This window comes from Anabrus simplex, chromosome X (assembly GCF_040414725.1).
Source record: "Anabrus simplex isolate iqAnaSimp1 chromosome X, ASM4041472v1, whole genome shotgun sequence".
Classification (NCBI taxonomy): domain Eukaryota; kingdom Metazoa; phylum Arthropoda; class Insecta; order Orthoptera; family Tettigoniidae; genus Anabrus; species Anabrus simplex.
In genome coordinates, this window is record NC_090279.1 from 174,721,378 (window position 1) to 175,009,735 (window position 288,358).

Below are 288,358 nucleotides of genomic sequence, written 5' to 3' on the forward strand. Positions count from 1 at the left end.
TTAGGTGTTGTGCTTTACATAAACAGTCGACTTTCAGGGCACATCCGAATGGATTAAAATTGAAATAATCCAAACATTTACAAGGACTTGCGATTGCTTGTAGACATTCTTGGGGACGTAACTATGAGGTTCTACAAGTAATATATCAAATGGTGATTGCTCTAAGAATTTTCCGTGTATATCGCACTACATCTACGGATACAGCTCTTATAATTTTGTTATATTAGAACCACTGTTTTAAAAAGAATTGGCAAAGTCGAGCTGTCGTTACTGGAGAAGAAGAGAGTATCACCTTTGCCAGTTTTCAATATTATTTTAGAGCAAAAGTGTCACTTTTTGGAATCCACTTCTCCTAGCCAATTCAAGAAACTTATGCGTAAAAATTGCTTAAACACCGAAGACTGTATCATATTAACTGATGGCTCCCACATACCAAGATCTGATGGAACAGACGGTGTTGGCTGTGCATTTGTAGTCTTTGATAATGATGCTGAAATATTTGCAGCTCAGTATAAACTTTCTCCCAACTGTTCAATTTTTCAGACAGAACTCTAGGCCTCAAAGTGTGCGTTATAATGGCGCAAAACTAACAACAGAAGAGTGCGAATCTTCAGCAATTCACAAGGTGTATTGAACTCATATGACGTACATCAAAATGAGGTCAATAACAGAGCAATAGCTCAGGAGTGTTCTCACATCTGTACAATGCCACCTTAATGGTTGTAAACCTGGAAATTTCTAAACCACGGTATCGTGCACTCAAGAGACAAAGTGGTTATGTGCTGTTCCTCACATTCATTAACAAATGTTGTAAACTAAATTTATAAGAACTACTTTTGTTATTATTTTCAACTATAATCCTAACATAACTTTGATAAAATGGGTTTCCTATGTTGTTCCGGATATTAAATAAATTTTAAAAAATCTGTCTATAGAGCTTTCCCTCCTCGGTGGATTCGTTAATAAAATAATTGTTAAATTGTTTATAAATATTTAAGTCTTCGTTAAAAGCTTCATTTACATATCTGATTCCCTTGATCTCTTCTTTTCTAACCGAACTTTGTGTTAGTTCGTTGATTATGTCCCACATATTACCCGTTTGTTGGTATTGCGATTGATCATATACCCACTGCATAGCACTCCACTTTCACAATTAGTTCATATAGTTTGGTCCTATATTCCCTGCACTGTTCTTTAATTTCCAAGTTACAATTAATTTTTAAATATTGTTGATCACGTCGGGCTCTTGTGTGAATAGATTTCACCAAACTGTAAGAAATCTATTCTGTGCTTTCTACTTGCTTTGATTTCAATTGTAGAGTGCACAGGCTCATGAAACTTTTAATCGTGTTCAAAAATTTATCAATTTCAATATTTAAATCACTGCTATGAAACATATCTCCCCATTTTGTTATACTCAAAATTATTTTTAGCACAATATGATCTCTTTTGAAACAGTTACGTAGAGAATTTGGTATAATAGGAGAGACAAAGTCATTTTGAATGTTGAGGCTTACTATTGTAGGATGATAAAAAATTTTACTTAGAGAGATGATAGAGAGAATGTTGTCATTTCTCAATCTACATTTAATCAAAGCATGATCAGGACAGGATTAAAATGACCAGATTATTCTACTTGTACCCGTTACTGTGCTGGTATGGTATATTTAGGGCGGAATATTGTTTGCCTGCAAAATTAAGAGATTTTCTTCACAGTCGTATGAATTTTAGAGGTCTATATTTGTGCTCCCTTCTATCAGTTCAGTTTCAACATGGCATCTCGAAAGACTATAATAATAAAACTCACTGAGAAACCGCTGTTTGTTATTTAACTGCACCCACGTGCTCCTGTAATAGGTACTTTCTTGCTATCATGGTTAATTTTTCTTCCGTGATAAATTTAAAGTCATCATAGTCCATAATTACCGCTTCATGGTCCAAAACATTTCAAACCATTTTGAACTAACAATACAACACGATCACATTTTTATCTAACCCCCCACTGTATTAAATTTGTACATGGCATGGTTACTTATATTTACATTACTCATTATCGAAACTTTCTGTTAAAATTATTACATCGAACGTATGATTGTATGTTTAGAAAACAAGTGAATACGAGGCTTTTTATACAGTTTATTTTTGAACGAAATACTCATGAAGTTGTGTCACTATCGAAGGCTCTTTGCTGCTGACATAGTATGTATGCGCAGCTAATTCAAGAGTATGTTCTAAATGGATTCGAGCACATATGAATCCTAAAACTCCAGACAAACAAAGCTGTGTAACATATAATCTCAATCATTCAGTAACTCATCTGACATTTGGTTATATTTTATTCAAGACTAGCTGTCACCCGCAGCTTCACTCGCGTGGATTTGGAAAGTTGATAAAAAATAATTGTTCCTCTTACTGCACTAAGACATTATCTGGAAATCCCTAAAGTATAAAAACTCACCGAAAAGTAGCATTTCATTTACCCCAGAACGTCTTTGTAAACCACGATTGTGGCATTGCCTTTTGGGGCTAAGATGACCAGACTACTGGCAGAGCTAAATCTGGAACATGCGACAGAGAAACAGTCCTCTTTTAAGTAAAAAAAAAAAAATTAGTTTCTTTTTTTCTAAAGGAGATTCCAAATACCGATTTTCACGTCTGTAGCATCTTACTCTTTGAGGCATAAGTATCCTCACAAAGATAATTCAACTCCTTCTTAACTTAAATTCGATCTCCAGCTTAAGTTGATTTTCCACAAACAAAGGGTACGTGTTTCTTTATTTTTAAAGGTGATTACAGGTACCAATTATCACGTCTGTAACATGTTAAATTTATGAGATATGCTGTAGATATACTCATTTTAAAAACTGCCTCACTCCTTGGCTGAGTGGTCAGCCTTCAGGCCTTCGGTTCTCAGGGTTCCGGGTACAATTTCGGGCTGGGTCGGGTAGTTTAATCGCGTGTGATCAATTCATCTGGCTCGTTGACAGGTTGTTTGTGTTTGTCCCAACACTCTCCTCTTCATATTCGATCAAAACACACCACATTAACAACCATAACAGATACATGGAATAGTAATTACCTCCCTACACACGCGGTTGGCGTCAGGAAGATTATCCAGCCGTAAAACAGGGTCAAATCAACGTGTGCGACACAGTTCACACCCGCGACCCCTCAGGTGTGGGAAAAGCGGTAGAAGAAGAAGATATTCATTTTAAAAATTCACGGTTTTTATTATTTCATCCCCTTACGCGGATTTTCCAAAAAAAAAGTGTTTTCATTTATTTTTGAAAGAGATTTCAAATACCAGTTTGAACGTTTGTAATATCTTCAGTTACTGAGATACATGTAGCCTCATATAAAGAATTCAAATCCTTCCTCACTTCTTTTCACTCTCCTCACCCCCCTCCACACCTTAAGTGGATTTTCTGAAAACAACAAGTTATGTTCTTTTATTTTTAAAGGAGATTACATATACCAGTTTTCATGTCTGTAACATGTTACGTTTTTGTGATACATTGTAGAAAATCTCGCTGCTGTAAGAATAGTGGCGCTGACGCTACCATGATTACGGCAGTTCATTTCTTTATCCGATTCCTAGAGCAGGGGTAGTTTGATGTTAATATCTCAACAACGGTTGGCTTTAGGGCCTTAAAAGATGGGTTTCGGGCCCCTAGGGCTTACGAAGTTTTGTTCTTTGCGTCAAGAGGCTAAAAATGAGCTTTGTCTCGTCCATGTTTGACAAATTCGATATTCCACGTATAATTGCCTAGTATTTTATATCTCCCAACGTCGCCCAACCCCTATCGAATTGTTTTGAAAATAAAATATAGCGTATACCACTCAGGAATAAGTTATATTTATATTAGTGAAAGAATTTTTAGAATCGGTCCAGTAGTTCCTGAAATTAGCCATTAGATACAAGCAAACTTTACCTCTTTATTGCTAACGGGGCAAGATTTTCGAGAAATCCGAGACCATCCTAATAATTGTTTGGAAATTATTAATTTATCCCCCTAATTAAACAAGAATTTAAGTGAAAAAGTAATAAGAAAAGTTAGCACACATTTTTGAATGAAATGAGGTGAAATTATAATGACGGAATTAGTTTCGAATAAGTTCACAAAGGTAGTTCCTATGGTAACCTCAATGTCAACGGTAGAAATTTCACAACTTTTGCAAAGATGACGTGGTATTGATGTATTGTGTGCGAAATTTAACTAAGAATATTTAGAAAGGATTCTTTAGAAATATCGGTTCACTGGCTACCAAAATTGCGGTAGTCTGATACTGAAACACAGAAGAATGAGGATAAACGTCACATTACCGAGCGTGTTGAAACTGTTAGCTTGTATTCGGCAGATGCTCCAGAATAGGCAGGCCTTTAGGTGATTCTCTCTGTTTTCCCATTTTCATAGTTATCATTTCCAATAAGTCTACGTCGCAATATGAACTGTCTGAATAAGTGTCACATAAACCAGATATAAGAGAGAAACAGACTTTACTTTTCGCAGCTACAAAAATGGTTCTCGAGTTCATCAATTCTGGTCACCAACAGATAATTTAAAGAGTAAAGTGGACAGTCAGTTTTCATGGGAACTGTGATAAAGCACTTAAGAAATCTATATGGTGGAAGTAGATGTAGCCAATACCGACTAATTATCCTCGTGAGTGAAGTTCTTAAATTCTTTCTAAATATGATACATTTCACAATTCATAAAAGATGCGAATTGGACCACAGTTTGTTTTCGTAAGAGCTTTTGAACATTTGAGCCCTTGTTCTGCCTGACTGACACTTTTACATAGTTGTAGAGCCCAGTCTGAAGGTGCATATATCTGCTTCATTGATTATGTCCGAGCATTCGATTGTGTCAAACATACCGAAAACTTGCCAAGTCTGCGAAGTTGCATGAACCTCAAGCAGCCTCCGTAAGAATCGGAATCTGCGAGCCAGGCGCTATTAGTATCAAACAGGGAGTACGGTAAGGATGTGTATTATTTCTCCTGCTGTTTAATATGTACTCTGAGCAGAACTTCCGAGCAGCTCTTCAAGTGGCGTAAGATGGAAAAGAGTTAACTGTGGGCTGATCAACAATCTGAGGTATGTAGATGACACTTTTATCGAATGTCGTCAACGTCTGGCAGACAGAATCCTAGGAGAAGTGGGTAAACTTGGACTCAGAATTAACAGCTCTCAAACTTTAAGCCTATCAAAGGCCACACCAAATTCCACTTTCAAGTTGTCCTCCACGGACACGAAAACAGGGGTAAAATACCCAACCTACTGAGGCCTATTAAGTAAGGAAAGGTTAACTACGTGGCCTCTAAAATACCAACTTAAGAGGAGGCGTTCTTGCACTCCTAACACATTTGTTTAAAACCTAATCTGGCTCTAGGCCGCTAATGCAAGGGCTAATCCCATACTAAAGAGGTGACTTATAGAAGGAAACAATTTACATTACGTTAAGGAAGAAACGGTTGTGAAAAATAAGTTCACCACAATGCAATACGAGTGGGAGCTCGAGAGGGTTAAGCACTCTCTATCCCATTATGTAGTTTAAAAGATAGAATAGATGCTAAGTGTCTTTACATTTAGGGAAAAGTTACATGGTGGAAAAGCTTCGGACCTGCCCCGAGAGTTAAACTGCTGAGCTAGCAAGAAAAGAAGTTATTAAACGGCCATTACCTTGTTGTTGAACTGCTGCCCGGAGAAAGAGGCGCTTCCCGCCCCCTGCTATGTACTTTACACACCAAAAGATGTTACTGAAGTGGCCCGGAGACCCGAAAATCGGCAGTTTATATACTCTCGCGGAAAGTTCGAGGCGTTTCAGGAATGAAAACACCCTCCCACAAGAATTTTCTTGGCTAGGGTTAAGCAACATATCCCCTTTGGGGAAGATACACCTGATTGGTCATAAATTAACTAAAGAAATTCGGGATTGGGAAATTCAAAACAAGGGGAAAGAAAGGGTTATACAGCCAACTCAAACAATAACAGAAAGAAATTTAACAAGGAACAAACTTTTGAAATAAAAATTTCTCCAAAAAACAGTTCTTTCACTTCGCACTAGGGAGCACCATTGTAGTTCTTCAGTAGTGTCCTCTAGAAGAGAATGTTCACACTTCTTACTACAGGCAAAACAAAAATACATCGAAAACGACCCAGTTCAGAAACTTCAAAATTTCCAAGTAGTGACATCTTCTGACAAACTTGAAAATTAACACATAAGATAAAGTTCATACTTCCTCCAGTAGGGGAGTTTCCACTGGCGCAAAGTTTGAATTAGTGACGTGGAGGTACAATTATTATTATTATTATTATTATTATTATTATTATTATTATTATTATTATTATTATTATTATTTCATGAATTCAGTTATTACAATTTTAAGGATTTATCTGGCAATATATTAGGAATTTCTCATTTTAGGTGATCACTGACACATTCTCTCATTTAATGAGTGCTACACATTCACACTCTCAACTACCATTCTCCAAGTAACGAGTAAGAGAAAAAGCATACAATCGTACTGTAATTTAACAGAAAATATTATGTCTACAGCAGCCCATTGAAACTGAAGAAGTGTGATGCAATGTATTACTTATTCATAGCAGAGTTGAGTCGATTCTCTGTCGGTCCTTCCTGGTGTTGAGTTGAACACATCACGGCAGCAGGTTCATGACTGGGTCTCGTTTATCGCTGAATTTGGTCGATCCGCTTCATATTCTTGGCTGGGTGTCCATTTACTAGGTCATCATTGAAGCAATGTCCCTCGTGGAAGGTCGAGTTGTCAAATAAATGCTCCTTGGGATCGGAACATGGAATTCTCTCGATGACGTTGGTTATGTCGAACAGCATTTACAAGTTTTATTACGTTCATTGCTGAAATCCAAAATTACTTTTAAAATTTGCTCATAACCAGAATAAATTACTCAACATATAACTGCTGAATCAGGTGTAAAATCGTTGTATAAATATTCACTGCAAATCCTATAGCACAGTACCATATCAGCTTCATCTAACACACGTTTATTGTAGCACGACGCATTGATGAACTGAAGTTCCTCGTATAAATATCACGAATAACTTGGCGACGTGGCTGCAGAATGTTCTCCAAAAGTGTATTTCCGACGTGGTAAATATTCACGTCGTAATTCACGTAGAGTATCAGAATAGAGTCAGAAATTATGTATTCAAAAGATTCAGAGAGCGATTCTCGTCCGCTCACGTCTGTTATTACCTATAGTACAGGAAGCTGTGTATGCTAATTTGCATTATTATTGGTTGGTAAATCACTTCCGTATTAACATTGGTTGTTGCTGTCCTATTTAGGTGTTTCTAGAATATATATATAAAATAAGTGTTTTGTCTGTATATTGGTCATAATTTGAAAAGAATGGTATTTCTATATCGGTCATATTCACAGTAACAAGGAGATGTACCTTTCTTTCACTTTTCAGTAATTTCTGTCTGTCTGTATGTATGTACAGTATGTATGTACACGCATCATGAGAAAACGGCTGAAGAGAATTTTAGGAAAATCGGTATGTAAAGTCGGGGGATGAGCCACTACAATTCACGCTATAAATCATTTTATTCACGCTGAGTGAAATGGTAGTTTAGGGTAAGGCCTAAAATTTAATTCTCAAATTTTTATATTATTATTGGTCCTATCGGTAAATACTACATAACTAAAGTTATATAGAATTGAATTTCCGATAATTTATGTCTTATACATTTTTATAGTACTGACAATGATAACACAGTTATTCATGAATATGTATTTTTATTGTTATGTGCATATGAAAGCCAAGCCACTGGAAAATGGGTTAACAGACTTTAAAGAAAATCGGTATATAGAGTCACGGAATAAGAAACTACGGTCTAAGCTATAAATAATACTCACCCTGGATGGAATTGTAGTTTAGGGAAGGCGCGTAAAATTTCATTTTTAAATACCTATGTTATTGGTCCTAACGGTAAGTACTACATAACAAAAGTTATAGAGAACACAATTTCCGATCATTTATGTTTTGTTCAGTTTTACCGTACCGAAGAGTGGTATTTCAGAGTCGGAAGGAAACCAAATGTGAAGGCCTACAATATCGGAAGCTCATAACATTGATCAAAAATAGCATTACACTGACCATTGTTTATTGTGCTTGTTCTTCATTTCTGCACTGCTCTTTATTCTTCTGTGTATAGACGCTCAAAGTAGAATGAGCGTTTTTGGTTATATGTTAACATGCCTGTGAAGACCACATGGAGTAGTATATAATCACTATTTCTGCCATCTCAGTTTGGACAGAAACACTTATTCTAGGTGGACAAATATTATTATTTGCAATGAATGAGCATTGTAGAGTGTTATTAGTTCATTAATATTTTATAACAGTTTACTCCTTGCGATGTTTCTTTAAGATTAAAGGTTTACTGCAATCTGTCTGAGGGGTAATTCTCATGTGAAACATGAATATTTTGACAGCTACAACATGTAGGTCCAAAGTAGACTACAATCATGATATTTTTTAAAAGAGCTTTTTGTAGGAAAGTTTCAAATATGGCTATTCATATATTCTGAAATTATGTTGAATATATTTCATGGCCTATTTTTCGTAAATAAAGAACTGCATTCATGATTGAAGTTCACGATTAAGACAATTCCACATTAAAACAGTGCGCCAAATTACATTAGTCTCTCATTAGTAGCTGGTGAGATACTGGACTTATGTTATTTGCTTTATATTGCTCTCCTGTAAATGTACGTTTTTTAAGAATATAAATTGTTCTGTCCCTGTAGCCATTAATCACAGACAAATGAAATTCGGAGCACTGCTTTAGAGTGCTATTATCTTAAAAGTGGGCTATAATATTGAATACAGCTATTTATTTAGGAAAATAAGGGTAATAAAATTTTCGACAAAATTTATGAACAATGCTTTAGCTTTTAACTTTTCTTGACAAAAAAATAAAAAAACATACACACTGACTGTCGACTGCTTTGAACTTACATGATGTGAGTAGTATCTGTAAAAACTGTTCATGTCACTGGAGTAGTTGGAGTGAATTTTCAGTCGCAAAGAACAATGCAAGGAATAAACTGTCATGAAGTATAACCAGTAACTAATGTAAGCTAAAACAATCTACAACGTTAATTATTTACATATGATAAATTTTGTTGGCCCGACATAATATTTCTGTTTCAATTATGATGTCAAAAATTGTGATTTTCTGCTAATTTACTGTGGTCTTGAAATACATGTGCGTTTTATATTTATTCATAATTAAATGTAATTATCATCAAAATCTAATTCACCTCCCATGTGGATATTCACAAAAAACATTATATTTAGAGGTTCACCCGATCCTGATACAACGCATGAAACAACCTGCCTTCATTAACGTATTGTACGATTATATACATTGAAAATGTAAGGTGACAGGTTTCTAGTCTGTCCTTATTTTGGTACTTTAGGTACTACTTATCCGCACTTCCAATCAAGTGCTACATTTTTGTGGATTGAAAGAGTTTTTTCAGCACACTGTCAGATGAAAGAGTTATAAATATCATATTCCTTTATTGTTTCAGGACCTGTGGCTTGATCGCATCGTAAGTACACTGCACTTATTACAGTAAAAATCATAGACATCACAGTGTGCTATTCATAGAATTTAAGACATGACACACAAGAAACCAAATTCAGAATGGAATCACATTGTTAGCAATAGTCTGTTCCTAATAAAAATAACCGACAGGTGGTTAAATTCTGTTTAGTGCTTAGAGAGAACACCTTCAGAACTTAAGGATTGATGGGAATGCTGGGGAAATGAATACTAACCAACAAGGTAAATTCCGTAAGTGCCCGAATGACAGTGCTACAAGACGAAATAGTATGGAACGTTCAGGTGTACTCATTGCTTATTGCACACAATTTAACTGATCTTAGCAGTAATTATACAAATTTACGGGCCTAGAGACATATGAGTACGACAGGATACTCAGTTATGAATAATTATTATTCCCCTGTGCTGCCTTTACGTATGTATAGTCTTTTTTTTTACATAAAATCAAAGTGGTTAGAAATGTATTTAGTACGTCACCGTGTAAATTTTTCCAATCCATAATTTCCTTTCCTGCAACTGATTACTTGTCCCCATTAGTCCACTTGAATTCCTACTTTATCCTCATTTTATGACGTTTCTTTCTTCTGAAACCTCCACTCAAACTTATTCATGTACTAATATCATTGCACGCATATACCCACTTCTTTACTCATATAATATATATACTTAATAAAAGATAAAGGTCCAGTAACATTGTCCTCGGGATATCCTCCCCTCACCCCGTTTGCCTTTAATGGATCAAATAAAGCTTCATCTATTACAATACTCTGTGTTCTATTCTTAAGGAATTCAGCTACCCATTCGAACATTGTTTCTATCCCTTTTGTTACCATATACTGTATGTGGTCAGCTTCACCCATTTTCCTGGGGAGTGAAAACATTTCACATAGAAAAAAAACATCATCCACTTGAAAGGGAATCGTCACACGGCCAATGAAATAAAAAGTACACCAGCTTTTTGTATGCCATACCAACTCGTAGTTTATGTCGCTTTATGCAATTCACGATATAATATGCATAAAATCATTTCAACAAATGAAAATATTCATCTCATGAGCTCAATGAAGATGGAGACTCTAATCAAATCTTTTCTCTTTAGCCTTGTTTCACGCAATATTTTAACATAAATTTAAGACGCACAGTGACCTACTTCAATGATCCAGCAAGAAGAGAATTTTGTGTGAAGCTCAAACCTGAAAGAAGAACGATGGAAATCTGAAGCACATTAAAATGTAAGCATCTGACACATTGTTCCATTTACAAAACTTGAAAGCAATGAGAAAAACGTAGCACGTATTTCTGACAGCAAGGCATCGGAGACTGACCTTGCAGCACAGGCTCTGCGTTTCTTTCTCCTCGACGCACCTCATGCGGTTTGCTGCTTTATGTCCGCTAGGTGTGCTACGCTTCGGTCCGTCACGTCGCCACTACTAACTAACAGCCACGCGTTACTCATCGTATATACTTCCTCACCTCGTGCTTCTGAGTTAATTACATACACTGGTGGAAAAAGTATCCAAACACCAAGAAGGGATTGTGCTAGATTAACGAACGTTGGTAGGTGTGTTTATAAATCTGAAAGATGTCGTTGATTCAGATTTTCCGCAAATGGTTTATCGTGGCGATAGTAAAGGCCCCATGACGTTACACATCATATTTGCTTTAAATAGAGGCTGTAGAGTACCGGTTAAATGTTTAGGACCACGTGAAAAATTTCGAAATGTCTCTAGAACCTAACATTGTGCCACTAGACCTCAGTAATTTTCTTTCTGAGCTCACACGTCTAATAGAATAAACGACGCCTGATTCCATTGAGTTAATCTAAATACTGTAAAAGTTATGAATGGAAATCTTGGAAAGTCACACCAAAAAAAATTTGCTAATATAATGTGCTGTTTCCTCAACTTGGTTACAAGTATCAACACCAAGAATTTTTGTAGACTTATCAATTGGTGTGGGAAATTTTAGTATAAATAAAGAAATTCCTAAAATTTGCGGGACCGTTTTCTGACTGTTTTATTTTATTTCGGACCAGCGTTAAAATGGTTAGTTTTTCTTTGCCTTTGTCATGTATTGTACCCTGATGAGATAGGCCCTAGTTTCATGATTTGGTTTTTTTGAAGATGAATACAGATATATAGGAATATTAAATGGAATACAGTGTCCGTTTTGTGTGGACGAGAGAATTTCAACATAGCCAGCAGTGCTCGCGACAAGCCGTCGCCACAGTTAAGCTTGTCATTATGGGGAGAATGTTTCTTGGCCAGAAGCTAAGAGGATTAAATCTAGAGCTCACAACAACAGAATAATGACTACGAGGAAGTGAAAGAGTATATATTTCGGACCAAGGGCGAGCAGATGTATCACCAATACCGAGAATATGACGTACCAGTTTTCCACGCCCGAGGCATTTGGTGTTGTCACGTTACAAGGAAGAGATTTCAAACTAACCGAAGCGGTGTTGACCAATGGGAAAATTTATCATAGGCCCGCAGATAAACCAACATAAGAAAAACTCAGAGTGAACTCCAGTTAGCTTCTCCGATAACAATAATTAAATTATTCCAACCACATAATTGAATAGAGGGGATTTTTGTGATATCATTCCCATGTTGATTAATTGTAATCGTAATAAATTAAAGTAATGAATTCGTGGAAATGACCCACGCTATCTCGCCATTGGTCGAGATGAGCACGCCATCAGGGACGCCGAGTTAGCGCGCGAAAGGTGGAGGACAGGAATTAAGTGATATTTCCATGATCACCGAACGATATGAGTTCAGAATACGACACATGAATGTGTATCGCCAGTGTATTAAGTAGGATAAAGCAAGAGATCCAAATCCACCTGCATATGCCGATTTAGGATAACCAACCCCCCACCCCAGGAGATGACCGCGGATGACCCCGGCGGGAAACCATATCGTCCATAAAAGTCCAGTAGTGGAACCTCACATCACCCAGTCGTTTGAAGTCACCAGTTGTGACCGGTCGGACCTCACTCACTCAGTTCTTACCAGTCACCAGTCGTTATCGGTCACCAGTCGTGTCAGTCATATGAAGTAGTTGAGACTCTGACACGTTGACTCTGTAAGTCAGTACCTCGGGACTCGTTCGAAGTCAGTTAAAGCTGAAAGTGCGTGAATTATTAGGAGAATGAATACGAACAGTGAAATTATCCATAGTACCGAGTGTAAATAATCAGTACAACTGTATGTTGAATTTAATAAATGTCATGTGATTGAATAATAAATAATTAACGGAACGCCGATAGTACCTTTGGAAGGCAGTGTGCGGAGCCTGAAATAAACACCTCAAGATAGACGGTGAATAACTATCCGAGCAGGGAATTATAGGAGCTAGGCGATTATCAAGACGGCTTAGAAATAAACCAGGAAGTGCCGGTTGAAGACGCGATAAGCGCCGGTTCAAATGAACGGCATTTCGTCGTAATGTGTCACGACGTGTGTTTCGGGCGTATATGAAGAGTATATTGTGCGAGTGTCAGGGGTCTAGGAGCACCTATATGTGTTTTTTTTTTGTTATTATTATTCTTGTGTAAAATAGTGTAATAAGGTATTAATCATGGGTAGTCACCCAGAAGTGTTTTATTGTCTTAAATTTGTATTGTGCGACATGATGGACGAGTAGATCACCATGGGGCCGTAAGGCCTATCTCATCCGCTACGAGACAATGGAATTCTACATAGGAATGAGTACACAATTTTGATATTTGGGGGATGTTATCGCGACTAAACGGGGTTCAGTGTAAATTAATTATGGTTACTTAACATTTTTTTGTTAGACGGACGAACTAATTTATATTAACGTAATAATGGGTTAGATTAATTAATGTGAGTATTTGTTTGTTGTATATAATGTAAATATGGGATATATTTCTTTCAATTAATGCATGCTGTTTGTAATACTTTGACTTAAGTTCATTTCAAGTGTTAAATTCCTTTTTTGTGCTAACCCATTTATTTGATTTTCAATCACTGCGGTGATCATTTGTATTTTAATTAGGAATATTTTCTATCAGACAGCCAGATTATGAAAGTGCCAGAGGATGTAAAATTTGTGTTGCGTACGGAAGGTCATTAAAATAATAATAATAATAATAATGCTCGGTGTGTTTGCGAGAAAGAAATAATGATAATGTTTGTGAGTTGGCAAAGGAAAGTAATATTAATAATAATAATAATAATAATAATAATAATAATAATAATAATAATAATAATAATAATATTTGTGCGTTTGCAAGTTAAAGTATAATAATAATAATGACAGTGCTTCGTGAGTTAGCTAGTGCAAATAATAATCAATGTGGAGATGACATGTAGCGTTAAAGACTTTCATTCGCGTAATCAGTTTGATTTTACGTAAAATTTTTGATTTCACGTTTTTGGACTTTATTTTAACCATTCAAATTTGTTTAAAAGCGATAGAGGCACGTGAATTAGAATGGTCACGATATGTTAAGAGCCCAGAGTGGTTTGAGCTCATATTTAGAGTTGGAAGTCATGAGGGACGAATATCCGGCGTGAAATAAATTGAGCCGTATTGTTTGTAATGATGAAATAGATGAATCTCAAGGCCTAAGATGATATAAAATGCATATGCCGGTGTTATTAGTGGTAGAATCCACGCACCGATGATTAATTTATGAATTAAATGTTTGAAGAGTTCCGATAAAAGGAAATGGACTTCAAATTGGAAGGAATAGTTCAGCAATCGCCGGCATTGGAGGTATTTGCCCAGCCGCGATGTGTCATAGGTTGTGAGATGTGTCTTGGGAGGACATGTGTCCCCATATAAAATTAACGGCAGTACGAAATTGAAGGTACGGTCCCGAATACCGTGTTGTCCCGACCGATATAAAGCAGATATTAGTGGTTCATAACGGGATTTAACATATGTGACTAAATTCTAAAGAGTGGAAATTAAAATATCATCTTTCCATTTTTAATAATAATAATAATAATAATAATAATAATAATAATAATAATAATAATAATAATAATAATAATAATCATACTCCAAGTGAATCTTGTCGTAAATCAATTGCTTAGTGCCAAAGTAGACTGAAATTGTGAAGGTTTATGCATTTAACCATAAATATCGCTAACGGTAGTGTAAACGTGAAATAATAATAATAAATAAAATGTTTGAAGGAGAAGAAGAAGAATTTACTTTTTATATTTTGGACATAATAATGATGTTGGGAGTAGAAATGAAAAATTTGAGATTTTTAACTAATAGTAATAATAAATAAAATATTTGAAGGAGAAGAAGAATAACCAATGAAGCTACTTTTTTTATTTTTTTATTTAGATGAGAATAATAAGAGCGAGAAGTTGAAGTATTATAGCGAGGATGATTACGGGTTACGAAAATCACGATTTCCACTATTAATAATAATGTTAATAATAATAATAATAATAATAATAAAAATAATAATAATAATAAGTTGAAGAAGCAGAAGATGAAGAATTTGCAATAGTATTTTGATAATAATAATTATGATGAAAGTAAATTAAGGTATTTAATGGGCGATGATTCATTGTTACGAATATAATAATAATAATAATAATAATAATAATAATAATAATAATAATAATAATAATAATAATAATAATAATAATAATAATAATAATAATAATAATAATATTTTATTAGGAAGCTGATCATTATATTGTGCGGATAAATTACGAGGAAGAACGAACCTTCGTTTGAAACGTCGGCAAGGGTTGGCATATAATCATCCCGGATGGCAAATGATAATAATCAAATATAGGATTATAATTGAAATTAATGATAATAATAAAATTAATTGATGGTAGTCAAAGAATATGATAATGATCAGATAAAGAATGGTGATGATATTATTTAATAATCATAGGAGGATATGATAGGGACAGTCGTCCTGTGTCGAACTGCTCCGAACCAGATGTTGGGTTTTCACGGGGAGATTGTTAGCGGTAGATACGTAAATAACCCACGGACGGCACATGTCTTCAGGGTCAGAGCATAGTAATGAACCTTTCCGTACGTCTTGTCGTATTGACAAGTGTAAATATTGAAATAGGCTTTGAGTTAATGAGCTCTACCTGGCGTGTTTGTGAATCTGGAAATAATAGGCTAGAGTTTGTCCGTACTATAAATTCCCGTTTTTTCGAGACGATAACATTTCCACGGTGGGTGTCCGGCTCACCAGAATGTACATACCGGAAGTGTCTCATGTCCAAACGGAACGAGGAGACGACAGTAAAAGGTTACTGTCGTGCCTTCGTCTCCGAAAGAAGATCTCCAGCGGTGAAACGTCCAATCATACGGATGTGAATTCGATCCCCAGTAACCAATTGGGGCGAATTCACCAGATGTTTACACTACCAGAGTAGTGAGGTAAATCCAAGTAGTACGTCATTTATTTTTCAGGATGGAAGTGTCCCAATGTAATAATTGTCATCATGTGTAGTATGAAAAATAAGTGAATAAATTGCTCCTCATTGCAATTTCAATAGGAAACAGTTTCCATGTCTTTTTATTGTAGTTAGTCCAGTATGCCCATGGAATTTAAGTTGTCACTTCCCAGTCCTATTGTGGGGTCAAAAATTTGTATCCATGAATGAGTCGTCCCCCGTAAACTTAATTTGCAAGCCCCGTTCATCCCTGTGTTCATTTGATGCGCCGATATATAATTTGATTTTCTTTATATAAATTTTTTTTAACTTTCGAACTGATCACCCCTGAGATAAATGCTAGTCTGGGACTCAGGAAGTGAGCGGGTGCAGTATGTCTCAATTTCTCACAGCGAGCTGCCGGCCTCAGACTTATTTGCCCTGATAGTTTCATCTGCACTTTGCGGTTGGCAACAAAGAACACATTTCTGATGCCTATAGCTCATACTGTGATCTATGACAAGGACAAGGAAAATTTGACCATATTGGTGCTGGTTTGAAAAAAAGAATAAACGCACAAATATAGGTGCCGCAATTTTTCGGAATTTTTATATTTATACTGTGACCGTTCATGACCTCGTCATACGTATATGGAGACATCCTGTAGAAAGAATATGCCGTTTTCCGCGCGGTTCTACGTCAAATAGCCGCCGAACGGGGATAATCTTGTCGGTTCCGGGATGCGAGCCGCCCCCCGTAGAGTCACGCGCCTCTCCTCTCGTTGCGCGTAATTGAGAAAACAGGGAGTACAGGCGCCCGTAAGTGGAATTCTTTCTCTCTCTGAGCGAGGGAGCTGGAGCAAGCGGGATGTCACATGACTGAGAGGTGAGGTCACGAAGCAGCCTCCAGGAAGTCGTCCCAACTTTCTAGACGATATCACCCCACGTATTCCCCTAAATTTCTGGTGGTACCAATGTATCGCTTTCAACTGTTACGAGGCTATCAATATTGATAACTCGGAAATGCTTGATAGATAATTTCGAGTCACAGCTTCAATAAATGAGGGGATTTTATGAGGATTTATCATGTAGAGAACCATTCTACATGATAAGATTAACGAGAACTGCGCAGGTAGCGAATATCTTGAAGTGAGAAAGACCAGATGCCCGGCTCTGACAGGACCAGGAAAACTAAAAAATCCCCGGAGTCAAGCTCCACCTACTTTAAATTGGCACTGACGCTTTCAAAATTACAGGCGAGCCCGTGAAAAATTCGCAATGAAAAATGATCAACGAAAAGCGGGATGTACATGCTTTAATTTGATACTAAATTCAAAGTGTAAATACACCTGCCACCGGAGTGAGGTGTGACAAGGGGGCGTGGACTGATTCCCCCTCCAGAAATAATTCGTTCCACCATATAGGCGAGAGGCAAGAGACCAGGGTACCCCAGTATATTCTGTGCCGTCGGTGTAATCGACAGGTCTTTTCGTGAGTGAGCAGTTAGTGTTTTACATTGTGGAAATTCCTCATCGAACAGTGATATGTAATAGTTAATGATAACATCTAGTGAGTGACAGTGCGGTGCAAGCCAGGTATTGATCATGCTTCTAATGCAGCCTGTAATGAGCTGGATGTGAAATTTTTTTTTTATTCGGAGTATGTGTCAGAGAAGCGCGCGGTGTTCAAGATATAGTTCGATCACAGTGTTGCGGTGAGATTCGAACCGACGACATCAGTGATTGGCATTCAGCCATTGGTTTATAGACCGGGCAGTGTCCGCCGTATTCGCTCTAACGCAGTGAGTTGCACATTGGATTAAATATTATTGAAGTGGAGTGGGTCGATTGATGACCGATATAAAAAGATATAGTAACACGTATGTTCAAACCCTGTGAGTGCGTCCGTCTAGCGCGTGGTGCTCCTAGAGTCAACTAAAATATTTATGGAGAACTAGTGTGTGCAAGGGAAAGAAATGGTGTCGAGCTGCAGGACAGACTAATAATCTAGGCCTAGGATACTTAAATATACATATGAGTACCTTTAGCCGAGAAGGGTTTCAAATGCACGACACACTTAGTGCATTTATAACGCAATAATCCTTCCTCATTGCATGTGTGACCTACGAGAACTTCAGGGCTGGTGAGAGGTCGGCTGTATAGTCACTTCAAAACGTCAGGTATACTCTGGACCTTCCAACGACATCTGAGGATCCAGTCGGCATGCGGACGAACCAGCAGATGAAGACCATGGACAACCCTGCAGATATCAACGCCCCGATGACCGTCTAAGCTAATGGATGTACTCCCTGAGGGCAGCGAGCCGCAGAAGTGATAAGTACTCTTTCATTTATCTTGATGGCTAGTCACTTGTAGGGAAATAAAGATCATTTGCATGTAAATACCTTGAGTATCATTTGAGTATAACGCAGGTTTCAGGGATTATAGTTGATAAGATTTTCCTGTTAGATTTTCTTCGTGGCCGGAGCCACTCATTTTATTAATTAGGGGATATAATGCATGATAATTAATAAGGCCCTAGTATAATTTACAGGTGACGTGATGTAAATAACGGGAATAAAGTTTCAGTAGGTGATCCGATCGTCCAAGGCTGAGTTTAACTGTTACGAATCCTCACAAATTTCCTGATTAGTTATTTAGGATGATACGTCACCTGATGATAGAAGTTCCTCCTGTATATATATTAAGGCGGCATACTACAAGACGGCAGTAAACAAAGTGTGGTTTGTACTTGAATTTATAGACGCGATTAACCATGAATCATTTTTATTGTATTTTATTTTTATTCTGAAGGCTAGAGTCCTCTGGTTAAATGTGCACTGTTTTCGGGATATGAAGGGAGAAGGGACGGTATGTGATTTGTGAGTTCGTAAGTTTGAAAGTACAGTGGTGCGTACATATATGTGTTCTCCGGTAGAAGAGACATTTGGACAGTGAAAAAAAAATGCCGGCACAGAGATAAGATGGCTGAGGGCATATGTAGGGTGATGCGCTGAGAGTGCCAATGAATCGCAGCAAGAAGGTTTTTTTTTGCGATAATACGAGAATTAGAATATTGCAAGTAAGTGGATAGCCTTGCTCTGTGGGTGAAGAAAAAGAAAATAAAAGACAAGCGAGCCAAACCGCTTGACAGGTTTATGGCCTGGGGGAATGAAAGGAACTCGCTGGCCACTGTATGAAAGGGATGTTTCAGCCCTCTCTTCTTTCCATGGTAGAACGAAAACAGTGCACGATTCAAGATAAAGACACCGTCGCGCATATCTTAGGTATGACAGATGAATGAACTCCTTCCACCTTTGTTATTATTATTAAAATAAAAACCAGGATAGGGTTTCAGGTTCTTTTTCTGTTCACCCCACATATGGAAGTCCTGGGCTCGAGGCTCCAGGGTTCGAAGAAGACTGGTGCCCACATGTGGTAACAAATCATGGAAGTCCTGGGCTCGAGGCTCCAGGGTTCAAAGGGGACTGTTACCCATATGTGGTAACAAATCGGAGCTGTATCAAGATCCTGTGTTGTTGTTGTTTTTTTTCTCTTCTCTGGCATGGAGAAGCAAATGCAAGGTGTTATGTTATTTCTTCCAGTGTGTATATTATATGTTAGTTATTGGTTGATATGCCTGTTGTTTTTAGGAACGCCGTTGAAATGAAATGTCACTTGTTGTATTAACGCCTAGGTAAATCCCTATGAAACAGGCGTTATAAGGGGTAAATACTCCGTGTGATAAATCAGACGAGGTCATTAGCATAGAGACTGTGACATAGCTATCATGTATTTCGAAGGGTACTCGAACATTTAAACAAACTCAATTAACATGATTCGAATGAATTGGGCGATACAACTCGCGCCGTAAGAAGATATGCCCTTGTAAATAACATATGTGTAAAATTGCTTAATATAATAAGGTTTTCGTGTGTTAGATAATTCAAAGGGGACGCCCTTTTCAGTGTGTTTAATGATTTAAAGGTTATGAAATGATGAATGCCGGTCTGAGAAAAAGACAGAAAGGGACATTCAAGCTCAGGCCTGATTAATAATTAGTGTAGTGTGTTAATAAATATTTCGGCATATCTGTATGTAATGAAATTTCAAGTGTTTTCCTTAGTTAATTAAAAGTGTTTTTGCAAAATAGACGGTATTCCTTCTCATTAGTAATGTGTTCGTATTCCTCTGATAATCCGAGACTCTTTCCCCTTACTTAGAATTAAATATTTTAAGCCCCCTTCCGGACATACCACGAACCCAAGCTCTCGAGCAAGCCGAAGGAAACTCAAGTAGGGGTGATGGCTTTCGATTCCAGGGAATGTCCAAGGGTCTCGTCGAATAAATCCTTACAGCCACTGTATAAGCCAATTAATATAAATTGTTATGCACTAGAGCCCTGGACAGGTGCATACAAATGGCGAACCAACGTGCGGGCCATACAAATGGCGCACAACGTAAGGGCGTACAAATAGTGGCCGACGTTAGGGGCGTACAAAATATCGGCCAACGTTCAGGCATTAATATGGTAGTTTAGTGGCAAAAATATATAACCGTATTCCAGAGCGCAAGTTCATCTCCGAACATGTGGCTTAGTTCGAACACCACTACTATAAAAAGGAGTACCTGGTAAACTTAGTAGTACCAAAGGTGTATGGTGAGAACTAAAGTATTAGAAATACCGAATGTATCCGAATGTTGAATTTAGTAGGAAGGAGGAATACGAGATGAAGTCAGAACGTGTGAATACAGTAACTAGTATGAATGATGTGTCGGGCGGAGTGCTTAGGTCATTTCCGTAGACAGTTTTATCACACGTGATGATATGTAAATGAGTGATTGGAATAGATTATATTTAATAAAGATACGGAGAAAAATTGGGAAAATCGTGTAACCAGATTAAGTGGTAACGTGCACGATGGTCACTCATGATCATGGCAGACCCGATGAAGTTACAAGATGGTGAAACTTCAGAGAGACAATACAATGTCTTTCCCGTTAGTGAGGACAAAGTGATCGGGCAGAATTCTTCAAATCCTGCTTGTTACGGGTTTATGCCAGAAGCGATGCATTAGTAGCAGGCCTTGGTAACTTAGGGAATACGTCCTATTTTAAATATTAGATACCGTGAGTAAGAGAGGGAGCCTCACCCCATGACTCTTATATTTCCTAAAATGAACAGTGAAATGTTGTCAGCTCATAGACGGACAACTGACTGCTAGTGCAACTTGTACATCTTGAAGCTGACGGCATCCAATGTTCATCGAATATACCAGGTGTCTGGTATAGGTAAATTGCCGAGCCCATTTAGGTCATGAATTCGGGTGACGTAATTTGATAAAGGGCTACAGAAAGTTATTTGTAGTGAGTTCCGGGAAAATATTTACGAATGATGTATGGGCATACTAAGGAAACACTTGCAGTTATTAGGAGGTGTGACGTAGCTGTTGTGAAGCTAAATTTGGTATAAGGCAAATTACGTGTTTCAAAAATGAACACACCTGCCTAACTTTAGGAAAATAAATCATGTTAATTGAGTATACTGCGGTCAGCTCGATTCAGGGGGTACACGTTCTCCACAAATAAGTGTCAGTATGAATGTAGAGGACATTAAGGCGATGATGGCCAGTCTATTGGCCGAACAGAAGGAGCAGATCAGGATCGATAATGAGAGGCAAGCGGAAATCTTGAAGGAGCAGATCAGGATCGATAGTGAGAGGCAAGCGGGACTCTTGAAGAAGCAGATTAGGGCCGATAGTGACAGGCTCGAGGAACGTTTTGCTAGACAGGAGCAAGCGGACGCTGAGACTAAAGAACAGCTTAGTAAGTTAGACCAATGTTTGAACCAACAGACCAGTCAGGTTGGGCAACTCACTGAACGCTTAGAGAGATACGAGGCATCATGTAAGGCCCAGGCCACAGAACTTAAAAACCATTTCACTTCCCGTGTTAATGACTTAACTGCTCATATAGATTCTTTGACACAAAAATTAGATCAAACAAGTATCCGTCTGGAGGGACGAATAAAAGAAGTTGATGAAAAATTTACCGCTCAGGAAAGTAAAATTGATAGGTTGGAAGCAAAGATTAATACCGGAACGGAAGAGGTCGTAAATTTACGAACTCAAGTTGAAGAATTGTCCGTGAAATCCCAAGATATTGAGGCACAACTGATAGTGGTCACCGACAGTACAGAGGCGAAGTGTAGGGAGTACCTCGACCAACAGGTGGACCTAATGAAAGTCGAATTGAAAACCGACGTCGAGGGAAAACAACGGGAAATTCAAAGCAAGTTGAAGGAGACGAAGGACAAGGTTGATAGATTCGAACTGAAGGTTCATAAAGCTAGTATTAAGGCTGATGTTCACGACAAATTAATACTGGAGTTACAAGAGGAAGTCGAGAACCTTAAATCTCAAGAGTCTCGAGGAGATGGACAGTTAAAATCCGCCTTAAAGAAGCCAGAGAAAGGTGAACACGATGTTATCGGAAATCGCACCGAACCAGATAAAATGGAGGACTCTTCACAGATAAATGAAACGAATCGCATGCGTATTCCACCCGGGCGTAATTCGGCACCACAGGATTGTAGCTCAATGCCAATTTATAACTTTCTTCGCATGAGTTATGATGAACCAAAGAAGTTCGGCTCGAACGTTCACATGACACCAAGAGGGTTCCTTTCTGAAATGGTTCAATACTTTCTTGATCACAATATTCCAGCAGATAAGCGCCTAAGAATGGTGGAGAAGTATCTAGTAGAACAGCCTCTCATTTGGTTCAAGGCGTTCAAATATTGCTTCGGGAGTTACGAGGAATTTAGGTGTCGATTCCTTGAGAAATATTGGTCGATTGAGACTCAACAAAATCTACGCCTGGAATTGTATTCTCGGCGGTATTCGGCCACGGGGCAGACACGATTTTGTGAATACTTTGTGCACGGGATCTGCTAATGTTAGGACCGCGGTCGAGGCTGAACATGTTTTGCGGCAGCTCGACCAAACAACTAACGGGGGATACGTTCGACAGAGGCACCATGAGGCTATCCACACAGTCAATACAAATCCAGAAGGAGGAACGCCTCAGCTCCGAAGTCAGGGGACTAGTACAGAAGAAAGGAGAGAAATGTACTCGGCACCGAGGACCGAAGGTAGGGATACTTCAAAGTGGAATAGTCCAAGAGAACGGTATCGTGACAGATGGGGTTCTCGAAATTACGAACACAGAAGACCTTACGAAAGAAGAAATGGATTCGGACACAATCAAGTCGATCGTTATCGAAGACCGTACACGAAATGGAGAAGTGATGGAGGACGGCCATGGGATAGATCTAGAGGTTCGGACAGCCACATACGGGATCGTCAGGCCGAGTCTCGGAGATACGTTGAACACCTCAGAAATCAACCTGTTATGAATGACAAATGGCAAGGACCAATTCAAGAGATGGCCGCGATGGAAGAAAGTAGAGGGGCGGAAAGTCTTCAGCTTCAGGCCCAACGTAGACAAGATTCCGAAAATCGACTCAACCCTCACGCGAACGAATATCATGCTGGGGGTGGAGCCGTAAAAAAAAAGATGAACTAGGTATCGAGGAGATAGTTTTTCCCCATACCAACAACCACCAAAACGAATTAGAATGGACCATCGTTACCGTTGATACCTGGGTGATGCAACCAGAGGACCTGATAGAAGACCCAAACCCATGCAGTAAAAAGATAGTTAGAGAATTACCGGTGATTTACATACGTGCCCAAGGACTCCGCGTACGTTGTTTAGTGGATACCGGAGCCAGCGTGAGCGTGGTGTCGAGAAATTTTGTCAGAGAGATCCAATCAAAATTTAAAATTCCTACTTTACCAGTAGCTAAGGTAAAGGTGCGGGGCATCATTCCGGATCGCACGACGGTATGCGATACGCAAGTATATCTAGACCTACAGATAGGTAACGCGACGCTCGCACATCCATTCTTGGTTCTAGACAAGATGGAATACAACGTGATTGTGGGTGCAGATCTTCTGCGTGAGTATAGAGCGGTTATCGACATGGATCAAAATCATGTCAAATTTTGCATCAATATGAGCCGCGAGGATGTCCGGTTAAATGATAGGCCAGAAACAGAAGACGGAGAAAGGATCTGGACAACGCGGGTACTCCATAGCGAAGAAGATAGGCCTAGAGAATTTCCGAAGTGGAACGCTCAAATGATGGAAGAAATCAGGGAGAAATTCGAGATGATGGTTGTTGATTTGGAGAAAGAAGACGAAGGAGAAGAACCTAGGTTTGAAGACGTATTGCAGATTAAATTGGATGAGGCTAAAATCAATGAAAATGACAAACATAAATTGAAGGGAATCCTAAAAACGCATAGAAATGTTTTCGGCTCACAACCTGGGAAAATTTTGAATTACAAATATAATCTGGTGGTGACTAGTTGGGAACCATTCAAGAAAAACCCTTATCCTATCCCAGAGAAACATCACGCGAAGGTGCGCGCGCTCATTAAAGAAATGGAAGATCATGATATCATATCAAAGGCTCCAACGCCATTTTTAAACCCGTTACTCGTTGTAGCTAAACCTAATGGATCTCTGAGGGTGTGTCTGGACGCTAGGGCCATTAACGAACGACTCGTGCCGGAGTATGATAGGGCACCGAATATCAAAGACATTTTAAAGAAATTCCAGAATATGAAATTGTTCTCAAATATCGATTTACGATCTTCTTATCACCACGTGGAACTAACCAGTGAGTCTAAGGTCTTGACGGGGTTCCTGTTTGATCAGCAGACCTATGTATATAACCGTTTACCATTTGGAATTAAGAATGCTGGGTCAGCCTTAATCAGAGCACTCGATAGAAACTTGAGTGATAAAGTCAAACAAATAACGGTCCGTTATGTGGATGATATTTTGATCGCTACGCAAACGTTAGAAGAACATTTGGAACACTTGCGTCTTGTTCTCGAAGATCTGAGTCGGAACAACTTCAAAATTAACTTTGAGAAATCACACTTCTGCCAGCGCAGCATCCTTTTCCTGGGACATGTAATCGATGCAGGGGGTGTTTCTCCAAATCCGACGAAAATAAAGGCGATTCAGGATTTTCCGAAACCCACGAGGGTCAAGCACGTCCGACAATTTTTAGGTCTATGTGGGTTTTTTGCAGACCATTGTCCTGCATATACCAACACCGTGGCGCCATTACAAGACTTGCTAAAGAAAAATAACAGATGGAAGTGGGATGCCACGTGTGAAGAAGCTTTCAGTAAGACAAAGGAACTAATGAGCCGGAGCGTGAAATTGGGATATCCTGACTTCAGTCAGAAATTTGTCATCCAAACGGACGCGTCTATGATTGGGGTAGGCGCCGTGCTCTATCAAGAGAGGAAGGGTGCTGTGCCACCGATAAATTACTTGGCTTTCATGAGTCGCAAGCTGCGTGAACATGAACGTCATTACACCGTAACTGAGCTTGAGATGCTTGCTATTGTCACAGCTCTTAGCCATTGGCGAAAGTATATCTATGGGTTCCCCATACTTCTGCGTACAGACCATCGAGCTCTAACAGTCATGCTTAAATCCATTATGTCGTCCGAAAGAGTAAACCGTTGGACCTTATTTGTACAACAATTTGATTTGGAGGTAGAACATTGCGCGGGTAAGGAGAATGTAGTCGCCGACGCGCTTAGCAGAAACCCGGATTCTGAAATGGAGGCCGTGCATCAATTACAGCTTGTAGAAGGTGATCAAGAGATTCTTGACAGATTGAGGCAAATTTCGGAAGAACAGGAAAGCTGGCCTGAAACCCGTCGTATGATCCGCTTCTTTCGCAAAGAATTACAGCCAGGAACGCCTGAATATCAAGATGCTGAGAAACGCGCTCCAAATTACAATTTCTTAAACGGAGTCTTGTACAAATATGTGGACGAAGCTCACACGCGTCTTAGAGTGGTCGTTCCACCTGCTCTCCAAGTGGATTTAATATGGCTTGCGCATCATTCCGTAGGACATGGAGGAGTTGATAAGGTCATGGCCACACTTAGGGAGACCTTCACATGGCCGCGGATGAGGAGAATAATGCGCACAGTTCTGATGACTTGCGATACCTGTCAGCGGATAAAACCAAACGCATACTTGCTCAAACAACCACCGAAGCCAATAATACCTGAGAAGCCCCGTGAGTTGTTTTCGATGGATTTTTACGGTCCCCTTCCCAAGGCGACCAGAGGACTCCAATACATCTTGGTCTGTATGGATGTATTTACTAAATTTGTGGTTCTATGCCCGGTGCAAAAAGCGAATACCCGTGCAGTTATTACTCAGATCAGGAATAAGATCATTCCGAAAATGGGCCAACCAGAACGATTGCTAACCGACCATGGACCCCAATTCACGTCTATTGCATTTCGCCGTGCTATGGAGCAAATGGGAATCCGTCACGTCATGAGTTCAATCAGACACCCAGAATCCAACCCAGCAGAAAGGATTATGCGGGAAATCAGTAAATTCTGTAGGATATATTGCCCAAGGCAACACTGGCGGTGGGTAGATGTTGTTCCGATTATCATGGAATGCATCAACTCCACAGTCCACGAATCAACGGGGCAGATTCCTAGTGTTGTACATTTTAATGAGCATCCTGAAAGGCCCTGGAAGAACATTGTACCATGTCCAGAGGATCCGAGGCTTTCAGCAGAATTAAGAGTACGAGATACCTTGGAGTCTCTCAGAAAACAGGCAGACAAACGAATGCGAAGACACCGGAATAGGAGGTTTCACCGAGCATTACGTGTGGGAGAGCTCGTGTTGGTAAAGCGTCCCATTAGTTCAGACCCACCACGTAAATTTTACCATAAGTTCGCAGAATTATACATTGGACCTTATAGAGTAATTCAGAGTTTAGAGAACAATTCATATAAGGTTCAGTCAATGGATGGCACCAGTGAATCCATATACAATGCGGGAAATCTGAAGTTATATCACGCGCCTGGACAGCTACCAGCAGGAAACCCGGATGATCATGGTGATGGAGAACCATCGGGAGAAGAAGATGAGGAAGAAGATGAAGCCGACGTTGAAGATGACCATGAACAGGAAGAAGAGGGTGATGATGTCAACTGTGTGCTGATGGAAGAAGATGATCGAGATGCAGAGGGTGACGGGGGTTATTCAGATGAGGATGATTGTATAGATTGCGCGGAAAGACGGAATATGATGACTCAAGATTGCTTGCGCATCCTTATGATCGGATATGAATTGAGGTTGGAGAATGTTATCCTCCGACATAGTCAAGTGAAAGGGTCGTGATGATGCATTTGATTTATAAGAAAAATCCCTCCTCATTGTCGTGATTTTTCTTAACCCAAGTGGGGGAGGGATGTGACCGTTCATGACCTCGTCATACGTATATGGAGACATCCTGTAGAAAGAATATGCCGTTTTCCGCGCGGTTCTACGTCAAATAGCCGCCGAACGGGGATAATCTTGTCGGTTCCGGGATGCGAGCCGCCCGCCGTAGAGTCACGCGCCTCTCCTCTCGTTGCGCGTAATTGAGAAAACAGGGAGTACAGGCGCCCGTAAGTGGAATTCTTTCTCTCTCTGAGCGAGGGAGCTGGAGCAAGCGGGATGTCACATGACTGAGAGGTGAGGTCACGAAGCAGCCTCCAGGAAGTCGTCCCAACTTTCTAGACGATATCACCCCACGTATTCCCCTAAATTTCTGGTGGTACCAATGTATCGCTTTCAACTGTTACGAGGCTATCAATATTGATAACTCGGAAATGCTTGATAGATAATTTCGAGTCACAGCTTCAATAAATGAGGGGATTTTATGAGGATTTATCATGTAGAGAACCATTCTACATGATAAGATTAACGAGAACTGCGCAGGTAGCGAATATCTTGAAGTGAGAAAGACCAGATGCCCGGCTCTGACAGGACCAGGAAAACTAAAAAATCCCCGGAGTCAAGCTCCACCTACTTTAAATTGGCACTGACGCTTTCAAAATTACAGGCGAGCCCGTGAAAAATTCGCAATGAAAAATGATCAACGAAAAGCGGGATGTACATGCTTTAATTTGATACTAAATTCAAAGTGTAAATACACCTGCCACCGGAGTGAGGTGTGACAAGGGGGCGTGGACTGATTCCCCCTCCAGAAATAATTCGTTCCACCATATAGGCGAGAGGCAAGAGACCAGGGTACCCCAGTATATTCTGTGCCGTCGGTGTAATCGACAGGTCTTTTCGTGAGTGAGCAGTTAGTGTTTTACATTGTGGAAATTCCTCATCGAACAGTGATATGTAATAGTTAATGATAACATCTAGTGAGTGACAGTGCGGTGCAAGCCAGGTATTGATCATGCTTCTAATGCAGCCTGTAATGAGCTGGATGTGAATTTTTTTTTTATTCGGAGTATGTGTCAGAGAAGCGCGCGGTGTTCAAGATATAGTTCGATCACAGTGTTGCGGTGAGATTCGAACCGACGACATCAGTGATTGGCATTCAGCCATTGGTTTATAGACCGGGCAGTGTCCGCCGTATTCGCTCTAACGCAGTGAGTTGCACATTGGATTAAATATTATTGAAGTGGAGTGGGTCGATTGATGACCGATATAAAAAGATATAGTAACACGTATGTTCAAACCCTGTGAGTGCGTCCGTCTAGCGCGTGGTGCTCCTAGAGTCAACTAAAATATTTATGGAGAACTAGTGTGTGCAAGGGAAAGAAATGGTGTCGAGCTGCAGGACAGACTAATAATCTAGGCCTAGGATACTTAAATATACATATGAGTACCTTTAGCCGAGAAGGGTTTCAAATGCACGACACACTTAGTACATTTATAACGCAATAATCCTTCCTCATTGCATGTGTGACCTACGAGAACTTCAGGGCTGGTGAGAGGTCGGCTGTATAGTCACTTCAAAACGTCAGGTATACTCTGGACCTTCCAACGACATCTGAGGATCCAGTCGGCATGCGGACGAACCAGCAGATGAAGACCATGGACAACCCTGCAGATATCAACGCCCCGATGACCGTCTAAGCTAATGGATGTACTCCCTGAGGGCAGCGAGCCGCAGAAGTGATAAGTACTCTTTCATTTATCTTGATGGCTAGTCACTTGTAGGGAAATAAAGATCATTTGCATGTAAATACCTTGAGTATCATTTGAGTATAACGCAGGTTTCAGGGATTATAGTTGATAAGATTTTCCTGTTAGATTTTCTTCGTGGCCGGAGCCACTCATTTTATTAATTAGGGGATATAATGCATGATAATTAATAAGGCCCTAGTATAATTTACAGGTGACGTGATGTAAATAACGGGAATAAAGTTTCAGTAGGTGATCCGATCGTCCAAGGCTGAGTTTAACTGTTACGAATCCTCACAAATTTCCTGATTAGTTATTTAGGATGATACGTCACCTGATGATAGAAGTTCCTCCTGTATATATATTAAGGCGGCATACTACAAGACGGCAGTAAACAAAGTGTGGGTTGTACTTGAATTTATAGACGCGATTAACCATGAATCATTTTTATTGTATTTTATTTTTATTCTGAAGGCTAGAGTCCTCTGGTTAAATGTGCACTGTTTTCGGGATATGAAGGGAGAAGGGACGGTATGTGATTTGTGAGTTCGTAAGTTTGAAAGTACAGTGGTGCGTACATATATTGCAAGTAAGTGGATAGCCTTGCTCTGTGGGTGAAGAAAAAGAAAATAAAAGACAAGCGAGCCAAACCGCTTGACAGGTTTATGGCCTGGGGGAATGAAAGGAACTCGCTGGCCACTGTATGAAAGGGATGTTTCAGCCCTCTCTTCTTTCCATGGTAGAACGAAAACAGTGCACGATTCAAGATAAAGACACCGTCGCGCATATCTTAGGTATGACAGATGAATGAACTCCTTCCACCTTTGTTATTATTATTAAAATAAAAACCAGGATAGGGTTTCAGGTTCTTTTTCTGTTCACCCCACATATGGAAGTCCTGGGCTCGAGGCTCCAGGGTTCGAAGAAGACTGGTGCCCACATGTGGTAACAAATCATGGAAGTCCTGGGCTCGAGGCTCCAGGGTTCAAAGGGGACTGTTACCCATATGTGGTAACAAATCGGAGCTGTATCAAGATCCTGTGTTGTTGTTGTTTTTTTTCTCTTCTCTGGCATGGAGAAGCAAATGCAAGGTGTTATGTTATTTCTTCCAGTGTGTATATTATATGTTAGTTATTGGTTGATATGCCTGTTGTTTTTAGGAACGCCGTTGAAATGAAATGTCACTTGTTGTATTAACGCCTAGGTAAATCCCTATGAAACAGGCGTTATAAGGGGTAAATACTCCGTGTGATAAATCAGACGAGGTCATTAGCATAGAGACTGTGACATAGCTATCATGTATTTCGAAGGGTACTCGAACATTTAAACAAACTCAATTAACATGATTCGAATGAATTGGGCGATACAACTCGCGCCGTAAGAAGATATGCCCTTGTAAATAACATATGTGTAAAATTGCTTAATATAATAAGGTTTTCGTGTGTTAGATAATTCAAAGGGGACGCCCTTTTCAGTGTGTTTAATGATTTAAAGGTTATGAAATGATGAATGCCGGTCTGAGAAAAAGACAGAAAGGGACATTCAAGCTCAGGCCTGATTAATAATTAGTGTAGTGTGTTAATAAATATTTCGGCATATCTGTATGTAATGAAATTTCAAGTGTTTTCCTTAGTTAATTAAAAGTGTTTTTGCAAAATAGACGGTATTCCTTCTCATTAGTAATGTGTTCGTATTCCTCTGATAATCCGAGACTCTTTCCCCTTACTTAGAATTAAATATTTTAAGCCCCCTTCCGGACATACCACGAACCCAAGCTCTCGAGCAAGCCGAAGGAAACTCAAGTAGGGGTGATGGCTTTCGATTCCAGGGAATGTCCAAGGGTCTCGTCGAATAAATCCTTACAGCCACTGTATAAGCCAATTAATATAAATTGTTATGCACTAGAGCCCTGGACAGGTGCAATACTAAAATTATCCCCAACTATTGCTAAGTCTAGAAAGGAATCTTAGCTGCGATACTAGAAACCAATTAGAGTATATAGTACATAATATTTCCAAAAATGTTGACTTTCTAATGTGACCTTCCAACAGTTAAAAATGTAAAACCTATACAATACTTTGAGTAAATCATTGAAATCAGGCGACGTACAGTATATCATATAATAAGTGAGAGCTCAGGGATAAAAATACAGAGGTATAGTAGCACAATTTTAGATTCTAGATGACACTTCATGATTTTTTAATGTGGTCCTAAACTTTTGACCGGTTATGTACTGTGCGAGAGCGTTGGTTACTTATTATATCGGACGGTGTGACTGTGAGTTTGTCAAGAATGTCTTTGCGACGATGAAGAGGCCAGTATCAACAGCTCACTGCGGCTGATAGAGACCGTATAATTGGGCTACGTGATGGTGGATTTTCCTTCCGCGTTATTACAGAACGACTTGGCAAGAATGTTTCCACTGTGCATGCGTGCTGGCAGCCGTGGTCACGAGAAGGTACGCTCGCAAGAAGACTGGGTTCCGGACGTTCCCGTGGCACCACCGAGAGGTAGGATCGCCGTATTCGGAGTATGGCTATGGAGCAGCGGACTGCTCGTGCATCAGCAATTCGAGCGGCAGTTGGCACCACAGAGACACAACGAACTGTTCGAAATCGGTTACTTGAAGGGTAGCTCCCAGCCAGACGCCCTGTGGCGTGCACTCCACATGCCCCGAACCGGTCTGCAACTTCAGTGGTGTTAAGCGAGAGCTAATTGGAGGGTGAAGTTGAGGTCCGCTGTGTTTTCCGATGAAAGCCAGTTCTGCCTTGATGCCAGTGATGGCCGTGTGTTGGTTAGAAGGAGGCCAGGTGAGCGCCTGCATTCCACCTGTCTGCGGTGTCGACACACTGGAGCTACACCGGGAGTTCTGGTCTGGGGAGCAATTTCCTATGACAGCAGGAGCACTCTTACGGTTATCCCACGCACCCTCAATGCAGATATGTACGTCCATCTGGTGATTCGACCTATAATGCTGCCATTTATGAACAGCACTCCAGGTGGTGTTTTCCAACAGGATAATGCACGCCCCATGCCGCTTTTGTAACAAAACGTGCTCTACAGAGTGTCAATATGTTCCCTTGGCTGGCTCGATCCCCCAGTCTGCTCCCAATCGAGCACGTATCGGACATCATTGGACGACAAGTCCAGCGTCATCCACTACCGGCATTAACCGCCCCTGTATTGAACGACCAAGTGCAACAGGCATGGAACTCCATCCCACAATCTGATATCCGGCACCTGTACGACACAATCCATGCACATTTTCAAGCCTGCATTCAACATTCAGGTGATTACACCGGTTATTAATGAACCAGGGTGGCACATTTGCGAAGACTTTTCCCGCGTGGATATTAACCTGTAGTCTTATAACTTATACAATTAAATACCTTACACGGACAAATATATTGCCAAAATTTTCGTATTCTATATACCTTATTTCATGGGATTTGGACTTTTTTCCGCTATTGTACATAAGAGAGTGCTGGCATTTCACTCCCGTTTATACCAGGTGGCTCTCTAACGCCGTACTTTCTACTTATAAATGCCCCGCATGCACAAATGATGAATGGGATGTCTACCAATTGATTTTCACAGGGAACTACTGCCAGCGGGCAGGTTGCGTCAGAATATGAAGAGATAAGAAACGGAGTGTCACTCGCAGCATGTTACTCAGCTTTACCGGTCTAATGCACCCCTTGCATTACTAAACATCGTTTTCGACCGCATAGTTCTAGGCTGGTGTATGGTACAGCCGCACTATATTTGCTGTCTGCATATCAGCAATGGCTAGTGTGATCAGCAGCGACGAATACACAGACATTATTTTAATCTGGACAATCTGGTCGGAATGCAACGGAAGCTCCAAACAGACGTATGCCTTCTACACACGTACTTCACCGAACAGTATTCGTTTTTGTTTCATACAAGCAACTCTTCCGTCGAGTTTAATGTCTACACGTGTATAAATTAATAAGTTATTTGATTTACTTTTCTGCATCTTTGGCGTGTGTACAAACAGTAGCGGCGATTAGGGAGTGGGGCGAGGAGGGATAGTCGCCCCCACCCCTTATTCCAATTTAGCCAGCTGGAACTAGCAATTATTTTTTAAAAGCTGTTTGTACAAACCTTGTTATCTTATCTGCTAATTCCTTCGTTTATTTTCTTTAATTATTAACATAATTATTGACGGAAATACGCACCAAATGCTGTTCGTCGCAGTTAACCAATTTGTATAGCGCTATGGCAAGTAGTGGACTTTTCATGTGCTGTGAGGAAGGGTAGTAGGGGTACATATTTTTTTGCCGAGGTCGTGGCCACTATGTTATAATTCACTCACTTGCCGCGCGCATTCATCAGTATGGCAGTCTCTTTAGTGTCTGTTAGTTTCTTAGTGAGTATTCAAATACTAAATGATTTTTAACTGCATAATCATGCCGTACTTCTATTTAATTATACCGGGCGAGGTGGCCGTGGGGTTACGGGCGCGCAGCTGTGAGCTTACACTTGGGAGATAGTAGTTTCGAATCACACTGTCAGCAGCCCTGAAGATGATTTTCCGTGGTTTTCCATTTCCAACCAGGCAAGTGCTGGTGCAGTACCTAATTTAAAGCCACCGTCGCTTCCTTTCCACGCGTAGCCCTTTCCTGTCTCATCGTCGCCATAAATCCTATCTATGTCGGTGCGACGTAAAGCCAATTGTAAAAAAAAAAAAAAATATTCAGTTGTAATCGTATTTCAACGGGAGCTAATACCAACGTTCCTAAATTATTTCTTTGTGTTGTGTTATTTATTAAGTAAATGCCCCGTAGTATGTTTGTGAGACCTGGTGAAAATTTTATTATACAGCATTGAATAAAAATCTCAAAAAAAACTGTTATTACGAATAATACCCGGGGCAGATTAATTACAGTCACATATAAAATAACATAATACAAACGAAATAATTTATACCGGTGAAAGTAAAGTTGTCCGCCTCTGTGGTGTAGTGGTTAGTGTGATTAGCTGCCACCCCTGGAGGCCCGGATTCGATTGCCGGCTCTGCCACGAAATTTGAAAAGTGGTACGAGGGCTGGAACGGGGTCCACTCAGCTTCGGGAGATCAACTGAGGACAGGTGGGTTCGATTCCCACCTCAGAGATCCTGGAAGTGGTTTTCCGTGCTTTCCCACTTCTCCTCCAAGCAAATGCCGGGATGGTACGGCCACTTCCTTCCCTCTTCCTTGTCTGTTCCTTCCACACTTCCCATCCCCCACCAAGGCCTCTGTTCAGCACAGCAGGTGAGGCCGCCTGGGCGAGGTACTTGGCATCCTCCCCAGTTGTATCCCAAGACCCAATGTCTCACGCTACAGGACACTGCCCTTGACGCGGTAGAGGTGGGATCCCTCGCTGAGTCCGAGGGAAAAGCCAGCCCTGGAGGGTAAACAGATTAAGAAAGAAAAAAGAAAGAAAGTTGGTATTCTGTCTCAATTACAATTAAATATATCATTTCTTACAATTGACTTTACGTCGCACCGACACAGATAGAACTTATGGGAAGGAAGCGGCCGCTGCCTTAATTAAGGTATAGCCTCAGCATTTGCCTGGTATGAAAACGGGAAACCAGGGAAAACCATCTTCAGGGCTGTCGACAGTGGGATTCGAAACCACTGTCTCCCGAGTGCAAGCTCACAGCTGCGCGCCCGTAACCCCACGGCCAGCTCGCCCGGCACAATTACATAGATGTACGGCATGATTATGCGATTAAAAATAATTTAGTATTTGAATACACACTATGAAACTAACAGACAATAAAGAGACTGCCAGACTGACGAATGCGCGCGGCAAGCGGGTGAATTATAACTCAGTGGCCACGACCTCGGCAAAAAATATGTACCCTTCCTCACAGCAATGCAAAGTCCACTACTAGCCATAGCGCTATACAATAAAGGAAAGATTGAGCATATAAGACAACAAGGCTTGTACAAATAGCTTTTGTAAAAAGAATCCTACTTCCAGCTGGCTAAAGTGGAATAAAATGTAATATTTACTCTACAAAGTGGGAGTGGGATAGGCTGTCCCGCCTCACCCCACCCCCTAACCGCCGCTACTGTTTGTAGACACGCCAAAGATGCAGTAAATGAAATCTAATAACTTATTAATGTATACACGTGTAGACATTCAACTCGATAAAAGAGTTGATTGTATGGAACAAAAACTAATACTGTTCGGCGAAATATGGATGTAAAAAGCGTACGTCTGTTTGGAGCTTCTGTTGCACTCCGACCAGATTGTCCAGCTTAAAGTAATGTCTGTGTATTCACCGCTGCTGATCACACTAGCCATTGCCGATATGCAGACAGCAAATATAGTGCAGCTGTACCATACACCAGCCCAGAACTATGCGGTCGAAAGCGATGTTTACTAATGCAAGGGGTGCATTAGACCAGTAAAGCTGAGTAATACGCTGCGAGTGACAATCCGTTTCTTATCGCTTCATATTCTGACAACCTGCCCGCTGGCAGTAGTTCCCCTGTGAAAATTAGTTGGTAGACATCCCATTCATCATTTGTGCATGCGGGGCATTTATAAGTAGAAAGTACGGCGTTCGAGAGCCACCTGGTATCTACATCCTTGTAGGAAGACGCTGCAGGGCTGCTGTTTTTTGGAGTAATATAGCATTCTTTTATAGGTAGATCTGCTAACTGGAAATGTAGTCTTTAATGTTTAGTATTCTCCTGTGTTGGTTGGTTGCAATCGCACCCGTGATCATGGGTCAGACATTATCAATGATCTCCCGAGGAAGCTAATCAAGCAGTGAACGGTGAGTATGACCGCCGTGAAATTGAAATCTTTTATTTAATAATAATAATAATAATAATAATAATAATAATAATAATAATAATAATAATAATAATAATAATAATAATAATAATAATAATAATAGTGCATGACAGAGTGTTGTAGATTCTGAGAATTGAACCGGGGCCATCGGTACAAAGACAAGCATTCTGTCCATTTAACCACAAAGCTGGACTTTATTTTGCTAAAGACATTGATTTGCTAAACCTTAGGCTACCATCTCCAATGATCTGGTGTTGAGTATTGACAGTAGCAGAGGCCAGGATAGTAGCTTGTGGAAAAGCCATGACAACAAAGCAGACTTCGGCGTTGGCAATTGGTTGCAGCTCAAAACGCTTAAGGCGTAACGTCACTAAACCAACCATCGAAAATGTGTAGCCAGGGGCTAGTTGTAGCTCACGTTTTGATCCCAGCATACGCCACTGGACCTCGCATCTCAATAAACATTTATTATCGTTTGAAACTTGTGCACTGAAAAGAGATTTGAAATTACTACTATAAAAACCACAGTAAAATGTAAGTGAATATTGCCCAGTATAGTACTAATATACCTAGTATAGTACTCTACACTCATTGTTCAGTACAGGTGCACATCGGTGTATTACTGTAATTTACATCTATTAAACATAATGCTGGTTTTAATATACGTTAGGCCTACTATTAACTCATTTATGTAATTATATAATTAGTCATTAATTTATTAGTTTATTATTTATTTATTTATTTATTTATTTATTTATTTATTTATTTATTTATTTATTTATTTATTTATATTCTCACTGTTCTTTTCTCTTCTTTCTAGTTTGGGTAGCGAGGTTCTCTACAAAAATGAACGGATCCAGTACCCTTGCAAGAAACAGAATTGTCTAAAGAATCATCCAATAATTTCGTACAACTTTTCTATACCTACCAGCATCATGATTTACGATGCATATTTGCACTGGAGAGAAGCAATATTATAGAAAATTGTGCTTATATTCATAACGAAAAACAAGAATTAAAAAATATCTATGATCATATAATTTCCCTCTTCTCCTTGTTTACCTAATACCACGGTGTTAGCAGGATACGTGATAAAGCGAGCGCTCGGAACATGTACAGTACATTTAATGTCACCTAGTTCCCTTGTCTGCTATTGCGGCACTTAAATGGAACAGCACAATCCTTCAATGAGCTACTGCTACCACTCAACCTTGATTGTACTTTTCGCTGTCTCCTTGTTTCTCGTCCTTCTTGTCCATGACTAGATGATGAAACCAAGAGAATGATGGCCCATCGCGACCCGTTATTTCGACATTATGAACAAACCCTAGATGACACAGACTTCGAATCTTACCGCATCTAAAGAAATCGCACAAAGCAGTTCATCAGAAAAAAATAAAATATAGATATTTCCGAAATTTAGCTAACAACCTAAATTCTAATCGTGCATGGGACCAACTTAGATCTCTGTGGATAGGAAAACTTCAACTCAGACAGACAATCGTGACATTCCACTTGACGAACTGAACGATTACTTTAGTAGAATAAATATTCAACCAACCCAAATTAACTGTACAGACTCACCGCCCTCCCCTCCAGCCAATTCACCATTCACCTTTCACAGTGTCACAGAAAACCAGCTTAAAAACGCTTTGCACTCTATTAAATCAAAGGCTCTAGGTGTGGATGATATCCCTATTACTTTCATATATAAGGTTATGGGTGCTGCCCTGTCTATACTGATGCACATACTAAATTACTGTTTACTAAACGGAACTTTCTCTACTGTATGGAAAACAGCCAATATTATACCGGTACCTAAGAATTTAGACTCACAATCACCCACTGACTATCGTCCTGTGTCCATACTCCCTGCGCTTTCTAAAGCCTTTGAACGTTTAGTATATGAGCAAGTTCTGGAATATCTAAATAAAAATGCTCTTCTGGACCCTATGCAATCTGGATTTAAGAAGGGCCACAGTATTGCGACAGCAAGTTTGAAAGTTAGTGAAGACGTTAGAAACGCTATGGACAAACGACTGCTCACTATTTTATCCTTCTTGACTTCAGTAGCGCCTTTCACACTATAGAAATTCAGACTATGGTAAAGAAAATGAAACTGCTAAATTTCGACCTGGCTGCGCTTAAGTTTTTTAGTTCTTATTTGAGTAACCGTCAACAGCGTGTAACAGTAAACGACAAGGCCTCTAAATGGAAAATGAAACTTAGTGGTGTCCCAGAGCGCAGTATTCTAGGGCCCTTACTTCTCTGTATTTATATCAATGACATACCATCAGTGATAGGAAATAACACACACCACCTCTATGCTGACGATCTACAAATTTATCGACACTGCAAGACTTCAGACTTAGATGAAACAATACAAGATATAAACAATGACCCCCGACGACTCAGTATAAATGCACAACGAAATTCTCTTGTACTAAACTCCACAAAATCTCAGGCAATCATAATTGGATCACGAAAATTATTGAGCTGCTCAAACAATGTCGCAATCCCGCCTATCCTACTGAATGGTAACATTATTCCCTACAGTAAAACGGTTAAACATCTCGGAATAATTATGAATGAAACACTTGATTGGTCTGATCACAAGAAAGAAATACGTAAAAAGATTTTTGGGGTGCTTCACCCTCTTAAACGCCAGAGGGATGTATTTCCATTTGAACTAAATGCCAAAATAATACAGACACTGGTTCTCCCTATTCTTGATTATTGTGACGTTGTTTTAGCTGACATGACGAGAGAAGAAACACTCAAACTTCAACGAGCACTGAATTCCTGTCTGCGATTTATTTACAATATCGGGTACGATGTTCATATCACGCCATACTATAAGGCTCTCTCATGGCTGAAGCCTGATAAACGTCGGCAGCTACACATGTTAACGATGGTGTTTAGAGTGTTAGCTGAAAACCAGCCAATGTATATTTCTTCTAAATTCACCTTTCTATCATCATTTCACAACTTAAATACACGTTGGAGACCGTTTCTTTGTATTCCAGTGCACCGCACAAATAAAATTAATAGATCATTTGTGGTGACCGGTGCCGGACTATGGAATTCCCTGCCAGCTCAGGCCAGAGAAACTAGCGCTTTGTCAAGACTTAAGGTCGCCTGCCGAGACTACCTGTTGAGGACAGATGACTGAATGGTTGAAGTATGAATGTGTGCGTGCCTGAGGATTAGTTATTCTGAAGAGTTGTTAATATTAATTAGTTTTAATATTAATTTAGTTAGTATTTTATTTAATTCGTTTTCATTTCTATTAATGTTTGTAGTTTTAACTATATTAAGTATCTTAGTATTTTATTTAAGATTATGAGTAGAATATGGTTAAGTGTTAGAGAGGGCCTCGAGTCCTAACTTTGCCACTATAAAAAGACACTAATAAATAAATAAATAAATAAATAAATAAATAAATAAATAAATAAATAAATAAATAAATAAATAAATAAATAAATAAATAAATAAATAAATAAATAACCTAAAAATAAACTTTCCTTTAAGAATTAATTATCGTTGATCACGCAGGAGGGGCACTAAGACCGATGATAGAGACATCTAACAGTTGAAACCCAAAGTATCTAGTAACACATCAGGTCAAGTTAGATTACATAGATGGCCTTATAGTAAGCGCGGAGTTTAACTGGCCGGAGAATGTGTATGTATAATGTGTATTATTATTATTATTATTATTATTATTATTATTATTATTATTATTATTATTATTATTATTATTATTATTATTATTATTATTATTATTATTATTATTATTATTATTATTATTATTATTATTATTATTAGCTGCCGCCCTCGGGGGCCCGGGTTCGATTCCCGATACTGCCGGAAATTTAAGATGCCACGAGGGCCGGTATGTGGTTGAAATGGTACGTGCAGCTCACCTCCAATGGGAGTGTGCGTGAAAAGAGCTGCACCACCTCGGGATAGTGACACGAGTTATCCGGCTCCATGGCTAAGTGGTTAGTGTGCTGGCATTTGGCCATAGGGTCGCAAATTTTAACCAAAATTGGTTAATTGCCGTGGCACGGGGATTGGGTGTATGTGTCGTCTTCAACATCATTTCATCCTCATCACGACTCGCAAGTTGCCTACGAGTGTCAAATCAAAAGGCCTGCACCAGTTCTCTCCGAAGGCCACGCGGAATTTAATTTCATCATTATTATAACGGCAAACACTAAATTCAGAGAAGATAGGAATCCACATATTATGTATTGAGAGAAGGAATCACACGGTAGGCTCACACAACGCATTCCCGCCTCGCAAGTGAAATTACGGGAACAGGGCCAGTACGTCAAGTGTCTTTATCGCAACTTTTTGATTACGGGAAGAGGACATTTACGTCACAACATGAAATAAAATATTGAACGTCATGTTTATGTAATTTATGACTGTACTTTCCTGTGTCTCGTAAAACAGTAAAAATAAACACTAGGCAGTAAAAACCAGCACCTTATTACCATGTACACTCCTTTATCATTCAACCTCAGTGACACATTTGAAATATATGGTACTTCTTGTACACCCCACTATATACTTTTATGGTTTTCCGAGAGAACATTGACAGATAATATTGTAAGTACTCGATAACACATATCACGTTGCAATACACCTTCGGGTATATATTCATCAACGCAAGTACCGAACATTGTCAGAATACGCCCTTCTCCAATATGAAGAATATCATTGTCTTCTGCGTCTTACTACTCGTGATGGTAAGCTTTTTAACCTGATTCTTCGCTTTCAAATACTTGTGAGATTTTTCAATTTTCGGGCCAATTTTCATTATTTTCTTCTGTATTCATGGGAGGCTAGGAGTACCAGATCCATAATATACTATATCTTAACCGACTTCTAATTCAGGAAATCTGTTAGGAATGTACGAGTCTTCCGGGGATTTTTCGATGATAGAGACCACTATCTGATCTGTAGTGAACTAAGTATCTCTAGGCCGAGGGTAGAGGAAGTGAAATCTGTCTGCAAACGAATAAGGGTAGAAAATCTCCAGTACGAGGAAATTAGAAGTACATGGATATGATTAGTGAGAAGTTTCGAACAGTAGACAGCAAGCTGGTTCAGGATACAGAAAGAGAATGGGCAGCATATAGGGATGCTGTAATAAAAACAGCAATGGAATGCCTAGGAACAACTGCGTGTAAAGATGGGAAAAGGCGAATATTTTGGTGGAATAATGAAGTGAGAGAAGCTTGTAAACCTAAAAAGAAGGCTTATCAGAAATTACTCCAAACAAGGGCCTAGGCAGACAGGGATGTGTACGTAAATGAAAGAAACGGAACGAAACAAATAATTGTTGAATCCAAAAAGAAGTCGTGGGAAGATTTTTGTAATAACCTGGAAAGGCTAGGTCAAGCAGCAGGGAAGCCTTTCTGGACAGTAATAAAGAATCTTAGAAAGGGAGGGAAAAAGGAAATGAGCAGTGTTTTGAGTAATTCAGGTGAACTCATTATAGATCCCACGGAATCACTGGACAGGTGGAGGGAATATTTTGAACATCTTCTCAACGTAAAAGGAAATATTCCTGGTGGTGTTGCGAACAGCCGAGCTCATGGGGAGGAGGAAAATGATTTTGGTCAAATTACGCTTTAGGAAGTGGAAAGGGTGGTAAATAAACTCCATTGTCATAAAGCAGAAGGAATAGATGAAATTAGACCTGAAATGGTGAAGTATAGTTGGGAGGCAGGGATGAAATGGCTTCATAGAGTAGTAAGATTAGCATGGAGTGTTGGTAAGGTACCTTCAGATTGGACAAAAGCAGTAATTGCACCTATCTATAAACAAGGGAACAGGAAGGATTGCAACAACTATCGAGGTATCTCATTCATTTATATACCAGGCAAAGTATTCACTTGTATCCCGAAAGGGAGGGTGCGATCAGTAGTTGAGAGGAAGTTGGATGAAAACCAGTGTGGTTTAGACCACAGAGAGGCTGTCAGGATCAGATTTTCAGCACGCGCCAGCTTATTGAAAAATGCTATGTGAGGAATAGGCAGTTGTGTTTATGTTTCGTAGATCTAGAGAAAACAAATGACAGGGTACCGAGGGAAAAGATGTTCGGGATACGGGGGGGGGGGGCTATGGAATTAAAGGTAGATTATTAAAATCAATCAAAGGCATTTATGTTGTCAATTGGGCTTCAGTGAGAATTGATGGTAGAATGAGTTCCTGGTACAGGGGTATGACAAGGCTGTGTTCTTTCACCTTTGCTGTTCGTAGTTTACATGGATCATCTCCTGAAAGGTACAAAATGGCAGGGAGGTATTCAGTTAGGCAGAAATATAGTAAGCAGTCTGGCCTATGCTGACGACTTGGTCTTAATGGCAGATTGTGCCGAAAGCCTGCAGTCTAATATCTTGGAACTTGAAAATAGGTGCAGTGAGTATGGTATGAACATTACATTTCGAAGACTAAATTGATGTCAGTAGGTAAGAAATTCAATAGAATGTAACGTCATATTGGTGATATAAAGCTAGAACGGGCCGATAACTTCAAGTATTTAGGTTTCGTGTTCTCCCAGGATGGTAATATTGAACCCATAATTCTACGATGAAAAATAATTGCAGATATTTTTTTCAGCTACAAATAACTTTTTTGAGAGTAGCCATGTTTTATCTCAAGAGTCTCGCTTTGCATGGGAACAGCACTCACCGTGACGAGCGAGCCACCCTCTCATGAATTGCCGGGACACTTTCGTTTATATCGAGTACTGACTAATTTAGAAATTTTGGAAAATCCTTCATAACGAGAGATTTTGGCAACATGGTTAATCCAGGAATAAAGGATCGAAATCATTAATAAACATTACATAGAGGCAGAATCCACAGGGTGAATATAAATGCAATTAAGCCTGGAGGAAAGTTGGCGTCCCTACTCGCGGATTTGCGACACGTGCCGAGGTCATCTCTGAAGAAAGCCCGCAAAGTTACATGTTAGAAATAAATTTATTACGCCCGTCGCAAGCATGGGAAAAATATAAAATTAACACCATAGTGAATTATAATTCTGTCTGAATTTGTGTAATAAATTTCAAGAAAATTGGCCCAGCGGATGTGGTATAAGGAGATTGCAACACCAAGCTTCATGGTGAGGGTAGCGTCCTCTCAGAGGGTATAAAAGAAATCCCCTCCACCTACATTTACATACATTCTGTCTTAAGGTCTGGACGGAGGAACCTACGTCGCTCGTCTACAAGAAAGTGTCTTAAAATTAACTTATATTGTCTATTCATGGGAATGGTTTATGTAGAGTATTTAACTGAAGGTGATAGAAGTTTTTCTGAGCTTCCGCCGACGAAAACTATGAAGGCATAGATATCTGCTTAAAATACATATCTGATTTCATCTTATTACATTGTGTGTGTTTGATATTGTCAAAGGGGGGTTTGGAGGCTAGTCAGAGAATGTCTGATTTCGTTTTTTTGGAACACCTGTTATTATTAGGGTGAACGGGGACAGAGTCCTGGGAGACAGTCGTAGTCGACAGCAGAGAGGGAAGTTCGTTGTATGAGTAAAGCGAGGAAAGCGCGTCATTTTGTGTTGTTAATCAATAGCGAGTGTAAAATCTGTGTATTTTAAGTAATCTATAAGAAGATGATGTATTCTGCAGCCACGAGTGGCTAAATCCGAGGTCAGCTGGTTAAATGTAGCCGGAATCTCCAAGATGACTACTTACAGGTCTGTCTATATTTTGTATTAATGTTGTAGATAGAATTTGTTTGTCCCAAAAAAATTCCATTGCGTGTGTCGAATTAGTATTTAATAATGGTCGTCGTGTGGAACTCTTCAGGGCAGTAAAAATCACGTTGAGAAACTGTAAAATGCGAAATTTAAATAATGTGTTAAAATTATTTGAGATAGTGTTCAAACTGAGTAAAGTTAGGAAGGTGATAACGATAATATAGTCGCAGCGAACATGATAATTTCGAATATCCTATAAGTTCAGAAAATTTAGTCGAAATAATAATAATAATAATAATATTTACAGCAGGGCAAATTTTCTATGTTAAACATGTATTTAACAGTAATGTTGAGTAAGATTTGCGTTCGTGTCGAAATCCAGTGAAGTCTGAAAAAGTTATAATTATTCGTGGGAAGTTAATTTTTGTAGCACCGTGTATCTTGTGATATGGGAAATCACGGCATGTTATTTTGTCCTTGAGGTCCGAGAAAAGTTGTAATGAAATGAATGAAAAGATTCTTATAAAATTGTTCGTCATGGGAGTATCGAGGTTTGAAAGGTTTTGAAACTGAAAGAAATGGATTGTGTCGGAATAATATGTTGAGATAATAGTTGTGTAGATGTTGAAGCCATAGGAAGCCTGTATTCCATGAGTAATGCCGCCGTGATGATAGGCGATGAAGATGAATTTTTGAGACAGGCTATATTTGCCGATGGCGAAGAATTTTTGAGACAGGCTGTGTATTAAATGTGATATTTCTGTGGCAGGTTGTATTGAGATTCCGATATCAATCCGGAACAGTTGATCGGTTGAATGGTGGTCAAAGTTGAAGTGAGTGCTTTTTGACGCACATTATGATTTCAAGTCAAGAACTCCCCATGAAAAACAATTTCTGTAGAAGATTGTAGCTCTTGGCAGTTAAGTCCAATGACGATATATGTAACGTCAGCATAGTGAATGTTATAGTACGCGACCTCAAGAATAGAAGGGCATTCTGAAAATACGGTTGGTGTATTTTTTTATTATGAGACGAGATTATCATTAAATCGGAAACATTGTGGGATGAGATATTGGACGTTATCAAAGTGATAGTTTGGCTGTGTAGATTCATTGAATTTCGCTTCACTGGATATTTCGTGGATATGAATGTTTGGAACAGTGAGATGATAGGCGATTTTTGGTCCTCACCCTAGAATCACAGTGTGGATTTTGTGATGGTGATGATCACTGTTTTTGGTGATATTCACGTAATGTTAGACGTGTGCTGAAATTTATTATTATTCTTCCAAACTTCACTGCGTGCGGCGAGATCGTGTTTGAGTAGTGGATTGAGTAGCGACGTGTTATTAATTTTCATTTTACATTTTATTGACGAGATAGGGTCTTAGTTACATTTCCAGACTTGCGTTCATTCTGTTCGTTTCATTGTGTGCTATAGTTTCGTCAAGGTTTCAAGCTAAATAACAGTAATTATGTTTGAAGTTACGATTTCGCCTGACATTTTAGAGGATGAGTAGACATCCCAGTTTCCGCTCGACAATAGATTTAGGACGTTACGCGTATCATAGGAGTATACTGATGAGTAGACATCCCCATTTACGCTCAACGATAGGTTTAGGATGCTGTGTGTGTATATAGATGTTATTGTTAGGCTGTGTAGACACTGTAGGCTCGACGACAGGATTAATAATAATTAATGTCATTTGCTTTACGTCCCACTAACTACTTTTACGGTCTTCGGAGACGCCGAGGTGCCGGAATTTAGTCCCGCAGGAGTTCTTTTACGTGCCAGTAATTCTACCGACACGAGGCTGTCGTATTTGAGCACCTTCACATACCACCGGACTGAGCCAGGATCGAACCTGCCAAGTTGGGGTTAGAAGGCCAGCGCCTTAACCATCTGAGCCACTCAGCCCGGCGACGACAGGATTAGGGTGTCGTCTGTATATAGTCAAGTCTTAGGTTAGGTGTTTTTTGGAAGTGACTTGAACGATGGTAATGTCTGCAGTAGTGTATGTAGTGCGAAGAGTGTTAGCAAGGTAATATTGAGGCCATGTTTCGGCGCAATCCTTACCAGCTGGAAGGTGTTTACCTAAGATTATGGAACTACCAGAGGCATAACATGAGGGTTGTCCAGCATTGGATACTGAGCTAACGGTGATTGATTATTACTGATGTTTGCTACGCGCGTTTGAGTTCATTCAACTTTAGTATTTTTCATTTATTTCCGGACTTAATTATTTTGTCGTTCAGACGTCCGATTGCTTTGATAGTGTGCTTGTGGACACTTAGCTTATTTCTGTGCGACTTGAGTTAAGAATGCGGTTTCGATTCGCCACATATGAATATATTTTATTTTCAATTTTCGTTCTTTCATTTTATAATAGGTATGACTTTGATCTGTCAATATCTTGTAGTTAGTTTATTGGGACAAACATAAGCAGGCGGACTTGTAAGGGTAGTCATAATTTGTAAAATGGAGAGAATTCCATAGATTGTTTTGGTATTTTCGTCTTTTATTTTATCATGTGGACTTGTAAGTTTATTAAACTCAACATAACCGTTCATAACCTGAAAGCTGATTTTGTAAGAATATTTTTCAAGTGAGTTATCACTTGTTTCTTTAACTTCAGTGTTTAGCATTTTTTCTAAATGCATGATGAATAAGTGTTTCATGCATTTCGCAGTTTTGTTCCTTCAGAACGACGTAACGTAAGATCCTCTCGGATCGAGTTGTTCTTGGTTCCTTCTGAACAGCTGTTTGGGTGATGTATGTTTCAGCATCGGGATTATTCCGTAACTTAAGGGTGTCACGAGATCACAATATATGGTGGAATTTTATTTTTAATTATGACTACACTGCTGTTAACTGGTAGTGAACACCATGCTTTCCAGTAGTATTTCGCTACCTATCCAAAGCAACTGATAGTCAATTTGGTTCGATTAAGGGTCCATTCGGCCGGTGTTCCCATATCCGACAGGATATTTGACTGGTGGATAACCTTAATTAAATGTAAATCTGAAATTCTACTTGTTGAAGGTCAGATTTTCCACGGATCGTGTGGATTAATTCTCAGTTATCGCTTGGATCAAAAAGGTGCCCGATTTTCAGGTTTTATTTTCGTTTTTCTAGTTTTCGCTGTCCACTAATTTGTGATATTTTCTACTTTCCTCCGAAGAAAGTTCTTTCATAAATATAAAAGGGATCACACTCACGCAATGCAATGTGACTGCATTTAAATGTTAAATAATTAAAATTTTCTTTTCTGATGAATGATTTTATAACTTTTTTTTTTCATTTTTTTTTTTTTTCATTTTGACAATTCAATAGAAGTTAGTAAGCACATATTTGCTCCTCATTTCAAGTAGTTAGGCTTTCTTCTGAACCCCATCGTTTGGTCAAGATCGTGATCGAAATATACTCGCTACGATCCCAAGATATAAGAGTTCGATATTGCTCTATTGCAGCAGCTGTGGCCGACCAACGATGGAATGGTAAGTTCAAGGGTTCAATTTATTAAGTGATATTGAATCAAGGTGTAGTAAATCTAACGCAGTGAGCTCGCAGTTGCGATCAACAGTACCGGTATTCTATAAGAAGGAAGTCAGCTCTCAGACGAAACTATCTTTACAAAGCAGACGCTTTCAGACCAACTTTGCTTTACGGAAGCGAAAGCTGGGTGGACTCAGGATATCTTATTCATAAGTTAGAAGTAACAGTCATGAAAGTAGCAAGAATGATTGCTGGTACAAACAGGTGGGAACAATTGGCAGGAGGATACTAGGAATGAGGAGATAAAGGCTAATTTAGGAATGAATTCGATGGATGAAGCTGTACGCATAAATCGGCTTCGGTGGTGGGGTCATGTGAGGCGTATGGAGGAGGATAGGTTACGTAGGAGAATAATGGACTCTGTTATGGAGGGTATTAGAAGTAGAGGGAGACAAAGACGACGATGGTTAGACACAGTTTCTAACGATTTAAAGATAAGAGGTATAGAACTAAATGAGGCCACAACACTAGTTGCAAATCGAGGATTGTGGCGACGTTTAGTAAATTCACAGAGGCTTGCAGACTGGACGCTGAAAGACAGAACAGTCTTTAATGATAATGTATGTATGTACGTATGTATTCATATGCACTAATACAGGGGTAGACAATGTAAGCTATTCGACCAATTTGATAATCATATTACGGCTAGTTAACGAGTACAGTCTCATGCCGGAAGAATTTGAGTGTCCAGACACAAGTACCACTGAAGTGCCATCTGTCGATGCTTAGAAAATTATTTATCTCCCACAATCGTGAATTTTATTAACGTCATAATTATGACTCTGATAGTATGAACGTGTTTGAAGTAGGGGTTGTCTTGAGTTGGACTACACACTCGTGCTGTAGAACTTTCTGATTAAGTGAGGAAAGTAATGGCAAACTCTCATACTTCTCGTGGTGCCTAGTAATCCTAAATTTGGCAACTCCGCCGGTTTTGTGGATTCTCTGTACCGACATAGCGTTCGGTGGTGCTATTTGAGAATTCCAAGATGCAGGCTAATAACATCACAGAAACAAAACCACCAGCAGGAAGACTTTGAGTGAAGAGGAGAGGCCAGAAACATTCCCAAGAAATGAAAGTAGATATACCTTTTGAATGTAATATGCTACTTAAAAGGCAGAGAGCGTAGATAACGAAGCCGTATCCAGCAGCAAGTTGCGTTTAATTATCCCCAAGGAGCCGGGGAATATGGAGAGAAACCAGACTCTCCTTATAATCAACAACGATACAATAAGAAAAAATCGAATTTAAAAATTCCAATCATTATAGACACACAATAATAATGATAAGAAGAAGAAGAAGAATGGTGGTGGTGGTGGTGGTGGTGGTGGTGGTGGTGATGATGATGATGATTCTAACATTCTCTAATATCGAACGTTGCTCTTGGCTACGATTCGTGGAGAAGGCACCTGCTGTATCGAGAGAGCTTCGGTCACAAACAGTCTGTGACCGAGAAGGATAGCAGACAGTTCTCTGAAAAGAAAAAGAGAAGAAAACTACACACTTCACTGACTAGTATGCCCGAATTTGTTATTGCTAACATTTTCACTAAAACAAAACTAATGTCTACTGGGGAACGAGAAAATTATTTCACTTCATAAAATAGAACAAAGACATTGCTGAGATAAGCAATGACGACTGAGAGGTAAGAACGCACTGGCTATGATCAAGAGGCAAGTCCACTGAATGTTCACAACGGAAAACGAAAGAATCACAATTCCTCGGTGATCAAACGGCGCGGTACGTGAACAAATTGAGCTGGTTGGTAAATATTGCTGGTCTTACTTTAAATCTTTTCAGACTCTCACAACTGCAATTGCAGTCTGGACGCAGTTGCTGAAGGTGACGGTTGACATAAGTACAAACACATTTCTATAATTCAATAAGGTGACAGTTAAAGAGTACTGCAATTATTATTTGTTATTACTTATTAAAAATATCACCAACTCTCAATCATTAACAGGTTTACGCAACTTAAGCAATGTTGCACATAGCCTTCACTGGGTTTCACTAGGAGACCCAGGCATAATAATATGCCTGTGTAACCTGAGGAAAAACTACGGAAGAGACTGTATCGAAGAGCGGCCAGAACCGCCAACACGGGCTTTGGATCATCCTCCTCCTACTTTCTTGACGAGCCTCGGTATTGCTCGAGCACAATTGTGGGAGATGGCGGGAGTGTGAAACGATCGAAAAATAAATAAGTTAAATCTTTAAGATTGAGTTTTGTCTAATGTGAAAGTAGGAATTTTGGACTCACCTAGTTACTGGATACTGCTTAGCACGACTAGGAATGACAAGAATCGGGTAATGGGGTCAGGAATGTAAATTAATTTCTGAATTGCGACATAAAGATAAACATCGCTATCATTATGAAATCTCCACACCAGAAAAAAGGTATTACGCGAAATAAATTGACTCGCCTGAAGGGGGTTTAATGATCTCAGCTCATCGCAGACTACATTTGGCATGAAGTATCGGCTCCATCATATCATTTAGCAGATGTCCCCTACGTTATACATTCTATTCTTAGCATGTACAACCGGATCTTTACGTTACATGAGTACACACACAATATTTATATCAAATGCACAATGAGCAAAATTCTCCGGACTCATCGTATACCCTGATACCAGGAGTTCTGTTTGAACTCAAAGAAATAATGTACTGAACAAATCATTTGTACAAAAGGACACTGCTGGAAGAAAATCCTAGACACACGCTTCCTCTGGCCCGGTGGAGAGTTTAATCAAGCTTAACACAAGCTTGCGCAGGCCGGCTTCCCACGGTGTTCAAGCCGGTCTCCTTCTGACTGAGAGATACACACATGGAAATATCTTAATTATCATCTTTTTATGACTACCATATTTTGATTTTAAATCACATGCTCGTAGGCGAACTCTTAAAACAAACCCAGTGTGAAGTCTGTTTAGGCAAGGCTATGACTCACGTGTCTTGGGAGTCTCCTCCGTGCGAGGGAACGGAACAAGAAAAGGTTCTTATTCGTCTATCAATTAACAGCTCCTGTCTATTCCTCGACAGCCATAGGTTCAGCCCGTCGGAACTACGAATACCAATTGCCTCCCCAAGAGAAACTTCTTATCATACTATCAATTTGTTTCTCTCGTAGACGCCCCAAGGAATATCATTCACTGATCCATCATTTACTCATTCATTAAGTAAATTATCTTGGGCATTATCATATTCTAATTCACTTTTCCGTATCGCATAGCAGTAAAATTGTGTGCTCCACATTCTCGCCGTTTTTTTCACGTCACCTGTCGTAATTCCTTGGCTTATGGGCTAGCATAATTCCTTTCTCAACCCTTCATATTTCTCTTCGTTCACCCTAAACATTCTGATCACTCTCTCAAACTATCGGTACCACAACATTTCACACTGATTTCGCACAAAAAGAACCACTCCAGACACATTCTACTAAAACCAAAAATCAAGGGAAATTTGCATATTGTTTCTAACATTTTCCCTTAAATAATCGCAAGTTCTTATCACTTTATCTCAGGCAGACTCTTCTTTCTTGAATATATCATATCTTAATACTAATGTACGTGTCAGCTTGAGTATGCAAATCTGAAATGGAATGGAAAGATGCAGAAACTGCCAATGAGCTGTACAGGACACTCTTCTGTTTCAATATGTATACGCATGATTTAAACTGATTTGTAAGAATCTGATGATATTCTAGTAGTATGAAACTTGCCATTGTTTATTTAATAGTGTGTACGTTTACTGGTATGTTATATTGTTATATGTTACAATGCTTTATATTCAAAAACAGAGGTAAGGTTATCCACCTGTTCAATACTACTTACAACATTTTAATGATAACACATTGTAAGTAGTATTGAACAGGTGGATAACCTTTCCATGGAATAATAAAATGTGATATTTTATTGATAACACATTGTAAGTAGTATTGAACAGGTGGATAACCTTACCTCTGTTTTTGAATGTAAATCTTTTTTCAATACGGACCATTATGAAGTTTTTGACGTTAAACAATGCTTTATGTCGCAGATGGAAAACTAATGTTACGCTTACTAAGTCGGTCTGGAAAATATGCGAAGGCTGTTTTTAATTGAAGGCCACTTTTTAAAATGAAATAACCAACATTTTATTTTAAACTCACATTTATTTTAGGCTTTTACATACATTTTTCTATTTTTCTACGTAGTTGCCTTGTGTATATAGGCACTTGTCGTACAGTCAAGCTAAATTTGTAATCCCTCTTCAAAGAAGTCTGACGCCTGTTCTGACAGCCAAGAATTCACGGCCGTTTTCCCTTCTTCATCATCGCTGAAAGACTTGCCGCCAAGAAACCGTTTCAGCTGCCAAGAAAGTAAAAATTGCTCGGTGCAAGTTCAGGGCTATACGGTAGGTAAATCACAACTTACTTCCTGAAAGAGTCAACCATTTCCCGAGTCTGGACGACAGTGTGAGGCGTTGCATTATCGTGAAGGTGCAGAATTCCGTTTGTCAGCATGCCTCATCGTTTGTTCTGAATCGCACGGCGGAGACCAAGACACGTGAGGAAAATCCTATGAGAGAGTGGTTATCGAGAATCTTCTGTCTTCATGAATTTTCGTGCCTATTTCAGTCAGCAAATGTTCTGTCTTCTCAGATGATTAACCTTCGTCAAGAACACTGTAACGACCACTTTTGAACTCCCTTACCCATTTTCACACTGTAACTTCACTGACTGCGTTAACCCCTTTCACTGCACAAAGCCGACAGAGACGTCTGCAGTCGAAATGTTTCTTGCACTCCAAAACTTTTACAGACAGAATCTCACGCGTGGTGGGCTATTCAATAATCCTGAACAATTTATAGGTGCACAGTTCAGTGTACAGTTTAGCTACACAGCTGCAACTGACGTCAACTTGTAAAAGTAAAGAACATTCTTCGTAAATTCCTTCTTAACAAAATAATGCTAGGATAATTCAACTGTTCGTGAGGCATTGTTGTAACAAAATATTTTGAAATGCAAACTCATAATTGCTAGTGATTTCCCTGTCACAGCGGAGATCCTCAAAATAGTTTACAGCATGTATATACACAATGCCTGACAAAAAATTAAGCACGCAGAAGGAGTGGTTCGTTATTATACCATTTAGGTACACATACCATTGATGTGTGCGTAAATTACTAGATTTACATGGCAGAACGCCCACCAGGGTGCATTCGTAATGGCACCATCCTGTTGTTTATAAGTTGTTACCAGTCAACTGCTATGAGTCAGACAGTTAAGCAAGACGTCCAGAGAGGACTACGTACAGTACAAAGCACCCGCGATGCCTCGCAGACGCGTTAGACAGCTTATCCTCCAACTGACAGCATTTGATAGACGCCGCATTTTGGGACTGCAAGAGGCTGGTTGGTCGTATCTTACAATTGCCAGACATGTGAGGCATTCAGATGTCACAGTGGCTTAATGATGGACTCAGTGAGTACATGAGGGCATCCTATCACGTTGCGCAGGTTCTGGTCAACCAAGAACCATCACCTAGAGGTAGGACCGTCATATGGTGCGCCAAGCATTGCGGGATCCTCTAACTTCGGCACACGGAATCCGCGAACATGTACTGGAGACTCTAAATCATCCTATGATTTCCCGCACAGTGTCTCTACGACTCGCGTCCGCCGTCTTGGGATCCTAGAGCTTGAGGTGGTGGTTGCCATTGACACCGGAATACCAATGCCTGCCTTTGAAGAGGTGCCTTCAACGGGAGGCTTGGACAGAGGACGACTGGTGTTGCATCATGTTGAGTGATGAATCCCACGTCTGCATAATTTCCGATGACCGTTGTGTGCAGGTTTGGAGGCGTCGAGCTCTGAGGGCTTATCTTGCCATTATTGTTGAAAGATACACAAGCGTAATCTCTGGCATCATGGTGTGGGGAGCCATAGAAAATACGTTCAAGTCATCTTTAATAGTGCCTCGGCAGACTTTGACGGCACAGCGATACGTCACAGACTTTCTGCGTCCGCACGTGCTATCCGTTATGTCACAGCACCCTGGGACAGTGTTCCACAAAAGATAATACACGTGCACACACAGTACGTGTGTCTAGGGACTGCCAAGAGAATGTTGAGCTTAACCCATGACCAACAAGTTCCCCGGACCTATCCGTTATTGAACACGTGTGGGGTGACATTGGAAGGGGACTTTCTACTAGTAACAACCTGCAGGAGCTGGAGGGATGGCTGCATGAACTCTCGACATGCTGTTTGACATCATTCCGAACCGCACAAGGGCATGCATTGTAGCCAGGTGGGGTGCAACACCCTACTGACCTGGCGCCAACATTCCACCTGTAACTGTCAACGGCCTTGTCTCTTTCTTCCCATTTGTAATCAGTTCAATAAAGGCACATGGTCTTTCAGCATGTGTAGTTTCATTCACTTTCAACAACTCCTTCTGGGTGCTTCACTTTTTTGTCAGGCAGTGTACATACAGAGTAAGTTAAGTGAAGGAGAGTAGCACTGTCCAACACATTTCCGTTTTTCTCCACCTGCTTTGTTTCCGACCACATCAGTTCCAGTTGCTCTTTTGATCAGATTCTCTCTTAATCGTCTGTTCGTCCAGTCAAGTCCTCTCTTTATTTTTTGGTTTGAAAGAGAAGTTTGTAGTATCTTGTCAGTGCAAAAATATTATATGTATTTCTTTGTTTCATTATTCCAGGCAATCGCCACGCACCAGAGTTATGCAAAGCCAGTAAGTACAGTTCAACAATTACAACTGAAATAATTAATTATACATTGCAATTTTCAAAAGTTAGTATATAAAGCACAAGGAACGAAATTCATATACAGTGTATATACTTTATTAAATATGCACTATATCCAGAAACGTAATGTTCCCCTTTTCAAGAAAGAAGCCTCTACGTGTTTAAATACACTGACTGACAGTGACAATGCAACACCAAGGAGGAGTGGTTCGAAAGGGATGAAAGTTGGGGAAAAAACAGAGACGGCACGGACGAATAATTGATGTTTATTTCAAACCGATATGCAGGTTACACAATGCGCACGGCATCGACTCAGTAGGATGTAGGACCACCGCGAGCGGCGATGCACGCAGAAACACGTCGAGGTACAGAGTCAATAAGAGTGCGGATGGTGTCCTGAGGGATGGTTCTCCATTCTCTGTCAACCATTTGCCACAGTTGGTCGTCCGTACGAGGCTGGGGCAGAGTTTGCAAACGGCGTCCAATGAGATCCCACACGTGTTCGATTGGTGAGAGATCCGGAGAGTACGGTGGCCACGGAAGCATCTGTACACCTCGTAGAGCCTGTTGGGAGATGCGAGCAGTGTGTGGGCGGGCATTATCCTGCTGAAACAGAGCATTGGGCAGCCCCTGTAGGTACGGGAGTGCCACCGGCCGCAGCACATGCTGCACGTAGCGGTTGGCATTTAACGTGCCTTGAATACGCACTAGAGGTGACGTGGAATCATACGCAATAGCGCCCCAAACCATGATGCCGCGTTGTCTAGCGGTAGGGCGCTCCACAGTTACTGCCGGATTTGACCTTTCTCCACGCCGACGCCACACTCGTCTGCGGTGACTATCACTGACAGAACAGAAGCGTGACTCATCGGAGAACACGACGTTCCGCCATTCCCTCATCCAAGTCGCTCTAGCCCGGCACCATGCCAGGCGTGCACGTCTATGCTGTGGAGTCAATGGTAGTCTTCTGAGCGGACGCCGGGAGTGCAAGCCTCCTTCAACCAATCGACGGGAAATTGTTCTGGTCGATATTGGAACAGCCAGGGTGTCTTGCACATGCTGAAGAATGGCGGTTGACGTGGCGTGCGGGGCTGCCACCGCTTGGCGGCGGATGCGCCGATCCTCGCGTGCTGACGTCACTCGGGCTGCGCCTGGACCCCTCGCACGTGCCACATGTCCCTGCGCCAACCATCTTCGCCACAGGCGCTGCACCGTGGACACATCCCTATTGGTATCGGCTGCGATTTGACGAAGCGACCAACCTGCCCTTCTCAGCCCGATCACCATACCCCTCGTAAAGTCGTCTGTCTGCTGGAAATGCCTCCGTTGACGGCGGCCTGGCATTCTTAGCTATACACGTGTCCTGTGGCACACGACAACACGTTCTACAATGACTGTCGGCTGAGAAATCACGGTACGAAGTGGGCCATTCGCCAACGCCGTGTCCCATTTATCGTTCGCTACGTGCGCAGCACAGCGGCGCATTTCACATCATGAGCATACCTCAGTGACGTCAGTCTACCCTACAATTGGCATAAAGTTCTGACCACTCCTTCTTGGTGTTGCATTTGCTCTGTCAGTCAGTGTATATCGAATTTGCACCGTCCATGTGCAGTTATTCTGCGTCCAGTTACAATAACATGTCTGCATGGAGACTACGCAATGTACCTGCGTGTAACACCTCGCCACATTCACTGAGAAACACGGGTTAGTCCAACATCCACCGCTGCCACAACCCACAGAGGCGGATCTTCCTCTCCCTCCAGGACGGAAAGCAGACACGTGACGTCAGGAGTTGTTTGCTCTGCTCACTGAGGCAGAAGACGGAGGATATTTAGACGTGTGGTGGTGATTCTTTTGTAGCGGGAAATGGTACGTTTTCTAATAAGTGCTCCTGGTCAATGTAGTATCTACTCGGTCTTCCTATAAGACTTTAAGATGTGTAATTTAGACCCACAAAAGGGGTACCTGAAATAATTTTAACAAATTCCGCAGCACATTCCTTAAAGGCATAGTTACTGTTCGTTTTCTTGTACTTGCGATAAGATATGTCTCTTTTAGAGAAAATAAAGAAAATAAAGCCATTGTTCCTCAGAGCCATACTCTTAAAGCAGATTCACTTTTATTCATCTATTTCTTGGAGAAGCTTTTGATCTGTGTCCAAATTGCTCCGAACATTTTGCTCTACATCCGCATCTCTGTTGCTTCCAATCGCTGTCTTCCTTGTTTCCCAGATGTTCAGCTTTAACACCCACACGGAAGTACACTCCAAAAGTCTACTTGTTTCAATGTTTAGGTATTTGCCGCTTTGTACATGTTTCCTTGTTTCTGAAGGCTTTCTATCTCTCACACCACGGGTACTTCCATTGTCACTTGTTAAGGTGCCTCAGACGTATTAAATTTGGCTAAACTGTTTATTTTTCGCATTGCCGGTTTTTACTTGAGATACATATAACCATTCCTTTAGTGATTACTTTCAGGTTCCACTTAGATATGATTTCATCCAATACTCTATGCATTGCGTTTGCATTGTCAGCAACTATTACAGTTTCATTTGCTTATCTTAGGCAACTCACCCGTTTCCCATCCATTTTATTACTAATTGCTTTCTAATTTCAACGCTGCAGTTTCCTCTTCTAGTTATAGTCGCCTTGCATTTTAATTTTATCAGAAATTAATTTAATTATCAGCAAAATCTAATTCAGTCCCATGTGGATACCAGCCCTATGGATACACACAACAGACGTTATATTTACAGGTTCACTTGTTCCTGATACAGCTTATACTGCAGGGTGGGCCAGAAGTCACGATCGGATGTTTAATGTTAACCCCTAATTAATCGCTCACGGAGATTTCCTCCGGGCCGATTACATTTTATACGGTACTGAACCTCCAATTGAACTGTGGGTCTCCCCATCCCTACACCTTTCTCCTTGTTTATTTGGACTCGTCCTGTCAGCATTTCGGCGCAATCGTGCATCCTGTGTGCGAGTGTGGGATCATTGTTTTGACGAGTGACATCGCCTGGACGTTTCCTAGGTGAGCGATTAAGTAAATTACCTTCTATTTTTGTGCATATTTTTTATTTATTTTAGAGTTCGATGACCTTGTTGTTATGTTCTTCTAAACTTATTTTAGAAAAATATTATTTCATATTTCATATGAAGTGGTCGTCGTAGGTAATGGTGAGTTTCACGAATTTAATATCATATGGTCATTCGACATAGATAAGGTCTACAGTATTCTGCTTTTAGATCAAACAAACTGTGTAAAAAATAACCTACAAGTACTTAAAAGGGTTTCTTTTAATTACACCGAAGAATACTGCAAATGAACATGGCAAAACAACATCTCAAAGGAAAAAAATGACGCGCAATTTTCACCCCGGAGGTTACCTCCGTGCGCGACTAGTAACGTAATAATTTTCGCGCGACTAGACAAGGGTTAATGTATTGAAACAAGAAGCAACATGAAAGGCAAAAAAAAATCCAGAAAAATATACATGATAAAATGGAATAAGACAAAGGACCACAGCCAATTAATGCTCGTTTTAAAATGCGAGCTTCTGGGTGGCCATACATGAGGCCCCCCACGTCCAATCCATAACGGAAAATTGTTGTTCAACCAGTCAAGAACACGAAACCAGTAGTGTCCTGGCGCACCATCCTGTTGCATAACTACTTCCTTCAGCAGGCCAATTTTGTCGAGTTCATGGAACAGCCACTGAGATGTCATTTGGTGGTAGGATTCCCCTGTCACATGGAGTGACGCATAGCAATTATCACCAGTGTTGGTGCATTTTCAGTGACCACTACCAGAAGGAAGACGTACTTCAGGCAGGGATGAACATTATTCTAAAAGTAGAACACTTTTCCAGATCAATATAACCGTGAAACTATATGAAGAGCCCTGGAGAAATGGGGGCGATGTCCACTTTGGGTCTTTTCTCAGGAAATGGTTGTAAAAAAATTAAAAACTATATAATTAGGAAGCTAGTCAAGAACAGTACCTCATATTTGTTCTGTGTATGAACTGTAATATACTAAACTATGGTAGATAGTTGCAAGGACAATAATAGCTTATTAGAAGAGCATTTGTTGGAAAATTCACTTAACGTTTCACTCTACAGGGGAAAAACGGGTCTTTTATAACACCAACAATGAATAAACGGGGCTTACTGTACTAAAAAATATGAAACACTCAAAGAACCGCCTATAGAACACGACCTAGTCTATATATATATATATATATATATATAAAAGCAAGTCGGTCTGCAGCGATCTATATATATGTAAAGGTATAAAAATGAAAATAGACGTGAATTAATGAGGCACTTGCAGAAATCTCAGATATTTGAAACTTGGTACCGGAGAATCTGATGACCCCAGGATCCCTAGAAAAATCGAAAATTCGCAAAATTCCCTGAAGGGGAACGCCGGGGGCTTCGAATTTTTGGCTCAGCATAACAATTTATTAAAAGCAACAACCTATACGTTTCGTGGGCTTAAATAATTTTCAGGAATTTTCTAACTTTTATCACCCGTCCCCCCAAATCAAGATGGCGGCACAACCTGCCAGACGAGGTAGAAAATTGAAATTTGTGGAATTATAGCTTTTAGTCTAACCGACGGAGAAATTCCAAGATGTTCAAAAGTTTCACTTTTTACCCCCAAATATATCGAAATATGGAAGCATTTTTAATGACTGTGCAGACATTCCTTTTGAGGTATTTGTTGGCTAAACGATAAGTCGTATCATAAAACGGATGGCACAGTCTCGTTCAATTTAGAGTGATCTACAACTTTGGTCCTATGACTTATTGTCGTATCTCTCTCGCTTATACGTTAGATTTGGCTGTATTTCTGGATTGTTCGTAAATTTGGTAATTTTTACTCGTATATTTCATTGTTTGACACACTTATCGGAAAGACAGTATCATCAAGTTTTGTCCGTACCTTGGCACGATCAATGACCATATGTGGACTAAATTTCATGATTCTAACTTATACATAAGTATTCAAAAAATTATTAAAATATTAAAAATGTACTCAAATTTCACCCTATTCAAAGTTTCGAGCTCAATTCGACCCATAAATATGGGAGATACGAGTAAATACTTTAGAACAAAACATGTAGAAGGATAAAAAGGGCGTGTAATAGCGCAAACCATCTGTTAAGATAATGTACCGTGCCGGAGTAGTGAATCTAGAAGTGGAGGTCTGCACTTTAATCAATTTAATGAAATCTCAATTACGGCGTGTAAAGTAATTTATTTCGAAATCCGTATACGATCTAAAAAAAACCGTAGCGAAGCACGGGCACATTTGCTAGTATTACATAAATTATTACAAAACAAATCACATCTCAACATTACTCCTGAAATCACAAAATTATCTACTTTATACAACAGCTTTTCACAGAAATAAATAATGGTTGTCTTTTCGAATGCCTCATTTCATGAAGATTCACTTTCTTGTCAATTCTGCGTAGAACGTCTGGGGTTCAGCTCCACAAAACCATTAAAGCCCGCCAATCTCGTCACTTCTCTTGTGTAATTGGCAAATCACCTAAAATGTAACAAAAATGCAAAGTCGTGCCTGAAGGTCATATGAACTTACAACGTACAATAAAGTGACAGCCTTACCATTATATGCTCTGTCAGGGTACAGGAATTCTCCCCCTGATAGTTGTGCATTCATAGTGCGCTTCCTTCACAGGGAATGTATCACAGGAGAGTACCAGGGACCATTGTAAGTGTCCCTATGAAATATCATTCCTTGATGGTTCTTCTTTATTCGCAACTCCCTGATGGACCTTGATTGAATGGAGCACTTTTTCAGGTAGAATGATTCTAGGAATATGGTCCAGTCTCGTACCATCGAATAGTCAATTTCATTAACTCGAAATGGTGTTGGTTTTGATCGTGAACTCCTGATTACATGTTCCAGTCTTCAGGCATTTCGGTTTGTGTTTTTGTGTTTATTAGTCTCATATTTTTATCACATTACAGGTAGGAATGACTTCGAATCGGGAATGTGACGCGAACACGAACAGACTTTATCCTCTTCTTTTCATGCACCATGTGATGGAGAGATCTTATCAAGGTGTAATTCTTGTTTTGGCCACTGCACGAGTCACAAAACAGTTCAAGGTGTTTAACATAAGCAGATAATTCAACTTGAAGATAGTGGTCCAAAAATTATACTACTTCGTTAGCATCTTTTCTAGCTGTAACTTCTGTGTACGTGTAGAAAACTGATTTTGAATCCGAGAGCCGGTGAGTATTGAATCAGTAGAATGACAACTTGCGCTTTTAGTACACTATATAAGATGAAATGTTCAGCTAAGGAAGATTCTTCTGGTAGTCCATCACTAATCTCTCATCTCTTCCGACTTCCTGCCTCAGATTTTGGATTTGCATTTTCGCTGATAAGATATCTGTAGATACTTTTATAAGATGTACTTTTTGGTCGACTTCTAAACATTTAAATTTCCTTTCAATTTCAGTCTTCTTGTCCACCTGTTCCAATGAAAGGTTGTTTAATTAAGTGCTTAATGCTTTTAATTTTACTTCATACTCGTCGCAGGTACTGCATGTGTCCGATCTTGAGTAGCCAAATGATGTAATAAAGTCAGTATAAAATATAGTTCTGTAGGTTTCCTAACTCACTCGATTCTCATTGAACATCTCGCAATACATTTCATACATTTTATTTATATTAAGATAATGAAGAAAGTAAACTTTAGATGTTTCATCAGCTGAGTAGTGGCTTTTTAGGCCCTTGAAGGACTTGACATGCTCGCAAAGTATGTCATGAATGTCCGCTGAAATTTATGTGGTCGATTTCTCTACTTGCCTTTGCCATCCTTAGGTGTTAACCCATTAAATTTCAAAGAATGCTGAATAGTTTGCATCGTTTTTTCTTTATTCCGTGAAGGAATAATAAGGCTTTCTGACATACCTCTAAACATCAGCATCGTGGCATTCTGCTTCATCCTCGTTCTTCCTACTCCTTCGTCGTGTTATCCACTGAACTGCAATCAGGCACGTCTGTTTGTGTATTCCAGTCATCCAACTCATTTAAATCACGAATAGTTCTCTGTATGTCACAAGCTTGTAACTTACTTCGCAGCCTCATTCCTCACCAGTTTCATAACTCTGAGCTCTTAATTATTTTCAAGCAGCAAGAACACGTCCACACTTCTTTCTCTTCCTGTTATGTTATTATCGTTATTTTAAGTTATTTGAAATACTTTCGATCGTTACTTATGGCGCACCCTGTACAACGTGCGTTCATTAAATTATTGAACTCCTGTACGTATTGAATAAGTAAAGTGAAAGCTTACAGGACCTTACTTGTTTTAGTACTTTCTTAGCCTCTGATCCCTTCAATTTCAAAGAGAATCTTCTAATCCACAGTCAGTGCAAAAATGTATAAATAAAATGTTTCCTTCTTTTACTGTTTCAGGCAGATGATAGCCGTCCATATACAGTAAGTACAATTCACCAATTACAATAAAAGTCGTAGACTACACAATAAGTTAAGATATGCCACCAAAGAAACTGATTTCTGAGCTGAATCATAAGGTTACCAATACATCAGATCAACTTATACTTACTCTACAAATTAATATTTATATACAATATTCCCCCTTTTTAAAGGGGTCTCAGTCGGTACACATGAGGTATCCAGGCGTGGTACGTTCATGTGTACAGGCATGACATTATAGGACATTTATTAGAGTCTCACATTTTTGGCAGTATAAAGATAGGCACATGGCAAATGGCACATGAATCCACACAAAATTTACATTTATTATATCACAAAGAGTTACCATTGCTTAATTAAAATGTCATGGCTGTTAATTAATTTCTTGTCTTTGAAATCTCACTTGTACACATTTTTAATTTATGATGTGAAAAAGAACGACGATTGCTTCCCTCTGGAATTCCAGGCACATATTACGAACTGAAAATCAAATTAAAGTGCCATTAATTGGATAATTAATTAAATAAAATATTAAGTTCGCTGAAGCTTCAAAACATCGCAAAGAGTGAACTGTAATTCTCATGTGAAACATGAATGATATTTTGAAAGCTACTACGCACAGATTGTAGGTACAAAATAGACTACAATCATGATATTTTTAAAGTGCTTTTTGTAGGGAAATTTCAAATTCGGCTATTCAAATTTTCTGAAATTTGTTTGGATATTTCATGGCCTATTTTCATAAATAAAGAGCTGCATTCCTGATTTTAGTTCACGATTAAGACAATTACACATCAAAATAGTGTGCCAAAATACAAAGGTCTCTCATTAGTAGCTGGTGAGATACAGGACTTATATTATTTGCTTTATATTGCTCTTCTGTAAATGTGCATATTTTTTTAGAATATAAAGTTTGCTGTCACTGTAGCCATTAATCACAGGTAAACGAAATTCGGAGCACTGCTTTAGATTTCTATTTTCTATGTTTGAATATAGCTCTTTATTTAGGTAAGTAAGTGATACAAAACTTTCGACAAAAATTATGAATATTTCTCTAACAATATTTTAACTTTTCTTTAAAAAATATTTTAACATATGTAACGACTGTAGTCCACTTTGAACTTACATGATATGAATAGTATCTGTAAAAAATAGTCATGTCAGTGGAGTAGTTTCAGAATTTACCATTAGCTTGGAATGAATTTTCAGTCACAGTCAACATTGCAAAGAAGAATTTGTCATGAAGTATAACCAGTAACTAATAAGCTAAAACAGTATACAACGTTGATTATTTGCACATGATAATTTTTGTCGACCTGAAATAATTACTTCTGTCCGAAATATTATGTCAAATGTTGTGATTTTCTACTAATTTACTGTGAACAAAGCAGTCAGTCCCACTCTCGTGTATGCTTTTCAGACCGCTGAAATTAGAAAAGTACCGCTTAGCTTCCTGAAAACCGCCGACAAAATGGTAAAGAGCTCCCTAAAGGAAATTTTGCAATTACCCACGGATACACCCGATAGTTCTCTGTATTCTGATTTAAGATTCAAAGGCCTCGGACTTTTCAAAGCAACCTGGGAAGTACACCTGCAACAAATAAGCGCATGCAACGCTCTTCGCCGAGCCAGGAATAGCTACGTTTTGAAGATGCGTGATCTGACATCCGAAACGACGCATTGTCTACAGGCCCTCAACATCACAGATATTAACCGATTCTCCAATAAAGGCAGTGACCTTCCAAATCCAAGAAAAATCCGCCAAGAACTAAGAAGTCGTGAAATGGCAACTTGGTGCTCTTTGCCTCAGAAGGGGATCGGTGTAGAGTTGTATAAAGAGTACACACCGGCCAATAATTGGATTAGGCATCACCAGGGACTTTCTTGTAGCGAATGGCGAGAGGCAATCAAGATGACATCGAATGTTTCTGCAGTACGAACTATCCCGGGCAGAACTCAGGACGGAAACCTCTGTCGCAGATGCGTCAGAGAGAAAGAAACACTGGCTCACGTCCTGGGTTCTTGCCCCTACAGCGAAGTACTGAGAAACTCACGTCACCACAAGATAGGATCACTGATCGCAGAAGAACTCCGTAGCAAAAACTTCCGTGTATATGAAGAACTCCACGGTTTGTCTACGACAGGGAGCACAAGACGAACTGACATAATTGCCTTTAAAGATAACGACACGAAAGGCTTCATTATCGATCCGACTATCCGATTCGAGCACCATGTCGGCCAGTCTACTGAAGTTCATCTTGAAAAACAGAACATCTACGCGCCCACCATTCCGTTCTACAAAAATAAATACCAGCTGAATGAAGTAGAGATTATCGGCCTAATGATTGGTGCTCGTGGCACAATACCTGCCTTGTTCGTAGAATTCTGGAAAAAGTTCGACCTGCCCATCAACAGCATTGAAAGAATAGTTACCACCATACGTGGATCTGTACAAATCCTGAAATCTCACCTGTTCGGACCTCCATAATCTAAGAAATCCTTATTATCACTATATTTCTATGTGATAAAAACTTTCTCTATCCTGATATGCTTTACTTTGTCCATTGTGGCAACCCGTAATTGCGGGAAGTCGTTGATTCGTTCAATAAATATATATATATGCAATTATCATCAAAATCTAATTCACATCCCATGTGGATACGCACAACAAAAATAATATTTAGAGGTTCACTTGATCCTGATACAACGCGCTCATTAACGCATTGTGCGATTATATATATATAGAAAATGTACGGCGACATATTTCTAGCCTCTCCCTACTTTGGTACTTGGTCCTACCCATCTTGTGCTTCCATTCATGTGCTATATTTTTACGGTTTGAAAGAGTATTTTCCAGCACACCGTCACAAGAGTTATAAATATATTTCTTTATTGTTTCAGGGACCGTGGGAATTTGACTTCGTAAGTATACAACGCCAATTACAATAAAAACTATAGGCATCACATATTCATAGAATATATGGCAGGACACGCAAGAAACAATATTCAGAATGGATTCAGAATGTCAACAGTACTCTGTTCCTTATAAAAACAAACGACAGGCAGTTAAATTCTGCTTAGGGCTTAGACAGAGCAGCTTCAGATCTTAAGGATTGATAGGAATGCTGGGGAACCGAGGTCTAACCAACAAGGTACATTCAGTAAGTGCCCGATGACAGTGGTATAAGAACAAATACCATGGAACGTTCAGCTGTACACAATGCTTATTGCACACAATTTAACTGGCCTTAACAGTAATTATACAAGTTTATGGTCCTAGATACATTCGATTACGACAGGTTACTCGGCTATGAATAATTATTAATCACCTGTGCTTCCTACACGTATGCTTAAGCATGCTCGATCTTATGCATTTACGTAGTCTTTTCTTACATAATTTTAAAGTGGTTGGAAATGTATGGTTCGAGTACCCCACCGTGTAAATTATTCCAATCCATAATTTCCCTTTCTGAGACCGAATACGTGCCCCTATTATTCCTCTTCAATTTCAAATTTATCCTCATTTTATGACTTTCCCACTTTCGAAACCTCAACTCAAGCTTATTCGTTTACTAACATCACTAAACGCATATACCCACTGGCGGTCTGAAACATACCATTTGGTTGTCTAGACATTTATGTATTAGTAAAAAAAATAGATATCCACTTACCCAGACATCGCTATACCTCCCATCACCCCTTTTGCCTTTACAGGATCAAATCAAGCTTCACCTATTCTAATACCCTTAGTTTTATTCTCAAGGAATTCAGCTACCCATTAGAAAATTGTTTCTTTTTGTTCTGTTACCATATACTGTAGGTGGACAGTTTCACCCATTTTCCTGGGGAGCAAAACGTCTAGATTCATAAAACACTAATGTGTATGTTTCACAAAACCCCAGCCCTTAAACCAGACGGATTTAAATGTGAGGTTTGTACCAAAATCTTCCAATCGTCTCAATTGTACAGGAAAGATCTTGCATTTATTGATAAGCTAACGGAAATATATTTATTTTATATAATGCATCTATACTAATATAATAAAGAGAGAGTGCGAATTTTGTGAGTTTGTGTATATCTGGAGGGTAATCGCAGGAACTACTGCACTGATACTAAATAATTTTAAATGTAAATGCACATTATCCCTGAGGGATATGGGCTGTATTTAATTTTCACACCAATTAGAGGGAGGCTGTGGGGGATATATATAAAAATGCTAGGCTAATATTGGTGAAGTATCGATTTTGTCGTACAAGGACGAGACAAATCTCATTTTAAGCTCAATGACACAAAGAACAAAACTCGGTAAAACCTGCGGGCCCGACAACCATTTTTAAGGCCATAAAACCAACCGTTATGGAGGTAGTGGCTCCACACTACCCCTGCTCTAGGAATACGATAAAGAAATGAACTGCCGTAACCATGGCAACGTCAGCTCTAAGATTCAACAGTAGTGAAATTATGATGTACGTTTGGGCATAGCTGCCAACCAAAATTGGTACACATATGACATACAATCTGGGAAAAATAAACTGTTGTGTAAGACATTCATAGGACTCCTCTAGGCGGGGTTGGATAGGGGGTGAAGTATAAAAGTAATAGGAAACGACCTATATTAATACAGAATCCATAGATTTTGGGGTCGCTGAGGTGTGTACTCACACTCCAGATATAATTTAAGTCCAAGATCAGCGCCATTGGCACGGCGGTGAGAAGGGGAGTATAAGAATATATCCAAAATGATCGAGATTACTGTTGAAAGTACAGTATATATATGTACCAGCATAACTCTTAATCAAACTTGGTACACATATGAATAACTATCTGAAACAACAAGTGACTTTTGGGGGCAAGAAACTTCTAGCACCCAGATATTAGTGTCGAATCCATAGTTTCCAAGGTCCTCGAGAGGAAATGTGACAATCTGGATAACGTTTAATTTATAGATCAGCCCACTCGGAATGTCCAATATGACCAAGATTACGTGTGAATGCGTATATGCTCAAGCATACGTTTGCCATCAAGTCGTAACAGTTGTACGACCGAGCTTGGCCTGGTCTATCGTGTTGTGTTGAGTGTAATCAGCAGTAAGGTAACGTAGTGAACGCTTCAAATCTTAGCCAGATAGGTTAAGAGGGGCTGTCTTGGGGAGAGGGATATGAAAATCCGTGGTTCGTCTTATTTACTGACCTGTGATTGAGTGTCCGGGAATATTTGGCCGATGCTTCGTTTGGTGCGGTTTGACGTTCTTATGGAAATAAGAACTCATAATTTTTTAACGTATAAGGCATGCACAATACACCGGGATATTTACGATTAAATGGTACTTGATACCAATGATACTACATCAAATATCGTATGCAAAGGAGCTTAATAAATCAGAAATAAATTCACCCTTGATGTGGATGTGGGGAGAAATTGAAGGTGGGCGTGGGGAGGCGGATTTCCACATGCGAGATTTCTCGCCCGGGTAGGCTAGGTTCACATAGGAAACAGTATCCACTTGGAATGGAATCGTCACACCTGGAGCACGGCCAATGAACTAAAATGTACACAAGCCAATTTTTGTATGCCATACCACGTTACTATAGTCGCTTATGTCGCTTTATGCAATTGGCGATATACTGTGTATAAAATCCTTTTAACAAGATGTAGACATGAATCTCATAAGCTCATTGAAGATGGAGACTCTAGGAAAATCTTTTCCCTTAAGCCTTATATCATGCAATATTTTCATAGAAATTTAAGACACAATGAAACCTACATCAATGGTCCATCAAGACGATAATTTTTCTCTGGATTCAAATGATTTTCCCATAAAGTCTTATCCCCCCTTCAGCGGCCACCTCACACCGCGGTCAGTGACCAGACGCATTTCACAAATTGACCTGAATTATAACGCCCTTTTTTCAGTCCTGAGACAGACACAGTATTATATCGGACCGTTTTCTCATCTGCCCATCAAAGCTGTATGCTGTAATATAAATACTTTACTTCGGTCTTGTTCCACCTTCATTATAGCACAGCAATAAACAATGTTGTAACTTGAGTGGGACAATAAATTAGGTACTTTACTTGAAAAAGCCCGCAATAGCGAACACATATAAAGATACTTTTGGTTAGGATAATGTTTGGAAAACTGTAGTTCTCTTACAGTATCTCTTTTCTCCAGTATTGCGAGAATACGACCACGCCAATGGCGTATACTGAGGCTACTGCGGCTTTTGGTGAAGCTGAATTAAATATATTGCGTCGACAAATATATTGCCAAAATTTCCGTACTCTACATTCCTTACATCAACGTGTTCGGATATTTTTTCCGTCATTGTAGATAATAGAGTGCTAGTATTTCACTCCCGTTTACTTCTACATCCTTGTAGGTAGACACTGCAGGGCTGCTGTTATTGTAACTATATAGTATTCTTTCTGTAGATAGATCTGCTAAAATTAAATGCAATATATCATGTTTAGTGTCCTCATTTGTTGGTTGGTTAGAATCGAACCCATGATCATGGGTAGGACATCACCATTGATCTGCGCAGAGAGGATATGAACCAGTGAACAATGAGCATGACCGCTGTAAATTTGAAATTGTGTATTTATCATTAATAATAATAATAATAATAATAATAATAATAATAATAATAATAATAATAATAATAATAGTGTATGGCATCTGTATAGGCTTGGTGGTGACCTAATGAGGATTAAGTGAATGGCGAAGACATAAATACATTAGGCATCAAGAAGCAAAGCTCTGTGAGTGCACAGGAACAGTTTTTTTTTTTTTTCAGGAAACACGAAAAACGTTTTACTTCATTTGGCTGGCAGATTTTCAAAACTCCTTTTCATCATAGATTTACATTCACTTACGGGCTATTTTTCTGACAATCTTTAAAATTACTTTTTTTAGTTATTACCTAAAATGGTTTGGATTCACCGAGTTTTGCTCCTGTTTTCATGGATCTAGATAGGTTTGCTTCTGAAGAGATATTATCATAACATAACTGGAAAGAAGATGCCTTAATTCTGGTTCAAAGGAAGAAAGAAATTATTCAGTGACTACAAGTAAGTATGATTAAAAAGAATATGACATGAAATGAAAGTCTGCAAGAAGTAAATAGGCCGCAACCTTGCAAGACCTGTACTGTTCCATCGAAATTACACAGGCAACTCATTGTCTTCTGGATGAATTTCAAACTCTTGAATCCTCCCCTGCATTGTTCACAGCTGTTTGAGAATCTATCAGATTTTTAAAGACAGCAAGATCTTCGTTGTCTTCCCAAGTCTCCCATAAATGTTTTCTAAGCATAAAATCAATGTCTCTAACTTTCACTTCCTTTAAGGCTCTTCCAATTTGGATAACATTCAGCTTCATAGACGAGTAGGCTTTGTCTCGTCTCCATTCACCAACGTACATTCTGTAGGCCACTTCACCTCTTAATAGAGCGTTTCCGTGTTTATTCACGGTGATAAAAACATTTTTATAGGATCAAATTTGAAGTGCCACTGACCACAGTGCTCGATGATGTCAGCAACTGCGTATTCCAAACACAGGTTTTCGACATCTGTTCCCAGTTGGAAAACTATTCCGCGGTCCTTGAATACTTCATTGTACTCATTCGGTAATATAACCGTAAATTTCGACCTGAGAACTTTTTCTATTCGACCAAGAATGTCCAACCATTGGATAGAAGATTTCCGCTCGTTTCACACTGACAGGAGCTTCTTGTGCTAGCCAAAAGCACAGCATACCCAACATTGTCTGGTTCTTGATTTGCCCCCCACAGCTGTCCAACATTAGGCGGATGGTGAGGATGCCATTCAGATCTGTTGATGTTAACCTCTAATGCGCACAGGACACAATTTCATTAGATCCCTTTGTAAAATCGATTCCTTCCGACGTGTAAATATGCGTATTTCCCTGGTTTTGCCGCGCACCTGATGAGCCATGGCAGATCGTAAAATTGTACACACACATTTGACGTGTATAATGAGCACATTGATCTTAGGCAATCTGAAGTTTTTCTGGTAATCAAATGTAGAGGTTATTTCACCATTGACCTCAACTTTCAGTTCATCATAAACAGCTTTTGCCTTAGCTTTGTGTAAAGCAAGTTGTGTTGTCAGTTCCTGTTTCTTCACCTCATCTCCACCTGATCGTATTTGTTGTTACTCTAAACTGATGCACACTGAGCAGCAATGAGTTGCTGGGGAAGATAAACTAATACTATAATCAGATACAAAGATAGATCTAAAACCTCGTACGTAACGTTATCCACAGTTTTCTCTGGAACTTAATGAAATATTTTCCAGAGTTTTGAAATCGATCATTGACTGGACGTAAACAGTCCACGGCAATAGTGTGACTGAACTGGTTTCAGCCTCTCGATAAACTCCTCGACAGCTCCCCTCACTCTGTCTCCACCTCTTCTGTCAACTGGAACATCTCCTGTCTCTAAGTACTGCTTACAAACTCTCTGTAATCTTGCTGTTGATACACCGAGAACACTGATGAACATCTTCTGGCACATACGCAATTGCCCAGTTTAGTTAGCTACTTTCAGATGTGGTACCTAATGGAAGTACTTATGTTTTTTTCTGGAGTCCGCTGTTTCTACCCGACGCCGCGTCGGTGATTCAACTGCAACGTGTCCTGTTGAATTTTGTCCGGGACTTTATAAAAGGCTTGATGTGCTCTCCTTATATCATGCATTGATAATGTTCACACTGGTATGCTTATAAAGCCCCATGCTTGCAGTGAAATCAAACCGGAAACCCACTTGAAGAATGTCTAGAAAAGAGCAGTTCCAATAAGGAGAAAACCTAGATAGTTAATTCAGATATTCATGTACAACATTTTCCGAAACACATGATTACCAAATGCTTGATTTAATATGAAGTTAACAGATAACGCTGATAAATGGAGTTCTCAATATTTCGAAGCAGTGAAATAGCACCAAATACTGCAATTGATGATTTAACCTTACCTCATGCGTTTTTCTTTGTTCCTCTTTCAGTCAGTAGGATTTGCTTACAGTTTTCCCTCTTCGAATTGCTTGTACACGTGTTCCGTCAGTAACATCCAATATTATGGAGGAAATGATGACTCAAAAACACCGCAAACTTTCTTAATGCATTCACAAACAAGCCAAGAAAAAGTCGCGGCAAATTCACTAGTTAGCAACTGGACTGTGTCTTCTTGTTTCACGACTGTGTGCAGTAGGGCTAACTTGACACAAGCTCAGGACTACCGTCCATGGAGAAAAAAGCTTGGTAAATAGCATTATTCAAACGCAGGGCACAGTGTGTATTAAGTTAGTTTTGCACCTGAAAACCAACTCAAGTAATGGCTACACCAAGGATACACCAAGTTCTGCTTCTTTATAACGAAATGGAATAACTCAGTTTTGCTTTGCAAACGAAAGTGAATGCACACACTTTTGCACCTGTAGGCTGTTTTGAGGAGCGATTTAAAGCAGATTAAAGCAGTTTTACTTGAGTTATAAGGACCTAATCAACAGACGACAGCATAGAGAACAAACTGGTGGCAACAACTCATTTTTGGGAGAAAGTGAATTAACTGCATTTTGCATCTGGACGCCTCATATAGTCCCAATGTCAGGGGAATTAACAGTACAGAGGGTTGTAGATTCTGAGAATCGGACTAAAGACAAGCATTCTATCCATGGCAGTAGCTTGTGAAGCAACCTTGACAACACAGCAGTCTTCTGCGTTACTATTGGCTGCAGCTCAAAACGCTAAGGATTAACGCCACTAAACCAACCTTCGAAAACGGGTAGCATAAGCCTAGTGGTAGGTCACATTTTTATCCTAGCATACGCCACAGGACCTCGCATCTGAATAAAATGTTATTATCGTTTGAGACTTGTGGACTGAAAAGATATTTGATAATACTACAATACAAACCACACTAAAATGTAGGTGATATTGTCCAGTACAGTACTAATATACCCAGTAGAGTACTGTACCCTTATTGTTCAGTATATTCGCACACCGGGGTTTTATTGTAATTTACATCTATTAAACATAATGCTGATTTTAATATACGGTATGCTCTACTATTAATTAATTTATGTAATTGTATAATTAGTTATTAATTTATTAATTCATTTACTTAAGAGTTATTTAATGATTTACTTATTTACTCATTTATTTATTTATTTACAATTTATTAATATTATAATTGTTCTCCTTTCTAGGGTGCGTAGCGAGAATTGATCCAGTGCTCTTGCAAGAAACAGAATTATCTAAAGAATGATCTACTAATTTCGCACAACATTTCTATACCTATCAACATAATGATTTACATTTTATATTCGCACTGGATAGAAGCACTGCTTGTATAACTGTTCAATATTACAGAAAAGTTTGCTTACATTCACCAAGAATAAACAAGAATTTAAAAAATATCTATGATCATATTATTACCTTATTCTCCTTGTTTACCTAATACTACGGTGTTAGGGGATAGGTGATAAATCGAGCGCTTGGAGCATTTGCAGTAAATATAATGTCACCCAGTTCCCTTGTCTGACATGCGGCACTTAAACGCAATGGTACAGGCCTCAATGAGCTACTGCTACCACTCAAGTTTCGTTATAGTTTTCTCTGCCTGCTTGTTGCATAAAATAACAATGACCGCTTATATTATTTGTAACAATATAATGAAGTGCTTACCTTATATTAATCAGGATATAATCCCCAGTCTGAAAGACTTGGACTTTGCCGTGACCTTAATTCACATTTTGGAGTAGACTGTTAGCATAATTGTCCCACGCGCTATAATTACAGTAATGAGTTATTCTGGCGATTGCTTCGTCTTTGTGTTTAATGCATGGAGACGTAAGACTATAGTTTTATAGAAGTTGGGACACAGTTTCTTCGCACACACTTGCCAGCGTACCCTGTCTATGCTCCCCTTCAAGAAAGTTTCAGTTACCGATACCAATTTATAGAAGCATTCTTTGTGTAACAACTCAATAAAATCGTTTCTGGAATATGAGAAAATGCGTTGTGTCAGGGGGGTAGAGGACATCTGCATACCCATTTTCTAGAGCCTTTTGTCACAAATCCCATTCTTCTTCTTATTATTATTATCGTCCCTTCTCCATTACTGAAAGTTGGCCACAATCACAGCGAAGTCGGTACGATGTTCGGCTGTCCTCATCAGTCAATTCGAATCTAGTCCCGTCCAATCCCGTAAGTTCCTCTGCCAACAGTGTTTTCTTCGACTGCAATCCCTACATCCATCACTTTTACCCTTCATGGTGTTCATCGGACACCTAAACATTCGTTCCCTTCTCTTGCGTCGGAGTAAGATAGCACTGGATACGTGGTCAGTCCTCGAGATCCGTAACATCCCTCGGAACGCCAGCATCTCGAAAGCATGTATTCTTATAACGGTTTTACATTTCAGAGTCCATGTTTCAGCTCCGTACAAAAGCGCTGTATGTACATAGCATCAGACGAAGTTGTGACCTGCCTGCAAGCTGAGGCATCAGTCACACAGTAGATTCCTCATTTTCAGAACGCAAGTACGAGCCATTTCTATTTGTACACGGATCTCTAAATCCAGGCCTAAGTACTCAATAATGCAGCTGCCAAGGTGCTTAAACCTCCGCACTTGTTCTACTTGTTCCCTATAAATGTTCATAAGACTGTGCGTGTTACGAGTTCTGGAAATGACCATCAGTTTGGTCTTGCCGGTGTTAATTTTAGGTCCAAATTTATCCCCTTCTGCTACGATTCTGTCTACCAGACGCTGAAGACCTTTACTGTCATCTGCATACCTCAGATTGTTGATCAGCCTACCGTTAACTTTTACTCCACCTTCCGCTTCTTAAGGCGTAGCTCAGAAATTTTGCTCAGAGTACAGATTAAACAGCAGGTGAGATAATACACATACTTGCCGTATTCCATGTTTATATTAGTAGCGAGAGTTGTGGGGTTTCGGATTCTTACGGAAGCTTCTAGATGGCCATCCACTTTTGTTGACAAATGCAAGATCTTCGTTATCTATTACTCTTGTGTTCAGGATTCGCAGGAGTTGGGATTGTTTCACAAAATTGAATGCTTGGGCGTAATCAATGAAGCAGATATACATCCTTAGACTGCTCTCTATAATGCTGTCAATGTGTCGTAGGGGAGAACAAGGCCCCATGGGTCCAGAAACACTTATGGAAGCCAAATTGTGCGTCACATATGTCCAGTTTGCCTTTTTTTAATGGCTTCTGAAATCTATATTCTTCAGAATCAATTTAAGAACTTGACTCATGAGACTAATTAATAGGTACTGGCTACATCTACATCCGTCATGCAGTATGTTTAAGAGCTTAATCACACTTCCCATGAAAACTGACTGCCCACTTTACAATTTAAATTATCTGCTGTTGACAAGAATCTGTGAGCTCGAGAAGCATTGTTGAAGCTGTGGATAGTAATGTAAGTTTCTTTTTAGTATCTGGTTTATGTCACACCTATTCAGCCAGTTCTTACGGCGACGTAGACAAAGGACGGGGCTAGGACAATGTAGGAAACGATAGCTCTGAAAATGGGAAACAGAGGGGGAAACACTGGGGCTCGAATCTGCTATCGGCCGAATACAAGCTAACAGTTTCAAAGCTCGATCCACATAGCAAACACGCTGGGTAATGTGATGTATATCCTCATTCTTCCGTGTATCAATATCAGAATGCCAGATTTTCGGTAACCGATGAACGGATATTTCTATAGAATCCTCAGTTAAATTTCACAAATTGCACATCAATACCGCATCTTCCTGCCAAAAATTCTCAAACGTCCACCATTGATTTTCAGGTTACCATAGAAAGTATCCTTGTGAATTTTCCTTCCTCAATTGCTTGATAGTGTGTGATAAGTTCCTTATAGCTTTTTTTGTCAATTTTCTGTTTAATTAGTAGAACAATATATTCATTTTCAAAAAACGTGATTCCGGTGGTCTCGGAATGACCCAGTGTCAGTTGAATTAGTGACTGATTGTGATTAAATGTCACACAGCTTTGGAAGCTAAGAAAACAACAGATAGGGAATCTGCCACCTGGGCGACTGCCCTAAATGCAGATCAGGATTGATTGATTGATTGATTGATTGATTGATTGATTGATTGATTGATTGATTGATTGATTGATTGATTGATTGATTGATTGATTGATTGATTGATTGATTGATTGATTGATTGATTTCTGGAGTAGTAGGTTTCAAGTGTGCTTGCATCCATTTAGGACCTCTTGGATGACCTGCGTGTACTATGTCGGCAGCAAACAGCGCCTTTGATAGCGACACCACTTCATAAAAATTCGCTCAATAATTAACTGTGTGAATGGTTTCAGATACACTTGTTTATAAAGCATGTGATCAAATGTTCGACTTCGTAATTTACAACAGAATGTTGGTCACTGAGCAATATAAATATAAGTAACAGTAGTATAAGTGGCGGGTTCGGCGGCCTCCACTTCTACAGGCCCTCCGCAGAGGCCTCCTCCGCAGAGGCCTTCTCCGCCACCACCTCCTCACGTTTTCGGGAGAGCCCTCCTCCTCCACCACCACCACACGCTCGCGGGAGTGGCCTCCTCCTCACGCTGGCTAAGAGCGCGATCCTAACCTCACTTCCGCCATCTTGGAGGGGCTTAACCTAACTTTTTATGCGTAAGAGACCTAGCCTAATCTCACGGAGGGGCTTAACCTCAATTTTACGGCCGGCTGCCTTTCCTGACGCCTAAGAGAGTGAGCTTAACCTTACATCTGCTATCTTGGAGGGGCTTAACCTAACTTTCGACGCACAAGACAGCAAGCCTAACCTCATGGAAGGGCCTAACCTCAGTTTTACGATGGATGCCCTTCCCGACGCCAATTGCACAAGATGGCGGCTATACATGGCTCCTTATGGGACAGCGCCTAACCTCACATCCGCTATCTTAGAGGGGCTTAACCTAACACAAGACAGCAAGCCTAACCTCATGGAGGGGATTGACCTCAGTTTTACGGCTGGATGCCCTTCCCGACGTCAATTGCACAAGATGGCGGCTATACATGACTCCTTATGAGACGCCTTAAGGGTGCATGCGCAAGATGGTAGCTGCAGATGGCTGCTATACAAAGGCTCTTATGAGACTCCCTTGGGATGCTTGCGCAAGATGGCGCCTACAAGATGGCGGTTATGCATGGCTCCTTATGAGACGCCTTAAGGGCGCTTACGCAAGATGGCAGCTGCTCTTATGAGACGGCTTAAGGGTGCTTGCACAAGATGGCTTGAGACGCCCTAAGGATGCTTGCGCAAGATGGCGGACACAAGATGGCGGCTATACACGGCTCCTTACGAGACACCTAAACGGTGCTTGCGCAAGATGACTGCTGCTCTTATCAAGAAAGCTAGCTTAGAGGCTAACGTGCCGTGCTGGTTCGATTCATTAAATTTGGGGCTTAAATGCAAAATGTTAAATATCTCGAAAACGGTGCGTCGTAGAGCAAAACGAACAAACGTTTTCTGCCTAATACGCAGGTTCGCAGTATCAGGAACATGATAGCATAAGAAAAAAGTAGTCTAATGATGAGATCAACGGTTCGGTTCCTACTTAGGCCCTTGGGCATTGACAGCTATCTAATTCTTCAAGATGACTGCTATACATAGCTTCTTATGAGAATGCTTAAGGGTGCTTGCTCAAGATGGCTGCTGCTTTTATGAAACGCCCTAGGAATGCTTGCGCAAGATTGCGGACACAAAATGGCGGCTATACATAGCTTCTTATGAGACTGCTTAACGGTGCTTCCACAAGATGACTGCTGCTCTTATGAGACTCCCTAGGGATGCTTGCGCAAGATGGCTGCGACAAGATGGCGGCTATACACAGCTCCTTATGAGACGGCCTAGGGGTGCTCGCACAAAATGGTTGTTATACACAGGCTCTTATGAAGTAAGCTAGCTTAGAGGCTAATGCGCAAGATGGCGGCTGCTGTTATGTATGCGGTAGAGGGCAATTTGAAATTGCACGTGCTCTTTAAAGCTACGTTCTTTTTGACAAGCTGCCATCTTTAATCAACAGAGCACCGTGCTGCTATCTTTATCGTAGTACTGGGCAATTTATACGTGACAGCTGTCATCCGACATCTTGCATCGCTAACCTTAGTGCTGCACTCTTTAGCTACTTAGCTTTGAAATGTGGTGGCGGACAATTTGGAAAAATTCCACATCTTTTTTACAGCAATCATCTTTAATCAACAGAGCACCGTGCTGCTATCTTAAGCTACTACTTTCGAAATGTGGTGGCGGCAATTTCTACGTGCTCTTGTTTGGAAACTAACCTACGTGCTTTTTTGACAAGCTGACAGCAGCCATCTTTAATCGACAGAGCATCGTGCTGCCGTCTTTATCGTAGTAGTGGGAAATTTGAAAAATTCTAAACAGCTGTCATCCGCTATCTTTAATTAACAGAGCACCGTGCTGCCATCTTTTGCTACTACCTTTGAAATGTGGTGGCGGCAATTTAAAATTGTATCCAGCTGCCATCATTAACCAACAGGGTACCGTGCTGCTATCTTTAGCTACATACCTTTGAAATGTGGTGGCGGGTAATTTGAAAAAAATCCGTTCGCTCTCATTAACTTTAGTGCATACGTGAACCTAACCTCTCATCTACCATCTTGAAGGAGACTATCTTTAGTTTACGACAAGATACCGTTCCCGTCGCTAATTAGCACTTAGAGGTCACTACACAAAATTGTGGCTGCTATTATGACCTTCTCTTCTCTTAAAGTACAAGTTTAAACATGCATCCCGAAGGCTAGAGTGAGCACGTGCTGCAGTAATGACGTTATTGTACGTGTTTAGACTTGATCGTTTTCTCAAAAGTAAGGAGGCAAAGGAATGCAATAAGTATGCATCATTAAAGCAAGAGTGTGCATGTGCTGCAGCGATGACATCATCATAGTTGTGCACGTTTACATTTGCAGATTACAAAAGAAGTGAATGAAACATAACAAAACTAGAATCGAACACTGTACTCGATGTAGTTAACTTCAACATGCGATTAGAACATTGTTTGATGTGTTCAGATCACTAAATAAGTAATAACAAGATTAGAATCGAACACTGCACTCGACACAACACGTGTTTAGTACATGCCAGGGATACCTTTGTTCTAAGATCAGATTGCCGCACATTCCTTGTAAGGCTAAAGGGCTAATAGGCTACTAGGCTAAAGGGCTAATGGGCAAAAGAGCTAAAGGAGCTAAAGGGCTAAAGGGCTAATGGGCTAGGGTGCCCCTCCTCTCTCTATCCGGGCTTGAGACCGGCTCTACATCAAGAGGCGGAGTTAGCACCCTAAGGAAGGGAGAATTTTGGAAAATAATCTATACGAATATAGCTACTCGATCGACTATATACTACAGAAGGATGACTTAGGTGAGGGTAAGCGCTGGGATTGTAGGAAGGTGTTTAAGCTGTTGTACTGTCGAGAGAGAGCTATTGCTTAATAATACCTACACTACGTAATTCATGCTCTATTTCAAGAATATCTGCTTCGTACTCTGTGTAACCAGCATCATGATAGGCTCTTAGCAGTGGCAAACGTTTTACGAGTACGTTGGGGTCTTTACAATATCTTATGTGTACATAGGGTAACAGAGGCTTGTTATGAACTTTGAACCTAAATGCAGACAGTTGATGTGTGGGGACTTGTTTTGATGCAATACGTGCTTTAGCAGTAGCGTTTCTAGGTGCAAACTTAACTTGTTTCGATAGCAATGAAGCGTTGAAATTTTCTTCTTTATCTTGCATCTCTTCTTGAGATGTTTGCACTTAGAAAATGAAGTAAAATCATCAAGCTGCAATGGCAATGAAACAATGAGATCTTCGTTTTCTTCTTCTTCTTCTACTTTCCCTTTACTACTGTTTTGATCAACATCATTATCCTTATTATCATAATCATGATCCTGCCTCTCTTTATCTTGAAGTTTGTGCTTAGTAACAGAACTTGCAGCAGGCCTAGACAACAAGGGAGAATTAAAAATCTCTCGCAGAGGTATACTTTTTAAAAATAAATCAGTGTTCGCTTGAATACGGTCGAGCTCTTAGTATTTTGTTCTCGATGAAGCTACATTACACGCGGCTTCATGACGTTGAGCGTTGTATGCGTTCTTGAACTCTCTTCTACAATGTTTGCATTGAAAAATTGTCCTACATGATATCTCATGACGTCTCTTGTGATAGCTTCTGGAAAATGCTTTTCCACACTCTTTGCAAATATACCTAGAAATAGGGTTTTCCATGACAGACTTTTATCTTGTGCTAACAGATTCTTCTTTAAATCTGCTAGACACTTGTTACTTGCTACTTCGATGATGCGAACAGCTTAGCGATTAACAATAAACTAACACAAAAGCATATAACCAAGATAGCAACACTGAGGTTTAACCCCGTTAGGAAGGCAGCAGTGAGGTTAGCGATGTTCTGTTGTTGGATTTTAAATTCCGCACTACGACATGCATAATGTAGCAGCCTTGAGGTTTAGCGCCGTAAAGATGGCAGCAGTGAGGTTAGCGATGCTCTATTGTCCTTAAAAGTGAGGTTAGGGTCCTTCAAGATGACAGCTGTCAAAACCGCACGTGGCTTTGTTTACCAACAAGAGCACGTGGTCGTGACGTCACGATCACGTGGTATGCTATGTCACAATGCGAAGTTCAAAGTCCACACCTACGTAGTTAACACTCCGCTATGATCACAAAATTTTTACACATGGCTATTCTTTGCGCTTTAAGTTCACGCACATAGGTTATGCTAAGATAGCAGCACAATCTAGCGGAAGAAGTTTAGTACGATAGTTGATGCATGCAAACCAGATAGGTGACGTGTACAGGCTTTTAAACATAGCTATTATTTGTGCTTTAAGTTCGTGCACATAGGTTATGCTAAGATAGCAGTACACTCTAGCAGAATAAGTTTAGTATCATAGTCGATGCATGCATAATAGATAGGTGATGCGTACGCGCTTTTAAAAATCCCTATTTTTTATGCTTTAAGTTCGTGCACATAGGTTATGCTAAGATAGCAGCACAATCTAGCGGAAGATGTTTAGTACGATAGTCGATGCATGCAAAATCGATAGGTGATGTGTACACGCTTTAAAACATAGCTTTTCTTTGTGCTTTATGTTCACGCACATAGGTTATGCTAAGATAGCAGCACAATCTAGCGGAAGAAGTTTAGTACGAGAGTTGATGCATGCAAACCAGATAGGTGACGTGTACAGGCTTTTAAACATAGCTATTATTTGTGCTTTAAGTTCGTGCACATAGGTTATGCTAAGATAGCAGTACACTCTAGCAGAATAAGTTTAGTATCATAGTCGATGCATGCATAATAGATATGTGATGCGTACGCGCTTTTAAAAATCCCTATTTTTTATGCTTTAAGTTCGTGTACATAGGTTATGCTAAGATAGCAGCGCACTTATACGATTTCTGCACAATCTAGCGGAAGAAGTTTAGAACAACAGTCGATGCATGCAAAACCGATAGGTGATGAGTGCATTTAAGCTCGTGCACATAGGTCATGCTAAGATATTAATGCGATTGCTACATGCTCTAGAGGAAGAAGTTTAGAACAATAGTCGATGCATGCAAAATCAACAGGTGTTTTGTACGCGCTTTTAAACATGGCTATTCTTTATGCTTTAAGTTCGTGCACATAGGTTATGCTAAGGTACCAGCGATCGTTGTACACTCTAGCGGTAGAAGTTTAATATGATAGTCGATGCATGCAAAATCGGTAGGTGATGGATACAAGCTCTAGCAGTTGAAAATAAAAAACTACTACTCTGTTCACAAGATTTCCAAACATGGCTATTCTTAATACTGCTCTTAACGACGTAGAGCATGGAATTGATTATCTTTGTGCTTTTGACGAGTTCTAAATACGTAGGCGTGGATTTCTAACTTCGCATGCTGACGTAGCGTACCACGTGATCGTGACGTCACGACCACGTGCTCTTGTTGGTAAACAAAGCCACGTGCGGTTTTGACAGCTGTCATCTTCAAGGGCCCTAACCTCACTTTTAAGGACAACAGAGCATCGCTAACCTCACTGCTGTCATCTTTACGGCGCTAAACCTCAAGGCTGCTACATTATGCATGTCGTAGTGCGGAATTTAATATCCAACAACAGAACATCGCTAACCTCACTGCTGCCTTCCTAACGGAGTTAAACCTCACTGTTGCTATCTTGGTTATACGGTTTTGTGTTCGTCTACTGTTAATCGCTAAGCTGCTCGCATCATCGAAGTAGCGAGTAACAAGTGTCTAGCAGATTTAAAGAAGAATCTGTTAGCAGAAGATAAAAGTCCGTCATGGAAAACCCTATTTCTAGCTATATTTGCAAAGAGTGCGGAAAAGCATTTTCCAGAAGCTATCACAAGAGACGTCATGAGATATCATGTAGGACAATTTTTCAATGCAAACATTGTAGAAGAGAGTTCAAGAACGCATAAGACGCTCAACGTCATGAAGTCGCGTGTAATGTAGCTTCATCGAGAACAAAATACTAAGAGCTGGACCGTATTCAAGTGAACACTGATTTATTTTAAAAAAGTACACCTCTGCGAGAGATGTTTAATTCTCCCTTGTCGTCTAGGCCTGCTACAAGTTGTTACTAAGCACAAACTTCAAGATAAAGAGAGGCAAGATCATGATTATGATAATAAGGATAATGATGTTGATCAAAACAGTAGTAAATGGAAAGTAGAAGAGAAGAAGAAAACGAAGATCTCAATGTGTCATTGACATTACAGCTTGATGATTTTACTTCATTTTCTAAGCCTATTACACGTTCTGTCGCAGTGCAAACATCTCAAGAAGAGATACAAGATAAAGAAGAAAATTTCAACGCTTCATTGCTATCGAAACAAGTTAAGTTCAGTTTAAAGAAGAAACTAGTTGAAACCCTGTTCTTCCAATATTCGATTATTGTGACGTAGTTTACAAAGATGTGAAAACCGAGCTTCGAGATAAACTACAACGTGCACAGAATGCCTGTGTAAGATTTATATGTAATCTGAAATTTTCAGATCATATTACCCAGTCTTACGTCGACCTCGGATGGCTACGCCTTGAAGATAGACGCAAGCTGCATACCCTGACTTCATTGCACCGAATCCTTACCTTACAATCCCCATCTTACCTGTATGAACGATTTCATAGCCTTTGTGAACACCATGATAAAAACACCAGAGCGCTGAGCTCGACATTGCTCGCTATTCCTAAGCATAAATCGTCAACCTACAACAATTCCTTCACTGTTGTGGCCAGCCGTGAATGGAACTTCCTTCCGCAGGTCAGAGGTATATCAAACCACGTAAGATTTAAAAGTATGAGTTCAAAATATCTCTATGAAACGAGCTCGTAGTTCGACAGTCTTCTTCTTCTTCTTCTCCCCAGGGTCCTTCTTCTTCTTCCTCCTCTTCTTCTTCTTCTTCTTCTTCTTCTTATTATTATTATTATTATTTTTATTATTATTATTATTATTATTATTATTATTATTATTATTATTATTATTATTATTATTATTATTATTATTATTATTATTATGTCCGCCTCCGTAGCGTAACGGTTAGTGTTATTAGCTGCCGTCCTCGGGGACCCGGGTTCGATTCCCGGTACTGCCAGGAATTTAAGAATGGGAGGAGGGCTGGTATGTGGTTGAAATGGTACATGCAGCTCACCTCCAATGGGGGTGTGCCTAAAAAGAGCTGCACCACCTCGGGACGAGGACACGAGTTCCTTTTTTTTATTATTATTATTATTATTATTGAAATTGTAATTCGTTCTTTGTTGTATGTTAATTTCTTCACAGGAAGCGAAATGTTAATTTATATTTGTGTATTATAATAGCTATTTTTATGTACAGCAGGATAGCATAGTACCGTAGTAATTTGTTTCAGTCTCTTTTTTCATTTATTCAGTATGTTATATATTTTTATGTTAATTATGTATTTCACTGGTTAAGTGTAAGATAGGGACACGTGTCCCTAAGTTTGCCAGTTAAAATAAATCATGTCTATCTATCTATCCAAGTCATTTGCCTGGTGTGAAAATGTGAAGTACGGAAAACCATCTTCGGGGCTGCCGACAGTGGGGCTCGAACCCACCATCTTCCCATTACTGGATACTGGTCACACATAAGCGACTGAGCTATCGAATTCGCATTTTTTTATAACTACCATTCCAAACTCCTTCAGATTGTCATTCCAAATGTTTAGTCTCCTTTGTACTTCCTTTTCTCCCTTTCACCAAATCCCCACATCATCTGCAAACACCAAAGCATTCACTCCATCACTGCTGATACTCTGTTTAACGTTTTATGATTTCGTCCAACAATATCATAAACAATAATGGCGGCAGTGCACTTCCTTGCTTGAGAACTTTTATTGTATAAACTGTTTCAGAGTCATCACTCACCGCTTGTACACTGCTTTTACTCTCATGATACAACATTTTTATCTTGTTAATTAATGACTTTTGCACTCCTTTTCAGTAGGCATTCCCATACATGTTTTCTCTTAACTGTATCATAAGCTTTTTCTAAATCCAAAGATAAGAAGATGATTTCGTTGTTCCTCCCCAGATACTTTTCCATTATCGTTCGCACTGTAAATATCAAGTCTATTGTTGATCTATTCGGTCTAAAGCCATATTGTTCTTCCTCTAACTGTGTTTATATTGATTATGCAGGGTAAAACGGATGAACGTGGGGATCGCGATCGACGGAAACACACTTGTCTGAGGAACGTCCGAGATTGTCCTGGACTAGATCCGACTAGACTGATGAGGACAGCCGAACATCGTACAGACTTCACTGATTGCGGACAACCTTTAGTAATGGAGAAGGCACTACAAGAAGAAGAAGGAGAATGGCATTTCTCACAACAGGCTGTGAGAAATTTGTAGAGTCCTCTATGTGTGCAGAACAACAATGCTTTTTATAATGTTCCAGAAACGAATATTTTGAGTTGTTAAACAAGCGAATACTTACATAAATTGTTATCTGTAACTGAATATTTCTTGAAGGGGATCATAGACACTGTAAGCTGGCAAGAACTTGTGCGAATAATCTGTGTCCACACGTTTACATGTCTATAACATTTCGTCTCCATGCATTAAACACAAAAGCGAAATGATCGCCAGAATAATTCATGACTCTAATTAAGTGCAAGCCTTGCAGTATAGGGACCATATACTGATTAATTTAAGGTAATCAATTCATTATATTTTTACAAATATAAACATTAATTATATATATTATGTAATAAACAGACAACGAAGAGTTCAGTGGTAGCTGCAGCTCATTGTAGGTTTGTGGCGTTTAATTACATTTCTGAGCACCGCAATGGCAGACAGTGGATCTGGGTGACAATAAAGGCACAGTAATTTTTCCAAGCGCTTGCTTTATCACGTGGTGTTAGGTAAACAAGGTAAATAGAGGTATTATATGAACATAGATAATTTTTAAATTCTTGTTTATTTTTTGCTAAGATAAGCACAATTTTCTTTTATACTGAAGAGCTATACAAGCAAAGATCTTCTCCAGTGCGAACAATCAACGTAAATCATGATGTTGGTAGGTATAGGAAAGTTCTTCGAAAGTAGTGGATCATTCTTTAGACACTTGGATACTTGCAAGAGTACTGGATCATTTAGATTTAGTTGGGTAAATACCCACCCTAGAAAGAAGATCAGTGAGAATATTATTAAATAAGTGAATAAATAAATAAATCAGTAATCATTAAATAACTAATGAGTAGATAAATGAACTAATTAATAACTAATGAAATAATGAAATACATAAATAGTAGGGCCTACCGTACAATAAAACAAGCATAATGTTTAATAGATATAAATTACGGTAAAACCCCGGTGTGTGCCGATACTGTACTCTAGGTATATTCGAACTATACTGGACTATATTTAGTGTGGTTTCTATTGCAGTATTTTCTAGTTTCTTTTTAGTGGCACAAGTTTCAAACAATGACAAACGTTTATACAAATGAGAGGTTGTATTCTCTTCGTACTAGCGATAAAAGGTACAGGCCTTAATTTTTTCAAATATTATTCCAACCAAAATTATCTTTAAATTTGTTCGCTTTTGAGGACTTTTTTCAAGAACGGCACCTACTCGGTCCCGCTCAATTTACAGAATTGTTTATTGCTGAGCTATGGAGAACGTACGATAAATCCTAGAAAAGTATTTATGATGGACCAGAAAAGAGAACTACATACTGCTCTGATGGGTAGATGTGAAAACGGTTGACTGTTATAGTCTGTCTCAGGACTGAACAATGTGTTCGGGGCGGTCGTGAACGGCGGCTTAATTCAGCTCATTTTGTGAAATGTCTCTGACCGCTGACCGCGGTGTGAGGTGACCGCTGAAGGAGGAGACTTCATTGAAAAATATATTGATTCCAGTGAAAAAATATTTTCTTGCTGGACCACTGAAGTCTGTTTCAGTGTGTGTGTTAAATTCTATGAATATACATTCTGAAGTATTTATAAAGTGTAAAGATTTTCTTTGAGTCTCCAAATTCTCTGTGCTCACGAGATGCATATCTGTGTTTAAAGGTGTTTGTATACAGCATATGATTAATAACATAAAGCGACATGGACGAATATGATAACGTTGCTTAGCATGAAAAAAATTAGCTTTATTTTAAAAGGAACAGAGTACTGGTAATATTCTATTTAGATTCTGAGTCTTGTTTCTTGGGTGTGGTGTCATAACTTACAAGAAAGTCACTCTATGCATGTTATGATATGATATTGGCGTACTGTACTTACCGGTACATAGTAAAGACCCTCTGGTATCTGAAACAAGAAAGAGAGAAGTGTTTTATTTATACATTTTTGTTCTGACGGCGGGCATCAAAATACCCTTTTAAACCAAAACAATGTAGCACATGCATGGTATGCCAAATGACTAGTAGCTATAGAAACAAAATAAGGACAGGCCAGAAATCTCTCAGCTTATATTTTCAATATATACGTATATACAGTATATAATCGCACAATACGTTAATGAGGGCATTTTGTTGTATACGTTGTATAAGGAACAAGTGGACCTATAATATAATGTTTGTTGTTTGTATCTGAATGAGAGGTAAATTAGGTTTTGATGATACTTAAATATAATTCTAAATACATATTAAGGACACATGGCTGTGAAGACCGCAGTAAAGTAGAAGCAAATATTTTGGACATAACTTGGACAAGGAATTATTTTAGGCCGATACAAATTATCACATTAAAATTATGTCATTTACAGTAAGCTACAAAAGTTGAAAACTAGAAAAGCAGCTGGAATTGATATGTTTTCGGGAGATATACTGCAGACAATGGGTTGGGATATATACCATATATAAGTACTTAGTTGGTTATTGTTTGCATGAAGGAACTATACCAAATGAATGGAGAGTTGCCATGGTAGCCCCTGTGTATAAAGGAAAGGTTGAAAGACATAAAGCTGAAAATTACAGGCCAGTCAGTTTGACATGCATTGCACGTAGCTTTGGGAAAGCATTCTTTCTGATTATATTAGACATGTTTGCGAAATTAATAACTGGTTTGATAGAAGACAGTCTGGGTTTAGGAAAGGTTATTCCACTGAAGCTCAACTTGCAGGATTCCAGTAAGGTATAGCAGATATTCTGGATTCAGGAGGTCAAATGGACTGTATCGCGATTGACATATCTAAGGCATATGATAGGGTATATCATGGGAGACTACTGGCAAAAATGCGTGTAATTGGACTTGATAAAAAGTGACTTAATGGGTGGCTATTTCTAGTAAATAGATCTCAGAGATTTAGAGTAGGCGAAGCTTTATTTGAACCTGTAATAATTAAGATGGGAGTCCTTCTAGGCTATTTTTTGGGCCTTCATGTTTTCTTATACATATAAATCAATGGTATGTGTAAAGAAGTGGAATCAGAGATAAGGCTTTTTGCAGATTCATCTTATTCTGTAGAGATTAATAAATAACAAGATTGTGAGCAACTGCAAAATGACGTCGATTATGTTGTGGGAAGGACAGTGGGCAATGGTATGAAGATAAAGGGGATTCAAAGTCAATTTGTGAGTTTTTCAATTCTAATTACCACATTGATGGGGTGGAAGTTCCCTTTGGGAATCATTGTAAGTATCTAGGTTTTAGTATAAGGAAAGATCTCCGTTGGTGTGATCACATAAATATGATTGTTAATAAAGGTTACAGATCTCTGCACTGGGTTATGAGGGTATTTAGGAGTTGTTGTAAGGATGTAAAGGAGAGGGCATATAAGTCTCTGGTAAGACCCCATCTAGAGTACGGTTCCAGTGTATGGGATCCTCGCCGGGGTTACTTGATTCCAGAACTGGAAAAAATGCAAAGAAAAGCAGTTCGATGTGTTCTGGGTGATTTCCGACAAAAGAGTAGCGTTACAAAAATGTTGTAAACTTTGGCTATGTATGGTGTGAAAATGTTGCTCGTAAGGTCGGTTGGTGTATATATTTCAGTGGGCTCTGCAGACTGATATGTAATAGCAACTCTGGCTCGGTGAGGAAAGCAACGGGAAACTACCTCACTCCTCATTTCCCTATTATGCCTCTTAAGTGATGCCTAGGCCATCTATGACTGCTGTTGGCGTAGCTGTTGAGCATCCAACCAGCGTTAGCGCTGACGGACTGAACATGCATACATATTATTAATGATATAAGTTCACATATTTTCAAAATTGCTCATTTAATAAATCGTCCTTAACGATTAACATCATCGCTCATTTTTAGAACATTCATGGATATTTAATATAGTCTGTAAGTAGTATAATAAGCGGGTCCGGGCGCCACCTCCACCTCAGGCTCCCAGTGGCCACCTCCACCTCCACCTCAGCCAGAGGCCTCCCAGTGGCCACCTCCACCTCCACCTCAGCCAGAGGCCTCCCAGATGCCTCCTCCACCTCCCGCGGGAAATTTGAATTTGTAAACAAAGCCACGTGCTTTTTGACAGCTGTCATCGACAACAACGCATCGCTAACCTCAGTACTGCCATCTTGACGGGCCTAAACCTCAGTAGTGCCAACTTAACCTAACTAGCGCGAGGTAAACAAAGCCACGTGCTTTTTGACAGCCACGTGCTTTTTGACAGATTTGTAAACAAAGCCACGTGCTTTTTGACAGCCACGTGCTTTTTGACAGATTTGTAAACAAAGCCACGTGCTTTTTGACAGCTCTCATCAACAACAACGCATCGCAAACCTCTGTACTACCATCTTGACGGGCCTAAACCTTAGTGGTACCAACTTAACCTAACTAGCATGAGGTAAACAAAGCCACGTGTTTTTTTGACAGCCACGTGCTTTTTGACAGATTTCTAAACAAAGCCACGTGCTTTTTGACAGACAACAACGCATCGCTAACCCCAGTACTGCCATCTTGACGGGCCTAAACCTCAGTAGTACCAACTTAACCTAACTAGCGCGAGATAAACAAAGCCACGTGCTTTTTGACAGCCACGTGCTTTTTTGACAGCTGTCATCCGCCATCTTTAAACTACAGAGCACCGTGCTGCCCTCTTTCGTCACCTGTCATCGGCAGTGCTGCCATCTTGACGGGCCTAAACCTTAGTGCTACCAACTTAACCTCACTAGCTCGAGATAAACAAATCCACGTGCTTTTTGACAGCTACGTGCTTTTTTGATAGCTGTCATCCGCCATCTTTAATCTATAGAGCACAGTGCTGCCCTCTTTAGCTACTTACCTTTGAAATGTGGTGGCGGATAATTTGAAAAATGCTTTTCGACAAGCAGCCATCTTTAATCCAGAGAGAACAGTGCTGCCCTCTATGTGGTGGCGGCAAATTGAAAAATTCCACGTGCTCTTGTTTGAAAACAAACTCACGTGCTTTTTTTGACAGCTGTCATCTGCCATCTTTAATCTATAGAACACAGTGCTGCCCTCTTTAGTTTGAAATGTGGTGGTGGTAAATTCCACGTGCTCTTGTTTGGAAACAAAGCCACGTGCAGCTGTCATCCGCCATCTTTAATCAACAGAGCACTGTGCTACTATCTTGCGGGCAATTTCATCACCTGTCATCCGCCATCTTTAATCCACAGAACACCGTGCTGCCCTCTTTATGGCTACTACCTTAAGCACGTAGTAGCGGACAATTTGAAAAGTTCTGTTAGCTATCATCCGCCATCTTTAATCAAGAGAGCACCGTGTTGCCATCTTTAACTAGATACCTTTGAAATGTGGTGGCGGCAAATTGAAAAATTCCACGTGCTCTTGTTTGGAAACAAACTCACGTGCTTTTTCGACAGCTACCATCCGCCATCTTTAATCAACAGAGCATAGTGCTACCCTCTTTGTGATGGCGGCAAATTCCACGTGCTCTTGTTTGGTAAACATAGCCATGTGCAGCTGTCATCCGCCATCTTTAATACAGAGAGCACCGTGCTGCCCTCTTTATCGTAGTAGATGTAAATTCGTCACCTGTCATCCGCGGTGCTGCCATCTTTAGCTAGATACCTTTGAAAAGTGGTGGCGGATAATTTAAAAAGAAAAATTCTACATCAGCCCTCTCTCGACGCTAATTGCATAAGATGGTGGCTATACATGACTCCTTAAGGGTGCTTACGCAAGATGGCTGCTATACACAGGTTCTTATGAGACGCCCTTGGGATGCTTGCGCAAGATGGCAGTTATACATGGCTCCTTATGAGATACCCTAGGGATGCTTGCGCAAGATAGCGGCTGATCTTATGGGATGGCTTAATGGTCCTTGCACAAGATGGCTTGAGACGCCCTAAGGATGCTTGCGCAAGATGGCGGACACAAGATGGCAGCTATACATAACTCCTTATGAGACGCTTTAAGGGTGCTTGCGCAAGATAGTTGCTACTCTTAGCTTAGAGGCTAACGTGTCGTGATAGTTCGATTCATTAAATTTAGGGCTTAAATGCAAAATGTTAAATATATCGAAAACGGTGCACCGTAGAGCAAAACGGACAAAATTTTTCTGCCTAATACCTAGGTTCGCAGCATGAGGAACAAGAAAATCATAGTCTAATGATGAGATCAACGGTTCGGTTCCTACTTAGGCCCTTTGGCATTTGCTCTGTTTTAGCTTGTATTGAAGCGAGTCTTCGTAACATGATCAGGTCTAGCTATGGTAGAGAGTATAACGTACCGTGCAGGTTCGATTCATTAAATTTGGAGGCTTAAATGCAAAATGTTAAATATCTCGAAAACGATGCATCGTAGAGCAAAACGGACAAAATTTTTCCGCCTAATACGTAGGTTCGTAGTATCAGGAACAAGAAAAAACATAGTCTAATGATGAGATCAACGGTTCGATTCCTACTTAAGCCCTTTGGCATTCGCAGCTATCTATTTCTACAAGATGGTGGCTGCTCTTATGAGAAACAAGATGCCTTGAGACGTCCTAGGGATGCTTACGCAAGATGGCAGACACAAAATTGTGACTATACATAGCTCCTTATGAGACGGCCTAGGGGTGCTCGCACAAGATGGCGGCTACTCTTATGAAGAAAGCTAGCTTAGAGGCTACTGCGCAAGATAACAGCTGCTGTTATGCATGTGGTGGAGGGCAATTTGAAATTCTATGTGCTTAATCAACAGAGCACCCTGCTGCCCTCTTTAGCTGAAATGTGGTGGTGGATAATTTGAAAAATTCTTTTGACAGCTATCATCTTTAAAAACAATGGCGACTATACATAGGCTGTTAAGGTCTTATCATTCTCCTCCTCCTCCTCCTCCTCCTCCTCCTCCTCCTCCCCCTCCTCCTTCTCTACCTCCTCCTCCGCCTCTTATGTCAAGGCATAGCTTTATATCGAACAAGTTTAAACCTGCATCGCGAAGGCAAGCGTGTGCAGCGATAACATTATTGTGCATGTTTAGACTTTCGAAACATAAGAAGAGTAGAATCAAACGCTGTACTCGATACGACATGTGATCAGAACATTGATTGATGCGTTCAGAAAACAAAATAAGTGATCAAGACTAGAATCGAACAATGTACTCAATACATCATGTGTTTAGAATATGTCAGGGGATACGCTTGTTCTAAGAAGATCAGATTGAAACATAACAAGACTAGAATAGAACACTGTAATCGATGTTGTTAACTTCAACATGTGATCAGAACATTGATTGATGTGTTCAGAACACAAAATAAGTGATCATGACTAGAATCGAACACTGTACTCGATACAACATGTGATCAGAACATTGATCGATGTGTTCAGAACACGAAATAAGTGATCAAGACTAGAATCGAACACTGTACTCAATACAACATGTGTTTAGAACATGTTAGGGGGTACCCTTGTTCTAAGAAGATCAGAATGAAACATAACAAGACTAGAATCGAACACTGTAATCGATGTTGTTAACCTCAACATATGATCAGAACATTGTTTGATGTGTTCAGAGCAAAAGTACAATTTTGATGATTTGCTTAGTGTAAAATCAAAAACTATGGAAACACACTGTGCACATATCGCGTAGCTAACTCGCTCAGTAAGCAATATTGCAAAACTACAACTTCAATGATTTGCATAGTGTAAAAATCAAAAACACACTGTACCCATACTGCGCAGCTAACTCACTCGGTAAACGATATAGCCAAAGTATAACTTCAAATTATTTACCTTCCATCATTCGTCTTGTGTGTAAAAATCAGTCGAACAAGTTATCGCATAAACATGGCTGAAAAAAAATCGTGATAGGGTATGGAACCCAGGGGTTACATCTTATCAGAAGGGCAAAAAGGATGAAAGGACTCTTCCTCCTCCTTACCGCACATTCCTTGGCTAAAGGGCTAATGGGCTAAAGGGCTAATGGGCTAAAGGGCTAAAGGGCTAAATGGCTAAAGGGCTAAAGGGCTAAAGGTGCAACAACCTCATCGATCGCTATCAGCAAGAACGCTTGTACTTTGTTAAGTGTAGAAAATTAATCTTTATTTGTAAATGGTTTCATGTTCAGAACAAGGAATGGAAAATCCCCGAGGTGTGATGAGTTACGTTTTTCGAACTAGTGTTTGGAACACTGAACTTTTCAAGATGATAGCAGAGAGTTTAGCAATGTTCTGTTGTTGGATTTTAAATTCCGCCCTACAACATGCATAAGGTGGTAGCCTTGAGGTTTACCGCCGTAAAGATGGCAAGAGTGAGGTTAACAATGTTCTGTTGTTGGATTTTAAATTCCGCGCTACAACATGCATAAGGTGGCAGCCTTGAGGTTTACCGCCGTAAAGATGGCAAGAGTGAGGTTAACAATGTTCTGCTGTTGGATTTTAAATTCCGCGCTATAACATGCATAAGGTGGCAGCCTTGAGGTTTACCGCCGTAAAGATGGCAGCAGTGAGGTTAGCGACGCTCTATTGTCCTTCAAAGTGAGGTTAGGGTTCGTCAAGAAGACAGCTGTCAAAAAAGCACGTGGCTATGTTTACCAAACAAGAGCACGTGGTCGTGACGTCACGGTCACGTAATCAATCCTTAGCTCGACGTCGTTAAGAGCAGTATTAGGGTTAGCTATGCTTAAAAGTCTTGGGAACAGAGCAGCAGTATGAATTGCTATGTTTCAAAGCGTGTACACATGACCTATCGATTTTACATGCATCGACCATCGAACTAAACTTCATCCGCTAGATCGTGCTGCTATCTTAGCATAACCTATACCCATAAAATTAAAGTACAATGAATAGCCATGTTTCAAAGCGTGTACACATCACCTATCGATTTTGCACACATCGACTCTCGTACTAAACTTCTTCCGCTAGATTGTGCTGCTATCTTAGCATAACCTATACGCGTGACCTTAAGGTACAAAGAATAGCCATGTTTCAAAGCGTGTACACATTACCTATCGACTTTGCATGCAACAAATATCGTACTAAACTTCTTCCGCTAGGTTGTGCTATCTTAGCATAACTTATACACATGAACTTAAAGTACAAAGAATAGCCATGTTCCAAAGCGTGTACACATTACTTATTTATTTTGCATGCATCAAATATCGTACTAAATTTCCTCCGCTAGATTGTGCTGCTATCTTAGCATAACCTATACCCATGAACTTAAAGTATAATGAATAGTCATGTTTCAAAGCGTGTACACATCAACTATCGAATTTGCAAGTATCGACTCTCGTACTAAACTTCTGCAGGTAGATTGTGCTGCTATCTCAGCATAACTAAGACGCATGAACTTAAAGAACAAAGAAGAGCTATGTCTCAAAACGTGTACACATTACCTATCGATTTTGCAAGCATCGACTCTCGTACTAAACTTCTTCCGCTAGATTGTGCTGCTATCTTAGCGTAACCTATACGCATGACCTTAAGGTACAAAGAATAGCCATGTTTCAAAGCGTGTACACATTACCTATCGACTTTGCATGCAACAAATATCGTACTAAACTTCTTCCGCTAGGTTGTGCTGCTATCTTAGCATAACTTATACACATGAACTTAAAGTACGAAGAATAGCCATGTTTCAAAGCGTGTACACATTACTTATTGATTTTGCATTCATCGAATCTCGTACTAAATTTCTTCCGCTAGATTGTGCTGCTATCTTAGCATAACCTATACCCATGAACTTAAAGTACAATGAATAGTCATGTTTTACAGCGTGTACGCATCAACTATCGATTTTGCATGTATCGACTCTCGTGCAAAACTTCTTCAGGTAGATTGTGCTGCTATCTTAGCATAACTAAGACGCATGAACTTAAAGTACAAAGAATAGCCTTGTTTCAAAGCGTGTACACATTACCTAATGATTTTGCAAGCATCGACTCTCGTACTAAACTTCTTCCACTAGATTGTGCTAAAATCGTGTAAGTGTGCTGCTATCTTAGCATAACCTATCGATTTTACATGCATCGACTATCGCAAGCATAACTAAGACGCATGAACTTAAAGTACAAAGAATAGCCTTGTTTCAAAGCGTGTACAGATCACCCTGAACTCCTTCCGCCAGATTGTGCTGCTATCTTAGCATAACCTATACGCATGACTTTAAGGTACAAAGAATAGCCATGTTTCAAAGCGTGTACACATTACCTATCGACTTTGCATGTATCGACTCTCGTACAAAACTTCTTCCGCTAGGTTGTGCTGCTATCTTAGCATAACTCATACACATGAACTTAAAGTACAAAGAATAGCCTTGTTTCAAAGCGTTTACACATTACCTAATGATTTTGCACGAAACGACTATCATACTAAACTTTTTCAACTAGATTGTGCTAAAATCATGTAAGTGTGCTGCTACTCATACTAAACTTTTTCCACTAGATTGTGCTAAAATCATGTAAGTGTGCTGCTATCTTAGCATAACCTATCGATTTTACATGCATCGACTATCGTACTAGACTTCTTCCGCTAGAGCATGTAGCAATCGCTTTTGTGTATCCCAAACCCCTGTGCACGAACTTAAAGCATAAAGATGAGCTATGTTCTAAAGCGTGTACACATCACCTATCGATAATGTATGTATCGAATATCGTACTAAACTTCTCCTGCTAGAGCGTACGAGTATCGCTTGTGCGTGCACGAACTTAAAGCATAAAGAATAGCAATGTATAAAAATCTTGTAAACAAAGCAGCAGCATTACGTATAGTTAAGATTAAATGCGTGCACACATCATGTATCCATGACGCACACAGTACTAAACTTATTCCATTAGAATGTACAAAGTTCGCATGTGTTTGTGCTGCTATCTTAGCATAGCCTATGTGCATGAACTTAAAGCATAAAGAATAGTTATGTGTAAAAAATCTTGTGAACATAGCAGAGTGTTAACTACGTAGGTGTAGACATTGAACTTTACATGCTGAGGCAGCATACTACGTGACCGTGACGTCACGACCACGTGCTCTTGTTTGGTAAACATAGCCACGTGCTTTTTTGACAGCTGTCTTCTTGACGAACCCTAACCTCACTTTGAAGGACAATGGAGCGTCGCTAACCTCACTGCTGCCATCTTTACGGCGGTAAACCTCAAGGCTGCCACCTTTTGCATGTTATAGCGGGGAATTTTAAAAATCCAACAACGAAACATTGCTAACCTCACTCTTGCCATCTTTACGGGAGTAAACCTCAAGGGCTGCCACCTCATGCATGTTGTAGCGCGGAATTTAAAATCCAACAACAGAACATTGCTAACCTCACTCTTGCCATCTTGAAAAGTTCAGTGTTCCAAACACTAGTTCGAAAAACGTAACTCATCGCACCTCGGGGATTTTATTAGGTAAGACGTAACCCCTAGGTTCCATTCCTTGTTCTGAACATAAAACCATTTACCAATAAAGATTAATTTTCTACACTTAACAAAGTACAAGCGTTCTTGCTGATAGCGATCGATGAGGTTGTTGCACCTTTAGCCCTTTAGCCCTTTAGCCCATTAGCCCTTTAGCCCTTTAGCCCATTAGCCCTTTAGCCCATTAGCCCTTTAGCCAAGGAATGTGCGGTAAGGAGGAGGAAGAGTCCTTTCATCCTTTTTGCCCTTCTGATAAGATGTAACCCCTGGGTTCCATACCCTATCACGATTTTTTTTCAGCCATGTTTATGCGATAACTTGTTCGACTGATTTTTACACACAAGACGAATGATGGAAGGTAAATAATTTGAAGTTATACTTTGGCTATATCGTTTACCGAGCGAGTTAGCTGCGCAAATCATCAAAATTGTACTTTTGCTCTGAACACATCAAACAATGTTCTGATCATATGTTGAGGTTAACAACATCGATTACAGTGTTCGATTCTAGTCTTGTTATGTTTCATTCTGATCTTCTTAGAACGAGGGTACCCCCTAACATGTTCTAAACACATGTTGTATTGAGTACAGTGTTCGATTCTAGTCTTGATCACTTATTTCGTGTTCTGAACACATCGATCAATGTTCTGATCACATGTTGTATCGAGTACAGTGTTCGATTCTAGTCATGATCACTTATTTTGTGTTCTGAACACATCAATCAATGTTCTGATCACATGTTGAAGTTAACAACATCGATTACAGTGTTCTATTCTAGTCTTGTTATGTTTCAATCTGATCTTCTTAGAACAAGCGTATCCCCTGACATATTCTAAACACATGATGTATTGAGTACATTGTTCGATTCTAGTCTTGATCACTTATTTTGTTTTCTGAACGCATCAATCAATGTTCTGATCACATGTCGTATCGAGTACAGCGTTTGATTCTACTCTTCTTATGTTTCGAAAGTCTAAACATGCACAATAATGTTATCGCTGCACACGCTTGCCTTCGCGATGCAGGTTTAAACTTGTTCGATATAAAGCTATGCCTTGACATAAGAGGCGGAGGAGGAGGTAGAGAAGGAGGAGGGGGAGGAGGAGGAGGAGGAGGAGGAGGAGGAGGAGGAGAATGATAAGACCTTAACAGCCTATGTATAGTCGCCATTGTTTTTAAAGATGATAGCTGTCAAAAGAATTTTTCAAATTATCCACCACCACATTTCAGCTAAAGAGGGCAGCAGGGTGCTCTGTTGATTAAGCACATAGAATTTCAAATTGCCCTCCACCACATGCATAACAGCAGCTGTTATCTTGCGCAGTAGCCTCTAAGCTAGCTTTCTTCATAAGAGTAGCCGCCATCTTGTGCGAGCACCCCTAGGCCGTCTCATGAGGAGCTATGTATAGTCACAATTTTGTGTCTGCCATCTTGCGTAAGCATCCCTAGGACGTCTCAAGGCATCTTGTTTCTCATAAGAGCAGCCACCATCTTGTAGAAATAGATAGCTGCGAATGGCAAAGGGCTTAAGTAGGAATCGAACCGTTGATCTCATCATTAGACTATGTTTTTTCTTGTTCCTGATACTACGAACCTACGTATTAGGCGGAAAAATTTTGTCCGTTTTGCTCTACGATGCATCGTTTTCGAGATATTTAACATTTTGCATTTAAGCCTCCAAATTTAATGAATCGAACCTGCACGGTACGTTATACTCTCTACCATAGCTAGACCTGATCATGTTACGAAGACTCGCTTCAATACAAGCTAAAACAGAGCAAATGCCAAAGGGCCTAAGTAGGAACCGAACCGTTGATCCCATCATTAGACTATGATTTTCTTGTTCCTCATACTGCGAACCTAGGTATTAGGCAGAAAAATTTTGTCCGTTTTGCTCTACGGTGCACCGTTTTCGAAATATTTAACATTTTGCATTTAAGCCCTAAATTTAATGAATCGAACTATCACGACACGTTAGCCTCTAAGCTAAGAGTAGCAACCATCTTGCGCAAGCACCCTTAAAGCGTCTCATAAGGAGTTATGTATAGCCGCCATCTTGTGTCCGCCATCTTGCGCAAGCATCCTTAGGGCGTCTCAAGCCATCTTGTCCAAGGACCCTTAAGCCGTCCCATAAGATCAGCCGCTATCTTGCGCAAGCATCCCTAGGGTATATCATAAGGAGCCATGTATAAATGCCATCTTGTGCAAGCATCCCAAGGGCGTCTCATAAGAACCTGTGTATAGCAGCCATCTTGCGTAAGCACCCTTAAGGAGTCATGTATAGCTACCATCTTATGCAATTAGCGTCGAGAGAGGGCTGCTGTAGAATTTTTCTTTTTAAATTATCCGCCACCACTTTTCAAAGGTATCTAGCTAAAGATGGCAGCACTGCGGATGATAGGTGACGAATTTACATCTACTACGATAAAGAGGGCAGCACGGTGCTCTCTGTATTAAAGATGGCGGATGACAGCTGTCAAAAAAAGCACATGGCTATGTTTACCAAACAAGAGCACGTGGAATTTGCCGCCATCACATAGAGGGCAGCACTATGCTCTGTTGATTAAAGATGGCGGATGGTAGCTGTCGAAAAAGCACGTGAGTTTGTTTCCAAACAAGAGCACGTGGAATTTTTCAATTTGCCGCCACCACATTTCAAAGGTATCTAGCTAAAGATGGCAGCACGGTGCTCTCTTGATTAAAGATGGCGGATGATAGCTAACAGAACTTTTCAAATTGTCCGCTACTACGTGCTTAAGGTAGTAGCCATAAAGAGGGCAGCACGGTGTTCTGTGGATTAAAGATGGCGGATGACAGGTGATGAAATTGCCCGCATGATAGTAGCACAGTGCTCTGTTGATTAAAGATGGCGGATGACAGCTGCACGTGGCTTTGTTTCCAAACAAGAGCACGTGGAATTTACCACCACCACATTTCAAACTAAAGAGGGCAGCACTGTGTTCTATAGATTAAAGATGGCAGATGACAGCTGTCAAAAAAAGCACGTGAGTTTGTTTTCAAACAAGAGCACGTGGAATTTTTCAATTTGCCGCCACCACATAGAGGGCAGCACTGTTCTCTCTGGATTAAAGATGGCTGCTTGTCGAAAAGCATTTTTCAAATTATCCGCCACCACATTTCAAAGGTAAGTAGCTAAAGAGGGCAGCACTGTGCTCTATAGATTAAAGATGGCGGATGACAGCTATCAAAAAAGCACGCAGCTGTCAAAAAGCACGTGGATTTGTTTATCTCGAGCTAGTGAGGTTAAGTTGGTAGCACTAAGGTTTAGGCCCGTCAAGATGGCAGCACTGCCGATGACAGGTGACGAAAGAGGGCAGCACGGTGCTCTGTAGTTTAAAGATGGCGGATGACAGCTGTCAAAAAAGCACGTGGCTGTCAAAAAGCACGTGGCTTTGTTTATCTCGCGCTAGTTAGGTTAAGTTGGTACTACTGCGGTTTAGGCCCGTCAAGATGGCAGTACTGAGGTTAGCGATGCGTTGTTGTCTGTCAAAAAGCACGTGGCTTTGTTTACAAATCTGTCGAAAAGCACGTGGCTGTCAAAAAAACACGTGGCTTTGTTTACCTCATGCTAGTTAGGTTAAGTTGGTACCACTAAGGTTTAGGCCCGTCAAGATGGTAGTACTGAGGTTAGCGATGCGTTGTTGTCTGTCAAAAAGCACGTGGCTTTGTTTACAAATCTGTCAAAAAGCACGTGGCTGTCAAAAAGCACGTGGCTTTGTTTACCTCGCGCTAGTTAGGTTAAGTTGGCACTACTGAGGTTTAGGCCCGTCAAGATGGCAGTACTGGGGTTAGCGATGCGTTGTTGTCGATGACAGCTGTCAAAAAGCACGTGGCTTTGTTTACAAATTCAAATTTCCCGCGGGAGGTGGAGGAGGCATCTGGGAGGCCTCTGGCTGAGGTGGAGGTGGAGGTGGCCACTGGGAGGCCTCTGGCTGAGGTGGAGGTGGAGGTGGCCACTGGGAGCCTGAGGTGGAGGTGGCCACTGGGAGCCTGAGGTGGAGGTGGCGCCCGAACCCGCTTATTATACTACTTCTGTAAATTCATTTTTAATTAATTAATTACTAATGCCAATTTCTTATTAGTTTTATATTATATGATTATCAATTAAACAGTCTCATATTTATTATATTTTCGTCAATAGTTAATTATCGGTGTTTATTATCACAATAAACAGTTAAGAATTATTAGTTCAACAAATTGTATCAGCCGAATTTATCTTAATTGATTATTAACCTCTCTAATATTCTTGGCTTGATTATTAAACTTATTTCGATGAATAAAAATGTATGTTAAAAATCATCGCCACCAAAATTTAATACAGGCTTCTCATTACCTTCACTTCATTTTATTCTCATAGGAATATCGTCTCAAATTATCATTGCTTAATACCGATGCCCTGGTTTAAATAACACGTGGTTATTAATTTAAATTTTCCTTTGCGATCACAGAAGTTTGAATTTTTCTCATTTTTCATTGCCTTCACCTTTGTTTTCACTACAGTGTAACATGATATTCAAATGATTGATCTAAACCTTACATCTCTAAACTCTCCATCAGTGTAGCAATGCATTGTTCATCATTGGAATGCAATAAATTCTTTCCTCTGCCAAAAAATCCTATCTTCAACATGATCTGAAATCTTGCACATTGTCAGAACATGCGAAGTTGAGAAATTCCACATATTCCTACTTTTAAAGACACCACTCAAACGTATTCATCTAATTAGTTTATTAGTTCTGATACAGTCAGGCATTATGCTGTAAGGAATTGAAACATTATTTCTGAGAATGATAACGAATTTTGATAAAATCAGGAGCATTTAGAATCTTAAGAAAATTTAATCTGTTATTTGTGTTATTATCCAGCAAATGTCATTTTATTTTGAATTCCAGTTCGTAAATCTCTCGCATGGAACTTCAGGGGAAATAAATCGTCGACAACATAAATGAAAAATTTGTACACGTGTGATTTCAAAGACAAAACGTTAATTAACAGCCATTAATTTGTAATTAAGCAATGGTATTGCTTTGTTATTTAATAAATGTAAATTTTGTGTGGATTCATGTGAGGCATTTGCCACGTGCCTATCCTTATACACGTCTAGTGCCAAAAATTTATGACTCTAATAAATGCCCTATAATGTATTGGCAATATTGTGGTTCAGTTCTGAAGCTAGTTTTTTGGGTGTCAAACCTTAACTTATGGGAATAGCGCTCTGTTTACTATACAGTACGATTTTTATTGTAATTGTTGCACTGTACTTACGTTGCCATCAGAATTCGCAGACTTTTCCTGAAACATTAAAACAAACAAACATTTTATTTCTAAATTTCATACTGACGTTGGGTTGTACGACCTGTGACAATAAAGTTCGGTGAATAGTCCTGTACTATCAACATAGATGAACAATGCACGACAGTGACCTTACTGTCCTTCGAAATAGTCCCCTCCCATAAGTATGCACTGCTGAGATCGGCGATACATGTCCTGGAAACTTTGCAGGAAGGCTCCCTTCGGGATGGTGTTCAAAAGCCTCGTCACATTTTGTCGGATGTCAGGAATATCGTCAAATCTGTTCATTTTCAAAGCGAGTTTGAGTCGTGTGAATAGGAAGATATCCTGTGAAGCCTCTAGACGTACTTGCTTCTGATCCTCAGTCAGGTGATGTGGTACAAGACGACAGCACAGTTAATCGCCGATCTTCGTGATTAATATCCTCACCTTCTCAATGTTTTCATCACTGACGGCGGTCGCCGGTCTTCCACTACGGGGGTTGTCAGAAACACTTTCCCGGCCTCCTCAAAAACGGGCGAACTATTTGTACACACACTTCAAGTACAGTGTTTATCTTCATAAACAGGTACCAGCACCGCATGCGTTTCTTTCGGTGCCTTGCCAAACTTAAAACTATACTGTACATTGATCTTTTGGTCGTTCATGTTCCTGTTCGCAGTTCAGAACACACGCACTAAACACACACTGTGTCAAACAGGTCATACACGGCACACATGAGGCTCAAAGGAACAACGTTGTGAGCAGGTGATCAAAACTTGCTGCTACGCAGGTGCAGCGTTGTGTGTCTCCAGTGTTGCCGAATCGACCGTTCTGACTTCCCCTTCACCGAATTTTATTGTCACAGGTAGAAAGATTTTTTTCAAAACATCAAAATGATAGCTTCGGGCTTGAAGGACAGATGATTTGTACTGAATGCGTGCAAACAACAGAAAACTGAAACTAAAAATATCTGATGCAAAAAAACGTACCAAAACAAGGATACTCCGGAAGGCTGTCACCTTAATTCCTTATAAATATAAAATAAAAGCTGTTTCTGTACATTAATCAGAATTGCTGTGTCGACCGTGTACGCATTAACAAGGAAATGCACTTTTTAATTTTCCGTCATATGTCTGTCTGTACGTATGTATGTATGTATGTTCGGATATCATGCGAAAATGGGTGAAGAGAATTGTAATGAAAATCGGTATCTAAAGTCGGGAAATTATGCACTGCAATATACGATAAAAGTAATGTTATTCATGCTGAGTGAAATGGTAATTTAGGTAAATGCCTAAAATGTAATTCTCAAATATTTATGTTATTAGTGGGCCTATCAGTAAATATTAATTTACTACGGTTACCTATAATTACATTTCTGATCATTTATATCTTATACATACCGGCTATGATAACAGAGATATTAATGAATTTATTTATTTGTTTCTAAGTCCATATCAAGGACGAACCACGAGAAAAAAGGGAGAATAGAATTTAATGAAATTTGGGATGTAAAGCCTTGAAATAAGGTACTAGAGTTTAGGCTATAAATAATTTTATTTACGCCGGGTGAAAAAGTAATTTAGGGGAAGGTGCCTAAAATTTAATTTTTTAAAATGTATGCTATTGGTCCTATTGAAAGGTATTACTACCGTAACAAAAGTTCTAGAGAATATATTATGTTCCGATCATTTATAACTCGTACAGTTTTAACATACCAACTATGATAATACAATGAATTTAGACGTTTGTTGGTTAGTCCGTATCAGCTCCGAGCATTGCTAACATGGAAATATTGTTCAGTCATGTTAATTGGCGATGATCTTTGTCGTGATTATCTTAAGGCGTAAAACCGCATGGTCATCGGTCCGTATAGTGTAGACAAGGGAAAATGTGAAAATGATTATTAAAATGAGAAAAATAGAAACGGAACGATAGCTTGAAGAATAATACAAGAGAGAGTCGTCAAGGAAGGAAGGACAGCCTTTACATTAGATGCCCTAATACAATAGAGTCCAAAGAAAACGAAATGTTAAAGGGTACAATAACGAGAGCTCATAAAACAGATCGACAGTAATATTTCATTGACCATTGTGGTGATGCGATTTGTCTCTTCTGCTGCCACTCATCTCCGATAGATGGGATTGCTGCAGTGGGTCGAGTAAAATAACATGCCTGAATATTGGTGGAAAGTAGCTGGGGATTTAAATAACATTGCAAATTCTATATGATTGTTTTGCAGCTAGTAATTGTAGCGTACAGTTGCTCAGTAAGTTAATTAGCTCACGTTGTAGTATAAGTTGTATCAAGAACAAGTGAACCTGTAAATATAAAGTTTGTTGTGCGTATCCACTGGGCTTGTATCCACATGAGAGGTGACTTATATTTTGATGATAATTTAATAATAAAAATGCGAGGATCCTATAACATCAGGAGGGACTAACTCAAGAAGTGGAAAATACAATTTGTTACAAAATGAATGGGAAACGTGAGGATTGCCTACGATAAGCAAATTAAATTGTAACAGTTGCTGACAATGCAAAGGCAATGAAGAGAGTATTGGGTGAAATCCTCCCTAATTCTAACCTCAAAGTAAACACTAAAGCAATGTTATATGTAACTCAAGTAAATAACGGCAATGAGAGAAATGAACAGGATAGCGAACTTAATTATCTCGGAAGTGCCTTGACCATTGACAGCAGAAGTATCCATGATGTGAGAAAAAGAAAGCCTCCATAACCAAGGAAACATGTACAAGGCTGCAAATACCTAAAGATTAAAACAAGTACAGTAGATACAGTATTTGGGGCGTACTTCCACATGGATATTAAAGTTGCACGCCGGAGAAACATGGAAGACAGCAACTGGAAGCATTAGATATAATGATTTACAGAAGAATAACGAAGCAATTTGCACACAGATCAAAAGTAACACCCATCTCTCCCAGAAATAGGTGAATAAAGTTGATTATTACTTTAAGGGAACGACTCTGAGGACCAATGTTCTTATTTTCATTAAAAGAGACATATGTTATCGCTGCTACAAATAAATAATCTCTATGTCTTTCAGGAATACCCTTAGTGGCATTCCTTAAAATTATATGAGGTACGCCCTAAAATTCCTACTACACAATTTAAAGATTTATCGGAAGACAGAGTAGATACTTCATTGACCACGAGCACTTACCATGAAACGTACCACACCGCCGCTACCAAAGAATCAGCCCCACACGTCTAAAAATCCCCCGTCTTCTGCCTTAGTGAGTAGAGCAGACAACTTCTGACGTCGGCGTCTCCGAAAACCGTAAAAGAGTAGTTAGTGGGACGTAAAACAAATAACATTATTATTATACTTCTGACGTCATGTGTCTACTTTCCGTCCGGGAGGGAGAGGAAGTTCCCCCTGTGTGGGTTGTGACAGCGGCAAATGTTGGAGTAACAGGTGTTTCTCAGTGAGTGTGCCGGATTATTACACGGCCTGTGTGACTTATGGCAGTGGCGGATGTTGGAGTAATAGGTGTTTCTCAGTGAGTGTGCTGGGGTATTGCACACCCTGTGTGGGTTGTGACAGCGGCGGATGTTTGAGTAACAGGGGTTTCTCAGTGAGTATGCCGGAGTATTACACGCCCTGTGTGGGTTGTGGCACCGGTGGATATTGGACTAACAGGTGTTTCTCAGTGAGTGTGCCGGAGTATTACACGAACTGTGTGGGTTGTGGAAGCGGCGGATGTTGGACTAACAGGTGTTTCTCAGTGAGTGTGCCGGAGTATTACACGAACTGTGTGGGTTGTGGAAGCGGCGGATGTTGGACTAACAGGTGTTTCTCAGTGAGTGTGCCGTAGTATTACACGCCCTGTGTGGGTTGTGGCAGCGTCAGGTATTGGAGTAACAGGTGTTTCTCAATGTGTGTGCCGGAGTATTACACGCTCAGTGTGGGTTGTGGCAGTTGCGGATATTGGAGTTACAGGTGTTTCTCAGTGAGTGTGCCGAGGTACTACAAGCAGGTACAGTTCGTGGTCTCCATGCAGAAATGTTCTTGTAACTGGACGCAGAAGGACTGCTCATGGATGGTGCAGACGGGATATATTTAAACACATAGTGGTTTGTTCCTTGAAATGGGATCAGTTCGTTTCTGGACGTAGTTCATCATCATCATCATCATCATCATCTGTTTACCCTCCAGGTTCGGTTTTTCCCTCGGACTTAGCGAGGGATCCCACCTCTACCGCCTCAAGGGCAGTGTCCTGGAGCTTCAGACTCTTGGTCGGGGGATACAACTGGGGAGTATGACCAGTACCTCGCCCAGGCGGCCTCACCTGCTATGCTGAACAGGGGCCTTGTGGAGGGATGGGAAGATTGGAAGGAATAGGCAAGGAAGAGGGAAGGAAGTGGCCGTGGCCTTAAGTTAGGTACCATCCCGGCATTCGCCTGGAGGAGAAGTGGGAAACCACGGAAAACCACTTCCAGGATGGCTGAGGCGGGAATCGAACCCACCTCTACTCAGTTGACCTCCCGAGGCTGAGTGGACCCCGTTCCAGCCCTCATACCACTTTTCAAATTTCGTGGCAGAGCCGGGAATCGAACCCGGACCTCCGGGGGTGGCAGCTAATCACGCTAACCACTACACCACAGAGGCGGACGACGTAGTTCATATTTAATAAAATATCTACTGAACACCGCTATAAGTCCTGACAGAGGTAGATTCACATTGTATATGCATTTCAATTCGTATGTATAAGCTGACCTCATGCATTGGTAATATTCTGCTTCACATCTGATCTCCGTTCATTGTGTGTCTTAGACTAACGTTTGAGAACTGTGTCGATTTCCGTCATAATTGAGGAACTGTACTTACCGGCTTTGCATAACTCTGCTGCGTGGCAACTGCCTGAAACATCAAAACAAAGAAATATTTGTAATAATTTTGCAGTGACAAGATACTACAAATAATCTTTCAAACCAAGAAATAAAGAGTGGACTTGACTGGAAGAACAGACGATTAAGACAGAATCTGTTCAAACCAGCAAACTGTAACTGAAGTGACCGGCAGCAAAAGAAGATTTCGAAATATGAACGACAGTACCATTGCCGCTTTCCTTCTCCTAACTTACTCTGTATATATACATACGTGCTGTAAGTATTTTATTTGAAGAATGTCCGCTGTGACATGGGAATCACTAGCAATTTTGTGTTTGCAATTCGATACATTTTAATACGATAATTCCTTTCGAACATTTGAATTATTCTAGCATTATTTTGTTAAGAAGGAAGCTATATTTTCCAGTTCGACTTTGTAAGGGTTATTTTACATGTTTTCAGTCTGTGACAAAAAATAAATACATTGTAACACATACAACACTATAATAAACTTGTAAAAATACACACTAATAAACTAAGAATGGCATGTTGCATTGCAGCTTTCACGGCCCGTACTTATAGACATGATACTGTATAGGCGTTTGGGCTTATGGCTGTCAAGAAAATAAGGTGAATTTCTTTTCGTTTCGCAGAGAACTATGTTTATGACGCCTTTCTTGTGGACAATCGAGATTTTCTTCTGATGACGCAGAGCACAGTTCTCTGCGATACGCAAAGAATTTCACCTTATTTTTTGACACGGCATAAGCCCAAACGCCTATACAGTATCATGTCTAAAATAATGGCATGTCTCATCCACTAGAGCGTCGTCATATTCTTTCAAATCATTTTAAATCTAGCATGTATATATGTGTGTGTGTGTACGTTCCGTAAAATTGTTAATGATTGAGAGTTGAAGATATTATGAATAAATAATAAAAGAAGATTGTCACCTTATTATATACAGAAAAGCTTCTATTCTTGTCCAAGCTGCTGATCAATCGTCCGTAACCTTGAGCAACTGCGTCCGTTCTACAGTTGCAGTTACTTGCTCAAAATTTCACCAAATATACGCAACGTGCTACTGAGGAACGAGAAAGGTGTTTCTCATCACTAAATAGAATGAAGACATTTCTGAGAAATGCAATGACAACTTAATAATAATTGTATGGCCTCAGCTACCGTACGCAGACATTTCAATTTGACGCCATCTGGCTGTCTGCTCGTCAATTTGACGTTCCGTATTACTATAAGCCCACTAGATGGCAGACGGAGTAAACCGAAGCTCTCCTGGGCGTCTGTGGCTGAGATTTAATGAATTTTGTCGGGTAAACACCAAATGTGTCACCAGAGATCTTTTACATGCTGACATCGTACAACATGAAGTGTTGAATGGACTTTTTTTCCGCCCTTCAAAAATCCGACTATCTCTGCCGGGTTTGAACCCGCCATCTTGGGATGCGGAGGCCGACACTCTACCGCTGATCCACAGAGGAAGCTGTAATAACAACTGAGAGGTAGAGGCGCCCAACGTATACAATAGTGTATATACATACATATGATCTGATATATTTTGAGAATGCTGTTCTAGGACGAAACATGTCACTTTTGTTTTAATAGCGTGTATTAGTTACGGGTATGTTACATAATTATTTTCGATAGACTGAGATGCTTTAAAGTTACACCAGCATTATTTAGCAATTAGCTTGACTTGTTCGTGCAGCGCGACGTTTGATTAGCGCGAAACAGAGTTACTTTTGATTTCTGTTTTGATTTTTGAGTGGACTTGCCCCTCGGTCACAGACAGCGCGTTCTTACTTCTCAGTTGTCATTGCTTTTCTCAGCAAAGTCTTTCTTCTAATGAATGAAGTGAAACACCTTTCCGTTCCTCATCAGGCATCGGTATGTTAGCAATAGCACATTCAGACGTAGAAGTCAGTGGAGTGTGTGTCTTTTTTCTTTTCCAGAGAACTACCTGCGACCCTTCTCGGTCACATTTTGCTTGTGACCGAGACTGTGTCTACGCAATAGGATTCTGCTTCAAGAAACATAGCCAACAACATCGTTTGGAGTAACTGTAATATAATTATTATTATTATTATTATCATTAAAATTGTTATTATTATTATTGAAATTTATTTATGTCTCACGGACACAGATAAGTCTTATGGCGACGATGGGATAGGTAAAGCATCGGAACGGGAAGGAAGCGGCCTTGGCCTTAATTAATGTATAACGCCAGCATTTGCCTTGTGTGAAAATAGGAAAACACGGACAAACATCTTCAGGGTTGTCGACAGTGGGGTTCGAATCCACTACCTCCCGGATGCAAGCTCACAGCCGCGAAGCCCTAACCGCAAGGCCAACTCACCCGCTATCATTACTATTGGGAGTATTAGGCGGTATTTGGATTTTTCAATATGATCTATTTCTAACTGCATCGTTGTTGGTTATAAGGGGAGGATGCTCTCTCTCCATTTTCCCTGGCTCTTTGGGGATAACAAAACGCAATTTGCTTCAAGATTCGGCTGCGTTAGATTCGATGCCTTCCCTTTAAGTAATGTATTAAATTAAACTAGCTGCTGATAGCTTTGTGTCTGTCAGGTTATTAGCCTGGTAGCTGGGGGACCCTCAAGTAGCACCTCTTAAGGCTATGCTATGAGGTATTCTAGGCAAGATGAGGTATAGGAGAGTTTCCCTTTGCTTCCTCACTTGATCAGAAGTGCTATTGCAGCACTAATGCGTAGTTCTGCTCAAGACCACCCCTACCTGAAAACTTTCATACTGTCATAGCCATATTTAGAACATAACTAAAACACACGATTGTAGGAGTTAAATCGTTTTCTAAGTATCGACAGGCTCTTCAGTGCTTGAACACTCAAAATCGCATTGCAGTGAGACAGTACTCGTTAACTAGCCGCTAGAGGAATTCATATAACAAGGAAAATTATCGACTCGTCAGCATTTCTACTGGTAGAGCTCATGAATCTTTATAATTATGTATAATAACATTTAGTTTGTACGTTGCTCAGAATTTATAAAGAATGTTATTATTTCTGTATCGGTCGTGTCCACAGTAACAAGGAAATGCACTTCTTAATTTTCCTTCATGTCTGTCTGTCTGTCTGTGTGTACGGATATATGTACGCGCATCGTGAGAAAATGGCTCAAGAGAATTTGAAGAAGATCGTTATGTATAATCGGGAAATTAGGCTCTACAATCTAGTCCATAAATAATTTTATTCAGGCTGAGTGAAGTGATCGTTGAGAGAAAGGCCTAAAATGTAATTCCCAAATATCTATATTATTAATGATCCTATCGAAAAATACTACATTAATTATATAGAATTAAACTTTCGTCATTAATTCATGAAGCCATAAAATGGTAAGTTCTTGTAGTTATAGGTGTGACCCTTCCATGTGGAATGGTTTTCCGCCCGTATGAGGAGTCACATACTAAGGTAGATTTTAGAGTTATTCATGCATTTAGTCATAAATCCACCCATGCATTTACCCATCGATTCGAAAGCTCTCTCCTCAGTTGGTGGTTATCCGTGCCTGCGTGAAGTGTTCATTCATTCATTCATGCATGACAATTCAGTCATGGAATCATTCATTAATTAACTCATTCATGCATTCATGTAGCCATACGCATAGTGTCTGTTGAATATGGAGGAGAATCTCTGTACAGACTAATGAAAAATAAATAAATAAATAAATAAATAAATAAATAAATAAATAAATAAATAAATAAATAAATAAATAAATAAATAAATAAATATATATATATATAAATAAAACCTTCGACCACTTATGTCTTATACAGTTTTACGGTTTTGTCTATAATAACAGAGATGTTCATAAAATTCAATTTTCGTTGCTAAGTCCATGAAATGAAATGACGTATGGCTTTTAGTGCCGGGATATCCCAGGACGGGTTCGGCTCGCCAGGTGCAGATCTTTCTATTTGACTCCCGCAGGCGACCTGCGCGTCGTGATGAGGATGAAATTATGATGAAGACAACAGATACATCCAGCCCCCGTGCCATTGGAATTAACCAATTAAGGTTCAAGTTCAAATCCCCGACCCGGCCGCGAATCGAACCGGGGACCCTCTGAACCGAAGGCCAGCACGCTGACCGTTCAGCCAACGAGTCAGACACTAGGTCCATATCACCGCCGAACTATGAGAAAATGTGAGAACAGTATTTAATGAAAATGGGCATGTTAAGTCGGGGCATAAGGCAGTACAGTCTAGGCTATTAATAATTATATACTCGCTGGCTAAAATGGTAGTTTAGGGGAGGGTCCATAAAATTTATCTTTTGAATACATTTGTTATTGGTCGTATCGAACATCGTATCGAGAATAAAGTTTCTGATCATTTATGACTTATACAGTTTTTACCGTACGACAATCTATATCATCACCGAGCTTTCTTTTAATGCTAGAAACATCTTTTGCCCCTACCTGCAACATATGTGAGGAAACTGCGTGTATTTGGAAATAGCGGAAGTGTAAAGTGTTGAATGTGAGGAAAGGACCGTTTAGGACGACACAAACACCCAGTCCCCAGGCCATGGATATTATACAATTAAAAACTCCTGACCCGCCCGGGAGTCGAGCCCGGGGCCGCCGAGTGAGAGGAGGACACCACGGGGCCGGACAACAGCGAAATACTGTTCAATTGTGTGCAAAACTGTTTGGTCATCGGTCGGTATCGACAAGGAAAATTGTGAATATGATTATACAAAGTGAGAAAAAATCGAAAAAGGAACGATCGCTTGAGAAGGCAAGACAAGGACGGATTCGCTTTGTATTAGAAGCCCTTATGTCACGGAGTCGTAAGGAAACGAAATGTGAAGGCCTAAAATATCGAAAGCCGGCCCCATGGTGTAGTTGTAGTGTGCCTGCCTCTTAGCCGGTAGCCCTGGGGTTGATTCCCGCCCATTCCCGTGATTAGAATTGAGGAGCTACCTGAGGGTGAGATAGCGGCCCCGGTCTAGAAACACAGGAATAACGGCCAACATGATTCGTCGTGCTGACCACACAACACCTTGTAATCTGCAGGCTTTCGGGCTGAACAGCCGTCGCTTGATAGGCCAAGGCCCTTCTTAGCTCTAGTGAAATGGAATTAGGGTTAAAATATCGAAATATCATAAAACTGATCAACAGTAGTTTTATATTGACCATTGTTTGTTGAGTTGTGATTTGTCTCTTCTGCTGCCACTCATCTCCTATAGATGAGTAAAACAACCCGCCTGAATATTGGCCTAAATTAGCTTGGGAGTTAACTGGCTACTGGAGCTAGTACAGTGCAAAATTATGAAAAGTGGCCAGAAAATTGAAAAACAAGGAACTAAGTTAAAAATCTTACCAGCACGAGCAGTAGGACACAGAAGGCAACGATGATCCTCATACTGATACAAGGCGTATTCTGACAATGCTTGGTGCTCCCCTGATTAATATATACCTGAATGTGTATTGCAACATGAGACTTGTTATCGAGTCCGTGCAGTGTTAATAGAGGCGCACATGCAAATATATCGATAAGGCTGAAAGAAAAAGAAAAGATTAGGAAATTGCTTGAACATGTAGTTAATTATTTTTCCTCGGTTTAATTGGCACGTGGAGAGTTCTAACTTAGATATGCCCCTGGACTGGGGTTCTATCTGGAAGCAGTGGCGTCAGCTTTCCAAGGCCTTTGAAACCACGCCAACCGGTTGTCGTCGTCCAAGTACAACTTGTTAGGAGCGCCATATATACGCTTCTATAAGAAGGCAAAATTCTACGACAGCGAAATTCTACGCAAATTGTTTCTCGCAAAAAAACACTCCGTTGTGGATGGAAGAGAATTATTCAGAACTCGAACCCGGCATGGGAAAGCGATCCGTGTGTTGTACGACGAACGGTGCGGAATAGCATTCCTTCCCAAGTACCCACCTCGATGAACCGCGTACGTTCACGACCGAGCACGGCGCTCCGTTTATGATGGCTGCGATTGAAATTCGTTGACGACTCAGACGCGGAGTGAAGCCCGAGCATATCCATTACATGGCGATGCAGATTATGCGTGTCCTTTTGTTTGTTCGCTACGTTCAAATCCACCGGTGATACAACGAAACTCACTCGCGTCGACGTGAGATGTCCATCGTGCGGTATCCCTCATTCCTGTAATCGATTCCCGAGACGTTACAGAACTGGATGGAGCGGAAGAAGGGCGTGTTTCCGATGGTCATCAATTACGAGGGGTGGGATGGATTCAAATATAAACGGTATATTATTTTTATTTAAATTTATTTATTGGAAAACACATGTCAATTACAATTTATTTTTCTTCACATTTTCTTGTTTTGGATATGCATTTATCCCAGCGTATGAGCAGCTTTTTGATGCCTTGCCGTTAAAAAGAACAGGGTCGTGTCACCAGCCAGTTGGGCACGACGTCTTCCACATTCTCGTCATCTTCAAATCGTTGCCCTCCTAGAGCTTCTTTAAGCGGTCCGAACAAATGGGAATCACAGGGCGATAAGCCAGGGCTGTAAGGAGGATGATCAAGTGTATTCCAGTGCGTATCCTGTGGCTTGCAGACAGTTAGAGCTGCAGTATGGGGCCGAGGATTGTCGTGGACGATGTTGACCTTTCGAATCGGTTGGTTTCGCTTTTGCGGCAATATGCAACCCTCGCCTTGTTCAAGAGCTCGCAACAGTAAGCAGCATTGATTGCGCGTCAATAATGTCTCCAACTGCACGAATGTTTTCATCTGTAATGCTGGTCCAAGGACGGCGATCCTGTTGCTAATTTTCCACATGTTCTCGTCCTTCCTTAACACATGTGTCCTTGAAATGTTTGATCACCGAGCTGTGCAGTCAATCTCTGGCAAATTTCCGCCGCTGTAACTCCTTCATGAGCAAGAAATTTTATAATTATGCGTTGCGCAGTGGAGGGGTGTACTTGTTGCTCCAACATCGTGAATACCATCTAAAAGTTTATTTTCTTTCTCATCTTTGTAAAACTAGAGAATTTTTAAATCGTAGCTCTATTAGTTGTTGTAGATAGAAGCATTTCATTTTCATTTTCTTGAGGTGTCATGGTAGTCGAGTTACATGCGTGTGTGTGACAGAAATTTGGAACCTATTAGATTAGATGTGTAGTCTATCTTTGAGGGAGTTCCCATACATAGGAGTTTTATATCTAAAATCACTGACCACGCGATAAACTTTAGTTATTTACCTGTAATATTGGTATTAATCTGGATTGAAAGGACGTGTAAAATTTGTGAGATAGGATCGAACCTAGTGTCATTTTAAGATTCCTTGTATTCTTTAGGATCGAGTCATCTAATTTCACGATATTTCATGAGGATTGACAGATATAATAATCACTTGAATAATAAGAAAATCAAGTAAAGATCGGGTTAAAATGGAATTAAACGGTCGTGAGCTATACATTACCTTAGATTCCTCATGTGTGAGATTGAATGTGCTCAGTTCATGATGTGCCTGCAATACGGCTATCCTGCGGGATGATAATTAAGTAATTTATTAAGTGGAAAATTTATTATTAGTGAATAACTTGTTGTTGTGTTTTTGGGAGCACAATGAGATTTATTATTGGTGGAGCACACGTTGTGTATTTATATTTCACGAATAAGGAATAATAATAATAATGCGATTGAGGCTCACGAACGCGATAGTTGCGACTTGTAACCCATGTGATAGTGATGATTGTGGAATCTTCAAATAAATTTCAGACATGTAAATGAATCTCCATCGTTGTTTGAGCAATATTTCAACCTAAGTGATATCACGAATTTCGATCACTAGCCACTATTGAAGAAAGAGTATTTTTATACACGAATTCGTCTTCAGGAAACCATCGATGTGACCATGCTTAAAATAATGGGTAAAGTTAAAAGGGCGGGATTCGCTGTAAAATAACGTATATAAAAAAATACGCGTTACCTTGTATGAATGTCGTGTGTGTGTGTGTGTGTGTGTGTGTGTGTGTGTGTGTGTGTGTGTGTGTGTGTGTGTGTTTGTGTGTGTGTGTGTGTGTGTGTGTTGTAAATATGAATATTTTACGTGTCTTTTGATTATTCAATGTGATTTAATCTGGTCGTGCATTTATGGCAACGGCACAGATTTTGTTCAACGTTGTTTGCCCCCATAAAGATTTATTTTGCGCACCGTAAGGAAATGTTTAATAAGATTAGAGTCAAGTAAGACTAGAATAGAATTTAATTTTCTGTTTATTAAGATTTAAGGAAAAGATCGTCTCGTTATTTTTCCGCAAGGGCAAGCGATTTGTAAATTAATTTTCAATTAACTCACACGTGGATAAGAAAATTTTCAATACAATTATATTCAAATTCCGAAATATTTTCAAAATAATTTGAAGTTTTGAATGCTATGCAAGATAAAATTAAATGTTCACAAGTGACATAATAGACTTGAATTCTAGTGATAATGTGTAATAATAATTAATTGAAGAAAAATTATTTTTTTAAATGTGAATTATAATTGTCATAAGGATTACTTAGTTAAATACGCTAGTTGGAAAATGCGTTTGTGTGATGATAAAGCAAGATGTTACACAGACAAGGTTAGGGATTATTGTTAATAATAATAATAATAATAATAATAATAATAATAATAATAATAATAATAATAATAATAATAATAATAATAATACATTTTTGAAATCAATTTCGATTTTCACTAAAGCTTCTACTGGTGTTATTAATGAATGTTATACACTTTAAATACTGAGATTCATCAGAATTCAACTTTGACCACGTGTTGAGCTTATTATAAATTCATGAAGCCTTAAGCAAATTTTCTGTGAAATAATAAGCGAGACTGCTGTCTACTGATTTTGTACAAACCTTTATTGAAGTCTTTGGACTCTTTCAGTTAAATACTTTAATTTTTTTAAGGCAGTAAAGGCCTAATTTTGTTTGTTAATTTTCATTCTGCAGAATTATTCTGCTTAGTTCCACAGGATGATCACTTTTCCCACACTGTAGAATAGAATTTTAGCAACATGTGGCAACAGTATTTCGGTTAATATTTGCCCAGCGTTACCGATTTAATTTCGTCCGTTACTTGACCCACTTTTCATCAGCAGTGAAACAAAACTTGGCTTTGAATACCTGAGACCATCTCTGTCTTTGATTTTTATTAATGACGTTACTGGAGGTGGACTCTGGATACTTCTCATTTTATCAACACACTCTTGACATGGCATGTGGTCTTCGACAACTCTTACCAAATACCCTTCAATATATGCCATTGCAGCACACAATATACTGTAGAAACCCATGGTGCGTGCTCCTTCGGCTTCCTTTTCGATCCTTATCAGTTGTGTTTGAAAATTTCTTGCTAATCCAGGATTCGTTGCTGCCAGTCCATTCGCGTCTGCGATTTGTTCACTAACTAACGGTTACAAAAGTTGGGAAAGATACATTCTATTTAATTTGTTCCGAAAAATTGGAAGAAAACCATTTAGATGCTTATAGGAGACCATTTATGCCTTTCTGGTTATTTTTCAAAAAAACTGAAAGGTAAAATGGAACTGCTTACATATTATGTCACTTTACGTTCCACAACTATTCCTCTCTTCCTCTTGCATAGACGAGCACATTAAACATACGCTCCGTGATAAGAATGGGCAGCTGCACTCTTCGAATATTCCAAGGTTCAAATCACAGTTTCGACACTGGCAATTCTCAATGTGAGTTTCATGTAGAGTATACCACGGAAATAATGAAAGTATGAGAGAGCCTTCAAGTCCTGGGGTACCTACTCCAATTTTTGTGCCAAATACGATTGCCATTGCACTCAAGGAGTCTGGCATTGCTTATACCTTCCCAAATAATGTGCTAATGATGACGGATCATGTAACTAGTAAATGATTTCATTCCTCGCCTTGAAGAGGGAGGCGGGTTTCCTAGACGGTGGCACCGTCTCTCGGGCCAGGAGATTTATATCGAAGATAATATTATTATCATCAGAACAGGAGCAATAATTGTTAGTAATCTAATTTTTGCCGTCACATGGTCTGCGTATTTACTGTACCATACCTTGTCTGCCTATTGCTTTAATCCATAATTCCCTAGTTGGCTCTTAGCAAGGGAATTCACGGAAACTAGTTTCAGGAACTTTATTTCTGGAGCCTTGTTTACAGCACGGTACGAAACAGTACACCATTGTAATATGATTGACGTATTTTAACAATACCCTTTTCCCATTTGGTCAGTGTGTGAAATAAGCTGAAAGTGTCAGGTTCCAATTCATCCTCAATTTACAAGAATTTACCCGTTTCACATCGGGTGGTAAAATTATATTCTACAACGTTTGCAGCACAGAGGTGAGTGGAACATGTTTTATATATCCCCATAACGAATGATTATCAATTTAGCAAAATCAACACGGTGTTTAAAATAATAAACGGCAGCTGCCCAAAAATACAGTAGAGCCTTTTTGAGAGCCTGTTTTAGGCAGCTAAAATAACATTTTAGCACCTAAAAATGCGAGGTCTAGTAATCACTATATCAAGTTCCTGTGGTGGTTGGAAGTGTGGTGTGTTGTCTGAATATGAAAGGAAAAGTGTTGGAACAAACACAAACACAAGTCCCCGAGCCAGAAGAATTAATTAGACGTGATTATAATCACCCGTCCGGCCGGCAATCGAATCCGGGACCTTCTGAACCGAAGGCCTCAACGCTGACCATTCAGCCAAGGAGTGCACCCACTACTATTATAGGATGATGATAAACATTTTACTTAAAGAGATTATTGCGAGAATGTCATCATTTCTCAATCTACTTTTAATCAGAGCATGATCAAGACAGGATTAAAATGACCAGATTATTCTACTTGTACCCGTTGCTGTGCTGGTATGGTATATTTAGGACGGAATATTGTGTGCTTGCGAAATTAAGAGATTTTCTTCATAGTCGTATGGATTTTCGAGGTCTATATTTGTGTCCCCTTCTATCAGTTCAGTTTCAACATGGCATCTCGCAAGAATATAATAATAAAACTCACCGAGGAGCTGCTGTTTGTTATTTACATACTCCTGTAATAGCTACTTTCTTGCTATCATAGTTAATTTTACTTCTGTGATAAATTTGAATTCATCATAGTCAACAATTACCATTTCATGGTCCTAACCATTTTAAACTAATAATACAACACGATCATATCTTTTATCTACCCCCTCCCATTGTATTAAACTTGTACATGCCATGGTTACTTATATTCACTTTACTCATTGTCCAACTTTCTGTTAAAATAATTACATCGAACCTATGATTATATGCTTTGAAATCACGTGAATACGAGCCTTTTTATACAGTTTATTATTGAGCGAAATACTATGAAGTTGTGTCACTATCGGAGGCTGTTTGCTGCTGACATAGTACACGCAGCTAATTCAAGAGTATGTCGTAAATGGATTCGAGCACGAATGAATCCTAATACTCCAGACAAACAAACCTGTGTAACAAACAGTCTCAATCATTCAGTAATTCAACTGTCATTGGGTCATATTTTATTCAAGACTAGCTGTCACCCGCGACTTCACTCGCGAGGATTTGGAAAGTTGATAAAAATTAATAGTTCCTCTTACTGCACTAAGACATTATCTGGAAATCTCTAAAGATAAAACCTCACCGAAAAATTGCATTTCATTTACCCCAGAACCTCTTTGTAAACCACGATTGTGGCATTGCCTTTAGGGGCTAAGATGTCCAGGCTACTGGCAGAGCAGAGCTAAATCTGGAACATGCGACAACGAACTCTAATGTGAGAAACAGTCCTCTTTCAAGTCGAAAAAGGAGAAAAGGTTTCTTTATTTCTAAAGGAGATTAAAAATACCGATTTTCACGTCTGTAACATCTTGGTCTTTGAGATATAAGTAACCTCATACTGATTTTTTATATACTCTATTGGTGGAAAAATATCTATTTCCCTCCAAGGGAATCAAGAATTTCCATTCGGAATTGCTAGGCGGGCATTAATTCCATTGTGGAGTTTTATCTCCCGTATGCAGTTATCAGACTGTGCCTCTTATAATGGACATCTGATAAGTTCACCTTCGGAGGTCTTTCATCGACGTCTCTCATGTGCACACACAACTCGTCGCCGAAGACTCTCCTGCTATTTTTGATCGGCCAGGTGGCTACACATCTATACCATTAGCTCGCGCCGAGGCAACAAAGCATATAGGCCGACTCCTCGTTGGACGTTAGCTCCCTAATACTTTAACACCATGTCTACAACCACGATCACCACCACCATAGCCTTCTGTTATCACACCTACTCTTCCCATTCCCTCACCACTACTACATCTTCCCATCCAACGCTTGTTATGTCAACCTTCCTCCACGACCCTCAGCGCATCTACCGACTGTCTACGCCAACTCCATCTTCAGCCGCACCAGCAGCAGCCAGTCAACCTTCGTTACCGCCATCCACAGTGTCACCAGCAACAGCCCGTCAACCTCCGATACCGCCATCAACATTGTTACCACCATCTACAACCGCAATTGCAGCAGCCGCCAACCGCTGAACGCCATCGACATCAACTCCACCCGTACTGTTCAGTTGCGTCGTTCGCGGCGTCGATCCCCTCATCTCGCCAACGGAAGTTCACCATCATCTTCGTTGTCAAGGCATACCCATCTGGAGGGCGTTTCGCATCTTTAGCACCCAAGGCCCCACCTATCTAATCCGTCTGCAGCTCACCAGCGCAGCAGCAGTTGACCACCTCATCTCCCATGGTGTCAATGTTGAACCTTCTCGTTCTCTTACCCACGCTCGAAATCCTCAATCCACATCTCGTCGTCCCACCCGGCTCGATCATCCTCCTTTTCACCGTATACAACACGTCCGTCCACTTACCCCCCTTTGTTCATATCTCACTCCCCCCACTTATACTAGACCATCTAAGACAACTCACGACTGTCCTTTCCCACATAGCTTCAACACTACACCACCTCATTTCCTCTCGCAACTTCCATCTCGATACTCCTGTATAAATCCCCACTTCCTTTCATCTCCCCAGCCAAACTAACTCCTAACATCTCCTCAACAAAGAGACCCCCATCACTTCTCCACCTGATATCGATTCGCATTACCCACCTTCTTCATTTCTCACACCACTCAGATCTTCTCATTTCCCTCGCCCCGAGAGATCGCGTAACGATCTAGGGGGCCCGCTCCGCCCGACGGGCGGGGAATGAAAACTTCTTGACAGACAGACACAGTTCACCTTCATACACCCCAGCTTCAGTGGGATGTGTCAGACCTAAGGCGAAACGCTGGTTAATATAGTAAACGTCTGAAAAGCCATACATCAAATTTTTGATCTGATTTTTTATATGCTCTATTGGTGGAAAAATATCTAATTCCTTCCTAGGGAACCTAGAATTTCCATTCTAATTCAACTCCTTCTTAACTTATTTTCGATCTCCAGCTTAAGATGATCTTCCAAAAACAAAGAGTACGTGTTTCTTTATCTTTAAAGGTGATTACAGGTACCAGTTTTCACGTCTGCAAAATATTAAATTGATGAGATATACTGTAGATATACTCATTTTAAAAAATTACCCCACTCCTTGGCTGATTGGTCAGCGTTGAGGCCTTCGGATCACAGGGTACCGAGTTCGATTCCGGGCTGGGTCGGGTATTTTAATCGCGTGAGATCAATTCATCTGTCTCGGGGACAGGTTTTTTGTGTTTGTCCCAACACTCTCCTCTTCATATTCACTCAACACACCACATTACCAACCATAACAGAAACATGGAATATTAATTACCTCTCTACACACGCGCTTGGCGTCAGGAAGATTATCCAGCCGCAAAACAGGGTCAAATCCACATGTGCGTCATAGTTCACACCCGCGACCCCACAGGTGCGGGGAAAGCGGTAGACGAAGAGGGTACTCATTTTAAAAATTCACCTTCTTCTTTATTATTTCATCCCCTTAAGTGGATTATCCAAAAAAAACAGTGTGTTCATTTATTTTAAAAATAAATGTCAAGTACCAGTTTGAACGTCTGTAATATCTTCAGTTACTGAGATACATGTATCCTCATATAAAGAATTCAACTCCTTCCTCACTTCTTTTGACTCTCCTCCCCCGTTCACCCCTTAGGCGGATTTTCTGAAAAAAAAAATGTGTTCTTTTATTTTAAAAGGAGATTACAAATACCAGTTTTCATGTCTGTAACATGTTAGGCTTTTGTGATACATTGTAGAAAATCTCGCTGCTGTAAGAATAGTGGAGTTGACGCTGCTAGTTCATTTCTTTATCCGATTCCTAGAGCAGTGTAGTGTGATGCTAATATCTCAATAACGGTTGGTAGGGTCTTAAAATATGGCCTTCGGGCTCCTAGAGCTTACCGAGTTTTGTTCCTTGCATCAAAGGGCTTGAAATGAATATATTTTCTAGTCCTTGTACGACATATCCGATATTCCGCCTAGATTTGCGTAGTATTTTCATATCTCACCTCGTCGCCACCCCCCTCCTCCATCGAATTGTTTTGAAAATAAAATGCAGTCTGTAGCACTCAAGAAGGATAATGCATTTTTCTATTAGTGAAATAATTTTTTGAATCCATGCAGTAGTTCTGGTGATCAGCCATTATATACAAACGAAATTTACCTCTTTATGTATTAGTACAGATAGATGACGGGGTAAGATTTTCGAGACATCCGAGACCATCTTATTAATTTTTTGAAATGAATAAATTATTCCCCTAATTAAACAGGAAATTAAGTGAAAAAATAATAAGAAACATTAGCACACATTTTTGAATGAATTGAGGTGAAATTATAATGACGGAATTAGTTTCGAATAAATTCACAAAGACAGATTCTATGGTAACCTCAAAGTCAACGGTAGAAATTTCAGAACTTTTGGCAAGATGATGTATTGATGTATTGTGTGCGAAATTTAACTAAGAATATTTAGACAAGTTTCTTTAGAAATATCAGTTCACTGGCTACCCAAAGTGCGGTAGTCTGATACTGACACACAGAAGAATGAGGATAAACGTCACATTACCGAGCGTGTTGGCTACGTGGATCGAGCTTTGAAACAGTTAGCTTGTATTCGGCAGATGCTCCAGTATAGGCAGACCTTTAGGTGATTCTCCCTGTTTTCCCATTTTAATAGCTATCATTTCCTATCTAGTCCAATGTGTACGTCGCACTATGAATTGTCTGAATAGGCGTCACATAAACTAGATACTAAAAAGAAACATACATTAATGTTCACACCTACAAAAATGTTTTTCGAGTTCATCAATTCTGGTCACCAACAGATAATTTAAAAAGTGAAATGGACAGTCAGTTTTCCTGGGAACTTTGATAAAGCGCTTAAATGGTGGAAGTAGATGTAGCCAATACCGACTAATTTTCCTCGTGAGTCAAGTTCTAAAATTCTTTCTAAATATAACACATTTCACAATTCATAAAAGATGCGAATTGGACCACAATTTGGTTTTCGTAAGAGCTTTGGAACATATGAGGCCTTGTTCTGCTTGACTGACACTTTTACAAAGTTGTAGAGCCCAGTATATATCTGCTTCATGGACTATGTCCGAGCATTCGATTGTGTCAAACATGCCGAAATCCTACGAAGTCTGCTAAGCTGCATGAACATTAAGCCGCCTGCGAATGAATCGGAAACTGCGAGCCAGGCGCTGTCAGAATCAAACAGGGAGTACGGCAAGGATGTGTATTATTTCTCCTGCTGTTTAATCTGTACTCTGAGAAGAACTTCCGAGCTGCTCTTCAAGTGGCGTAAGATGGAAAACAGTTAACTGTGGGCTGACCAACAATCTGAGGTATGTAGATGACACTGTTATCGAAGGTCGTCAACGTCTGGTAGACGGTATCCTAGCAGAAGGGGGTAAACTTGGACTCAGAATTAACAGCGACAAGACCATGGTGATGGCAAATTCCAGAACTGGTATCATGCACAGTCTTATGAATATCTATGGGGTACAAGTTGAACTACTGCGGAAATTTATGCAGCTTGGCAGCTGGAATACTGAGGACATAGATGCGGTTTTAGAGACGCGTGCACGTACAGAATTGGCTCGTATTAGCTTCCTGTAAAGGAGGAATCTACTGTGTGGCAGATGCCTAAGGTTGGGGACACATCATAACTCGTCAGATGCTATGTATATACAGCGCTTCTGTATGGCGCTAAAACATGGTCTCTAAAATGTAACATCATTAAGAAAGTAAATACCTTCGAGATGTGGACATTCCGAAGGATGTTACGGATCTTGTGGACTGACCACGTCTCCAGTGCTGTCGTATTCAGATGCATGAGGAGGGAACCAGTGTTGATGTGTACAATCAATTAAAGGGAAACAGCCTACCTTGGGCTTAGTATCAGGAACGAAAACCACAACATGCTAAAAGTGATTATCATCATTATCATAATCAATGTCCCACTCCAGTAGCCCGCGTGTGGTTAACAAGCCTCCTCCACTCCTTTCTGTCCTTCCACTTTTCCTGCTCCATGATTTCCACCTACATCTTGGTCTTCCAATTGCTCTTTTTCCCTTAAGTTCCCTTTCCAATTCACTTGTTGTTACCCGTTCTTTTTACATGTCCGAACCATCTCAGTTTTGCTTTCTGTATGTTCTGTATTAACGGTTCTATAGTTAGCTATTCTCTGATTTTAATATTTTGAATTCTATTTTTTCGTGTCGTTTAACCGATGTTCTTAAAAAATTAATTTCTACTTCTTGGATCTTACTATCTTGTATCGTATTAGTTACCAGCGTTTCTAGTCCGTATGTTACAATTGGTACGAAATATTCATTATATAATGTTAATTTCGTTCTCATGGGTATTTTGTCATCACATAAAAGCTCTCTCACTTGATGATGAGATGTTGTACCGTTACTTAGTCTGATATTAGTTTCAGGATTTATTTCATTACTTCCATTAATAGTGCTACCCATGTATGTAAACTGTTCTACATTCTCTAACCGTTCTCCGTCCATGTTCACTTGGCTTATCTTTTTGCTCTTTTCCACAGTGCATGACTGGAGTTTTATTTTTATTTTTTCTGCTATTTGCTTTACGTCGCACCGACACAGACACGTCTTATGGCGACTATGTGATAGGAAGGGGCTAGGAATTGGAAGGAAGTGGCCGTGGCCTTAATGAAGGTACAACCTCATCATTTGCCTGGTGTGAAAATGGGAAGTACGGAAAACCATCTTCAGGGCTGCCGACAGTGGGGTTCGAACCCACCATCTTCCCATTACTGGATACTGGTCACACATAACGACTGAGCTATCGAGCTCGCATTTTGTAAATAATTACCATTCCAAACTCCTTCAGAATGTCATTCCAAATGTGCAGTCTCCTTTGTACTTCCTTTTCTCCCTTTCCCCAAATCACCACATCATCTGCAAATACCAAAGCATTCACTCCATCACTACTGATACTCTGTTTTACACGTTTTATGATTTCGTCCAACAATATAATAAATAATAATGGTGGCAGTGTACTTCCTTGCTTGAGAACTTTTTTGTATAAAATGTTTCAGTCATTAACTCGCCACTTGTACACTGCTTTTACTCTCATGATACAACATTTTTATCTTGTTAATTAATGATGTTGGTACATTCCTTTTCAGTAGTCATTCCCATACATACTTTTCCTAAGCTGTATCATAAGATTTTTCCAAATCTAAAATTACGGAGATTATTTCCTTGTTCCTTTCTAGATGTATTTCCATTATCGTTCGCACTGTAAATATCAAGTCTATTGTTGATCTAGTCAGTCTAAAGCCATATTGTTCTTCCTCTAACTGTGTTTCTATTGATTATGCAAGGTAAAATTTTCGGACGTAGGGATCGCGATCGAAGGACGCACACTTGGCTCATGGGATTGTACTGGACTAGATTCGACTAGACTGACGAGGACAGCCAAGCATCGTAAAGACTTCCCTGATTGTGACCAACCTTCAGTAATGGAAAAGGCACTACAACAAGAAGAAGGAGGAGAATAGGATTTTTCACAAAAGGCTATAAGAAATTTGTAGCGTGCTCTATGTGTGCAGATATCCCGTACCATCCTGAAAACAATGTTTTTTCTAATGTTCCACAAACGAATTTTTTGAGTTGTTAAACAAGCGAACTCTTCTATAAATTGTTATCTGTAACTGAATATTTCTTGAAGGGGAGCATTGTCAGTGCAAGCTGGCAAGAGTTTGCGTGAAGAACCTGTGTCCACACGTTTACATGTCTATAACATTTCGTCTCCGTGCATTAAGCACAAAAGGGAAATGATCGCCAGAATAATTCAATACTCTAATTGTATCGTGCGAAGTATACACTAAATTAGCAGTTAAGTGCAAGCCTTTCAGTATAGGGCCCATACACTGATTAATTTAAGGTAAGCTGTTCATTATACTTTCACAAATATAAATATTAATCATCATCATCATCATCATCATCCTTCCAAGTACTGGGCCATGTGGCCCGTTACGGTCTTGCATTTTCTTTCCATCGCTTCATTGGACGTCCTATAGATCTATGTCCTCTTGGTTGATAGCGTAGGATCTCCTTTGGTAGTCTTCCAAATTCCATCTTTTGAACATGACGTTTCCAGTTTTCTTGGTAATCATAGACCTAATTGATTACTGATTTCACATTCACTCCCTTAAGCACATCTTCATTTCTTATACGATCCCATTTCGTATAGCCTGCTGTTCTGCGCATGAACGTCATTTGACGTGCTGGAATTCTGGAAATGTCTTGAGTTCTTATTGTCCATGCCTCACTGCCGTAGCAAAGGGTTGGTCTGGCTAAAGTGTTATAAAGACGTAAGCGAGTGTGTTTTTGGACAAGAGATGGCTTCATAATATGATTTATGATTCCTGTTGTTCTGATAAATTTGGTTATTTTTGCAGAGATATCAATTCCCCTTGGTAAGATAAATTGTATCCCAGATAATTGAATTCGTTGACTCTTTCCAAATTTTATTATCTAAACAGATTTTACTCGGGATAGGGCCCTTCCCCTTAAAGGCCATTATTTTGCTCTTTTGTGGTGAAATGATCATGTCGAATTTTGAAGAGACTTTCTGGAGATTAATACTGACCACTGAAGATCATCTTCTGATGATGCTACCAATGCAACATCATCAACAAAGAGAATGGCATCTAGATGTGTGAGATATATGTTTACTGGGATTGATCCATGCCTTTCATGCCTCCATTCCTGTATTATGTTGTTCATATAGATTATGAACAACAATGGAGGAAGTCCACAACCTTGTCTCACACCTCTGCTGATCGGTTTCCATTCAGTCTGATGATTACCTAACTTTATTGCAATAAGTTTGCCACTGTACATGTTGTATATGTTTTCTATTAACTGTTGTAGGATATTATCTTCTGCTAAGCTATTATCTGTTCCTGTTAACTAGGTCAAAGACTTTCTTAAAATCAACAAATGCTATGTGAGTTTCCAACTTAAATTCCCTGCGTTTTTCGAATAAGATTTTCAAGGTAAAGTAAGCATTAGCACATGAGCGCCCCTTTCGAAATCCATGTTGTTAATTTCCAATCACATTTTCATAATACCTGAATAATTTTTCTCTGACAATATTAGAGTAAGTTTTGTAGCCTGAGTTGAGTGTACTTATCCCACTGTAATTTCCACAATCTTTCATACTGCCCTTGTTATGAAGAGAATAACTATAGCTTTTTGCCAATTCTCTGGTGGTCTGCTGCCATTCCAAATTAAATGGATGAATTTGAGAAATCTTTGCTTGAAGTCACTGGAGTACTTGAATAATTCTGCATTTATTGAATCTTCTCCAGATGCTTTTCTATTTCTAAGTTTTCTGAGTATTAGCTCTAGATCTTAGAGTGTAATGGTTTCCGAAGACTTGTTAAGAGATGTTGGCAGAAGAAATGGCTCAATATTTGAACCTCTCCAAAGGTTCCAAAAATAAATGAGCCACTCCGTTAGAGGTATTGGATTAATGCGTATGTCTTCTTTTACATCATTATTCAGTTTCATGAGTATTTTATAGGTCTGTGGTTGTGGTCTTGTTATATCAGTTTCCAGTTGTGAAACAAAGTTTTCCCAACTCTTTTTGTGCTTTTTCCGCACTTCCCTTTTTGCTATTGTTCTCTTGTGGTGATACTCTATTTTATCTTCTAATTTGCCAGTTGACAAAAAAAATTTGCAAGCATTTCTTTTGTCTGAAATAACTTTTCCATCTCTTCATCCCAGATTCTTAAACGCTTTTTCCTCTGCCATTTTTCATTAACTCCCAAACTCTCAAAAGCAGACTGCTTTAAAATTGAACACAAATTAGACCACTCCATTTGCACGTTGTCACTAACTGGTGTCATCTGTGTAAGATGATTAAGTCTGTTCTGGTACAGCCATTTTATACTGGGGTCTCTTAATAGGTTAACCTTGTAAGAAGTTTTAATTTCTTGTGTTGTTTGTTTGTTTGTTTGTTTGTTTGTTTGTTTGTTTGTTTGTTTGTTTGTTTGTTTGTTTGTTTGTTTGTTTGTTTGTTTGTTTGTTTGTTTGTTTTATACCATCTAGGCCTCAGACGAATAGGTGCTACTAATAGACAGTGATCAGTTTCCAGTTCAGGGCCTCGATAGACTCTTGTACCCAAGACTAAATCTGCCAATTTACCATTACAAATTATATAATCTATAATCGATTTCTGATTTCGTGCAGACCACGTATACTTGTGGGTGTCCGTGTGTGAGAACATTGTGTTCATAATCTTTAACTGATTGAAGACAGTGAAATCTATTAATTTCGTTCCATTGTTATTACGGGTTGTTTCTCCATGGATTCCGATGTGATTCTGAATTTTCTCATTACCAACTCTGGCATTGAAATCTCCCAGTATATCTTGCTAGTTAATTTTATTGACTATCTTTTGCAGATCATTATAGAACCCATCACTTTCGTTTGAATTGCCCTCCACTGGAGCGTATACCCCTATAACTGTAAGATAACCTCTGAATAGTTTTAGTCAATTGGATAATCCTTTCATTCCAAAACGTGTAGCTATCAATTGTTGATCTTAATCTTTTATGTATCATGAGCAGTACACCCGCCTGTGCTCTAGTATCTCTGTCAACCCCACTGAAAAATGTAAATAATTTACTGTCTCTTTTTATCCCTGAAGCTTTCTTTTGTTTCTGAAATTGCTGCAATTAAAATGTCCTCCAGCTGGTCATCTTTGTGTGAGAGACCTTGTACATTCGAGGTAGCACATCTAAAAGTATTTTTCTTTTTCCAATGTTTGTCCATTTCACTGTACTTTTCATTGCCAGGAGAGGTTATGTGTTCCACATAAAGTTAATTTTGGATAATATACAGAACAATAACAAATAGGTTAATATGCCAAGTTCTTCATGGTATAGATAAAATACATATAAAGTGTATAAAATTTTATAATTTTAAAATATTCACGTATAAGGAAACTTCAATCTTCAAAGAATATAAAGGACTTGTTTATAATAACCATAGCAACTGTCACTAATCCTTCACAGCACCATAATTTTCATATTTCCCAAAAAAACTACTATAAAATTCAGGACACCAGTAAGTGTATATTACAAAGATGACTTTTAAGTTTCATAACAACAGCATCAAATCTATATCAATTCAGAAAAAACAGAATTATAAGAGTACTTATACAGAGCTTCTCATATATGTAATGATATGGCCTCCTAATAGATATATTCTATAGAAATTAATTATATGTTATGTAATAAGCAGACAACGAAGAGTTCAGTAGTAGCTGCAGCTCATTGCAGGTTTGTGGCTTTTAATTACATTTTTGAGCACCACTATGGCTGACAGTGGATGTGGGTGACATTAAAGGCACAGTAATTTTTCCAAGCGCTTGTTTTATCACGTGGTGCTAGGTAAACAGGGTAAATAGAGGTATTATGTGAACATAGATATTTTTTAAATTCTTGTTTATTTTTTGTTAAGATAAGCACAATTTTCTTTTATACTAAAGAGCTATACAAGCAAGGCTCTTCTCCAGTGCGAACAATCAACATAAATCATGATGTTAGTAGGTATAGGAAAGTTCTTCGAAAGTAGCGGATTATTCTTTAGACACTTCAATAATTGCAAAAGTCCTGGGTCCATTTAGTTTTATGCGCATCCCCAATCACCCTAGAAAGAAGAACAGTGAGAATATTATTAAATAAGTAAATAAATAAATCAGTAATCTTTAAATAACTAATGAGTAAATAAGTGAACTAATTAATAACTAATGAAATAATGAAATACATAAATAGTAGGGCCTACCGTACAATAAAACGAGCATTATGTTTAATATATACAAAACCCCGGTGTGTGCCGATACTGTACTCTAGGTATAATAGAACTATACTGGACAATATTTAGTGTGGTTTCTGTTGCAGTATTTTCTGGTTTCTTTTTAGTGACACAAGTTTCAAACAATGACAAACGTTTATTCATATGCGAGGTTGTATTCTCTTCGTACTAGCGATAAAAGGTACGGCCCTTAATTTTTCAAACATTATTCCAAACAAATTATCTTTAAATTTGTTCGCTTTTGAGAACTTTTATCAAGAACGGTACCCATTCGTCACGCTCAATTTACAGCATTGTTTATTGCTGGGCTATGGAGAACGTAGGATAAAGCCGAGGAAAGTATTTATAATGGACCAGAAAAGAGAACTGCATACTGCTTTGATGGGTAGATGTGAAAACAGTTGACTGTAATAGTCTGTCTCAGGACTGAATAATGTGTTCGGGGCGGTCAAGACCGGCGGCTTAATTCAGCTCAATTTGTGAAATGTCTCTGACCGCTGACCGCGGTGTGAGGTGACCGCTGAAGGAGGAGACTTTATTGGAAAATCTATTGGTTCCAGACAAAAAATCTTTTCTTGCTGGACCACTGAAGTCTGTTTCAGTGTGTGTGTGTGTGTGTGTGTGTGTGTGTGTGTGTGTGTGTGTGTGTGTGTGTGTGTGTGTGTGTGTTAAATTCTATGAAGATACTTTCTGAAGTATTTATGTATAAAGATTTACTTTGAGTCTCCAAATTCACTGTGCTCACGAGATGCATATCTACATTGTGTTTAAAGGTGTTTGTATACAGCATATGATTCATAACATAATGCGACAGGAACGAATATGGTAACGTTGCTTAGCATGCAAAGATTAGCTTTATTTTATAAGGAACAGTGCATTGGTAACATTCTATTTCCATTCTGAGTTTTGTTTCTTGGGTGTGGTGTCATAACTTACAAGAAAGGCACCCTATGTATTTTATGGTAATGATTGTAATTGGCGTAGTGTACTTACAAAGGAACCACAATTTGGAATCTGAAACAAGAAAGAGACAAGTGTTTTAGTTATAAATATTCATCTGACGGCGGGCATGGAAATACTTTTTCAAACCATGAAAGTGTAGAACATAAATGGAATGGCAGATGAGTAGTAGTTGAAGTAACAAAATGAGGACAGGCCAGATATCTGTCAGCTTACATTTTCAATATATACAGTATATAATCGCACAATACGTTTATGAGCGCACAATGTTTTATTCGTTGTATAAGGAACAAGTGAACCTATAAATATAATGTTTCTTGTTTATATCCACATGAGAGGTGAATTCGATTTTCATGATACTTAAATATAATTCTGAATAAATATTAAGGGCACATGGTTGTGAAGATCACAGTAAAGTAGAAGAAAATATTTTGGACATAATTTGGACAAAATAATTATTTCAGGTTGATACAAATTATCACATTAAAATCAATTATGACGTTTACAGTAAGCTACAAATGTTGAAAACTAGAAAAGCAGCTGGAGTTGTTAAGGTTTCGGGGGATATACCAAAGACAATGGGTTGGGATATAGTACCATATCTAAAGTACTTATTTGATTATTGTTTGCAGGATAGAGCTATTCCAAATGAACGGAGAGTTGCTGTAGTACCCCTGTGTATAAAGGAAATGGTGATGGACGTAAAGCTGAAAATTACAGGCCAGTCTGTTTGACATGCAATGCATGCAAGCTTTGTGAAAACATTCCTTCTGATTATATTAGACATGTTTGCGAAATTAATAACTGGTTTGATGGAAGGCAGTTTGTGTTTATGAAGGGTTATTCCACTGAAGCTCAACTTGTAGGATTCCAGCAAGATATAGCAGATATCCTGGATTCAGGAGGTCAAATGGACTGTATCGCGATTGACCTATCTAAAGCATTTGATAGGGTAGATCAAGGAAGACTACTGGTTAAAATGAGTGCAATTGGACTTGAAGAAAAGAGTGTCTGAATGGGTGGCTAGGTTTCTAGAAATTAGAACTCAGAGAATTAGAGTAGGCGAAGCTTTGTCTCTCCCTGTAACGATTCAGAGAGGAATTGATAAGGTTTCGGGGGATATACTAAAGACAATGGGTTGGGATATAGTACCATATCTAAAGCACTTATTTGATTATCTGGGCGAAACTCTGCAAAATGCACACTGCCTAACCACCCAAAAGCTGGTTCTATTCATGTGATTGTAAGATATGCGGCCATGAAAGCCATTTTTGATGTTCTAACTCCATGGGGAGTAAATTTTTTTGGAAACGGAGAATTCACTTCTCGTTTAGCAGGTTAGCAATCCCTATTTGCTAACACGGCGAGACCATACGCTTGGTCTGCCACTGCTAATCAGAGTCCTGGAGGGGCGTCCCAATCCAGCTGATGAGCCCAAATGGCACGTCTGGTCGAAGCTCTGCAAAATGCACACGGCCTAACCATCCAAAAGCTGGTTCTATTGATGTGATTGTAAGATCTGCGGCCGTGAAAGCCATTTTTGTTATTCTAACTCCATGGGGAGTAAACATTTTTCGAAACGGAGAGTTCACTTCTCCTTTAGCAGGTTAGCAATCCCTATTTGCTAACACGAGGAGACCATACGTTTGGTCTTCCCGCTCCCCACCCCGGCCTGTAGGTTCTTCTTCTACCTCCCCTTCTTCTCGTCCCCCCTCGGTCCCGCCACCCACCCCACCGCCGCCACCCCTTAACGTCCCCGCTCCATAACCCGTTCTTTTTCTACCACCCCTCCCGATATTGGACCTTCTTCGTTTACTCGCTACTTCCGTCACCAACCTGACCACAACCCTGTACTAACTTCTATCACAACACTACCCTCCTCCCACGGGTGGCCCAGATTGGTTGCGCAGTAGATGTTAGTTTTCCCTCGTCCTGCTCGTGACGTCATCACAGGAGCACCGTGACGGTGTAGCATACAACCGAATGTGTATCTCATTTCGTTGTTTATATACGTCTCTCCTATAAAGAATGGATTTCCACGTAATAACTATACGTAATTTCTTTCCGTATATTGCTGTTGGTTTATATAGTGGCCTGCTGTATTTTGCGTAGTATGTGTGTCGTAGTTCGTTTCTGTGAGATCTCTGTTAAGTTGCTGTGTTTCGTGCAGTGAGGTGCACTTATTTTCTTTTCGTTAGTTGCGTGAACAGTGTAATAGTAGCTGGAGTGAAATTTATGTGTTCATAGTACAATATCGTTGCGATAGAAAACCGTGCCGTTAATGATTCACCGCAATCTAGAGCGACACCTTATTGTTCAGCAGAGGGATTTCTGTACCTCGCGGGCCTACATCGCCTACAGTGAAAGAAAATATGACAGGTTAATGGGAAGTCCCACCGGGGAAATGCTTTCCATTTCTTCTGGTACCGCCCCTGTGGGATGGATAGAAGTGTTATCTTGGGGAGGTCTACTCGTTCCATCGGAAGAATGGTAGACCAAATAAAGGAATATGAGTTAATTTTCACGGACACTCACGGAGGTGTTAAACTGTGACGCATAACTAATATTATACGCAAAGTGTGTCAAATAATTAGCAGTAAATTCCCCGCTGTACTACCAGAAATAGTAACGATGTATGTTAAAACGAGAATATTTATACGCATACGACAAATGAAAATTTGAGGAAGAACTGAAAAATCCATAGCAGCTCTTCGGCAAAAGGCACGACAGTGGATTTCATCCTCGAAAGCAACCACTTCATGACATCTAATCTCACAGATAGGACTGTGTTCTAATGAAGTGTTTTTCCTATTCTTTCTTATTGTTTAATTTAAAAAAGTAGAATTTCTATGCGGAGCCTCCGTGGCTCAAACGGCAGCGCGTCGGCTTCTCACCACTGGATACCGTGGTTCAAATTCCGGTCACTTCATGTGAGATTTGTGCTGGTCAAAGCGGAGGCGGGACAGGTTTTTCTCCGAGTCATCCGGTTTTCTCTGTCATCTTTCATTCCAGCCAAGACTCTCAATTATCATTTCATAGCATTTATCAGTCATTATTAAATCACTATGGAAGTGGCGACCCCATTGTAATAATAGCCTATATGTGGTTCATTCATTACATCCCTGACCCGGTCATAGACTGGAAAACAGGTTGTAGGTTTTCCAGGACTATCTACGCATGGTTTCGAATATTAACTTACTTCTGCTGATGTTATAATATGTGTTAAGCTTTAAAGTCGATACCTGCGGAAGTGAGTCTGTATTTTGTATGTTGGCATATGGTAGTTCCATCACGGAAATTCTGTTGTAAAGATTTAATATTACAAACATTTCATATCTCTAAATATTTATGTTTACATATTTGAGAGCGCGTAAACTTCCTCAAACTAAATAGAGGAACTTGTAAATGTTAATAAATTTCAAGCGTTGCTCAATGTGCCGTCACTTTACATTTAGGCCTACGCCGTATTCGTAATGGAAATAATGAAACGTTACTATGCTGTACTCTTTTTTTCAATCTTATAATAGCAGTAATCTTTATGTCTGGTCTGCTATTAGTTCTGAGAAACTGTCATGTTTGCTGATATGAGATTCCTACTGATTTGCGCTCTCTGGGCTCGGCTGCTTTGCTCCTACTGTGACGTCATTTCATTAACCAATAGCAGCTCGGCTCGCGTTGGGCCCAACCTTTAGTAGTGTTTAAGAACCTTGCCTCCTCCTTCCTCCAACTTCCTACCGCACCCGCTCATTACTCCACCTCAATATATGTAATGTAATTCTGTAACTCTATGTAACATTGTCTTTTTCGGAATACCCGGCCGAGATACGTTGCTACAAAGAAATTTCTCCTCTCATTTCCCTCTGGTTTTCGCGGGGGTTTGCTTGTGCGGGGTGCCTTGAGGGTCTCCCCTGGGTCCCGACTTGTTGTCCTGGTCTCCTTACGCAAGTTCACTAACACTCTCCTTCCTATGGTATGTACGACACATATCCACTACATTTTCTCTTCTCCATTGATTCTTTGGCCGAAGAGATCCTTAGTTGAGCTGATGACCCGCCCCTCCTCGTATGAGGAGAAGGAATGAAAGAACTTGTTTTCGCTTTCGCTTGGTCTGCCACTGCTAGGCAGACTCCTGGAGGGGCGTACCAATCCAGCTGATGAGCCCAAATGGCACGTCTGGGCGAAACTCTGCAAAGTGCACACGGCCTAACCACCCAAAAGCTGGTTCTATTCATGTGATTGTAAGTATTTGGTTATTGTTTGCAGGAAGGAGCTATACCAAATGAATGGAGAGTTGCTGTAGTACCCCTGTGTATAAAGGAAATGGTGATGGACATAATGTACAACGTATTGGAAGACTACTGGTTAAAATGAGTGCAATTGGACTTGAAAAAAGAGTGACTGAATGGGTGGCTAAGTTTCTAGAAATTAGAACTCAGAGAATTAGAGTCCCTGTAACGATTCAGAGAGGAATTCCTCAAGGCAGTATTATTGGAACTTTATATTTTCTTATATATATATATCAATGATGTGTGTAAAAGAAGTGGAATCAGAGATAAGGCTTTTTGCAGATGATGTTATTCTGTACATAGTAATAAATAAGTTACAAAATTGTGTTCAACTGCAAAGTGATCTCGATAATGTTGTGAGATGAACTGCAGGCAAAGGTATGATGGTAAACGGGATTAAAAGTCAGGTTGTGAGTCTCACAAATAGGAAAAGTCCTCTCAGTTTTAATTACTGCATTGATGGGTTGAATGATCCCTTTGGGGATCATTGTAAGTACCAAAGTCTTAATATAAGGAAAGATCTTCATTGGAGTAATCACATACATATGATTATAAATAAAAGGTACAGATCTCTGCACTTGGTTGTGCGGGTATTTAGGGGTTGTAGTAAGGATGTAAAGGAGAGGGCATATAAGTCTCTGTAAGACCCCAACTAGAGTATGGTTCCATTGTATGGGACCCTCACCAGGATTACTTGTTTCAAGAACTGGAAAAAATTCAAAGAAAAGCAGCTCAATTTGCTGTGGGTGATTTCCGACAAAAGAGTAGCGTTACAAAAATGTTGCAAAGTTTGGGCTGGGGAAACTTAGCAGATAGGAGAAGAGATGTTTGACTAAGTGGTATGTTCCCAGCTGTCAGTAGCGAGATGGCATGGAATGACATCAGTAGACGAAAAAGTTTGAGTGGTGTCTTTAAAACTAGGAAAGATCATAATATGAAGATAAAGTTGGAATTCAAGTGGACAAATTGGGGCAAATATTCGTTTATAGGAAGTGGAGTTAGGGATAGGAATAACTTACCAAGGGGGATGTTCAATAAATTTCCAATTTCTTTGCAATCATTTAAGGAAAGGACACAAAAACAACAGATAGAGGATCTTCCACCTGGGCGACTGCCCTAAATGCAGATTAGTATTGATTGATTGATTGATTGATTGAAATTAATAACAGACTAAGTAAAGGTACAAATGTGTAATGAATTAACATTGTAAAATATGGTTTAGGTTATTAGTTACTGGTTAAAATTTATTGTTGATTTTTGATGACAGTTAATTCCATGCAATGATTTTGTGACGCAAATCCACTCTAAGCTAGGGTAAACTCTGAAACTACTCCAGTGACGTGAATAATTTTTTTACACACACTACCCACAGCATATAGGTACAAATTAGATTATAATCGTGATAATTGGTAAAATACTCCATGTCAAGAAATGTTCAAATATTGTTATTGAACTTTCATAAATTTGGTCGAAAATGTTATCGCAACTTATTTCCACAAAAAATTGAAACGTTCATAATTATAGTCCATTTATTAAGATAAGTAGCAAATGTACTAGTGCTTCGCTACGGTATTCTATAATGTATTGGAATATCGAAGTAAATACTGTACATGCAGTAAATACGATTGTTTTAAAATTGCATGTCTCTTAGCTTTATCTGAGAAACAACATGGGGAGGTCCCCATACGTCGTTTCCAATGCAAAGTGTTTGTTACGGATTTGTGATGATAACGGAAGCCTCACTTGCCTACTGCCATTCACAATCGAGTTCGGAAGTTTACATTATAATTGCAGGCTCCATTGCCTACTACGCGGTCACAATCGATTTGGGGAGGAATCCTTTCCTACTTCCAGACAGATTACAGTTGAGTTTTTATTATAATGGCAGGCAACTTCCCTACTACCAGTCGAAATTGAGTTGTGCAATTATCATTATAATGACAGGCCTCTTTTCCTACTTCCAGCCAACTTGCTGACAGTCACACCAAGTTGGTGAGTTCCCATCAAAATAGCAGGCCATTATGCCTAATGCCAGTCACATTTTAGATGGGCACATTTGTTCATAATGGCGGGCACCCTGGCCTACAGCCAAACACAAGCGGGTTAGGGAGTTTTAAGTAAAACTGCACGCTCCCTTGCCTTCTGCATGTCAAATAGAGAAGTGAATTATTCATTACAATGGTAGAACTTCCTTACTAATGCCAGTTAGACAGGAGTTGGAGAAGGACCCCATTCCTACTGCGAGTGAATGTCGGTGTGGGAAGTACTGATTACAATAGCAGCCACACCCTTTCACGATCGCTACAAATCGACATCATTGAATATATATAGATGGGCATACGAAAGTATATGCATGTTTACAACATTGCAGACCTTCATTTACAGATTAACTGCTGAAAACGGTACATCATATCGACAAAGGATTGTACCATAAGACGCCGGATTTAGCGGCCTAAATGGCTGGTCCTATAGTATCTCATCTATTCATGGGTCAGAATAAGTTAGAAACGTTGAATAGGGTAACATTTTTGTAAGATTATCTCACATTGCTTTATTTTTCACATAATTATGTGACAGCTACATACATAGCATTTGGCTCATTTATGGCTACTGGGTGGGCCAATTTTCGTGTAGAGTCTGATGATTCTATCTTTCCTATAAGTGATTGAAAGCATGAATTATGCATGTGAAAATTCCAAATTTACTTAACATCGGGAAATAGAGAAAAATCAAACATAAAATGGATACAGATACGACAAAAAGTCATAAGACCAAGGTTGTAGATCACTCCAAATTGAACGGGGACTGTGCCATCCGTTATGTGATAGGACTTCCCGAAGGTCTGAACCATCATTAAAATTGCCTCCATATTTCGATATTCTTCGGGGATAAAAAGTGAAAAATTTAAAGATCTTGGAAGTTTTCCGACCGTTACAGGCTAAAGCGTATAATTTTGTCAAATTTCAACTTTCTTGTTCGTCTGGCAGATTATGCCGCAATCTGGATTTTGGGCGAGGAGGGTAAAAATTAGGACTTTCAGGAAAGTAAACCAAAAAATATGCGTATGGTCATTGTTATGCGTTAAACGGGTAGCTGGACGAAAATTTCGCCAAAATAGTCAATGTACAGGTACACAGTCGTTATGATTTTGTTTATATAGATAGATAAAGAATCTGCTCCACGTACAACACATTTTGGGCTATTTCCGACGCATTTAACCTGCAAAACGACCATTCATGATATCTCCCTTATTAATCCTCTTGTCGAAAAAATGCACATGAAAAGAAGTTTTAGAAATGGATTTCCATTAATTTTGGTCGATTTCCCGTCAGGTTGGTCTTGTGCTGTATATATTTTTGAAGAGTAAAATCACCATTTCGGTTCCCTATAAACCGCCAGTGCATTCCGGGAACATGAAATGTTATTGACCTTAAAAACCTACCTTTGAACAGGTGGCTGCTAAATATAAAGTTTGGTTCGAATATCTTCAGTGGTTTTCAACTTGTAAGATATACGCTTTACACGCACCAGCTCTTGAGTTAAGTCCGGTGGAACTTGTACCGAAAAATGGTCCGTTAACGATATCTCACTTATTAATCCTGGTATCGAAATGATGCACATGAGGAAAAAGGTTTAGAAGTTAATTTCCATTAAGGCAGGTAGATTTCCATTAAGTTTGATTGTGTATATTTTGAGGGAGTGAAAAATCACGGTTTCGGTTTCGTATAAAATCCAGTCAGTTCAGGGATTTAGAAACAATATTTGCCCTAAAATATACCAAGGACAGGTGAATTCTAAATATGAAGTTTGGTGGAAATATTTTCAGTATTTTCCAAGTTATAGACAAACACACAGACAAACAGACACCAAAGGAAAAAATATTAGATGGTCATTATTACAACGGAAACTGACAACTGTCCGGAAATTTAGCCAAAACAGTCAGTGTACAGACACACTCTAGAAGTGCAGACTTTTATTTGGAGAGTTACTGCTTTGAAACTGTACGACATATCTACAAACGGACTTCACCATCAGACGCCTCTTTCAGTGTTCTAATTGGTTGGTCCTATGAAATCTTCTCGTATCTCCTATATTTATGGGTTAGATTGAGTTAGACTCATTGAATGGGGGATTTTTTGTGCAGTTTTCACATACTACTTTATATTTTTGATACTCATGCGACAGCAGTGGCGGCTCGTGACAAAAGTTTTAGGGGATTCACAACAACATTTTTGTTCATGTCTCAAATCAGCAAAAAAGTAACATAGATACATAAATCATTTCACTAACAGTTCCTTGTACGGTTCCTTCTTCACAAATAATTTGGTAGAACCCCTGTAACCGAGGATAAGTTTTATACGAGACTAATTTGTTAGTGTAGAACAAAAGTAAAATTCACAATAACATTACTACACTGCGAATATTGAAGGATGCGAGCACTATTTTTGGCTTTTAAACAGCACGAAGTTCACCTGGGTGTTAGTGTAGAACCAAACCAAACCCCATGGCCTACCAAGCGACTGCTGCTCAGCCCGGTGGTCTGCAGATTACGAGGTGTCGTGTGGTTAGCACGACGAATCCTCTCGGCCGTTATTCTTGGCTTTTTTGACCGCCATCTCACCTTCAGATAGCTCCTCAATTGTAATTACGTAGGCTGAGTGGACCTCGAAGCATCCCTCAGATCCAGGTTAAAATCCATGACCTGGCCAGGAATCGAACCCGGGGCCACCGGGTAAGAGTCAGGCACGCTACCCCTACACCGCGGGCCGGATGTCTTAGTGTAGAACAATAGTAAAATTCATAATAGCTTTACTGCACTGCGAACACTAAAGGATGCGAGCACTATTCCTGGTTTATAAACAGCAGAAGTTCACCTGGGTATGACGAGAAGCATAGAAGGAATGTGTACCGCATTTACCGGTTAATTTTTTAAAATAATTATTTCCGAATTGACCCAAAAAGTCTTCACATTATCTCGGTTAGTCAGGGTTCAACTGTAACACACGGTAATTATTCTCATTTTGCAAATTATAGCCACTACTCTAAACAATTTAGCATGAAGTACAACCAACACCACTAGATCATGCTTATTTGAATGATAGGATTTAGATTAGCAACTCACGTAAAAGCTGATTATTTGCACAGGAAAGCAATCCTTCTGTCCTTCAATCGCGCAAATTTCTCAATCACTTTATGATTGAAGTCACTGATGTTGTTGACAAATCTCTTCTCAATAGCAAGCATAGCCAGCGCTGAAAGTTGTTCTCCACGCATGGTGTTCCTCAGAAACGCTTTAATTCGTTTCAAAGTAGAAAAACTTCTCTCAGGCTCCGCTGTCTTCATTGAAGTTGTGACAACAATTCGGAGTAATTCGCATACTTGTGGAAATGTGTCGCTATCTAGTTCATTGTCAAGCAGAAACTGCAACATGGAAATGGCCCGATCAACTTTCTGAAAGTCATTTCTCATATACAATACTTCTAGTTCAGTCTTCAACTGTGTCGTATTTAGGCAGGGATACATATGCACCACTGTATTTAGTTCTCTTTCTAGAAAAGAGTCTGAATACACACCAAACGCACGCACATCAACCAGACTAGAAGCCAGTAAGTGAGAACGGAATGAAAATCGTTCTTCCATGTGAACAGTTATTACATCAGATACTTCTTTAGCAGCTACTGAACTATCTGAGTTTTTTCGCCTCTTTTGAGCGAGTTGATCACTGGAGGATATATCAGCGTCCAAGTCCGTGGTGCCGTCCCTGACTTTCTCAACATGCCTTCGGAATTCTGAAATATGTTCTTTCACTTTAACTGCATCGATATTTCTGTGCTGTAGTAATTTGATAAGAATGTCGGCATGTGGCATCAAACGGTGAAAGAATTGTAGCCGAAACATAAATTGTGTATCTCTCAAACTGTACAGAAGCCCGAAGCTCTCCCGCTTCGTAACATCGTCAACATGAGATGAATTTCGAATTTCTTCGAGGCATTCTATTAAATTGTCCGTGTTCTCATATACGGTTTGGACTAAACGAGCTGAGAAATTCCATCTGGTGCTTATAGTCTTCGGAAGCCTCTTCTCTACCGGCGAAACCAAAACTTTCGTTCTCTGCGCTGATCGAGAAAAGAATGCTGGAAAGGCTGTTAAGTTGGAAAAAAGTGCCTACACGAACTATTTATAGATGCTGCTTTCTGTAAAATTAAATTAAACTGATGAGCATAACAATGGATGTAATACGCTTGGGGGTTAATCTCTCTTATTCTAGCCTGTACCCCTTTCTACCCCCACTTAATACTGCCGCTCCGTCGTAGCATTGTCCAATAACCTTCTGTCTGTGACTCCCCACTTGGCGTTCTAATTCTGCATGAACAATTCCAAAAATAGTCTCCGCGTCTTGAGCTTTCGGGTTGACAAAACCCCAGTAACTTTCAACCGGAACCCCTCCCACTTCATATCTATGAACAATTACCATTTGTTACAATGTAGAAACATCTGTCGTTTCATCAGCCATAACTGCCAAATGATGAGCGGCATGAATCTCATTAGATATTTCATGTCTGCACATGCTCAACATGCAATCAAGAAGTTCATTTTGAGTAGTGTGGGAAGTACCTTTAAAAACGGTAGCACTTTCCAAATGCTCTTTCATTGCATTGTCAATAGAGCTTACAAAGTTCACTAGTCCGCTGAAAATCCCAGGATTATCAGAAGTATCGCTTTCATCGTGACCACGCAGTGACAGTTCGAAAGCTCCACAGAACTTAACACAGTCGATTAATCTAGACAGTATATACGTATTTGCATCGACTTGCTCATTATGTTTCTTAATCGATGCACGGTAAGCGAAATCCAGCTGCGTGGTGATAGAGAATTCAATACTCGCGTTTTTTGTGCATGAGAATTTTCATGTTTATTTATTTTTCCACTCGAATGAGCAAGGTCTGTGGACCCAGCTGAATTCCATACACTTCCTTCTTTGCTGAACAATAAACAGGGCAAACAAAAAAGCGCATTTCCAGACAGATTCATATTGAAAAGTATGTTCTTCGCGCCCGTATAACACCTCATTGTAATAGTTATGTATTGTACCTGTCTAAAATGATAGGGCCCACATCATTAATTTAGAAAGAGAACATTATATTTCTTGCAATAGTCACTATTTTAATAGTCATTTATTCTTTCGTATGAGAGTGAGGCGTGAAGCGAAAAACTTGAAGCTCGACCTTGACTGTATTCGAGGAGAGATAACACAAGCCCACTTAAGGCTAGTGTCGTTTGTTAAACTAGCTCGCCACAAGCAAGGGAGGAATAATCACGCGACCGATTTGAGCGTGCCCACATGGAAACTAACTATACCGGTACTATTCTAGAAATATCTAAGGAGGCCAGCAATGAACTATTAGTAATTTGGAATTGATTTACTGATAGTGCATATTAGTATACACGCCTACCTGCGCTTTAGGTAATAAAAGACGTGTGCAGATGAGAATTGCTTTCTGACTCTTATGAATATATATACTCTGTGGCTCTACTCTGATACTCTACGTTAATTACGGCGTGGATATTTCCCGCGCCGGAAACTCTTGATGAAGAACATTCTGCAGCCACGTCGTCAAGATGTTCGTGATATTTATGATATTTATACAAGGTACGTTAACATATGAAGGCATCGTAATACAATAAACGTGCGTTAGGTGAATATGGTATTCTTATGTGCTATAGGATTGTGCAACAAAAATTCATACAGCGATTTGATACTTGACTCATTAGTTATAATTAGAGTATTATTCATTCGACACTCAATAACACACTTTATTCTTGTTATGTGCAAATTAATTGTCGGTTTCAGCTATGAACGTGATTAAACCTGTGAAATCTGTTCGATATAACCAACGTCATCGCAGGAATACCATGTTCAGATCGACTGGAGTATTTATTCGACAACTGGTCCTTACCGTGATGGACATTGCTTTACCGATGACCTACTAAATGGATACGCAGCCGAGTCTGTGAAGCGGATTGACCAGATTCAGCAACGAACCAAACGCAGCCATGTATCTGGAGCAATTTTATGATCAACTCACACAAGGAAAGACCGACAGAGAATCGAAACCCATCTGCTATGAATAAGTAACAAATTGTACCATACTATTTCAAATTCAGTACACTGTTGTATGATCTTGTCTCTACAAGTAAGATTTTCTGTTAATTTGCAGAAGACTAGTATTCTTTTTCTCTTAATATTTACTTGGTGATGGTAATTTAGAGTGTGTTTGTGTAGCACTGATTAGATGAAGTAATGTGTGCAGTGCAAAGCAAAGCGAAGCAAGGTCATCTCCGTACAGCCCCTGAAGGCCCTTGGAGGGGTGGAATGTAAAGGCTTCTACTATCCGTAACCTCGACACTTGATGGGGTAGAGTGGTTAGCTTTACACCCGGCCTCCTTTGCCCCCAGGAATTAATCTTGTACTCATTTCTGGTGTAGGCTGAGTGAACCTCAGAGTCATGTGCACCTCCGGAAGTGGAAATCTCGTTTCTTAAATTTTAAAAATTCCTGACGGGGATTTGAAACCACGTCCGTATTGTACCGGGAACACTGGTACAGAATTAAGTCTCCGCATTTCGAACTTAAACTTCGCGCTGCGCGCCGACTCAACAGCAGGCGACAGCCACATACAGCAAGCAGCTCGTTTGTGTGACGTCGAGCGGATGACGTCACAGCCTGCCTCCTCGTGGCGTGGAACATTCGAAATGTTCTTCATTTAATAACTTTTCTCACAGAAATGTTTGGATTAAATCAACAACGTCTTCGTGTAGCCATTTTTCCCTTCATTTCTCCAAAGTTTTGTAGAAATCCAACTAGAGCCAACGGAATTATAAACAAAATGTAATGAGAGATTTCCTTAGACAAATCAGTGTTTGTGTGTCGTTCAGCGGGCGAGAGTGCGAGTCTTCAGTACCACAGTCGAACCTCGTCGGTCGGCTCCTGGAGACCGCGACGTTACGTCGAATGAAATCTCTTCGTCGAGTTCCAGACTTTAACTCTGCAGTACCGAGTTCGAACTTGTAAAAATTCCTTAAACTCGTAAATGATAGGCTCATTTCGTAATGTTCCAGACTTTAACTCTGTAGCATTGAGTGTGGGCTTATACATTTTTCTGCGATTCGTGAGTGATATAATTTTGCTCCAATTAAGAGCGATTTAAACTGTAATTCGCCATATATTTGACTTATTATTTGAACGAGTGTTTTAAACTTGCATTTATTTCCAAGTGCTCATAACTCAAGGATAACGAAACGACTCGAACAGTGATAGATTTTGAACAGTATTTTACCTTGCCAAATGATTGAAATAATTTCGAGGATCTTTATGCTTTCAGACTTAGAATTTTTCAAATTTTTCAAGTGATTGATTACTGAATTAACGTCAGTTCGTGTCTACGTCACCGGACTTGTAAAATTCGTGTGATTTTCAAATATCATGTCAATATTCTCGTAAACATTGAACAGTGCGTTTATGACAGACAGTGAACTAAGTATTTGAACTGTGCATTTGTGGTAGACATTGGACTGTGTATTTTTATGATAGTGCATTTTTGATAGGCAGTGGACTGTGCATTTGAACCGTACGTTTACGATAGACCTTTCCCATGATCGAACTACGGAGTGTTGATGAACAGAATCCATTTCATTCAATTTCAATTTCACTTAATTTCAAATTAACATTTAAGAACCTGATTGGTTTTACGAATGGAAGATTTTCATTTTCTTTTTCAAGTGATTGAGTTTAAATTTCACAGAATGTTAGACATTTTTCGTGTGAAATAATTTCAGACTCTTGCAAGTGTCACATTTTCCAAACTTATTTAGTCAATTTTATTGACATTTGATGACACTAATTTGCAAGTGATTCTTTAGTTTATGAGTTCGATTCCATTAACATTCAACTCTGTTGAATTATCTCCAAGGTGTTAAAATCGTATGTCGTGTCTCATAGAACTCAGTTCACGTGATTAATGATAAAACACGGGATATATTTTAGTAAACATTCTACCGTGGGATAATTCTTCAGTTAGCCATTTTTTGTGTTTTCAACCTTATTTGAACCCATTACTAAGTCTCTTTTCTTCTGTGCAGAAACCGCTTTCCGTGTTAGCACGTCCCAGGTTTAAGTGTGTACATTCATGAATAATTTTTCCTACAACAAAGCCTCGACGTACAGATCTTCCAGAGGTCATATAGATATTGGAGAACCTCTAGAATTTCCATCGTGGGAGAAATCGTGGTTCCATGGTGCAGAGAGGAGACTGATGGCAGTACGAGGAGAACAGCCGGATTTCGAGTACATCACCAGGAAAGAACGTTTACCAGTATATCATCTGTGCAGAGATGATATGAATTTTGAACTTTGTTAATAAACTCAAAATTGAAATGAACTTAAGAATCATTTCAAGAGAACCTCTCTCCCTCTGTAAGCACTCCATTCAGAACCCATACACGTCCTGCGTCTGCTCTTATGCTCGCCATAGACTAAGTACGAAAATTTACAATTTAAGATATTTAATCCCGAAGAACTGTATGATGATCAAGGAAAGGAGATTGATTTTCTCCTCATAAATTCCTATGTGAAAGTTTTCGGGATTCAACGACTAGTTCTACTGAGGGATATGTAGAAATCAGTCACAAGATGATTTGTCTAAATAATCTACTAAGGTACACAAAAGTTACTGTCATCTTTAAGATAGCCAGATTGGAATAATAAGAATAAATAAAAACAGAGAAACCAGTGTCCAAGTAAATACTCCGTTAATATATGTGTGTGTCTGAATGCTATTGTATGTTCGATCGTCAGCCCTACGGTTGTTTGGATCCTCAACAGCTCCGCCATCAGCTGCCATAGATGGTCTAGGCAAGATGAATTAGGCTAATATAATTCGTTGAAATAATGAATTCTTAATTGGTTATTGTGATAATAAACACCGATAGTTAATTATTGACGTAAATATAAGAAATATTAGAATATTTAATTGATAATCATGTGAAATAAAATTTAACAAATAAGAAATAGGCAATAGTATTCAATTAATTAATTAAGAATTAATTTATAGATTACATTAAAAATTCATCAATGTACAAGGGAAGTGGGGAATGAGGTAGTTTCCCGTTGCTTTCTTCGCCGATTCACAAGTTGCTGTTACAGATCAATCCGCCGAGACCACTGAAATGCATGCATCTTCCGAACCTATGAGCAAAATGAATGCTATTAGTGTGCTGATTTCGGATAACCTGTTGTTGCATTTGCCGTGTGTTCTTATGTGGAATTTCTCAACTTCACTTGTTCTGACATGGTGGAAGATTTCAGATCATGTTGAAGATAGGAATTTTTGGGAGGTAAAATAATTTGATTGCATTCCAATGATGGACATTGCATAGCTACACTGATGGAGAGTTTGTAGATGTAAGGTTTAGAGCATTTGAATACCGTGTTACTGTGTAGTGAAAACAAAGGTGAAGACAATAAAATATGAGAAAAATTAAATCTTATATAATTGTAATAGAAAATGTAAATTAATAACCACGTATGATTTAAACCAGGATATCGCTAGTAAGCAATGCTATTTTAAGACGATATTCCTATTAGAATAAAATGAAGTGAAGGTAATGAGAAGCCTGTATTAAATTTTGGTGGTAATGACTATTAATATAAAAATTTTATTCGCCGAAATAAGATTAATAATCAAGCCAAGAAAATTAGTCAGTTTAATGATCAATTAAGATGAATTAGGCTAATATAATTCGTTGAAATAATGAATTCTTAATTGGTTATTGTGATAATAAACACCGATAGTTAATTATTGACGTAAATATAAGAAATATTAGAATATTTAATTGATAATCATGTGAAATAAAATTTAACAAATAAGAAATAGGCAATAGTATTCAATTAATTAATTAAGAATTAATTTACAGATTACATTAAAAATTCATGAATGTTGTAAATATGAGTAATAATGTTAATCATTAACTACGATTTATTTAATGTACAATTTTGAAAATCAGTGACCTTATATCTAATAATATGTATGTATGTTCAGTCCGTCAGGGCAAACGCTGATGGGATCCTCAAAAGCTCTGCCATCAGAAGTCATAGATGGCCTAGACATCACTGAAGAGGCGTACTAGGGAAATGAGGAGTGAGGTAGTTTTGCGTTGCTTTCCTCACCTAGACAGAGTTGCTATTATATATCAGTCTGCAAAGCCCACTGAAATGCATACTCCAACCGACCCTATGAGCGACATTTTCATACCATTCATAGCAGGGACTGGCTGCATAAGGATTGGAATTACTAACATCGCTCATACCCCAGTCACTTGCATATTGTCAAAGCCAAGGATAACACAGAGACAGATCTATGAAAGTAACAAGTAGCCTATACCAGAAGACATAGTGCACTGTAAACACTAGGTCCTGCCAGCAAAGGCATATTAATAATATCAGATAGATAAATTTAAATTATCACATACTTGATTTCAAATTTAGGAATGATTCGGTGGAAAATCGAAGATTTAATTTGTTTATTAATTCGGATACAGTCAAGCATCATGCTGTGATGAACTGAAACATTATTTCTGAGAAAGCCAACAAATTTTGATGAAAATCAGGAGCATTTAGAATCTTAAGGAATTTTAATATGTTATTTAGGTTACTATCCAATAAATGTCATTTTAATTTGAATTCAAGTTCGTAATCTGTCGCATGGAAATTCAAGGGGAAAGGAATCGACGACAAAGTCAATGAAAAATTTGTACAGGTGTGATTTCAAAGACAAAAAGTTAATTAACAGCCATTAATTTTTAATTAAGCAATCGTATTGCTTTGTGATTTAATGAATGTGAATTTTATGTGGATTCATGTGTGTGTCATTTGCCACGTGCCTATCTTTATACTCCTCTAATACCAAAAATGTATTAGTCTAATAAATGCCCTCTTATATGTTGGCGACTTTGCTCTTCAGTTCTGAACCTAGATTCTTGTGTGCCATACCTTAACTTACGGGAATAGCGCTCTGTTTACTCTACAGTACGATTTTTATTGTAATAGTTGCACTGTACTTACGTTGCCGCAAGGTTTCGTAGATTGTTGCTGAAACAGTAAAACAAAAATGCATTTCATATATAAATTCCGTACTTATGGTGGGTTCTACAACCTGTGACAATAAAGTTCGGTGAATAGTCCGGTACTATCAACATAGATGAACAGTGCATGACAGTGACCTTACTGTCCTTCGAAATTCATCCCTCCCATAACTATGCACTGCTGCGATCGGCGATACATGTCCTGAAAATTTTGCAAGAAGGCTTCCTCTGGGATGGTGTTCAAAAGCATCATCACGTTTCTTTGGATGTCAGGAATATCGTCAAATCTCTTTATTTTCAAAGCGAGTTTGTGTCGTGTGAATAGGAAGATATCCTGTGAAGCCTCTAGACGTACTTGCTTCTGATCCTCAGTCAGGTGATGTGGTACAAGACGACAGCACAGTTTATCGCCGATCTTCGTGTTTAATATCCTCACCTTCTCAATGTTTTCATCACTGACGGCGGTCGCCGGTCTTCCACTACGGGGGTTGTCAGAAACACTTTCCCAGCCTCCTCGAAACGGGCGAACCACACGTACACACACTTCAAGGGCAGTGCTTGATCTTCATAAACACGCACCAGCATCGCATGCGTTTCTTTCGGTATCTTGCCAAGTTTAAAACAAAATGGTACAATGATCTTTTGGTCGCTCATGTTCCTGTTCGCAGTTCAGAACCAACGCACTAAACATGCACTGGGTCAAGCAGGTCATACACGGCACACACACACACGATTCTCAACTGAATAACTCTGGGAGCAGGTGGTCAAAACCTGCTGCTACGCAGGTACAGCGTTGTGTATCGCCTGTGTTGCCGGATCGACCCTTCTGACTTCATTAACCAAACTTTATTGTCACAGGTTGTAAGGTTCTCTTTCAAAACATAAAAGTGGTAGTATCTCACTTGAAGGACACTGATTTGTACTGAATGCGTGCAAACAACAGAAAACTAAAGCTAAAGAGATCTGATGCAAGAAACGTACCAAAACAAGGAAACTCCGGAAAGATGTCACCTTAATTCCATATAAATATAAAATAAAAGCTGTTTCTGTACATTAATCAGAATTGCTGTATCGGCCGTGTACGCAGTTTCAAGGAAATGTACTTTTTAATTTTCCGTCATATGTCTGTCTGTACGTATGTATGTATGTATGTTCGGATATCATGCGAATATGACTGAAGGGAATTGTAGTGAAAATTGGTATCTAAAGTCGGGAAATTATGCACTACAATCTACGATACAAATAATGTTATTCATGCTGAGTGAAATCGTAATTTAGGGGAATGCCTGAAATGTAATTCTCAAATATTTATGTTATTAGTAGTCCTACCAATAAATATTACTTCACTACAGTTACCTATAATTACATTTCTGATCATTTATATCTTATACATTTTTGCTGTACCAGCTATGAAACAGAGATATTAATGCATTTCTTTTTTGGTTGCTAAGTCCATATGAACGACGAATCGCGAGAAAAAGTGTGAACAGAATTTAATGAAATTTCGGATGTAAAGCCTGGAAATAAGGTACTAGAGTTTAGGCTATAAATATTCTTATTTACGCCGGGTGAAAATGTAATTTAGGGGAAAGTGCCTAAAATTTAATTGTTTAAAACGTATGCTATTGGTCCTATTGAAATGTATTACTACCGTAACAAAAGCTCTAGAGAATATATTATGTTCCGATCATTTATATCTCATAGTGTTTTAACATACCAATTATGATAATACAATGAATTTATTTTTTTTGTTTGTTAGTCCGTATCAACTCGGAGCATTGCTAACATGGAAATATTGTTCAGTCATGTTAATTGGCGATGATATTTGTCGTGATTATCTTAAGGCGTAAAACCGGATGGTCATCGGTCCGTATAGTGTAGACAAGGGAAAATGTGAAAATGATTATTAAAATGAGAAAAATAGTAACGGAACGATCGCTTGAAGAATAATACAAGAGAGAGTCGTCAAAGAAGGAAGGACTGCCTTTACATTAGATGCCCGAATATAATAGAGTCGAAAGGAAAGGAAATGTTAAGGGGTAAAATAACGAGAGCACATAAAACAGATCGACAGTAATATTACATTGACCATTGTGAAATGCGATTTGTCTCTTCTGCTTCCACTCATCTCCGATAAATGTGATTGCTGGTGTGGGTCGAGTAAAATAACATGGCTGAATATTGGCGGAAAGTAGCTGGGGATCTAGATAACATTTGCACATTCTGTATGATTGTACTGCAACTAGTAATTGTAGGTTACAGTCGCTCAGTAAGTTAATTAGCGCACGTTGTAGTAAAAGTTGTATCAAGAACAAGTGAACCTGTAAATATAAAGTTTGTTGTGAGTATCCACTGGGCTGGTGAATTATATTTTGATGATAATTTAATTTTTGATAAAATAAAAATGCGAAGATCATATAAAACTTGGAGCGACTACAATATACCAAGTAGGGGAAACTGCAGTGTTGAAAGAAAATCAATTAGTAATAAAATGAATGGGGAACAGGAGATTTGCCTAAGATAAGCAAATGAAATTGTAATAGTTGCTGACAATGCAAAGGCAATGAAGAGAGTATTTGGTGAAATCCTCTCTAAGTGGAACCTCAAAGTAAACTCTAAAGCAAGGTTATATATAACTCAAGAAAAAAAAAAACGGCAATGCGAGAAATGAACACGTTAGCGAACTTTATTATCTTGGAAGCGCCTTCGCCGTTGACACCGGAAGTATCCGTGATATGAGGAAGAGAAAGCCTTCAGAACCAAGGGAACATGTACAAGGCGGCAAATACCTAAAGACTGAAACAAGTAGACATTTGGAGCGTAGTTCCATATGGATATTAAAGCTGCACACCGCGGAAACACAGGAGACAGCAAAAGAAGCAGTTCAAAAGTAATCCTCAACTTCTCCAAGAAATAGGTGAATAAAATTGAGTCTTGCTTTAAGGGAATGGCTCTGAGAACCAATGGTCTTATTTTCTCTAAAAGAGACACATCTTATCGCTGCTACATATAAATATTCTCTACGTCTTTGAGGATTATCCAGTGTGATATTCGTTAAAATTATTTCAGGTGTGCCCTAAAATTCCTATTACACACTTTAAAGGCTTATATGAAGACCGAGTAGATACTACATTGACCACGAGTACTTGCCAGAAAACGTACCGTATTCCCCCTACAAACGAATCAGCACCACACGTCTAATTATCCCTCGTCTTCCGCCTCAGTGAGTAGGGCAAACAACTTCTGACGTCTGTTTTCCGTCCTGGAGGGAGAGGGAGATCAGCCTCTGCGGGTTGTGGCAGCGGCGGATGTTGGAGTAACAGGTGTTTCTCAGTGAGTGTGCCGGAATATTACACGCCCTGTGGAAGTTGTGCAGCGGCGGATGTTGGAGTAATAGGTGTTTCTCAGTGAGTGTGCCGGAATATTACACGCCCTGTGTGGGTTGTGGCAGCGGTGGATGTTGGAGTAATAGGTGTTTTGTCAGTGAGTGTGCCGGAATATTACACGCCCTGTGTGGGTTGTGGCAGCGGTGGATGTTGGAGTAACAGGTGTTTCTCAGTGAGTGTGCCGGAGTATTACACGCCCTGTGTGGGTTGTGGCAGCGGTGGATGTTGGAGTAATAGGTGTTTTGTCAGTGAGTGTGCCGGAATATTACACGCCCTGTGTGGGTTGTGGCAGCGGCGGATGTTGGAGTAACAGGTGTTTTGTCAGTGAGTGTGCCGGAGTATTACACGCCCTGTGTGGGTTGTGGCAGCGGCGGATGTTGGAGTAACGCGAGTTTTGTTAGTGAGTGTGCCGGAGTATTACACGCCCTGTGTGGGTTGTGGCAGCGGCGGATGTTGGAGTAACAGGTGTTTCTCAGTGAGTGTGCCGGAGTATTACACGCCCTGTGTGGGTTGTGGCAGCGGCGGATGTTGGAGTAACGCGAGTTTTGTTAGTGAGTGTGCCGGAGTATTACACGCCCTGTGTGGGTTGTGGCAGCGGCGGATGTTGGAGTAACACGTGTTTTGTTAGTGAGTGTGCCGGAGTATTACACGCCCTGTGTGGGTTGTGGCAGCGGCGGATGTTGGAGTAACACGTGTTTTGTTAGTGAGTGCGCCGGAGTATTACACGCCCTGTGGAGGTTGTGGCGGTGGTGGATGATGGAGCAACATGTGTTTCTCAGTGAGTGTGCCGGAATATTACACGCCCTGTGGAAGTTGTGCAGCGGCGGATGTTGGAGTAATAGGTGTTTCTCAGTGAGTGTGCCGGAATATTACACGCCCTGTGTGGGTTGTGGCAGCGGTGGATGTTGGAGTAATAGGTGTTTTGTCAGTGAGTGTGCCGGAATATTACACGCCCTGTGTGGGTTGTGGCAGCGGTGGATGTTGGAGTAACAGGTGTTTCTCAGTGAGTGTGCCGGAATATTACACGCCCTGTGTGGGTTGTGGCAGCGGCGGATGTTGGAGTAACAGGTGTTTCTCAGTGAGTGTGCCGGAGTATTACACGCCCTGTGTGGGTTGTGGCAGCGGCGGATGTTGGAGTAATAGGTGTTTTGTCAGTGAGTGTGCCGGAGTATTACACGCCCTGTGTGGGTTGTGGCAGCGGCGGATGTTGGAGTAACAGGTGTTTCTCAGTGAGTGTGCCGGAGTATTACACGCCCTGTGTGGGTTGTGGCAGCGGCGGATGTTGGAGTAACGCGAGTTTTGTTAGTGAGTGTGCCGGAGTATTACACGCCCTGTGTGGGTTGTGGCAGCGGCGGATGTTGGAGTAACACGTGTTTTGTTAGTGAGTGTGCCGGAGTATTACACGCCCTGTGTGGGTTGTGGCAGCGGCGGATGTTGGAGTAACACGTGTTTTGTTAGTGAGTGCGCCGGAGTATTACACGCCCTGTGGAGGTTGTGGCGGTGGTGGATGATGGAGCAAAATGTGTTTCTCAGTGAGTGTGCCGGAATATTACACGTCCTGTGGAAGTTGTGCAGCGGCGGATGTTGGAGTAATAGGTGTTTCTCAGTGAGTGTGCCGGAATATTACACGCCCTGTGTGGGTTGTGGCAGCGGTGGATGTTGGAGTAATAGGTGTTTTGTCAGTGAGTGTGCCGGAATATTACACGCCCTGTGTGGGTTGTGGCAGCGGTGGATGTTGGAGTAACAGGTGTTTCTCAGTGAGTGTGCCGGAATATTACACGCCCTGTGTGGGTTGTGGCAGCGGCGGATGTTGGAGTAACAGGTGTTTCTCAGTGAGTGTGCCGGAGTATTACACGCCCTGTGTGGGTTGTGGCAGCGGCGGATGTTGGAGTAACAGGTGTTTCTCAGTGAGTGTGCCAGAATATTACACGCCCTGTGTGGGTTGTGGCAGCGGCGGATGTTGGAGTAACAGGTGTTTTGTCAGTGAGTGTGCCGGAGTATTACACGCCCTGTGTGGGTTGTGCAGCGGCGGATGTTGGAGTAACACGTGTTTTGTCAGTGTGTGTGCCGGAGAATTACGCTTGGTGGTCTCCACCTAGACATATCTTGTAACTGGACGCAGAAGGACTGCACATGGTCGGTGCAGACGGGATATGTTTAAACACGTAGCTTTTTGTTTCCTTTCATGGGATCAGTACGTTTCTGAACAAAGTTAATATTTGATAATATTTGACAAAATATCTACTGAACCCTACTATAATTTCTGAAAGAGGTAGATTCACATTGTGTATGCATTTTCATTTGTATGTTTGAGTTGATCTCATGTATTGGTAACAATCTGCTTCACATCTTTGTGTGTCATATACTAATGTTTGAGAATTGTGTCACCGAGCTCGACAGCTGCAGTCGCTTAAGCGCCGGCAGTATCCAGTAAAATGGAGATAGTGGGTTCGAACCCCACTGTCGGCAGCCCTGAAGATTGTTTTCCATGGTTTCCCATTTTCATACCAGGCAAATGCTGGGACTGTAACTTAATTAAGGCCACGCCCGTCGCCTTCTCATTCCTAGGCGTTTCCCATCCCATCGTCGCCATAAGACCTATCTGTGTCGGTGTGACGTTAGGCAAAAAAAATGGAGAGGGAGAATTGTGTCGATTTCTGCCAAATTGATGAACTTACCGAGTTTGCATAACTCTGCTGCGTGGCAACTGCCTGAAATAACAAAACAAAGAAATATTTGTAGTATTTATAATATTTTTGCACTGAAAAGATACTACATTTCTCTTTCAAACCAAGGAATAAAGAGAGGACTTGGCTGGAAGAACATGTGATTAAGACAGAATCTGTTCAAACCAGCAAACTGGAATTGAAGTGATCGGAAGCAAAACAGGTGGAAAGATCTCGAAATGTGTAACACAGTGCCATTGCCGCTTTCCTTCTCCTAACTTACTCTATATGTATACATACGCGCTGTAAGTATTTTATTTGAAGAATATCCGCTATGACGTGGGGATCACTAGCAATTTAAAACAACATGATACGACAATTCCTTTCGAGCATTTGAATTATTCTAGCATTATTTTGTTAAGAAGGAAGTGATATTTTCTAGTTCGACGTTGTAAGTGTAACTTTACATGTTTTCAGTCTCTGACAAAAAATAAATCAATTGTAATACATACAACACTATAAGCAACTTGACAAAATACACACCATTAAACAGGGAACGGCATGTCTCATCCACTAGAACATCGTCATATTCCGTCAAATCTTTTTGAATCTAGCCTATGTATAAATATTGTACCCGTTTAAATGGTATTTTATTGGATTTAGAGAATTTGGTTCAATTCTAGTAATCTAAAACAGATCTACGCTCGAGCGAGCACCAACTGATTACCGTGCCGTTCCGCTGCGGACGAGAGGAAACTGTGTCAGGCGGTGAAGGTCATCGTACGTCATAGGGTTTACGTCACATAGCAGAGCCGGAGGCGAAAGGGAGTGAGATTCCAGAAAGATCTGCTCCAAATTTGGAATAACGAATCACGTCGCAGAATAGCTGACGACCAATGAGAATTAGTGAAGCTGTTCTATAGTCAGAGAATCATTCTGGAAAGAAGAGGAACAGTGTGGTTTTAGTAAGGCTGAGAGACAGACAGAGTACGATGGTCACTGCTAAAGCCATTGAAGGAACTAATTTACTACGAGATAGTACTACACGACGATTATGGTATTCGAGCGTGCTAATTTAATTTTCTGTTTAGACGGATTAGCCTAGTGCGATACATTATTGCCGCACATTTGCCTGGGTGGAAGTTTTCAAACCACGGACCGTCAGTACAAGACGTTACGTCACGTTTTGGCGCAGAAATTTATGGAATGTTGTATTAGGAATCACGAGGGAAGATTATCATTGAAATGGAACCTTCGAGAATAAACCTGGCTAAGGAACATCGTTTTCAACAGTAATATAGTGGATTATTGGAGACTCCGACAACTCAACGAAGTGCTGTAAACTGATAAATGAGGTCAAGATTTGAAGCTCTCTGTAGGGTTGAAGCACAGTGTACATCATTGCGCCAGTTAAGTACTGTGAGGCAAACTGTTAGTCTACAACGAGTGTGGGTCAAATTTTAATAATAAATTTCAGTTTCAGCAACATTAACGAAGGCGAGTCGTCATCATGGACAGACCAAGAAGGAAATCCTGGGGAATTCTAAAACACCGCTGGAGTGATTCTACGCTTTTTGACTGCTCAGGAATCCTGATGTGTTAAGCCGACGTGTGTGAGCCAGCACGATGAACTTGTTCATCTACAACCCAGCATAATCCGGAGGAGGAACCTACATCTACACGTAGGCCTATATTCAAGACGCCGGAGATTTACATCGGAATAATAAGGACTCTTGTCACATTTTCTTCTCTTTCAGTAGATTGCTAGTTGGATTGTATTCTTATGTAATGAAATGTAGATTAGTTAGGGATGTAGTAATTAAGTTGTGGTGATGGTAGAGTAGTCATTGAGTCATTGATTCATTGGTTTCATTTTGTACATTTATTGGAATATTGCTGTGTTGATTCAGTGATTGATAACGCGAGTTGTTAATGAATTTCACGAGGTTACGTGTGATTAAGGTCTTCGAAATGAATTAGGGGGGAACGAAGGCTAATAATAATTGAAATCATAATAATAATAATAATAATAATAATAATAATAATAATAATAATAATAATAATAATAATAATAAGGAAGACATATGACTTCATAAAAAATCATGACTATAGCAAGGAATTATAAGATTTTGTTAAAACAATAATTAAATCGAAGCTTTGGTAAAGAAATGACTTGTGAAGTAAGTCTGACCTTAGAATGGAAGGTGGTAGCTGTGGACTGTAGGCAGCTCCTCGAGATGATGCGTTTAGGAGTAATAATCAGGGATATAATAATAATGAGTCGGAACAATTTAAACTTGTTGTTGAGAGTTAAATGTGAGCGACGATTGCGATGATAAAATTTTATGATATTAGACAAGATGATGACCGCTAGGGTACATGTTAGTCGTAAGGATATTGTGATTTATGGCGATATGGTTAATTATTCAGGAAATAATAATAAACTTTCGCTCAACAACTTATATTGTGCAAAGTAATGACTCAATAATTTGTTTTTTCCTTTTCCTGACGTTATGAGTGCATTCTTCGATGTATCCCTAACTGATGGTGGTGATGATTGTTTTTCTATTTTTTATTCATCCTATTTCGATCATTCATCATAGGTCATGGTGATTCATTGCTATTATCTGCAAGTAATGCGAGGGTCTTCAACCTAATTCTGAAGGGAGACATAATAATAAAAGAATAATAATAATAATAATAATGATAACCTCGGTACTATGGTACAATCTGCCGATAAATAATTAGGGGAGATTGTGTAATTGTGTGACAGCTTATTCATGTGTTTCAACAAGTGTTAATTCTTTTGGTGATTTTTGATGTGGTTTATTGTCATGTGGAGTTTTGATTTTCGTCGGTAGCGCGTTTCGCTACGTGATACCCTGCTATCTATCCACAGTAAATTAGTGAGCGAATAATCGTTTAAAATTGTCAATAAATGAGTACGGTCGAACGTAATCTGTGAAGGAGGGGAAACTTGCCAAAGAATTTCCAAATTCAATGTTAAATGAATTTTCCAACGAAATTGTAAAAAAGTTACCATGTAAATGTTGAAATGATTTTCTTACAATAATGTTCAAAGATTTTCTAAAAATTTTGAAAACGATATTTCTGAGTATTGTGAAAGAATTTTAGAAATGGAAATATTGCAGAATTCTCCAAATATTGGTAAAGGAAATTTCCAGAAAATTTAATCAAATGATTTTCCGAAAAGCCATTGTAATTTTGTGAGAAAAACTGATGGGTATATGCCCAGAACTAATATGAAGGGGCAGTAAAATTAGCTTGACTTGTTCGTGCAGCGCGAAACTGTGATACATTTGATTTCTGTTTTGAATTTTGAGCGGACTTGCCTCTCGATCACAAACAGCGTGTTCTTACTTCTCAGTTGTCGTTGCTTTTCTCCTAGTTAATGAGGTGAAACACATTTCCCATTCCTCAGCAGGCATCGGCATGTTAGCAATAGCACATTCAGGCATACAAGTGTGTGGTGTGTGTGGCTTTCTTTTTTTCCAGAGAATTTCCTGCTACCCCTCTGGGTCACAGTTTGCTTGTGACCGAGACTGTGTCTACGCAGCTGCTTCTACTTCAAGAAACATAGCCAATAGTATCATTTGGAGTAACAGTATTTGGCTCGGCCTCTGTGGTGTAGTGGTTAGCGTGATTAGCTGCCCTTCCCGGACGTCCGGGTTCGATTCCTGTCTCTGCCACGAAATTTGAAAAGTGGTACGGGGGCTGGAACGGGGTTCACTCAGCCTCGGGATGTCAACTGAGTAGAGGTGGGTTCGATTCCCACCTCAACCATCCTGGAAGTGGCTTTCCGTGGTTTCCCACTTCTCCTTCAGGCAAATGCCGGGATGGAACCAAATTTAAGGCCACGGCCGCTTCCTTCCCTCTTCCTTGCCTGTCATATCCAATCTTCCATCCCTCCACAAGGCCCCTGTTCAGCATAGCAGGTGAGGCCGCCTGGGTGAGGTACTGGTCATCCTACCCAGTTGTATCCCCGACCAAGAGTCTGAAGCTCCAGGACACTGCCCTTGAGGCGTTAGAGGTGGGATCCCTCGCTGAGTCCGAGGGGGAAACCGACCCTGGAGGGGAAACAGATTAAGAAGAAGAAATATGTAGAATTATTATTATTATTATTATTATTATTATTATTATTATTATTATTATTATTATTATTATTATTATTATTATTATTATTATTATTATATTATATCTGATCAGATATAATGAAGAAATACTGGAGGAACAGAAAAGAAAAAACATCATAGAATATCGGACAGAAATTGACTACAGTGGTCCAATGCGGCCATAAAAGCACAGAATAATAATAATAATAATAATAATAATAATAATAATAATAATAATGAAATTGCTTTATGTCACACCGTCGCAGATAGGTCTTATGGCGACGATGGGATAGGAAAAGCATAGGAGTGGGAAGGAAGCGGCCTTGGCCTTAATTAATTAGTTAATTAATTTTGTCTGGTGTGAAAATAAGAAACCACCGAAAACCATCATCAGTGTTGCCGACAGTGGGGTTCGAATCCACTACCCCCGGATTCAAACTCATGGCCGCGCAGCCCTAACCGCCCGGCCAACTCACCCGCTATTATTATTACTGTTATTATTATGAGGGGGTATTTGAATTTTTCAATGTGACTTGCTTCTAGTTGCATCGTTTTTGGTTATAAGGGGAGGATGCGTTCTCCCGAACTTCCTTGGCTCTTTTTGGGGTAACAAAACGCAATTTGCTTCTAGGTTGGCAGCGTTAGATTCGATGCCTTCCCCTTAAGTATATATTAAATTAAATTATCTGCTGATGGTTCTGTTTCTGTGAGGTTATTAGCGTGGCAGCCGGGGAGATCCTCAAATAGCACCTCTTAAAGCCTTTGAGGTATAGTAGGCACTATGAGGTGTAGGGGAGTTTCCCTTTGCTTTCCTCACTTGATCTGGACGTGCTATAGCAGCACGAGTGTGTGTAGTTCTGCTCAAGACCACCCCTACCTGAAAAACTTTCATACAGTCAGAGCCACTCTTAGGACATAACTAAAACACACGATTGTAGGAGTTAAATAATTTTCTAAGTATCGACAGACTCTTCAGGGTTTGAACACTCAAAATCGTCCTGCAGTGAGACAGTACTCGTTAACTAGCCGCTAGAGGAATTCATACAACAATGAGAATTATCGACCAGGCAGAATTTCTACTGGTAGTGCTCATGAGCCTTTATAATTATATATAACAAGAGTTTTGTCTGTACATAGCTCAGAATTTAAAAAAAATGGTATTTCTGAATCGGTCATGTCCACAGTAACAAGAAAATGCATATTTTAATTTTCCGACATTTCTATCTGTCTGTCTGTCTGTCTGCCTGTCTATCTGTCTGTATTATATATGTAGGCGCTTCGTGAGGTAATGGCTGAAGATAATATGAAGAAAATCGTTATGAATAATTGGGACATGATGCACTACTACCTGGGCATAAATAATTTTATTCAGGCTGAGTGAAATTATAGTTTAGGGGAAGGCCTAGTATTTAATCATCAAATATCTATGTTATTAATGATCCTATCGAAAAATACTACATTAATTGTATAGAATTAATTTTTCGACTACTTATGTCTTATGCATTTTTACCGTTTCGGCTATGATAACAGATATGTTCATAAAATTCGATGTCACCGTGCGAATTGGCCGTGCGCGTAGAGGCGCGCGGCTGTGAGCTTGCATCCGGGAGATAGTAGGTTCGAATCCCACTATCGGCAGCCCCGAAGATGGTTTTCCGTGGTTTCACATTTTCACACCAGGCAAATGCTGGGGCTGTACATTAATTAAGGCCACGGCCGCATCCTTCCAACTCCTAGGCCTTTCCTATCCCATCGTCGCCATAAGACCTATCTGTGTCGGTGCGACGTAAAGCCCCTAGCAAAAAAAAGAATCGATGTTTGTTGCTAAGTCTATATCAACGCCGAACTATGAGAAATTTTGAGAACAGTATTTAATGAAAATGGGTATGTTAAGTCGGTGCAAAAGGCAGTACAGTCTAGGCTATTAATAATTATATTCTCTCAGGCTAGAATGATAGTTTAGGGGTAGTCACCTAAAATTTAACTTTTAAATACATTTGTTATTGGTCGTATCGAACATTGTATCGAGAATAATGTCATAGAGCGTGGTTTTGCCATGATTTCATTTATGTGTTAAACCGCTTGATCATCTGTCGATATCGACAAGGGAAATTGTCAATATGATTATAAAGAGTCAGAAAAAAATCGTAAAAGGAACTATCGCTTGAGAAACAAGACAAGAGGGAGTCTTGAAAGAAGGACGGATTCGTTTTGTATTAGAAGCCCTTATGTTACTCAGTAGTAAGAAGACGAAATGTGGAGGCCTAAAATACAGAAAGCCGGCCCCGTGGTGTAGTTGTAGTGTGCCTGCCTGTCAGCCAGAGGCCCTGGGTTTGATTCCCGGCCAAGTCAGGTATTTATACCTCCATCTGAAGGCTGGTTCGAGTTCTATTCAGCCTGCGTGATTAGAATTGAGGAGCTCTCTGACGGTGAGATAGCGGACCCCGTCTAGAAAGCCAAGAATAACGATCGAGAGGATTCGTCGTGCTGACCACACAACACCTCGTGATCTGAAGGCCTTCGGGCTGAAGCAGCGGTCGCTTGATATGCCAAGGCCCTTCAGAGCTCTAGTGCCGTGGGGTTATGGTTAAAATATCGAAAATCTCATAAAACTGATGAACAGTAATATTATATTGACCATTGCTTGTTCAGTTGTGATTTGTCTCTTCTGCTGCCACTCATATCCGATAGATGAGATTCCCGATGCGTCCCGAGTAAAACGCTGTATTGGCCGAAATTAGCTTGGGGGTTAGATAACTTTGCACATGCTCTATGATTGCCACGTCAGTGTCCGGTTCTACAGCTAGTATTGTATAAAGTAATAAAAATTGACCAGAAAATTTAAAAAAACAAGAATTTGGAAGGAAAGAACTAAGTTAAAAATCTTACCAGCACGAGTAGTAGGACACAGAAGGCAACGATGATCCTCATACTGATACAAGGCGTATTCTGACAATGCTTGGTGCTCCCCCTGATTAATATATACCTGAAGGTGTATTGCAACATCAGACTTGTTATCGAGTCCGTGCAGTGTTAATAGAGGCGCACATGCAAATATGTCGATAACGCTGAAAGAAAAGGAAAAGATCAGGAAATTGCTTGCACGTGTAGTTCATTTTCTTCCTCCTCGGTTTAATTGGCACGTGGAGATTTCTGACTTGGATATGTCCCTGCACTGGGGTTCTATCTAGAAGTAGTGTCGTCAGATTTCCAAAGCCATTGAAACCATTCCGACCGGTTGTCCTCGTCTATGTATTACTTGTTAATAATTTTAATGTTATTTCATTTACCTCACACCAACTACTCCTTTTTACGGTTTTCGGAGACGCCGATGTGCCGGAATTTAGTCCTGCGGGAGTTCATTTACGTGCCAATAAATCTACCGACACGAGGCTGAGCACCTTCAAATACCACCGGACAGAGCCAGGATCGCACCTACCAAGATGGGGTAGAAAGCCAGGGCCTTAACCGTCTGAGCCACTCAGCCCGGCGTACAACTTGTTAGGAGCGCCATATACATGCTTCTGTAAGAAGGCAAGTTCTTAGTTAAAGGTCGTTTATACGTTGATATCAGAGGCTTAGTTCAGTTCCAGACGACAGCGAAATTCTCGGCAAATTATTCAGAACTCCCGCCGGGCATGGGAAAGCGATCATTGTGTTGTACGACGAACGTCGCGGAATAGTTTTCCTTCCCAAGTAGCTAACTCGGTGAACCGCGTACATTCGCGATCGAGGACGTCGTTCCGTTTGTGATGGCTACGATTGATATTCGTTGACGACACAGACGCGGAGGGAAGCCCAAGCATATCCTCTACATGGCGTTGAAGATCATGCGTGTCCTTTGGTTTGATCGCTCCGCTCAAATCCACCTGTGATACAACGAAACTTACTCGCGTCGACGTATGAAGCAAGAAGTTTAGGTGAGATGTGCATCGTGCAAAGACCGACCCCAATCCTCAGACCGTAATATTTTAAAAAAACATGGCGGCCGAAGTAGCCGGATTACTGGGATTGGCTAACGCGAACATATCACGTACAATGACGGTAATTTAAAATGATAAATGTAACATGAAAGGGACAATCAATCTTTCACGTACGGAAACGCTTCGCCAACTAATACGCAGCACATATCATCAACTAAAAAGATCCCCATGACACTACAGCCCTTGAAGGGACTTGGACTACCAAGCGACCGCTGCTCAGCCCGAAGGCCTGCAGATTACGAGGTGTCGTGTGGTCAGCTCGGCGAATCCTCTCGGCCATTATTCTTCGTTTTCTAGACCGGAGCCTTGCCGGAAATCGAACCCGGGGCCTTCAGGTAAGAAGCAAGCACGCTACCCCTACACCACCAGAATCACATATATTCTGCTAGAAAAGAGAACATGCTATTTATTTAGAAATTTCATTTTGTCAAGCAACGTTTTTCTTACATTTCAGAGGCTAATGACCTATATGTTAGGCCCCTTAACAACAAGCATATTCTAATTCACTTCGCTGGATAGATGAAAATACATGATGAAACTTTTAAAAGGATATTTAAAAAATCATTTTGAATGTTTCAACATAAATTAAGGTGCGAGATTCCTCAATTTATTCGCTCTCGTGAGAACTATGAAACATAATTAGTTGCTTTAGTTCTAAAATCGTGGACGATTTCTTATATTCAGCACCTAGTGAAAGGGATGTACACCCGTAATAATAATATTATTGGCTTTACGTTCTACTAACTACTTGTTGACGGTCTTCGGAGACGCCGAAGTGCCAGAATTTAGTCCTACAGTAGTTCTTTTACGTGCCAGTAAGCCTACGAGGCTGATGTATTTCAGCAACTTCTAAACACCACCTGACTGAGCCAGATTCGGACCTGCCAACATGGGGTCAGAAGGCCAGCTCCTCAACCCGAAATGATTATGTTAGCCCAATGAACGGCTCTGGTAATGGTAACATAATGTTGACATGTATGGCATAGCAACACTTCACACAATGACGGTAACCTTTGTAATGAAACGTTCAAACACTAAACAATAATAGTTTTTCCCCGTTATAGAACACGAGTGAACAATCTCTATTGACTCTAAACACTGATACTTAACCACATGGACGAGCTTCAGTTCGGTGAAGCCTGCTTTATAACAGATAAACCCAGCATGAATCGGAAGGTGTTGGTAGTGTAAAACCCTGCGTTACAAACCCAGCTAAGCCTTCCAAATCACTATTTCTTCCGTGGAACAGTACACAGATTTCTCTGTCTGTCACACTTACACGTTTTGTTGTCCGGCTCCATGGCTAAATGGTTAGCGTGCTAGCATTTGAGCATAGGGAACCAGGGTTTGATTCCAGGCAGGGTCGGCAATTTTAACCATTATTGGTTAATTTCGCTGTCACAGGGACTGCGTGTATACGTCGTCTTCATCATCATTTCATCGTCATCACGACGTGCAGGTCGCCTACGAGAGTGAAATCAAAGGACCTGCACCTGGCGAGCTGAACCTGTCCTCGGACACTCCCAGCACTAAAAGCCATACGCCATTTCATTTCCCATGTTTTGTTATTCTCCAAGATCTAGCCAAACATTTCCGAAGGCAAGCACAGATTATTATAAAATACACTTGCATCTAAATCAGTCGACCCTTTAAAACACATGGACACTGACGGATTATCACAATATCAATTGTATTATATCTAAATTAATATTTTTCGAGGAACATGAAAAGGTTCACCGTTTGGAATTAAAGGAATGTCTTCCCTAACCTCAGACTTATTCTCAAAGTAATATATGCACAATACAGTTTTATCATATGTATATTCCCAATCCATTCCTCTCTTTAAGTTTTATTATGTAGAACAATTAAGAATAGTTGTATGAGAGGCATTGACATAGGTAGATTTAAACCTGGTTCACAATACGGTCAAAATAAACACCATTCTCACAATACTTGGTAGGATTACAGATCCCAAGTGTCCACTGACTCATATAAATACACTCGCACATTTATATGCTACAATCAAACTAACATTTATGTCCAACTTTCATTAAACGACACCGATTATTGTACCGGTTACGACCTGTACATGCCGTATTGTTTTACTATGAATTGTACTTCATCATCACGCAAGACGTTCAGAGCGAACTTGGTTTATTTACGTTCGGAGGAGCGAGCAGGCGAGCCAGCGACAGCTGTGTGTGTGACGTAGCTGCAGGGACAATATAGACTACCCACCTGACGCCACGTGTAGCCTGCATGGCCTGGTATGTTCTGGATATGAACGTCACGCTTTCGTGATCATTCGATTGAAAACATTTCAAAAATTATCTAATAATAATCGTAGCGACTTGAGCGATACGTCATTTTGAAGAGGATAACATGAAGGCCTCAAATTGTGAATCTCGAGTAAAACCGTCGAGGGATTCGCGAGATAATCAGCCTCAATATTTGATGGCGTGGGAGCCCCAAACTGAATATAAGCTGAGCTCACTTGACCCAATCATGCAGTCTTAGCTGGGTGTCCAGCCTAACTCTCCACGCTGCAGTGTTCGTCGAAGTGCTGACAGAGTCTAACTTCGAATATTCAAAGTCTTAATGTGGGACTTAAACTCTGGCAGGCGTGTTGAACGTATAATTGTGCGCGTGTGAACTGTAATGTATAACAAAGTCTTTATAATGAACATTGAGTCTATCAATCAAGTTGAACTTATAATCTGTGCGCGTATTGGAACTCTGATTATGACAAGTCGTGTGCAATTAATTTGAAGAAAAGCAAATTTTTCAAGACGGATATCCTTTTCCTTGGTTATGTCATCAGCGGTGAGGGCATCCGCCAAAATCCTGCCAAAATTCAATGCATTGTGGATTTTCCTAGGCTTTACAGGATTAAGCAAGTTCGGCAATTCCTTGGACTTTGCCAATTTTTTCGCAACATTGTCCTCAGTACACAGAGACTGTAGCGCCTCTCGAGGAATTTCTGAAGAAAACTAACCGCTGGAAATGGACTACTGAATGTGAGCAATCATTTATTGCCACTAAAAGGATGCTCAGAAATAATATGCAGCTCTGCTATCCATATTATGACTGGCCTTTCCATATTGAATGTGATGCCCGTAGGATAGGGATCGCCGCAGTTCTCATCCAGGTCGATGCTAGTGAGCCCGATGTCAAGCTGTTCATTTCGTTTGTAAGTTGGAAGCTAAGGGCGCATGAAAAAGTGTACACCGTCACAGAGCTAGAAGCCCTAGCTATTGTATATTCGCTTCTATATTGGAAAAAGTTGTCTTCGGTTTCCCGATCACGATCTATACGGACCACAAGGCACTAACATTCATTCTTTCTTCCGACCTCACAAATGAACGGGTCACTATGTGGGCGCTATTATCCAGCAATTTAATGTCTCAATTGTGCATCGACCTGGGAAGAAAAACGTACTAGCGGACACCCTCAATCGGAATCCCGCAGATGCAGCCGTGGCCTGTCCTATTTCAATCACTGATAGTGATGATGATGATGAGTTTTTGTGAAGATTTTGGTATCTAGTGGAAGCCTGGTGGATAGACCACAGGTTAAGAGAAATTATTCGTTTCTGTGAAGGATCGATCCCACAACACGATCCAGATTAGGCCCGTATTAGACAGGCAGCCCAATCTTTCTCATGGGACAAGAACCTACTCTATAAGTATGTTCACGCAACAGGAACCACTAAACGGATTTATGCCCCGGCTAAATTTCGAGAAGCCATCATCTTCGATTGCCACTTCATCACAGGGCATGCTGGACTGGATAAAGGACGAACTTCTACAATTGCCTCTTACGACGGGGTGTAATATTATTGATTATGCTGATAATTCCCTTACTTTAGTTGAATCTGTTAATGTACAGAATTTAAATTATCTAGAAAATTCAACTTCAAGCACCTTCTCTCGGTGGGGTTCCGTAAACAAACATCAGTTCAGTCCTTCAACAACTAAAGTCGTGTCTGCTGAAAAAAATGCTATTAATAAGAATGATACTAGAAGATCAATTTCTATATTTAGGTCTTGTGCTTTACATAAACAGTCGACTTTCAGGGCACATCCGAATGGATTAAAATTGAAATAATCCAAACATTTACAAGGACTTGCGATTGCTTGTAGACATTCTTGGGGACGTAACTATGAGGTTCTACAAGTAATATATCAAATGGTGATTGCTCTAAGAATTTTCCGTGTATATCGCACTACATCTACGGATACAGCTCTTATAATTGTTATATTAGAACCACTGTTTTAAAAAGAATTGGCAAAGTCGAGCTGTCGTTACTGGAGAAGAAGAGAGTATCACCTTTGCCAGTTTTCAATATTATTTTAGAGCAAAAGTGTCACTTTTTGGAATCCACTTATCCTAGCCAATTCAAGAAACTTATGCGTAAAAATTGCTTAAACACCGAAGACAGTATCATATTAACTGATGGCTCCCACATACCAAGATCTGATGGGACAGACGGTGTAGGCTGTGCATTTGTAGTCTTTGATAATGATGCTGAAATATTTGCAGCTCAGTATAAACTTTCTCCCAACTGTTCAATTTTTCAGACAGAACTCTAGGCCTCAAATTGTGCGTTATAATGGCGCAAAACTAACAACAGAAGAGTGCGAATCTTCAGCAATTCACAAGGTGTATTGAACTCATATGACTTACATCAAACTGAGGTCAATAACAGAGCAATAGCTCAGGAGTGTTCTCACATCTGTACAGTGCCACCTTAATGGTTGTAAACCTGGAAATTTCTAAACCACGGTATCGTGCACTCAAGAGACAAAGTGGTTATGTGCTGTTCCTCACATTCATTAACAAATGTTGTAAACTAAATTTATAAGAACTACTTTTGTTATTATTTTCAACTATAATCCTAACATAACTTTGATAAAATGGGTTTCCTATGTTGTTCCGGATATTAAATAAATTTTTAAAAATCTGTCTATAGAGCTTTCCCTCCTCGGTGGATTCGTTAATAAAATAATTTTTAAATTGTTTATAAATATTTAAGTCTTCGTTAAAAGCTTCATTTACATATCTGATTCCCTTGATCTCTTCTTTTCTAACCGAACTTTGTGTTATTTCGTTGATTATGTCCCACATATTACCCGTTTGTTGGTATTGCGATTGATCATATACCCACTGCATAGCACTCCACTTTCACAATTAGTTCATATAGTTTGGTCCTATATTTCCTGCACAGTTCTTTAATTTCCAAGTTACAATTAATTTTTAAATATTGTTGATCACGTCGGGCTCTTGTGTGAATAGATTTCACCAAACTGTAAGAAATCTATTCTGTGCTTTCTACTTGCTTTGATTTCAATTGTAGAGTGCACATGCTCATGAAACTTTTAATCGTGTTCAAAAAATTATCAATTTCAATATTTAAATCACTGCTATGAAACATATCTCCCCATTTTGTTATACTCAAAATTATTTTTAGCACAATATGATCTCTTTTGAAACAGTTACGTAGAGAATTTGGTATAATAGGAGAGACGAAGTCATTTTGAATGTTGAGGCTTACTATTGTAGGATGATAAAAAAATTTACTTAGAGAGATGATAGAGAGAATGTTGTCATTTCTCAATCTACATTTAATCAAAGCATGATCAGGACAGGATTAAAATGACCAGATTATTCTACTTGTACCCGTTACTGTGCTGGTATGGTATATTTAGGGCGGAATATTGTTTGCTTGCAAAATTAAGAGATTTTCTTCACAGTCGTATGAATTTTAGAGGTCTATGTTTGTGCTCCCTTCTATCAGTTCAGTTTCAACATGACATCTCGCGAGACTATAATAATAAAACTCACTGAGAAACCGCTGTTTGTTATTTAACTGCACCCACGTGCTCCTGTAATAGGTACTTTCTTGCTATCATGGTTAATTTTTCTTCCATGATAAATTTAAAGTCATCATAGTCCATAATTACCGTTTCATGGTCCAAAACATTTCAAACCATTTTGAACTAACAATACAACACGATCACATTTTTATCTAACCCCCCACTGTATTAAATTTGTACATGGCATGGTTACTTATATTTACATTACTCATTATCGAAACTTTCTGTTAAAATTATTGCATCGAACCTATGATTGTATGTTTAGAAAACAAGTGAATACGAGACTTTTTATACAGTTTATTTTTGAACGAAATACTCATGAAGTTGTGTCACTATCGAAGGCTCTTTGCTGCTGACATAGTATGTATGCGCAGCTAATTCAAGAGTATGTTCTAAATGGATTCGAGCACATATGAATCCTAAAACTCCAGACAAACAAAGCTGTGTAACATATAATCTCAATCATTCAGTAACTCATCTGACATTTGGTTATATTTTATTCAAGACTAGCTGTCACCCGCAGCTTCACTCGCGTAGATTTGGAAAGTTGATAAAAAATAATTGTACCTCTTACTGCACTAAGACATTATCTGGAAATCCCTAAAGTATAAAAACTCACCGAAAAGTAGCATTTCATTTACCCCAGAACGTCTTTGTAAACCACGATTGTGGCATTGCCTTTTGGGGCTAAGATGACCAGACTACTGGCAGAGATAAATCTGGAACATGCGACAGAGAAACAGTCCTCTTTTAAGTAAAAAAGAAAAAAAATAGTTTCTTTTTTTCTAAAGGAGATTCCAAATACCGATTTTCACGTCTGTAGCATTTTAGTCTTTGAGGCATAAGTGTCCTCACAAAGATAATTCAACTCCTTCTTAACTTACATTCGATCTCCAGCTTAAGTTGATTTTCCACAAACCAAGGGTACGTGTTTCTTTATTTTTAAAGTTGATTACAGGTACGAATTATCACGTCTGTAACATGTTAAATTTATGAGATATGCTGTAGATATACTCATTTTAAAAACTGCCTCACTCCTTGGCTGAGTGGTCAGCCTTCAGGCCTTCGGTTCTCAGGGTTCCGGGTTCAATTTCCGGCTGGGTCGGGTAGTTTAATCGCGTGTGATCAATTCATCTGGCTCGGGGACAGGTTGTTTGTGTTTGTCCCAACACTCTCCTCTTCATATTCGATCAAAACACACCACATTAACAACCATAACAGATACATGGAATAGTAATTACCTCCCTACACACGCGGTTGGCGTCAGGAAGATTATCCAGCCGTAAAACAGGGTCAAATCAACGTGTGCGACACAGTTCACACCCGCGACCCCTCAGGTGTGGGAAAAGCGGTAGAAGAAGAAGATACTCATTTTAAAAATTCACGTTTTTTATTATTTCATCCCCTTACGCGGATTTTCCAAAAAAAGTGTTTTCATTTATTTTTGAAAGAGATTCCAAATACCAGTTTGAACGTCTGTAATATCTTCAGTTACTGAGATACATGTAGCCTCATATAAAGAATTCAAATCCTTCCTCACTTCTTTTCACTCTCCTCACCCCCCTCCACCCCTTAAGTGGATTTTCTGAAATCAACAAATTATGTTCTTTTATTTTTAAAGGAGATTACATATACCAGTTTTCATGTCTGTAACATGTTACGTTTTTGTGATACATTGTAGAAAATCTCGCTGCTGTAAGAATCCTGGAGCTGACGCTACCATGATTACTGCAGTTCATTTCTTTATCCGATTCCTAGAGCAGGGGTAGTTTGATGTTAATATCTCAACAACGGTTGGCTTTAGGGCCTTAAAAGATGGGTTTCGGGCCCCTAGGGCTTACGGAGTTTTGTTCTTTGCGTCAAGGGGCTAAAAATGAGCTTTGTCTCGTCCATGTTTGACAAATTCGATATTCCACGTATAATTGCCTAGTATTTTATATCTCCCAACGTCGCCCAACCCCTATCGAATTGTTTTGAAAATAAAATATAGCTTATACCACTCAGGAATAAGTTATATTTATATTAGTGAAAGAATTTTTAGAATCGGTCCAGTAGTTCCTGAAATTAGCCATTAGATACAAGCAAACTTTACCTCTGTATTGCTGACGGGGCAAGATTTTCGAGAAATCCGAGACCATCCTAATAATTTTTTGGAAATTATTAATTTATCCCCCTAATTAAACAAGAATTTAAGTGAAAAAGTAATAAGAAAAGTTAGCACACATTTTTGAATGAAATGAGGTGAAATTATAATGACGGAATTAGTTTCGAAAAAGTTCACAAAGGTAGTTTCTATGGTAACCTCAATGTCAACGGTAGAAATTTCACAATTTTTGCAAAGATGACGTGGTATTGATGTAGTGTGTGCGAAATTTAACTAATAATATTTAGAAAGGATTCTTTAGAAATATCAGTTCACTGGCTACCAAAATTGCGGTAGTCTGATACTGAAACACAGAAGAATGAGGATAAACGTCACATTACCGAGCGTGTTGAAACTGTTAGCTTGTATTCGGCAGATGCTCCAGAATAGGCAGGCCTTTAGGTGATTCTCTCTGTTTTCCCATTTTCATAGTTATCATTTCCAATAAGTCTACGTCGCAATATGAACTGTCTGAATAAGTGTCACATAAACCAGATATAAGAAAGAAACAGACTTTACTTTTCGCAGCTACAAAAATGGTTCTCGAGTTCATCAATTCTGGTCACCAACAGATAATTTAAAGAGTAAAGTGGACAGTCAGTTTTCATGGGAACTGTGATAAAGCACTTAAGAAATCTATATGGTGGAAGTAGATGTAGCCAATACCGACTAATTATCCTCGTGAGTCAAGTTCTAAAATTCTTTCTAAATATGATACATTTCACAATTCATAAAAGATGCGAATTGGACCACAGTTTGTTTTCGTAAGAGCTTTTGAACATTTGAGCCCTTGTTCTGCCTGACTGACACTTTTACATAGTTGTAGAGCCCAGTCTGAAGGTGCATATATCTGCTTCATTGATTATGTCCGAGCATTCGATTGTGTCAAACATACCGAAAACTTGCCAAGTCTGCGAAGTTGCATGAACCTCAAACAGCCTCCGTAAGAATCGGAATCTGCGATCCAGGCGCTATTAGTATCAAACAGGGAGTACGGTAAGGATGTGTATTATTTCTCCTGCTGTTTAATATGTACTCTGAGCAGAACTTCCGAGCAGCTCTTCAAGTGGCGTAAGATGGAAAAGAGTTAACTGTGGGCTGATCAACAATCTGAGGTATGTAGATGACACTTTTATCGAATGTCGTCAACGTCTGGCAGACAGAATCCTAGGAGAAGTGGGTAAACTTGGACTCAGAATTAACAGCTCTCAAACTTTAAGCCTATCAAAGGCCACACCAAATTCCACTTTCAAGTTGTCCTCCACGGACACGAAAACAGGGGTAAAATACCCAACCTACTGAGGCCTATTAAGTAAGGAAAGGTTAACTACGTGGCCTCTAAAATACCAACTTGAGAGGTGGCGTTCTTGCACTCCTAACACATTTGTTTAAAACCTAATCTGGCTCTAGGCCGCTAATGCAAGGGCTAATCCCATACTAAAGAGGTGACTTATAGAAGGAAACAATTTACATTACGTTAAGGAAGAAACGGTTGTGAAAAATAAGTTCACCACAATGCAATATGAGTGGGAGCTCGAGAGGGTTAAGCACTCTCTATCCCAATATGTAGTTTAAAAGATAGAATAGATGCTAAGTGTCTTTACATTTAGGGAAAAGTTACATGGTGGAAAAGCTTCGGACCTGCCCCGAGAGTTAAACTGCTGAGCTAGCAAGAAAAGAATTTATTAAACGGCCATTACCTTGTTGTTGAACTGCTGCCCGGAGAAAGAGGCGCTTCCCGCCCCCTGCTATGTACTTTACACACCAAAAGATGTTACTGAAGTGGCCCGGAGACACGAAAATCAGCAGTTTATATACTCTCGCGGAAAGTTCGAGGCGTTTCAGGAATGAAAACACCCTCCCACAAGAATTTTATTGGCTAGGGTTAAGCAACATATCCCCTTTGGGGAAGATACACCTGATTGGTCATAAATTAACTAAAGAAATTCGGGATTGGCTAAATTCAAAACAAGGGGAAAGAAAGGGTTATACAGCCAATTCAAACAATAACAGAAAGAAATTTAACAAGGAACAAACTTTTGAAATAAAAATTTCTCCAAAAACCAGTTCTTTCACTTCGCACTAGGGAGCACCATTGTAGTTCTTCAGTAGTGTCCTCTAGAAGAGAATGTTCACACTTCTTACTACAGGCAAAACAAAAATACATCGAAAACGACCCAGTTCAGAAACTTCAAAATTTCCAAGTAGTGACATCTTCTGACAAACTTGAAAATTAACACATTAGATAAAGTTCATAATTTTAAGGATTTATCTGGCAATATATTAGGAATTTCTCATTTTAGGTGATCACTGACACATTCTCTCATTTAATGAGTGCTACACATTCACACTCTCAACTACCATTCTCCAAGTAACGAGTAAGAGAAAAAGCATACAATCGTACTGCAATTTAACAGAAAATATTATGTCTACAGCAGCCCATTGAAACTGAAGAAGTGTGATGCAATATATTACTTATTCATAGCAGAGGGGAGTCGATTCTCTGTGGGTCCTTTCTGGTGTTGAGTTGAACACATCACGGCAGCAGGTTCATGCCTGGGTCTCGTTTATCGCTGAATTTGGTCGATCCGCTTCATATTCTTGGCTGGGTGTCCATTTACTAGGTCATCATTGAAGCAATGTCCCTCGTGGAACGTCGAGTTGTCAAATAAATGCTCCTTGGGATCGGAACATGGAATTCTCTCGATGACGTTGGTTATGTCGAACAGCGTTTGCAAGTTTTATTACGTTCATTGCTGAAATCCAAAATTACTTTTAAAATTTGCTCATAACCAGAATAAATTACTCAACATATAACTGCTGAATCAGGTGTAAAATCGTTGTATAGATATTCACTGCAAATCCTATAGCACAGTACCATATCAGCTTCATCTAACACACGTTTATTGTAGCACGACGCATTGATGAACTGAAGTTCCTCGTATAAATATCACGAATAACTTGGCGACGTGGCTGCAGAATGTTCTCCAAAAGTGTATTTCCGACGTGCTAAATATTCACGTCGTAATTCACGTAGAGTATCAGAATAGAGTCAGAAATTATGTATTCAAAAGATTCAGAGAGCGATTCTCGTCTGCTCACGTCTGTTATTACCTATAGTACAGGAAGCTGTGTATGCTAATTTGCATTATTATTGGTTGGTAAATCACTTCCGTATTAACATTGGTTGTTGCTGTCCTATTTAGGTGTTTCTAGAATCTATATACTGTAAATATATATAAAATAAGTGTTTTGTCTGTATATTGGTCATAATTTGAAAAGAATGGTATTTCTATATCGGTAATATTCACAGTAACAAGGAGATGTACCTTTCTTTCACTTTTCAGTAATTTCTGTCTGTCTGTATGTATGTACAGTATGTATGTACACGCATCATGAGAAAACGGCTGAAGAGAATTTTAGGAAAATCGGTATGTAAAGTCGGGGGATGAGCCACTACAATTTACGCTATAAATCATTTTATTCACGCTGAGTGAAATGGTAGTTTAGGGTAAGGCCTAAAATTTAATTCTCAAATTTTTATATTATTATTGGTCCTATCGGTAAATACTACATAACTAAAGTTATATAGAATTGAATTTCAGATAATTTATGTCTTATACATTTTTATAGTACTGACAATGATTACACAGTTATTCATGAATATGTATTTTTATTGTTATGTGCATATGAAAGCCAAGCCACTGGAAAATGGGTTAAGAGACTTTAAAGAAAATCGGTATATAGAGTCACGGAATAAGAAACTACGGTCTAAGCTATAAATAATACTCACCCTGGATGGAATTGTAGTTTAGGGAAGGCGCGTAAAATTTCATTTTTAAATACCTATGCTATTGGTCCTAACGGTAAGTACTACATAACAAAAGTTATAGAGAACACAATTTCCGATCATTTATGTTTTGTTCAGTTTTACCGTACCGAAGAGTGGTATTTCAGAGTCGGAAGGAAACCAAATGTGAAGGCCTACAATATCGGAAGCTCATAACATTGATCAAAAATAGCATTACACTGACCATTGTTTATTGTGCTTGTTCTTCATTTCAGCACTGCTCTTTATTCTTCTGTGTATAGACGCTCAAAGTAGAATGAGCGTTTTTGGTTATATGTTAACATGCCTGTGAAGACCACATGGAGTAGTATATAATCACTATTTCTGCCATCTCAGTTTGGACAGAAACACTTATTCTAGGTGGACAAATATTATTATTTGCAATGAATGAGCATTGTAGAGTGTTATTAGTTCATTAATATTTTATAACAGTTTACTCCTTGCGATGTTTCTTTAAGATTAAAGGTTTACTGCAATCTGTCTGAGGGGTAATTCTCATGTGAAACATGAATATTTTGACAGCTACAACATGTAGGTCCAAAGTAGACTACAATCATGATATTTTTTAAAAGAGCTTTTTGTAGGAAAGTTTCAAATATGGCTATTCATATATTCTGAAATTATGTTGAATATATTTCATGGCCTATTTTTCGTAAATAAAGAACTGCATTCATGATTGAAGTTCACGATTAAGACAATTCCACATTAAAACAGTGCGCCAAATTACATTAGTCTCTCATTAGTAGCTGGTGAGATACTGGACTTATGTTATTTGCTTTATATTGCTCTCCTGTAAATGTACGTTTTTTAAGAATATAAATTGTTCTGTCCCTGTAGCCATTAATCACAGACAAATGAAATTCGGAGCACTGCTTTAGAGTGCTATTATCTTAAAAGTGGGCTATAATATTGAATACAGCTATTTATTTAGGAAAATAAGGGTAATAAAATTTTCGACAAAATTTATGAACAATGCTTTAGCTTTTAACTTTTCTTGACAAAAAAATAAAAAAACATACACACTGACTGTCGACTGCTTTGAACTTACATGATGTGAGTAGTATCTGTAAAAACTGTTCATGTCACTGGAGTAGTTGGAGTGAATTTTCAGTCGCAAAGAACAATGCAAGGAATAAACTGTCATGAAGTATAACCAGTAACTAATGTAAGCTAAAACAATCTACAACGTTAATTATTTACATATGATAAATTTTGTTGGCCCGACATAATTTTTTCTGTTTCAATTATGATGTCAAAAATTGTGATTTTCTGCTAATTTACTGTGGTCTTGAAATACATGTGCGTTTAATATTTATTCATAATTAAATGTAATTATCGTCAAAATCTTATTCACCTCCCATGTGGATATTCACAAAAAACATTATATTTAGAGGTTCACCCGATCCTGATACAACGCATGAAACAACCTGCCTTCATTAACGTATTGTACGATTATATATATTGAAAATGTAAGGTGACAGGTTTCTAGTCTGTCCTTATTTTGGTACTTTAGGTACTACTTATCCGCACTTCCAGTCAAGTGCTACATTTTTGTGGATTGAAAGAGTTTTTTCAGCACACTGTCAGATGAAAGAGTTATAAATATCATATTCCTTTATTGTTTCAGGACCTGTGGCTTGATCGCATCGTAAGTACACTGCACTTATTACAGTAAAAATCATAGACATCACAGTGTGCTATTCATAGAATTTAAGACATGACACACAAGAAACCAAATTCAGAATGGAATCACATTGTTAGCAATAGTCTGTTCCTAATAAAAATAACCGACAGGTGGTTAAATTCTGTTTAGTGCTTAGAGAGAACACCTTCAGAACTTAAGGATTGATGGGAATGCTGGGGAAATGAATACTAACCAACAAGGTAAATTCCGTAAGTGCCCGAATGACAGTGCTACAAGACGAAATAGTATGGAACGTTCAGGTGTACTCATTGCTTATTGCACACAATTTAACTGATCTTAGCAGTAATTATACAAATTTACGGGCCTAGAGACATATGAGTACGACAGGATACTCAGTTATGAATAATTATTATTCCCCTGTGCTGCCTTTACGTATGTATAGTCTTTTTTTTTTACATAAAATCAAAGTGGTTAGAAATGTATTTAGTACGTCACCGTGTAAATTTTTCCAATCCATAATTTCCTTTCCTGCAACTGATTACTTGTCCCCATTAGTCCACTTGAATTCCTACTTTATCCTCATTTTATGACGTTTCCTTCTTCTGAAACCTCCACTCAAACTTATTCATGTACTAATATCATTACACGCATATACCCACTTCTTTACTCATATAATTTATATACTTAATAAAAGATAAAGGTCCAGTAACATTGTCCTCGGGATATCCTCCCCTCACCCCGTTTGCCTTTAATGGATCAAATAAAGCTTCATCTATTACAATACTCTGTGTTCTATTCTTAAGGAATTCAGCTACCCATTCGAACATTGTTTCTATCCCTTTTGTTACCATATAGTGTAGGTGGTCAGCTTCACCCATTTTCCTGGGGAGTGAAAACATTTCACATAGAAAACATCATCCACTTGAAAGGGAATCGTCACACGGCCAATGAAATAAAAAGTACACCAGCTTTTTGTATGCCATACCAACTCGTCGTTTATGTCGCTTTATGCAATTCACGATGTAATATGCATAAAATCATTTCAACAAATGAAGATATTCATCTCATGAGCTCAATGAATATGGAGACTCTAATCAAATCTTTTCTCTTTAGCCTTGTTTCACGCAATATTTTAACATAAATTTAAGACGCACAGTAACCTACTTCAACGATCCGGCAAGAAAAGAATGTTTGGTGAAACTCAAACCTCAAAGAAGAACGATGGAAATCTAAAGCACATTAAAATGTAAGCGTTTGACACAGTGTTCCATTTACAAAACTTGAAAGCAATGAGGAAAAACGTCGCACGTATTTCTGACAGCAAGGCATCGGAGACTGATCTTGCAGCACAGGCTCTGCGTTTCTTTCTCCTCGACGAACCTCACGCGGTTTGCTGTTTTATGTCCGCTAGATGTGCTAGGCTTCGGTCCGTCACGTCGCCACTACTAACAGCCATGCGTTACTCATCGTATATACTTCCTCACCTCGTGCTTCTGGAAAAAGTATCCAAACACCAAGAAGGGATTGTGCTAGATTAACGAACGTTGGTAGGTGTGTTTATAAATCTGAAAGATGACGTTGATTCGGATTTTCTGCAAATCGTTTATCATGGCGATAGTAAAGGCCCCATAAGGTTACACATCATGTTTGCTTTAAATACAAGCTGTAGAGTACCGGTAAAACGTTTAGGACCACATAATTTTTTTTGAAATATCTCTAGAACCTAACATTGTGCCACTAGACCTCTGTGATTTTCTTTCTGAGCTCACACATCTAATAGGATAAACGATGCCTGATTCCATTGAGTTAATCTAAATACTGTAAAAGTTATGAATGGAAATCTTGGAAAGTCACACCAAAAAAAATTGCTAATATCATGTGCTGTTTCCTCAACTTGGTTACAAGTATCAACACCAAGAATTTTTGTAGACTTATCAATTGGTGTGGGAAATTTTAGTATAAATATAAAAATTCCTAAAATTTGCGGGACCGTTTTCTGACTGTTTTATTTTATTTCGGACCAGCGTTAAAATGGTTAGTTTTTCTTTGCCTTTGTCATGTATGTCTCAATTTCTCACAGCGAGCTGCCGGCCTCAGACTTATTTGCCCTGATAGTTTCATCTGCACTTTGCGGTTGGCAACAAAGAACACATTTCTGATGCCTATAGCTCATACTGTGATCTATGACAAGAACAAGGAAAATTTGACCATTTTGGTGCTGGTTTGAAAAAAAAGAATAAACGCACAAATATAGGTGCCGTAATTTTTCGGAATTTTTATATTTATACTAAAATTATCCCCAACTATTGCTAAGTCTAGAAAAGAAACTTAGCTGCGATACTAGAAACCAATTAGAGTATATAGTACATAACATTTCCAAAAATGTTGACTTTCTGATGTGACCTTCCAACAGTTAAAAATGTAAAACCTATACAATACTTGGAGTAAATCATTGAAATCAGGCGACGTACAGTATATCATATAATAAGTGAGAGCTCAGGGATAAAAATACAGAGGTATAGTAGCACAATTTTAGTTTCTAGATGACACTTCATGATTTTTTAATGTGGTCCTAAACGTTTGACCGGTTATGTACTGTGCGTGAGCGTTGGTTACTTATTATATCGGACGGTGTGACTGTGAGTTTGTCAAGAATGTCTTTACGACGATGAAGAGACCAGTATCAACAGCTCACTGCGGCTGATAGTGGCCATATAATAGGGCTACGTGAAGGTGATTTTCCTTCCCCGTTATTGCAGAACGACTTGGCAGGAATGTCTCCACTGTGCATGCGTGCTGGCAGCCGTGGTCACGAGAATGTACGCTTGCAAGAAGACCGGGCACCGGACGTCCCCGTGGAATTACCGAGAGTGAGGACCGACGTATTCGGCATATGGCTGTTGCGCCGCGTATTGCATCTGCAGCAGCAATTCAAGCGGCAGTTGGCATAACAGAAGCACAACGAACTGTTCGAAATCGGTTACTTGAAGGGTAGCACCCAGCCAGACGCCCTGTGGCGTGCATTTCACATGCCCCAAACCGGTCTGCAACTTCAGTGGTGTCAAGCGAGAGCTAATTGGAGGGTGAAGTGGAGGTCCGCTGTGTTTTCCGATGAAAGCCGGTTCTGCCTTGGTGCCAGTGATGGCCGTATGTTGGTTAGAAGGAGGCCAGGTGAGCGGCTGCATTCCACCTGTCTGCGGTGTCGACACACTGGAGCTACACCGGGAGTTCTGGTCTGGGGAGCAATTTCCTATGACAGCAGGACCACTCTCGTGGTTATCCCACGCCCCCTCACTGCAGATATGTACGTAATGTCTGGTGATTCGACCTGTAGTGCTGCCATTTTTGAACAGCACTCCAGCGGGTGTTTTCCAACAGGATAATGCACGCCCCATGCCGCTTTTGTAACCAGACGTGCTCTACAGAGTGTCGACATGCTCCCTTGGCTGGCGCGATCCCCCAATCTGCTCCCAATCGAGCACGTATGGGGCATCATTGGACGACAAGTCCAGCGTCATCCACTACCGGCATTAACCGCCCCTGTATTGAACGACCAAGTGCAACAGGCATGGAACTCTATCCCACAAGCTGATATCCGGCAACTGTACGATACAATCCATGCACGTTTGCATGCTTGCATTCAACATTCAGGTGATTACACCGGTTATTAATGAACCAGGGTGGCACATTTGCGATTACTTTTCTCACGTGGTTATTAACTTGTAGTCTTATAACTTATACAATTAAATACCTTACCTGGACAAATATATTGCCAAAATTGTCATATTCTATATACCTTATTCCATGGGGTTTGGACATTTTTTCCGCCATTGTACATAAGAGAGTGCTGGTATTTCACTCCCGTTTACTTCTACATCCTTGCAGGAAGACAGAGCTGCTGTTATTGGAGTAATATATCATTATTTTTATAGGTAGATCTGCTAATTTGAAATGCAGTCTTTAATGTTTAGTGTTCTCCTGTGTTAGTTGGTTGCAATTGAACCCGTGACCATGGGTCGGACTTTATCACTGATCTCCCGAGGAAGCTAACCAGTGACCGCGGTGAGTTCGACCACCGTAAAATTGAAATCTTGTATTTAATAATAATAATAATAATAATAATAATAATAATAATAATAATAATAATAATAGTGCATGGCATCTGTATAGGCTTGGGGGTGACCTGAGGAGGATAAAATGAATTACGAAGGCGTAGTGAACATCCGGTCCCAACGCAAGGGCAATTAACAGTACAGAGTGTTGTAGATTCTGAGAATTGAACCGGGGCCATCGCTGCAAAGACAAGCATTCTATCCATTTAACAATAAAGCGGGACTTTAATTTGCTAAAGACCTTAATTGGCTAAATCTTAGGCTACCATCTCCACTGATGAGGTGTTGAGTATTGACAGTAGCAGAGGCCAGGACAGTAGCTTGTGGAACAGCCATGACAACAAAGCAGACTTCTCCGTTGGCAATTGGTTGCAACTCAAAACGCTCAAGGATTAACGTCACTAAACCAACCATCGAAAATGGGTAGCCAGGGCCTAGTGGTAGCTCAGGTTTTGATCCCAGCATACGCCACTGGACCTCACACCTGAATAAACCTTTATTATCCTTTGAAACTTGTGCAGCTAAAAAGAGACTTCAAAATACTACAATACAAACCACACTAAAGTGTATGTGAATATTGTCCAGTATAATACTAATATACCTAGTACAGTAGTGCGCACTTATTGTTCAGTATAATACTAATATACCTAGTACAGTAGTGCGCACTTATTGTTCAGTATAATACTAATATACCTAGTACAGTAGTGCGCACTTATTGTTCAGTATAATACTAATATACCTAGTACAGTAGTGCGCACTTATTGTCCAGTATAATACTAATATACCTAGTACAGTAGTGCGCACTTATTGTTCAGTATAATACTAATATACCTAGTACAGTAGTGCGCACTTATTGTTCAGTATAATACTAATATACCTAGTACAGTAGTGCGCACTTATTGTTCAGTATAATACTAATATACCTAGTACAGTAGTGCGCACTTATTGTCCAGTATAATACTAATATACCTAGTACAGTAGTGCGCACTTATTGTTCAGTATAATACTAATATACCTAGTACAGTAATGCGCACTTATTGTTCAGTATAATACTAATATACCTAGTATAGTAGTGCGGGCTTATTGTTCAGTATAGCCGCACACATGAGTTTTACTGTAATTTTTCATCTATTAAACATAATGTTGGTTTTAATATACGGTAGGCCTTACTATTAACTCATTTATGTAATTATATAATTTGTTATTAATTTATTATTAGTTATTTACTGATTTATATATTTACTGACTTAGTTATTTATTAATATTCTCATTGTTCTTTTCTCTTCTTTCTAGTTTGGGTAGCGAGATTCACGACAAAAATGAACGGATCCAGTACTCTTGCAAGAAACAGAATTGTCTAAAGTATTATCCATTAATTTCGTGCAACTTTTCTATACCTACCAGCATCATGATTTACGATGCATATTTGCACTGGAGAGAAGGTCTGCTTGTATAACTCTTCAGTATTATAGAAAATTGTGCTTTTATTCATAACGAAGAACAATAATTAAAAAATATCTAGGATCATATAATTTCCCTATTCTCCTCTTTTACCTAATACCACGGTGTTAGCAGAATACGTGATAAAGCCAGCGCTTGGAACATGTACAGTACATTTAATGTCACCTAGTTCCCTTGTCTGCTGCTGCGGCACTTAAATGGAACGGCGCAATCCTTCAATGTGCTACTGCAACCACTCAACTTTGATTGTACTTTTCGCTGTCTCCCTGTTACGTAATATATACAATGACTGCTTGTACTTACCAGCTTACCATAAATTAATCAGTGTATAGACCCTAAACTAAAAGGCTTGCAGTTTGCTTTTGCCTTAATTCCCATTTTACTGTAGACTGTGGTTATAATTGTTTCTCACGCTTCTTTACATTAATGAATTCTTCTTGCCATCGTCTTCTCTTTGCATTTAATGCACGGAGTCGTAAAATTATAGTTAATGTAGAAGTTGGGACACAGCAACTTCACACACACACTTCCCAGCTTACCCTGTCTATGCTTCCGTCAAAAAAGGTTCATTAAAGATAACAATTTATAGAAGCATCCGCTTGTTTAACAACTCAATAAATTCGTTTGTGGAAAATTAGAAAATGCATTGTTGTCAAGGTGGTACAAGGCATCAGCACACGCAGAGCACTCGACAAATTTTCTAGAGCCTTCTGTGAGCAATCCCATTCACCTCTTTCTTCTTGTAGTGTTTTCTCCATTACTGAAGGTTGGCCACAATCACAGCGAAGTCTGTACGATGTTCGGCTGTCTTCATCAGTCAACTCGAATCTAGTCCTAGTTTATCCCCTTCATCTACAATTCTGTCTACCAGACGTTGAAGACCTCCAGTACTCTCATCCAAGATGACATTGTCCTCTACATACCTCAGATTGTTGATCAACCTACCGTTAACTTTTAACCAATCTTCTGCTTTCTGAAGAGCAGCTCCGAAGTACTGCTCAGAGTACAAGGGAGATAATACACATCGTTGCCGTACTCACTAATTGATCCTAGTAGCGCGATTCTCGGAGTCTCCAATTCTTACGGAAGCTTCTTCACTACCTATACCTTTTTGTTCAGAATTCGCAGGAGTTAAGAATGTTTGACACAATCGAATGCTCGGACATAATCAGAGAAGCAGACATATACAACTTTAGATTGTTTTCTACAATTTTGTGTGTCGTAAGGCAGAACAAGAACTCGTGTGTCCCAAAGCCCTTACTGAAAGCAAATATTTCGTACCCTTTAGAAACTATTCAAGATCATCACTTCTGAGACTAATGAGTCGGAATTGGCTACATCCAGTTCCGCCATACAGTAAGATTAAGTGCTTTATCACAGTTCTCATGAAAACTGACTGTCCATTTTACTCTTTAAATTATCTGTTGGTGACAAGAACTTACGAGCTCTAGAAACAATTGTGAAGCTGCGGAAAGTAATGTAAGTTTCTTTTTCGTATCTGGTTAATGTCACCCATATGCATTAAGTTCTTACGGTGACGTGGACATAGGACAGGACTAGGAATGGGTAGGAAATGATAGTTATGGAAATCGAAAAACACGTAGCCAACACGCTGGATAGTACGTCGTTTATCCTTATTCTATTGGTTTTCAGTTTCAGAATACCAGAATTTTGGTAAAGAGTGAAATGATATTTCTAAAGAATCCTGTCTAATAATCTTAGTTAAATTTCAATTGCAGAACTGATAAACCCTGCACTAAGACATACTTGCTTATGGAAGCTTTAGAAGAGCAAGGCAAACAAAAAATATGTACCAACATACATAGCTCCAAATGGAAATAGTACAATCGACCTTGTCTTCTACAGAGGGAACAGGCTACGATTAAAGAAGCAGGAAAAACTATGGACCTCCTCAGAAGCACCCATAAGGAAGCATATCCCAATTATAACGCTGTTTCAAATGGAAACTAAACAGAGACAAGTGTATTGGAGGGAATCAAATACTAGAGAAAACTGGATCTCGAAATCCTGAAGAATAGTACGGGAGAAATACAGAAGGTAAGGGGCCTTATCGAAAAGAGAAAATTAGATGAGGCTTTAGAAATATCCACAAAAGGAATGCAAACAGCCACCATGGAAAGGAGGACAAGGCGAGCACAAAGATGGTTCGACCGGGAGTGCTACAGAAAGAGAAAGGTAATACTAAGAGCACTATTCAGAGCCAAAACATCTAAACAGCAAGCGGACCTAACGTTCTACACTGAGAGAAGAAGAGAATACAAACGTCTACTAAAACAGAAAAGAGCTGACCATATAAAGAGAGAAGCAAGGAAACAGTCAGAGGACGCGAAGACTGACCCTTTCATAGCTTTAAGGAAGAGGAACCCACTCACTACAGGAGAAGTACCAATAGAGGTATGGGAAAACTACTTCAACAAAATTCTAAACCAGCAACAGAAAAGTCAGGAATATGATCCAATAACACAACAGGTTCACACGTATGATCCAATAACGAAGGAGGAAGCAAGATGGGAAAATATAGAAAGGCAGCGGAACCAGACAATGTCTACATCGAGCAGCTGAAGGAATAAATGGATATTATGCAAGATCTCTTGGCAGATCTAACGAACAAATGCACTGAATTAGGACAGATACCCGAAGGCTGGAGAACAGCAACAATGAAGATTCTCTATAAAGGGAAAGGAAGAACTACAAGCCTGGACTCATACAGGGGAGTGGTATTGGAAAGTGCTACGTTCAAGATGTTCACGAAAGTTCTAAATGAAAGACTACTGGAAATTATCGACAATCAAATACCTGAATGTCAATTTGGATTCAGGAAAGGCAGGAATAGATTACAAGCAATACCTACTAGAGAAAATAGACACCTCGGGGGAAGTATTATGTTGTATTTGTAGACTACAGGAAAGCGTTCGACTTGGTAAACAGGAGGAAGCTTATCGAGAAAAAGGAATGAGTGGAAAGGACCACCCAATTGCAAGGCTAACAGAAAATATCTTAGAGTATAACTACATACATATATATAAATAACAACGTGAAAGCATCGAAACGGATTATTCAAACGAAGGCGTATTGCAGGAAGACCCTATCAGTCCTACACTATTTAACATCTTTACAGCAGACATCATGAAAATTATTAAAGAGAACTCGAATACAACTGTAATCCTATATGCAGATGATATGGTGACCGGGTCTCCTATAAGGATAGAAGTACAAGAAGCAATTAACAAGCTGGCGAATTGGGCCAGGGAAAACGATGTCAAAACAAACCAAGAGAAAACTGTGCCGATGACTTTTAGGAAGGGTGAAAAAGCAGCACCGACTGACAAAATTGTGTTTTCAGGTAATCCAAATACCGTCCTAGGGCTTACACTGCAAACAACAGCATCATCATACAGTCTTCACATAGAAGAAAGGACAGTGGCAACATAAAGAATATCAGGAACCTGTCTGTCAGCACGGCGATGGCACTATTTAGAAGTGCAATAGCCCCGATCATCACCTACGGCATACAGATCATCTGGGGAAAATTAAAAATAGGTGAATTAACCAAAATTGAAAAGGTGAAGGCGATATACATGAAAAGAGCAATGGGAGTAGGGAAGACAGCTCCTTCACGACTTTTATACGAGATGATGGGAGAAACCTACGTCATAGAGGACATCAGGATCCAATACCACCTACCATCAACAGGACCATATCAAGAGCTACTAAGGAACCGAAATGAGATGGGAGAAGAATTACAGCTGGAATTCTACAGCTTGCCTGCTATGGTGGAGAAGTCCTGGACCAGAGCGAACCAGGAGCAAATAGATGTAATAGTACACGGCTTTCACTACAAGTTGTGTGTTAACAAGCGATTGCAAAAACCAGACGTAGATTGCGTGTGTGTGCTGTGGGGCGAAAATTGTGACACATACCACACACAAAAGTGCACGAAAACAATTAAGTCGATCATAGACTACAGTAAAGACTAAGATTCGGTACTATGCTCAACTGATCGCACCTCCTTACTAATCTCTACTTATTGATTAATTTGTACAACATATAAATACCGAATCAACCTGGTAAAATTTCTGAAATATATGCCGTTTATAAGCTATATATTTCATTTTAATCCATAATGAATTGCAATTATAAGAAATAAATTGACAATACAATTGTATTGAAAAGGTGGACCCTTTTGTCAATTTATTTCTTATGTTTGTCTTTGACATTGAAGTTACAATACAAACTGTCTTTGTTAGAAGTTACAATACAAACTGTCTTTGTTATTTCCGAGACTATTGCGGTCATTTTAATCTTCCTCAATTGCTTTAAAATATTTGTTAAGTTTCTCACTGCTTTTGCGCTGAATTTTCTGTTTAATTAGTTGGACTACGTATTCATTTCGAAAAAATAATTACGTTGGTCTCGGAATTCTCTAATGATTAGCCCCGTCGTCTTTAAGAAAATATAACCCAATGGCAGATAAATTACCGAATGATTTTGATTATATGTTACATATCGTCGTTTGTCGGGAGTTTCAGGGTTCACGTGTGCTTGAATCGATTTACGACATACTCTTGAATTAGCTGCGTATACTATGTCAGCAGCAAAACAGCCTTCGATAGTAACAACACTTCGTAATATTTCGCTCAATAATAAATTATGTAAACGGTTTCGCGTTCACTTGCTTCAAAGCATATGATCATAGATTCGATGTCATTATTTTAACAGAAAGTTGGCCACTGAGTAATGTAAATAAAACTATGCCATGTAAAATTCTTAATACCATGGGTGTTACATTAAGAAAGGGAGCTTTTAAAAATAAGTATGATCGGTGGAAAACGGTAACTAAAAATGTAAAAAGACTCTTCGGTGGATTTAAAGCTATTGTTCAGTAATGTAAAACAGTTTTGTACCTTTAATGGTGGAAAGGAATGGTATAGACCTCTTATATTATAACAGAGAGTTAAAGAGACTATAAAGGAGTTGCAGATTGGAAAGAAATATATTTAGGAATGGCTATGGAAGTAAGCAGAAATTGAAGGAACTTACTAGGAAATTGAATCTAGCAAAGAAGTCGGCTAAGGATAACATGATGGCAAGCATAATTGGCAGTCATACACATTTTAGTGAAGAATGGAAGGGTATGTATAAGTACATTAAGGCAGAAAGGGTTTCCAAGAAGGACATCCTAGGAATCATTAATGAACAAGGGGTGTGTGTACGTCAGTATCTTCAAAAGACAGATGTATTCAGCCAGCAGTATATAAAGATTGTTGTTTACAAGGATAAAGTCCAGATAGAGGTGATTAATACTAACGGAGTATTAAACCTTACCTGTGATAACAACGACATTTACGATAAGATACAAAAGCTGAAACATAGAAAAGCGGATAGAATTGATAGGCCGACGCGGTAAAGGTGTGCTCGGTTTGCCCGAAAGGACGTGGGTTTAAATCCCCCTCAGGAAGTCATAAAATTTAAGAAACGAGATAAAGACTATGGTTTGGGATATGGTACCATATCTAAAGTACTTATTTGATAATTGTTTATTTGAAGGAGCTGTACCAAATGGATGGAGAGCTGCCTTAATAGCCTTTGTGTATAAAGAAAAGAGTGATATACATAAAGCTTAAAATTACAAGCCAATTGGTTTGACATACTTTGCATGTACGTTTTGCGGAAGGATTCTTTCTGAATATATTAGAATTTTTTGCGATATTAATAACTGGTTCGATAGAAGGCAGTTTGGGTTTAGGAAAGGTGATTCCACTGAAGCTCAACTTATAGGATTCCATTAGACTATAGGGCATATCATAGATTCAGGAGGTCAAGTGGATTGTATCGCAATTCACCTGTCTAAGGTATTCGATAGGGTAGATCACTGGAGACTACTGGCAAAAGTGAGTGCAATTGGACTAGACAAAACAGTGACTGAATCGGTGGCTATATTTCTATAAAATAGATCTCAGGCGAAGCTTTATCTTACCCTGTAATAATGAAGAGTATTTCCTCAAGGCAGTGTTACTGGACATTTATGTTTTCTTAAATACACTATATAAAAGATATGAGTAAAAAAGTGGATCAGAGATAAGCCTTTCGCGGATGATGTTATTCTACATAGAGTAATAAATAAGTTACAAGATTGTAAGCAACTGCAAAATGACCTTGATAATATAGTGAGATGGTCAGCAGGCAGTGGTGTGATGATAAACCTGGTTAAATGTCAGGTTGTGAGATTCTCAAAATAGGAAAAGTCCTCTCAGTTTTAATCATTGCATTGATGGGATGAAGTTCCTTATGGGAATTATTGTAAGGACATACTGTAGGTGTTAATATAAGGAAAGATCTGCATTGGACTAATCACATAAATGCGATTGTAAATATAAGGGTACAGATCTCTGCACATGGTTATGAGGGTGTTTAGGAGTTGTAGTAAGGATGTAAAGCAGAGGGCATATAAGTCTCTGGTACGACCCCAAATATAGTATGGTTCCATTACATGAGAACTCACCAGGATTACTTGATTGAAGAACTGGAAATAATGCAAAGAAAAGTAGCTAGATTTGTTCTGGGTGATTTCCCACAGAAGAGAAGCGTTAAAAAATGTCACAAAAGATTTGGGAGAAAGGAGACGAGCTGCTCGAGTATGTGGTATGTTCCGAGCTGTCTTTATAGAGATGGCGTGGAATGACATTTGTAGACGCATAAGTTGAAGTAGTGTCTTTAAAAGTAGGAAAGATCACAATATGAAGGTAAAGTTAGAAATCAAGAGGGAAAATTGTGGCAAATATTCATTTACAGGAAAGGGAGTTAGGGATTGGATTAAATTACCAAGGGAGATGTTCAATAAATTTCCAGTTTCTTTGAAATTATTTAGGAAAAGGCTGGGAAAACAAGAGATAGGGAATCTACCACATGGGCAACTGCCCTAAATGCAGATCAGTGGTGATTAATTGTGACTGAAGGTGATGTTGAAGTATTAATAGTTAAAAATAATTTGGATTACGAAATGGTAATTTTTTACTGTGCTGACTTTAAATTTATCACAGTAGTAAATAACGATAACAATGATCTAGCTACTACAGGAATATATCGGTCACAAGGATATCACAAACAGCGGTTTCTCGGTGTGTTAGATTATTACATTGTGGCGGTATAAGTTAAAGGGAATTAGTATAACTACTGCCATCTGTGACTGTTCGTGTGTGTGGAATTCAAAAAAGTCATCATTTAACAATGCGCCTTAAACGGCAATTTTTTTAATTGTTGTACATCTTAAACCTTGATTTGACTAAATTGTAATATAACTCTGGCCAATCGCTTCGCCATTGGACTTATGTTGTACATTATTGTCTGTGAACTTACTATTGGGTAGCTCCGCCACTTGATCTTCTACTGTTCTGCATGGCGCTTCATAGCGGCCGTAATTCAAAACCTGACTTCTGTTCCAGCGCTCGACAAGAGCAGGTGTGATGCCGCTTGTCTTGCTCCCATTCGCTATGGCAGGCAAGAATGGTTTGAAACCAGCATAAGGTGATAGTGGAAGGAAGGCTTAGGCCTGTTTGAATTGTTTATATTGAAATTGGTTTATTTGGTAGTGTTTTAATTTGAACTTGTGTGCAAATTTGGAATGCAACTTTATGTGTGAATCCGAGTGCCAGCAGTTGAGTATAATATTATAGTATAATTGAGTATAGTATAATAATATATTCATCACAAAATAGTGTTCAGAAATGATGGTTTTCGTGTGAACTTCTTGGAAAGGCTGGTATTTAAATTCGTCCCAATTAATAATAAAATTTGTGTTCTGTCGAAAACACATAAAATCTAGTTGAGAAACATGTACTGGTTCCTTAAACATTCTTAAGGTTGTCTAACTCCCAAAACTTTCTAGGGTTAAAATTAATATCGTACTGAATCTTGGTGATGTGATAATGAAGGTATTCCAAGCATTAATAATATGGAATTATTTTAAGCCTACTGGATAAATGTATTAGCTGTTAAGGATACTCTCTCACATTTATTGTTCTAAAGATGAAATTTTAGGTAGCGTCAATTATTGATGTTGGCTTGTTATTATGTGTACGTGTTTATTTGGTAAGATCGAAGGGGTAAGGTATTTCAATTAGTTTTGAGTTTAAAAATTGACACTTCAGTGTTCTTAAGCTATTGTACACCTTCTTAATATTTTTTGAGGGTTCTCTCAATTTTTCAAGGCCTTAAATTTGTTTTAAACGGTGCACCGAAGTAAACAAAAGTTTCGTGTTATGAAAAATGTAAATATGGTAATCTGAAAACCTTATTATAAAACAAGGGTAAAACTTAATGTATTGGTTATTTCTGAAAGATATGCAACTCTACTAGTGTTAATGATTTCTGTTTTTCTAGATGGTTTTATTTATCTGAATTTGAGTTCATTAATTTTTAAAGTTTTAATTTCTAATATTTTAAAACCTTTACCCAATTACTTTCTCCTTTGAATTTCATTTTTATTACATATCTTGGGTTGTTTAAACTATATATGGTGTTTGCGTTATTTCAGGTAATTGTTCTATCCCTTGTTGGTTCAATATTCATCCTTTGTTGAGTTTCCTTTGACCTTGGTTTTGCCCAGATTCCATCGCTTCCCAGTGCTGTGTCTTGTGTTTGTATCGAGGCTACCCTACGTAGTTGGTGTGATTTCGCGCTGGGATGGCCTCTTGTCTCTTTAGTGGTAGTACTGGCAATTGAACCTGAGTTTTGCGGTCTTGTGCGTCAACTGTTCGGTCGTCCTTGTGTTCGATTGTCGGTACGCAACAATATCCATGAGAGATGCCATGATGAAACCGAACTGATGATAGGGGACATAAATATGGACCTTTGAAATTCACACGACTGTAAAGAAAATCTCTAAATTTAGAAGTATATAATTTTCAGTCCTCAATGATCAATCCTACCAGAGTAACTGGTACAAGTTAATCGAGTATAATCTGGTCATTTTTAATCCTGTGTTGATCATGTTTTCATTAAAAATAGATTGAGAAATTAAGGCATTCTCTCTATCATCTCTCAAAATAAGATTGTTTATCATTACCCCATAGTAGTAAGCCTCAATATTCAAGATGCCTTCTTCTCTCGTAATATACGCAGTTCTTGACGTAACTGCTTTAAAATAGATAATATTGAGCTTAAAAGCATTTAAGTAATAAAAATTGGGGAGACATCTTAAATAGCAATGATTTAGCTACTAACCTTGTTAAATTCATGAACATGATTAGAAGCTGCATGAGCCTGTGCACGCTACTGAAATCAAAGGAAGTTAAAAGAACAAGATGGATTTCGTACGGCTTGGTGAAATCTATTCACACAAAACCCAAACGTTAACAACAATATTTAAAAATAATTGTATCTTGCAAATTAAAGAACAGTACAGGTAATATAGGAACAAACTATATGAACTAACTGTGAAAACAAAAATGGAGTGCTATAGGAATCTGATCAATCGCAATACAATAACAGCGGTAAAGTCGGTGGCATAGTCAATGATATAAGACAAGAGTAGGTTAGGAAATAAGATATCAAGGAAATCAAATATAAAGGTAAAGTCTATAAAGAAGAATTACATATTTAGAAACAATGTAATAATCATTTCATTAACGGAACCACTCAGGACTCAAATCAATTTCATTTTTATTATTTACATAATATCCAAAACAATACAGGAACCCTGTTTTACCAGAGGTACATAAGGTTATAGTTTAAAATCATAACAAATAGATTTCTGATAAATTAAGTTTACAAAAATATTAATGAATGTGAGAAACTGCACATAACAACATTGTCTCTTGAGTACATGTTACAGTTGTTTAGAAAGTTCCAGGTGGCACTGTAAAAATATCTTTTAATTTCAAACATTGGACACTCAAATATCAAATTAGTCACGGTCTGAAATAATCAACAAAAACATAAGAAGCATTCTGTAACGTTAAATTTAAAGCGTTCCTAATAAGTTTTAAATTATCCGTGACCAGTTAAAAATTTAGTGCAAATAAAGTTCGGCACTAATGCTATACACAATAGTCGATATTGAACTTCGGGAAAAAATGTTTCTCGTGTAACAGATCCTTTCATCCTACGTGTACATAAAGTATTCCACAGATGTAAAATATATTGCCTGATTTGTCTTTGGAAATAGCACATTAGAGATTTGAGGCATGAAATATCTAAGAGACGTAGCAGCTTATTTGGCTAATGAATCTGTAAACCCAGAATGACCTCAAATGCAAGATGTACAGATGTGAGAACACTCCTGAGCTATTGCTGTGATTTTGACAGCTATTGGATTTAAGTCATATTTATTGTTAACTGAGTTAAATGCATCTTGTGAATCTCTGAATGTTCGTACTCTTTCATTGTTAGTTTTCCACCATTGTAACGCACATTTTAAGGCCCAACGTACTGTCTGAAAAATTTAGCAGTTGGTACAAAGTTTATATTCAGCCGAAAACATTTCAGCAACATTCTCAAATACTAAAAATGCACAGACAACGCTGCCCATTCCACCAGAACTTCGTATACGGGAGCAATATATATATATATAGTTTTTTCTGTACATTACTCAGAATTTAAAAAGGATGGCATTTCTGTATCGGTCGTGCCCACAGTAACAAGGAAATATACCTTTTACTCTTCCGTAATTTCTGTCTATCTGTATGTATGTATGTATGTATGTATGTATGTATGTATGTATGTATGTATGTATGTATGTATGTATGTATGTATGTATGTATGTATGTTATGTACCTGTCCAAGGCTTCAGTACATAAACACGTTACCGTGGCTCATAAATATGATATTAGAATGGAACACCTCCGATGTGATTCGAACTCAGCCCGGTTATCGAAGTGTCACCCTCCCCTACTAGAATGATTCGCTAGCTGAGTCGGTATAGCATTTTCGGGTCTAATAATCTCTACAGTAGGGAAATATTAATTATGAGAGGAACACTAGTTCATTATTAGTGAGAAGAGAAACACTATCTTATATAACAATTTTACTATACTAGTGAAACACATCTTACTAACATGGATATGCCATACGACGCACTTTACAAATATTATTTACATTGTTTTTGACGTCGTGAATGTTCGTTAGTCTCTCTCTCTACACCTCATTCGACGTTAAATTACTTCAATCCTAAAGAGGTCTTTCCTTTTCAATTATTTACACTATTTCAAACTTAGAGAGGCGTTTCCTCTCGAATGATTTGCACCCTGCACTTACACTTATCACTTTGTGCACACATTTAATTAGTATGGGCATACCCCGCCATAATTCTGTTTACCTGTTGAGGATTAATACATTCAAATTATATAAAGTTACGATATCCTATGAACTGAAGTGAACGTACGTTTCTATGAATACATTTTTTTGAACCTTTGAAAGTCGTATCACAACATTTCCCTAAATTAATCATTGCTGAATATGCAATATAATACACACGCTCGTTTCATTAGGATTTTTATCAATACACATAACACGACGTTACTTACACAACGTTGCTACCTGTGGATAATCATAAAGCGACTCAAATATCCTAACATCATAAACAGAGTATCGTAGCACTTCCTGTAAGAGATGGGCAAGAACAAATACATTTCAAACACACACGATGAGTCACAGATGGCACAAGTCATCTGCTGATGGTGACAGTGAGTATATGCTTTCACTGTCTCCTGGAATGAACTCAGGATCTTCTGAGACAGGGTATATTTAACCTGGAATTCCTTACATGCTGTAAATAATTAAGGAATGAAATTGGAGGGATCCTTCCATTAATGCACACTGGAATCTATGCGAAGTTGGTAATATTTAAATTGACGCAAGTAATCGCTGTGCCGAGAGGAATGAACCAGCTACTTGTATTCTGTTCCCTTTCAATGGAGCAAACACTTTACTTCGTCCCTTTTGACGGGCTCGTAAATCATCCAGCTGTGAGTCGCCCACGACCCACTTCCAAACAGCGGACCACTGGATCCTCTCGTACTCTTGCTTCACGGTAAATAATCTCACTTCTTTCTTTCCTGGCCACAATGGCAGCACATTAAATATTGGCTCTAAATCCGGCCGTAATCGTCATCGTCGTAGCACGCTATCCACTAAGCGGATATTAATAACAGATTCCAGGGAGGGGGACTTTACGTTTTACTTCACAATATACATTAGGACTACATCTTGCCTAGCCTCCTTTTCTCGGTACCTCGAATACAAGGCCATTTAAAGATGAACCCCTGACACACGCGTCCAAATTACATCATGCACTCACGAGCTAAATAATTCAACGGTACATACCCCAATGCCATGTCTCCATCCGTTGTTTCAGCAGCCTTAATTACTAGTTAGGAGGACTCCCTAAGAGGTGTGAAGTGCAAAGAAAAAAGGTCAATTACTGAGAGATCTTTGATGACTCATATTTGCTATACAGAAGATGATAACTGGAGTCATTTTTACAGAATATTTAAGCCCTCTTTAATCGACAGCGCTTCACACTTAATTAATCTGAGGTCCTTAGATTTACGTCATGCATTACAAAACCCTTATAAAACGGAAGTAAAATATGGTTGTTCCAAACCATGATGAAGGCATTCCATAAAAACAAAATAAAATGAAATTATTATTATCCCTTTGAAATAGCATATTGGCGATCTACGTTACGTCTACATGCAAATTAACTCTATATTTAAAATAGGGGACGACTTTCAAAGCTACAAGTAGTTGGAAATGTACTCATCCGTCAGAAGAACCACGAACATAGCTTTACAGGAGGGTACACCCATGTTTTATTCAGCCCTCATGATGCCATCAGCGATGTGGAGTGCTTGTAGCTTTGAAAGTCGTCCCCTATTTTAAATATAGAGTTAATTTGCATGTAGACGTAACGTAGATCGCCAATATGCTATTTCAAAGGGATAATAATAATTTCATTTTATTTTGCTTTTATGGAATGCCTTCATCATGGCGATAATTCACCAAATGCTGAATCACGAACATGACGGCTTGATCTCGTGCGAAGTTCCAGACGATCTCTGCTACACCAGGCGAAATTCCGGCTGGCAGCTAGATATCTCGTTCACTCCAACGTTCTTGTAGGCTCCTTATCTAAATGAGGGGAAGTTATCCCATGTGAATGCGTTAGTTTATATTACACATCACAGATTAAATATATGGTTGGGTCTACACAGTAACACAAGCACCCCAAACTAATGACGGTTGTGTCCCTGAAGCCCGACATCATTCCCTTCTCACCTACCAATCCTTCTTATTGACAGCTACTCTAGGTTCTGAAGCTCCACAGGTTCACTTAGAAACGTCACTGATTATCCACTAATGTGTTAGCATTCTCGTATTACACAACAATAATTCAGGCATACTCTATTGCACTCAGTCATACGTAAGTCGAGCTCTCTACTGCGTTAGGGACTGATCTAACGTGGCACTGCCCTTAATCATGCCGACAATGAGCCGTTCATTCACTTTCCTTATATTTCACATTCATATCGAGTACACTCGCTCCACGCACTTAGTTAAATACGTGCCTCTGTATGTTAATTGAGCCGTCTTAGTTTAGGCATAGATGAGGCTCGATGCACGACCTCTTCGCCACACGGACAGCGATCATTACGGTTTCGTACCCTTCCTACTATATTTGTTAGCGGCACACTGTACACGCAAACAGCTTACTCACATTGTGGTTATTTCCACATACATTCACAGGCTTTAATAAATCACTGCATTACATTGCTCACATTACAGAATGATATCTTCATAAAGGACGTACACACAAATCACGACGAACTGCTAACGAACTGACGTTGAACTGAAACTGAACTGGTGGTGTCCGTTCCTCAGCTCCTTACTATATAGGCGAGATACCCTGGTGCTGGCAGTGGGAGAAGAACACAACCCCTTCTCAAAATGTGCTCCGGTAATACGCAACGTAGAGTGACGACCAGGATATCAAATTGTAGCTCCTGTATTCCCATTTCCACTGAGTGAATATTATTAAAATAGCTTCGTGGATTCTCAAGCAATCTTAAAAGCGTCATCTTGTCTCTGTCGGTGAATGATGACGAGTGTTAGGGGAATCCTTGAGCTCGTTGCCACGGTTGGGACCCAACATCTGGTAACCATTTAGACACGCCCTTGTTACGGCGTAGCTACCGTTCTTTCAGTTATGTAGAGCACTTCTCGGTCTCATAATTATGTGTAAAATTCTCTGATTCAAATGCATGTTTGCACGTGACTCTCCTTTGAGTATTTCGCGATTTATATTAATTATCAGGGGAAAAACAATTGAACTCGATAAGTTGTTAGTGGTGAATGAATGAGGGAAATAGGGTATAATGTTAGTTATAACGTTGGATGTACTCCCTGAGCTCTGCTAGTGACCTAGATTCTCTGTCACGTGATAACGCGTCTCTTTCCATCTCACTCGTGGTTGGAGTGAGAAAACTTCAAGTACCAACGCTCCTGCAATGCCTCGCTGCTAATTACCGACAACTAGAGTTGGGTCGCGCGAGCCGGCATACTGCAAATCGCATCCCGAAGCGGGTGGATAATCCTAACTTGGACAGTTTTTACCGCAGAATGACGCGGAAAACGGCATATTTCATCTCCTGGGTATCATAACATCCTATATGTGACGTTGTGAACGATCGCAGTATGTTCACGCATCACGAGTAAACGGCTGAAGAGAATTTAATGAAAATCGGTATACAAAGTCGGAGAATAAGTCGCTACAATCTACGCCATAAATAATTATAGTCACGCTGACTGAAATGGTAGTTTAGGGGAAGGCCTGAAATTTAATTCTCAAATATTTATGTTGTTAGTGGTCGTATCTTAATGAAAATCGGTATACAGTGTCGGGAAATAAGTCTCTATAATCTAGGCCATAAATAATTTTAGTCACGCAGAGTGAAATGGTAGATTAGGGGAAGGCCTAAAATTTAGTTCTCAAATATTTGTTATTAATGGTCGTATCTTAACGAAAATCCGTAGGGAAAGTCGAGGAATAAGTCGCTACAATCTAGGCCATAAATAATTGTATTCACGCTGAGAAAAATGATAGTTTAGGGGAAGACCTACAATGGAATTCTCAAATATTGATGTTATTAATGGTCCTATCTTAACGAAAATCGGTATGCAAAGTCGGGGAATAAGTAGCTATATTCTAGGTCATAAATAATTTTATTCACGCTGAATGAAATGGTAGTTTAAGGGAAGGCCTAAAATTTAATTCCCAAATAATAGTGATCGTATCGTTAAAAACTGCATAACTAAAGTTATATAGTATTATATTTCCGATCGTTTATGTCTTACACATTGTTACCATACCGGCTATGATCAGAGATATTCATGAATTTGGATTTTTGTTACTAAGTCCTTATCAGCGCCGAGTCACGAGAAAATGGATAAACAGGATATAATGAAAATCGGTATGTAAAGTCGGAGAATAAGGAACTACAGTCTACGCTATAAATAATTTTATAAAACGCCCTAATATCACAGAGTCTAAAGAAAACTGAACGTGAAGGCCTACAATATAGAAAACTCATAAAATTGATCAACAACAACATTACATTGACCATTGTTTGTTGTGATGTGCTTTGTCTTCTGTTGCCACTCATCCCCGATAGATAGGATTACTGCTGCGTACTGAATATGCTTTAAATTTTCCTTGCGTCGCACTGACACAGTTAGGTCTTATGGTGACGATGGGATAGGAAAGGGCTATGGGTGTGATGGAAGCTCCAGCATTTGTCTGGTGTGGAAATGAGAAACCACGGAATAACATCTTGAGGACTGCCGACAGTGGGGTTTGAATCCATTAACTCCCGGACGCAAACTCACAGCTGCGCTCCCCTAACCACACGGCCAACTCGCCTGGTCGTGCCGAGTGTAACAGTCTGCCTACATATTGGCGGGAAGTAGCTAGGGAGTTAGGTAACTTCCTTTTTTTAGCATGCCATTCCTCTGTTTCATAACTTTTCCGATACTACTGGTATATAACACACTGGCTCAACATAGCGTTCGAGCTGTTAAATCCCTACTCTGAGGCAATGATTGGAATGAGAAGTGTGCATGTTTAACGGAACAGTGGCAGAGGAGTGTTCACGGCTGTCTGCGGCCTGGTCATTCCATCACTGGAACTTTGGATTGTTAGATCGGCACCGTAGTACTGTTCACTAAAAGTGAGAAAATGTGCAGTTTTTCATTTGATCGAGTATTTTAGGTGATAACATTGCTTTTAATCGCTTCATACCTACTTGCGTTTTTGTAATGACCTATGTGGACTTCAGTTAGGAGATCCACAAAATCAGTCTTTCTGAGAATCCCGTAGCGTAGCACGGGTACATCAGCTAATTAGTGTATATGATACAGTCATGGTTGTTGAAGAAATTGTTAAGCATAAGTTTCTCGAATTGACCTGGATGAGCAGATTCCAAACAGTGGCACTTATGCTCTATAATAATTTTCAAAATTGGCAAAGGTGTCACTCTTTTCTTCTTCAATAACGACAGCTTGGCTTTGCCAATTCCTGTTTAAAAGCGTGGCTCTATTCCATCAATTACAAGTGCTGCAGCGTAAATATAGTGAGATATGCAGTAGAAATTCTTAGAGCAAACCCTCTTTGGATTTGCAACAGCTTATCCTGAGCCTATTTATGTTCCAGTGTAGTACGGAAAGTGGACACACAACACAGTATTAAAGAAACAAAAGTTGTATGATACAATTTAGTAGAACCTATAGACTTAAGTCCCCAAGAAAGTCTACAAGCAATCGCAAATCCTTGTAAAAAGTTTGCTTGATTTCAATATTAATCTATTTAGATGTGCCCTGAAAGTCAACTGTTTATCAAGCACAATATTAGTGTTATTCTGTGATTATTCTGAACAATTTTCGTTTCTTAAACTGTTCATCCCCTTGTGACGAACATTGATTCAGTTTTGAAAGGATGGAAGTGAAGTTTGTTTACAGAGCCCCTTTGAGGTAAGGTGCTTAAAGCTGGATTTGCTAGATAAATTAGATTCTGTATATTATCAGATTCAACTAAAAGAAGGACATCATCAGCATAAGAAATAATCTTACACCCCGTCGGAAGAGGTAATTGTAGAAGTTCGTCATGTAAGATGTTCCAAAACAAGGGCTGCCTGCTGATACGGATCAAGTCAGAAGTTTCACTTTTCGATTGTTGAAGTAAGCTTGCATTAATATATACAAATTATTTGGGATTTTTTCTCTTTAGGCCACCAAGCATAATCAAAAGCTCCTGTTATATCCAAATATATCAATATATCTACCTTGTTAATTGTGAAGAAGTTTTTGATCCAATTAACCACATATAGTACAGCTGCTTCAGTAGATTTTTGGGGCGTAAAGCGTTATTTCTTTTGGCTTAAGTGACCATGTTGATACCGGTGATTCGTAATTGGATCAATTAACAGTTTTTCGATAATTTTTCCTAGAACTGGAAAGAGGCAAATAGGTCTAAATGATTCATCGGTACATACTACTAAGGAACATTCCATGAAGTAGGAAAGAAATGTAGAGCGACGCATTTGTTAAGTAGAGCAACAAACATGTGTGGGAAACACAAGTGAATGTTTCTGAATTATATTAGCAGATATGCCACCCCATCCAGGAATTTTCTTATCATCTTGTAAATAAATGATTCGTTCATCCTCCTGGTCTGAGAATGGTAAGTCATCTGAAGTATCCAGCAGAAGTTGAGAAAATATCCTAATCGCTTCTTGCAATTCTATGTCATTAACTTCAGAAGCAAATGATCCGTTCATTAAAACCTCAGCGGTATCTTGAAAAGAAGTGGTGAATCCATTTTCAGTTATATTTCTAGTAAGATTATTATTAAAATTATCTGGTTTCCTAGATAATTTTTAAATTAGTCCCCAGTGGTTATTTTTGTTTGGAATTGAACACAATTCTTTCCACGTTTCTTGTTTCCTTTTTGACATCATTTCTTTGTATTCGTCTTCAACCGTCAAATATATTTCTTCATACCTCTGAATTAGCAGAATACAACTACTTCGTTTATATCTTCTATAACAGGCAAGAACAATTTTTCCTCCTAAGATCATGTTTGCCATTAAACCAAAAGTTTTAAAGGTTTCTGAGAGCGTTTAGGTAAATTAGTTTCAACTAGATTAATTATATCGTTACTTAATTTCTTAGCAGCTTGTTCTAGTTCTTTCGCTGTACTACAGAGTTCTATGTCTCTTGTTACTTTCTGCAAATTTCTTTTAGAAGACAGATGAAAATGAGTACATTTAATATTCTTTGTCTTATAGATTTGAGTAATGTAATTGGTAGCTTGTATTATAGGCATTTCTGCTGTATGATTTAGAGATATTTTTATAAAGTGTGATCATACAGCGTTGGTGTACCACTGACTTTTCAATCATAAATTAATTAAAGAAGCTCAGAACTACAACACTAGCATTTAAGAAGCTCTGAGAATTACAACGCATCTAAGTTGGGTTATAACCGTTATTAAGATAGTCATATTATAAGAACTGCAGAAATCATAAAATAGTCTTCCTCGAGTATCCTCAACAGGACTACCCCAGGAACTACGTTACTTACGGTACACAAGCCCCCTATCTCCAGTTCACTTGTAGGCGCAGTCATGTGCTATTAGATGTATTCATTAGGGTACAGGGAAGGAGTAGAGGTGCGAAAATACTAGGTCTTTATACTATTAACTGACATATGGAACACTGAAGAGGACACTATGTAAGACTGGTGGAGCACATGGCGACCATGTTTACTTGGTGACGAAGGAGTGATGACGTCATATCTGACGTCATATGGTGTTAGAGAGACACAGGGAATTAATATCCGAAAACTAAGTCCAAATTTTCGCTACTGCGCATTGCGCGACTGAATTAATTATTTCACATTTCACCGCGGACAAGAAAAATTATCGTGACGTCATAAGTATGACGGTCCTTATGAGCTTCGGTTCATCTAATTGTACACATAGCGTGGCTCGTAATCGATTATTGAAAAAATTGCATAACCTTGGTGAATATACATTGTGCGATTTGTAAGTACAAATGTGATCCTATGATTTACTTTCGTCGTCAATACACACGTAAGTATTGGCGTTAGGGGTTGAAGGCAGTCGCCAAGTGGTTACGTTCTTTAGGTTGGTACTTCTCATGCGCATGTGTAGAGAGACGATAGCGATGGGGGAGCGGTTACCTGCAGAAATTACCACGTGGTCGTGATAGTTGTGCCATTACTGTCAATTCAAGTTGTCATATTTATTTAATTAATGGCTCATTAATGGTGTCGGCAGGGCTAAGTCCTCACTTAAGTTACGGGGCTTCACATCTGAGGGCAGCAAGTGTCACTGCGGTGAAGAACAAACAGTGAACCATATGTATCGATGTCCTATCTGCCCATTTTCATGCTCAGAGCAAGATTTAATGCTTGCTGATGACAACGCCCTAGGTGTGGCTCAGTTTTGGAAAGACGCCATCTAAATGTACAGTAAATTTCCTTCGTCTGTTAATTTTTGTAAATAGTTTAATTTTTATTTTATTTTAACTGTATAATTAAGTATGCTTCTGACACGAGTAAATAAATAAATTGTGCGGTATTATGTCGTTAACTAATTACGGAATTATTCGTACATTCAAGGTGGTTTTATGTGCTCTTTAGGTGTTTAATTGCATATCATAGTGAGATTAACCTAACCTCGTGTGCTTTCAACTTAATACTGGCTAACTTCGTGGACGAAGCCGGCACTACGCGCAATGGATACCTAAATAACTTTCTGTGAGTACCATTTGAACACACTACTTCCTCTTCTTGCTACTGTGTGAACTTGCAAAGTAATGTAGCCTCAGTTTGCTGTGTGGGTATTAACACTTTTTTGGGTGGGTCGATGGGTCCCTGGCAAGCATAAAGGAAGGATTTCTCTTCATCTCTGCGTCGCGTATCGTTTCGTATCGTTCATACATACGTTTCTGATTCCTAAACATGCACCCGCGTACGTAAATTGGGAACCGTTTCAAGCGGTCTCTGATGTCTTCTTCCTTTGTTATTAAATTCCAGTATTTTAATGGTTAATTGTGATGTATGTGGTGACTTTATATCATCAGTATGCATTACGTGATGTGAAGTGCTCATTTTCTGCTGTAACCCATGGGATGCTTAGTTTTTGTTTGTATGTACATTTAAATGTCAGATTTTGGCTCGTGACGTCATAATTTCATTATGGCTGACCTTTCACAGGTTGAAGGGATGAATTATGACGTCATAAACATGGCTACCCTGGCAAGAGAGTCGTAGCGCTTGGCCACTGCCTTCGTCATGTACAGGCCGTACTGTAGGAAGCGCGCCAAGCCGATCAGCTGATGGATTAGGGCGGCCTACATCAATGTTATGATTGGTACTTGTGAATATAAAACATAGAAACTGAGAACATTCTTTGGATAATTATGATTATTGAAAGACAAACCTTTATTTTTAAGTATATTGCATGCCTGGACTCTAAATTTATCACATCACGATTTCATAAACAGCTCTTACTGAGATAATGAGACCTCGTAGTTTAGGTTAGGTATGTTATTTTCATGTGGTGAGTAATGTAAATTCAAGGAGCGTAATGCTTCTCATGAAATTTACTCACAGAATTGTTACCGCATAGCATATTTTTGTGGAAATATTATGTTAATCATTTAAATAAATTGCCGCATTGGCAGAAAGTTGTGCACATCACGACGAATATCCAACTATACAAGTAAGTATACACCAATATTTTAATTTCTTTTGAATGATGGCAGGAGAAACTTACGGAAGGTGAAAATCCTTACCGAAAATGTAACTGTTACAAAGAATGCAAGAGTATGTTTCACTCATTTTCCCGAGCTTGAGAGTGAGTTCTGCTTTTGACTTTATTCTTGGTTTGTAGATTTATGGCAGTGCATTTTATTGTTTATAAAGTACAATCTTAAAGTAACATAGATGGTAAGTAACCGAGTGAGCCTACATATGTGTTATTTCTTGGGTTAGGTAATATTGAGAACGTGCAATAAAGGCGAAATCAAGTTCAAAATATACAACTAAGTACATTTTATAAAACTCAACCTTCTATTAAATGATTTTGCCATAATTATACATTCACTTTAAGAAATTTAAATTAAACTATTGCTAGTAGACAATTAAAGAGGTAAAAAGACGTATTGTCTTAGGTCGTGATGCAATGGTTAAACTTACTAAGATCTGGCAGAACCGGGCATTATCAAAAGCCATGAAGATGCGCTTGGTAGAATCACTAGTGCTTTCCGTCCTTCTGTACGGCTGTGAGACCTGGACCGTGAATGCTAAAGACAAAAAGCGCATTGATGCCTTTGAGATGTGGTGTTGGCGGAGAATGCTACGTGTATCCTGGGCAGAAAAAAGAACTAATGTTTCCATTCTGGATGAACTCTGCATCAAGAAACGCCTATCTTCCCGTGTGAGTGAACGTTACCTCCAGTTCCTTAGCCACATTTTAAGACGAGATGGAGAGAACTTGGAAAAGGTAATTTTACAAGGCAAAATTGAAGGCAGTAGACCACGAGGAAGATCAGCAAGCAGATGGATAGATCAGGCGAAGAAGATCTCTGGGCTACCACTTCAGGTAATATTAACGAAATGTGAAAACCGCTCGGAATGGAGACATCTTGTCAAGGTTGCAACAAGGAAATGATGGAGTTATGAGGTCACGACGCTCAGTAATGAGCACAACGACTAATGATGATGATGAGTAGACAATATTTCGGTCTTACAAGCAATGCAACTTAATTTTTTCTATGATAGTGCCAAGAGTTCCAAGAAAAGGAACCCATGAAATCTGCACTGTATTTATGATCATCTAGAGATATGGTAGCACAGCCATATTATTATTATTATTTTTATTTGTGTACGTTCGCTGTGTCCATATTTTGATTAATGCATACTTTATTATGATTTTTTGGGTGCATAGACTAGTAGGCCTACCTCAAGCGTTATGCAATGACCATTTATATCACATTTGAAATCTACTTCTCCTGGTACAGGTAGACCTAACATACGAGATATCAAATTATTTTAGGTGTTAATGAGTTAAACTGTTACATTGATACAATATTTGTGAACATTTCTGAACTACAATACACTGTTGTATATATATATATATATATATATATATACGTATGCAATACGAGGGTCCGACGGTGGTGGTGGTGGTGGTGATGGTGGTGATTTTTGTTTTAAGAGGAAGTACAACGAGGTAATCATCCTCTCTGAACAAATAGGTGGAAGAGAATTTTAAAATATAAAAATCGAAATTATTTATTCAACAGAGTAATTTGGAAACGCAGTACAAAATAAAACAAAAACAATTATAGAATTAGGCCGAAAGGATTACTAACGTATCAAAAGGGAACGTACGTTCCCTGAGTAACAGTACACTTGTAATTTATATACCCTTGATAAGTCCACTGTCGCACATAAAGCGGATGACGAGATCAGCAGTAGTCGCGTCATCGGCTAGTATGCGTTCGAGTGTTTCCTGCAGGCCGAGGCTCCGTCTTAGGCCAGAGAGATCGGCGCACTCTGTGAGGATGTGGGCCACGGTGAAGTCGGCACCACAAGAACACACTGGGGGGTCTTCCCTCTTTAGGAGATAAGAGTGCGTGGATCGTAAATGACCTATCCTCAGCCTGCATAGTACTATGGCCTCTCTCCGTGAAGGTCGGAAAGAGGACCGCCACACGGTAGTTGTCTTCTTAATTGCTCTCAGCTTGTTGGGAGTTCGGATATCTAGCCACTCCGATTCCCAGAACGCCAAGATGGTTCGACGTAGCTGAGAACAAATATCCTTAGCAAGTACATTGACTGGTCTTGGAGGTAAAAGTACAGCTTCCTTTGCAGCTTCATCCGCAAGTTCGTTTCCCGCAATCCCAACGTGGTTTGGAAGCCATGCGAAAATGATTCTGGTGCCAGCATCCCATAACCTGGCTAGAAGGTCATGTATCTGCCGCACCAGTGGGTGTTGCGAGAAACAGGTTTCAATAGACTGCAGACAGCTTAACAAATCGGTACACAACAGAAAGTGGCTTCTTTCGTCACGCAGTGCAAACTGCAGAGCCTCTAAGATGGCGTAAAGCTCTGCAGTATACACGCTACATACTTTAGGGAGCGAGATCTTCGTGCTCATATCATCAATGACGAAAGAGCAACCAACATTATCTCCGATTTTTGAACCATCCGTGAAGATAAGTCCGACGGAGGAAACTGTTCGCCTCTTTGCGTGACGTCATCCGAGCTACGCTACGGCCTGTGCATTACGAAGGCAGTGCGCTTGGCACATATTGGCATTTAATAACATTACTTACAAATTGCGAAAAAAAAACAATTTTCGCACCTAAGTTCCTCTTTTGGACATGGTAGAATTCTCCCTTTAGATTAAACAATAGAGAACCGAATTGGAGATAGCGGGCTTGTGTACCGTACCCACTATGTTTAATTAATATCACCAGGTATGAGCAGTAGTTTCCCTCTTAGGTCTTCATAGATACGTTGCAAGGAATTTATATTCATATTATTGTCTTGTGTAGAGTCAAAGTACATATATAAAGTTCCCTGCTATTAAACGTTGTGGACACTACTACTCTGTCAGCAGAATAGCATTGCCTCAGCGGAACGACAGTCTTATATGTAATAAATATAACCGCACGAGTTTGCACTTTAGGCGCTTTTCTTGAAGTGCAAACGTGAAAATCTAATCCGAGCCAATGAGGATGTTATTTCTAACATTCGGTTCTTGAATGCACAGAACTCTTCTCTCATTATGGAAAAAATTAAAGGTAATTCCTAAGTGTTAAATATTTTCTTGTAGATCGGACAGTCTGATGACATACCAGAATTTGGAAAATCGAAAATTTCTGAAATGTTTCTCATAACGATTCGAAGAGATAGATGTTTGTGCTGTGCCGATACCGGTGTCTCATTAGAGTCTCCTCTGTCGGCCTATTGTGTTTGTTTTCTGTTGTGTATTTTGTTAATAATAAGTAATTTATCTGTTGTGTTTTAGATTCTCAGTATGTTGATTGATTTCTTGTTGAAGTGAATTTATGTGTGCGTGCGTGTTGTGGTCACCCATCCAGTAGATGACCACTCCCAATGTTGCTTAACTATCTGTGTGTAGTGTGTCAGTGTGTGAGTAGTGTTTTATAAGTGTGTCAGGTGTCTAAGGCAACGTACTCATTCGGTGACATGGCTAGCACAACGTGTTTTGTATACGATGTGGCCCACCCTGTTAGAAATCAGGGTTTGCCTAGCTTGGTATTGCGTTCGAAGATCTGCAACGCTGCATCGTATTTAGGTTCGCGGTTTGCTATTTTTAGTAGATTAAAATAGTAAGCAATTGCGGGTGTTAAGTAAAAAATCAGCATTTGGGTTTTGAATTTGGAAAATCAGCATCTGTTATGTGCAGTTGTTGGCATACCGCCTCGGCTGTACCCGAGTTCCAGTGCTTTTAGGAAGTGAGGACTTAATCTTGGTGTCTGGCAGAAGAGGTAATTCTTGGCGGGGCATGGGATACTTGATATGATGAGGTGTGTGTTTCTTGGAGGGAATACTGTCTTGGATTCAGGGGCTCAGCTACTCAATCCACCGAGTTGACCACCATATGTCTGTTTGGACACCCCTTAGGGGGGTGCCTATTGCGGTGCCAGTACCGGTGCGCTATGTAGCGCTCCTCACCTGGCCTGTAGTAGAAAATAGGGTATAAGAATAATAGGTATATGAGAATTGATGATGATAATAATAATAATAATAATAATAATAATAATAATAAAAGAAAATGGTGAAATTTTGTACTGTAGATTGAATACGGTTATGTGGTAATATGGTGAAACGCAACATTATTCACAGAGTGCCATGGCTGTGTGGGAATATCTAAATTGGTGTGGTCCAGCGGCAGGGGCCGAGTCTGGATGGTGACCCATCCAAGCTCTGACCACGCCCGATGTTTCTTAACTGTATCGGGCCCTGATGCTGGGTTGTGAGCTAGAATAGGATGCTATTCTTGTGTGTCGGATGTTTGTGACACTTGTAATTTAGATTGAGAGCATCTACTTGCCTCAGCGGTCCTTGGTTCGTGGCAGCGGTTACAGAGGAAAAACGGTCCTTATCTTGTTGGGTGTGTATAACTGTTTAGGTGTGTAGTGTTGTGTATTGGTGTAGTTTAGTCTGGGTTTTGTAGTATGTCTTTTATTAAGAATATGTATTTCTCTCGGACATGTACTGATAACATGACTATCAGAACACTGAGAGCAGTACTGCTTTTCGCAATCAGACGGGAAAAGTCCAAAAGCAAGGCATTTATAACATCTGATAACAGAAACGTTTTCACGGAACTTGCATCTAGTATAGCCTACAAATAGATTCTCACAGTTCTGCAGGGCTTGGAATATGGACTTCAACACAGCATATTGAGTGCTGCCATCTCTTGACCTTTACACGAAACAAATCTTTAGATCAGTAGACACAGAAACACAAACAGATGACACTATAATTGATGCACCTCCCACCTCCCCCCTTCCCCCCCCCCACCAGCAACCGAGCCCGGGACTGAGATCTCATTAGTCTCACAACCGGGCACGGACACAGCAAACAAATACACTCAGACCAGGCGCGGACGTAAAAAACCCGCCCCTGGGCCTACCAGACAGCCAACGCATACACCCACCAAAACAGTGACTCGAACCCATGACCCAACCCGCCCCTCCCTTGTTACACAATGCTTCAACTGCCTTCTACTCCATCACTCAGCAGCTACTTGCTCTGCAGCTACCCGCTGCAACAGATGTGGAGGCTCACACCGACACACTGATTGCACGGTACCGAGGGACCAGCCGAGGTGCGCAAACTGCCAAGGCAGTCATGCCGCCTCATTCCCTGGTTGCCCCTTTATCAAGAAGGCAGTGAAGGAACACTACAAACACTCCAAACACTTACACTCAACTACTAAACCTACAGCACACACAGCCACCAATACCCTACCTCACTCAAACCCTGGACCCTACATCCATCAACCCAACAACCTAATCAGTCAAGATACCACCACCATACTTAATTTGTTACTGCTAAACCTCCTCACGACCCATAACCAGAACCCCCACCCCCCCATGTCAACAGCCCCGGATCAGCACCTACTTCCCATGCCAGCCAAGCAACTAATCCTTAATTAAATCCCGCCCAGCAAACCATCCCGCCCAGATCAAATAATGACCTCACTTCTCACTTCCTTTAAAACACTGGAACACACGGACACCGAGGCGGGAGCACTACATAAATGCTGCTACTTAACAATGCTGTACTTTCAAATTTAACACCTACAGATGCTGTAAAATTATTACTTAACATCCGCAGATACTTGCACTTTTAAAGTAAAAGTGCAAGTTGCGAACCTTTGACACGGTGAAGCGTTACAGACTTCCAAACGTAACATATGCTAGGCAAACCCTGCTCCAACAGGGTGAACCACACCGTCCACAAAAACAGCTGTGCTAGTCATGGTTACCGAATGTAAATTCTCCTAGGTACCAACACACATACATACTACTTACACAAATAGTTAAGCAACATTGGGAATGGCCACCCACTGGATGGGTGACCATTCTCCTAGGTACCAACACACATACAAACTACTTACACAAATAGTTAAGCAACATCGGGAATGGCCACCCACTGGATGGGTGACCACAACAAGTACACTCACACATACATTCAACAAAACACATACATAACAACACCATTTACTGAAAATAACACACAACAAACAAATTAAACATACGAGCTTTCACACAACTGCAATACTACATTAAAGGCCGACAGAGGAGTCTCGAAGAGACACCGGCATCGGCACAACACTAACATCTATCTCTCGAGATAGGTGTACCATACCGAACCCTGGGGGAGAAACAACTGTGACTACTTCATTAAATATTGCATTCTGCTGTACGATACATTCTATGACTTCATTCTGTCACAGGCTAACCTCCAGGGGGGTGACACTTCATAGGGAGCGTCCGAAGCAGTTCCGAGATGAGCCACTCAATCTCCGCCAGCTAATGAGAACTAAAATTCTCTTTTAGAGGGTTAATTTAGAAGGCAGAGGTTGGCATTACACATTCAGTTGTGTGGTACAGCAAATTCAAAACACAACACCGTAATCGTTGCGCGCGAAGGGACCTTGGTCGTACAGTATGTAATAGTGCTTGTTAGACGAAAATTTGTTGAGATTCTTTCGCACTGAACGAGATTTTTGATCCAGTTTTTGAGAGTATGGTGTGAAATTATAATTATACGCGTTCTTAGTGTGAAGAATTAGTATTATGATCATGAACGTACTTCACATTGAACTACCTAGCTGTTGCGAGTAAACGTCTGTGTGATTGTGCTTCTTACCTGCTGTTTGGAATAAATAAATTCAAAATATAAACTGTGTGCATAATGCTGTGTTTTACTTCTTCCTTTCCTTCTCGTGTTTTCCATTCCCATACATAAAAGTCGTGCGAAGGGTTCAACGAACGAAAGAATGAGGTTATGTTAGATCGTGATTTAGGCAAGTGTGGGCGTTTTGGGGTTTTATATGAATTGCATTAACATTTTCAGTAATCAATGTTGCATTTATTATTTAATAGATGTAAATTTACATTAAAATGCGATCGGTGAAACAACGATACAAGCTAGCGTTATAACAGTATCCCCAACATACAAATACGGTAATTTCAATATACTTTTCAAGTAAATACACGAGAGAAGCTTTAGATACAACTTTCCTACTGAAATGCAATCATTATCTCTTTATCACAATTAAAATTTTAACAAAGTAACAACTGCCATTATCAAGTTTATTACGAGGTACAGTATTATCGAGGTACTTATTTCCTTATGTTGGCGGAGATACAGACGCCACTATAGCTTCCATGACCTGTTTTCTCAGTTGAATCTATTATACAGGAGTGACGGATCTATTTCTCTTATATGATCCTTGTTAATCTCTAACACTGGGACTGGGATTTCCTTTACGTAGATTGATAGCTTTTAGGTGACGGTTACTAGCCTCTGTAACATTTGCCATTATATTACATTCGTTTCCGTTCCTCAATTCTACAACTAAACTTCTATTTCATATTTTCCTAACCCGATTTACTCCAATGCAGTGTCCTCGTACAAGTTGTGGATGCCACCAATTTCAAAATCTGCTCGAAATCCTTCACTGAAATTGAGTCTTTCGGCGAAATTACTACAACATGTTTATTTAAACTTACGAGTAGTTGCTGTAGCTTTTAGCCCCTATGTATAAAGGAAATGGTGATAGACATAAAGCTGAAAATTTCAGGCCAGTCAGTTTGACGTGCATTGTATGTAAGCTTTGGGAAAGCATTTTTTCTGAGTATATTAGACATGTTTGCAAAATTAATAACTGGTTTGACAGAAGGCAGTTTGGGTTTAGGAAAGGTTATTCCACTAAAGCTCAGCTTGTAGAATTTCAGCAAGATATAGCAGATATCCTGGATTCTGGAGGCCAAATGCACTGTATTGCGATTGACCTGTCTAAGGCATTTGATAGGGTAGATTATGGAAGACTACTGGCAAAAATGAGTGCTATTGGACTAGAAAAAAGAGTGACTGAATGGGTGGCTCTGTTTCTAGAAAATAGAACTCAGAGAATTAGAGTAGGCGAAGCTTTATCTGACCCTGTAATAATTAAGAGGGGAATATTCCTCAAGGCAGTATTATTGGACCTTTATGTTTTCTTATATATAGCAATGATACGTGTAAAGAAGTGGAATCAGAGATAAGGCTGTTTGCAGATGATGTTATTTTGTACAGAGTAATAAATAAGTTACAAGACTGTGAGCGGCTGCAGGGTGACCTCAATAGTGTTGTGAGATAGACGGTGGGCAATGGTATGATGATAACCGTGGTTAAAAGTCAGGTTGTGAGTTTCACAAGTAGAAAAAGTCCTCTCAGTTTTAATTACTGTGTTGATGGGGTGAAAGTTCCTTTTGGGGATCATTGTAAGTACCTAGGTGTTAATTTAAGAAAAGACCTTCATTGGGGCAATCACATAAATATGATTGTTAATAATGGGTACAGATCTCTGCTCATGGTTATGGGGGTATTTAGGGATTGTAGTAAGGATGTAAAGGAGAGGGCAATATAAGTCTCTGGTAAGACCCCAACTAGAGTACGGCTCCAGTGTATGGGACCCTCACCAGGATTACTTGATTCAAGAACTGGAATAAATCCAAATAAAAACAGCTCGATTTGTTCTGGGTGATTTCCGACAAAACCGCAGCGTTAAAAAAATGTTCCAAAGTTTGGGCTGGGAAGACTTGAAAGAAAGGAGACGAGCTGCTCGATTAAGTGGTATGTTCCGAGCTGTCAGTGAAGAGATGGCGTGGGAGGGCATCAGTAGACGAATAACTTTAAGTGGTGTCTTTAAAAGTAGGAAAGATCACAATATGAAGATAAAGTTGGAATTCAAGAGGACAAATTGGGGCAAATATTCGTTTATAGGAAGGGGAGTTAGGGATTGGAACAACTTACCAAGGGAAATTTTCAATAATTTTCCAATTTCTGTGCGATCATTTAAGGAAAGGCTAGGAAAACAACAGATAGGGAATCTGCCACCTGGGTGACTGCCCTAAATGCAGATCAGCAGTGATTGATTGGCCCCTTTATTGTGTAGGTTTCCGTACTGCATCAGAATAACAGGCCTGCTTCGGCGAGTCTTATTTACATTTCTTCCTTGAATGTGTCTAGTGTTTGCTTAATTACATTAATGGAAGAAAATAAGTCACTCAAGTTTTTATTTTTGCGTTTGTCTGCAATTAAGGTATGACATATTTATATGACTTTCGTCAGAGTGATGCAAATTTTCAACGTCAACACTCACCGCCATCTAATGTAACATTTGTGGTGGATACAGCGAAGATCGGGCAGGCTTTCGCCTGGATCGCCTGTTCCCCACACATTCGTTTCATTCTAGTGGTGCACCTGAAATGTGGGCATCGGCATCAAAAAGAACGTCCCGTGGGAAGAAATCCGGTGGCATGACGTGGCCATCGCAACTCACAACCTCCAAGACCATCACAGTTGCTGGGAACTTCGAGTGTACAACAAGAAGCAAATCAGAATGATCCTGAAAGTTTTCTGGCTCATCTCTTGATCTTGGTAGAAATTAACTCCACTGGGGAAGAACCACAACATGCCAAGTTCTTCCGGACTTGGTTCGGACCAGCCAATGTTCTTGTGTGTTCACCCAGAAGAGTTGACCTTTTCTTATCATATAAATATCTTCATCCCCACAGTGTGGATTGTTCCCTCAGCGTTCTGGAGATATCTTACAATGATCCTCGTGGGCACTCTAGAGTTCTCAATGATAATGTTCTGCACCTGCTGTGCAAAATGTGGTGCCCTATCCAGTCTATGTACTGTATACAGGAGTAGAGTCCTAGTGGAACACAGACGGTCTTACACTGCATACTCTGTCCATCCAAGGTTTCACAACTGTCTCAAATCCAGAATGACCGTTCCAAAGATGTTAAATCAACTTGAAAAACGTCAGTATTTGGTCCACATGGATTATGGCAGTTAAATATGATCGATTCTCATGAGCAATCCAGATCAGAAAGATGTGATTCCTTAAAATCCATGTGTCTATGATTTTATGTTTCTTGTGCTTTTCCTACAACTTTCTGAAGGTGGAAGTAGCACCTCTTGAGCAGACACTCCCCAACACGAAGTTCCAGTGGAAAGACGTCCGAAGGCATGACATGGACATCAGTATTCACAACCTCTGTCGATGTTTTTGTAGATGGCTTCATACATTAAATCACTGATAGAGGTTTCGAAAACCTTTCAGAAATTGCAGACAAATGACCTGGCGACTTTCAACACCTTGTTACTCTGAGTGTATCACAACAATTAGAGCGTGCCTGTTCAGGTCGCGTGTAAGCTAATAATTTGAAGTCATTGCTCAAAGAAGACAAGCAGGCAGTTGCCTAAGACACAATTACTGGAGGACAATTGCGTGCACTCAAATACATTTCGTAACCAGAACGCTAGTTGGATGTCTCAACTACTAAATATGGTAGGCCTACAACATACAGAATTTTCCTGCTAAGATGTTCACCCCACATAATTCATAAATCAAATATAAATTTTACAGAAGGAAACCATAATTTAATTTCATCAATTGCAAATGTTAAAAATATTATAACTGTTTAGGACTTTCAATCGTGAAATATCCAGCGTTTCGCCCCAGTGTAGTAGTGGGCTCATCAGTTGGATTGCTATATATTTCCAAGACGCTGGCGGCTAGTGCGGTGTTGAGACACTATTACTACAAAATATTCTCATTACTCGCCTGCAGGTGGGAGAAGGGCCTCCTAGACGGTGACGCCGTCTCTCAGACCAGGAGATTTTTATCGGAGATGGCGAGAGAGTTGGCGGCCGTGGCTTATACCAGGAACTGTTCCGACATTCGCCTTAGTGCAGAAGAATGGAATACCATGGAAATACATTCTCAGGACAGTCAACGTGGGAACCAGCTCCTTTCCGTCTCCCGAATACAAAGGCATAGAGCCGTTGCCACCACTCTTCTACTCGGTTGGCCGGTCGGAGTGCAGAGCCGTCGGACCATTGACCAGCCGTGGCCACTTGTGGACAAAAATCCACTCTGTATCCGCCAACGCCGTTGAGACACCACTACAAGCCTCCTATGTAGGAAAATACAGTGACGGTGCACTAGGGGAAGCATGTGCCTCCATTTGTATAAATGCCTGACTTTGGCCTTTACATAAAAGATTAATTTCCAGGAAGGAAGCCATAATTTAATTCCATCAATTCCAAACGTTAAAATCATTTAATCTCTTTAGGTCTTCTCAATCGTGAATTTTCCATAATTGAAAAATAACTTAATATACCTATGCTTTTAGTTTCGGCAGTTGAATATATGTTTTCAATTTTATGGGACCGTAGAGTAAAAAAATACTATGCTGAGGTTGAGCTCACGGAAGAAGAACGAAGCTACTCAACAAGCGTCTGGGAAAGGTGTAGCAATAAAACTGATGAGCACATTGCTACACAGGGGCAAAACGCTGGTGATTTCACGATTGAAAATTCCTAAATTGCTAGAAGATTTTAACTCATAAATCATTCATCGAAAATCTGTTTTCTCTTTCAGTTATCAGCAGAGAGATCATCATCGAAATTATATAACTTCCCAAGGTTATCAATACCTACTGCGATAGCGGCACTAACTTTGCTTTTATTTTAACGGGGCTATGTTTTTAGTCTATCTGGAAGTTGGGTCATCAATTTAGCGTGGAAAGAAAACAAGACTCCGTTGTAAAAAGGCAACCAGTGTTCGAAATCTCTATGTACAAAGTTTTCGTTTTCTTCCTCCTCACGTCATTACCGTGTGCCAGAAATCTGCCTTCTATATAGAGTAAGTATAGTATGCGCACTTTTTAGTGATAGATTTTTGTACTCGTTGGAGAAGTAAGAAGGGTTCCGTTAATACTGCCAACTGAATGGAAATGAAATCTGAATTGAATCGATAATATGATCGATCGATATGAATTTTATAAACCTTTATTATTTTAAGCAAACAACTGTGTCACACACACAATATATAATACTATATAACATTTCCTGTTGCGAAACGTGTTCCTAGCATGAATTCTATAGTTTGGCTTTGCTGTGTAAACAACAACAGTACGAGTACTTAAAGTGTACGCCAGATGTCGCACAGCGATGATAAGCGATTCTTAGTTTGTGTTTCAAAGGTTGCCAATACGAATCTCGAAGATAACCGAAGTCGACCACTTCAGCACTAGGGTGTAAATCTATCACTAAAAAGTGCGCAGATAGTGCAAATGGCGGTGAGTTAACATAAATATATCTTATGACTGGGAAGTTTGTGTAACGTGACGCGAAAAAATGTGTGACGGAAGTATAACCATAGCAACCTTGCAAGCGGTGATGTAAGGTATGGATGGATGGTCAGATAACTTTTACCTAGCAACCGTGCAAGCTATGTCTTAGGCTGATGACACACGGAGCGGTTTCTGCCGCGTCGGCCGCCGTCTGTGATTGATACACACAGCGGTTTTTGCCGACTGTGACGAAACCACTGCCTGCTCGATCTGCATCTAAAATGACTGCTTATAAGCAGTCATCGGGTGGATATCGAGTAGACAGTGGACAAAACACATTAGTGAGCGCGACGGTAAGTGAGGAAGCTAGCTAACATTATATAAAAATAAATTATTGTTCTTATTCTTATTCCAAAAGTCCTTTTACGTGCATATTATTGAATTCCAAAGATACTTCATGATATATAATACAGGAATACCTACCAATGATGCAATCGCCACGTAAATTCAGCCACGGCCGACTGGATCCCTCGCTAGAGCGACGCATCAAGTCGGCCGTGATTCAGCTGAAAGTACTAAATCAGTGGCGCTAGAGCGCGCACAAAGTCTTCAAAACGCTCGCTGCACCGCCAGCTACACGACAGGCCGAGTCGGCAAATCTGCCGCCTGTCGGCGAGCACCGCTGTGTCTGTTTCATTCCATCTGATAAACGCCGACTCGGCGGTGCTCGCCGACAGGCGGCAGATTTGCCGACTCGGGCTGTCGTTTGCTGGCGGTGCAGCCAGCGTTTTGAAGGCTTTGTGCGCGCTCTAGCGTCATAGATTAAATCCATACATTCGTCTGAATTTGCGCAGCATCATTGAATATGCATACATTATTAGGTTACTCCTCGCCAAGTCAGATTTGGCGTGGTACAGCAGCCATGTTTTTTCCTTTATTGTGGTCTAAAAATTGTAATTTGTCTTGACTCATCTAACGTCGCGTTCGCTCGTTTGTTTTGTCACAGTTGACAAAAAGCGCTCTGTGTATCAATCACAGACAGCGGCAGACTCGGCGACCGAATCGGCCAAAACCGCTTCGTGTGTCATCAGCCTTATGGTTGGTTGCCATCCGAAATTAGCAGACGTTGATGGATGGCCATGATCGGGAGACATATTTACGATCATTTGATTGTTGCAAAGGGTAAAGACTGGCGTTCGTCTCTGTCACAACAAAGCTCCTTACACACGGTAACATCACCAGAATTTTTTCCACAATACGTATCTTGCGTATATTTATGGCCATAAAATTTCGCGCTAAGTCAGCGACAACTTTGTTGGACAGAGATCTTGATAGGTGATGCTATCGTGTGACATGACATGGCAAAGTTGTGTGCTGGATCACTGCCATATTATTATACATAGATGATGATGCTGCATATTTCTTTCAATGTATGGGAAATATTTTTCTCCCACCCCCCCCCCCCCCTTGGTGGATAGATAGGGTGCATTATCTGTATCCCTGCATTTTGTAAAGGGCTACCAAAAGGGGAGCACCCTAAGAAACTGTATTCATTCTCTCATCTCCTAAAGACAAAATCATATCCATGGTTCTATATCTTCCCGTGTAGCGGAGAATTTTACATATTTTCTGTACCTTACCGCCTGCCTTTAATTGCGCCAGGCTATGTTCGTCCGTAGAGATGGTGGAGCATCCGGAAAGGTCTCCCAGACTATCTAATTAATATAAAGGTCAGGGATCTAAATACATAAATGTGAACGAGAACCAACAACAAACTTAGTGTCAAAATGGGTTTATTAACCTAAAACGTGCCCCACATAAATCAAAATCCGCAAAGGGAAACAAACTACAAAACTATACTTTGTCAAATAGTGACGGTGGGTCACGAACCCTTTTATAAAATGAAATTACCTCGTGAGAATTGAGAACTCCGCAGTTGACGCACGTATGTAATAGCCGATAAGTAGAAACTAGTTAGGCCTCCTAACTACACATCTATCAATATGAAAGAATAGCAATAAAGATCGCATTCATCTAGTTCCCAAGGAACGGGAACACGAAACAAATGTACAATTGACACCTGGTTTGAGACCGGGCTCTACAACCCCCCAAAATAACACAAATTCTATTCGCAGGTCCCGACCTACGGTCAAAGATGAGGCTGAATCTTTGCACCGCTGATAAAACTCTCGGGCTAGAGCAAATCAGACACACACAATCACAAGCAAAGACAACTAAAATAAATACACAAAACATGATGAATCTGTGAATAAACATACTTAAAATACACTCGTCTTGCCATCCCCAGCTCATGGCCGAGTACACGACTGACCCGGTTCAAAGACAGTCAAGGGCGTACTCGTTCTTTGCCTAGTTTTCTAATAAATGGTGTAGCGTATCCTCAACAGATTGGTAGACCTGTACATCTGAGACCCACGTTTTTCCTCCCGCTCCGCTCTGGTGGTGATTATTGGTGGTGATTATTGTTTTAAGAGGAAGTACAACTAGGCAACCATCCTCTATATAACACTAATCAGTAAGAAAAATGGAAGGGAACCGACACTTCGAAGAATGAAGATATCGGCCAAAGGAAGACAAGGGCCACGAAAGGCGTGAAAATGAAAGACTCCCTAGCCCTCGCAAACCTAATAGCGTCGGGGTCGGAAAAGAACAAGAGTTGACCAAGGGAGGTCGGAAAGGATAGATGAAAGTGAGGAGCCTGGCACAAGTAAGTGGAAGCAATGCCAGGACTCAGCTAAGTGCCCCGTGGTCGCCAGCCCACGCTCCAAAGTTCAGAGCCCCTGGGGCCCTTTTAGTCGCCTCTTACGACAGGCAGGGGATACCGTGGGTGTTATTCTACCGACCCCACCCACAGGGGGAGCTCCGCTCTGGGGAAGTTCCATTAGCAGGCTTGTTTACAATACAAGACCGAACCCCAGGGGCCATTAAGAGTTTTCTCTGCTGCGCAGCTAAAATTTTCTCATTATTTATACGCCTGGGATTCACTCCCGCAGAGCGCCGCTGAATATCACTACATTCAGGCCATCAATATCATTCTCAGCAATTCTCGAATACCGGTACTTCGTCCCACATACCCCACTTCGATTCGTGAGCATACCTTAGAACAACCGACCGACCAACCGACCGACCGACCGAGCGAGCGACCGACCGACCGACCGACCGACCGACCGACCGACCGACCGACCGACCGACCGACCAACCAACCAACCAACCAACCAACCAACCAACCAACCAACCAACCAACCAACCAACCGTATCTTTCCCTCAGCTTCCTCTCCTAGGGTTGAAATGTTACGCATCAGGTAAGAAAGTATCATGAAATACCCTGACTTATGTTGACTATCTGCCCAGACTATGCACACGCAGTTCAAAGCTCTGGTATGGCAATTCCGCCCGCTTATTGCCGATGATCCTAGCAACTTGCATCTCTATGAATACTGTCAAGAGAAATACAGGGTGGGCCACTTAAACGTTTCACCGCAGATATATCTGGAACAACAAGATATATTGAAAAATGACTTTCACAGGCATGAAGGCAGGGAAGGGGCTAATTAAAGTAAATACTATGAGCCAGTCAAAAACGTAGGAAAATAGTATTTTCAACATCAACTTATGTTTTTTAAATGGACATCCTGTATTCTTCCGTGCGCAATCGTTAACATGAAAAATCACATAAGTAATGGCGTTTGTTTCATGGCAATACGTCAATTACATCCCGAGATATTGCAACGTGAAGTTGACGCTTGAGATAAACGAAACGCGCAGCAGTTGCACATCCCGAGAGTCAAGCGCAAATCTCTCGCTCCCCTTACTCACGATATGATTGCCGTACTACGATGCGACAGGCACTGTACTTAATGCTATTTGCTCTGTTATCAAAAGGGATGAAAATAAGAGAGGGGTTGCCTGCCACAGCAAAAGGATATGTAAATAACGGTTTCTCTCTTGCGTGTTTTATTTACCTACACAGTACATTGCAGTACTCTGTACTGTACTACTTCAGAATGTACATAATTTGAACAGCAAAGTTACTGTAACGAAATTATCTTATTTTCATCCTTTTCGATAGCAGTGCAAATAGCATTAAGTACAGCGCTTGTCGCATTGTAGTACGGCAATCATATCGCGAGTAAGAGGACCGTGAGTGTGCTGGAATCTCGAGATGTGCAACTCCTGCGCGTTTCGTTTATCTCAAGCGTCAACTTCACATTGCAATATCTCTGGATGTAATTGACCTATTGCGATGAAACAAACGCCATTACTTATGTGATTTTTCATATTAATGTTTGCTTGCGAAATAATACAGGTGTCCATTTAAAAAAAACGTAAGTTGATGTTGAAAATACTATTTTCCTACGTGTTAAACTGGCTCATAGTATTTACTTTAATCAGCCCCTTCCCTGCCTTAATGCCCGTGAAAGTCATTTTTCAATATCACTTGTTGTTCCGGATATATCTGCGATGAAACGTTTAAATGGGCCACCCTGTATATATAATAACATTCTGTCTAAGTTGTATCTTAAATCAATTATTTTCCCATATCATTACACAGTGGTTTGCACTGAACCCCAGCTATCCCAGCGCTGCTGTGGAAGAGATCTTTTATTTACAATTTCTTATTATTCCTTAGAAAGTTTCTTTATCATGATAAAAAAAACCTGCAAACAACTAAGTCAAGGCAAGTCCAGGTGTCTCGATAACCCGTTCGCTTTACCGCAGACCAGCGTTCCCCAGGAAACTGGGTTTCTTTACCGGCGCGAAACAGAGGTACCCCAGCGAAATGCAAGTGGCTTGGTTGACGCATGAGCTTCAAACCTCCTTCTCTTGTGGTGGCGGGATGGTAGCTGTTGTCCTCGCTCGAGATTAACAGCATCTTACGGCGGCCTCGAACCAACTCTCGGCCGAGTACAAGATAACAGTTTCAATACTCGGTCCACTTGGCCAACACGCTGGGTAATGTGACGTTTATCCCCATTCTGCTGTGTTACAGTTCCACAATACCAGAATGTTCATACACAGCGAACTGATATTTCTAAATAATCCTGTATAAATAATCTTAGTTAAATTTCACAGACAACACATAATTGCCGCATCATCCCGAAAAACTTGTGAAATGTCTACGTTGACTTTAAGGTTAACACAGAAACAGTCTTCTGAATTTTCCCGTCAATAATCTGATCATTTTAAGCCTTTCTCAATTGCTTCGAAAATGTGTTCCAAGATTCCGTATTTCGTTTGCGCTAAACTTTCTGTTTAATTAGTCGAACAATTTGATAATATTAAAAAAATATTGCTTTGGTCTCAGAATTCCCGAATCCCTTGGCCCGTCGTCTTAAATAAAATACAACCCAATGGCAGTTGAATTACTTAACGATTGTGATTTATAATATGTTAAACAGCTTCGTTTGTCTGGAGTTTTAGGATTCGCATGTGCTTGAATCCATTTAGGACATACTCTTGGATAAGTAAGCTGCGTGTACTATGTCAGCAGCAAGCAGCGCCTTCGATAGTGACACCACTTCATAATATTTCACTCGATACTAAATTTTGTAAACGGTTTCGTATACACTTGTTTTGAAAGCATATGATCATAGGTTCGATGTCATAATTTTAACAATAAGAATAGAATTCTTAGTCTAAGAATCCCAGAATGTCATCTATGGATCGTTACAGAAAATTTTGGGATTGACAGAAACTCAAAACGGCTACAACCACTCAACTAAGGGCCAGTATTATAATAGAGGTTTAAACTGTTGGTTAAGTTTAAACTTCGATTTATCTGTTAGGGGCGGTATTATAATAAAAGTTTAAACTGTTGGTTCAGTTTAAACTTCGGTTTATCTGTTAGCCGTGAATTCTAAAACTTCATCTTAAGTTTAACTAGAGATGAATTTTACTGCCACTCATCTTCCGTTCAAACTGAAGTTCAAGAATACATAACCTTACAATATGGCAGAACGAATGGATATCGAAGATATCTTTGAGGTGTTTGAAGAAATACTAAGCGATGACGAAGAAGTGGTTCGAATTATTGAACGACCAAGGGCACTACGAGTTTCCAGAGCAAGGGGACGTCACTTTCATATATGGAATGAAAAACGGTTTTTAAATAGGTTTAGGCTTACAAAACACTGTCAGAACCATATTTAAGCAAATTGGTGCCATAATAAAACATGCATCGAAAAGGCAAGAATGTAAAAATGACTTTGTGAACTGTTTGAATGTCCAAAGTGTACATTTTAGAAACAGTAACTTCCTTCTGTTTCAGAAATCATGCTGTAGAACCCCTCAGTCAGCTACTAAGAGCATTGCTGTTTTACGTATGTTTATTAAAATGGGAGATTTCGGAGGAATTCATAAGGCCACTGTTTCACGGACTATATAAATATTTGTGTACTAATTGCACAAGCAATTCTATTTGCTTACATGTAAAATTAGGACAACTTTTATTGCTTTTATCCGCCATTTTACCCACAAGAAGTAAAGTAGTAAACAAAACATTATCGATAGTCAACTTTTCTTGCAAGTCACTGCAAAACATTATTGACAGTCATCTTTCCTCGCAAGTCACTGCTACCAAGATCGTATATATCCTTCTTCACCTTAGTTTAATTTAGGCCGAACATTATAAGGCTCAACATGGGTTTAAACTCAAGTTACAGTTTAACTCAATGTTCAGTTTAAACCCTCATTATAATACCGGCCCTTAGTCGCGTATTATAAAACTTAATCTTAAGTTTAACTAGAGATTAATTTTACTGCCACTCAACTACCGTTTAAACCACCGCCGTCTCAATCTTATATACTTCCTGTCCTACGCTATGCGGTTAACACGCTGCTCAGAGTGAGCTCTTAGCGTCACAAACCTCCGCTAGGGGCGCCAGCTAACGCACACTAGTCGGTTTCCGAATTATCCCCATGACTTTCAAACAAGAAAAACAGCTCCACGAAAGACCAGACAACGACAAGATATTTCTTCTCAACAAATCTGTTACCGTGTTTTGGTGGTAGTTATGCGTGAAAGAAGGTGCGGGGTGGTGAATAGGTCTCAAGCTATGAAAATGAAATTAATTTAAAATTTAACAAGGTTATATTTACTTTTCAAAATAAAGAAATAACAAGCATGGCAGGTACAAAGTAGCAAGTCAAAAGGGTAGTTACAATATTTACAGGGTTTGGGCTTCGCGCCCCGACTTCACATTGTTTGGGCAATCAGCCCAACCTTACTTCATAATAAGTATTAACAGAGGGGCAGAAAACCCCATTCATGCTCAAGAGCACTTGCTCCAAATTACACTGCAAAGCCTCCACGAGGCATACAACACTCAGTTTTGGAAAAGAGCCCCTCGCTCTCAACTTTAAGCCCTTCAAAGGCCACACCAAACTCCACCTTCAAGTTGTCCTCTACGGACCTAGACACAGGGGTAAAATACCCAACCTACTGAGGCCTATTAATTAAAAAAAAGGAAAATTACATGGCCTCTAAAATAACAATTTGCGAGGAGGCGAACTGCTCTCCTAATACATTCGTTTAAAACCTGATCGGGCTCTAGGCCGCTAATGCAAGGGCTAATCCCATACTACAGAGGTGACTTAGAGAAGACCAATTTACATTACATTAACGAAGAATAGGTTGAGAAAAATAAGTTCACCTCAAAACAATATGATTGGGAGCTCGAGAGGGTTAAGCACTCTCTATCCCGATATGCAGTTTAAAAGATGGAATAGATACAAGTTTCTTTACATTTTAAGGAAGGTTACATAATGGAAAAACTTCGGACCCGCCCCGAGAGTTAAACTGCTGAGCAAGCAAGAAAAGAAGTAATTAATCGGCCATTACCTGGTTGTTGACCGCCGCCGAAGAAAGAGGCGCTTCCCGCCCCTGCTAGGTACTTTACACACTGAAAGATGGAACAGAAGTGGCCCAGAGACCCAAAAATCAGCAGTTTATATACTCTCGCGGAAGGTTCTAGGCGTTAGGGGAATGAGAACACCCGCCCACAATCACTTTATTGGAGAAAAAAGAGAAACCCCTACACAAGATGAAGAAGAAACACATTATTGGTGGAAAATTAAGTTAAGAAATTCGGGATTGGCTAGATTTAAAACAAGGGGAAAGAATGGGTTAATATTGCCAACTTAACCAATGACTGAAAGAAATTTAGCAAGGAACAAACTTTTGAAATTACATTTTCTCAAAAAAAACAGTTCTTTCACTTCCCACCAGGGTGCACTATTGTTGATCTTCAGTAGTGTCCTCTAGAAGAGAAAGTTCACACTTCTTACTTCAAGCAAAACAAAAACACATCAAAAATGACACAGTTCTAAAACTCCAAAATTTTCCAGGTAGTGACATCTTCTGAGAAAGTAGAAAATTAATACCGTCAATAAAGTTCAGACTTCCTCCAGCAGAGGAGTTTCAACTGGCGCACATTTTGAATTAGCGGCGTGGAGGTGTACCGCCCGGTACAAAATATATGGTAAAACAAGCTCTTACCACAGGAAATACATTGGATGATGAGTACAAAATTGATGTGAACAATAATGTCTCAATCCAAGTCAATATTCCAAGGAGTAAGAATGACAGCAGTCATAAGAAAATCATACATTAGAGGCACCGATCGAGAATTCTGAGACTGCAAGGAAAGCTGATGACTAACCATAATAAACTTAAAAGACTACGGAATAAATTCGAAGACAACCCAGGAACTAATCACACGGTACTATGTGGCGTGGAGAATAGTTATCAGAAACGGTTACGAATATGGGAGGACTCCTCGTCTGGTGTCAGCTCCATCACAAAGTACTCTGGACAGGTAGCCTAAATGGAGAATGTTGAGTATGGTGTGGCGATTTCCCAATTAGTGAAGGAATGACTTAGAGTTGAATGTTAAACTCTCAGACCAACAGAGAGGAGTGTAACAATGATTGCCGATTAACCGGCTAATTAGGTACGGCTCCTCTACGACCGAACCAGTGATAAGTTCGTTTGCGTGGACTGAAAAGGTGCTTCATTATTCGTGTCGATAAAATTCTGAAATTGTTATATGCCATGCAACAGTGGGATGATTCTAATATATCTACTGTAACTGGTAAGATTTCATATATTTTACGTTTCTATATCTCAAGCCAAGCTCAAATGTGAAATGTTAGTTTCTGTATATCTGTATATCTACTGGGCCTAGAGTAAAACGGAACGTCGAAATTGACAAGCAGACAGCCAGATGGCGTCAAATTCAAATGTCTGCACACGGTAGCTGAGGCCATACGATTATTATTATTATTTATTATTATTAGTTTCTGTATGCATCTTTTAATTAGTAACTTGTTAAGGATTATTTTTCATTTTATAATTGTGTTACGGACGAAGTCTCATTTAACCAACATGTGCACTGGGTGCGGTAAGTGCTGCCATCTGCAATGTCGTCGTAAACGCAATTCACGCTCCCCTATTCTAATCCCCAAAACGTATCGATGATTCTATGCTTTTTCGTGTAGCGGAGCAAATTTACTAATGTAAGTTTTTATTTTCTTCCTAGAAGAATGTTCCAGGAAAGACGCGCAAACAGACAGAAATAGGGGTTGTCCTACTCAACTCATCCAGATAGGAAGCCTAGGGTCTGAGAAACCAGCTTAAGGATCTAACACCATTACTGTTTATAGCTAATTTTACATGCTCTTATGTGAAATGTGCAGTCTAATGAAAACAGGTCACCTACTTTTGTTCACTGTGGTTGAAATGATAGATTAGGGAATGGCGCCTTAAAGTTAATTTTTAAATATCAGTATTACTGGGCCTATCATCAAAAGTAGTCACCAGTACTATGATGATACTTATATCTTTTGCTGATGAGAATCAATACCATTCTTTCAAAACCTGGCGGTCTCACGATGGAACCACAGCTGTACCCTGTCACACACGTTGTCTTACAACATGGCAGAACGAATGGATCTCGAAGATATTTTTGAGGTGTTTGAAGAAATACTAAGCGATGATGAAGAAGTTGTTCAAATTATTATTGAGCGTGAGTTAAGAATACAGTGGAATTGCCTATTGGACAATCATCCCAAATACGTCCTTCTTCCGCTGCATCCAGTACTATATTGAGGCGGGAATCGACTTCAGGAACGAGAGATTGCGCTTGATACACACCTCCATAAACTTTTTACACAAGCGCGATTAAGGTTTGCTGTGTCACCGGTAGTTTTGAAAGTGGCGAAAAATCCTTCGCTCAAAGAGATACGCACAATCTTCAATGGCACGTGGTAGATATGCTCAGACCTCCCTCCGCGTTTGTCTCATCTGACAGTTTCACTCGTAACCTTCATAAACGGAGTGACATGCTCGATCTTGATCACCGAGGTAGATGTCCGACTCGTTTTCTGAATGATCAGCGTACTACCTTTCGCTTCAGAGGACCCTAGGTTCGATTATTCGCGAGAGCAGGAGATTTTCCAATATCTGTGCCGCATACACCTTCAGTACTGACCACGGCACAGAGCAGGCAGTAAACTGAAGTTTAAGGATACATAACCTTGTCTTCCGATGCAAACCGATGACCACGAACGTCTTTCTTTACCTCGAGCGTGGGCCACAATCAATACACAACCTTATGAATACATGTTGCAAAAACTGAGGTGGACCATAAAGTGAGAACACCCGGGCAACTTATCGAACAGCATGACATTGCCCGCCCTCACATTCCGTGTGAGGAATACGCTTAAGACATTTGGGTGGGAAACCCCACTACAGCCTAGAATACTCCATGAGATTTTCACATCATTGTGGAGCTGGAGAATTACATTCGTTGACATCGGTTTGCGTCTGATGACGAACGCGTGCGAGTGGACACAGTTGTAGTTTCATTGACAGCGCGCCTCTCACCATGTCGTCACCCTGAAAGACAAACTTCCTAACAGTTCTAGTGCTTACCTTTGAGATACGAAGTATTCTCCTATATTCTTTGGCAGGTGACTGCTTCTTGTATATTTAACTTTTACATTATTAAAAAGCAGACAAGGTAGGAACCTCAACATGATCATGGATGACTTCTTTCTTTGCGTGAAATGTCTTCTTGTGTGTCCGGGGAAAAATACAATGAATATCTCCATTGTTCATCATTATTTTGCAATGTGCATGCTTATTTGGAGAATCTTGTTGAACACACCGTAGTGGTAAGAGAATGAGGATACTTATGATTTATGTTACGGAGTTATCCGTGGAAGGCAGAGGTGAAAGAAGGTGCGGGCTTGAATGGGTCTAACTACAAGTCCGAAAAACGAATTAAAATATCAATAAAGGTTATATTTTCAAAAATGCCAAAACTTAACAAGATTTAACAAAGCTTTAGACTTCAACAAAAACCAGCGAGTCAAACAATAACCAACAATACGGTCCAAGACCACTAGGTGGAAAAACAATGAAAATCAGGTACAATGCAACTTTTCAAAAGACAACACAAGTTAAGGGGTCTTTACAAATTCTGGGCTACGAGCCCCAAAATTTAACAATTTCTGAGCTCTCAGCTCACAACCACAAATTACCGAAGGGCAGAAAACCCCTGATTACATGGAGCATTTGCTCCCACCTCGTAATGTCAAGCCTCCTAGAGGCACCTTTCAAAATACCAGAAAGAGCTGACCCGCTCTCAATCGTCCAAGCCTATAAAAGGCAATAACAGCTAATTACACTTAACTGCCATCAAGGCACAACTTATAATGGCACAGGGGTACCTCGTACCCAATCTACTGGGCCTTCTCAGGAAGGAAAACAAAACGGGTTAAATTAATGGCCCAAAATACAAGATTGAATGGAGGCGAGTACTTGCACTCCTAAATACACCTTTTAAAACCTAAGAGGCACTAGGCCTATTGCACAGGGGCTAATCCCAATCTATGGAGGTGACTAGTATACAAAATAAATTTAACACATTAAGAAGGAAGAGAAAAACGGTTACGAAAACATAGTCACCTCAAATTCAAAATGAAGGGGAGCTCGAGAGGGTAAAGCACTCTCTATCCCCGAATTACAGTTCAAGTTAAGTGAAATATTTACAAGAATTGACAAAGGCTTACATATTTAAAGATGCAGGTTACATATTAAAGGTTTCGAACCTTCCCCGAGAGTTACACTGCTGAGCTAGCAAGAAATAAAGATGTTAAGAGGCCATTACCTTGTTGAAGAGCTGCTGCCCGAAGAACGCCCCCTGCTACATATTCACACACTGAGCAAGATGTTATTCGAGTGGCCCGGAGACAAGAAAATCAGCAGTTTTTATACCCTCGTGGAAAGTTCGAGGCCTTTCAGGAATGAGTAGACACACCCACTCAATTTTTATTCGTTGACCGCACAAGTTATATACAACTCGAGGAAGAAACACGTTATTGGTGGAAAATTAATTACAGAAATTACTGATTGGCTACATTCAAAACAGGCGGAAAGAAAGGATTAATATTGCCAACCCACAAATGACAGAACAAAATTTAGTAAAGACAAAACTTATGAACACAAAATTTCTTCAAGAAGGTTCATTCCATTGCACCAGAGTGCATTACCATAGTTTTTTAGTAGAGACATCTGTTAGAGAATGTCCACACTTCTTAATCAAAGAAAAACAAAAGCAAATCAAAACACCCAGTGACATATTCTGATAAACAGTGGAGTTAGTTCAGTTTTTAAAGTTCAGGGTTTCTCCTGTAGAGGAGTTTAAATTGGCGCAAGATTTGAACTTGCGTCGTAGAGGTGTACCGCCCGGTACAATTTACACTAAGCGTAAATAATTCTAGAGAATGTGAGGTCGATAGTCGCATGGTTCAAAGTTGTTTATTCTTCCCGCTTAGGGCTAGTATTATACTGAAGTTTTAAACTGAAGATTGAGTTAAACTGTATCTAGAGTTAACGATGTTGAGTCCCATAATGAGCGGCCTAAGTTAAACTGAGGTGAAGAAGGAAATATACGATCTTAGTAGCAGTGACTTGCGAGAAAAGATGACTATCGATAATGTTTTGTTTACTTCTTGTAGGGAAAATGGCGGATAGAAACAATAAACGTGGTCCTAATTTTACTTGTAAGGAAGAGTACATAAATACAGTGGCATTATTGAGTGCAAAAAGACAAGACGCTACGACATGGAAAGAAACGAACAAACGCCCTCCAATTGAGGTTAGTGTTTTCCTTTAATGTCGAATATATATTCCCTTTCTGTATATGAGAATAACATTATGGATATGTTTAAAATCCATATTTGATTTTATTTGTCTGAGTTTAAAATGTAGGAAAACCTAGGCTGTGTACCTCTGTAATCGGATGGATACGAACCCGGTCATTCTAATTCTAAGGATGTGAATATGATAAGATAAAAGGTGGCCTGATATTGAGTTAAAGAATTGTGATAAGGCAGTGAACTAATAAGCCAGTGGAGCTTTGGAAATATGATATGAGAATATGTATTGAAATGAGATTATTTGACAATGATGGTTTCTAAGGGAGACGATTTGCTCTCGCCTTGAGCTGTTAACAAAATATTTTCTGTCACACCAGGCCATTACTTGTTATAGTATGACATGGAATGATTTACAACTTGAAGGGGTACGAGAGAGCTTGCCCCTTGTTGAGGATTTCTGTATACTGTATTGTTCGAGCTATTCCACTTAGAATGGAGGCAGGGAAGTTTGCACAAAACCGATTGTAGTTTAAAGGATTATTTTAACTTTTTCGTGTTTAATTTTATAGTGAAATAACGTAACCGGAACGGCAGTATTATTATTTATTTGTTGACCCTATGATTAATTAAGGGAGTTTTATAGACCCGTTTGTCGATGCCATCCTGGATATCATCGGTTCGAGTTCTGAGGCAACCATGGATTTTTGTTGTCACAAGATTTCTTTTCTTTTTTTATACAGTCAATTGCATGCGTATATTGTTAATTGTTCTTTTTAAATTGTGTGTACATATTTTCTTCTTTTATACGTTCTTTTAATTGTGTTTTACATTTTTATTTGGATGACAAAACGAGTTCTATTTCGTTATTTTGTCATTAGATTCTTTGGGATGTGGGTTCGATTTCTGGACCCGACATCGGTCATTGTTATTTATTTTATGATTATAATCTCATCGACTAGTATTCACTTATTCTTTTGTTTACTTATTTGTAATATAATTAATTTAGCTAGGTGACCACTTCAAGTAATCTTCATTTTTTTTTGTTGTATAGATAATTGTTTCTTCTGATAGTGAAGAAAGTTCTTGATGATAACCGTCGCATTTATAAGGATATTTCTGATTTTAAAAAAAATTATGTTATACAAAATTAAATATAATATTTATCGTCATGTCGGGAAGAGGAAAGAGGGAAAGGAGAAATCAACTTTGACATTTTACAATTTTGTATTTAGTCCATCGGACATTGCATATTCAATTATGATTATATTATAAGTATTCAGGGTCAATTTTAATTAATTTGATTTATCAAGGCTTAATAAATAGGTAATTAAAATTTTGTTTGCCTGTCATTTTGCCGAATAACATTGTATCCCAAGTTTCCTTCCGTTCATTTATGCCTTTAAGCTAGTTATGTGTTATTTTCTTTTATCTTTTGCCGCGAACGCACCATGGCCCTGGGAGGTCGGTGGTTTGATTCTATGGAACGGAAGGGTGCAGTAGATCCTTGCACGGTCGGAAGAGCTTTTGCTCACCCATCATTCTGAAGATTTTTCTTTTTCGTTATTTCCAGATGAGGTGGCATTTGACTCTAGACTAAAAAGGTCCCTATCCAGCGAACGCCTTGGCGTAAGGTGCTATATGGCGGTATCCCGATATTTTAGGGATTATCATGCAGTCATTTGGTTCTATGGGGCAAATGGCGTGGGGTGGAAAGGTAGCAGTATATATAAACATGAGAAGTAACGCGGGGTAGACATTCGATCGAGTCGATAATTCTCATTTTAATATGAATTTCTCTAGCGGCTAGTTAATCAGTACTGTCCCATTGCAGGAAGATTTTAAGTGTTCAAAGGCAAGTACCACTGAGGTGCTGACCAAACGGCGCGCTACGCGAAAAAATCCAACTCATTGCTAAATAATGCTAATGTAATCTTAAAGCTCTTCAGACTGCCGAAAACACGAATTATAGCACATATAACGTACCTGTAAACATGCACATTATTAGACAAAGATTGACATGTTTTATTCTACAAGAACATACTTAGATTCTATCAAATGAATTTAAATCATATGTATATATTGAACCCATAACCTTCCGATAAAGGGTTCAATATGTACAATATTGCTTACATTAAGTGGATTGTCAATGGTTTCGCATTGGTGAAATTGTGAACAAGTCCACCTGCAGTCAGTTGCTGAAGGGGACGGACGGTTGATTAACAGCTTAGAGTAGTACAGACACAATTCTATAATTTAATAAAGTAATAGTTGAAGATTACTACTATAATTATTTGTTATTACTTAGTCATAACATCACCAACACTCAATCATTAACAAGTTCACGCAATTGTACATATATACGCCTGATTTAGAGGGAACTGATAGAAACTGAGGATGTTCTTATAGTGTGTATTTTTTTACATGTATGTTATAGTGCTTTATATATGTCATAGTTTTATAGAAAGGGTGAAATACTCCGTAGTTACAGTGACTATGTCCGCATAGAAAATATACCTTCTAATGTTAAGATAGTTCAACTGCTCGAAAGGCATAACTATTGTATCTCAGTATCTTGAATTACAAGAATATAACTAGTAGTAATTTCTATGTCAGTGAGGACAGTCTCCAAATAACATAGGTACGCTTCAAATATGCACACATACGCAGTATGTTGGGTGAAAGTGACATGCACTCACTTAAACATTGCCCTATTTTTCCGATCACACCCCTTCGGTTTGCGGTGGTTTGAACAGATTCTTTATTAATCGTCTGTTCTTCCAGCCAAGTCCTAACTTTTTCATGGCTTGAAAGAGTATGTTCCAATACCTTGTCAATGAAAAACTATTATAAATATAATTTTTGTTTTGTTTTATTGTTTCAGGCGATGGCCACACAGCAGAGTTACGCAAAGCCAGTAAGTGCAATTCACCAATAATTAGAATAGAAATCATTAATTATATAGCGCAAATCTCACGAGGTTTGGTTATAAACTCAAGAAACTAAGCTCAGCAGGCACGTTGTGTCCATGAATGTGTTGGAAGCGCCGCTTCCGTTCAAATTTTAAACACTTCATGAATGTATTGATTTAGAATTCGTATGCGATATGAATTCGTTTAACTTTTTCTAGTAAATCCGCGTGTTGGGTAGCACAAAACTTCCAATTCCCATCGCAAGGTCAGCCGTCGGGAGGTAGAACGTTGGAACTCTCGAGCCCCATGGACGTGATTCTGAAGTTACAGGCAAGATGACGAAAGTTGTACGAACGCATAGTAAAGTTATCTTTCGTATTGCTGTCTAGTTTTTCATTAAATGCATTAGATCAACTTATATACACAGTATACAAATTGAAATTCGTATAACATATGAGTAGGGAAAAGGAGCTGGAGCTGGTCCAGAGTCTAATGCGCAAGATGACGGCCAAGGGCAATGGCGTTATACACGGGCTCTTTATGGAGAAACCTGGCCCGGAGGCTACTGGGCAAGATGGCGGCTATACATGGGCTCTTATGGAGAAAGCTGACCCAGGAGAGACTTAGAACTTGAGATGACGGCCTAGGACGATTGCGCAAGATGCCGTTACACACGGGCTCTTTATGGAGAAACCTGGCCCGGAGGCTACTGGGCAAGATGGCGGCTATACATGGGCTCTTATGGAGAAAGCTGACCCAGGAGAGACTTAGAACTTGAGATGACGGCCTAGGACGATTGCGCAAGTTGGAGGTTATACACGGGCTCTTATGGAGAAACCTGGGCCAGAGGCTACTGGGCAAGATGGCGGCTATACATAGGCTCTTATAGAGAAAGCTGGCCTAGGGGAGACATTGGACTTAAGGAGACAGCCTAGGGGCGATTGCGCAACTGGCAGCCACGTTCAACTGCCTAATGCTACGACCCCCGAGGCAAGATGGTTGCTATACATCGGTTATATGGGACTAACTGTAAGGAGATGGAGCAGGAGCTAATGGCGATACATTGTTCTTGTAGGCCTAACTCTACAGAGTTGTCTCTTAGGCTCACAACTTGTAACTTATGACCTATTAGTTTGATCAGCCTGACATTCGAGAACTGAGGCAAGGGCTATCATGCAATATGACTGCTATGCTCTATTCGTATAGACCTTAACTTGAGGGCTGTCTCAGGGGCTCACGATTCGTAACTTATGACCTATTAGTTTTAGCAGCCTAACTTTCGGGGACTGAGGTAAGGGCTATTATGCAAGATGACGGCTACTTATTCGTATAGACCTTAACTGGAGAGTTGCCTAAGGGGCTCACAATTCGTAACTTATGACCTATTAGTTTTATCAGCCTGACTTATGGGGACTGAGATAAGGACTACCATGCAAGCTGGCTGCTATACTCTATTCGTATAGACCTTAACTAGAGAACTGCCTCAGGGGCTCACAATACGTAACTTATGACCTATTAGTTTTATCAGCCTGACTTTCGGGAATTGAGACAAGGACTGATATGCAAGATAGTTGGTATACTCTATTCGTATAGACCTTAACTAGAGAACTGCCTTAGGGCTCACAACTTGTAACTGATGACCTATTAGTTTGATCAGCCTGACATTCGAGAACTGAGGCAAGGGCTACCATGCAAAATGGCTGATGTACTCTATTCGTATGGACCTTAACTGGAGGGTCACCTTAGGGCTCACAACTTGTAACTTTATGACCTATTAGTTTTATCAGCCTGGCTTTCGAGAACTGAGGCAAGGCCTGTTATGCGAGATGGTTGCTATACTCTATTCGTTTAGACTTAACTACAGAGCTACCTCAGGGACTCACAACTTGCAGCTTATGACCTATATAGAGTCACGCGCTACGACCTCTGACACCTCGAGACAATAGGATGTCATCTTATGGAATACTGTCGAAAGTGGCTACTAAAAGGGACACCTAACTTGAGAGAGCATGGGTTAGCGAACTCGATGTCTTTAGCTGAGTCTAGGCATGATGAGCGCTAAGCTGTCGACTATCTAACCTCCTTGGCCAACTCTTGCGGGAGGCACTTCTACCCGAGGTCTGGTTGAGCAGAGTAAATTCTACTCCTAAGGATTCGAACGTGGATCTGACATTCACTCTAAACCAAAGAGCTTAAGTGTAATTCAAATATCCTCACCCTGACTGAAATGTTTGTACGATGAAGGTGTACTGACTACAGTAAATGTGGAGACATGTACATATCAGCAGAAAAAGAATGACTTTGTGAGCTAAGCTGTATTTCCCGATCTGGTGTAGTAAAGGAATGCCGACAATGTGTTACGATGCAGGACGCCTGACTTGAGAGAACTCTGGGTCTACAGGTCAAAGCTTGTTAGCAGTAACGCTACTACAGCTCTCGTTACTATGATACCGTCATTCCGCTTAGATCCTTTTTTATGAGGTGAGGTTGATGGGTAGAATTGCATCAACGGTATACTGCTAAAAATAATCTCAACTTGGATATTATTGAAGAAAAGCTGGTGAGTTGGAGGTATATAGAGAAAGAGGTCCATTATGTACTTCTTAACTGCAGATATCCTTCGTTGATTTCCAAACAGGGGCTCTTGAATGGCAGGTGACAATGATAATAATGGTCGTCCTGTATTGTTGTTGTGCGCAAGAATTACCTCTAAGAAACACACATCTTCATCCAGAGTTTCTTTGAAAAATATTTTGAAAAGTGAACCTTTCATCACTCTTAACCACCTTGTTTGTGCCAATTGAAGGCCTGATCATCAGTAGTCCTTGTTCTGTTAGTGATGCTTCCTCCAAAGCCTTTGTGGATAAGAATTCCTCTTTTTTCATCTTGATTAATTTAAAATGAGGGTTCTTCCGCTTTACACCCAGTCTTCTAGTGCGTAGAAATGTGCCAGATTATGAATTAATAAGATAGTCTTCACCGATAGGTATGTTATTGACCAAATAAAGCACACTCACAAACAAACAAACAACGATGATCTATAGATTAATGGACTTGGTTCAGTTTGGCAGTGACAAGTACTTAATAACCTTCACCTTACATAGGATGTTCTGCAATCTGTGAAGTAGCAAGCGAGTTATGGACCTAGTTTTGTTAGAGCAGTGAATAAATCCAAGTCTTGTTAGTCCCAGACTGCATTATGCCCAAACTGACCGCTGGTGGACTTGGTCCACCCCTTCCCCCCTATACGTTACTCGCATTTAGTATTTAATCAGAATAAAGTTTAATTACACTAGTCAACATAATATAAGACTTTTATGTGCTGATTTCAAATAATTTTACAGAACTTCTCCATCACTCGCAGTTTTTGAGTAATTGCATCAATAACATTCTCGTAATTATAAATTGTAATATGTTTAACACCTTAACTAGAATACGTTTTACGTATCTAAAATGAATGGGAAGTAGATTTTTGACTGTACTTTGTTTAAGAAACATCTCTCCTGAATGTCCAACAGTAGTCTGCCAATATATTTGGAGTCCATTTTCTCTGGTAGTGTCATCTCATTTCAGCGATGTCCTCATGGAAACGCTTGCCATATTCGTAGCTGACAGTGCCGATGTTCTCAGGGAAGAATTCAAGAAGGGAGTCCAACATTTTATTTCAAAAACATATTACATCCCTTGACCTTGTAGTTCTGTGTAATATTAATGTCTGTAGTTTCCTAGAAAGTTTGTGAGAATGTTTTTGAAAGAGACGCATGCAGCTCGTTGTTACACATTTAACAGGCTTTCAAACTGTGAATTTTTCATAAATTCTCTGATGTGAAGGCCAATGAATATTCCCTCTTTTATTTTCGCTTCACTGATCTTTGGAAACTTAGTTTTCAGGAACAGAAATGTAATCCCCTCACGATTCATTGCTTTCATAAAGTTCTTAATCAAACCTGCTTTAATGTGTAATGAAGGCAATACGATTTTGTCAGCTGTTACAAGTGGTTGATGAACATTTGCCTGTCCTATATCGAATGGCTCTCTCTTTGGCCAGGCTATTTTTAACATTATTATTGCTTTAATCTCTATCATCCCACATGCAAAAGAAACAGCATAATTTTGTATAGCCAAGTTGTAATCCAAGTAAGATAGTTATCACTTTAAAATCTGCACATATCTGCCATTAATAGTCATCACACCGGTCACTGGATAGCAAGAGATGCATGTTCACGTAACCGTCGTAGGAATGGAGAGAAACTTGTTTCCATTATCTATCAAGACTCCTTTCAAGCTTCTTTTCGAGGAGTCAATGAACAAACTCAAATATTCAGGTTAATGTTCATCACTCAGGAACTCAATCAAAGAATCAGCATTATTACAGAAAACTAGGTCCTCCTGTTTAGAAACCAAATGATCAAATCCTTTTTGTCATTGATGGAAAGAATTTACTTTGGCGCCATCCTGCAAGAGGTGCCAGCCTTTCGAACTTGAAGCAAAAATCTCTGCTTTCCTTTTAAATAGCCCAGTATCACGAACCAAATCATTTAGATCCTCCTGTGTTAAAAAGTGTTATTCGTTTATGGTGACTCCTTCCACAAAATCTGGGGAAATCTGTTCTTGTAAGAGAAATACTCCTACACTTCACTTATGTATTTGTATGGTGTATACGAATAGCTTGCGATTCGACAGTCGATTTCGAAAAAGTAAAAAAGGTATTGTATTCCGCGCTACGAATTTACGTGTTTTAATTGCGTCTTTGCGCATGTGCGAACCAAAATGTTAACGAAAACACGAAATGTTAATGAAAAGTTTCATTCACAAAAGTTTAAGAAATTTTGTTTATCAACATGCTCGAAAAGTTAATGAACACGTTATTTTGTTTATTAACAGACAGAAATGTTCATGAACATTGTTCATTAACAAAGTCAACGAAAACATCTTGGTGTGGACGCACCTTAATAGTGTTATATATTGGACACGACAGACTTAAGGAGCCCAAAACTTATTCTTGTCTATTTTATTGTCAAAATAACGCTCATAAGCTGTTTTAATTCAAGGAGTGAAATTTCGCCTGTACAGTGACTCTCCACAAATCTAACAAAATATTGTTTTTATCGTTTACACATTGCGAGACATTATCGACCTTCTATAGCTTATTCCACGTTAAGAAAACAGTATTCCTCTTATTGGACCTACAAGGAGTAAACAAACCCCTCTGAAACACCCATTACTCCTCGTGATTAAGGGATATTATACTGTAGGTACTTTGTAATGTATTATGAAAGATAGATAAAAAGGATGAGGCAGTTTTCTCCCGTGAGTTATTAAAGTAACTACATGACATTTCCTTTTTCATAAATACGTTTGTAGGGAGAAAGCACAATGGCGGGAACAGCCATCGCTTCGTTGCCTTCCTTCATTTTCTTTCTTCCGTGCTGCTCTGGTACAAGCCTCGTGTAGTCCCTCACTCTGTGAACCGCCGGCAGCTTACTTCTGTAGTGGGGTCTCCTACAGTCTTTATTTGTTGCATCTGTTTTCTAACATTTATATCAGTACGTACTTGTCTTGTGTTGAGTGAGTGTTATGTTATTAACCTACGTGTGTGATTTCTTTCTTTTAACATTAGTACAGTGATTCATTTGCGTTATGGCTGAGAACAACACAATAGTACAATAGTAACTCGCGTTGCCTGGAAAAATTTACTAAATGCAATTAAATGCATCCCTCACCCCTCGAGCCCATAAAAATTATTATTTATCTATTTTCTCCCTCAGTTTGCCTTACACTTCAATGCTGTGGTTGTTTATATGCCTTAGTTTGCCTCTGATTCTGTACAAACCAAAAATTGCCCCTGTAAACCCCCCGTCGCCTATAAAAATAAGTTGCAGCTTAGTTGTTTCCGCTTTTTATCTTGAATTTAAATATTGAATATCACAAATTTATGTGCCGCCATTTTCCCGTGATGGCATTGAACAGAGATGTTCGATATGCCATCCCTGTTGTCATAAGAGCAATACTGTTTTCTTATCATGGAATGACCACACAAGACTTGTTAACCCTTTCCCATAGAATATCTTTGACTCACTGTCGGGCGAAACCTAGAGTAATAATTTGCTTGTCATGTATAGTTGTGGAGTACCTTCACTAAATAATTTATTCTGTAAAAACCACTTAAGATATCACTTTCAAATTTTCAAATTTGTAACAATGGAAAATACACTATAGTTATTCTAAAATGATACAATGAGATCACCTAATTACACGCAAGACCCCCCCATGTTCAGAATTATACATCAGAAAGCATCCAATATGGTGCATAATGTTAAATTGCTTGTTCTTGAAGTCAGTCTAAATTGCCGGACATGATGGAGCTCTTATTTTCTTGGTAATGCAGAGAACGCAGGAATTCACCTTGAAACTCCCAATTTATTTCATTTTCGGGATCAGTCAGATGAAGATATTTAGATAGCAAATCGTGCTTCCTCTCGGACATACAAACTATAAACAATTTTTGACTGAATAGGATTGGAAGATAAATTTACATTAGTTGGAATAGGCTAATATGCAATTAAGTAAAGGCTCATAGTCCAAAACAGATTTAACTGAAGAATTAAAACTGATAATTATGTTTTTTACAAGTAGGCCTAATATTTTTAAAGGAGACGGTACCTGAATGAACATCTCCTGTCCTGTGCCGTATTTCGATTTCTCTCAGATTCATATCCTGTCCCAAATGCTTCCCATACCATATTTATTAACATACCTACAACTTCAAACTCACTACCATTGCATTTGTCAACATATTGATCTAATTTGTAACAAATATCCTCCGCATTCAACTAGTTATGAGCAGCCATGTTGCTGCAATGTGTTTACATTCAGTCAGCTGTCTGTTCTATCTAAGAAAACGTATAAAAGAACACTTTATTTTAGGATTCCATGCATGCCAGTAGTATCTAGGAAGCATAGGGAATTCACTGGTTCCAAAAAGTTATATATTTAGCAGACAGATGGCAGAGGAAGTCGGTTTGAAAGTCGAGTACGCTTTACTACGCAACCCGCGGGAGACAATGTGCGACTCCAGTACGCTTTACTACGCAATTCGCGGGGAAGAGTTAATTCACAACTGAAAACACACAGAATTGGCTTCTTTCATTAACCAAAGCTTCTACTCCTCTGGCAACTATCCAGGAACACAATCGCCTAAAGCAAATGTATGTCATTTGTTGACTTAATGAAATAAAAGTATTTTCTTTTGATCAGTATATTTACTGCCCTATGCTAATAAACATGCAAACTGTTTTTTTAATATTACAAAAAGTGGTGGGTGCTGGAATTTTTCTGGCTTCTTTCTTTCTTTCATTTTTTGGATTTGGTACATGAAAATACCTAAGAATCAATAGAAATTATGTGTTTAATTTTCATTATGGAACAGTATTATTATTACAATCTAATTCACCCCCATATAGATACATTCCCTGTGCATGGACGCCCGCAGGATCTTTTCGGGGAGTGGGGCACATCAACAATTTTACTGAATACTAGCAAATGTACCCGTGCTTCGCTACGGTATTCTACTGTACATTGTATACGGATATCGACGTAAATACTGTGCGTGCAGTAAATGAGGTTGTTTTAAAATTGCATGTCTCTTAGCCTTATCCGAGAAATAGCATGGGGAGGTCCCCATACGTTGTTTCCAATGGAAAGTGAGGGTTGTGGCGTTGTGATGATAACGGCAGGCTCACTTGCCTACTGCCATTCACAATCGAGTTGGCAAGTTTACATTATAATTGCAGGCCCCATTGCCTACAGCGCGGTCAAAATCGATTTGGGAAGTTTTAGTTACAATGGTAGACCCATTTCCGACTTTCAGACAGTTTACAGTTGAGGAGTTGTTATTATAATAGTAGGCAACTTTCCTGCCACCAGTCAAAATTGAGTTGTGCAGTTATCATTATAATGACAGGCCCTTTTTAGTGCTGCCAGCCGGCTTACTGCCAGTCACACAGAATTAGTGAGTTTCCATGAAAATAGCAGGCCACTATGCCTAATGCTAGTCAAATTTTAGATTGGAACTTTGTTTATAATGGCGGGCACCCTGGCCTAGAGCCAAACACAATAGGGTAGGGGACTTTCGAACAAAACTGCATGATCCCTTGCCTTCTGCAAGACAAATCGAGAAGTGAATTATTCATTAAAATGGTAGGCCCTCCTTACTAATGCCAGTTACACAGGAGTTGGAGAAGGACCCCATTCCTACTGGCAGCAGTCAAAGTCGGTGTAGGGAGTACTGATTACAATAGCAGACACACCCTTGCACGATCGCTACAAATCGACATCAATGAATATATATAGATGGACATACGGAAGTATATGCATGTTTACAACATTGCAGACCTTGATTTACAGATTAAATGCTGCTAAACGGTACGTCATATTAACAAAGTATTGTACCGTAAGGCGCAGTATTTAGCGATCTAAATGGCTGGTCCTATGATATTTTCTCGCATCTCATCTATTCATGGGTCAGATTGAGTCAGAAACGTTGAATAGGTGGAAATTTGTGTAAGATTAGCTTACGTTGCATTAATTTTCGGATAATTATGTGACATAGCATTTGGCTCACATATGGGTACTGGGTGGGCCAATGTTCGTGTAGAGTTTGATCATACTATCTTTACTGTAAGTGATTGAAAGTATGAATTATATAGGTAAAGAGTCCAAATTTACTTAAAATCGAGAAATAGAGACGAATCTAACGTATAAGCGATACAGATACGACAAAAAGTCATAAGACCAAGGTTGAAGGTCACTCCTAATTCAACGAAGATTGTGCCAACCGTTATGTGATAGGACTTTCCGTTTATCCCACGAAATACCTCGAAACGAAGGTCTGCACCATCATTAAAATTGCTTCCATATTTCGATATTCTTCGGGGATAAAAAATGAAAAAATTAAAGATCTGTGACGTTTTTCGTTCGTTACAGGCTGAAACGTATAATTTTGCCAAATTTCAATGTTCTTGCTTGTCTGGCAGATTATGCTGCAATCTGGATTTTGGGTGAGGGGGTAAAAATTATGACTTTCAGGAAATTAAACCAAAAAATATGCAGACGATCATTATTACCCCTCAAACGGTTATCTGTACGAAAATTTCACCAAAATAGTCAATGTACAGGCACACACAGTCGTTACGATTTTATTGATTTAGATAGATAAGGAATCTGCTCCAGGTACAACACATTTTGGCTACGTCCGCTGGACTTAACTTGCAAAACCAACCGTTTATGATATCTCACTTATTAATCCTCCTGTCGAAAATTTCACATGAGAACAAAAGTTTTAGAAATGGATTTCCATTAAGGATTGCAGGTTACGATTAATTTCGAATGTGCATATTTTGAGGAAGTACAAATTCATGGTTCCGGTTTCGGATAAACCCCCAGTAAAATTAGGTATTCAGAAATAATATTGGCCCTAAAACCGACACAAGGACAGGTGGATTCTAAATATCAAGTTTGTTAGAAATATATTCAGTAGTTTTCAAGTTATAAAAACTCATGCAATCTAACCGACAAACAGACACCAAAGAGTAAGAAATATGCATATGGTCATTATTACAACTGAAACGGATAACTGTACGGAAATTCCGCCAAAATAGCCAATGTATAGACAGACCGTCGTTGCGATTATATTTATATGGATGACAGATAAGCATGGGCACGTTTGAAAGTGCAAACCTTCATTTCGAGATTGACTGCTCGTAAACGGTACATCGTACCAACAAACGGTTTGCACCCTAAGACGTCCCTTTTATCGCTCTACATGTTTGGTGTTAAAACATTTTCTCGTATCTCACATATTTATGGGTTCGATTGAGTTACGATATTTGAATGGGGTGAAATTTGGGTACATTTTCATCATTTTACATTATTTTTCACATACTTATGTGAAAGCTAGAATCATGAAATTGGGTTTGCATATAGCCATTGGTCGTGTCAATGTGCGTGCCAAATTCGATGACTCTACATTTCCTATAAGTGTGTCAAACTAAGTAATACACGTGTAAAAAGCACAAAATTTACAAACCATCGAAATATACAACCAAATCTACCCTATACGGGAGAGAGAGAGAGAGACGACAAAATATCACAGGCCCAAAGTTGTAGATGACTCGAAATTGAACGGAGATCGTGCCATCTGTTTTGTGATAAGACTTACCGTTTAGCCGCGAAATACCTCGAAACGAAGGTTTGCACCGTCATTAAATTGCCTATATTTTGATATTATTCGGCATAAAAAGTGAAATATTTAAAGATCTTGGAAGTTTTCCGTAGGTTACCGGCTAAAACGTATAAATTCGCTTAATTTCAATTTTTCAGCTCGTGTGACAGAATGTGAGGCAATCTTGAATTTGGGCGGGGGAGGGGGGGTAAAATTTAGGACTTCCAGGAAACTATAGCTAAAAATTATGCAGGTGGTCATTATTATCCCTTAAACGGAAAGCTGTACGAAAATTTTGCCAAAATGGTCAATGCACAGACACACGGTCGTTCCGATTTGATTTATATAGATAGATAAGGAATCTGCTGCACGTATAACACCTTTTGGGCTATGTCCGCTAGCCTTAGCCTGAAAACAGACCTTTCATGTTATCTCCCTTATTAATCCTCCCGTTGAAAAATGCAAATGAGAAAAAGAAATTAGAATTGGATTTCCAAACAGTTTGATCGATTTCCAGTCAGGTTGGTCTTGTACTTTATATATTGTGGGAGAATAAAAATCACCATTTCGGTCCCCTATAAAACCCCAGCCCATTCCCGGAATTTTAAATGGTATAAACCTTAAAACCTACCCTTGGAGGGGTGGATGCTAAATATAAAGTTTGGTTCAAATATCTCAGTAGTTTTCAAGTTGTAAGAAATATGCTTTACGCGCACCCGCTCTTGCGTTAAGTCCGGTGGGACTTGTATCGAAAAACGGTCCATTAATGATATCTCCGTTATTAATCCTGGTATCGAAATGAAGCACATGAGAAAAAAGGTTTAGAAATTAATTTCCATTAAGGCAGGTCGATTTCCATTAAGTTTGGATGTGTATATTTTGAGGGAGTGCAAAATCACGGTTTCGGTTTCGTATAAACCCCAATTAGTTCAGGATTTAGAAACAATATTTGCCCTAAAACCTACCCAAGGACAGGTGGATTCTAAATATGAAGTTTGGTTAAAACCTACCCAAGGACAGGTGGATTCTAAATATGAAGTTTGGTGGAAATATATCCAGTAGTTTTCAAGTTATAGAAAGACAAACAGACCAACAGACATACAAACAAATAAACAAACAAACTAACTAACTAACTAACTAACTGACACCAAGGAAACCTACCCTTGGACAGATGGATGTTATATATAAAGTTTGGTTCAAATATCTTCAGTAGTTTTCAAGTTGTTAGAAATACGCTTTACACGCACCCGCTCTTGCGTTAAGTCCGCTGATATTTGTACCGAAAATTGGTCCGTTAATGATATCTCCCTTATTAAATCCTGTTATCGAAATGATGCACATGAGAAAAAAAGGTTTAGAAGTTAATTTTCATTCAGGCAGGTAGATTTCCATTAAGTTCGGCTGTGTATACTTTGAGGGAGTGCAAAATCACGGTTTCGGTTAGTAAAAATCCCCATTCATTTCAGGGATTTAGAAACGATATTTGCGCTAAAACCTGCCCAAGGACAGGTGGATTCTAAATATGAAGTTTGCTGGAAATATATCCAGTAGTTTTCAAGTTATAGAAGGACAGACAAACAAACAGACAAACAGACACCAAAGCTAAAAATGATGCAGATGGTCATTATTACACCTGAAACGAATAACTGTGCAGAAATTTCGCCAAAATAATCAATGTACAGACACACGGTCGTTACGATTTTATTTATATAGATAAAAACCAATATAACGTCAGCAACATTAAATTGTTTACAGAAATTTCTGGTTATAACAGATGCTAGATGACCGTCAGTAAGTTCAGTTTATGAAATAATCTGGTATGGTGTTAAACAATTTAACATCAACCTGTTTAGAATTCCCCCCCCCCCCTTGCGGGCGCTTATTTCCCTGTGGATGCGCACAAGAAACATTATAAGTTCAAATTGTACCTGATGCAACTTACTCAACAACGTGCACTCATTAGCTTAATGAGTAAGAAAGGAGAGGGCTTTCTTGCCTAACCTGCTTCCTTCCTTATTCTGGTACTTTCTTTGCTTCCGATCACTTCAGTTTCATTTTTCAGTGGTTTGTACGCATACAGTACTAGGCGTCCGTCCTTCAAATCATTTGCTACTCTTTTATGGTTTGAATGAAAAATTTCCAGTCCACCGTCAGTGCAAATATTTATCAATACAAGTGTTTCTTTGTTTTATTGTTTCAGATGCCAGGATGGAACAGACCCATATATAACGAATTACCTGACGTAAGTATAAAAGTCATAGGCTAGACAGAGTGCTATTCTCATAAGTTAGGATCTGACACCCAGGAAACCAAACTCAGACGAAAGCAGAATGTTACCATTACATCAGATCAATTTACACATTCAGTCTACAAATTATAATTCATACGTATACAGTGTTTATCTAAATAACTATTACTCACTGTAAGGCAGAGCCTCTCAGGGTGCATGCACCACTCTGTACGACGCAAAAGACGACTTCTCTTGGTTGACCAGAGTGCAGACATTCACTCCTCGATTTGGAGCAATAGCGCTGTCTCTCTCCTTCCCCACGCCTGTCTCCCTCTTTCTCACTTGCTCCGTAGCACTCCAAATCCGAGCCGAGTTGAGCCGAGCTTAGCCGAGTAGCCCAGAGATAAAGCGTTGGTCCGAGCCGAGCCGAGTGGGACCGACGCACTGTGCACAGGAACTCTGCCCCTCAGTTTGCACGCGTGAGATTTTGGGCGTTTGAGAGGCCCTGCTGTAAGGGCTTGTAGGGCGTGGGGAGAAGAAAGGGAGCAAGTAGATAACATTTTAAATATGAACCGATATCCAGAAATGTACTGTTTCCCGTTACACGAAAAAACCAGCACGCGAGCGTTGAATCCGTCCATGAGCCGAACGTTAATGTGTCCAGTTAAAAGAACGTGTCGACGTAGAGATCCCCAACTTTTATGCAAATGTAGCTTCTGTAGGTCTACAACACACGGGGAAACACAAGCTGGTTCAACAATAACTGCACCACATCACGGGCAAGTAGATCTTCCTCTTACTCCAGGACGGGTAACAGGTATATATCATCAGGTGATCATCGTCGAATGACGTAAGTTTTCCGGTCTGCTCACTGACGCAGAAGACGGGGGAAATTCAAACGTGTCAATCAATCAGTCACTACTGATCTGCATTTAGGGCAGTCGCCCAGGTGGCAGATTCGCCATCTGTTGCTTTCCTAGGCTTTTCTGGTAAGATTTCAAAGAAACTGGGTCTTTATTGAACGTCTCCCTTGGTAAGTTATTCCAATCCCTAACTCCCCTTCCTATAAATGAATATTCGCCTCAATTTATCCTCCTGAATTCCAACTTTATTTTCATATTGTAATCTTTCCTACTTTTAAACACACCACTCAGACTTATTCGTCTACTAATATCATTCCACGCCATCTCTCCACTGACAGCTCGGAACATACCACTTAGTCGAGCAGCTCGTCTTCTTTCTACCAAGTCTTCCCAGCCCGAAATTTGCAACTTTTTGTAACGCTACTCTTTTTTCGGAAATCATCCAGAACAAATCGAGCGACTTTACTTTGGATTTTTTTTCCAGTTCTTGAATCAAGTAATCCTGGTGAGAGTCCCATACACTGGAACCATACTCTAATTGTGGTCTTACCAGAGACCTGTATGCCCTCTCCTTTACATCCTTTACAACCCCTAAACACCCTCATAAACATATGCAGAGATCTGCATCATTTATTTACAATCCCATTTATGGGATTACCCCAATGAAGATCTTTCCTTGTATTAGCACCTAGGTACTTACAGTGATCCCCATAAAGAACTTTCACCGCATCAACGCAGTGGTGATTTGCTTGTAGCGGCGAAATGGTACGTTTTTGGGAAGGGTTCCTATTCAAAGTAGTATCTTCTCGGCCCTCCTACAGGCCCTCAACTTGTGTAATTGTAATGAAGACACACGCAGGGCGTGCATGAAATAACATTTCCGAATGCCAGGTTTCCTGAAAGAGAAAAAGACAGCCCTGGCTTCTTCATAACAAACTATAATCTTGATACGTATAAAATTTCATCTACCTACCATTAACAACCCCATAATTTCTACCTGACTTATGTATTACTCACCTTCATTTAGCGAGGGGGTTTCAGTCCTGACCTGTCATTCTTATGACAGGACAGAGTGTTTCTTCCCCCACCAGTCTAAGAAACACGCGACTTTTTCTGTCTCATAAGGTAAAGCCCAGGAAACCGATGAGTCAAAGAGCATATTTTTCGCTCTGGTGCTCCCATCTAATCGACCCCATTTAAAAAAAATGTAACATTTCCGAATGTCAGATTTCCTGAAAGAGAAAAAGACAGTCCTTTCTTTTTATACCAGGGCGAAGAGATGTCTATTACCGAGCAAATAGCCTCAAAATTGCAAGTATGTGATCTGTGATGGAATAAGAACACAGAATACTGTATTGCATGAGTGTAACAAACACGGCTGTTTTGTGACTGCGCAATTGCAACTCTAACAAAAGTATTCAGAGTTTAATACTGTGGCATCATATACTGTGTTCTGTTCTCTTCATCATGACTATCTGAGAAGAACGAGTGTGAAACTTAACACTGCTGTAATCAAACCAATATAATCTGAGACTGCAGTAAAGCAAGCGTCTTGAGGTATGCTGCATGTGAAATGAAAAAAAAACCGGCATATTTTCTCACTCATGGAGTAACTACCCGCAAATTTTGGAGTTTCACCTGTAGGTGATTCAAGATCGAGGTGTATGCAGTGTAAACGTGAAATTGTGTTTGTGGTACAGCGCAGAAAGATTTATATATTCCGTAATCACGTGTTGTTAACTACAAAGAGCTTTACAGCGGAAGGTTTGGTGGTTCCAGCAGCACTCCTTGGAGGACTCCAACGACGGAATATCGGGAGTATTGCATAGAGAACGGAAAATGTGACACTTCCTGCGTTATGTGGATAACACATGATTTTAGTGTGGAGCAGGAGAAGATGTAGGAGTGAATCAGAGCAATGTAGCGTTAACGTACACAAAAGTAATGAATGTCGTCTTAGTAAAGACAGGCTAATGAGTACGATTTCCTGTTACTGATGATGATCTTGAAATCACAAAAGCCGATTACAGAATATGTAATTTCCATTTATTTTGGAAAGACCTCCTGTATTTACAGGCTTCCGCTAAGAACAAAGTAAAACATATCAAATCTTCTGTACATATCTCTTACTTAAAGAAAATTCAAAATTAGCTGTAGAGGTGGTGTCTCAGGAACTTGATGGAGCCTTTGAGGACGAGGGTCGTGATTTCGGGGATGAGCTTCATTGGGAGTTGGAAGCGCTTCCCTGTGGCGACGAAGTGATGAGGTATGGTACCGCGAGCTCCGACCATTATCCCTATTATTTCGATTTCCTGAAGGTGGTATTTAGATTTGTAGTAAGGGTTAGTGGGTTTGTATTTGTTAATCTTTTTTAGATTAACCTCCACTGGCTGACCGCTATGCTGCTCGAACCTGTCAGTCGGATCTAATATGAATCCTTGAGAGCTGTTGTCTTTAAAGACTATGATGTCAATTCTGTGCAAACTACCATTTATGGCCCGTCCGTGTACCTCCTCATGTACATTGAGCTCTCGATTGTTCTGATGCGTTAATAAGAAACTCCAGTGGATACAGAGTTGAATATAGTAATAGAAAAAGAATTGCCAACATTAACGTCAAAGCCATATGTAACACAAAAGAAAAATTTTCAATCGTAGATACTTCTTCCTGCATCTGGAGAAATTCCCATGTGTGCTTCTTGGTGATGCTGGTGATGCAGTTGCCCCCTGGCTGATAAGACACATAGCAGAACCCTGCAAGTCCAGAGCAGCTAGTGCATAATAAGTGCCATAACAAGGAAATAGTTATATTTGAAAAATGTCTCGGTCAAGCAAAACAACACTTCCCTATACTACAGAGTAATGTCGCTACAATCTAGGCCATAAATAATATATTGACTCTGAAAGATAGTTTAGGGGAAGTCCTAAAAGGTAATTCTCAAATATTTACGTTACTAGTGGTCCTACCTTAATGAAAATCGGTATGCAAAGTCGGGGAATAAGTCGCTACAATCTAAGTCATAAATAATTTTAGCCAATTATTGCAAGTTATTATATCCGGGCCTCTGGGCGGCCATGTATTAGGCCCTCCACGTCCAATCAATAACGGAAATTTGTTATTCAACCAGTCGAGAACAGGAATCCAGTAGTTTCCATGGTCACCATCCTGTCCTTCAGGATATCATCTTTGTCGTGTTCAGGCAACAGCCAGTGAGAAAACATCCGGTGGTACGACTCCGCTGCCACAGACCCATCGAAGAAGTACACACCTATGAGAAGTTCACTGGTAATACCGGCCCATAGCGTAACATGAGGGGGATGTTGCTTAATTTATTCATAATAATGAGAGAGATATTTCGCCCTGATATAAACTTATCGAGAGCGGCAGCTAAGATACACAGCAAATTCATCTGTCATACTAAACTTAGAGTGAACCTCTACAATTGGAAAAGCTTCAAGTAACTGTTCGCACGAATCACATCACATATTCATATCGTAACCACTTAATTCGTTGATGCTGCCGGGTCAAAATGAACGGCAACCTTCATTCTTCATCAAGGGACACATGGAGGTTTTGGGAATGTCCATCTCCGCTGACCGCTTCCCTGTCGATTTTGCTGGTGAACAGAGCAACTGTTCGGTGACTTCACTATTCTCATATTTGCTGGGTCCCCCACTGCATGGTGCATCAAACATAGACCCAGTTACAAAGGTCTATATTTCCATTTTCCGAAGTTCAGTCACCGTTTGGGGCTTTTGACTGAAACGATTAGATGACTTTCCCTAATATCGTAATGTCTCACCAATTCGTCCCTTTTCATACGGCCATACGCAAAGAAAACGCTCTCCAATTGTGAATCTGCTTGTATCTGCTTGTTTTCAACAGTATCACCTTGGTAGCAGTCGCCAGAACCACAAGCAAAACAGAACGCGATAACATGCCGTAGTTTCAGGCATATGACGCATAGCAATTATCGCCTGCGTTGTTGCACTTTGAGTAACCTCTACCACAAGACAGACGTACTACAGCCAGCGATGAACATTATTCTCAAACTAGAATACAGTTCCAGATCCATGAAAGGAAGAAATTATGTTAAGTTACTTGAAATAATTTCCGATCGTGACCTATGGCCAATTCTGTACAACGTGCGCTCATTAATTTATTGAGCTCCTCTACATATTGAATAAGTAAGGTGAAAAATGTCTAGACATCCCCTGTTTGGTCCTTTCTTTGCATCTGATTTCTTCTGTTTCAGTTTACTGTGGTTTGTACGCATTCAGTACAAATCATCTATCCTTCCAATCAAGTGCTGCCCTCTATATGGTTTGAAAGAGAATGTTCCGGACAACCGTCAGTGAAAAATTCATAAATAAAATGTTTTTTTCTTTTACTGTTTCAGATAGCATATAAATCAATATTTATATACAATATTGTCCCGTTTTCGAGGGACTCAGTCGGTAGACATGAGGTATCCAGACGTGGTACGTTCATGTGTATAGGCATGTCATTAGAGGGCATTTGTTAGACTCATACATTTTTGGCATTAGGCGAGTATAAAGATGGACACGTGGCAAATTGAATTCACACAAAATTTACATTTATCATTTACATTTATATTTAGTTACAAAATCACGGCGTTTAAGTAATGTTTTGTCTTTGAAATCTCACTTGTACAAATATTTAATTTGTGTTGTGAAACAAACAACGATTCTTTCCCTCTGGAGTTTTCATGCAACAGATTACAAACTGAAAATCAAATTGAAATGATAGCACTTGCAGAAGACCTTAAATAACACACTAAGATTCCTTAAGCTACTAAATGTTCCTGATTTTCGTGTAAATTCGTCCGAATTCTATGAATTCTCAAAATTAATGTTTTGACTTCGTTACAGCATGATGCATGACTCTATCAGAATTAATAAGCTAATAAAAATCTTATATTTTCCACCGAATCATTACTGCATTTGAAATCAAGTATTGATAACACTAATTTATATCCCTGATAGTAGTATAATAGGCGGATTCGGCGGCCTCCTCCTCCTCTGGCTCCCTCCCAGGGCCTCCTCATCCTCCTCCTCCTCCTCCGGCTCCCAGGGGCCACCTCCTCCTCCTCCCCCTCACGGGGGCTTCCCAGGGGCCTCCTTCTCCTCCTCCTCCTGAGGGGCCTTCCCAGAGGCCTCCTCCTCCTCCTCCCGAGGGGCCTTCCCAGGGGCCCACTCCTCCTCCTCCTCCCGGGAGCCTTCCCAGAGGCCTGCTCCTCCTCCCGCGGGAAATTTGAATCGGTAAACAAAGCCACGTGCTTTTTTGACAGCTGTCATCGACAACAACGCATCGCTAACCTCACTGCTGCCATCTTGACGGGTCTAAACCTCAGTGGTACCAACTTAACCTAACTAGCGCGAGATTTGAATTTGTAAACAAATCCACGTGTTTTTTGACAGCCACGTGCTTTTTGACAGACAACAACGCATCGCTAACCTCACTGCTGCCATCTTGACGGGCCTAAACCTCAGTAGTACCAACTTAACCTCACAAGCGCGAGATTTGAATTTGTAAACAAATCCACGTGTTTTTCACAGCTGTCATCCGCCATCTTTAAACTACAGAGCACCGTGCTGCCCTCTTTATCGTAGTAGCTGCAAATTCGTCACCTGTCATCCGCAGTGCTGCTATCTTAACGGGCCTAAACCTTAGTGCTACCAACTTAATCTCACTAGCGCGAGATAAACAAAGCCACGTGAATTTTTTGACAGCTGTCATCCGCCATCTTTAATCAAGAGAGCGCCGTGCTGCACTCTTTGTGTCGGTGGCAAATTCCACGTGCTCTTGTTTGGGAAACAAACTCACGTGCTTTTTTTCTGACAGCTGTCATCCGCCATCTTGCATCACAAACCTCAGTGCTGCACTCTTTAGCTAGATACCTTTGAAATGTGGTGGCAGCAATTTGAAAAATTCTACATTCTCTTGTTTGGAAACAAACCTATGCGCTTTTTTGACAGCTATCACCCGCCATCTTTAATCTAGGGAGAACAGTGCTGCACTCTTTAGTTGAAATGTGGTGGCGGCAAATTCCACGTGCTCTTGTTTGGAAACAAATTCTACGTGCTCTTCAGCTGTCATCCACCATCTTTAATCAAGAGAGCACCGTGCTGCCCTCTTTGTGGTGGCGGATAATTTGAAAAATTCTTTTTGACAAGCAGCCATCTTTAATCCAGAGAGAACAGTGCTGCTCTCTTTAGCTACTTACCTTTGGGGCGGTTAATTTGAAAAATTCTATTTGACAAGCTGCCATCTTTAATGAAAAGAGCATCGTGCTGCTATGTTGCTGGTAATTTTTACGTCACAGCTGTCATCCACCATCTTGCATTGCTAACCTTAGTGCTGCCCTCTTTAGCTACTTACCTTTGAGGCGGACTATTTGAAAAAATCTATTTGACAAGCTGTCACCCGCCATCTTGCATCGCAAACCTCAGTGCTGCACTCTTTAGTTGAAATGTGGTAGCGGATAATTTGAAAAAATTCTTTTTTGACAAGCAGCCATCTTTAAACTACAGAACACCGTGCTGCTATCTTTATCGTAGTAGCGAGCAATTTAAAATCTAGATGCTTTTTTCTAACAGCTGTCATCCGCCATCTTTAATCTAGAGAGCACCGTGCTGCCCTCTTTGTAGTGGTAGTAAATTCCACGTGCTTTACAAACCCACGTGCTTTTTTGACAGCTGTCATCCGCCATCTTTCATCAAGAGAGCACAGTGCCGCACTCTATGTAGTAGCGGATAATTTGAAAAATTCTTTTTGACAAACAGCCATCTTTATTCAACACAGTTACCGCTATCTTACATCGCTTACCTCGGTGCTGCACTCTTTAGTTGAAATGTGGTGGCGGTAAATTCGAACAAGTTTAATCATACATCGGGGGAGCTAGAGTAAGCACGTGCTGCAGTGATGACGTCATCATGCATGTTTAGACTTGTCCGTTTTCTTAAGAGTAAGAGGAGGTGGCCCGTGGGAGCCGGAGGAGGAGGAGGAGGAGGAGGAGGCCCTGGGAGGGAGCCAGAGGAGGAGGAGGCCGCCGAATCCGCCTATTATACTACTCCTGATATTATCAATGTCCTAAGTAAGACTTATTTACAAAATTTTACATTAAATAAATCCTCATTAAGGATTATCATTGCTCATATCTACAATGATCATGAATGATTAATACAGCCTGTAAATTTAAACACTTCATTAATTAGTTAATTATTCTGTAAATTGATTAGTTAATTATTATGGCCTTCGTTCTTATTTATTTTTATTCCCCATGATTATCACCTAATAATTCTAATCCTCCTTATATTGATGTCAATAGATTAGTTGCTTTCATTTAAGTAATTGCCTCGTTAACGAATTAGGAATGTAATTATTTTAATATTTTAATAAATTCATCATCCTAATTCATATTAATTAATTGTTAATATCCCTAATATATTTGTCTTTATTACACTGACTGACAGAGCAAATGCAACACCAAGAAGGAGTGGTCAGAACTTTATGCCAATTGCAGGGTAGACTGACGTCACTGAGGTATGCTCATGATGTGAAATGCGCCGCTGTGCTGCGCACGTAGCGAACGATAAATGGGACACGGCGTTGGCGAATGGCCCACTTCGTACCGTGATTTCTCAGCCGACAGTCATTGTAGAACGTGTTGTCGTGTGCCACAGGACACGTGTATAGCTAAGAATGCCAGGCCGCCGTCAACGGAGGCATTTCCAGCAGACAGACGACTTTACGAGGGGTATGGTGATCGGGCTGAGAAGGGCAGGTTGGTCGCTTCGTCAAATCGCAGCCGATACCCATAGGGATGTGTCCACGGTGCAGCGCCTGTGGCGAAGATGGTTGGCGCAGGGACATGTGGCACGTGCGAGGGGTCCAGGCGCAGTCCGAGTGACGTCAGCACGCGAGGATCGGCGCATCCACCGCCAAGCGGTGGCAGCCCCGCACGCCACGTCAACCGCCAATCTTCAGCATGTGCAAGACACCCTGGCTGTTCCAATATCGACCAGAACAATTTCCCGTCGATTGGTTGAAGGAGGCCTGCACTCCCGGCGTCCGCTCAGAAGACTACCATTGACTCCACAGCATAGACGTGCACGCCTGGCATGGTGCCGGGCTAGAGCGACTTGGATGAGGGAATGGCGGAACGTCGTGTTCTCCGATGAGTCACGCTTCTGTTCTGTCAGTGATAGTCACCGCAGACGAGTGTGGCGTCGGCGTGGAGAAAGGTCAAATCCGGCAGTAACTGTGGAGCGCCCTACCGCTAGACAACGCGGCATCATGGTTTGGGGCGCTATTGCGTATGATTCCACGTCACCTCTAGTGCGTATTCAAGGCACGTTAAATGCCCACCGCTACGTGCAGCATGTGCTGCGGCCGGTGGCACTCCCGTAGCTTCAGGGGCTGCCCAATGCTCTGTTTCAGCAGGATAATGCCGCCCACACACTGCTCGCATCTCCCAACAGGCTCTACGAGGTGTACAGATGCTTCCGTGGCCAGCGTACTCTCCGGATCTCTCACCAATCGAACACGTGTGGGATCTCATTGGACGCCGTTTGCAAACTCAGCCCCAGCCTCGTACGGACGACCAACTGTGGCAAATGGTTGACAGAGAATGGAGAACCATCCCTCAGGACACCATCCGCACTCTTATTGACTCTGTACCTCGACGTGTTTCTGCGTGCATCGCCGCTCGCGGTGTTCCTACATCCTACTGAATCGATGCCGTGCGCATTGTGTAACCTGCATATCGGTTTGAAATAAACATCAATTATTCGTCCGTGCCGTCTCTGTTTTTTCCCCAACTTTCATCCCTTTCGAACCACTCCTTCTTGGTGTTTCATTTGCTCTGTCAGTCAGTGTATTAGTTTTATTTCGGTGAATTAAGATTTTATGTTTATAATCATCACTAGTAAAATTTAATACGGTCTTTTCCTTACGGCCATTTCATTTTATTCGTATAGGAATATCGCCCTAAATTATTTTGGCTTACTAGCGATCTCCTGCTTTTAAATAACACGTGGTAATAAATTTTCCTTTTCTTTTACAATTACAAGCTTTAATTTTTCTAATAACCTTTCCTTTCGCTAAACTGTAAAACGATCTTCAATGCAGTAAACTTTAAATCTCTAAAATATCTATCAGTGTATAAATGAACTATTCATCATTAGAATGCAATAAAATTATTTCCTTACACACAAATTCCTATCTTCAACAAGTTCTGAAATCTTACACCAGGTCAGAACATGTTAAGTTGAGAAATCCCGCATATGGATAGATGACAAATGTTACAACAGAATATGCGAAATCATCACCAAAATAACATGCATGCAACTACGAGTATATTTACGGAGTATTTATGTGGTCACTAGTTTCTCTGATTTTTATTTATTACTCCAATCTGGCAATCTTAAACATGACAGTACGTTTCCGTACCTTAGTAGATTATTTCGACAATACATGTTGTTTGAACTGGTCATTGAATCTCAAATATCATGACATAGAGATTTATTAGAAGAACGTACTCCTTTCATCATAATACAGTTCTTCGGGATTAAATACCTTCAATTAGTTATACTTGTTGAGCATCACACGGAATGATTATCCATTTAATACAGCCAAAGTTGCTCGCAATGGCAACACGTGCTCATATAATCTCACATTCCTATGAAAATTATTTGGTTCCTAGTTCTTAAATGGAATCTGCCACTCCGCATACTACGGTAATTAATCACACTTCACAACTTACTAAATCATTGCTCAAAGATATAATCACGCACAAGGTTCACGGTATCTTGCATAAAACTAACCGTTTTATTATTAAATCCATATTATTGTTCCCTATATGCCTACAAGATAAATACATAACATATATAATTCATTCATTGAAACTTTTCATTGAAGAAATTCATTAATGTCACATAAATGGAATCTAGTCTAGAATTCACCAGTGGGGTTTCAGGGACTCCCCAGCGTGTGATTGTGGTGCTTTAGTCCAGATCATGCATCATATAATGGACGAAAGCCCTCTGCGTACTTATGGTGGAGACCGGAAAGACTTTGCTGATGTCTCAGTACCGCTAGTGGAGAGGATAAATAATTTAGATATCCATGTGTAATTGTTCCCTACTTAGTACTATGTGTTCTTTGCAGGTTTTTTCTTTTGTATAATATTGTATATACTTGTCCATTATGTAAATACCATACGCTTAATAATAATAATAATAATAATAATAATAATAATAATAATAATAATAATAATAATAATAATAATAATAATAATAATAATAATAATAATAATAATAATAATAATAATAATAATAATAATAACATACATACATTATCATTATAGACTGTTATGCCTTTCAGCGTTCAGTCTGCAAGCCTCTGTGAATTTACTAAACTTCGCCACAATCCTCGATTCGCAACTAGTGTTGTGGCCTCATTTAGTTCTATACCTCTTACCTTTCAATCGTTAGAAACCGAGTCTAACCATCGTCGCCCTGGTCCACCTCTACTTCTCTTAACCTCCATAGCAGAGTCCATTATTCTCCTAGGTAACCTATCCTCCTCCATTCGCCCCACATGACCCCACCACTGAAGCCGGTTTATGCGTACAGCTTCATCAATCGAGTTCATTCCTAAATTAGCCTTTATCTCCTCATTCCGAGTACCATCCTGCCATTGTTCCCACCTGTTTGTACCAGCAATCATTCTTGCTACTTTCATGTCTGTTACTTCTAACTTATGGATAAGATATTCTGAGTCCACCCAGCTTTCGCTCCCGTAAAGCAAAGTTGGTCTGAAAACAGACCGATGTAACGATAGTTTCGTCTGGGAATCACTTCCTTCTTACAGAATACTGTTGATCGCAACTGTGAGCTCACTGCATTAGCTTTACGACACCTTGATTCAATCTCACTTACCACATTGCCATCCTGGGAGAACACACAACCTAAATACTTGAAATTATCGACCTGTTCTAGCTTTGTATCACCAATCTAACATTAAATTCTGTTGAATTTCTTACCTACTGACATCAATTTAGTCTTCGAGAGGCTAATTTTCATACCATAATCATTGCACCTATTTTCAAGTTCCAAGATATTACACTGCAGGCTTTCGGCACAATCTGCCATTAAGACAAAATCGACAGCATAGGCCAGACTACTTACTACATTTTCACCTAACTGAATCCCTCGCTGCCATTTTATACCTTTCAGCAGATGATCCATGTAAACTACGAACAGCAAAGGTGTAAGATTACAACCTTGTCTAACCCCTGTAAATACCCTAAACTAAGAACTCATTTTACCATCAATTCTCACTGAAGCCCAATTGTCAACATAAATGACTTTGGTTGCTTTTAATAATCTACCTTTAATTCCATACTCCCTCAGTATGGCGAACATCTTTTCCCTCGGTACCCTGCCATATGCTTTCTCTAGATCTACGAAACATAAACATAACTGCCTATTCCTCTCGTAGCATTTTTCAATTACCTGGCGCATACTGAAAATCTGATCCTGACAGCCTCTCTGTGGTCTGAAACCACACTGGTTTTCATCCAGCTTCCTCTCAACGACTGACCGCACCCTCCCTTCCAAGATGCCAGTGAATACTTTGCCTGGTATGCTAATCAATGAGATACCTCGATAGTTGTTGCAATCCTTCCTGTTCCCTTGCTTATAGATAGGTGCAATTACTGCTTTTGCCCAATCTGAAGGTACCTTACCAACATTCCATGCTAATTTTACTACTCTATGAAGCCATTTCATCCCTACCTTCCCACTATACTTCACCATTTCAGGTCTAATTACATCTATTCCTCCTGCTTTATGACAACGGAGTTTATTTACCATCCTTTCCACTTCCTCAAGCGTAATTTCACCAACACCATTTTCCTCCTCCCCATGATCTTGGCTGTTCGCAACATCACCAGGAAGATTTCCTTTCACGTTAAGAAGCTGTTCAAAATATTCCCTCCACCTCTCCAGTGATTCCCTGGGATCTATTATGAGTTCACCTGAATTACTCAAAACACTGTTCATTTCCTTTTTCCCTCCCTTCCTAAGATTCTTTATAACTGTCCAAAAAGGTTTCCCTATATCCTGAACTTGTTTACTGTCTACTGTTCGAAACTTCTCACTAATCATATCCATGTACTTCTGTCTAATTCCCCCGTCCTGGAGCTTTTCTACCCTTATTCGTTTGCAGACAGATTTCACTTTCTCTACCCTAGGCCTAGAGATACTTAGTTCACTACAGATCAGATAGTGGTCCGTATCATCGAAAAATCCTCGGAAAACTCGTACATTCCTAACAGATAATAATAATAATAATATAATAATAATAATAATAATAATAATAATAGGTTCACTTGGTCCTTATAAAACAACGTGCCCTCGTTTACCTATTGTGCGACGATGGATATATAATTATATTGAAAATTGCGGTGATATATTTCTGGCCTGTCATTATTTTGGTACTTTATGAACTACTTCATATCCCTTCCAGTCATTTGCTGCACTTTTACTTTTTGGAAGTGTATTACCCAGACCACCGTCAGAAGAATGAGTTATAAATAAAATGTTTCTTTCCCTAATGTTTCAAGTACAGGTTTCTGATGATTTTCACTATGCAAATACAGTACACGAATTACAACAAAATTCGTTGACTTGACAGAGTGCTTTTCTTGTAAGTTAGGACATGACACCCAAGAAATCAAACTCAGAATGGAATGATAATTTTACCAACACTCCCTTCCTTATAAAAACAACCGACGGGGGATTAAATTCGGCTTTGTTATTTTACACAGCAGCTTCACAACTTAAGGATTGATGGGAATGCTGGGTAAACGAATACTGACCATCAAGGTACATTCCGTATGTTCCCGAATGGCAATGATGTAATATGAAATACCAAGGAAAGTTCAGCTACACTAAATGCTAATTACACAAGTTTATGGGCCTAGCAGCGTTTGAGTATAATAATGTGTAAAACAGGATACTGAGCTATGAATAATTATTATTCCCTTGTGGCCCCCTCACATGAGCATAATCATGTTTGTCTTTATACAATGAGTGGATTTACCTAATATTTTCTTTCATAATTTCAAACTAGTTTGAAATTTGTCGGGTGCTTCACTGTGATTATTATTACTATCCATAATTACTCTTCTTGTAACCGAATACTTGCCCCCATTCGTTCTCTTAAATTCCGACTTTATCATCGGTTTTTTGACATTTTCCACTTTTGAAACCTCCATTCAAGCTTACTCGTGTATTAATATCTTTACACACATATACCCACTGGCAGCCCGAAACACACCATTTGGTTGTCTAGATATTTTTGCAGTCGCCCACAATCTTGTAATTTATTTATTACTCATGCATTATAACATCAATTGTTTTACTCATATAATTTATAAACTTAATAAAACATAAAGATCCAATAACACTGTCCTCGCCATACCCTCTTCCCACCCCTTTTGTTTGCAAGATCATATAAAGCTTCAAATATTCTAAAACTCTGAGTTCTGTTCTCAAGGAATTTACCTACGCATTCGAACATTTTTCTATCCCTTTTGTTACTATATATTGTAGGTGGTCAGATTCACCCAACATTTCAAATACAGTCGAACCTCCCTTCTGTAGACACCGTCGGTTCCGAGGAAAAATATCCGTTACGAGAGGTGTCCGCTAAAACAAGTTTGTAAAAACAATCGAACATTTTAACGGCCAAGAACATCCACGTTAAATATAAGCATACATATTGTGCCCTTGTAAAGGCACCCAATGCGGTGGTCTTCTTTCTTGATATGTGCGCCGGCTGCTCCTGTAAATAATGACATTTAAAAAAAATACCTACCGCTGCATGTAGACTCTTCTTCCTCAGAGGTTGTGCGTCCCAAATATCCCACGGGTTGATGGGCCACACGTCGATCGGAGGGGTGAGGAAATGAAAGATGGGGTAAACTAAACTATAAATGACGGTACCCAAAGACTGAATTAAAATTTAAATAAATAAACTGATTTATTGAACAAAGTGCAAAGTGTAAAAAAAGAAAGTAAACTGGTGAAAAATAAAATAATGTGAAATGAAATAAAATTTTAAAACAATTAAAAGATCTGCATTACAATAACTCAATTATCTGCCTCAATAAACTTCGACTGAAGGTCGATCAAATTTAAATTCTGGATTACATCGAATCACTGTCTCCATGACGATGGCGTGACCACATTCAAAACACTGGTCAGAAATAAAACCTCATTTGAATAACTGATTTGTAATACTTTGGAAAATGTATTTTCAAAATAAACTTGCGTAGTTAATTAATTAATTGGTTAAGTCATCAACTCGACACTGTCTCAGAGGTGTTTATCAAATATTTAACCCATCTTCAAATTCAGTTGGGAAACACCCAACTCTAAAATAATCATGGAAAGCACTAACCATGTGTAACAAAAAAAGAAAGAAAGGAAGAACAAAACAACCATGAACATTGTACTTCATCTGCCACATAATCATTGCCACATTTTTTAAAAAACTACTCGTGGCTGAAAACAAGAAAATTTATTGAAACATGAACCTGAGTGCTACAATCACTCATTTAATTAGTTAAACTTTACTTGCATGACTGTGATAGCCTGGACCTCTTAAAATACTTAAATTAATTAGGCCAAGTGCCCCACGTTTACATCTCAAATGAAAGCGATCCCTTTACATTATAAATTTTACTTAATTTGCCGCTGCCTACATTTTCATTGCGAAATCATATTTGTGGTACCACCACTAGATGGAGGCAGATCCCATCTCATTTATATAATTCTTTTGCGGCACTTATGATACAACTGCTTATTAAAGAACGCTTCATTTTCCTAACTGAAATGTAGTGGATTTCTAAGGCTTGGTTAATACTGACTGTCTCCTGGTATGAGCATCCCACTACTATAGTTTTGACTATGAACTAATCGATGATCTCTTATCCTAACACATGAAATCTTATTTACATAATTGAACATGTCAATGGAGAAACACTGCTCCAAAAAAATACTGAAATCAAAAATAACCTGACTACACATATTTTATTTACATAAATCAAATACAAACAATTCACGTATGATCAGATTCTAAAATAATACGGTGATAAAATATACACAAAAAAGGATATAATAACAAAAATCTAGATCCCAAAAATCGCTGCCTGCTGAAAGTTTAAAAATAAAATGCGCAAATATCGGAGTATAATAAAATTTACCCTGCTTCAAGTAACAAAATATGTGAATTTGATGGCAATCCTCTAACCTCAGACGGAAAATGTCTGGCTATGACACTATTCAACCTTTACGGACAATAATTACTGGTATTACATGTCATCCATGATTCTACATGACTGTCAAAACACACATTGATTCGTCGCTCTGTTCACACATTACCTCCTGCTCTAACTTGAATATTTTCCGAGCATCTATTTTCCCTGGAAACTATTTGAAACACTACAGGCTTTCCGCCTACAACCCTCTCACATGTCGTCACATATTTAACACTCTCGGTTAAATAATTCATCTGTCCATTCTATCTATTCATCAATATTCTCGACGTAGCAACTCATAATACGGCTTCGCTCGTATCCGGCGGGCGAAATAACTGTCGTTCACATCTCCATTTCTTACGACATTGTTCATGACATGGTCCAAATATCACATTTTTCCATCTTCAACGCAGATCATCAGGGATATTATTATTCACTTTGCTCGATCTTTTGATCATCCTCCACTTCACATATTATGAAATATCAGAGCTAACTTATCAATGGCTTCCTGTCACTAACTATTTTACTGAAATAACGAGATTGCCTCTCAAAAACACAGCTATTAAAATGTGTAACCGCATTTACACACAGAAATAAACACTCGCGTGTCAACCATATCGTCGCGAAAATACAAGTTTTGAGAGCTACCGGAAACGGTCATCTGAATGATGATTACATAACATGAAATAATAAACTGAATGCGCTAGTAGCAAAAGTAAACTTTAAAATCAACAAGGCGGCATCTATAAACTCATGACGTCAACAAAAATATCGCGCATAACCAACGTTATAATGACATATTATTATTATTATTATTATTATTATTATTATTATTATTATTATTATTATTATTATTATTATTATTATTATTACTCCCAAATCTGCACTACACTTATAAAATCTCAAGTAAAATAGGATTCTCATATGTCAAAATGACTTACTTCAAAATGATCCGGAAATAATATGCAAAACACATTTACCTACAGAAAGTACGCAAATAACACTTGCTCACACTTATTATTATTATTATTATTATTATTATTATTATTATTATTATTATTATTACGTGAATTATTTACAATCATATCTAACAGTCTAAGCTACATTTTGATCATCGATTGGTTCATAGCCCTACATATTTATTTATACATTTTGTTTGCTCATTTACCTTGGTGCTGGAGGCAGGTTGGATCACCCTCCGGGCTCTGTCATGATGAATTAGTACTCCATCTTGAAGCTGATGTGGTAATCCGAAATATCACACGTACATACTTGATACATTTTTATGATGGCGTTGCACACGTCCACATTTACATAAACACTCGCATTTTCTAGCATTCCAATGAAGATTATACAATAACACTGCATTATACACCTGACGTGAAGTCGAAAGTCTGCTCTCCGCTACCTGCCTGGTCTCCTGCTGTGTCTCTCACACCCCTCTCAGTTTGTTTAGGTAAAGGCTTATGGTTGTTCACCTCTTCTGAACATAACATTGGACTCAAGGTCTTAGCACAAAGTCATTCTCCTCCCTGTAACTACTTTAACTAATTCTGCTCCCGTAATATCTCGCTTGCCATAATAGTTCTTTGATAGTGATGAAAACAAGTTAAATGTAATGTTCGCAATGATGTGTGGAGAATTTTTATACTAATCGTCCTCCAAAATATGACCTTTCAACAAATATCCAAACTACACGTGGATTAGGAAATTTTATGCAGTTACGTGTTACGACGTGATCCATTGTCCCTCTCGGTTTGTTTGTGTAAGTTCATTTAAGGCAAGTGTTGTAAATGTAACTATCATTGTCACTTGATAATTCAATTGCCTGATTATCTCTGCATAAATTCAAATTAAATAAAAGTTTGTCACAGTGTTCATTTCTCCTAACATATTACTCTCACAAGTAAATACATTGCTTACTCGGATGCCAACAAGTGTCTCTGATCGCGTTCCTACACGACTCAGAATTAACACAAGAAAAACGTTCATACAAGACTGAAAGAAACACACACGAACTGACTCCGTACAAGACTGAATAAAATACTGAAGATTCACCACACTGCTCGTTGGTTTTGTAAACAGTCCTCCCCAACTTCGAAAATAGTTCTGTGGAAGGGATGTGGCGTAATAATCTTGCACTTGGGACCGATTTATCATACGTCCGTAGGTTAAAGTTTTAGGAAATATGTTCAAAACATTCCTAATTTTGGTCCGTTTTTTCGTGTTACATTGCGCTGTGGGAAACGATCACAGGATAATTCATACGACGGCGCGCGTCACTGGCTCTATTTTCTGCCAGGGGATGGCGTCTTCCCGCTATGACGGTTCACTTCCTGGGCGATACCACCCTTCCATGTAAAGTTAAAAATTTCTTAATTAACCACTAATTAATCACACATTCGCACTGATAAATCCTCAAATATTGTTAGGAAGTCAGGACACCATTTTCCACAACTACTCCGGGCTCCAAATCGCGAAATACTGGCTGTAGATTCCCGCTATGACAAAACATTTAAATTTGCAATTTTGTGATTGGCTGAGACGTTCGCGCTCTTCGCAGCATGGATGCTTCCATTTTCTGCCAAGGGATGACGGGTATTATTTTCTTTCTCTCTCACACATCTAAGTAGGTCAAGTTCCAACGCGTCAATTCCCGTGGGAACCGGGTAGAAAGTTTCCACCTCTCGTCGGCATCATAAAACATTATTGGATGTACCACTTAGGCCAGCTATATGCTGTCCGTGCCTTAAGACGTGTTCTGCGGATCTTCTTGCAGTCTGAACGGCGCCAGAATGTTTCTTTGTGAGACTGCCAGCTTTCTCCAGCCTACTGCTGTATTCCAATATGTGAATTATTAAACATTTAATTCATGCATTAATTACGCACATTCGCTTATGGGTGCAATATTTTTATTTTTATTATTCTAAGTTATTTCTGTGTTAGTATTTCATAGACAGTTATTACAAGTGATTTTACATCATTTACGAACATGACAGCTTCGTGAAGTAATCCTTTGATACTCATGTTTAACAGACAACTGAAATGCTACGGCATTTCTGTCTCACTAAGTAGCACCTATACTGTCTTTTCCTTTTCAAGTTGACTACCTGAGCTTGACCTTATCAGCGACAATCCGAGTTATGAATAGAATGATGCAAGAAGGGAAGAAAATCCCTAGGTAACTTGTGAGTCAACAGTCTCTGGCAGCATTTCTCGGCAATTAGAATTCTCGGAATAGGCCTACATACCACCAGGTAGAACTGCATGGAAAGAACGACATGGAAAGAAATGTGATCGTAGCGGGAGATCTGAATTTGCCAGATGTCAATTGGGAAGGAAATGCGAACGACAGGAAGCATGTCCAACAAATGGCAAATAAGTTAATATGGGAAGGACAGCTGATTCAGAAAGTGATGGAACCAACCAGAGGGAAAAATATTTTGGATGTGGTGCTGATAAAACCAGATGAGCTCTATAGGGAAACTGACGTAATAGATGGTATTAGTGATCATGAAGCTGTTTTTGTGGTAGTTAAAAATAAATGTGATAGAAAGAAAGGTCTTAAAAGTAGGACTGTTAGGCAGTACCATATGGCTGATAAAGCAGGTATGAGGCAGTTTCTAAAAAGTAACTATGATCGGTGGAAAACGGTAAATAAAAATGTAAACAGACTCTGGGATGAGTTTAAAGAAATTGTTGAGGAATGCGAAAACAGGTTTGTACCTTTAAGGGTGGTAAGGAATGGTAAAGACCCACTTTATTATAATAGAGAAATAAAGAGACTAAGAAGGAGGTGCAGACTGGAAAGAAATAGAGTTAGAAATGGCTGTGGAAGTAAGGAGAAATTGAAGGAACTTACTAGAAAATTGAATCTAGCAAAGAAGGCAGCTAAGGATCACATGATGGCAAGCATAATTGGCAGTCATACAAATTTTAGTGAAAAATGGAAGGGTATGTACAGGTATTTTAAGGCAGAAACAGGTTCCAAGAAGGACATTCCAGGAATAATTAATGAACAAGGGGAGTGTGTATGTGAGGATCTTCAAAAGGCAGAAGTATTCAGTCAGCAGTATGTAAAGATTGTTGGTTACAAGGATAATGTCGAGATAGAGGAAGAGACTAAGGCCAAAGAAGTAATAAAATTTACGTATGATAACAATGACATTTACAATAAGATACAAAAGTTGAAAACTAGAAAAGCGGCTGGAATTGATCAGATTTCTGGGGATATACTAAAGACAATGGGTTGGGATATAGTACCATATCTGAAGTACTTATTTGATTATTGTTTGGCCGAAGGAGCTATACCAGATGAATGGAGAGTTGCTATAGTAGCCCCTGTGTATAAAGGAAAGGGTGATAGACATAAAGCTGAAAATTACAGGCCAGTAAGTTTGACATGCATTGTATGTAAGCTTTGGGAAGGCATTCTTTCTGATTATATTAGACATGTTTGTGAAATTAATAACTGGTTCGATAGAAGGCAATTCGGTTTTAGGAAAGGTTATTCCACTGAAGCTCAACTTGTAGGATTCCAGCAAGATATAGCAGATATCTTGGATTCTGGAGGTCAAATGGACTGTGTCGCGATTGACATGTCTAAAGCATTTGATAGGGTGGATCATGGGAGACTACTGGCAAAAATGAGTGCAATTGGACTAGACAAAAGAGTGACTGAATGGGTTGCTATATTTCTAGAAAATAGATCTCAGAGAGTTAGAGTAGGTGAAGCTTTGTCTGATCCTGTAATAGTTGAGAGGGGAGTTCCTCAGGGCAGTGTTATCGGACCTTTATGTTTTCTTATATATATAAATGATATGAGTAAAGGAGTGGAATCGGAGGTAAGGCTTTTTGCGGGTGATGTTATTCTCTATAGAGTGATAAATAAGTTACAAGATTGTGAGCAACTGCAACGTGACCTCGAAAATATTGTGAGATGGACAGCAGGCAATGGTATGTTGATAAACGGGGCTAAAAGTCAGGTTGTGAGTTTTACAAATAGGAAAAGTCCTCTCAGTTTTAATTACTGCGTTGATGGGGTGAAAGTTCCTTTTGGGGATCATTGTAAGTATCTAGGTGTTAATATAAGGAAAGATCTTCACTGGGGTAATCACATAAATGGGATTGTAAATAAAGGGTACCGATCTCTGCACATGGTTATGAGGGTGTTTAGGGGTTGTAGTAAGGATGTAAAGGAGAGTGCATATAAGTCTCTGGTAAGACCCCAACTAGAGTATGGTTCCAGTGTATGGGACCCTCACCAGGATTACCTGATTCAAGAACTGGAAAAAATCCAAAGAAAAGCAGCTCGATTTGTTCTGGGTGATTTCCGACAAAAGAGTAGCGTTACAAAAATGTTGCAATGTTTGGGTTGGGAAGAATTGAGAGAAAGAAGAAGAGCTGCTCGACTAAGTGGTATGTTCCGAGCTGTCAGCGGAGAGATGGCGTGGAATGACATTAGTAGACGAATAGGTTTGAATGGCGTCTATAAAAGTAGGAAAGATCACAATATGAAGATAAAGTTGGAATTCAAGAGGACAAACTGGGGCAAATATTCATTTATAGGAAGGGGAGTTAGGGATTGGAATAACTTACCAAGGGAGATGTTCAATAAATTTCCAATTTCTTTGAAATCATTTCGGAAAAGGCTAGGAAAGCAACAGATAGGGAATCTGCCACCTGGGCGACTGCCCTAAATGCAGATCAGTATTGATTGATTGATTGCATTCCGATGTAACTTCTCTCTCCTTGCACTCGAAATAGTACAAACATTCAAAAGGGATGTCCTTATGTCTGAAGAATGGTTTTAAAAGAAAGGATGACATGTGGTCCGGCATGATAAATTCTCCTGCAACGTGTAAAATGTCCGCTAAGTCAAGTGGACGGGACAAATGACGATGTCCGCTGTCCGGAGTTCGAGGTGGCCGCTTAAATGATTCCAATTTAACACTTGTCTTAGCAAAATAAAATCGGTTCCGAGGAAACTTGTCCGTATTGGGAGGTAACCGCTCCATAAGGGTGTCCGTTAGGGCAGGTTCGACTGTAGAAACTTTATCCACATGGAAGGGAATCGTCACACCTGGAGCACGGCCAATGAAATAAAAAATGCACAACCCAATTTTTGTATGCTCAACAACGTTACTATAACCGTTCATGTCACTTGATGTTATTAACAATACGCTGTATACAAACAGCTTTAGATACGATGTAGATATGCATCTCATAAGCTCAATGAAGATGGATGCAATATGTAAATCTTTACACTTTAGCCTTATTTCACACAATATCTTCATAGAAATTTATCACACACTGAAACCTAATTCAACGGTCCAGAAAGAGGAGAATTTTTCTCTGGAACCAATTTATTTTCCCACAAAGTCTATGTTAATATTTCCTAGTTCAGTGGACACCTCACACCGCGGTCAACGGCCAGACACATTTCACAAACTGACCTGAATTAAACTGCCGATCATGGCCGCTTCGAACCTATTGTTCAGTCCTGAGATTAACACAGTGTTGTAGTCGACAGTTTTCGTATCTACCCATCAAAGCAGTATGCAGTTCTCTTTCCGTTGTAACAAAAATACTTTCCTTCGACCTTATCCTACCTTCTCCATAGCCCAGTAATCAAAAATGTTGTAAATTTAGCGGGACAATAACTGAGTGCCGTCCTAGGAAAATCCCGAAATAGCGAACACATTTAAAGATTATTTTGGTTGGAATAATGTTTGGAAAATGTAGGAGTCTTACTGTGTCTCTTATCGCTAGACGAGTCTAAATAAATGTATATCATCGTTTGAAACTTGTGCCCCTTAAAGTAGTTTTGAAAATACCACAATACCAGCCAGACTAAAATGCAAGTGAGTATTGTCCAGTGTATTACTAATATACCTAGTATACTACTATACTCCCATTGTTCAGTATAGACACACACCGGGGTATTACTGTATATTTCATCAGTAAGATGCAGGATTGAATATACGATAAGCCCTACTATTAATTTATATTATGTAAATCTTTTATTTGTTATTAATTATTTATATAATAACCTATCATTTACTTGCCGATTTATATAGTTACTTCTTTACTAATATTCTCATTGATCTTCTTTCTAGGGTACCTATTGGATAGGTAGAAACTAAATGGATCCAGTATTCTTGCAAGAACGGAATTCTCTAAAGAATGATCTACTAATATCGAAGAACTTTTCTGCACCTATCAGTATCACGATTTGCGTTGAATATTCACACTGGAGAAGGACACTGCTTGTATAGTTCTTCAATATTACATAACCTTTGGTTTATATTCATAAAGAATAAACAAGAATTTAGGAAATCTCTGTTATCATACAATACCTCTCTTCTCCTTGTTTACCTAATACCACCTGATAAAGCGAGCGGTTGGAAGATTTACAGTACCTTAAATGTCACCCAGTTCCCTTGTCTGTCATTGTGGCGCTCAAAAAGGAAATGAAATGGCACAAACCTTCATTGAGCTGCAGCTACCACTCAACTCTTCGTTGTCGGCTTGTTACATAATATATACAACGACTGTTTATATTTGTTGCAATATAATGAACAGCTTACCTTAAATTAATCAGTGCATAGACTCTAACTGAAAGGTTTGCACTTAATTCCCATTTTACTATAATGTGTTAGTATAATTTTTTCACACGCTACAATTACATCAATGAATTATTCTGGCGATCGTTTCCTCTTTGTGTTTAATGCACGGAGACGTGCGCTTATAGTTCAGTAGAATTTGGACACAGTTTTTTCACAAATACACACTTGCTACCTTACTCTGAGTATGCTCCCCTTCAAGAAAGCTTCAGTTACATATAACAATTTATAGAAGAATCATTTGTATAAGAACTCAAAAATATCAATTCTGGAATTTTAGAAAATGCGTTGTTGTCAAGCGGTACAAGGCATCTGCATACTGTACCGGTAAATAGTTATTGGGTAAGAGCATGGGAAGGATTTCAGGTTGTGTGCGGTTGCCATTGGAGTCAGTACAGAGAAGGATGATTTCGCAGGGCGAATAATAGACGGTAATTGAAATCTTTGACAATATTTATTGACAATCTCCAGCAAATCACCCTGCTTCTCCTTCACCAAAATTTAATTTTCAATTGATCTGTTCAGAATGCAATTAAGTAAGTGGAAAATATGCGCTGAGACATCCACTCGATGTTAATAATGTTGAGAATAAATACCAGTTTTCTAAGATATCAATACATCCTACAGTTCATCTAGGTTCTCTCATATAAACTCAATTTCAAAATAACACTCTGATCATAGAACTTCATTCAACCACTTGTTGATTTACTAAGATTCCTAAACTGAAAAATTAAGTCCATCACTTGTGGTGAAAATCTAAAGTCCTTCTAAAACTATTAAACATAATACACTGACTGACAGAGCAAATGCAACACCAAGAAGGAGTGGTTCGAAAGGGATGAAAATAGGGGAAACAACAGAGACGGCACGGACGAATAATTGATGTTTATTTCAAACCGATATGCAGGTTACACAATGCGCACGGCATCGACTCAATAGGATGTAGGACCACCGCGAGCGGCGATGCACGCAGAAACACGTCGAGGTACAGAGTCAATAAGAGTGCGGATGGTGTCCTGACGGATGGTTCTCCATTCTCTGTCAACCATTTGCCACAGTTGATCGTCCGTATGAGGCTGGGGCAGAGTTTGCAAACGGCGTCCAATGAGATCCCACACGTGTTCGATTGGTGAGAGATCCGGAGAGTACGCTGGCCACGGAAGCATCTGTACACCTCGTAGAGCCTGTTGGGAGATGCGAGCAGTGTGTGGGCGGGCATTATCCTGCTGAAACAGAGCATTGGGCAGCCCCTGAAGGTACGGGAGTGCCACCGGCCGCAGCACATGCTGCACGTAGCGGTGGGCATTTAACGTGCCTTGAATACGCACTAGAGGTGACGTGGAATCATACGCAATAGCGCCCCAAACCATGATGCCGCGTTTTCTAGCGGTAGGGCGCTCCACAGTTACTGCCGGATTTGACCTTTCTCCACGCCGACGCCACACTCGTCTGCGGTGACTATCACTGACAGAACAGAAGCGTGACTCATCGGAGAACACGACGTTCCGCCATTCCCTCATCCAAGTTGCTCTAGCCCGGCACCATGCCAGGCGTGCACGTCTATGCTGTGGAGTCAATGGTAGTCTTCCGAGCGGACGCCGGGAGTGCAGGCCTCCTTCAACCAATCGACGGGAAATTGTTCTGGTCGATATTGGAACAGCCAGGGTGTCTTGCACATGCTGAAGAATGGCGATTGACGTGGCGTGCGGGGCTGCCACCGCTTGGCGGCGGATGCGCCGATCCTCGCGTGCTGACGTCACTCGGGCTGCGCCTCGACCCCTCGCACGTGCCACATGTCCCTGCGCCAACCATCTTCCCCACAGGCGCTGCACCGTGGACACATCCCTATGGGTATCGGCTGCGATTTGACGAAGCCACCAACCTGCCCTTCTCAGCCCGATCACCATACCCCTCTTAAAGTCGTCTGTCTGCTGGAAATGCCTCCGTTGACGGTGGCCTGGCATTTTTATCTATACACGTGTCCTGTGGCACACGACAACACGTTCTACAATGACTGTCGGCTGAGAAATCACCTTACGAAGTGGGCCATTCGCCAACGCCGTGTCCCATTTATCGTTCGCTACGTGCGCAGCACAGCGGCGCATTTCACATCATGAGCATACCTCAGTGACGTCAGTCTAGCCTGCAATTGGCATAAAGTTCTGACCACACCTTCTTGGTGTTGCATTTGCTCTGTCAGTCAGTGTAATAACTGAGATTTGCTTTAGCAATCCTATAGTTCAAATTAAATATTTTCAATCATTTGCTGAAGAAATCCTACACTTTATCAAAAAAAATTATACAAGAATGTTAAATTGTGCACTTGTTATATGACAAGCCCTACAGTTCATCTAGTTATTGTGAAATGATTTCAGTTTACACAACTTCGAAGAGAAACCTAAAGTTCTTTGAAATATGACCTGAAGTCTCCTACAATTTCTACAAGCAGAATTCACATGATTTAAAAATTACGAAGTACTTTTCATTTGGTCAACGTAGCACTGTTGAATGATTATGTGCATTATTAAACGGTCAGTTATTGTCGAAGTGTAATACTCACTTAAGAAAAGGTAAAATGCACTTATATCACCTGTGTTCTGCTCATAAGAATGGATGAAGTACAGTTCTGCAGCTTGGTGACTGGAGCCTCTGCAGCGAACAGTCTGAACTCGAACTCAGTACCAGCAGCGTACCACGTTCCATCCCACGACGACACCGCGTTTTAGATACCACGATAAATTCCTTTCTGGATACCACAAATGTCCCTCGAAGACACCACGAATAATCCCACGCTGGATATGACGTTCTACGTAGCGTGATATTACGACACTTCACCAAGATTTTCGGTGTTTTAAAAATAAATGTTGAAACACGGGAAAGTTCAATTGGCACTATACAGCGAGTTGTAGGACTATTAATTATCATTAATGAGTTGTATTTCACACTGAAATAAGTCCTAAGGCACAGTTTGTACTCGCACTTTTGTACTATAGCATTAAATACGTGACTTGGAATAGCTCAGTGTTGCGTCGTAAATTTGCTATATTACGGTGGACAAAGTCATTAAGAATAATGAGGCTTTCTATTATAGGATAATGATGAGGAATTTTACTTCGAGATATGACAGAGAAAATTTCTCATACATACATACATTATCATTATAGACTGTTATGCCTTTCAGCGTTCAGTCTGCAAGCCTCTGTGAATTTACTAAACGTCGCCACAATCCTCGATTTTCAGCTAGTGTTGTGGCCTCATTTACTTCTATACCTCTTATCTTTAAATCGTTAGAAACCGAGTCTAACCATCGTCGTCTTGGTCTACCTCTACTTCTCTTACCCTCCATAGCAGAGTCCATTATTCTCCTAGGTAACCTATCCTCCTCCATTCGCCTCACATGGCCCCACCACCAAAGCCGGTTTATGCGTACAGCTTCATCTATCGAGTTCATTCCCAAATTAGCTGCCTCTGTGGATCCGTGGTAGAGTGTCGGCCTCCGGATCCCAAGATAGCGGGTTCAAACCCGGCAGAGGTAGTCGGATTTTTGAAGGGCGGAAAAAAGTCCATTCGACACTCCATGTCGTACGATGTCGGCATGTAAAAGATCTCTGGTGATACATTTGGTATTTACCCGAAAAAATTAATTAAATCTCAGCCATAGACGCCCAAGAGAGATCCGGTTTACTCTAGGTCCGCTAGATGGCAGACAGAGTAAACCGGAACGTCGAAATTGACGAGCAGACAGCCAGATGGCGTCAAATCGAAATGTCTGCAAACGGTAGCTGAGGCCATACGATTATTATTATTATTATTATTATTATTATTATTATTATTATTATTATTATTATTATTATTATTATTATTATTATTATTATTATTATTATTAAATTAGCCTTTATCTCCTCATTCCGAGTACCATCCTGCCATTGTTCCCACCTGTTTGTACCAGCAGTCATTCTCGCTACCTTCATGTCTGTTACTTCTAACTTATGAATAAGATATCCTGAGTCCACCCAGCTTTCGCTCCCTAAAGCAAAGTTGGTCTGAAAACAGACCGATGTAACGATAGTTTCGTCTGGGAGCTCACTTCCTTCTTACAGAATACTGTTGATCGCAACTGCGAGCTCACTGCATTAGCTTTACGACACCTTGATTCGATCTCACTTACTATATTACCATCCTGGGAGAATACACAACTAAATACTTGAAATTATCGACCTGTTCTAGCTTTGTATTACCAATCTGACATTCAATTCTGTTGAATTTCTTACCTACGGACATCAATTTAGTCTTCGAGAGGCTAATTTTCATACCATAATCATTGCACCTATTTTCAAGTTCCAAGATATTACACTGCAGGCTTTCGGCACAATCTGCCATTAAGACCAAGTCGTCAGCATAGGCCAGACTGCTAATTACATTTCCACCTAACTGAATCTCTCCCTGCCATTTTGTACCTTTCAGCAGATGATCCATGTAAACTATGAACAGCAAAGGTGAAAGATTACAGCCTTGGCTAACCCCTGTAAGTACCCTGAACCAAGAACTCATTCTACCATCAATTCTCACTGAAGCCCAATTGTCAACATAAATGCTTTTGATTGCTTTTAATAATCTACCATTAATTCCATAGTCCCCCAGTATAGCGAACATCTTCTCCCTCGGTACCCTTTCGTATGCTTTCTCTAGATCTACGAAACATAAACACAACTGCCTATTCCTCATGTAGCATTTTTCAATTACCTGGCGCATACTGAAAATCTGATCCTGACAGCCTCTCTGTGGTCTGAAACCACACTGGTTTTCATCCAGCTTCCTCTCAACGACTGACCGCACCCTCCCTTCCAAGATGCCAGTGAATACTTTGCCTGGTATGCTAATCAATGAGATACCTCGATAGTTGTTGCAATCCTTCCTGTTCCCTTGCTTATAGATAGGTGCAATTACTGCTTTTGCCCAATCTGAAGGTAACTTACCAACATTCCATGCTAATTTTACTACTCTATGAAGCCATTTCATCCCTACCTTCCCACTATACTTCACCATTTCAGGTCTAATTACATCTATTCCTGCTGCTTTATGACAATGGAGTTTATTGACCATCCTTTCCACTTCCTCTAGCATAATTTCACCAACATAATTTTCCTCCTCCTCATGAGCTTGGCTGTTCGCAACACCACAAGGATGATTTCCTTTTACATTGAGAAGATGTTCAAAATATTCCCTCCACCTCTCCAGTGATTGCCTGGGATCTATTATGAGTTCACCTGAATTACTCAAAACACTGTTCATTTCCTTTTTCCCTCCCTTCCTAAGATTCTTTATTACTGTCCAGAAAGGTTTCCCTGCTGCTTGACCTAGCCTTTCCAGGTTGTTACCAAAATCTTCCCATGACTTCTTTTTGGATTCAACAACTATTTGTTTCGCTCTGTTTCTTTCATCTACGCACAAATCCCTGTCTGCCTCGGCCCTTGTTTGGAGCCATTTCTGATAAGCCTTCTTTTTACGTTTACAAGCTGCTCTCACTTCATCATTCCACCAAGATGTTCGCCTTTTCCCATCTTTACACACAGTTGTTACCAGGCATTCCATTGCTGTTTCTACTACAGCATCCCTGTATGCCAACCATTCACTTTCTATATCCTGAACCTCCTTACTGTCTACTGTTTGAAACTTCTCAATAATCATATCCATGTACTTCTGTCTAATTTCCTCGTCCTGGAGTTTTTCTACCCTTATTCGTTTGCAGACAGATTTCACTTTCTCTACCCTAGGCCTAGAGATACTTACTACAGGTCAGATAGTGGTCTGTATCATCGAAAAACCCGCGGAAAACTCGTACATTCCTAACAGATTTCCTGAATTCGAAGTCTGTTAAGATATAGTCTATTATGGATCTGGTACCCCTAGCCTCCCATGTGTAGCGGTGAATAGCCTTATGCTTGAAGAATGTATTCGTAACAGCTAAACCCATACTAGCACAGAAGTCCAGAAAACGCTTCCCATTCCCATTAGCTCCCATATCTTCCCCACATTTACCAATCACCCTTTCGTATCCTTCAGTTCTATTCCCAACTCTTGCATTGAGATCGCCCATTAGCACTATTCTATCCTTGCTGTTGACCCTGACCACGATGTCACTCAGTGCTTCATAAAACTTGTCGACTACATCCTCATCTGCACCCTCACATGGTAAATACACGGACACAATTCTAGTCCTAATTCCTGCAACTGACAAATCTACCCATATCATTCGCTCATTTACGTGCCTAACAGAAACTATAGTGCGTGCAATGGTATTCCTGATAAAGAGCCCTACCCCAGACTCTGCCCTTCCCTTTCTAACACCCGTCCAGTACACTTTATAATCTCCTATCTCTTCCTCGTTATCTCCCCTTACCCGAATATCACTTACTCCTAGCATATCCAGATGCATCTTCTTTGCTGACTCAGCCAGTTCTACTTTCTTTCTTCCATAAGCTCCATTAATATTGATAGCTCCCCATCGAATTCCATTTCGTTCGCCAAGTTGTTTCCAAGGAGTCCGTCGCCTGTCAAATGGGAGTGGGACTCCGATACTCCCATAGGTCCGAGGGTTGCTTAAAGTGTTCTGAGCTCGGTAAATTCATGAAGCAGGATGCTACCCTACTTGCACATAGTCCAAGTGAGGATCTCTCCTCTAACGGGTTATGGACCACCTGTGAATTGTATAGTCCTAGCCGCCTGAGCACAAGGAGGGCCACGACTCAGAATATGTCCGAGATGCCCACTCCCATTCCATAGCAACTGGTATCCCGACTCTCAGGACCACTTACCAGGCCACTCAGCCATTGCCCATGGTTAACGAACTAGGACGTGACTACAGTAATCCACAAACATGAACCATGTTCTCAAAATAATTTTAATCAGAGCATGGTAAATATAGGATTTACTTCTACCAGATACTATAGTAGGATTGTTTATTAAGGACTGAAAATGAATTAAATTATTATTATTGCTATTATTATTCCTGTGGAGAACAGATTATTAATGAATATAATAGATAATAATGGACTTAATACTGTGCCTTCCCCCTCGTGTGTGCTTCTACAATTGTAGGGGGCTAACCTTGGTTACCCTCTTCAATTGAAGATCCTCTTCGCGGTGAGGGGGACTAGTAGCTCCTTTCTTGCGATGCCGAATGGAGCCCTATTGGGTAACCGTTCGGCATACAAGGAGGAGGAAGCTAGAGCACCGCCCAACCCTAAGGTGTAACGCGACCCGTGCCGATGGGGTGCATGGCACATGGGAGATGTGTCTTGAACGGAGCCTTTGAGATACTTGGTGCCCTCTCGAAGTAAGTAGCCTTACCCAGGTATGCGGGGCTCTGCCTGGGCGGACATATATTTCCCTAGCTACTCGTGGGACCTACATGAGTTCCGTAGCCACCCATAAACGGGAGAGCTCTTCTGGGGCCTCCGAGAGAAATACCAGCACAACAACAACCGAAGGGGACTCTTCGGAGATACCCTCGGACAGTTCGACTTCAACAGTTAGATGGCTCACTCAAGAGGTGGGCAATCTGCAGGTTCAGAAGAAGAAGAAGAAACAGCGCTCTGGCGCTTAAAAGGGGAGATACAAGAAGGCCTTGAAGGCCCGGGAGCAGGCCAAAGAAGGCCTAACTCCTGGGGCGGAGGGGACTTCTACTACCACAACAACGACAACAGTGGAGGGATCCAATGGGCACAAGAGGTGGGACCCTGAAAAGGGCTCTGCTTCTAGGGCACAGAGGACCCCACCCACCAAGATGCCAGCGGGGAAACGACTTCTGTCGGGGGCAACCCCAGAAGAAGATCGGCAGACCCGCAAGAGACCCAAAGTGGAGTACGCCAGGATAGCTAAAGCTGGGATCAGGATGGCCATAGTACCTGTGGGATATCCTGACCAGCAGCTATCCGAGAAACAGGTGGAAGCTGTGGAAGAGGCTATCACCAATCTGATAGACGAGCTTCCGGAGCAGGGGCCCATTAAGCCTCAGTTCCTGGACTGCTATCTGTCAAGGGGTGCGGCCGTCATCATAGCGGAGAACAATGAAACTGTAGCATGACTTTCTAGCCCTGTTACAGGTATACAACCGTGGGAAGGAGCCAGGCTCACAATTGTGGGCATGGACAAACTCCTTTCCTACAAGAGAGTCATGGTCTGGATACCAGGACAACCAAAGGACAATAACGTCCTTTTGGGAAGAATGGCACGCCAGAACCATGGCTTAAATCCCGCCAGCTGGAGGGTCTACGACCGCAAGGAGGAGAAGAGAGGCGTCCGCCTTGTGGTCAGCATGGACTCCAGGGATGTGGAGAAAGTGGTGGGGAAGAAGATCTTCTGCGGGGTGCATGTGGCTACCTTCACATTAGTGGAGGGCAAGCGTGACAAGCAGAGGACCAACCCCACCACAGATAAAACCGAGACCAGCAGGGGCGAAGAGCTGGAGCCCGGACAGGAACCGGGGCCAGCCAAGCCCCAGGATCCATCGCGGGAGACGGAGCTGCAAGTTCCGGAGACCGCATAAGGTAAAGTATTCTATGAAAGTAAAGAATGATTACTTTCATACAAGCAAATATACAACATTGTATAGCGGCCTCTAGGGTACTTAATAGAAGTATCCAGAAAGGCGGGTTTTCGGTCGCCCTGATACAAGAACCCTGGCTTAGACAGGGACATATCATGGGACTAAAATGTGCAGGTTTCACTCTATTCAGTGGAATAGCAGAGGAGAAGCCTAGAGCATGTATACTAGTTAAGGATCATAACGCTTGGGCTATACCGGGTTTCATTACTAGAGACCTAGTAGCAGTCCTAATGAGATATGAAGAGGGCGGACAGCCAAGAGACTTGGTTGTCTGTTCTGCATATTTCCCAGGAGACTCTGAATCTCCACCCCCGCCGGAGGAGTTCAAGAGACTGGTGATATACTGTAGGAAACAAGGATTAAACCTCGTAGTAGGATGTGATGCCAATGCTCATCATAGCATTTGGGGAAGTAAAAATACAAACCGAAGGGGAGAGCACCTCATAGAATTTCTATGTACAACTGATCTTGAGATCATGAATATTGGTGATACCCCTACCTTCATTAATAATAGGAGCGAAGGGATCATAGATCTTACCCTGGGTTCCATGGGAATCATGCAGGAATTTAAAGACTGGAAGGTCTCTTTGGAGCCTTCCTTGTCAGATCATAGACACATTGTGTTTTATATGGAGGGCTCCATCGAGATCCCGTCTTACAGAAACCCTAGACGAACCGATTGGATATCTTTTAGGGAGGACGAGAGGAGGGGACTGGAGGGAGGACCCTCATATATAATTAAAAACAAAGAGGAGCTGGAGCTCAGTGTGAGTTTTCTCACACGGACACTGGTTACCTCTTATGAATTAAACTGCCCTATTGTTAAGGCAAAAAGAGTAACAGGAAGCTTCAAGTGGAATAGTTATCTTGAACACCTGAGGAGAAATACACGAAGGCTCTGAAATAAATACAGGGAACTTCAGGATCAAGAAAGCCTAGATTCTTACAAAGAATCACAAAGAAGGTACAAGTCAGAAGTCAAAAAGGCTTCTAGGAAATCTTGGAGACAATTTTGTGACTCCATTGAAAGTCAACATGAAGCGGCAAGGCTTCATAAAATTTTAACCTTGGATAGAAGGGCAAGGCTGGGCTCACTGGAGACTCCTTCTGGTGGATACACATCCACAGAGGGGGAGACCCTGAGCTTATTGCTTGATGCCCACTTTCCAGGTTCGGTAATCACGAATAGTGAGGTAGAATCGAGCGGATCCTTCAGACCCGATAAAAGTGGCTGGAGGGAAGCCTCAGAGATTGTTACCCCAAGATGGGTTAAGTGGGCGTTAGAATCCTTTGCCCCTTACAAAAGCCCAGGTGTGGATGGGATCTTCCCGGCGCTTCTTCAGGAGGCGGGGGGGTCCTTATACCATACCTGGTCAGAATCTTTAGAGCCTGTCTCACTATGGGGTACGTGTACTCCTTGTGGCGTCAGGCGAAGGTGGTATTTATACCTAAACCCGGAAGGTCTTCATATACTAGACCTAAGGATTATAGACCCATTGCCGGGCTGAGTGGCTCAGACGGTTGAGGCGCTGGCCTTCTAACCCCAACTTGGCAGGTTCGATCCTGGCTCAGTCCGGTGGTATTTGAAGGTGCTCAAATACGACAGCCCCGTGTCGGTAAATTTACTGGCACGTAAAAGAACTCCTGCGGGACTAAATTCCGGCACCTCGGCGTCTCCGAAGACCTTAAAAAGTAGTTAGTGGGACGTAAAACAAATAACATTATTATTATTATTATTATTATTATTATTATTATTATTATTATTATTATTATTATTATTATTATTATTATTATTATTATTATAGACCCATTAGTCTAACGTCTTTTCTACTTGAGACCTTGGAAAGACTGGTGGATAGACATATCAGGGAGAAAGTATTAAGAGACTTTCCCCTGCATTCTCATCAACATGCATATCAACCAGGGAAGTCAGTTGAGACGGCACTACACCAGCTGGTTTCTAGGCTGGAGAGTGCCTTGGATCAGCAACAACTTGCTATGGTTGTATTCCTAGATATAGAAGGGGCCTTTAACTATACATCTTTGGGCTCCATAGAACGTAGTCTAGAGAGAAGAGGAGTGAGCAGTATGCTCATAAAATGGATTATGGCCTCACTGCAGGGCCGTTAAGTTCTGTTTACTCTCAACGCTGTAATGTTGAGAGCTAATATAGACAGGGGGTGTCCACAGGGAGGAGTATTATCACCAACATTATGGTGTCTGGTAGTGGACGAACTACTTACCAGGTTAAATGTTGGAGGAATATACGCCCAAGGCTATGCAGACGACATAAGCCTGATGGCGGTAGGAAATTTCCACAGTACGGTTTCCGAACTCGTACAGAGCTCTCTACGTAGGGTGGAAAGATGGTGTCACGAGACAGACTTGTCGGTTAATCCCGATAAGACGGAGCTCGTGGTATTTACCAGGAGGAGGAGGATAGACGGACTGTCAGAGCCTTTCCTATTCGGAAAAAAATTAGTTAAGACAACCTCGGTTAAGTACCTAGGGGTAATCCTTGAGGCAAGACTGAGTTGGAAGAAACATATAGATCATAAGGTGGATAAGGCTCGCAAGATTATATGGGCCTGTCGCAGGGCCGTCGGGAAGACTTGGGGCCTAAGACCTAGGGTGGTCCAGTGGCTCTATATCTCCATTGTACGGCCCACGGTCACCTATGCATCTATAGTCTGGTGGCCAGGCTCAGAGAGTAAAACTGTGAGCACCAAGTTAAACAGTATCCAAAGACTTGCGTGTCTAGGAATAACAGGGGCACTGGATACTACACCATTATGTGCAATGGAGGCCATCCTAGGTTTTCCCCCCTTACATTTATATGTTAAGGTAATAGCGGGAATGAGTGCCTATCGCCTTTGGTCACTCGGAGGATGGTCCTTCAAAAACCCGAATAGAGGTCATGCCTCTATTCTTACAAGGCTTCACCAGACTTGCCCTATGACAATGATGATCGGGGATCTGATGAAGCTTAGCTTCAATTTGAATTATAAATTCACAGTGGTGATACCCACAAGGGAGGAGTGGGCCGCGGACGCTGGGGCCCGTCTTAAGTCTGGGGGCTGTACATGGTACACAGATGGCTCGCGGACGGAGGCGGGCACAGGCGCCGGGGTCTGGGGGCCTAAGACAAGGCTCTCCCTTCCTATGGGTAAATATGCTACTGTTTTCCAGGCTGAAGTATACGCAATACTAGCCTGTGCTTTAAATATATGGAATATGCCTGGACACAGAAGACACATCACTATATGTAGTGATAGCCAGGCAGCGTTAAAAGCACTATGTGCAGTTAAAACAACATCAAAACTGGTATGGGAATGCCAAAGGATGTTAGATCAGCTGTGTGAGCTTAGCTCAGTTACCTTATTATGGGTTCCTGGGCACACAGGAATCAGTGGAAATGAAGAAGCTGACAAACTAGCGAAACAGGGCTCAATGGGTTCCTTCACAGGACCAGAGCCCTTCCTGGGAGTGTCACTCCGAAGTGTGAGACTGGCAATATCCCAATGGATAAACCAGTCTCACCTAGATATTTGGAAGAGGTTAACCATAGCAAGACAGGCACGTGAACTTATCAAAGGGCCTAGTCAAAGCTATAAAAAGGTCCTAATGAATTTGAATAGGACCAGAATGAGAATGGTAGTTGGACTGTTAACAGGCCACAATACCTTACAGAGACACCTACACATCATGAAAATCACCCAGGATCCGATGTGTAGAAGATGCGGTAAGGAGGAGGAGACCTCCGCGCATGTGTTATGTCAGTGCGAGGCTTTTGCAAGCACTAGACATCGATACCTGGGCTCACACTTTGTGAGCCTGGACGACATCAGGAATGCCAAAATCCGGACACTGGTATCCTTTATAGGAGCACTAGGGCTGGACTAGGCAAACCCGTTCAAGGGGCACAAAGGGTCTTCATAGACCTACGTGTGGAGCTCTGCGAAAACAGGACTCACCCATTTCTTATCTATCTATCTATCTACTGTGCCTTGCGGGACACCGTTTGTTTATCTTCGACGGTATTGATTAATTTTGACATACTGTACACGGTCTGTCTTTTAACTCAAAAGAAAACAGAGCGCCATAGACGTAATGCCGGATCTTTTCAATTTCTGGAGGAGTAAGAGGTGCGGTGCCATATCGAATGCCTTAATTCGAGAAATATCCCTGTGGATAACAGAGAAGAATTAACATTTTCACATATTTTCTTGATTAAGGTGGATTTGGAATCAGTCGTTCCGACATTTGTAATAAATCTGAACTCTCTGGGTGAAAGTATGTGATGTTTTTCAACAATTTGCTAAATTTTGATCCTTAAACGTTTCTTAAAAATATTTTTGATACTATTGTAGTTATGAAATGGGTCTGTAATATCTAATATCATGAATATTCCCAGATTTGTGAAGGGGTTCGATATTGTTGTTTTAAACTGCTTTGGAAAGTAACACAAGGCGAATGAATGACTAATAATATTCAGCAACAGTTTCTTTATGGACTTGATATTTTCTTTAATAATTGCAGCCGAAATATTGCCTATTTCTACTGCTTCTCTGAAACATCTCCTCAGATCGATTTCTGTTACTGGTGCAAATATGAAGGTATGGTGTTTGCGAGTGATTTTTACTGTGGATTATTAAAGCTATCTGTAATGCTTTGCGTTCTCAATGATTTCGTTAATGAAATAATTGTTCAATTGATTAGAAATATTCAAGTCATCTTTAGATACTTCACATTATACCTGATATCCTTGATCCCTTCTCTTCTAACTGAATTTTATGTTATTTCATTGACTATTTATTTGTCATGCGATTGATCAGATTTATATAGTATTTCAACTCCAATTTCATTTTCCCAGTTAGTTCATTTAGTTTGTTCCTATATTTCCTGTACTGTTCTTTATTTGCTAGATATCCTTATTTTTAAAATATTGTTTATAAAGTCGCTCTCTTGTGTGAATAGATTTCAGTAACCCGTATGCTATCGATTCTGTTGTTTTAACATCTTTTGATTACAATTTTAGTGTGCAAAAGCTCATGCAGCTTTTACGCATCGCGTTCAATAATTTATCAAGTTTATTATCTGAATCTTTGCTGTTTAAGATGTCTATCCAATTTATTTTCCTTAAATGCTTTTAATCTCAATATGATCTATTTTTAAAACAGTTGCGTCGCAAGATTTATTTTTTCTTAATTTAGTTACACTTCTTCAGGATTAGGTTTCGTCCAGGAAACTTCCGCATGGGAAACAAAATTCTTACTCATTAGACAGAAGTAACATCAGTTACATAAACTACTCCAAAGACAGAAAAAATGAACACGACTGAGACAAGAAAACTCATAAAAATATTTTAAAGAGGGAAATTAACGTGAAAATACTCCACCAAGATGCAAAACCTTTACAAGAAAAAATTAATTACACCTACCAGCTCAATAAAAAATCAACAATAGTCATCAACACCATGATCGCCATGGTAACGCATTCACGCTAAAAGAAAGAGCTATCGACCAATCCCGAGACCAAGACACAACAATAGTAGCTTACATGGGAAGAACAAAATAGAAAACGGAGAATTCACTTCGCCTTTAGCAGGTTAGCAATCCCTATTTGCTAACACGACGGGACCACACAGTTAGTCTTCCACTGCTAAGCAGAGTCCTGGAGGGGTGTGCCAATCCAGATGATGAGCCCAAATGGCACGTCTGGGCGAAACTCTGCAAATGCACACGGCCTAACAAACCAAAAGCTTGTTCTATTCCCGTGATCGCAAGATCTGCGGTCGTGAAAGCCTTTTTTGAAAAAGTTGAATCAGGTAAATCATAAACCCCAAAAAATACAAGTTAGAATGAAATTAAAAGTGGAGCAGAGGTTGATATTAAGAAAGGCAAAAAAACCAAATTTTAAAACACTTGCGGAAACTCACATGGTTGTTAAACGGCCTTTTAACATGATTTCTTTAAGCAACAAATAATAGGGCAATAGTGCCTACCGAATATTATTATTAATTATAATATTTTACCAAAAAGTTATATGGCTGTAACCAGATTTATGTAACATTACATATAACGCAAAACTGTTTAGGAAATTTAAATTAAACTGACAAATTAAAACCCGATTCCACATATGGGATTCCGCATGAATTCTGATAAGAATAAGATTTATAAGTTCGGAAAATGTACGTAATTTCCAGTAGATATCAAACACACAAGAGATCACGAGAGTAGGGTAACAACGTATGTTCTAAAACACTGGGAGCTGCGTCAGCATTTTCCCACTAGGTCATTGACCTCTGGCAAGGTCATTGACCCCATGACGTCGTGGCCACGTGACCATGACGTCACACTGTTTACAAACATGGTCACGTGCTCTTAACCTCAAAATTTTTGAGCACGTGGGCGCGGCTAACCTCACTGCTGCCATCTTGACAAGTCCTAACCTTACTTTCTGTGAACAAGTGAACGTGACTAACCTCAATGCTGCCATCTTGACAGGTCCTAACCTCGTGCGCATGTTTTGGCGCAGAATTTTAATAAGTGGGTGATCCTGTCCTCACTGCTGTCATCTGAACAGGTCCTAACCACGTGCACTTGTTTCGGCGCGGAATTTTGAACGACCCTAATCTCACAGCTGTCATCTTGACGGGACTTAGCCACATGCTTTTGTGAGGCGTGGAATTTTGAAAAAGTGAACGACCCTAACCTCACAACTGTCATCTTGACGGGACTTAGCCACGTGCAGGAGCGGAATTTTGAACGGCCCTAACCTCACTGCTGTCATCTTGACGAGAATTAGCCAAGTGCTTCTGTGTGGCGTGGAATTTTGGAAAAGAGAACGAACCCTAACCTCACCGCTGTTATCTTGCCGGGACTTACCAACAGGTGTGTGGCGCGGAATGACTGGGGCCTAACCTAGTTTTACGGCTAGATGCCCTTCACATTTCTATCTTTCCAGATCCCCTTCTTGACACCATTTTGGAGGGGCGTTACCTCACAGGGTCCTAGTTTTAAGATTAGAGGCCCTTTCCGACACTATCTTGGAGGGGCATAACCTCAGATGACCCTAAATTTATGGCTAGCTTCCCTTCTCGACATGCTCCCTCCCGACACTATCCTCTAGGGGTCTAACCTCAGAGGACCCTAGTTTTATGGCTAGCTGCCCTTCTCGACATACCTCTTCCCGTCACCATTTCGGAGGAGCCTAAGGACCCAGTTTTAAGGCAATCTGCCCTTCTCGGCATCATCTTGCCGTATACCCCTTCCCCGACACCATCTTGGAGGGACCTAATCTCGAAGGATCGCTAGATGCCCCTTACCCACACCATCTTGCCAGATCTCCTCTTCCCGACGCACCTACCCTTGTCGGCATATTTTTATGCCTTACGTCTCCATCCAACAGACTACTTAGTTGTTCAGTCTGCACATGGCTTTACGTCACTACCCGACGGAGGCTATTGCACCTGGCCCTGTTCAACGCTTTATGTCTCCATCCGACGAACAAATAACGTGACGTCACAGCGTGACTTACCACCTCCTTATCAACAAGTTCCTTCCTCGACGCCATATTGGAGGAGTCTAACCTTACAGCGCATAGTTTTATAACGAGATGCCCTTCCCGATGTCATCTTGCAAGATACACATTCTGAAGGTCATCTTATTTGTCGGATGTGAGAATGGAAAACTACGGAACGCTCTGTATCCGACAATGTGACGTCACGGAGGTCAGCTCAATCCCTCCTCCTCCTACTCTTCCTCCTCCTCCTCCCCCTCACAGTTTTACAGTTAGATGTCTAACCCACTTTTCTCCTTATCTGACACAGTTTTGCGGAGAGATCCCCTCTTTTCTATGGTGCGCTAGATGGCCCTCCCTCTACTATTCTTGGAGAAACCCTAACTTCACCGTCGCTAAGGCTTTACGTCTCCATCCGACGCGTGACCTCCCCTCCTGAACAAGACAAAACATGCTTTTAATATGTACAGGTTTAATCCTGTTATAGAGGACCGAAAAATGCTTTGTGCCGTGTCCTCTACCAAGAGCAACAACTTTTTTATGTTTAAAACATATATAGTCTGTTGATATGTTACAGTAAAGATTTGAATAGTCAGCGTACATTCCCATCGTGTTCTGAGCAGAAAACTTACCTTGATTATAAACATATGTTAGGAGGAGAGCACGGTATCTTGTTGATAAAAACAATTGAAATTGACACGCAGACAGATGATGATTGCATGGAATAAAACTCAAAGGGAAACTACCCCCTCCCTCTCTCTCTCTCTCTCTCTCTCTCTCTCTCTCTCTCTCTCTCCTTATTTCGCCAATATAACATCAACTTTATGATGCAAACACATAGCGACTATAACAGTAAAATCTCTCTATTGCCGTCATCGATTCGAAAACAGATCCCTCTGTTGAATGTCAGAATAAAAAAAGAAAAATCCCTATTACATGCTACAGAAGAAATCTGTATTACAGTTACGGATTCGAACACTGATCTCTCTGATTTAGTCACTGTGACAGAATAAGAAAATCATGGATTCGAACCCCGATCTCTTTGGTCAGTGTCAGACTAAAAACATCTCTCTAATACATGTAACCCATGGATTCAAACCTTGATTTCTCTGATTAGTGCTAGAATAAAAAATGAAACTACCTCACTCCTTATTTCATGTGCTGTCTACACACGATTCAATATAACATTAACTTTATGACGCAAACACATATCCACTATAACAGAGTAAAAAACGTGTCTCGTCATCGATTCGAACACTGATCTCTCTGGTTTAGTCACCGTAACAGAATGTCAGAATACAAAAATTAGTAAAACTACCTCACTCCTTATTTCGCGAGCTGTCTACACATGATTCATTGTATAAACACATAGTTAGCGTAACAGAATAAAAACAAAAAGTTACTTTTAGATGCATGGAATCAAACCCTGAAACTCACTGTTATGTTGTAGAAAACAATGTGTATGTAAGATAACAACAGACTATACAGTACCATAACAACAGACTATACAGTACCATTAGGTAAAAGAAACTTCACCACTTCTTATTTTTACTAGTACACTCCTTTAGTGTTACACACACACGCGCGCGCGCGTTCGCAGACATTTAATTTGCTTGCACTCTCTAAACACAAGACGCAAAATACGGAATTGATTGTTACATAGCAAAAATTACTTGTGCGACAAGCGAATGCAGTGAGTTAGCCCTTACATACGTACACGCGCAGTCAAAATTACTTACATATAGCAAATACGCACAAGATTAATTCTCTACACACTCCATTTCCATGCGCGCTGTAAAAGCTTACATGCAGAAAAATAAGGAGGGATATTAAATCATATATTAAGATTTTTGTATGTAGATGTGTGCTCTGCATGAAGCCATAGAAAGAAATGAACGAGACCTGTGTCTGCCTGCACGTAGCTAGTGGCTAGACCGGATGTTTGACTCAACAACACACATGCAAGTACAGCACACTTTGACTTACTTACAGAACCGATTCCATACAGTACTGAGAATTATAATAGTATTATTAGTTACAAATTGCTCTTATCGTTATGAAAATAATTGTTAACTCTCTAATTCGATGGTAGGAGGCACCCCAACTTATGAGTCGTTTCCAAACTCATATGCAACGGAAACTTCATAAATCATCGGAAATGGGGTAGCTGAGATTCAGTGCACGGCACTGATTGCAGGCAACTTTTATTCGTAAGAAATAGAGAAATTGCTAATTCGAGTGAGACACTTGTCCTCTGCTCTTGAGAAATTACTCACTTTTATTCATACGACCCATAAATGCATGTCCTGATATCAAGAAGAGTCAAAACAGGCATCTGTTTTGACTTGCAAGGCTCATTCGAGAACTGGTTGACTGATGATAGTATAAAAACAAAAACGATGGGATGTTCAGCAGTAATCGGTGTTTATTGTGCCAATTTTAGGTGCCCAAAGCTGTATGTATACATGTTTATTACATAGACTGATATTAGAACAATAATGATAACAACATGAAGCTCACATATAAATACCTTTTTACCTACGATTTTAAACTATACTTACATACGTTGCCTTTGCTGGCAGGACCTAGTGTTTACAGTGCGCTATGTCTTCTGGTATGGGCTAGAGTAATTTTGTTACTTTCATTGATCTGTCTCTGTCTTATACTTGGCTTTGATAATATGAAAGTGACTGAGGTATGAGCGATGCTAGTAATGGCATTCCTTCTACAGCCAGTCCCTGCTATGAATGGTGCGAAAATGTTGCTCACAAGGTCGGTTGGTGCATGCATTTCAGTGGGCTTGGCAGACTGATATGTAATAGCAACTTCTGGCTCGGTGAGGAAAGCAACGGGAAACTACCTCACCCTCATTTTCCTAGTACGCCTCTTCAGTGATGCCTAGGCCATCTATTACAGCTGATGGCGGAGCTGTTGAGGATCCAACGGAGTGTTTCGTCTTCCTTGCGTCATCCTGCGTGAAGTACGAGTACTTACGCATCGTGTATCATTCGCAGTGTTGTGTTGTTTCATTTAAACATGTATCCTGTTTATGACATAGTGTGTATTTTATTAGGAACACCATTTTCACGTCGGAGAAACGAAGATCAGAATGAAGTTCTACTTTTTGGTCGCCCTAATGAACCACTGAAAATTTGAGCTACAAGTTTGTTGGCCCTGCTTGCTTTTTAGCAATAAAAATAACGTTTGGAATAAAGAAGGATTTTCAGTCCTTTTGAACATAACACGTTCCTTACATAAGCACTCAGAGAGAACATGTAAAATGCCAGCTAGATTTGAAGACTTTGGAAAGAAACCAAAATACGATCTCTGATGCCCTGAAGGAAAATGCTAGACTTTGTATTGTACAGTTCAATGAAAATGTACGTTTAAATAGGCTTTTTCTTCAGTTGGTACTATAATGTTTTCGGTTTCTAGCGTCAGTAAACAGCTGTGCTTCGTAAATGAAAACACGACCAAATATCCAGCTCTTCCCGAGGGAGCCGCGCTTCCATAATTGTTAGTCTCCCGGTCAGATCTTATCTCTACTTTGCATTTTAGAGCAAAGGCAGCCACATGGTTGCCGCGCTATGACGTTACACAGCGCTCCGGTCTTTTGTTACGAGCTCAACTTCCCTTACCTTATGCACACTTCTCCGCTCCGATTTAGTGCACATTATATTGCGCTGCTTCACGAACTTTCAGCTTACAAGTCTGTCTCACCACTGCTTGGACTGTTGCCCCTCCACGCGCAATCACCGTGACGTCACCCGGTTCCAGTGTTTTCTCGAGCTCGCTTCGCTTCCGTATATATACTCGCCGCTTTCTCTTGTCCGGCGATCAGGTGTGATTGATATGTTGTAATCGGCGGTGGGAGCTTGAGCAGTGTACGCGGCTGGACCGTGTGCATTTCAATTTTACTTCATTCTTCTTTACGTACTGGGTGAGCAGACTTTTATTATTATTATTGTCATCCGTTCAATTTTGCCCTCTCTTTCTCCATACGGGCTTGGCTAATGCTTGGATTTCGAACTCTAGTCCCTTCAGGACTCTACGAAATTACGCTGTGCCAAACTATTGGCTTTAGACTTGTGGTGGAAATGTGAAGGAAGAAGTGTACTGGACTAGCGATATTATGGTGACCTTCAACTTCTAAAGTGTTGTGCATGGACTTTGCCTTCCCTCGTTTTGAAGTGGGACTTGACAGCCTGATCATTTCCCTTTCCCTGCTGTTTGTTTCTTGGTTTTCTTTTCCTGTTCCTCTTTCCATTCTCCTTTTCGTCTCCCATTCGTATTTTCTCATAATTTGCTAATGAAATTGGGTAACATTGTGGTCTGCCAATTTCGCACTGCGTCTCCTGTTTACATTTCGAATGTTCTAGTATCTTCCTGTCTTAAACAAGTGTGTGTTAGATTTTGGGGGATATGATGTCGTTTTATTGCGTACCATTTTAGGTACTGGAAAGTTCCCCTTAACTTGTATAATTTTTACTTGTTCCTTTCCAAAATTTCTTGCTGTTTTTTGCGCGGCATTCATGTGAACGTTGTCATATTGGAACTCGAATGTAATGAGAACATCAATTCATTCCTATAGCCCTTATCTCGTACCTGAGTATACCAAAGATTTAGTGTAATTTGTGTGGTTACCCTTTTTAGTGCCTGTATGAACCAAAATAAGACCTGACAATAATTTGTATGATTCCCTTTTTCTATGGTGTATCAAATGGTCCAATTTTACTCTCTGTTGTGAAAACATTTGTTATCTCTTTTGAAGTTTTTTCAATATATTTCTAAACCTGTGCTTTTGGGAGTTCTCATTTCTGTGTTCTCTTTCGTTTTGTTCAGTATGTACCTACCGCGGAAATTCCTCTTGGGAAAAGGCCCATAATTGTAATCGGCACATGACTTGGGATGTTATCTGCACTGATTGTGGTTATTTGAAGCATGACATTTTGCCATTACTCCATACTACACGTTTCCCTGCGCTCTGCTTTGCTAAGTTCTCTGTGCGGCATACCAGCACATATTACTGGGAGTCTTTCGCTTCCTTCATATCGAACTTTCGTTGATATTTGCCAAGCGACTGCTGCAAGTACTTGGAAATACATACTCATATTTAATTATACCAATGTACCGCATCACATGGTAGCAGATTACTTCCTATTTTGACTGCCCTTATTCTCTTGTGTGCTTTCATTCATGGCTTGCTTTTCCGATAACTTCCCTTTAGGGGAAGACTCTGCATTATTATCTTCTCCGCTACCACCAAATTTATCATTGCCCAACCCTCCTGTACCGAATTTAATTTCCTTTTCTTCTGCTTCGTCTTCTCCCTCCCTATACCCGTCTTCATCCAACCGCACACCTGATTTTCAATCTGATGATACTAAACCTTCCGTTTTACTACATCACATGGCCCCACCCCCTCCTCCTTATTCTCAACCCCCAGTACCTACTACCCCCTCTGTTGATAGTGCACTTAATGTACAAATCATTAAGCAGTCGTTATTACAAGTTCCCCAACTATTAGCAACAGATCCCCGAAATCTTGCCATTTGGCTGTTTTCGGTTCGCAAGTTCTTAAACATAAAAGTTGCCTCTTTTCCCCAATTAATTGGCCTCCTGTCCACCAAAACTACGGGTTTTTTTCCACCTTTTGGTTGGATAATATGTCAAATTTTACAAATTGGTATGAATTGAGACATGCGATACACAATTATTTCTTACCCCTAGAAGTCCGTCACAAATTAAGTACCGAGTTCATCAGACGCCACCAGCTACCCAACGAACCTGCGCACGACTATTTGGACTCTATTATCACTTATAGTGATGTTTTAAATATTTCATATAATACTTCCGAACTGATATCTATTATTCAGTTTTATGCCGCCCCATCATTCCGCATGCTTTTTAATGTTCTTGCCCCCCCTGTTTCCCGCTTTCAACTCTACAATCTTGCTCAACAACATACCATACATTCTTTAGGGGATCGTTCCTACTATGCTTCCGTCTCTCCTCCACCTATTACTGCTCCTCCCTTACGTCCTTTTTTGTCTGCAGTACCCCCTCTTAGTGTTCGTCCTCCCATAACCTGCTATCGCTGTAAATTACCGGGCCATATTGCCCGTCAATGTACTCATTTGCCTTCGGGAAACGCCCTTCACCCGCGTCCTTAGGCAGTAGGCGTTCACATAGGGAAAATCTGCCTCATTCCTCGCAGCTTACCTCCGTATCCGCATCTTCCCAATCCATTCATAATTCTATTTCTCTTTTACCCCCGAGTTGTCATGTTTTGCTTACTGTTAATAACCTTCCTTCTGTTGCGCTCCTCGATTCTGGGGCGGCAGTGTCACTTATTAGCTCCCGATTTTATAAAGATTTACTTCACAATAATCCTCATTTGAAATATCTTCCATCTCCCCTTCGATGTCTTTCAGTTTCTAATCAACCTTTGCAAATTTTGGGTAGTATCTTGTTACATATTAAACTACAGCACCTTTCTTGGCCTTTCACTTTTCAGATTGTTGAGGACTTGTCATTCCCGGTTATCTTAGGGTATGATTTTTTTCGCATACTGGTCTTCTTCTCGATTCCGCCCAGTCTAAAGTTTTTTTTTCCTTTTCGGACAAGTTTGTTCCGTTGATTAACGTCTCTGATTTTCCTTTTCGTTCACATTCCCTACTTCCTGCTATTAACTCTATTCATTCCGACCAGGTTCAAGCTTTGCTCACTGAGTTTTCTGACGTTATTACCCCTAATTTGGGTACGGTTAAGAATTTTTTTGCACATATTGATCTAGAGGATTCTACTCCTGTCCGCTCTTCTCCTTATTTCCTTAGCCCTCCTCGGATGAACGCTTTAAATCAGTTGATTCAGATAATGCTTAAAGACAATACTATTATTCCATCATCTTCCGATTATGCCTCACCCGCCTTTGTGGTGGATAAGCCTGATGGTTCTGCGAGGTTTATTGTTGATTACAGGAAGCTCAATGATAAAATCGTCTACGACGCCTATCCTATGCCTAAATTAAATTCGGCATTCCAACATTTTTCCGGTTCCAAATTTTTCTCAATTTTCGACCTCAATTCTGCCTACAATCAGCTTCCCTTAGATGACCTCAGTTCTCGGTATACGGCGTTCATTACTCCTAATGGGCTCTATCAATTTAAAAAGTTCCTTTTGGCCTTAATCTAGGCTCCCAAATAATGCAGCGTTTTGTGGACTCCCTTTTTGCTGACATTAAGTATAAGTATCTTTTTCCTTTCGTTGATGATATTTTAGTTTTTTCTCCTGATTTTGAATCGCATTTGTCTCATGTACGCGAAGTCCTTACTCGTCTTCGCAATGTCGGTCTCACCGTTAATCCCTCTAAAGTTTCGATCACCCAAACCTCGATTAAATTTCTCGGCCACATATTGAGCTCTGATGGTATTGCTGTTGACCCTGACCGTGTCTCCGCCATTAATAAGATACCCCCTCCTACTAACTTGAAACATTTACGATCCTTTTTGGGAATGGTCGGCTTCTACGCCAAGTATATCCCTAATTTTTCATCCATTGCTGATCCATTGAATAAACTCAAAAGGAAAGGGGTCAAATTTCACTGGTCCCCTCAGCAACAAACGGCCTTTGATCTTCTTAAATCGAAATTATCCCATGCTCCTCTCTTACAAATTCCGGACTTTAATCTTACCTTTGAACTATCCACTGATGCCTCGGACATTGCCATTGGCGCTGTCCTTCAACAAACTGTTAATGACCATACGCTTCCTGTTGACTATTTTAGCCGCCTGTTATCCCCTGTTGAACAAAAGTATTCTACTTACGAAAAAAGAAGCCCTGGCTCTTATT

The 288,358-nt window shown here is 39.8% G+C and overlaps 3 long non-coding RNA genes across 4 annotated transcripts; 1 reads left to right on the plus strand and 2 right to left on the minus strand.

Annotated features, from left to right (window-relative positions):
- The first annotated feature begins 40,641 nt into the window (after nt 1-40,641).
- Nucleotides 40,642-71,904, plus strand: LOC136886034 (uncharacterized). The gene is made up of 5 exons (XR_010861677.2): nt 40,642-40,697; nt 53,936-53,968; nt 61,451-61,474; nt 64,373-64,393; nt 71,695-71,904. It is a non-coding gene; the product is annotated as an uncharacterized lncRNA (long non-coding RNA).
- Nucleotides 71,905-84,001: 12,097 nt separating this feature from the next.
- On the minus strand, nt 84,002-110,422 carry LOC136885911 (uncharacterized). Its single transcript, XR_010861645.2, has 5 exons — nt 110,343-110,422; nt 104,964-104,996; nt 100,101-100,127; nt 85,334-85,360; nt 84,002-84,222 (listed from the first exon to the last, which is right to left on the minus strand). It is a non-coding gene; the product is annotated as an uncharacterized lncRNA (long non-coding RNA).
- A 16,538-nt stretch (nt 110,423-126,960) lies between these two features.
- On the minus strand, nt 126,961-158,921 carry LOC137503110 (uncharacterized). Of its 2 annotated transcripts, XR_011019053.1 has the most exons (5): nt 158,807-158,921; nt 151,797-151,829; nt 145,713-145,739; nt 128,341-128,361; nt 126,961-127,182 (listed from the first exon to the last, which is right to left on the minus strand). It is a non-coding gene; the product is annotated as an uncharacterized lncRNA (long non-coding RNA). The 2 variants fall into 2 exon arrangements; XR_011019054.1 differs by lacking the exon at nt 128,341-128,361.
- Nucleotides 158,922-288,358: the final 129,437 nt, after the last annotated feature.